The following is a 288358-nucleotide window of genomic DNA, read 5'->3' as shown; positions in this document are numbered from 1 at the left end:
GTCCCACCATCTCTCTTAATCAGCAAACTGGATTTAACAGAGTTCATTAAGAAGGCCATCAAAAGGAGGCTTGCGTCATGCAATACTTCATCATTACATTGATAATTCGGCTGATACAGCAGGATAACATCTAAACAAGGCCACATCTTCAAGTGACTTAGCCTGAATGCACCATGTCAATTACTGTCACAATATGTGGCAACAAAATATAACGGGAAAAGACTTAATTGGGCATAGAAATTGTCATTTTTAATCGAAGCAAGAGCGACAACAATGAAAAGGAATTAACCAACTGAATAATTGTTGGCAATCTTTGACAGTATATCAGCTAAGGCTCTCGGAGAACTTAATGTTCAATTAATGCCATGGAAGTTTTCTGCTGACCAGAATTTCCAGGAGTCCTTGGCTTAATCTCTGGAACAGAATGGCATCTTTCTAAATCAACCTGAACCACATGTTCAATTCTGAGCGTGATTTTATATGAAGTTGTTACATTGCAAAGACGACAACAATCCAGACTTGTAGAAATAGCTCAAAAGAACCAAGTTTGCAGTTAAACAGAAAAATGAAATCAATTTGTTAAGATTTCCTCAAATGAGAGGCATGGAATTTACTGCTCTGGAAATCTCATACGATTGGCTTTCCTTAAAGAGTCAGTAATTCAGTTGTAGTCCTGGAATTTTAAACAGAAATAAGATCCAACAGAAACTGAGTTTCACAATCTTTCATGCTTGTTCAAGAAACATCATGCTGGAAGGTCATGCTCACTAAACCAGCCACAACCTCAAATCAAATGATTTACCACAACAAGTCCACTGGGTCCATTGTAAACTTCAGAAAGGTTCTAAAAATTGCTCTAGCTCTTTAGATCTCAGTGACACCATCGGAAATATTTCAAAAGCTTTTGAATTACTGACTACAGTCTCCCATCATAGATAGGACATATATTAAGTTATTAAAATTCATTTTCCATTGTTTAAAAATTCAGGTTACAGAAAGGTGATGGAATTGACATTGTGATTAAAAATCCTTATCTCTCATAAACCTATTTCCAGCTACGGTGATTAAACACCGTCTAGTTGCTATATTAAGAGCAAGGTCTATGTAGAAGTCCATCTTAAAAAGAAAATGTGTTTTATATATACACAAGGCTAAACTGATTACTGACAGGTTTTATTTTCAGCGAGGAGTAAGCAAAAACTCATGGGGTACAAACACAACGCAAACCTGTCTTCATTTAAGTTGCAATCTGCGTCAGTTTCACCAGCTCCAACAGAGCATAAATATATCGCCGTATGTAAAGCATGCCAAAAGAAGAGTCAAATGTTACACACAAAGTGTTGCAAAATATTAGGAGAATCTACACAAGGCAGATCTGTAAAAAGCTACTAAATGACTACATGTCTAACTTGCTATTTCTGAAATAAATTAATTTGATGCATCTACTTTGTAAATCTGCCACTGTTCAGTCAGAAACTGCTCGACTGCAATATTCTGAATTTAATTCAACTCTGCATCTAACATTTAATATAAAAATGTCTCCTAGTCCTGCCCCATCTAGACATGAATACCCCCCACCCTTCCCTTTCTTCAATGGCCTTCTATCCTCTCCTATTAAGATTCCTCCTTTTCCAGCCCTTTATCTGTTTCACCAATCGACTTCCCAGCTTTTTACTTCACCCCTCCCCCTCTCTGTTTCACCCATCACCTTGTACTTCTTCCTCCACTACCCCCACGTTCTTACTCTGACTTCTCATCTCTTTTTCCAGTCCTGATGAAGGCTTTCAGCCGAAAACATCCACCGTTTACTTTATTCCATTGTTGCTGTGTGTGTGTGTGTGTGTGTGTGTGTGTGTGTGTGTGTGTGTGTGTGTGTGTGTGTGTGTGTATGTGTATGTGTAAGTAAAAAACTTTGATGTCCAGTATCTGTAGATTTTCTCTTGTTACTCATGAATCAGTGGGCAATTAAACCGATAACGAAAGGTCAAGGCTGAAATAAAATTCTCATTCTCAGTGAAGGCAGGACGATCCATACAAGTTCTAAAGAAAACGCAATCAAGCTGCATTTCCTAACTAAACTTCATGTTCTTACAACATTTGGATTTCACCACAAAACTTTTCAGCTTCAGAACTCATCACAGACTTGGTCCAAAGCAAAAGGTAATTAGAAAGCCATCTTTCAGAGGAGGGTTGAGAGTGAATGTCCTCGACATCAAGGTAGCATTTGATAGTGACTGACAGCAACGTACACTGGTAAACTCAGGTCAAAAGGAAAACACACCAATGGTTGCAGCCGTAGATTGTCCAAAGGAAAATGGATACAGCTGTTGAACGTTAGTCTTCACCTCGGCACTCCCCGGATGGCTATCCAGCATCAACTGTTTCATTGCTGATCTTCCTCCCAACCAAAACTCAGCAGGGAATATCACACAATGCTAAGCTCTATCTGCTACTACTCCATAAAATAAAGAAAGTCATGCCTGCCTGCAACTTGACAAGACAGCACTCATGCATGGGCTGGAAGGTGACCAGCACCAACAAGAAAGAGTTTAACTATGTTGATATACAATGGCATTACCTTCGTTGATTCCCCCAGCTTCAACAATCTGGGTAACTACCAATAACCAGAACTTCCTATGGACCACGGATAAAAGAGTGCATCAGATGTTGCCCCTTTCCACCATCTACAAACCACAGGTCAGAATCGTCTCTGCTCAACTGAATGAGTGAAGCTCCAATGAGACTTGAGGGTGATTAACATCAACCAACGTAAAACTGGTTGACTGGTAACTTATCTACCACCAACACTGCAGGTGTACCATCTACAAAATACACTACAGTTGCTCATCTGAGCTTCCCCAATAACATTTCCTAGACCTACGACTTCTGCTACCTAGAAGGACAATGGCTTCAGATACAGAGGTACTAAGGAACATCACCACCTGCACATACCATCGTCTCTGGGTGGGTCAAGGTCTTGGAATTCCCTCTCCTTGCCTTTACCTGAAAGATGGAATGGTTTAAGGAAGTGTTTTGCATCACCTACACAAGAGTCAAGTATAAGCAATAAACATGGTCAATGCTTAGACCCCAGTAAACGAATAACCACATCAAACCCAAACATTAGGAAGGCAATAGCACAACACCTTATACTCTGACTGGGTAACATCCAACCTGATGGCTTGAATATCAATCTCCCCTTCCAATAAGGAACTTCCCCCTGCCACTCTAACCTTCAACTTCTTCTCACCTACTTCCTCTTGGGTCCCTTCCTCCTTCCAGTTCTCCTATTGCCCACCCTCCTCTCCAACTAGATTCTTTCTTCTCCAGCCCTTGTCCTTTCCCACCCAGCTGGCTTCACTTATCACCTTCCAACTGGCCTTCTTCCTTTCCCCCACCACCTTTTATTCTGGCATCTTCCCCCTACCTTCTCAGTTCTGAAGATGGTCCTCAGCCCAAAACATCGACTGTTTACTCTTTACCACCTGACCTACTGAGTTCCATCAGCATTTTTTGTGTTGCGTTGAAAAGGAAGACTAGATATTATTCACGTTGATCAACAGAAATTAAAAGACCTGCTTTCAGCTTTTTGTGTCAATGACGAAGCCCATGTTGAATTTAATCCACAGCTAAAACTGACAAAATTCAAGTACATACTTAGCCTAATGCTACCAAAATTTCTTTTTTTGCACTAACTTACTGGTCTCAAGCATTCTGGATATTACAAAAGATACAATCAGGAATGCAGAAGGCAGCAGCTGTCAAATGTGTGACTACATGTGAAACACTCACAACCAAGCTGAAATTCAATAAAGATTGCACAGAGCTGGGTAAAGATTGAAAACAAAAATTGGATCTGAACAGACATCAATCTAAACACAAGACCTCATCACTCATCAAAACACCGACTGAAGCAGAACCAGAATCCAAATCCTACAATTTCTTGGCAAAAGGACTTTAAATTGGTCTCGATTCAAGTATCATTTGAAATTCCAGTAAATAACATTCCATTTCTGTTTCACACTAGCTTTCTCTTGGGTCGCAGGGTAACATGTCTGAAAACGGTAAATTTAGCAAAATTCATATAGCATCTCAAAATCCATCTTCAATCTGTTATTTATGTATACTAAATCTTGTATTGACACAGAAACCATCAATAAGATCCAATTGCTTGTTTATCTTCTAGCAATAAGAAATAAATCAGTGTCTCTTTAAGAAAGCTTCCTTCGTTGCCCAAGAAATGCCCAGTAAATCTAATTGGTTCCTTTAGTCACTTATCCCCTTTAAGAATGCAGGTTACATTCATAATACTTACATTATTAGATAATGAAGTGGAGAAGGCTTAAGTTCTGAGCTGATTATATATCCGAACAATACAATCCAGAACAGTATTAATGAGCATCTTCTCTCATCTCGGTACAGCCTGTGTAAAGCAGATTTTCTCTCCTCGAGCACTTCCGTTAATTATCACAGACCCTCGACACTCTGGCAGAAGTTCAAACAATTTCAGTCAAGCAAGACTACTGTTTCTGAGGCCCTGTGTTGGCCGGGGTCGACCACGGACGCTATGTCCCAGCTTTCTATGTGATAATGCAAGCCAGGGCAATACAACATGGAGAGCAAGTAGGTACCCCTTCTGCATGCAGCTGAGGAATCCAAAGGAGCGGCAGAAACCGATAATGGTTTGGCAGCAGCAGCGTCACAGGAGTTGCCAGTCAGAGTTGAACTCAAGCTATGTATTTTTCCCTCGGGGTTTACTCCTGGAGCCCACCCCATGAGTGGGTATAGCCACAAAGCAGCGGAGGTTTGAGATCAAAGTTGTTCCCTCTCCTAGATGAGCTGGCAACCACGGCTGAGCCCCATCTGCCCAAAGCAACTGCTTTTAAGGCCCCTTATCCTGTCAGTAGAAACGGTTCTGCTGGTCTTAGTTGCTAAACCACACATGAAGGCCAAGAGCTGGACTTGGTTGTCAGAGGCTATTTGAGACACACACCAATGGGACCATTTAATAGGTAGTGGAAGCTTATCCCACTTCCAACCACAGCTATAACAACCTTAAGGAAACGAGAGCACTGTCGTTCTACCAGAAAGCTGCCTGAGCATCTGAATACTTGGTAAATACACAAGTCTACCACTTCCACTATTCTCAGGATATGAAGAAGAGATCCTCCGTTTCTATAAGTATTCATATCAAGGTCATTGGGCAGATTACTGTAGGCATAGTCAAAAGGTAATTTGCCTCCCTACCAGGCAATAATCATCAGTCAAAACGCCAAAATGCGACAGATCTGGGAAAGAGGTTTTAGGTTTAAATCTTAGATTTACGGCTCATTCACTCACACTCCCAAGAAAACAATCCTATTCACCCTGAATCACAGAGAGCATCCTCATATTAGCCATTAACGTCTGGTTCTTTATAATTGATGAATATTGTTTTTCATTGCATGTCACGCCCTGACCAACATACCACAGCAAATAAATGTACTGCAAATGGCAAACAAATGATCCTCATTTTCTCTCCCATACTTAGGTTAATTCCTTTTGGATCTTTTTCTGTTTTGCTACACAAAGGGGCAATATACAGCCACCATTTAACCTGCCCACTTGTCTTTGCATTGCAGGAGAAAACTATGAGCACCGAGGGAACCATGCAATCACAGGGAGAACATGCAAACTCTACACTGACAGCACCCAAAGTCAGGAACAAAGCAATGACCCTCGGCACGGGGAGACAGCGGCACTAACTGCCTCAAGCAGATGAGGCTGTTCTAGGGATGTGACCTACTTGGTGTTTTACCTTTCGTCTGTGCAGGAGGATGGAAAAGCTGTGTTTCTTTCATCTAGATGGCAGTTCTAGAGCCAGCACTGAAGAGCATATTGTACAGCATGTTCATTATCACATTGTTGCCTGCAAAACTATACCCAAAAATGGCTCACACAAGCAGCAGCAAAAGCATCAATGCTGATAAAAGGAAGAAAACTTCTTCTGCGAAGGATGGTGGGGGGGGGGGGGAAGAGGGGTTTTGATGTTCTATCTTTCCTTCTGAGGGGTCTCTTGTTTCATGGATGACTGTGGAGGGCAAGACTTCCAGGTTGTATATTGTATACATTCTGTTATTAAAGGAACCTAATGGAACCTTCAAAATGGCTTCCCTGGTCTTTATGACAGTAATGGAGAGGAGTTTCCCTTCTAAAGCATTTCTAGCAATGATCAGAGACCTTCAATACTCATGCAAAGAGTTTGAACCATTTCAGTGAAGAAACTGAACCTTTAGCAGTAAATTACTTCTGTTTCACATAATTTGAGGAATTTACTATCCCACTTCCCTCAACATCTTTAACCTCCTCAGGATATGAAAGAAATTTTGGCTTGTTTCTCCTGACCCTTACCCAATTTTTAGTCAATGCACTGTAGAAAACATCCTAACCAGATGTGTCAGTTTGGTACGTCAGCTTTTCTGCCCACGACCAGGTGAAATGATAGAGAGTGAAGGATACTCTTCAACACATCAGAGGAACCAGCCTCCCAGTCGTGGACTCTCTCACAATACTCGCTGACCCCACCCATGCCAGGCATTCACTCTTCCCCCTCCCACTGGGCAGAAGATTAGAAGCCAGAATAAAGGTATCACCAGCCTCAAGGACAATTTATATCCCACTTTTGTAAAACAATTGAGCAGTTCCAAGCACAATAAGAATGGACTCTTAACTTCACATTCTATCTCATTATGATCTTGTACCTTATTGTCTACCTGCAGTGCACTTTCTCTGCAACCTAAATCTAATTAGTGATCACAGGTTATGATGCCACAACTCTGGGAAACAAACATAGCAAGTATTGCATGAAAAAGGATCTGGTGCTTTATATTAAACTATTGCATGTAGAGTATAGCAACACCCAGAAACTAATCAAGCTTGAAAGATTTAACCATGTGATACAGAGCAGCAGAAGAAAGACTATTTTAGTTTCGGAGCATATAATTCTAACAGAGGGTTACTTTCAATGGATGAGTGAAAAAATTATTAAAAGACACGAAATTATGACAAAACAATTCAGGCATATTGCTCCTTTTGTTCATGGTACATAAAACACAGAACAGTAAGCACTGGAATGTGCCTTTTAGCCCATTTTCTTTGTAATACTTTATTCTGTATTCTTATTATTGTTTTACCATGTATTAACTCAACGTTCTGTTGTAATGAACGCATGTTTTCCCCCCACTGTATGATAGTATAGGTGACAATAATAAACCAAGTTACCCTGTTGAGCCTCTACCCTGCGCGGACAGAGAGCTAACCTGGCACAGAGCTCCATTTCAGGGCTCCCCAATTCCCCCATCTGTCGAAGTCCTGAGCCTGTGCAGTGACTTGATGCAGAAAGAACTGGTAAGGATACAAGTTGAGGTTGATTTCTGCCTTTACATGTCCTTAGGCCATCCAATACTCACTGTTGTTATGTAGGTAAACACAGCAGCTATTTTGGCACGGAGCATACTAGCAGACAGATGTGGCAATGCAAGTTTCTGCAATTTAAGACCTGCACTCAACACAATCATTTTTGAATCACTAGATGCTTTCAAAACAAATGACAAAATCCATGTCAACTATCTTGACCTGCAAAAAAAATCGTATTAGCAATTCCAGGTTATGAAACCATAGCTCCGGGAAATAAATATAGGCAGAGTGCAGCAAGGTTATTAAGCCATTGCATGTTTCATAAAGCAACACCCAGAAACTAGTCAAGCAAGAAAGATCTAACGATGTGATACAGAATAGCAATACAGAGACTATTTTAGTCTTGGAGCACAAAACTCTAATATAACTGCTTTCAATGGATGAGTGAATTACTGAAGTGACGAGAAATTATGACAAAAAGACAGGCACATTGCAGCTTTGGTTCATAGAACATAAAACATCGAGCAGGTCAGCTCAGGAATGGACTCTTCAGCCCACAATGCTTTGCCAAACTAATTAACCTAGAACGTAATTGTCTAGTTATTCAATGGGGCTTTACTTTAAGGTTGCTTACACCTGCAAACTTCTCCAGATGTACACTGGAGAGCATTCCGACCGGTTGCATCAGAGCCTGGTACGTAGCCTCCAATGCGTAAGATCGCAAGCAGCCTCGGAGAACTGTAGAGTTCGCCTCCAGGAGGAGGCCTCCATCATCAAAGACACTCACCCTCTGGGACACGCCCTCTTCACCTTACTGCCAACTAGGAAGAGATACAGGAGCCAGAAGGCCAACACTCAATGTTTTAAGGGCAACTTCTGCCCCACCCCCATCAGATTTCTGAATGATCCACGAACCCATATAAACTACCTCATGTTTCATCTTTTTCATCTTTTTTTGTAATTTCAAGTGATTTTATGTTCTGCACCATACTCTTGCCGCAAAACAACAAACCTCACAAAAACATCAGTGATAATAAAGCTGATTCTGATACTTGTGAATTATTCTTAAGCAGTTCAATTAATGACTGCCTAAAGCATCTCAGTGCAGTCACCAAGCTCCGTTCAGGAAACAGAATTTTTCCAAAACTTCCATTGGTATGAATTTAACTAATGCTATAAATATGCGAAGACATTCAGTGGAGTATCATTTTATCAATTACTTACTCAACAAAAGCACTCCCTCAGTGCCACACCAAGCAACTGGATTTCAGCTTGAAATCTGATCATTTCCAGAACCTGGCAGTGGATTCAAAAGGTGACTAACTGTGGGAGGAAAGTTTTGCCTTTACTTCATGCTGGAGGATTTGTGACCAATGGTAAAGGAATGGTGTCACAGTGACCTGCAAGGTTTTTTTTTTGGCAGTTTTTGTATATCAGCTTTTCCCATTTAAGGTCCTATTCAGAGTGTGACCATCTGCAAGGGTTCTGGGACTGATACAAAAAGGAAAAGGGGTGAGTCCTTAACTGGTCAATTTGAAGGTACCTGCTTAAAATCCTTTAACATTTTAATATGTGGAAAGCAAAACAGAGATGGAAAGATGGGATTAAGAGAGAAATATAAAAAGATTTACAAAATCTTCAAAATTAAAATATGAATGATGGAGATACCACAGCTGAAGAAAGGCCAGAGAGGTTGTTGGGCAAAAATTCATAGTCAATACTCTCCTTCAGGTACTTCCATGGCTGGCTTGATTGTCAAGTACCCTCCAGGACACTTGCGCATCTAACACTGTCTAAGGAGTTCATTATAACTGAACAGAAGCTCTTCCTGGCACATTTGGAGTGCAAGTACCACAACAACACACAATCCATGCTTTGATTTTACATCTCCCAGCAAGGGACAATGTGTGAAGGATCAGTGCAATGTACACAGCAACTTCTTAATTTCAGAGTTAACTGGGCATATGCTGTAAACTTACTCCTCAATAAAAGTTATGCTGAAGGCCAAATGGAGATGGTTAATGAAAAATCCAGATCTAAATTTCTGCCTGTGATTAACAGCCAGCATGAACTTTACTACGGAATTATTCCATGCCCCCTCACAAAATAAATCTAATGATGAGGCAATTGCTGATCAGACTCATTTGTGAACTCCAGCATTAACATATCTTGACAAGAATCAGACAATGGAAAACAGAAATTAATATCCAACTGCTTTAAACAGGGGTTTCAACCTTTCTCATACTACAGAGCCTTACCATTAACTCAGGGGTCCGTGGACCCCAGGTTGGGAACCCCTGGCTTAAAATACATCGGAGTTATTATTAGCTCAATGCAACAACTTAACTTACAATTATTTTTAAAATATATACAGAATTGGTTTTAATTTTAACCAATGCGTTTCCTACTAACAAGATAAGAGAAGCCATTTCACACTTCCAAGTATCATGTTGGTTTATTTAATAATTTGTCATGTTATGACTAAATTACAAGTATAGGTTTGCAACCTGAGTTGAGTTAAAAATATTCAAAGTAATTGTAATTGCTGAGTTTTCTAATAGAGTGGAAACAGTACATCATGTATTTTACCAAGTGTTGATAGCTGACAGACGTTTAGTTATCAATGCTAAACGGAAATTCATGATTAATCATCTTTCGAATCTTTAGTACATCAAAACTTAGGTAAACAGCAACTTGGAATTAATATCTCCATCTACGCAAACATGCTACACTCAAGCACAAAGCCACATCATACTATTGCTGGGTATCAAAGATGAAAATATGAGCACCAACATGGAAGTAATTGTGGAGTAAAATTAATGTAGCAAGTGAAATATTTCTGGCATTGTTATCTCTCATCAAATAGTATGATTGATGGCTGTGCCATCTGAGCTCACTGCACTGGAATGACCTCCACAGACTATTCTCTCTTTTAAAACCGCTACTTCCCAAGCCAAGCTTTGGAATACCCTGTCATACAATTTGCTCAGTTTTTGTCAGATTACTCTTCTGTGATGTGCTTCATACTGTTTTACTGAACAGTACTATCACTTCATAAAGATGATATTTGTAATACTATTAAACACACAGTTGCTATTTTCTCCATAAGATAAGATAAAACTTTATTTATCCTGAAGGAAATTACTGTTGCAAGGTTGTTCAGTCTGAAACTTTAAGATAAAAATTATATGCATCGAGGTACGAAAAAATACAAAGTGTGCATTAAAAAGTAATAGTGCAAAATACAGATGTGCAATGAAACCATATACTTAAAGACTTAAGGAGGAGGAGTTGTAGAGTCCTGTAGCCACAGGGAGAAAGGATCTCCTGTGGCGTTCAGTGGTGAACCTCAGTGGAATCAGTCTATTTCAACTGGTGAATGCTTCAACTGTTGTTCTTCCCCGTCCTAATGTCACTGAATAAAGCTGCATTTATGCCTTAATGACTAAGGGCACTTTGGTAACACTTGCAATCTTGTTAATTTCATTAATGCCCTTTACCCTTTGAACGCATTTATAATGTACAAAAATCCAGAAATTTGCATCAAGATGTTAAGTGGTCACAGTGCTCTGTGAAGCATCGAAGATATTAATCTGAGTACTAATACTGTATTGTGTAGCAAGGTGCACTACAACACTGTGATTACTATGATGCAAAGATGTGGTAGCTAACGCCAAATCAAGACGACAATGTTTTTGTCCAATCTTCCTGATGAAATTATTTTATAAACTCCAAATTTGAATTCAATTAACTTCTAGCATCATTGCTCCAATCTTAATAGGAAGAAAACTTGGATAATAACCTGTTTATGGCAGTTTTAAACTCCAATATCAAATTCTATGCATAAAAAATGATAACTTAAACCAAGCTCTTTAAATAAAAGATCCAGCAAGTATTTTGCATTAATCTGGTAAAGGTCTAGGGGTCAGAGCAAATTTCCAAGTGCTCCATCACAACTTTATTCTTTAATTTTAAAGTAAATGCTGCCCTTTCTGCATTAATATCCTCAGGTTTTCTAAATTTTTTTTACTGATATTGGAATGAAACTAAAATAAAGCCAAAGCTTTGATATGAACATGCAGTACTAAAACACAGATTTCTAAGTAATCTTCTGACCATACAGAAAGCCGTGTTCTAGCACACAAACTACCTGCCCCATTAGTCACCACCCAACCCATTCATGAAAGAGCATGAAGTTCCCATATTGGCCTCACTAACCACTTCAGGACCCACAAAACCAAAGTGGAAGCAAGTGATCTTTGAACACTTGGTGCTGCCTAAGTAGAAGGGACTCTGTAAAATAAAGGATTCACCTTTCAGGATCTAAATACACAGCTTCACCAGCTCTATGTAAAAAGCAAGAATTTGATGGGCTTCAGGAATAGGTTAGTTAAAATATTTATAAGCACAGATTATACCAGCAAAACACATTCATTGGTTAATTCAGAAATTGTCTTATTCATTTAACCCTTCAAGAGATTACAGCTTGGCTCAATTAGCAAAGTAAGGAAATCAGTGGAAGGAATCTGGCTACGAAACCTGTATAGTCACATTAAAAGTGAAAAATAATCTCAATGCTTCTAAAATTAATAAAATTAGAATTAGCTGTATATCATAATTTTATATGATTGCATTTTCTTCCTCAGCCACAACCCCCATACCCTACTGCATGTGTTCTAGATAGGAGTCCAGGATGATCAATTCAAAACCACACATTTTAAATGTATTACTTTTTATAATCTATTGAAACTTCATAGAAATCATTCCCTTGATAAACTGCTCCAACTACAAATCAGAACATACATCCTTTTATTAATTTGTGCTACACAGAATCCATGACACACACACAAACTATTCAGCTCATCTAGTCACTGTGAGCAAAGATTTCAATTCATTAGTAAAAGTACGGTTCAAGCTTAATTTTGTGTAGAAGGGATCTGAATCATAGCATTGGTACAGCGTAGAACAGGGCCGTTCAGCCCATAAAGCCAATTCCGGCTTCATAGAAGTTCCATTCTCCCCAACACCCTACAGCTATTTCTCTCAAATGCGTATTTAATTCCCTTTTGAAAGCATATATTCTATCACACTTCCCAGAACTGAATGCCACATTATAATTAGTCTCTGTTTAAAGAAATCCTTGTATCCTCCATTGTATCTTTGGCCCAAATTTTAAACCTGGTTCTTGAACCATCCAACAATGGAAACAACCTTCTATTTACTTCACCTGAACTACTTGCGAGCTTGTACATCATCATTAAATCTCCTCTTGACCATCTTTGCTCAAGTACCAACCCAACTTCTCCAATCTTCCCTGTCTGATAGGTTTACTGTGGAGATTATAGATGCACAATTTTGATACTAATGCACAAATATACCTTCATCAGTACTGATTCCACTGTTAAGCTCTCACTTCCCTTTAATATAATTAATGGCTGGGAATGTTAGAATAAGGTCTGATGACTGAGTTGGGAACAGACTGTTCGGAGCTAATTCAGTTTACAAATACTATGCTGAGTAAAGATACTTCTGAAGAGCTCTAAATGTCCATTAGAAAGGCAGGCAAGTTCCATTTACTTGAGCTGGTCATGCCCACTATCATTAAATAAGCCTGTGGCTAATTTTTTTACCCGTCTCTTTCCTGTACCAAACACATATTCTTTGATTCCCCTAATACTCAAAAATCTACTGATTGCTGCCTTAAATGTACACAGTGACAAAGTTTCTACAGCCTCATGAATACAGAATTTCAAAGATTAATCATCCACAGGATGAAGCAGCTTTGATTCTCAGCTCTGTACACCTCGCGCTTTCTTTTGAATATCATATCCAGCACACAAGCGTACAGGAAAATGAAATAACTGTTACTTCAAATCTGATGCAGCAAAACAAAACAATAATACAAAGAACACAGTAATTTAAAAGCATAACATAAATAAGGTAGATTATATACATAAATGGATGGTATGTCCATAAAGAGTCACTAGGCACAGGAGTGTCTGTACATACAAGGATTCTGACAGAAAATGTTGCTTGGTGATGGTGGTGGGTGGGTCAGTGGGTGAGGGTGTTGATCAGCCTTACTGTGCAGAGAAAGAAATCACAGAGGCATGAGAAGAGCTAGCCAGAATTGATTTGACAATAAAAACATTGACAGGGATGACGGCACAAGCAGCAACGGCTGGAATATCTGGAAGCAATTCAGAAGGTGCAAGAAATAGTTACATCCCAAAGAGGAAGAAGTATTCTAAAGGAACGATGACACAACCGTGGCTAACAAGAGGAGTCAAAGCCAACATAAAAGCCAAAAAGAGGGCATATAATACAGCAAAAATTAGTGGGAAGTTAAAAGATTGGGAAGCTTTTAAAAACCAACAGAAGGCAACTAAAAAGGTAAAGAGTAAATTAGCCAAAAGTATTAAAGAGAATACCAAAAGTTTTTTCAAGTACATAAAGTGTAAAAGAGCGGTGAGAGTGGATATCAGACCACTGGAGAGTCAGTAATGGGGGACAAGGAAACGGCAGATGAACTGAGTAAGTGTTTTGCATCAGTCTTCACTGTGGAGGACACTAGCAATATGGTGGAAGTTCCAAGTGTCAGGGGTCATGAAGTGTGTGAAGTTACCATAACTTGAGAGAAGGTTCTTGAGAAACTGAAAGATCTGAAGTTAGATAAGTCACCTGGACCCAATGGTGTATACCCAAGTGTGGCAGAAAAGACCATGGAGGCTTTAGTAATAATCTTTCAAGAATCACTAGATTCTGGAATGAATGGTTCCAGAAGACTGGAAAATTGCAAATGTCACTCCACTCTTCAAGAAGTGAGAGAGGCAGAAGGAAGGAAACTATACGCCAGTTAGTCTGACCTCAGTGGTTGGGAAGAGGTTGCAGTCGATTATTAAGGATGAGATCTCAGGGTACTTGAAGGAACATGATAAAATAGGCCATAGTCCACGTAGTTTCCTCAAGGGAAAATCTTGCCTGCAAATCAGCTGGAATTCTTTGAAGAAATAACAAGCAGGATAGACAAAGGAGAATCGGTTGGTGTGTACTTGAATTGTCACAAGGTCTTTTACAAGGGGCCACACATAAGGCTGCTTAATAAGCTACAAGTCCATTGGTATCACAGGAGAGATTTTAGCATGGATAAAGCAGTGGCTGATTGGCAGGAGACAGAGTGGGAATAAAGGGAGCCTTCTCTGGCTGGCTGCCAGTGACTAGTGGTGTTCCACTGGGCTCGGTGTTGGAACAGATGCTTCTTATGTTATTTGTCAATGATTTGGGTGATGGATTGATGGCCTTGTTGTAAAGTTTGCCAATGATATGAAGATAGGTGGAGGTACAAAGGGACTTGGGAGTCCTTGTGCAGTATTCCCTAAAGGTTAATTTGCAGGTTGAGTCTGCAGTGAAGGTGGCATATGCAATGTTAGCATTCATTTCAAAAGGACCAGATTATAAAAGCAAGGATGTAATGTTGAGATTTTATAGAGCACTAGTGAAGCCTTACTTGGAGCACTGAGAGCAGTTTTGAGCCCATCATCTTGGAAAGGATGTGCTGAAACTGGACAGGGTTCAAAGGAGGTTCACAAAAATGATTCCAGGATTGCACGGCTTGACATATGAAGAGTGTTTGATGGCAGTGGGCCTGTATTCACTAGATTTCAGAAGAATAAGGGGTGACCTCATTGAAACCTATCAAATGGTGATAGGCCTTGATAGAGTGGATGTGGAGAGGATGTTTCCTATGGTGGGAGAGTCTAAGACTAGAGGACACAGCCTCAGAATAGAGAGGCATCCTTTTAGAACAGAGATGAGGAGGAGTTTCTTTAGGCAGAGAGTGTTGAATCTGTGGAATTGATTGGTCAGGGCACGAAGGAATATGGGGAGAAGGCAAGCGATTGGGACTGAGAGGAAAATTGGATCAGCCATGATGAAATGGCAGAGCCGACCCAAAGGGCCAAATGGTCCATTTCTGCTCCAATATCTTATGGTCTAACTGTTTTTGAGTTCTGTGATAGTGATCCCAGTTTGAAACAGTCAGGCCAGGAAAATGATTGACCCTTCATCTAAACTCCTCATAAGAAGTTTGTATGTTTCAGGGTGATAAACTCTCAATTGTGTATCACAATTTTTCTTAGTTTGGCGGGGGGGGGGGGGGGGGGAATCAACACAATGAAATAGAATTTACTATAAATGTACGTCACTGGTACTGCTTGTTCCTCATTTGGAATGAGCTAAATTCATTAACTTCTCTTCTGCTTCAGCCCACACCTCTCATTTTTGAACAAAAATGTATTTAAACAGGTAAAACTACACAAATCAGGAACTGGCAACTCAACAAGAAACAAGTTTAACTTCCCCATTGCTTCAACCCACATCTCTTATATTTCTTTTGCTTTTGAAAATCAAATTTATATTTAACCATATAAAAGTGATCAGAAACTGGCAAGTTACAGAGGCATGAGGAGATTATTTGTTCTTTAACTTTTCTATTTAAGAAGTGTGCAGCTTTTGACCATATTTATTCGTGGAATATACCCAATATCTGAGTAAACACCAGAGATGGTTCAGCTGTGCAAATACCAAGAGATTGCTGATAATCAAAACCCAGCACTTTGGACTTTAGAGCACCCGGATATGCAAATAAGAGCAAATCAGCCAATAAACTCCACGGTTCTGTTGAAGGTTTTTCCATTTAAAACATTACTTTGAACTTTAATCGCTTCTATTTTCCTAGATGCTGCCTGACCTGCTGAGTGTTTCCAACACGTTCTGCTGATACAAGTTTCTTTGTTCCACTAATAAAAGATCATCTGGAAATGTTGACGATAAAATATACCATTCAATGCTTCTGCAGATATTCCCCCAGACTGAAAACACACAAACACGCACGTACACGAACGAGGGTGTAGACAATCGGCTGGTCATCTTCAACTAACGGGATTCGCTTCACTGTCAAGACTCTGCTGAGGGATTATTTGGGTGTCTGGCGTCGCCGGACGATGAGCTGCAGGTTCAGTGGGCATCCAACACGTATTTACTCAATGCCATTTTTTTGCGGTACTTAAGCATGAATCAAGTGCAAACGAACGAGCTGCGTTTATTCTTCACCCTATGTACACTGGGCGCAGCCCGTTGCGCTGGGATACTGGGAGTGCCCGGCGAGATACGTCACGCCCTGGATGGTGCAAATGTGTATCACCAACATAAATAAAAAGATCATTAAACGCGCTCATACTGAATAATCACATCGATTTGCCCATTTCTCCCGGCTATGGTGCACGCCCGTACGTGCGAATGCACGCATCAGTTATCGGTACAACATTATAAGATTACAAGTAGGCAGAGCCGAAGTCCTATTATACCCCACGTTGTAAATCTATTTCCATTATCACGTTGTTATGAAGAAGATAAATTAGACAAGACTGCGAAAGTTTGGGGACAGTTCCAGACCAAGATACTGTGGCACCTTCCCTCGTCAATCCAGTGAAATTAACGGTAAAGGCACGGTCACTTGGAATGGGCTAAATCGGCGGACTTCTAACAGTCAATGAATAAGGGGGAAGCCTTTAAAAAGAGGGGTGAGTCGGACCGCATTCCGATGCAGCCAAAATGAAAGAAACGCACCAAACTTTACAGCAACACCACACACCGAGAAAATATTTCGCGCTGCGGGATCAGAGCAGATCAGACAGCGAAAGGGTAACTGGAAGCAGGGGTCTACGGCTCAGCTGCGGGGGCTGGTGGGTGTCGATCAGATTCAGAGAGTGAGCGGGGTCCTGGGGAAATCCGATCTGTGTGTGTGTGTGGGGGGGGGGGGGGTCCGCCGCCGGTGGGTGTGATTGGCTGCCTTTCAAGGGCTGATCAATTTTACCACAATAGGTCACTTACCTTCGCCTCTCTTCCCCCAAAGCTGCCCCTGACACGTGTCTCCTCTGCCAGCCGCTGGCTGAAACGGTCATTGAAACGCCAAGTTAATGTAGGTTCACAGCCCAGACGCCATGCCCGTGCTGGAGGGGGCTAGACCTCGTTCCCAAACGGCAGCCGCTGAATAGTACGAACCTCCTTCCAATCCCAAGTGATGTCTGAAAAGCACCGCCGCCCCGATTCACGCCGCGATCCGCACTTTTAATTATTCATTCCTCCTCAAGCGGATAAACGCCGAATCTGTGCAAAGACATGCCACTTCACCTGGAAACTACTCTTTTCGCAGATCAGCAGAGTGCAAGTCTGGTGAAGCCGCGGGAGGGGCGGTGCAATAATTGCCGAGTCTTGCTCCGGAAACGCTTCACAGCAGAAACCACCTTTTTGATCCTCGAAATTAAAGCAAACAGCTCCACTCGTGGTTGAGACGGAATCCACTAGAATTTGGGACGTGGTGTAGCGTCATGACTTTAAGCCAAAGCACGGAGACTATCATCTGTTTTTCTTTGTGTTGCTGTCTGATTCATTCCTTCTGCTATCACTCTTCGGTCATAGTGCCTTGGTTACCTCCTGTTTGTTTGCGCCCCTTCTCAGTCGTATGCTCTCCTTTCTCATTTCCCCCAGCTTTCTTTGCCCCATTTCTCCATTATTCAACTCTTTTTTAGTTGATCCATTTCTTCGTGATCGGTTTACTCATTACGGCCCCCGGCAGGTTTGCAATCATGAGAATAGCATTTATGAAAAGGTAGGTGGAGTATTCTACGGCTACTATCACGCACCTCAGTTTCTACTTGGAAGAAGTGATTAGTGTGATGGAATGTCGCACAAACCACCTCCCCCTCCATTGAATCTTGCCGGCACTTCCTTGGCAAGGCTGGTGAAATAATCCTCCTCCTTCTCCCCTATCCCATCAAACAGAAGATTCAAAAGCCTGAAGTGTACCTAATAAACTGTCCATTGAGCATAAGTCACTGGTGAGGCTGCACTTGGAGCTTGTCAAGTGACGGGGCAGTGAGTTTCTGAGCTGGCACATTGTGTTCAATGGTTCCGTTTAATATCAGGTAAAGCATACACTGTACAATCTGAAATTCCTACTCTTCACTGACATCCACCAAACAGCAGAAACCCCACCCCCAAAGAATTAATGACAGAAGATGTTAGAACCCCAAACCCCCCCCCCCATACACAAGCAGCAGCGAAAGGAACAGCCCTCCCTCCCTCCCTCCCTCCACCCACTTGTTTCAGCAAAGGTAATGAGTGTTGCAGTTGAATAAGTAGCTGGTGAGGCTGCACTTGGAGTACTGTGTACGGATTTGGTCACCCTGTTACTGAAAAGTTGTGGTTAAAGTTGGAAAGAATTCAGATAAGATTTATGATGATGTGCCAGAACTAGAATTATTGGGAGGGGTTGGCCAGACCTAATTTAGAATTTAGGAGAATGAGTGGCAATTTACAACGATGTTTAAAATTATGCAAGGCATAAGCAAGGTTGATGGTAATAATGCATACCAAATACCGGAGGAACTCAACAGGTTAGGCAGCATCCATGGAACTGAACAAACAGTACACATGACAAGCTGCACAATCTACAATCTGTATTTCCATGGATGCTGCCTGACCTGCTGAGTTCCTCCTGCATTTTGTGTATGTTGCTTTGGATGTCCAGCATCTGCAGAATTCCTTGTGTTTATGATGGCAACAATCTTTTCCCCAAGTGCAGGAGCCACTCATCTGGTCTCTATCTGCATTGTATTCTGTGTTGCACTTTTACTATGTTTATTGTGCTAACCAGTCACGACTGGGGGCAAGGTAAAGGCAAAGGGAATAAGTTACATCTTTGTGCTTTGTTCAAGGCAGGTGTCATATCTTTTGTTGACCACTCAATTTCAATTACTTACACACAAGTATGCTTAAGTTTCATCACTTCAAGATTGTATGTTTGCTTATTGCTAATAAAGGACCGAATACATATCCTCGACTTTTGGAACAATCCCTGGAGCTAAGGGTGTGTAATACAAGTATAACAAATCTGTGGGCTCGCCAGCAGCTGCAATTGGTTTGATTAGAATTGGCTGTTACACCAAGGTAAGAGAGAGCAAAACTAGGGGCACAGATTTAGAATCAGAGTGGAAGGATTTAAAAGGGGTCTCAGGGGCAACTTTTTCACACAGAGAGTGGTGAGTATGTGGAATGAGCTGCCAGTGGAAGTGGTTGAGGTGGGTACAATAATATCATTTAATAATCTCTTGATTAGCGTACGTGAGTGGCCGGCTTCAGGGATATGAACCGAATGAAGGAAATTGCGGCTCGAGGGCTGCCATTGTGGTTGCTTGGGCTGAAGGGCCTGTGTCCTTTATTTACTGCTCCAGATGAATCTGTGAAAGGTGAAACCAGTTGAGGAGGGCGATCATGGATAGATTGAGTCAGGGGAGAGAGGAGGAAGGGTAGAGTTAGGAGACTGTGGCTGGTGGGTGATAGGTAGAGACAGATATGGAGACAGGAAAGATAAAATAGAAGAGGCAGACAGAACCAGATGAGATAAAGGGAGAGAGGAGGAAGACATAGAAATTTGGAAGAGACAGATGAGGCTGCAAATAAAAAAAGATGTTAAGTGGAACCAAATAAAGGAAGATAATTGATAATTGGCTTATTATTGTCACGTATATTGAGATACTGTGAAAAGCTTTTGTTTGCGTGCTGTCCAGACAGATCATTCCATACATAAGTACGCTGAGATAACAAAAGAGGAGAACAATAAACAACACATCTCCAACACCTTCGCCAACTAGCAGATAGAGCCAGTTGAAGAAGGAAAGAGGAGATCCGGTATGTGTAGTGTGCGGATGACAAGCAGATGGAGGAGGGGACTTACCTGAAATTGGAAAGATCCAGATAAAAACAGTCTATTTAACTGGTACACATTTTGCCACTTCCCACATTCAGCACTGCTGCTCCACCAGGCTCGATGACAGCTTCTATTTAACTAATAAAGTTACTAAATACAAACGTTTGTAGATCCCTAGTACAATAACATGGAGTCTTAACCTCACAATCTACCTTATTATGACCTCTATTCTGTACCTGTTCTTCTCTGTAGCTGTTACATTTTATTCTGTCTTGTTATTATTTACTCTGTACTAACTGTGTAATGATTTGATCTGTAGGAACAGTAAGCAAGACAAGCCTTTCATTCTACCTGTGACCATAACAAACCAAAACCTATGAATGTGATGCATATCAACTTCTGCCATTCACCAATAAATTTTCATCAGCACCTCCCAACTTTACAGGCCTGCAGCACCAGGTACTGAGGGAATGTTGGGCTCCATAGTTAATACCACAAGGGAGTATCTTCACCATATGAACTGCAGTTGTTAAAGATGGGGCACATCACCAACACCTATCCAGGGCGATTAGGAATGAGAAAAAGCACTGGCTGTGGCAATGACACTCACAACCAGCATTGCTGTAGTGCTGTTCGTGACCTGAGGGCATTCAAAATCAACAGCATACTTTTGCTCTGTAATTATTGCTGTGGTTTGAGAGGTGCGCCAGCCTATCAAGAAACAGCACGGTTCTATATACAACTGTGAACAGACGATATCTATACCAATCTGTGTGAGTATTAAATGCTGTCCTAGAGAATTGAAAGAACTGCCCTGAAATGGGGGTGCTTAGCATTGACCATATTGAAATTAATGCCTAGGGACATTCAGCATTCATCTGGGAGATCAGACTGAACTCCAGTTTAGTGGTTAAACTGTAAGTCCACACCTTTGACAATTTAATATTTCCTCAACATTGTACTCAACTGCCAGTCAAGATTATGTGCTCAAGTCACTGGAAGGTCAGATGTTCAGTCTTTTCTGACAAATGCTGAGAGTTCTATTGAGCCACTGATGACACTTGTTCTATGATTTTTGACCCTGTAGTCTGGCTCTTAATTACGAATGAATGAAGAGTGCAGAAGAAAGGTCAACTGTACTGTGATAGGAGCCACACATTCCAACCAATGCATTCAATATTTCTTACCGGTTGTTTAGAATATTATTGGTATAAATTATTCAGAGCAGAAGCCTTGAAAGAAATAATGAATGTACATTAAACAATACCAACAGAAAAGTATATCAATATTATTAAATTCTGCACAATATTAATTGCACTAATAATCATACAGAGCAAACAGAAAGTATTCCTGTCATTAACTTGGTACAGTTAGAGCAGTGATTTTTATTATGGTACCGAATTACAATAGAGTAATATAAAACTATTAAAGAAGGCTATTAAATTCAAACTATTTTTTATAGTGCAACTACATTCAAGATTCAAGAATCAAAATTGCTTATTGTCATTCTCCAGTACACAAGAGTAAGGAAGAATAAAATGATTGTTACTCTGGATCCAATGCAGCATAAAAAACACAATAGCATAAAGAACACAATAAAAAACACAATAAATATAAAAAACCAAACCTATAAATAATGTACACGTACCAGAATATCCGAAAATGCTGGAAATCCAAAGTAATACACACAAAATACTGGAGGAACTCAGCAGGCCAGGCAGCACCTATGGAAAAGAGTGAACAGCTGATGTTTTGGACAGAGACCCTTCATCTGGACGCAGGTCCAAAACATACATACGGTCATCAGGTTGATGAAGGGTCTTGGCCCAAAAGGTCAGCTGTTTACTCTTTTCCACAGATGCTGCCGGGCCTGCTGAGTTCCTCCAGCATTTTGTGTGCGTTACAATGTACAAGTAGCTGTTGTATATGTAGACAACTACCCTCAACTATAGTCACTTGTTGTTCTAGAGAGGCTTCCAATTAAGTCTTCATTTAGCTGTCTGGCTCAATTGCTATCTGCAATACGGATGAAAAATCCATCTAAATTCCCATACACAATAGTACTTGAATTTTAAATTCTGTTACTGTTCTAATCAAACTCATGATACTTAAGTGCAGGTAGCACAAGACAGTAGATAAAAATATCTTAAAGAAATTAGAAAGATTTACAGAAAGATTTAAAAAATCTGAAAATAATGAAATCTAATTAATGATTGAATATACTGAATATGTACAGTAAGTATTGAAAGAGTGACTGATAATGGAAAATTACTTATATCCTTCCCCATTTCCATTCTATCAGGATAATAATTTCAGTGGATTTCATCGGTCTTACAACTGATTCATTATCTGTTTCAATAAGCTATGGTCGTAATAATGAATTCCTTTGTGAAAAGATTTCAATTAACATTGAGTAACTTTGATATGCCATGTTAATTGTATTTCAGGTTATAATATATGTATATGTGTCGTGATTGCAATACATTAGATATTGTTAACTGTATCTGCTTAGTCTATTAGAATGAATGTTAATAATAGTCACTGATTTATTTTCCAAGCATTTTGTGAGCTCTGATTTGAACCTTGAATCATTTTTCTTCTCATATTCTTGAAGATAAATTTCATCTTCATCTTTAATAGACTGCCAAGGTCTTCACAAGGCAAGTGTAATAAGCAAGTAGTTTTCAATATAGATAGGCTTTGAAATAGGATTCAAAATGTTAGCACCTAGCTATTGCTTACTGTTCAATTCTATTAACACTTATATCAAATACACAAGAAATTCTGTGGAGGCTGGAAATCCAAAGCAGCTCACACGGAATACTGAAGCAACCCAGCAGACCAGGCAGCATCTATGGAAATGAATAAACAGTCGATGTTTCAGACCAAGATCCTACTTTGGTTCTGAAGAAGAGACATGGCCTGAAACATCGACTGGTTACTCCTTTTCAATTTAAACATAAATTCTTTTATAAACTCAAAAATACTTTATCTTTTTATAGCAAGTTATAAATACTGAATGCATTCTTAAAAAGTTGTCCTGCAAATCCTTTCTTGAGTAGGTTAAACACCTGGATAGCCAGTTAAAAAGTTTGACTAGAATTATTGGTTCGTGATGTAGATCCTAATTACTACTTGCATACTTTAGATGTTAAGTAATAATTATAATAAAATGTTATAAGCAATTGTTATCCCAAAACATCAGAGATGTTCTTCATGGTTATACAAAATCAATAGATTAATGGGTCTGGTTATTTTTCAAGTACTCAAACAGAATAGAAACATAATCCAGCAGAAAGTGCATTAATAAAATTGCAAGAGTTTACATAATCTTCATTAACAAGTAAATACTTCTTTGGTCATTGCTGGTCTCATTATTGTCTGTTTAAATTTGATAAGACAAGGCTCTGATAAAAAAAAAACCTCCACTAATTCCCAGAAGTTATTAAAACAATGTAATACTAAGCTTCCATGCTATATTTATATTTATTAACATGTGTCAGGAAATCAGATACCTTAACAGAAAAGCTATCAAACTGGAAAAGATAACAGATCCAACTTTCTAATTAAATAAATTAATGATGACAAGTAATTGATTAATGGAGGATCAAGCAATGCCCGCTGTATGTAACTACAAAATGACCTTGTTTAGCCAATGTTATCCTGCTCAATATTCAGCTGTTAGAATGTTGTATATTGGTAAGTAATAATGTACGTTATTAATTCACCTTTAACATGGAAAGAATAATAATGTGAATGAAAGGCTATCGACCACTGCATTCATGCTGGTTCCTCTCTCCAGATACTGCGTGACCTGCTGAGTATTGTCAATATTTTCTCTTTAATTCAACATGACAAAATCATACTAATAAGACATACTACTTGAGATTGGCCTGAACTTAAGGAACTGATTTGATGGAGAACAGTTTGAAAAGATGAGTATGCAAACTTGTCCTATTTCCAAAAGTACACATTTGTTGACTCATTAAATTCATAAAGGTTTGTGTTATGAAATGCAAAAAGATCAAACATCATTTGGAAATATTGCATATGATTCATCCTTTGATTTGGTTGACTGTCTGGAAAACTCAGTAGTTAAGAGTTTGTGAATCAGTTATAGTCTGTACCAGAAATAGGGTTGGGCAGCTCCTCTGGGTTATATATATTCTGCATGTTTGGGGAAATAGCTAAAATAATTTAAATCTTCATTCTAAATCATGAATTTGTAGCACACAGAAATTATTCAGACTGTTGGACAAATGAAATATTTTTGAAAGAGTTTTTCCATTTATCTTTCCCTTCTCTCCTCTTCAAGAGTTTCCCCTCTGAGCAGTTTTTTCCCCTTGTTTTCCACTAGACAATAAACTGAATCTAAATTAATGCAGAAAATGAAGTGAATCCTCCGACACCATTTGGGTGGCATTTTATTCTCTACTGTGCTATTTTATTGGCTCGGTATTATTATCCTTCACACAAAATTCAACAAAGATAAAACAGTACAACACAAGAACAGGCCTTTCAGCCCATTATGCCTGTGTTAACCATGCCGATTTAACTAATCTCATTGACCTAACCATAGTCTATATTCCTCAATTCACTGCCTGTTTATTTCCTATTTCCTTCACTGCACTTGGCAGCACATTCTCGGCACCTACCACTCTGTATAAAAGACCTGCTTTATAAATCTCTTTTTAAAAGAGATTTTCCCTCTTTACCACTTTCACTTAAAAACTATGTCCTCTTTTTTAAAAATTTCCACCCTGGGAAAAATAATCTTCCTAAATATATGACGAAGGAGGTATCATCAGGTATGATATAATGTGTGATGCTTGATAACATTTATTCTGTTATACCTTAGTGCATTCCATTACAAGTTTAGCAGTGGTATAAATCATTGGTTTCAATTGAATAAAACTCAGTTAGATTCTATACAGATGTGAAATCTACCTTTTGGATTAAGCCCACATCTGCAAAGAGTGCTGCCATGAGAAAGTAGTATGCATCGTCAAGGACTGCCACCATTTAGACCCTGCTCTCTTCTCGCTGCTACCATTGGAAAGGAGATATAGGACCCCTATGCCACATACCATGAGGTTCAGGAACAGACTTTACCCCTCAACCATCAGGCTCCAGAACCAGCATAGATAACCTTATTTGCCACAGCACAGACAGAACTGATCGTTGAACGCAACTTCACTTTCAAGGACTTGTCAACTCATGTCCAAGTATTATTTTATTAATTTATTTATCCATTGTATTTGCACAGTTTGTCTTCTTTTGCACACTGGTTGCTTGTCAATCGTTGATTGTATGTAATTTTTTTATTGATTCTATTGTATTTCTTTGTTCTACTGTTAATGCCTGCAAGAAAATGAATCTCAGGGTAGTATATAGTTACATTACTTAATGTATTGTCACCAAACAATTGATACTAGAGGGTACAATCATCACAGTGATATTTGATTCTGCGCTTCGCGCTCCCTGAAGTACAAATTGAAGTAAATATAATAAAAAATTAAATTATATATCATAATTAGAAAATAGAAACGGGGACGTAAGGTAGTGCAAGTCAGGTCTGGATATTTGGAAGGTACGGCCCAGATCCGGGTCAGGATCCGTTCAGCAGTCTTATCACAGTTGGAAAGAAGCTGTTCCCAAATCTGGTCGTACGAATCTTCAAGCTCCAGAACCTTCTCTCAGAGGGAAGAGGGACAAAAAGTGGGTTGGCTGGGTGGGTCGTGTCCTTGATTATCCTGGCAGCACTGCTCCGACAGCGTGCGGTGTAAAGTGAGTCCAAGAATGGAAGATTGGTTTGTGTGATGTGCTGGATTATGTTCACGATCTTCTGCAGCTTCTTCCAATCTTGGACAGGACAACTTCCATACCAGGTTGTGATGCACCCTAGAAGAATGCTTATATACGTATAAGCATTCTTCTAGGCAAAGTAGATATATCTACTTTGATAATAAATTTACCTTGAACTTTGAAAATGAATCTTCTAGGTATGAATCTTAAATTGGGGAGTAGGGAGTGCCTGGAATGAGCAGTTTGAGGGAGTAGCGGGAAGCAGAGTTACCAAAAGCATTGAAGAGCTGTCCAGATGAGCACTGGAATTGCCTTGGCCCCAAAGACTAGGGACCATGTGCTGGAAGATCAGATTAATACATAATTCTGTACTGTACCTTGGTTGTTGTGGACAAGGTGACACAAATGGTCTGTCAGGAGCCCACTGAGGTATTGACCTAATTTTGTAGGCTTTCAGTCTCACTCCCTTAACAGAAAAATGTATCATTTCACTTCACTTGATTTGAGATAAAATCTTGATTGTCAATTTAAGATCCACACCTGCATCACAGCTGGGTATGGAAGCACCACTGTCCTTGAATGGAAACAACGACAAAAAGTAGTGGATATAGCCCAGCCCATCATAGGTAAGGCGCTCCCAACTACTGACCACGTTGACATGAAATGCTGTTATGGGAAAGCAGCATCCATCATTAGGGACCCCCATCACCCAGGACATGCTCTCTTCTCGCTGCTGCCATCGGGACGATGGCACAGGAGCCTCCAGACTCACGCCACCAGGTTAAGGAACAATTACTGCCCCTCAACCATCAGGCTCTTGAACCAAAGGGGATAATTCCATTCAACTTTGCTTACCCCATCATTGAAGTGTTCTCTCACAACCAATGGACCTTCATCTCATCTTCTGGATATTTATTGTTTATTTATTATTATTTCTTCTTTTTGTATTTGCATAGTTAGTTTCTTCTGCACGCTGGTTGAAAGTCTTAGTTGGGTGGTCTTTCATTGATTCTGTTATGGTTACAATTCTGTAGATTTATTGAGTATGCCACAAGAAAATGAAACTCAGGGTTGTATATAGTGACATATATATATAATTTGAATTTTGAGACCCTTGGCCTGTGTTCACTGGAACATTGGGGGGGGGGGGAAGGTTGAGGTTAAAGGGGACAGGATTAGATACATAAATGTATATGATAGACTGCAAAATTTTTACCCCTTAATGGAAGTGGAGGACCTAGATTTAGGGGAAGGGATGAATTATTTTGCGGGGATTTTAGAAGTTCTCCAGAATTCTCCTCATAACTAACATGCTGTATTCCATGCAACATGCTGGTGAATCTCCTCTGCATCCTGTCCAGCAGACCTACAGTACTGTGCAAAAGTCTTTGGTGCACGCACGCCATAGGGACAATGTGGGACAGTTGGTAGAAAAGGACAGCAAGGGGCAGGGGGTGGCATGGGTGCAGACACATCCAGCTCTGAGACATCAGGCAAGGTCATTTGATTCCAAATAATTGGTTTATTGATCATTACAGACTATCACTCTGGTGCTTCCTGCTCCCTCCCCTCTCTCCTCCCCTTTTCCCAACTGTGATTCTCCTCCCCCTGCCCCCTTCCCACTCTCAGTCCACAATAGAGACCCGTATCAGAATCAGGCTTATCATCACTCATATATGGTGTGAAATTTAGTTTTATATATGCCGAAGACTTTTGCTCAGTACTGTAGGAGTAGACTTAGGCCATTCAGCCCATTGATTCTGCTCCACCATTCCATTATGACTGATTTATTAGTCTTCTCAATCACATTCTCCTGCCTTCTGCCTGTAACCTTTAATGCTCTTACTAATCAAGATCCCATTAACCGCTCCACTTTTAGTATATATACCCAATGAGTTGGTGTCCACAGCCATCTGTGGCAATAAATTTCACAGATTCACCACCCTCATTATCTCTAAGGTACGCCCAATAGTCTGAGACTCCCCCCATCACAGGAAACATCCTCTCCATTTCCACTCCATCTAGACCTCACAGCATTTGTTAGGTTTCAATGAGATCACCACTCATTCTTCTAAGATCCAGTGAGTACAGGCCCAGAGCCATCAAGTGCTCCTTCTGCATTAACCCTTTCATTCCTGGGATCATTCTCATGAACATCTTCTGGACCTACTCCAATTCCAGCACATCCTTTCTTAGATAAGTAGCTGAATACTTCAAGAGCGGTCTGATCAATACCTTATAAAGCCTCGGTATTACATCCTTGCTTTTATATTCAGAGTATGTTCACAATCTGGGTGATGGTACAATTTGGTCCATGGGAGTTTCTGTCAGCACCAAGCAAGACCAAAGCACGTTGCATGGTGTAATGTCTGGGCACTAATTACAAAACTAAGAGTTATTGTGTCCTGTTGGACAAGCTCTATGAAACCCTTGTCTGACCACACTTGGAATACTGTGTCTAGGTCACCTATTTGTAGGAAAGATGTGGAGGTATTAAAAGAGCATTGCAGAGGAGATTTACCAGGCTGCTGCCTGGATTAGAGAACATGTCTTATGTGGAAAGGTTGAGTGAGCTAAGGCTTTTCTCTTTGGAACGAAGGAGGATGAGAAGTGACTTGATAGAGGTGTAAAAGATAATAAGAGACATAAATGGAATGGACAACCAGTGCCTTTTTTATCAGATGGAAATGGCTGATGCTGAAGGACATCCTGAGTGGAGGGAAGATTAGGGAAGATGTTGGAGGTAGGTTTTTTTTCACACACAGTGGTAAGTGTCTGCAATGCATTGCCTGGGGCAGTGATAGAGGCTGATTCATTAGAGACATTTCAGAAACTCATAGATAAAAGTTTTATGTTCAAATTAAATTTTATTATTAAAGTACAGACATGTCACCATATACAACCCTAAAATTCATTTTCTTGTGGCCACACGCAATAAATCTATAGAATAATAACCCTAACAGAATCAGTGAAAAACCACCCAACTAGGCTATTCAGCCAGAGTGCAGAAGACAAAAGACTGTGCAAATGCAAAAAGTAGAAATAATAATAAATATCGAGAACATGAGATGAAGAGTTCCTGAGAGTGATGGGCACATAGATGAAAAAAGTCAGGTTATGGGCTGCATAGGAACAGGTTAGATTGATTGAGGAGTTAAGATGATGGCACGTCATGAACCGAAGGGCCTGTACAATACTGTAGTGTCCTATGTTTCATGACAGCCAGCGGAATAAAAAGAAAAAGCTGTCAGAAGCCTGAAGGTCTTCTCATTTTAGTGAGGGATCACTTGGCCCCATTCATCATCCATTCATGGGACAAGATCCTTATCTGTCAGAACAGCAAACGTTGCCCATCTCCATTTTCTACTGAGTTGAAAGCTGCCTTGATGCAGTCCCAGATGCAATGCTTCTGTGCCAATCAGGGATGATTGACGTATATATTAACATTTAATTTCACCTTTAATCTTTCAGAATACAGTATGGCAATATTCCGTTAGGTTATTGACACCGTTTGGACTGAGGGTATTCTTTGTGAAGTGACTATTTTAAAAATACACTTCGCAATTGGACAAACCCATGAAATAGTAATTCTTCGATGGATTCTGTAGGGATAATTGCTGCTTGCTTCAGTATTTTTGATTGACTGTAATGATAACCTGTTCAGTTTTCAAATCCACTAGAAGTAAGTGCTGTCACTGTAAGTCAACATCCCCAATATAAACACAATCAAGGAAACCTTTGAAGTTGTGCCCTTCAATTAAAAATCACTCAAGTAACTGTCATGTTTGTTTCTCACTGAACAGTGTGGATTCCCTGAGCTTATTTCAGAATCCTAACAAATTGCCAATCCATTCAAGTAACTATTACTGTTTTAGATTTTAAGATGAGTGACTCCGCAATTATGACCAGTCCTTTCAAGTTACTAATACCCAGGAAAATATACCAAGTATACAATTTTTAATCTGAGATTGGCCACTAGTCTGGCCCTCAGCAATACATTTTTCCTTCCTTTTGAGAGGAGGCAATTGCAAAAATGAATATTTGTAATGATTGTTATGTCTCCATGTCTCTTCTGTTTATTCATTCCAGTGGTCACTTTGAACTGAATACATCAAATGGGCCACAGTTCAATGGGTCAGCTGTATGTTTCACAACTACGTGCGACTTTCTGCAGCTTCCTCCCACACCTAGTTAGACTTCTTAACACCCTGCTGTCACCCAGCACAACATGACTTCCCTGTCTGAAAACCCTGCTGCCCCCTCCACCCCTCTCCCCAACTCACAGACACTCTCATACAGCACTGCTCACTTTTCATCGTTTGTTGGCAACACAGCATGTAAATCCCGCACCACATGTACACCCTGTCAGAATGCCCCACTCCCCAACTCACAGACACTTTCTCACTCAGCACGGGTCACTTTTCATCTCTTATTGCTGATGTTTCACATATTTATATGACCACTTTTTATTTGCTGGGTGTGATTATATGTACTGTGTGTGACCATACGTACTGTGCCATGCACCTTGGTTCTGGAGGAACAATGTTTCATTTAGCTGTATACTTGTGTATGGTTGGACGACAATAACCTTGAACTTGAATTTTTCCTTACTGCATTAGGAAGATTAACCGGTTAGTTATTAGCTCTTAGGATTAGGATGCAACTAATTAACCTATAGCTCTTCATCTCTAGTCCAGTAGAAACAGTTACAAATGAGCTGCAGAGTTTTTTAATTCTGTATTTCAGAACACTGTCAGGGCTTAGTGCTAATTCCCTGCCACCTTGAGTATATCTTTTCTCTCTTTAGTAGAAAGCAGACAACAAAATATCGGTTACAGTAACACACTGTTAGTCCAGCATAGTCTAGATTAAGGTGGCAGACTTTCCAGACTATGAAATATTAATACCATTAACACCTCAAAATAATTTTGATTGACTTGTTATAGATGTTACACTATTACCAGTGAAATCAGTAAATTTAAAGGGAGTAAATGAACCTGGACCTCACTGAATGAGAAAGAACGTGAGAATCAAAGCTCTGTTGAACAGGAAGGGCTGGTCACAGGTATCAGGATTTGTAAAAAAAATTGGATAATGGGGATTATCAAAATTTTCCCTTCAGCTGGTTTTACCTATCACCTGCCAGCTTGTAATCCTTTCCCTCCTCCCCACCTTTTCTTCCCCCTTACGTTTCCAATCTTGATGAAACATCAAATCTTTATTCTTCTCCATGGATGCGGTCTGAACTGCTGTATTTTGTATATGTACGCTGGATTTCCGGCATCTGCAGAATCTCTTGTAATTATCAATACTTTATGGTATGCTGAATATATCATGACCATTGAATATCCTAGAACACTGAGCAACCAATTAGATTGCTTTTGAAGAGAAATACAACAACTGCTTGGTCACAACAGAATCCTCCAGACATTATGAGATAAATTACTAAACAACTTATTTCTGATGATGTTAGCGAGCACATATGTTGCATAAGGCACTGGGAGATATCCTCGCTCCCAGAATAAATCAACATAATTTTTTTGATTTCTATCTTGAGTCGAATGTTTCATCCGTCAGATGGTTCTTCAAGTAGTGCAGCAATGTACTGAAGCACATATTCAAGTATCCTGCCCGTAACAATCGTAATCCCTTAACCACACTTCTTACACCATCGTGGAGTAGATGAAAGCTTTCTGGTACATTTATTAACTAAATTGACCCAAAGTATTTTTTCCATAATTGTCAGTTGAAAGATGAAATCATTCTCTTGGACGCACAATGCAGTATGCAGCTCCTCATGTATTATAAATTCAAAACATGAGCATTGATTTAGCAGTGAAATATCTAATGACAAAGGTTCAGCGGTAATTCTGTGAACTACATTGTGCATCGGTGTATGGAAACTGACAAGACAGGAAATGAAAGCCTACTGCTCAATAGGTTGAGGTTCATGAAGATTCGGAAGGCAGAGAGCTTTTTTCACAAATGAACACTAGTGCATTAAACTGTGAGCTTACATAATTCAAACCGATGGCGTGACTATCAATTTCTCCTTCCGTTAAAAAAATCCTTTCCCCTCTCCTTTTCTTCTATTCCCCACTCTGGCCTCCTATCTCTTCTCAACTCCCTGTCACCTCCACTCTCCTCTCATTATCAGATTCCTTCTTCCTCAGCCCTTTACCTTTACCACCCACCTGGCTTCAGCTATCACCTTCTAGCTAGTTCTCCTTCCCCTCCCCCACCGTCTTATTCTGGCATCTTCCCCACTTCCTTTCCAGCCGTGAAGAAGGGTCTGGGCCCGAAATGCCGACAGTTTATTCATTTCCATAGATGCTGTCTGACCTGCTGAGTTCGTCCAGCATTTTGTGTGTGTAGCTTAATTAGTTATTTAGATATCTGAATCCAACAGATAGAATATTTAGGAGGTAGCTGGTGTCAAAAAGGGTGAAGACTCAAATTATCCTAACCTTTACAGGCATTTATTGTCTGTTTCATGGAATTAAGTGCTTGTCTTAATTCTTTAACGATATCAGTCTAATTTTGATGCTGTAATAAAATAGTTTACAAAAAATGGGATGACTATAGATTCATTGTTCAATAGAACCCATGGGAACAATGAAATTACTTCAATTAAATTTTAACTGAGCTTAATATGGCTGTGAATCACTTATACTGTATCTATAGTTTACTGTCAGCAAAAATTTAGGTACATTAAAAGATGAACTGATGCAAGCGGATTCGAGTTCCAAGAAAGCTATTACTGAAAATTTGTTTTGGTGAGAAAAGACCACGTATTAATAAGCAAGTAATAACAATTTAGCTATAACAAAAAATATACCACAGGCCCTCCCTGAGTTACAAACACCCTTTACATACAGGTGAATATTAGGGATGGGTAGGAAGGGATTTGCAGATGTTTGTAGGGTTGCTGGCATCTTCTGCCAGACTAAAATAGCCCATTTCTATATGCATTTTCTCCCCAGCTCCTTTCTGTTGAGCCACAAATCGAGTGGCCAGGTTGAGTTGAGCCAGAGAGGTGGGCTGGTGGCCACTTTATTTATTTACTGGGTTACAACATGCATACTCCCCTCCAACACCCAATTTAATCCTACCCCAATCACAGAACAACTTACAATGACCAACTAACCTCCCAGCTGTAGGTCTTTGGACTTTGAGTGGAACCCGGAGCACCTGGAGGAAACCACGCGGTCACAGGGAGAACGTACAAACTCCTTACAGGTGGCGTCAGGAATCCCCACCCCTGCTCATTGCTCTTTCTTTTGTCTTCTTGCATTCATTGTGCTTGTTTATTTCCAACTTATGGACAGTGTGGGTCACACACTGCTTCCAAGAATGGAATGCTATCACGACCAAGGGGGCCGCCTGTAAAATCTGTTCTCCAAAACTGATTAATATCAAGTCAACTCAAGATGAGTTTGTTGTCACATGCTTTGAGGTACAGTACAATGAGAAACTGGCAGCAGCATCTCAAACACATAGGTACAGACAGCATACAGAATATAAATTATACATAAACCTACATAAAAAATTATACTATAAGCGAAAAAGTATAGGAATATGAAAACAGCTGAAGGAGCTAAGGGAGTATGCATATTTATTTGCTAAATATTATATTGGTGGTAACTTAAACATAACGAGTAAACAGGTATCAAAATATTTGCTACATTTATGAATACTGCAGCAGAGCATCAGTGTCAAACAAAAGCTAGTAACAAAGAAAGAGATGGCTTTAACTAATAACCACCAGTTAATGGGTGGGATTAATGAACAGTCAAGGCTCAATGAACACAAATCATGTTTTTGATTCAACATGATCTAAACCAGTGTAATGTGATCAAATGAAAAATTGAAAAGCAACACACACACACAAAGTCCTGCAGAAACTCAGCAGATCAGGTAGCATCTACGGTGGGAAGTAAACTGCCGATGTTTTGGGCTGAGCGCGTTCGCCAGTCCTGATGCTGCCTGACCTGCTGAGTTGCGACAACAGTTTGTGTGTGTGGCTCTGAATTTCCAGCATGATCTGCAGAATCACTTGTGTCGATGAAGGGTTGAAAATACTGTCTAGAGCTGTTTGGTCACAGCAGGGAATCTGACCATTGATCATAGATAGCCTCAAGAATAAACTCAAATGAAAGATATTACCTCAGAGACAAATTACAATGCTATTTCAAAGATAACTCTTCCCTTGTTGATGGAGGGAAATGTATTTGGCCACATGCCATAATTTCTAGCTCCATACAATTGACAATGAAATTGCCTGAGCTTTTGTGTTTTCTCAAATTTATTTATTTATTTGTTGAGCTACAGCGCGGAACTGACACTTCCGGCACTTTGCGCCACGCCACCCAATGACTCTCTAATTTAACCCTAGCCTAATCACGGGGCAACTTACAATGACTAATTAACCTACCAACTGGTACGTCTTTGGACTGTGGGAGGAAACCAGAGCACCTGGAAGAAACCCACGTGGTCTCAGAGAGAATGTACAAATACCTTACGGACAGCAGTGGGAATTGAACCAGGGTTGCCAGTACTGTAAAGTGATGTACTGTAAATCACTGAGCTACTGTGCTGCCCCTTGACAGAACGTGAAATGGTTCCAACCAATATAATCACTCATGGCCTTATTGTCTCTACATAAAGCAATAGAGGCATACACCTTGGAAATGGGTCCCTCAAGCCCAGTATGTCTGTGGTGGCCGCCGATCACCCATTTATATTAATCCTATTTTGTATTCTGCCTGACTCTACCACTCTCCTACCAAATATACACCTGGAAGGAAGCCAGTGGAACTCCACATAGTCACCAGGAGAACACGCAGACTTCACTCAGACAGTGCCAGGGGTCAGTGTTGAACCCAATTCAATGGGACTGAGGCAGCAGCTGTAGCCACTGCACTGGCAAGCGCCTAGTTAATGTTGGCTGTCATCTAGCATCCAACATGATGCACCATCAATAACTCACTCTGAGATGTGAAGGCAAGATATCGGCTTTTATTGACTGGAAGAAGGAACAAACAGTGAGTGACCACCATACTACATCCTGGAGACAGAGAGGCTCGGCTCAGGCCTTGATCGCCTTTATACAGGGGTCTGTGGAAGGAGCCACAGGAGCAGTCAGCAGGGGGCGTGTCCAGACAGGTACATGTAGTTCACCACACAACATCAGGCAGAAATTGATTCACATAGCACCCAATTTGATTTTACATCGAGTGTGGGTGATCGTATCTGGATGAAGTCATGTGAAATTGGTCTGGCTATGTCATGCTACGGAACTAACATTTCCCTGGCTTCATGTTCACAGCTAATGATGTTACTGGGCAGACATTGCTCATTTCCACACAACCCCATATAAACCACAACTCAGATTTCACACTATGGCTGACAAGGGTTCAGTACAGATGCTAAATTTCTGTGCTTTTTCTTGATTTCAAGAGGCACCTGGAGATGCCTCTGGGGCATTTCCCTGGTGTATTTTGTCCAGCACTTACTATCTGAGATACTCATTCCACGGATGCCTCTGCAGTGAACATGCTGGCAGAGTTCCATTCCTGGCAGCTTGGTTAAAACCATGATTTGACAGACTGAATAGGCTGTAGAACTCAGGGCCAGGGGGAAAGACATTCCTATCAGCAATGAACATACTCCCAGAAAGTCTTTACAGACATCACACTTTATATAGATCTTCCAGAGGAATAAAATATTTTCAGGGACTTTCTGAGTAGTCATTAGAGTCAGAATCCGGTTTAATATCACTGGCACATGTCGTGAAATTTGTTGATTAGCAACAGCAGTAAAATGCTGTTCATAATAATAACTATAAATTATAATAGTAAGTATATATTAAAAAAGAAAGACAAACAGTAAAAGAAGTATGGGTTATATTCACCATGCCTGGACTGTTCTCAGCATGGACAGAGATCTCAATGGATCTTAACTTTCTCACTGTAGAATCTTTTAAGTAGTCACAGCAGACCTCTTCAATTCCTTACAACTGGCTCACTGCAGCTTAAGTCAGTCTGTTCACAAATAAATGGTTTCTATCTGCTTTGAACTCAAAGACCTGACCCTGACAGACTCAGAGCTTTGACCAGTGGCCAATCCGGACATCAGAAGTGTTGAGAGGAGAGGACTTCAATCGAGTCCACTGCCTGAGGATAAAAGGCAGCAGCGGGTCGCTTGAGAGTGAAAAAGTGCTTTGACCGACGACCAATCGGTGTTTGGCATTGGGTAGCAAGAGCAAATTAAAGAAAGGCAGGGACAAGCTCAGAGGCCATCGTCTGAGTGGACACAGGGTAGTGATCTTGAGGGTTTAACTCTTTGCGGCTTCAGCGAAGAGAGGCTTCAGTCAAAGAAAGCAAAGGGAAGAAAAGAACAAGCTTTTTCATTCTCTTCTCTATATCTGCTCAGTGAGGACAGTAAAGATGCCAGGCAGGATAGTGGAATGCTCCTCTTGCTGAACGTGGAAAGGCAGGGAGACCTCCAGTGTCCCTGATGACTACAATGTGAAAAATGCATCCAGCTGCAGCTTCTATCAAACCCTGTTAAGGAGCTGGAGCTGGAACTGGTTGAACTTTGGATTATTCGGGAGGCTCAGGCTGTGATAGATAGGACATATAAAGAGGTAGTTACACCCAAGGTGCAGGACTCAGGAAACTGGGTGACAGTCAGGAAGGGGAAATGGGATAAGGAGCCAGTGCAGAGTAACCCTGTCCATCCCCCTCAACAACAGGTATATAGGTATATAACTTCGGATACTGTCGGGGGGGGGGGGGAGGGATGATCTAACAGAGGAAAGTCACAGTGGTTGGGTCTCTAGCACTGAGTCTGCCTCTGACTCAGAAGAGAAATGTGGTGATAGGGGATTCGTTAGATAGGGGATTGGACAGGAGGTTCCATGGGTGAGAACGAGATTTCTGGTGGTTTGTTGCCTCCTGGATGCCAGGGTCTGGGATATCTCAGATTGAGTCCTCAACCTTCTTAAGTGGGAGGGTGAACAGCCTAGTGTCGTGGTCCATGTAAGTACCAATGATATGGGTAGGGCGAGTGACAAGGTTCTGTATAGGGAGTTCAGGAAGTTAGGTGCCAAGTTAAAAGGCAGGAACTCCAGGGTTTTGATCTCAGGATTGCTAGCCATACCACACGCTAATAAGGCCAGAACTAGAAAGATTATCCAGTTTAATATTTGGCTTAGGTGTTGGTGTAAGAGGGAGGACATAAGATTTTTGGATCATTTGGCTCTCTTCCAGGGAAGCTAGGACCTGTACAGAAGGGACAGTTTGCACCTGGACTGGAGGGAGACTAATATCCTAGTGGGAAGATTTGTTAATGCTGCATGGTGAGGTTTAAACGAGAGTTGCAGGGGGATGGGAACCAGAGTGCTAGAACAGTTAGCGGAGAGGTTGTGGAGGCAAGTGCTGGTAAGACCTCAGACAAAGTTAGGAATCAAAAGGTTGAGCATAGTGTGACTAGATACACCTCCTGTGCTCCACCGTGTGTCTGTCTGGCCAATATATGCTGCTCTGCATTCACAGGGAATCCTGTCAACACCAGCCGAACTGAGTCCCATGTCATCTTTGACCCACATAAGCCGAGACTTTAGCTTCCTTGTGAATGGTATTAATCTGATCCAGGGTTAATCTGATTCAGGATCCTGACAATCCTTCCAGAAACCATGGAATCATAGGGGAGACGGCTGGTGGTGACAGGTTAATCCTCATTGTTAGGTTTCCTGGTTTTTCTGTCAGCCCTTTTAAGGACCCGATTGAGCACAGGAGATTTAGGTTACCTGGAGAAATCGATGGTAGCAGAACAATGCATTTGCAAAGGCCATAGGATTGACCTCGACAGCACAAAACTACAATGTGTCACACCAATAGTTTTAGGACTGCCTGGTGAAGGAAGCCATTGAAATAAAACTAGAGGAAAAGGATTTTAACAAAGATGAAGGTCTTGCTCTAAGTAAGAACTGGAATTTGATTGTAAACAAGGTGGGAGAACAGAAACCTGACTGGATGAGGACTAACCAATCAGGAGGGACAGACTACGGGGTATAAATACCTGTGAACGAGACATGCCCAGGCATCATCCTGGAAGAAGATGACAGAGTTTGTCATTGAAATGGCAGTTATAATCAATACCTGTACCTGGCTGGAAGCCTGAGATGAGTTTATTTGTCATATACGTTGGGGAAAGCACTAGATCCTTTTTCAGACCCTGATGGGAGTTGTATACAAACCCCAAACCATAGAAAGGACATGGCCTACAAATTGCAACAGGAGAAAAAAATGTATACCGAAAGGACAATGTTGCAATAGTCATGGAGTCTTCAATGTACAGGTATATTGGGAAAATCAGATTGGTGTTGAGTTCCAGGAGGGGGAATTTCTACGAGATAGCTTTTTAGCGTAGTTCATGATTGAGCACACTGGAGGATCAGTTATCCCCGATTGGTTCTTACGCAATGAACCAGAATTGATTAGAAGGGGCATTAAGGTAAAAGAACTCTTAGGGGGTAAGTGATCAAAATATGACTGAATTCATCCTGAAATTTGACAAGGAGAAGCTGAAGTCAAATGCATCAGTGTTACAGCAGAGTAAAGGGAATTACAGAGACGTGAGAGAGCAGCTGGCCAGAATTGATCGGAAAAGAACATTGGCATGGCAGCAATGGCTGGAATTTTTGGAGGCACAGGATATATACAAACCAAAGAGGAAGAAGTATTCCAAAGTAAAGATGGTGCAACTGCTGGTAACAAGAGAAGTCAAAGCCAACATAAAAGCCAAAGAGGAGGCATATCTAGTAGAGAAAAAAAAAGTGGGAAGTATTTAAAAACCAGTGGAATGCAAATAAAAAAGTAATTAAGGTAACAATGGAATACAAAAGTAAGCTAGCCAATAATACTAAAGAGGATAAGAAGATACCAAAAGCTTCTGCAGATACATAAAGTGTAAAAGAGAGGCAAGAGTGGATATTGGACTGCTTGAAAACAATGCTGGAGAGATGGTAATGGAGGTCAACGAAATGGTGAATGAACTGAACAAGTATTCTGCATCAGTCTTCACTGTGGAAGACATCGGCAGTATGTTGGAAGTCTCGGGTGTCACGAGTCTTGCAGTGTGTGAAGGTACTATAAACAGAGAAAAGATTCTTGGGAAACTGAGAGGTCTGAAGTTAGATGAGTCAGTGAGACCAGATGGCGTACACCCCAGAGTTCTGAAAGAGGTGGCTGAAAAGATCTTGGAGGCATCAGTAATGATCTTTTGAGAATCACTAGATTCTGGAATAGTTCCAGAAGACAGGAAAATTGCAAATGTTGCTCCACTCTTTAAGAAGAGGGGAGGCAGAAAAAGGGAAACTATAGGACTCAATAGACAGGGAAACAGACAAGAGATTCTGTGGACGTGACCAGGACACCTGGACGGTATGTTGTCTCTCAGGTGCGAGGGTCAGCGATGTCTCAGATCACGTCCACATCATTTTGGAGGGGGAGAGAGAGCAGCCAGATGTATTGGTACATATTGCTACCAATGACATAGGAAGGAAAAGTAAAAAGGGAATTTAGAGAGCTAGGTAGAAAGCTGAGAAGCAGGATCTCCAGGGCAGGACAGATTGTTGTCTGTGCCACGTGCCAGTGAGGATAGAAACAGACAGATTTGGCAAATTAGTGCATGATTGAGAAGCTGGTGCAGGGGACACAGTTTCAGGTTCTTGAATCATTGGGATCTCTACTGGGGGAGGTATGACCTGTTCAAAAATGAAGGGTTGGACCTGAACATAAGGGCAACCAATATTCTTGCTGGCAGGTGTGTAAAGCTGCTGGGGAGTGTTTAAACTAATTTGGCAGAGTGGTGGGAACCAGTGTGAAGGGACTTAGTATAGGACAGATGGTAAAAAAACCAAAGATAGCATGCAGTCAGACTGCCAGGAAAGGCAGGCAGATGATAGGACGTAATTGCAGCCAGCAGGGTGAGTATCTGTGTATTAGAGATGCTGAATCTAAAAGGGTAGGAAATACAGCACTCAAAGTGTTAAATCTCAATGCATGGAGTATAAGAAATAAGGGGGATGATCTTGTTGCATGATTACAAATTGTCAGGCATGATGTTATGACCATCATTGAATCATAGCTGAATAATGGTTGTAGTTGGTGATGCACCATCAATAACTCTCTCTGAGACATAAAGGCGAGATATTGGCTTTTATTGACTGGAAGAAGGAACAAGCAGTGGATGACCACCATACCACATCCAGGAGACAGAGAGGCCGGGCTCAGACCTCAATCGCCTTTATACAGGGGTCTGTGGGAGGAGCCACAGGAGCAGTCAGCAGGGGGCGTGTCCAGACAGGTATATGTAGTTCACCACATTCACCACCCCCCCCCCTTTGTTTTAAAAGAGAGTCCCCATGGGGCAAAGTTTCTTACAGGTTAAGTCTATCAGGTGGTCGAATCAGTCGCTGCGATCTACGTAGCTCCGGCTGTGATTGTACAGGTGCCGGTGGTGATTGCACCAGAGACAGAGGTTGTGCTGGTTCCGGCCTAACTGGAGGTGTCAGCCCACAAGGCGTCAGTGATCCCTCACACGTGTGCGAGACGCCCAGTATATGAGTGTCGTGAGGAGTCTGTGTAGGGCTTGGTGTGCGCGGTGTCACCTCGGGTACAGGGTTCATAGTTACCGTTGGGTGTTCGGGGTAGAGGTCTGCTGCTCCTGCGGGCGCCAGGTCGCGGACGGAGACCGTGTCCTCCCACCCATCAGGTAAGACCACATAGGCATACTGGGGGTTCACATGTAGAAGGTGAACCCTCTCGACTAGCGGGGAGTATTTATTACTTCTCACATGTTTCCGGAGCAGCACTGGCCCTGCGGATGTCAGCCAAACTGGTAGGGTGGACCCAGTGGCAGACTTCCTGGGAAAAGAGAATAGGCGCTCGTGAGGGGTGGCATTGGTGTACGTACATAACAGGGAGTGGACAGAGTGGAGTGCCTCAGGGAGGACCTCCTGCCATCGAGAGACCGGTAACCCTTTTGACTTAAGGGCTAAAAGTGTGGCCTTCCACACTGTGGCATTCTCCCTCTCCACCTGTCCATTTCCCCGGGGATTATAACTCGTGGTCCGAATAGTAGCAATGCCCCTAGCTAGCAGATACCGGCGCAGCTCGTCACTCATAAAGGAGGACCCTCTATCACTGTGGATATAGCAGGGATATCTGAACAGAGTGAAGAGCTGGCGCAGGGCTTTTATGACGGACGTGGCAGTGGTATCGGGGCAGGGGATGGCAAAGGGGAACTGCGAGTACTCGTCGATAATATTGCGAAAATAGACATTGCGGTCGGTGGAGGGAAGGGGGCCCTTAAAGTCAACACTCAGTCGCTCAAAAGGGCGGGTGGCCTTGACGAGTTGCGCCGTGTCAGGACGGTAGAAGTGCGGTTTGCACTCAGCACAGATTTGGCAGTCCCTGGTCATCGTCCTGATGTCCTCCAGGGAGTACGGCAGGTTCCGAGCTTTCACAAAATGGTAAAATCGGTGACCCCCGGATGGCAAAGATGCGCATGAAGGGCATATAGCTGGTCAAGCTGTGCGCTAGCACACGTTCCCTGGGATAGGGCATCAGGGGGCTCATTGAGTCTGCCAGGCCGGTACAGGATATCATAGTTGTAGGTGGAGAGTACAATTCTCCACCGCAAAATCTTATCATTTTTGATTTTGCCCCGCTGTTGGTTGCTGAACATGAACGCAACCGAGCGCTGGTCGGTCAGCAAGGTGAACCTTTTGCCGGCGAGATAATGCCTCCAGTGCCCAATAGCTTCCACTATGGCCTGGGCTTCTTTCTCCACCGCGGAGTGCCGAATTTCAGAGCCTTGAAGGGTACAAGAAAAGAATGCTACTGGCCTGCCTGCCTGATTGAGGGTAGCAGCCAGCGCGAAATCGGAGGCGTCACTCTCTATTTGGAAGGGAATGGTCTCATCCACCGCATGCATCGTAGCTTTGGCAATGTCCCCTTTAATGCAGCTGAAGGCCGCGCAGACCTCAGCAGAGAGGGGAAACGTGGTAGACTTGACCAGGGAGCAGGCCTTGTCTGCGTAGAATTCGGTGCATAACAGCGGGTTCAGTTGCACGAACCTCCTCCAGGTATGAGTGGAAGCATGCAAGCCAGAGTTCAAAGGCAAGAGTTGCTTCAGGGTCTCGGGGGTCCAAATCCAATCTTTCCGGACGTAAAACGGTTTCCATGTTTTAAAACTTCCAGTCAATAAAACTGATGCACCATCAATAACTCTCTCTGAGACGTAAAGGCGAGATATCAGCTTTTATTGACTGGAAGAAGGAACAAGCAGTGGATGAGCACCATACTACATCCTGGAGACATAGAGGCTGGGCTCAGACCTCAATTGCCTTTATACAGGGGTCTGTGGGAGGAGCCACAGGAGCAGTCAGCAGGGGGCGTGTCCAGACAGGTATATGTAGTTCACCACAGTTGGGAGCTGTAAGTCCAATGTTACACATTGAATTGGAGGGATAGGAAGGTTGGCAGAGGGGGTATCGTGGCTCTGCTGGTAAAGAATGGCATCAAATCATTAAACAGATGTGACGTAGGATCAGAAGAGGTTGAGTCCTTGTGGGTTGAGATAAGAAAATGCAAGGGTAAAAGGACCCTGATGGAAGTTATATACAGGCCTCCAAACAGTAGCTCGATGTGGACCACAGATTACAACAGGAAATAGAAAAGGCGTGTCCAAAGGCCAATGTTATGAGTCATGGGAGATTTCAACATACAAGTCGATTGTGAAAAGCAGGTTGGAAATGGAGTGAGTTTGTTGAATGCCTACAAGATTGCTTTTTAGAGCAGTTTGTCATTAAGCCTTCTAGGGGATCAGCTGTACTGGATTGGGTGTTATGTAATGAACCAGAGACGATTGGGGAGCTTAAGGTAAAAGAACCCTTAGGAACCAGTGATCACAATATGATTCAGTTCAACTTGAAAATTGATATGGAGAAACTAAAGTCTGATGTAACAGTATTTCAGTGGAGTAAAAGAAATTACAGTGATATGAGAGATGAGTAGGCCAAAGTAAATTGGAAGGAGATGCTGGCAGGGATGACAGCAGAGCAGCAATGGCGTGAGTTTCTAAAAAAACAATAAGGAAGGTGCAGGATAGATATATTCCAAAAACAAAGAAATACTCAAATGGCAAAATGGTACAACTGTGGCTGCCAAGGGAAGTCAAAGCTAATGTAAAAACAAAAGAGGGCATACAACAGAGCAAAAATTAGTTGGAAGACAGAGGGTTGGGAAACTTTTAAAACCCTACAAAGAGCAACTAAAAGAATCATCAGGAGGAAAAAGATAAAATATGAAAGCAAGCTAGCAAACAATATCAAAGTGGATAGTAAAAGCTTTTTCCAAGCATTGTAAAAAAATAAAAGAAAGATGAGGGTTGATATATGACCACTAGAAAACAAGGCCAGAGACATACTAGGGGACAAGGAGATGGCAGATGAACGAAATGAGAATTTTGCATCAGTCTTCACCGTGCAAGGTATGAGCAGTCCGCCTGATGTCGAAGTGTGTGAGAGAAGGGAAGTGAGTGCAGTTACTATTTCAAGCGAGAGGGTGTTCAAAAAGCTGAAAGACCCAAGGGTAGATAAGTCACTTGGACCAGATGAACTATACCCTAGGATTCTGAAAGAGGTAGCAGTAGAGATTATGGAGGCATTAGTAATAATCTTTCAAAAATCATTGGACTCTGGCATGTTGCCAGAGGACTGGAAAATTGCAAATGTCACTGTACTCTTTAAGAAAGGAGGAAGGCAGCAATAAGGAAATTATAGACCAGTTAGTTTGACCTCAGTGAATAGGAAAATGTTGGGGTCAATTGTTATGGAGTACTTAGTGACACAGGAGAAAGACAGCATGGTTTCCTTAAGGGAAAATCCACACATAAGACTACTTACTAAGTGAAGAGCCCATGATAAAGTTACTGGCATAGTAGAAGCATTGCTGACTTGTAGGAGGCAGCAAGTAGGAATAAAAGGATCCTTTTCTGGTTGGCTGCCAGTGTATAGTGGTGTTCTGCAGGGTCAGTGTTGGGACCGTTTCCTTTTTTGCTGTATATCAATAATTTAGATGACGGAATAGATGGCTTTGTTGCCAAGTTTGCACAGCTATGAAGATTGATGGAGGGGCAGATGGTGTTGGGGAAACAGGTAGGCTGCAGAAGGATTTAGACAGATTAGGAGAATGGGCAAGAGTGTGGCAAATGAAATACAATGTTGGAAAATGCACGGTCATGCACTTCAGTAGTAGAAATAAATGTGCAGACTATTTTCTAAATGGGGAGAAAATCCAAAAATCTGAGATGCAAAGGGACTTGGGAGTCCCTGAAGGTTAATTTGCAGGTAGAGTCAGTGATGAGGAAGGTAAGTACAATGCTAGCTTTCATTTCAAGAGGCCTAGAATACAAGAGCAGGGATGTGATGCTGAGGCTTTAAAAGGCACTGGTGAGGCCTCACCTTGAGTATCGTGAACAGTTTTGGGCTACTCATCTAAGAAAAGATGTACTGGCATTGGAGAGGGTTCAGAGGAGGTTCACAAGGATGATTCTAGGAGTGAAAGGGTTATCACGTGAGGAACGTTTGATGGCTCTGGGTCTGTACTCGCTGGAATTTAGAATGTTGAGGGGGGAATCTCATCTTTTGAATGTTGAAAGGCCTAGACAGAGTAGATATGGAAGGGATGTTTCCCATGGTGCAGTAGTCTAGGACAAGAGATCACACCCTCAGGATAGAGGGGTGTCCATTTAAAACAGATGTGGAGAAATTTCTTTACCAAAGAATGGTAAACTTGTGGAATTTATTACCACAGGTAGTTGTGGAGGCCAGGTCATTGGGTGTACTTAATGCAGAGATTGATAGGTTTTTGATTGGGCACAGCATCAAAAGTTATTGGGAGAAGGTTGGGGAGTGGGGCTGAAGAGGGGAAAAAGGATCACTCATATTTAAATGGCAGAGCAGACTCGATAGGCCAAGTGGCCTAATCCTGCTTTCATGTCTTATTGCCTTACGTGTACTTTTCTGGAGTAGGCAGATGGGGCTCTTACAGGAGGACCATGCGAGGACATGGAGGGCGGGGTGGAAGATGCCGTCACAGAATGTTGATGGGCGCTCTGTGGCAGCTGGGGTGACCGCGTCTGGGCCCAAGATTGGCTACATCGGCAGAAAGCGACTCCGCTGCCCTGAACACCGACTCCAGCTGGTTCTGGAGTCTCATCAGCATCACTCCCTGTTGTTCCAGAACACCTGTCGGGTGACCGGGGTCTGCTGGATCCATTCTGGCCAGATTGAACTGTCAGGACGCTGAAGCAGGGACCCAAGTACTGTGCACACTGCGATACTTACTGAGTAGCAAATCCAGCGGGCAACAATGTTAGCACCAAAGTTCAGGCAGAGATCAAAAACATCCAGAGAAATCCAAAAACCAGAATCAGGAAACAGGCAGAGTCGATATTCGGAAGGGCAGAGTACAATCCGGAGGTGCAATCAAAGTTGGCGCCAAAGTTCAGGCAGAGATCAGACACATCCAAAAACCAGAATCCGGAAACAGGCAGAGTCAATATTCCGACAGACAGATACGAATGCTGGAAAAGCTTAGGAAAAATTCCCTGGCACAATCTGGCAACAAACAGGTGAAAACACAGGACTGGAATACACTGAGCAGTAAACAGAGAGGCAGATGATAGGTGGAGCACAATGAGACACAGGTGGCAGCAATACAGGTAATAATGAGAAGCAGATGGGAGACGGAGTACTCACTAATGTAGGGTGGTAGAGCAGGAGCAGGGACTGGAGCATGTGGCAATACAAAACCACAGACTGACAGCTCGCGGGAAAACACACAAAAAGAGAGTTCAACTGGAGGTACTGATACATATGGTCTTATAGTTAGTCTGATCTCAGTGGCTGGAAAGATGTTGGAGTTGATTATTAAAGGTGGGGTCTGGGTACTTGGAGGAATATGGTAAAATAGGTCGTAGTTAGCATGGTTTCTGCAAAGGATAATCTTGCCAGAAAAATCTGTTGAAATTCTTTGAAGAAGTAACAAGCAGGATAGACAAAGGAGAATCAGTTGATGTTATGTACTTGGATTTTCAGAAGCCCTTTGATAAGGTGCCACACATGAGGCTACTTAACAAGCTATCAGCCCATTGATATTACAGGAAAGATTCTAGCATGGATAAAACAGTGGTTGATCAGCAGGAGGCAATGAGTAGGATTAAAGGGAGCATTTGCTGGCAGGCTGCTGGTGACTAGTGGGCTCTGCGTTGGGACTGATTCTTTTTATGTTCTCTGTCAATGATTTAGATGATGGCTTTGTTGCAGGTTTGCAGACGATATGAAGATAGATGGAGGCAGGTAGTTTAGAGTAAGTAGAGAGGCTACAGAAGAAGTTAGACGGACTAGGAGAATGGGCAAAGAGATGGCAGATGGTGGCAGTGTCAGGAAGTGTATGGTCGTGCACTTTGGTAGAAGAAATGAAAGGGTTGATTATTTTCTAAATGGAGAGAAAAAACAAAGAAAAATTGAGGTGCAAAGGATCTTGGGAGTCCTTGTGTCGGATTCCCTAAAGGTTAACTTGCAGGTTGAGTCTGTGGTGAGGAAGGCAAATGCAATGTTAGCATTCATTTCAAGAGGACCAGAATATAAAAGCAAGGATGTAATGTTGAGTCTTTATAAAGAACTGGTGTTGCCCCACTTGGGGTATTGTGAGCAGCTTTGAGACCCTTAGAAAGGATGTGCTGAAACTGGAGAGGGTTCAAAGGAGGTTCACAAAAATGATTCCAGGATTGAATGGCTTGTCATAGGAAGTGCGTTTGATCGCTCTGGGCCTGTATTCACTGGAATTCAGAAGAATGAAGGGTGAACACATTCAAATGGTGAAAGGTTTTGATAGAGTGGATGTGGAGAGGATGTATCCTATGTTGGGAAAGTCTAACAAAGCCTCAGAACAGACAGGCATCTTTTTAGAATGGAGATGAGCAGGAATTTCTTTATCCAGAGAATGGTGAATCCGTGGAATTCTTTGCCAAGGGTTGCTGTGGGGGTTAAATCTTTGCATATATTTAAGACAGAAGTTGATAAATTATTGGTTACAGGGAGGGTTGAAGGGATACAGGGAGAAACTAGGAGATTGGGGCGGAGAGGAAATTTGGAGCAGCCGTAATGAAATGGGGGAGCAGACTCAAAAGGCTAAATGTCTTAATTCTGCTCCTATATTATGGACTTTCAGGCCTTACCTGGAAGGACTGTTTGGAGCCCAGTTGGTGAGGGAGAAGGTGTAGGAGCAGCTGTAGCACTGGTCATGATTGCAGGGATGTGTCAAAAGGGAGATCAGTGGAGAGGGACAAGTGGACAAGGGAATCAAATAGAGTGATCCCTGTGGAAAACGGGGCAGGGGTGAGTGAAAGATAGGCCTGGTGATAGAATCCCATTGGAGATGGTGGAAGTTACAGAGAATGATGTCCTGGGTATGAAGGTTTATGAGGTGGTAGGTGAGGAGAAGGCAACCTTATCCCTGTTATGTTAGGAGGCATGGGAAGTGGTAAATATAGACATCTGGGAAATAGAGGAAATGCAGGTGAAGGCTGTGCCAATAGTAGTGGAAGGGACACTGCATCTTCAGGAAGAAAAGAGGGCATCTTAGATGTCCTATGGAAAGCCTCATCCTGAGAACAGACATGGTGGAGGTGTAAGAACTGAGAGAAGAGAATATCAGTTTTACAAGTGACAAGATAGGAGGAGGGATATTCAATGTAACTGTGAGAGTCAGTGCATTTGTAAAAGATGTCCATAGATGATCTAGAGATGGAGACAGAGAGATTAAGAAAGTGCAGAGAGGTGTTGGAGGTGGACCAAGTAAACCTGATGGCAGGGTGAAAATTGGCGAGCTCAGCATGGGTGCAGGAAATAGCAACAATACAGTAGAGAAAGAATTATGGAGCATTACCAGTTTATAAGTTTGGAACTTGGACGTCCCACAGAGCCAACGAAAATGTAGACACAGCTGTGGACAGCTACCGAAACATCACTGAAATGAGTGTGGTCTGTCATGAACCATATTATCCCTGTTTTTGTACTCCCACCAGAGAATATTTGAGGAAGTCCCACTAATCCAAGAATAACAACCATTTAGCTTTCTTTTTAAAAGGGAGGTTTGTACAAATAGTGATAACAATGAATTCGGTGGATGTAGAAACACTTCTATCCTTTGCTGAGATGATATTCAATACTTAATCATATATTGCAAAGGTCAATGCGGGCAAAGATGTACCATTGTACACTACTACAATAATTGAGGGGCTTCCTCTCCAGTAGTCTAAGAAGTCTATACCATGCTGCTTCCCCACAGAGACTTTTTGGTGGCTGGATAAAGCTTTAGTGGGTCTGTCAGCAGGTACTCCTGCAGCCTGGAACGTGCCAGTTGGAAGCATTTCTCTCTGGATATCTCAAAGTGTTGGCAGACCACTGAGTTGACGATCTGCCAGCAGCACTTGATGTTTGTGTCCGTGTGTGTCCCCAGGAGCAGCCATAAATCAGAGAGGCCATGCAGCTGCTCGAGATGAACCATGACACAGGCTCTTTAATCTTTCTCCACACCCTCTTCGCAAACCTACAGCCCACAAAGAAGTGAGCTACCATCTCTTCCCACAGGCAGCATTTGCTGGAGTATGCCCTGGACATGCAAGAAGGATCGGACTGGGAAGGCCCCTCTTACCAACAGGGGACTGCTGATGAAGTCCTGATGCCTGTTGGTGAGGCATTCTGCCTGATGCTCTGGACAGTCTGCTTAGGGAACCACCCCGCTGTATCCAACAAGTTCACAGACACATGAATCATATCATCCTGTTGATCGATGTCTTGCTCTTCCTTTAGTGGCTAGGATCAAGTTGGCCTTTAGCTCAGTGTTATGAGTATTGCCACTGTCACCTGCACAGTACCATCTTCAAAATCCATTCAGGTCATTCTGAAAAATCACAGGGTTAGGCAGCTGGTCAAAACTCTGACAGATCAATGAGAAACACCACCACAATCGTGGGTGGAGCAAACTTATGCTGTTGTCACAGAAATTCTGTAAGACTCTGGTCTCTTCTACAGTCTTTATGCAATCAAATGCAGCATGCTACATAATACAAGCTTTTTACTGAACCCTCCTGAGTGTACCTCTTAACGGCTTTGATTCTTTTTCTGAGCAAGAGGGCTCTAGTTCAGAAGCTCCATTGACTACTGCACTTTATTGATCTTGATTTTATTATTCATTTTATTCGCAGCTGCCTCATAAGATTAAATGATATGTCTTAACAGCAGAGCTTCACGTCAGCAGAGACAGAAAAGTCTGGGCCAAAAATACCAGTATGTGTTACAGCTTTCTTGCAAGATGATAGACTATAGACAAAAAGTCTAGCTTTGAATCTCATCTGTTGATAGCTTGCTAATTTATATTAGCTACCCAAAGGGAATGTTACAAAAGAATGCATTGCCATTCAATGTCACTCATTCCAACAGTTTATTTTATTTAAATAAGAGCATATGTATGCAGAAAGCAAAAATAGAGAATGAAATAATTACTCAATTTTTGTTCATTGTCTGGTGATATTTAATTTCAGCAAAACCTGCCTTCATCTTTATCTGAATGAGGTAAATCAAATTAAAAATTCCAAAAAGATATCTTAAAATTTAATTTGGTTACTAATGGTGGACTTGATTAGTTTTAATAAAATGGAGTCTCCTAAAAAGCCCCAGATTCAATCCTTACTCATCTCTGGCAAGCCTGCTGCAATTCAGAAATGCAATACACATATTTCATGCAGATTCATGAATCAATTTACTTACAATGCAGCTATCAAATCTTTTCAGTTTCTCTACAAACAATAACCTGAAAAGGAGAAAAGCTATTTAATATAATAATGCTTCAAAATTAAAAATCTAACCTGCAGCATGAGTATATTTTCAGAAATACACGGAGCAGATATATTATTATTTCTATAATATTACAAAACTGTCTGAAAGTTTGTCAGTGCAAAAATGGAAGCATGATTTGAGTGTCAGATTAGGACTTAGCCATAAAGTATACTAAAGAATAATGGTGGAGACCTTTGTAACACCAAGCTTCAGTATATACCACAAGTTTATAAAATGCAGCAAAATTATTTTAATTCTAGCTTGACTTATAAAGACAGCTGGTTTTCTGATTTCATCCCATCTATGCTTGGAACTTCGACTCCAAGGTGACCCACAGTTTGCATTTTTACACAGGTTTATGTGCATCACAGGCCACAGTTATCAATTTGAGATTCTGGCTGCAATGTAGTTGCTACTTCAAGCACTACATCCAAATGTTCCACCTAATTGGTTTTTATTTTTATCCATAGTTAAATTTGACCATTGTTGGTCATGTTAAAGTACCTTTCTAGTTCTCTATTTGTATTGTGCCATTTTGTGTGCTCTATTCTGATAAATACAAAGCAAGAACATCTGTTCTTAACATGAAGAAAATTCCAATAACACTTAATAATAGCAACTACTGTTGGAAAAAAAGTCTCTACACTTCAAAAACATAAAAAAGCATTAAGGAACTCAACCAGGTAGCAACAACATCAAATAAAAGTAAAATACGTTTGACTACAATGAACACACCATTTGAGCAGAATAGGAAATAAAGTAAACCAGGAAAAAAAAAGTTAATGAAGACAAATTCATCATTTTATTAATTTTATTTTGAAAATGCAGAGGAAAACTTTCATGTCATTTTAAGATGAATGACATCTGAAAAATTCCACACGTTTGGATATAATTTATAATTCTAATATGAACAATTGTGTCAAGAACTTCTGTTTCAAAATTAATGGAAAATCTCAAATTGATTATCAATGAAAATAAAATGCACCAAGAGACAAAATAACTAATGAGTTTATATTTTTAAATCAGCAGACAAGGGGATTTTTAAGGGATAAAGAAGGTAAGAAATACATTTCAACCTGTTTTACTACATATAGATCAAAACAGAAAATACTGAGCCTAGGTGCTCTTTCATCTAAACACATTGCTGGGGCTGCTTCAGTTACATTTGGAAATTAATTTTAATGCACTTGATAATATTCATTACTAATGTGCAAGTTATAGTTAGCCAAGCAGAACATCAAGTTAGAATTTTCAATTCTCTATGTAACAGAATCTTTTTTATTAAAAAAATACAAAACAAAGGGATCTTCCAGAGAAGCATCATACATTTATTACAGGAGACCTAGTGAGCTCTCATGTAAATGTAAGGTCTTGATGCTTTACCGTTTCCTATCAAATAAAAATGTTAAGTCATATCTAGTGCCTCACTCCCCACAGTGACTTGATGGATGATTTGACCCTGATCACTGAAAAATATGTAGTGTTGCTGCCCAGTGTTAAATTTATGCACCGTTTCTATTTGGGGACTACTTAAAATAAAGAATATTTTCCTTGTAGTATATAAGAATGGGGTTATGTTGAACTGCAAAGTAGAAGAACGTGTAGTAGTGATTCATATATTTCTAATGAAGTGACTAACATAAGGAGGCTGGTTACAAGCTAGTAGCTCTTTAATTCTCTAGAGGCTGCAAGAGAGACAGTATATGAAAATTACATTTTTAGGTTCAAACACTTGTGAAAAACAACTGTGTAAATCAAATGTATAAATAGCAGAGAATTAAAAAAACATTTCCAGGAACAATGAATACAAAATGAGAACGAAGACAGAAACAGTCTTGTTATTCCATTTCTGGTGCACTTCCTGTGATTTATCTCTTTTTCTTGCTTTCTTTCTTTGCTTTCTTTCCTGATGAAGGAGTTGTAAGCTTCTGCTTTTTATTGTTATCTGAAGGCTTCAGCTCAGATTGCTCCCAATCCTGATGAGGTTAAGATAAAAAACAAATATATTTAATTTGGTTTTGACTTCCTCATATTAGGCATTTTCTAATAAAGTGTCAGCATAAACCCTACTGAAGAAATGAAATGACCATTTATGCAAATGAGTAGTTATTGAACATATGAAAAATCAGATCTAAACTTTAAACTTCTAATTCATTACTGACATGATTGCTTATGACTTTAATGGCAACCATTAGAGGTTTCAGCTCTCATCAGGTCACTAACAGAAATCAAACCTACCATTGGCTCTCCAAGCAGCAAACATAATGAAACTGAATATCAAAGGCAACACGAGTGAAACTGCAGATGCTGGAAATAAATAAAAACACAAAATGCTGGCAGAACTCAGCAGGCCAGACAGCATCTATGGGAGGAGGTAGTGACAACGTTTTGGGCCGAAACCCTTCATCAGGAGTGAAGTAACATGGGATGGTCGAGGGGGTATAAGAAGTGGGGGGAGAGATAAAGTAGAGAGCTAGGAAGTGATAGGCTGGAGGGAAATGGGCTGGGGGAAGATGGAGAATTATGGGAAATAAAAGAGAAAGGTAGGGCTGGGGGGAGATTATAGTGAGGGGGGAAAAAAGAGAGAGAAAGAGAACCAGACTAAAATAATAGATAGGGATGGGGGTAAGGGAGGGGGGGACAGGGGTATCAACGGAGGTCTCTGAGTTGGATGTTCATGCCAGCAGGTAGGAGGCTACCTAGGCGGGAGATAAGGTGTTGCTCTATTGATCTGCGTGTGGCCTCATCTTGACGGTAGAGGAGGCCATGGACAGACATGTCGGAGTGGGAGTGGTCTGTGGAATTGAAGTTTGTGGCCACAGGTAGATCCCGCCACTGCTGGAGGACTGAGCGCCAGTGTTCGGTGAAACAGTCTCGCAGACTGCGGCGGGTCTCGCCAATGTATAAATGGCCACATCGGGAGCACCGGATACAGTATATCACCCCAGTTGACTCGCAGGTGAAGTGGTGCCTCACCTGAAAGGACTGTCTGGGGCCTGGGATGGTGGTGAGGGAAGAAGTGTGGGGGCAGGTGTAGCACTTCTTCCGTTTGCAGCGATGTGCCCGGAGGGAGGTCGGTGGGGAGGGATGGGGGGGATGAATGGACAAGGGAGTCGCGTAGGGAGCGATCCCTGCGGAAAGCCGAGAGTGGGGGGCAGGGGAAGATGTGGCTGGTGGTGGGATCACGTAGGAGGTGGCGGAAGTTACGGAGGATTATACGTTGGATCCGTTGGCTGGTAGGGTGATAAGTGAGGACCAGGGGGACTCTATCCCTGTGGGCTGCCGGGGGGATGGGGTGAGGGCAGAGGTGTGTGAAATACGGGAGACGTGATGGAGGGCAGAGTTGATAGTGGACGAAGGGAAGCCCCTTTCTTTAAAAAAGGAAGACATCTCCTTTGTCCTAGAATGAAAGGCTTCATCCTGAGAGCAGATGCGGCGGAGACGGAGGAATTGAGAGAAAGGGAAACTGAATATGTACTTTATACACACACCTCCTGTACCTAATAAAGTGGCCACTGAGAGTATTTCAATATGCTTATGGTCTTCTTCTGCTATATCCCATCTACTCCAAGATTTGATGTGCTGTGTGTTCAGAGGCTCTTCTACACACCACCATTGTAACGTACAATTACAGTCGGCTCTCTTTATCCGTGGGGGATTGGTTCCGGGACCTCCCGCGGATGCTCAAGTCCCATATTTAACCTGTCTCAGTGTGGTGAACATTAGGACCTGGCATCAGAGCTCTGAATCCACAATTGAAAATAAAGTGGAAGTAATAAAGCAATCAGAAAGAGGTGAAACGTCATTGGAAAAGCGTTAGGCTACATCGGTCAACGATTGGAACAATTTTAATGGAGCTTGAGAAAGGCCCTGCCCTGATGAAAGCTACAATTATTACTAAGCAATGCAGTGGTTTAATTATTGAAGTACATACATTTCTTAAGTGTTTTATATGCATAGAAAGGTAAAATATATACTAAATAATAAGACAAACATTTGACTAACTGACGCTGAATAATACCGGATGTACCTGTTCCGACTTCAAATCCGACTTAAAGATGGATTCAGGAACGGAACTCGTTCATAATCCGGGGACTGTCTGTACTTTTAAATCATCTCTAGATTACTTATAGTACCAAATACAATGTAAATGCTATCTAAATAGTTGTTGTACTGCATTGTTTAAGGAATAACAACAAGAAAACAGCCTGTACATGCTCAAACAACGAGTGCTGGAGAGAGAACTTCTGGGTTTTCCTGGTCCGCAGTTGGTTGAATCCGCGCATTCGGAAGCCGCGGATAAGGAGGGCCGACTGTATTTGAGTTACAATCACCTTCCCGTCAGCTTGAACCACTGACCTCTCCTCTGACCATTCTCCTCTGACCTCTGTCTTTAACAAGGCATTTTTGCCCATAGAACTGCCACTTACTGTATGTTTTTTAATATTTCTGCACCATTCTTTGTAAACTCTAGAGAACGTTGTGTACGAAAATCCCAGGCGATCAGCAGTTTGAGATGCTCAAACCACAGCCTCTGACACCAACAATCATTCTACAATCAAAGTCAGTAAAACCATATCTCTTCCCCACCCTGGTGTTTGGTCTGAACAACAACCGAACTCTTGATCATGACCGGATGCTTCTATACATTGAGTTGCTGTCACATGGTTGGCTGATTGGATATTTGCATTAATGAAGTACAAATAAAGTGGCCACTGTTATACTGTAAATGCTGAAAGTAAGGTCTTACCAAAGTGCTATGAAGGTGCAGTATTTATATACCTTATGCAATTTATTAAACCAGCTTTAAGTTATTTTCTACAGTCTTCTATGTAATTAAATGCATCCTCTAATATTTCAGAGGGATGTCAGGGGCAGCATGAACTGGAACAAGCGCAGTACTCATGGTCACTGCATTTTGAACACATTGATTGATTCTGTGCTTGCAAAACCTCCCGAGGAATGACTAAAAATAGTAAACATTGATTGAAAAGTTTCTCAATTATAGAAACATACAAGAAACCATTCCGGGGTTCAGTAGAATTAACAGGAAAAGCTAAAACATAATTTTGGCCTATAAATCACATTAGCTTCAAATCAGATGGGGGGGGGGGGGAGTAAAACATTTCTGGGAAAATGACCAAAGTTCTATGAACGGTGATGTATTGATGCACAATTGAAATATTGACTGCATGACACCAGTACTTGCAAACCCTGATTTAGTGGTTGACCTATGTTAAATTAAGCAGTTCAAAATGAGACAGTGACAAATTGCAGCAACTAACTTAAAAATCCCCAGTTACAGAGAACGAGCTCATGTGCAGACCCTGGGCATGAAATTCATGCCTGCAAGAAAATGAAACTCAGGGTTGTACATTGTGACATGTAACTGTTATGTGCTTTGATAATTAATTTACTTTGAACTTTGAAAAGGAATAGTAGGAGACAGGGTGCTAGGACAGGACTTTTTGTGATCAGAAGCCTGTGACTAGTGATATTCCGCAAGAACCAGAGCTGGGACCTCTGAAGCTTGCAATACACGTGGATGATTTGCATGTGATTACGGGAGGCGAGATTAGTATATCTGTGGGTGATACGAAAATTGGCGGAGTGGTTAAAAGCAGTCTCAGAATGTAGAGCAGGCGTTCTCACCCTAGGATCCATGGACCCCTTGCTTAATGGTATTGGTCCAGGGCATAAAAAAGGAGAGATATCAATGTAACGTGAAATGAGATGAAATTTAGCAGTTGGAGTTTAATCCAGATAAATGAGCAGTGATGCATCCTGGGAGCACTAATGAGGTTAAGATGTATACTACAGCAGGGTTGGTCATAAGGATTATTAAAAGAACAGAGAGAACTTATCCACAGATCCTTGAAGATGGTAGTGCAAGTCGATAACATGGTTAGGAAGGCATATGGGAAATTAGTCTGCATTTCTCAAGGCATTGAATAGAGAAGCAGACATCTTATGCTCTAACCTTATAAAATTTCATGACACATGCCAGTGATAATAAACCTGATTCTGATTCTGACCTGATGTAGAATACTGTTCTAGTCAGTAATGTATCAGATGATGCTGGAGAGGGCGCAGAGGAGATTCATCTGGGTGTTTCCTGGGATGCAGTAGCTCATTTACAAGGAGGAACACCAGGAGTTCTCCCTGGAGTGCAAGAAATAAAGTGCGGACGTAACCGAGGTACATAAAGTTATGTGCGTACAGATAGGGAAGATTGCAGGGATACCCCGTATCAGTGAGAGATAAAACCAGTGGACATAGATTTAGGGGGAAAAGGTGATGGGTCTCTTTTCATACAGATAGTGGTAAGCAGCTGGAAAGAACTGCTTAAGACTGTGCTTGAAGCTGGGTTACTGAGAGTCATTAGGTTTCCAGACGAGCACTTGAGTTGCTCAGGCATAGAGATCAACCAAGGGCTGTGAAGGTATTAATAAAATATAAAGATTAACTTCATTTATCACATATACATTGAAAGATACAGTGAAATGTGTTGTCGGCATCAATGACCCACACAGTCCAAGGAAGATCTGGGGGTAGCCAGATCTAAGGCATGGATCTAATTTGCAACTGAGTAGCATCTGCTTTCATTGTACCCTACAGGAGCCTGATCATTATCCTTATCCCTTAATCACTGAAGATTAATAGCATAGCCATTTACTTTCTAATCCTTACTAATCCCTGAATGCGTTTTGGAATGTGAGGAAACCAGAGCACCCAGAGGAAACCCACATAGTTGCAGGGGGAGTGTACAAACTCCTTACTGACAGCAGCAGGAATTGAACCCTTGTTGCTGGCACTAAGGAGTTACGCTAGCAGCTATGCTGCCGTGCACGGGTGAGTTGGGCCAGATGTTTTCTAGCTGTTAAATCTTATGACACTAGGGGGATAAAAAACCCTTTGACTTGGGAATGAAAGCGACTGCAGACACTAGAATCTAGAGCTACACACAAAATGCAGGCAGAACACAGCGGATCGGGTAGCACCCACGGAGGGAAATGGACAGTTAACATTTCAGGTCGAGAGCGTCATCTGGACACATGGGTGAGAGTGTGGTCGAGGAGCAGGAAAGCAGCATAAGTCACAGGCTCCAGATGAAGGGTCTTGAACTTCAAACTTGGCTCTCTGTTTCCCTCCACTGATACTGCCATTGTCTTGCCAGCACCTAACAGAACATCATTTCCCTTCACTATCACATGCCCATTTTGTAAATTCTTAGATCAAGGAAATCTAGATTGCCTACAATCCCAACATACCAGCAATGGACATGTTCAGTAAACACTGGAATTAATCCATAAGTCTCCAACAAACCTGCCAACAGGTGAGGAAAATGCTCAACGACTTTTTTCCCGCTTCCATTCACGATACATCAACTCTCAGGCTACATCCACACTAGACCAGATAATTTTGAAAATGCTGGTTTCGCGTAAAAATGATGCATTTTTGAAAATATCTCCGTCCACACTGAAATGGAGATTTTGGCGAATCTCCTCCTACTGTGCATGCGCAGGACACATCTACCGAAAACAAGCGACATGTTTGGTGTCGAATCTCACCGTAAAAGTGCGCGTTTGTGTAGTTACAGACTACAAAAACTTAAAACGATGGACAGCTGTTGGCTCTCGCGCAGGAGAACTTAAAAGTAACAAAAAACAAATACTGGAGCGTATGGAGGCAACCGACAGGGAGTTCACAGACAGATTGACCCAACTGATGACAAACGTTGAAAAACTAACTAACTCTGTTGCATTAATAAAGCACCTTGTTAAATGTATAAAACATGTCTGTATCAGTGTTATCTTGTATTTCCATACAATGTTACATTAGGCTGTTACACATCTATTGTCAGAGAAGTACTTGCATAAATAGGTAAACCACCTTCATACAAGCAAGGACAGAAAACAGGGCGGTGAGTATACTTTTTTATTCAGTAAGTTATGGGTCAAAGTATTTGGTGAGTACATTTCTAACTCTTCTGGCTTTAGTCTCGTTGCCGTCTGTTCTGAAATTGTTAGGTTCCGTTCAAGAAAACAATGAAATGGCGCACTGCCGTCTGACAGTGTTTTCAGATTTCTCCGGTTACCCCGTCCACACTGATCTGCCCGAGCAGCGTTTTCAATAATACCCACCCTGGAAAGCATTTCTGAAAAGCTCCAGTTTAGGGGGACAAAAACGCCATTTTAGTGTGGATAAAAACGAAGAGAAAAAGCTTCGGTTACGGATTTATCCGGTGTAGTGTGGACGTAGCCTCAGATTATACAAACTTTGCTAAATACTTTCAGGCGTGGATCTAATTTGCAACTGAATGACTCAGTAGCATCTGCTTTCATTGTACCCTACAGGAGCTTGATCATTACCCTTATCCCTTAATCACCGAAGATTAATTTGGAATTTCCTGCTCCAATCCCTTTTCAAGCAGAGGACGTGCCCAGTCACTTGACTGTTTTGCAGAGGAGAATTTTTTTTATTAGGTGATACAGCACGGTAGCAGGCCCTACTGATTATATGATTAATCTCTCCCTGTCCCAGTGTAGTGCCCTCCCGCTTCAAAAACATCCATCATTGTTTCTGTACCTAATAAGACCAAGGTAACATGTCTGAACAACTGCCATCCTGTCACATTCACTTCTACAATAAGCAAATGCTTTGAGAGGCTGCTCAAGGACTACATCTGCAGCATGCTACCACCCACACTGGACCCTCTACAACTCGCCCACCGATGCAACCAATGGACAGACGACGCAATAGACATAGCTCTAAACACTGTCCTTACACATTTGAAAAGGGATGCTTTTGTGAGAATACAGTTCTCAGACTACAGTTCAGCATTCAACACCATAATTCCCTCCAGGCTTGACAAGAAGCTCAGAGACCTCGGCCTAGACCCTGCCTTATGCAGCTGGATCCTGGACTTCCTGTCAGATCACCAGCAAGTGGTAAGAGTGGGTTCCCTCACCTCCAAACCTCAACACAGGTGCCCCCCAGGACAGGGTACTAAGCCCCCTCCTTTACTCTCTGTATACCCATGATTATGTCCCCACCCACAGTACCAATCTGCTAAATAAATTTGCTGACACCACTACACTGATTGGCTTAATCTTAAATAATAATGAGGCAGCCTACAGAGAAGTCATCACCCTGACACAGTGGTGTCAAGAAAACGACTTCTCCCTCAATGCCGCAAAAACAAAAGAGCTGGTTGTGGATTACAGGAGGAATGGAGTCAGGCTAATCCCTATCGACATCAATGGATTTGGGGTTGAGAGGGTGAACTACTTTAAGTTCCGAGGGCCTCACGTGGTCTCTACATACCAGCTATGTGGTGAAAAAGGCACAACAGCACCTTTTTCTCCTCAGACGGTTGAAGAAGTTTGGTGTGGGCCCCCAAATCCTAAGAACTTTCTGTAGGGGCACAACTGAGAACATCTTGACTGGCCGCATCACTGCCTGGTAAGGGAATTGTACCTCCCTTAATTATAGGACTCTGCAGAGAGTGGTGCGGACAGCCCAGAACATCTGTAGATGTCAACTTGCCACTATTCAGGACATTTAAAAAGACAGGTGTGCAAAAAGGGCCCGAAAGATCATTAGGGACCCAAGTCACCCCAATTACAAACTATCCAGGAAACGGTACCACAGCATAAAAGCCAGGGCCAACAGGCTCCGGGACAGCTTCTTCCACCAGGACATCAGACTACTTAATTCATGCTGACATAACTGCATTTCTATGTTATATTGACTATCCTGTTGTACATACCATTTATTATAAATTACTATAATTGCACATTTAGACAGAGGTGTAACGTAAAGATTTTTACTGTTCATGTATATGAAGGATGTAAGTAATAGTCAATTCAATTCAATTCATATTGCTCCAATCACAAAAGCAAACCTCTGTCTCCTACTACCAAACCACTCATCTGACTATTCCCCTCCACAGATGCTGCCTGATCTGCTTGACAACCACTAGAATTTTTTTTGCTCCAGATTCCAGCACCTGTAGTATTTTCAGTCTCCCCAGCAGATCTTAATAGCCGTTGTGTCCTGGATCCCAGAGTTTCTAAACTTTTAGATCAATCCCCAATGTTTGATCCGTAAAGAGGCCATACCAAAATCCACATAGACTGATTTAACTACCCTCATGAATACATTTTGTTACCTTTTCAATAAATTCAAATTGGGCCAATACAATTTCCTTCTAATGAAACTGCGCTTATTTAATTAATCCCTACATTTCAAAGTGCAGATTTTAGTATCATAGAAAAGTACAGCACAGAGATAGGCCATTCAGCCCATCTGATCCACACCAAACTATTTAAACTGCCTACCCTCTTCGACCCACACCGGGACCAAAGCTCTTCATACCCCTACTATCCATAATACACCTATCCAAATGCCTCTTAAACATTGAAATCAAGCTCAGATGCACCATTTGTGCTAGCAGCTCATTCTGTACTCTCACGGCCCTCTGAATGAAATTGTTTCCACTTATGTTCCCCTTAAACTTTTCACCTTTCACCCTTAAACTACGGCCTCTTGTTGAAATCCCACCCAACCTCAGTGGAAGAAGCCTGCTTGTACTTACCCTAGCTCTGCCCCTCATAATTTTGTATACCTCTATCAAATCTCTGCTCCATCTTCTATATTCTAAGGAATACAGTCCTAACTCATTCAATCTTTCCTTATAACTCAGGTCCTCCAGAGCCAGCAACATCATTGTAAATTTTCTACATATTCTTTTAACCTAATTTACCACTTGTACATCCTTCCTGCAGATAGATGACCAAAACTGCACCAATTTTGTATTCAGAAATGTTGCCCTGGCACTAAAGTGCATGTAAATCTTTGTGTAACTTATCCTACTTCATGCTGAACACAACCCATCATCGCTTGCTTTGCATTATCTTCGTATCTTTACAGCTTCCAGCTCAAGAGCATTTATGGGGTTACAGGACATAATTATGTGTGCATGCGTGGATGCATAGGTGGGAGGAAAGGGGCCTGTTTTGCTGTTTTTCTGTTGTTGGTGTTGGTTGTCGTTCTGAACATCGTAAATGTGCTACGTTGGTGCCTGAATGTGTAACGACACTTGTGGGCCTCACCTAGAACACCCTCGCACTGCGTTGGTTGTTAATGCAACCACACACTTCACTGTATATTTTGATGTACATGTGATAAATAAAGGGATGAATGAATTAATTATGAAGGCATTAAGCATGAAAAGACTCTTAAGGGACTTCACTGGTAACAGTTTCATCAAATATTCCTGCAAATTGCACCACAAAGAATATACCTGCCAATCATAATACCATTAGTTTCAAAGTAATCATGCAAAAGGAGAGGTCTGCTCCACGGGTTGAGATTCTAGATTGGAGAAAGGCCAATTTTGATAGTATCAGAAAGAAACCGGCAGGTGTGGGTTGGAACAGGCTGTTTTCTGGCAAAGGTGTACTTAGTAAAAGGGAGGCCTTCAAAGGTGAAATTTTGAGAGTGCAATGCTTGAGAGTACAAGAAATGCAGGGGAACACATAAGAAAGAAATCAGGAGGGTTTAAAGGCATGAGGTTGCCCTAGCAGCAAAGTGAAGGAGAATCCTAAGGGATTCTACAGATATGTTAAGAGCAAACGGATTGCAAAGGGCAAAACTGATCGCCTAAAAGATCAGAATGGTAATCCATGTCTTGAGGTAAAATGGATAAATTCCCAGGGCCTGGTAAGAGATTCCCTAGGACCCTATGGGAGGATAGTGCAGCAATTGCAGGGCCCTAGCAGAGATATTTAAATCATACTTAGCAACAGGAGAGGTACCAGAGGATTGGAGGATAGCTAATGTTGTTCCGCTCTTTAAGAAAGGCTCTAAAAATAAACCTAGAAATTATAGGCCAGTGATTCTGACATCAGCAGTGGAAAAGTTATCGGAAGGTATTCTAAGGGACTGGAGAAAAGAGTATTCGGTTAGACATGGACTGATTAGGGAAAGTCAGCATGTCTGTGTGCATGGTTAAGTCATGTCTAATCAATCTTATGGAATTATTCAAGGAAGCTACCAGGAAAATTGATGAAGACAGGGCAGTGGGTGTCGTCTTCATGGACCTTAGCAAGGCATTTGACAAGGTTACGCATGGGAAGTTTGGTCAAGTAGGTTCAGACATTTGGCATTCAAGATGAGGTAGTAAATTGGATTAGATATTTGCTTTGTGAGAGAAGCCAAAGATTGGTAATAGATGGTTACCTCTCTGAGACTAGTAGAGTGCTGCTAGGTCCATTGTTGTTTGTCATCTATATCATTGTTCTGGATGATAATGTGGCTAACTGGATCAACAAGTTTATAGGGGTTACCAAGATTGGTCATGTAATGGAGAGCGAGGAAGACTATCAGAACTTGCAGTGGGATCTGGACCATCTGGAAAAATGGGTTGAAAGAAATGCAGACAAGTGCAAGGTGTTGTACTTTGGTAGGACCAACCCGGGCATATCTTACACAGGGAAGGGCAGAGCAATGAGGAGTGCTGTAGAACAAAGGGATCTGGGAATACAAGTCCATCAGTCACTGAAAGTGGTGTCACAGGTAGATAGGGCTGTAAAGGAAGCTTTGGGCACACTGGGCTTCATAAATCAAAGTATCGAGTACAGGAGATGGGATGATATGTTGATGTTGTGCAACGTATTGGTGAGCCTAATTTGGAGTATTTTGTGCAGTTTTGGTCACCTACTTACAAGAAAGATGTAAATAAGATTGAAAGAGTACCTGGATGACCTGAGTTATAAGGAAAGATTGAATAGGTTCCTTGGAACACAGAAGATTGAGGGGAGATTTGATAAAGGAATACAAAATTATGAGAGATATAAATAGGGTAAGTGCAAGCAGGCTTCTTCCACTGCGATTGAGTGGGACCATAACTAGACATCATCGTTAAGGGTGAAAAGTTTAAGGGGAACAAGTGGAATCTTCTTCACTTAGAGAGGGTTGTGAGAGTATGGAACGAGCTGCCAACGCAAGTGATGTACACAAGGTCAACTTCAACATTTAAGAGAAGTTTGGATAAGTACACAGATGGTAAGGGTATGGAGGGCTATGGTGCCGTACAAGTCGATGGGAGTAGGCAGTTTAAATAGGTTGGCATGGACTGAAGGGCCTGTTTCTATGCTGTACTTTTCTATGACTCTGTGATTCTAATCAAGTACATATCCTTTGCAAAATTTTCATCTTTCTTCATGGGAATTGTAATCAAGATCTTTCCAAAATCTAAAGCTTACCATGCCCTGTATCTTCAAATATTCTAAAGTACAGTGAAAAGTCCTCCCTTTGATTTTATTTCTATACACACAGCATATTATCTTTTATTAAAGCATTCATAATTTTAACCTTAAATGATGCCTGTCTCACTAGTCTGAAATTTCCTGCATCTCTTTTGAGTGAAAAAAAAATGAAGAATCAATTGTCAAATTTTAAAGTTTTTGCACATATCTTTCCAGTAGCTAAGTTAGATGTGCTGGGGTCCCTACTATTTTCTGCATTTGTTCCCTGGAGACCATCAGATCACCTTGTTTACTGACCATAAAAATGCACAGCTGTTCAACAGGAAAGTTGGCAAACAGATGACCGATGTGATGACTCACTTCCGCAACTTCGTGTCATCTCCAGATCAAACAAGTTACCAATGTCTACTCGTTAAAAATTGGCCAACCATCCAACAATCAACTTTCCTCTCTCACAAATATTAAGCGATTAACAGCCAACATAATCAAAGAGCACACCCACCTGGTCATTCCCTCTACTATCCCTGCCATCAGGCAGAAGACACAAAACCAGAAAACATGCACCACTGTTTCTGCTATTTCAAGACTAAATATACAATAAAATGGATTCTTGACCCATTATCTACCTTATGTCCTTGCACTGTAATGTCTGCTGCATTGCACTTTCTCCGTAACACTACATTCTCATTCAGATACTGCTTTCCTCCTTTTGCTAACTGAATATACTGATGTGGTAAACTTATCTGCATAGATGGCATGCAAAACAAAGTTTTTTAAAAAACTGTACCTCACTACACGTGACGATAGTAAACCAATTATCTCAGCTCCAATTTATTTAGCATTTTTCAGTATCGAATCGATAAGTTTGATACTCCTCTCTGATCTCATGTTCAATTATGATTGCATATATTTTTTCATGACAAAGGAACTTTGAGATGGGACATGAGCAGATGATCGACTCCATATTGCTGATTAAGGCTGTGAGGAAGATTGAAATTTCAAAGTGAATGTGGAAGGCGGGTGAGGATTCAGCGCTGGCTGCATGCCATTTGATAACTCTGCTGCCGGACAAGGAGTCTGTGTGGTTTATCACTGTGTCTGGAGGATATAGGCCTCTGCACTCAAGCCATGCTTCTCTCTTTCCATAGTGTTTCCTAGGTGCTGTGTTTATGGATCTGGACTATGGCTATGGATTTTTTTCTATCTTTATGGTTTTAATATTCTGTGTTGTCATCCTTCACTCGTTTTTTTGTGTGGGGGAGGAGGGTTTGGGGGTCAATGCTGTCATTGCACTTTTGCGCAGGGAGAGGGGATTTGGAAGCTGATGATCTGGTTGTGTTTTGTGTGGGGGTGGTTGTTGATGATCATGTTGCCATTCTTTTTTTGAGAGGGGGTGGGTTTACTGTTTCTTTTTGAACTGACTTCTGTGGTTTTCTTTGTTTTGTGGCTTATCTGGACAAGAAGAATCTCAGAGCTGTATACTGCATACAAACTTTAATAATAAGTGAACCTTTGAAATTTTGAAATGCTGCTTATATTATTCACATCTCTTGCAATACTCAAATCTGAATGACAAATCATACTGATTTATTTCTTCTTCAGAATTCAACTGTCTCGGCCTGAAACGCTGACTGTTTGTTCATCTCCACGGATGCTGTCTGACCAGCTGAGCGACTCCATCATTTTGCATGCATTGCTTTGGATTTCCAGCATCTGCAGAATTTCTCGTGTTTTTGACTTATTTCTTGCTGTGTTCTCCTGACATTCACTCTGTATTTCTGTGTCATTTTCCTTCAGGGCTTTCATGCCTTTTTAAAAAAACTTGTTGCTTGATATTTCAGAACCAGCGAGCTTTGAAGCAAGGTGTCTTTGTTATTCATTAAAGAACTGTCCTTTAAAATCACTTTCTTGCGGGGAGAATGCCACAGTTTCTGCAACACATTCAAACTGACTAATCTCAATCTGACCAAGAGTTCCATTGCTTTATTCGCCTAAGGTCCTGACTGCTCCGTGGGTCAAGTTTAAAAAGGCTTCTATGTTGAGCTTTGAATAAGATGGGCAAAATTGGAGAAAACTAACCTCAGTGCTTTTAATTAGTCATCTGCAAACATCACTCAATTAGCTTGGCTCATGGGGTGTACTGCAATAGCATTTTGGTCTGTGGTGTTCTGACAGATCACGAGCCTTGGAATTGGTTGAGAGGGAGGGGTCAGAGACCGCAGAGGAGTTGTGCAGATAACCTTCTGAAATTACGATTGGATAATCCAGCTCATTGTGGATTCGGCCTACTTTTGTAGGATATTCATATTCACCATGTGCATCAGCTAAAATCTACATAGAAATGTTTCAATAAAGTGCACGCAAGTCCCTCAGGGTACACAGATTTTGAAGATCAAGGAATATGGGATCTAATGAGAAATTGGCTTTGTCATGAAAGTCGGAGGATAGTGGTGGAGAGTGTTATTCTGACTGTTTAGACCAGTGGTGTTCCGCAGGTATTAGTTCTAAAAGCTCTGCTGTTTGTGATATACTTAAGTTATTTGGGTGAAAATGTAGGTGGGCTGATAAGCACTTTGAAGGTGTGGGTGCTGATGAAGGTTGTCAAAGCAGGGACAGATCTGTTGGAAATATGGGCTAAAGATGGCAGATGGAGTTTCAACTGGAAAAGTGTGAGTTTTGCACCTCTGGAGTCAAATGCAACAGGAATGTACAAGGCCCTTCAATAAGGATCTTGGGATGCAAGTAGAATATGGCAATACATATGGATATGGTGGTAAAAGTGACATACAGCATCCTGGTCAGGTGCTGAACGTAGAAGACAGCAAGTTACATTATAGAATCAGTGTACACTAGAGAGGTCTCGACAAACTAAACAGATCGATAGTTCTCAGGTTTCTGCAAATGAGATCCAGAAAGCCATCAGGCAGAAGCTCTGGATCAATAATGTGTAAAATTTATGGGCACTTTATTAAAGATATAATCACATGGGATCTACGTATTTATAACCTTCCATGGTCTTGGAGACATGACCATAAAATCAGGATCACAGAGTACAGAAACAGGCCCTTCAGCCCAATTAGTCCATACCAATTATCTAACCTCATCCCATTGCCTCTGTTTGGCCCAAATCCTTCTAAACCTTTATCATCCATGTACCTTTTAAATGGTGTTAATCTATTTGCCTCAGCCACTTCCTCTGACAGCTCATTATAGTAAATGACCATCCTCTGGCTGTTGTCCTTCAGGCTCCTGTTCATTCTCTCCCCTCTCATCTTAAACCTATGCTCTCTAGTTCTTGATTCTCCATTCCTGAAAAAGAAGTCTTTGCACATTTCATTTCCCATAACGCAACCTGTCAGCAATTAGAAATCGCAGCCCTATGGTTGGTATTTTACTGGCATCTGTATCCTGGGAAGACATCACCAGGCGGATGACAGAAGAATCAGTCAACACACAAAATGCTGGCATCGTATGGAAAAGGCCAAGACCCTTCATCAGGACTGGAGAGAAAAAGACGAGGGGTCAGAGTTAGAAGGTAGGAGGAGGAAAAAAAGAAACACAAAGTGATAGCTGAAACCGGGCTGGAGAAGGGGGAAACCTGATAGAGAGGATGCAAGGCTCCAGAGGGAGGGGATGGGTAGGTAAGGAGATAAAGTGAGAGGGAGAGAAAAGGGAATGAGGAATAATGAAAGGGGACAGCATTATCAAAAGTCCGAGAAATCGATGTTTATTCCAAGACTGACACTCCCTTGGGGCTGTGCGGCAATAGTAGACAACATTTTGAAGTGGGTGAACAGACTGACAGTCTGAATCACCTTTCAGCGATACAGATTTGTGGGCTTGCTATGTTGCCGCTGGATTGCGTGGTGACACGTTAGGTTGTTAATGCAAATGACACATTTCACCGTAGGAGGCTACCCAGACAGAATACAAGGTGTTGCTCCTCCAACCTGAGTGTGGCCTCATCGCGGCAGTACAGAAGGCCATGGGCCGGCTTGTTGGAATTGGAATGTGTAGTGGAATTAAAAAGGGTGGCCACTGGGAGATCCCATTTTTTCCCTGGCAGATGGAGCATAGGTGCTCGGCGAAGCGCTCTCACAAACTACATCAGGTCTCACTGATATACAGGAGGCCACAGCGGGAGCACCAGATACAGTAGATGACCCCAACAGACTGACAGGTGCAGTGTTGCTCTGAATGGTAGTGAGGAAGGAGGTGTAGGGGCAGGTGTAGAACTTGTTCCGCTTGCAAGGATAAGTGCCAGGAGGGAGATCAGTGAGGAGGGACGAATAGACAATGCATTTGCGTAGTGAGCAATCCCTGCAGAAAGTGGAGAGGAAGGAAAGATGTGCTTGGTGGTGGGATCCCATTGGAGATGCTGGAAGTTACAGAGAATCTTGCACTGGACGTGGAGGCCAGTGTGGTGGTAGGTGAGGACAAGAGGAACCCTATCTCTGGGTGGCAAGAGGATGGGGTGAGGGCAGGTATGGATGAAATGGAAGAGATGGTTGAGGGCAGCATTTCTGGTGGAGGGAGGAAAGCCTCTATCTTTGAAGAAGGAGGACATCTCCTTTGTTCTGGAATGAAAAGCCTCATCCTGAGAGCAGATGCAGTTCAGATGCAGGAATTGAGAGAAAGGGATGGCATTTTTACAACTAATGGGTGGGAAAAGATATAGTCCAGGTAGCTGTGAGAGTCAGTGGGTTTATAATAGACATCAGTAGATAAGCTGTCTCCAGAGATAGAGACAGAGAGATCGAGAAAGTGGAGGGAGCTGTCTTAAATGGACCAGGTAAATTTGGAAGTTTGTGAAAGTTGGAAGCAAATTTGATGAGCTCCACATGAGTGCAGGACACAGCACCAATACAGTCGTTGATGTAGCGTAGGAAAAGTTGGGGAGTGACACCAGTGTAGGCTTGGAACCCAGACAGCTGTGAGAGTTAATGGGTTTATAATAGACATTAGTAAATAAACTGTCTCCAGAAAGTCACCTTCTAACTCTGACTCCTCATCTTTTTATCTCCTGTCCTGATGAAGGGCCTTAACCTGAGTTGTCGACTATGCTCTTTTCCACAGATACCGCTTGGCCTTCTGAGTTCCTCCAGCATTTTGTGTGTGTTGCTTGGATTTCCAGCGTCTGCCGATTTTCTCTTGTTTGTGAGAAGAATTAAATATATGCTCAAAGCTTCTTAGGAAAAAGAAAAATTTGACTGACCTCTGGAAATCTCTGGCCCGTGACTCATCAAAAGAGAGAAGGAGCATTGAGAATTGAATTGACACATTTTTAGGGCATAGAATCTCAACATGGACAGCAAGAATGCACAACCTTACAAACTACCCACTTACCTTTCCTCTTAATCACATCCTGCCCAATCGGTGGAAGCTAGCAGTTGCAAAATAGGCCTCATTAAAAAAGTCCTCACAAGCAGAATGGAAGTAGAGGACCTCCCCAGGTTTTGGCAGGGTTCCACTCTTGTGAACTTTCATAACCTGGGGAGGGCCAGCAAGTCCTCCTCAAAGTAGAAGTACTGCCAAAAGGGCATCATACCTAATCGCACACTTTCAGACCAAGGCTTTGACCCTCCCTTGGGGTCGTGCAGCAATAGTGGACAACACTTTGCAATGGGTGAACAGACTGAATCACCTTTCGCTGCTACAGATTTGTGGACTTACTATGTTGGCACCTGAATGCAAGGTGACATTTGCTTAGTTGTTAATGCAAGTGACACAGTTCACTGTACGTTTTGATATGCATATGACAAATAAATCTGAATATGGAATCAGCTATATAAATATGCATGTTCTAGGATTGATAGATAACTAATTTTCTATATAGACTGCCACCAAACTAATTTAAAACAGTGTTTCTTGAAATTATTTTTCAAGCACTAATACTGGAAATTCAACATCTGCCTATCCTTCATTTAATGATCCAATATATCTCATCTTTGAATTTAAGATATTCAGTGTGCTACAAATTAACTCAAATTTTAATTATTAAAACAATTCAAACTTCCTAATGGAAGCTTTCTCAAGACTAATGGTGTGTGTTGCAATGGTCCAGGCAAGCCATTTTGGAAATGTTAGGGTTTATTTAAACATTACCAGATGCATCAGTAATTATTGCCTGTGAACTATGTGCATTGCTTGGATAAGTTAAGAGTTGCTAAAAAAGGAAACATCACAGGTCTCTGTTGTAATGTGTTTTCTAAATCAAACTACTCCACAGACAAGAGAGCGAAACTTGGTGTGCATCCACAGTTGGGCAAGCTGCAACTATCCTTGACTCCTGGCCTAAATTCCTCTAGTCTGTGACCACTGCAGCCAGCTACATCAGACTCTTTGCTATCCTGAGCTGACCTTCAAACACTTCATAACAAACACAAGGGATTCTGCAGATGCTGGAAATCATGAGCAACACATACAAAATGCTAGAGGAACTCAGCAGGACAGGCAGCATCTACAGAGGGAAATAAGCAGTCAACATATAGGTCCAAAATGTCAACTGTTTATTCCTTTCCATGGATACTGCCTGACCTACTGAGTTCCTCCAAAATTTTGTGTGTTACTTCATAACAAAGGGTTCCCCAGTAATGGAAAAACTGCTGTATGTCTTCAATGTTATAGACATCCTACGATTGTACTTTGGTAAGAAGAACGAGTCAACTAAACACCAGTGTAGTTGGTTGACATTAACATTAAAGTGAAAAATTCTTGATTTGCTTTTACATAGAACTTCCTGGAAAATAAGAGCTGAAACCTTTGCAAAGAGAAATATTTTCATACATTTTCCAGCAATAGCTCAGTATGTACAACAAAAAGTAATGTTATCACAAGTTAAGCCACAATATGACAAGACGAGCATCTGTGTTGTGTCTGCCATAAAAGTGAGGATCTCCTGGTGGCCAGCCGTTTTAATTTCACTTCCCATTCTCACACCGACGTGTCTATCCACACTTCCTTTACTGCCAAGTTGGGGCCAGATGCAGGTTGGAGGGGCAGTAGCTGGAAATCTCCTGATAACATCAACATTGATTTTTCCAACTATGAGACACGGTATCCAGTCTGCACCCTCCCTCTTGTTCTCCCTTACCTCTCTGATGGCCTGACCCCCATCTCTTTTCCCAACTCCACACTCACAACCTACCCATAATCTTCCTTCCTCTGGTTTCCCACCTCCTTCCCTATATTGCCTGAACTACTATCCTTTCCTATCAGATGCCTCCTTTTTCAATCCTTTGCCTTGTCTATCTATCGCTCCCCAGCTTCTTGCATCCTTCCCATTTCTCCCCACCCCCATCTTGTTTCTCTCACCTGGATTTACCTATCACCCACCTGCCTGTGCTCCTTCCACTCCACCTACTCTTTTATTCTGGCTTCTGACCTCTTTCCTACCAGTCCCGATGAAAGACCATTGCTCAAAATATCAACTTCATTTCCCTCTATAGATACTGTCTGACCTGCTGAATTGCTCCAGTATTTTGTGTGTAGCTCCAGATTCCCAGCATCTGCAGAATCCTGTGTGTACCATCAACTATATTCCAGACAACAGGAGACGTGTGTTGAAATTTTATACTAAAACCTGAATTTAGTGTATGAATTGTGAAACAAAAGACTAATTTTGTCATCCGTCCATTAACGTTAATGGAAGCAATAACCACTCTGAAGTACCGGCATTGTAACAGATGAACGTACAAGTATTATGCATTCATCCATTAATATTGTCAGAAACTATTTCTTTTGTGCACATTTATCATCTTAATGCTTAAAAAGCGATTTAGAATCAATTTGGAAAAGCAAATCTCTGCCAGTAGATAAGACCTCACACAATAGCTTCAATGATACATGAATGCACCAGCCTTCTTGTGGCCTCAGTAAAACGGCCTGCAGAAGGCCCCCACCCAATTCCAGACATTCTCACTTCTCCCTTCTGCCACTGGGCAGAAGGTATGAAAGCCTGAAAACTTTTGCCAAGTTCAAAGGCAGCTTCTACTCGGCTGTTATGAGACTATTGAACAGTGCCTAAATGTGGTAAAATGAACTCTTGACCTCACAATCTACCCTTTATTGCACCTTAATGTCTACCTGCACTGTACTTTCTCTGTGACTGTTCTGTATCTGTTATTATTTTACCTTGTACTACCTCAATGTGCTGTGCAGTAAACTGATCTGTTCCAGTTCCAGTTCCAGTTCAGTGTATTGTCTCACACACACAAACACACACACACACACACACATATATACCATCAAACAAATTGTTCCTCCTGACCAAGGTGCACAGTACAGCACATATAACTCACACACAACACAAAGTAATATTATTTGTTAATTTACTAGTGGTAACAAGGTGCATTTATGTCATCACTTAAAAAATATACAATATAACAATATTGGGCCAGCCAGTGGTGAAGTGGCATCAGCATTGAACTTGAGATGGATTGTCCCAAATTTAAATCTAGCCGGGTCCCAATCTGGGCAGCAGCAATACAGTCGGCTCTCCTTATCCACGACGGATGGGTTCCAGGACCCCTCGCGGATGCCCAAGTCCCTTATTTAACCTGTTTAGTGCGGCAGACTTTAGGACCCAGTGGAACCCTGGACCTTATTTAACCTGTCTCAGTGCGGTGGTCTTTAGGACCCGGCAGAGCTCTGAATCCGCAGCAGTGTTTCTGTTCACAAAAATAATCACGATCGCGATTGAAAATAAAGTGGAAATAAAGCGATCGGAAAGAGGTGAAACGCCATCGGTCTTTGGAAAATTGTTAGGCTACAGTCAGTCAACGATCAGAACAACTTTAAAGGATAAAGTGAGAAAGGCCCTGCCCCGACGAAAGCTACAATTATTACGAAGCAACACAGTGGTTTAATTATTGAAATATGTACTTTCCTTAAGTGTTTTATATGCATAGAAAGGTAAAAAATATACTATTTCCACCTTGTCACTTCATGGAGGAAAAAAAACAAGGCAAGCTTTTCACTGTATCAGCTGCAAATTCAATTCCAATTCTGGAAACAAACAAGATCAGTTTGGGTCGGTATTACTGCCTAATAAGCTTTCCTCATTTACTTTGTGTGTTGGGATGATTATTAGTCGACTGGTTTGAAAACAACATTCTAAAGTCTTCCTACTTCCATAAAATGCACAAGGTCAAGGACATAGGTATAGGAAGAATAGAGCATGAAGCTTTCCATAAGATTAAAGTGGATGCCAAAAGAGTCTAAGAGCATACTTAATCCTTAAATATACTATGCATACTGAATATTTAAATACAGTAGATTCTGGTTAATTGGGGCAGCTGATTATTTGGACCAACAATGACAGAAAAAAAACTAAATTGAGAAAATAGCTGGGCTTTCCTTTGTTTATTTGGGACTCCATGTCGCTTAAATTGGGCAGTAGACTGTTGACAAATAGTCTTTAACTAGCATCAGGCCATGCACTTGAGTGAATACCGGTAGTTTTTAAATAGCTTTAGTTGTGTGTGCATCTGTTCAAAAATTAGTGTCACTGATAATTGCCAAGAAATAAGCAGTAAGACAATTCAGAACTGTTTTGCACTCTGCAGTTTCAAGCAATCAGCCTATGAGATGCCATAAATGGCCTCGAGTGAAAAGAAATGATTTCCCTACCTCAGCAAGTTAAGATCTACAAAGAATCTGAAGGTATCAACAATCATCTTGAATGTTACAACGAAAATGAAGATTTGGGAAATGGAATTGTCAGTAGCATTGTATGAAGCCACTGGTGTCTGCACTGATTTTGTTCATTTACAATCTATCAAAAGAATGCAGCAGTGCACATTGAATTCTGCTGTTGATAACTATTAGGAACCGATGCAGTTTTATAGTACTGTAGTAGTATTGGTAGTCTTCTAATTTGTTCTGTATTTCATTTAAATACATAATTTGTCACTCAGTTAAATAGCAGTTAGTCTTTTTATACCTTTTTAATTATTTCCATGAAATGTTGGCTAATTGGGGCAACTACTTAATTGGGCCAAAACATATTGGTCCCATTGTGTCCCATTTATCCAGAATCCACTGCATATAATATTTTAATATGTCTACTACATATTATGATTAATATATAAATATACTATATTTAAGTACTATAAGTACTATTATATTTATAAATATTCAAGCCTATGTTTAATGACTAAACATCAATAGCTATCAAGAAGGTATAAAATGATTCACAACCCCAAGAAAGCTCTGCAGTATCTCGTCCCTTATGCTGAGACTAGCTAAGAGAAAGCACTCCCTCAGAATAAAATAGATCACCACTTTGCCTTCCAAATTCCAAAGAGCACATTATACCAAATTATTTTGAACAGAACTGCCCTTTCATCCCATCAAATCAGTCTTGTAAATCTTTGTTGTCTTGCCTCCAGTTGGTAGGGTGCCCGTTATCATCCATAGGAGCCCATATGCACAGAACTGCAGGTGTAGTTTCATCTTAGCCCTGCAGATGATGGCTTCATTAACCCTTGTACTTTAAACTTCTTGAAATGAAGAGATATAGATCCACCCTAACAAAATATATTTCATCCAAGAAACGGCAGTGTAACAAATAGCGGAAAGAAGCTGATGTGGATACTCTAAATCTGGGGTTCCCAACCTGGGGTCCACGGACCCCTTGCTTAATGGTATTGGTCCATGGCAGAAAAAAGGTTGGGAAACCATGCTCCAAATGGGGAAAAAAGCCACATTTGACACCTTTTCATAAAAGACATTTTTATTTACCAGACACACACACAAAATACTGGAGGAACTCAGCAGGTCAGGCAGCATCTATGGAGTGGAATTTTGGGTCAAGACCATTCATCAGTGTCCAGATGAAGGGTCTCAAGCCTAAAATTCAACCATTTGTCCCCCTCCATTGACGCTGCCTGATCTGCTGAGTTCCTGGAGCATTTTTTGTGTGTTGCACTAGTTTTCCAGCATCTGCACAATCTCTTGTGTTTTTATTTACCTGATACCAGCATGTGATTTTGACACTATATGTTTCCTTGAACTGTATAACATAATTGTGGCTTACCTAATCGGCTGGGAGGAATTGTTTTTCTTTTACTTCTTCATGACATTTCTGCAAAGTGAGGTTGAGCTCCATTTCTGGGCTGGCTTCCAGGACACCAATCAGTGCAGATGTCAAGTTGTTTGGTTACACTTGGACATATTAGTTTGGAGACAATGAGGTTCATTAATACTTGCACAGAGGGAGGGAGGGGCAGGAGGCATTGCAATTCAAGTTGGCCATTTTCATTGGAAACTCGGCACACAGCCCAGGGAGGGTCAAAGCAACAGGTTTACTTCTCTTTCACCCTTCACCTCCACCAATGCCTTAACTTCTATGGCATGCAAAGTCAAAATGTTTCTGCTCAGAATGTTTACACACTGCAGGCTGGATAAAAACTTGAACTGCCCATTTGAGAAAAAGTTAGTGCCAGTTAGCTTAAGGAGCACCAACTAGTAGGTAAACAGAATTTCTGCAACTATTTTTGACAGGGGTTGATAATGAATTAGAAACTCATCTTTAAAATTGTGCTTTCTTATCTTATTGATATAAATTTATTTTTCTTTCTTCCCCATCAAGCTTCCAGTCAGCCTCATCTCAAAAGACACCACCTTCGACATCAGCGAAGCCAAGGAGCTGATTGTGGACTTTAGGAAGGGGAAGTCAGATGAATGAACACCAGTCCTCAAAGAGTCTGCAGCGGAAAGGGTGACTAGGCTCAGGTTCCAGAGCGCCAAAATCTCAGAGGACTTATCACGGGCCCAGGACATGTTTGTAACCACGAAGAAGGTGCAACCAGTATCTACAGTATACAGTCAGCCCTCCTTATCTGCATGCGCGAATTCAACCAACCGCGAATCGAGAAAACCCAGAAGGGCTCTTCCAGCGCTTTTTGTTCGAGCATGTGCAGACTTTTTTTTCTTGTCATTATTCCCTAAACAATGCAGTATAACAACCATTTTACACAGCATTTGCATTGTATTAGGTATTATAAGTAATGTAGAGATGATTTAAAGTATACGGGAGGATTGCGTAGGTTACCGTGGATCAGGATTGAAAAAAAAATTGTAAGTTCTCTTACTATGTAAGTCGGAACAGGTACATCTGGTATTATTTAGCGTCAGCTAGTCAAACATTTGTCTTAGTATATAGTATATATTTTACTTTTCTATGCATATAAAACAATTAAGAACCCATGTTTCAGTGCTGGGCTCAGGAAGTTCCCGAGTTTGATCCAGTGACGGACCACTTCCGAGTATGCTCTCCTTCCGTGCCGGGTTGACTTGGAGGATCAAAAACCCAAAACCTCAAAACCCAATAATTAAACCACTGTGTTGCATAGTAATAATTGTAGCTTTTATCCGGCAGGGCCTTTCTCACTTTATCCTTTAAAATTGTTCCAATCGTTGACCGATGTAGCCTTACGCTTTTCCAATGACCAATGGCGTTTCACCTCTTTCTGATCGCTTTATTATTTCCACTTTATTTTCAATCGTGATTGTGATTATTTTCGTGAACAGAAACATTGCAGACTCAGAGCTCGACCGCCGGATCCTACTGTCCACCGCACTGAGAAAGGTTAAATAAAGTCTGGGGTTCCACTGGGTCCTAAGGCCCACCGTGTTGAGACAGGTTGAATAAGGGACTTGAGCATCCGCGTTTTTGGTATCCGTGAGGGGTCCCGGAACCAATCCCTCACGGATAATGAGGGCCGACTGGACTTACTTAGACATTTAAGAATATTTGGCATGTCATCGAAGACCGTAACACACCTCTACAGATGTATAGCAAAAAGCATTCTATAAACGAGGCAAGACAGGGGCTATACTTCATTAGGAATTTGAGATTTGTTTTGTCACCTAACACACTCAAAAACTTCTACCAATGTACTGTGGAGAGCGTTCTGACTGGCAGCACCACCATCTGGTATAGGGGAGGGGGGCCGCAACCACACAAGATTGAAGTAAGTTGCAGAAAGTTGTAAAATTAGTCAGCTCCATCATTAGCCTCCGTAATTTCCAAGACATCTTCAAGGAGTGGTGCCTCAGGAAGGCAGTAAGGATCCTCACCACCCAGGACATACCCCCTTCTTATTGTTAACATCAGGAAGGAGGTACAGAAGCCTGAAGGTACACACTCAGCAATTCTGGAACAGCTTCTTCCCTTCTGCCATCCGATTTCTAAATAGACATTTAACCCATGAACACTACCTACTTTTTTCTGTTTTTGCACTACTTACTTAACGTAGCACATATATATTTACTGTAAATCAGTCGTCGTCCCCCCTATATTTATCACGTATTGCATTGTACTTCTGCTGCAAAGTTAACAAGTTTCATGCCATATGTCGGTGATATTAAACCCGATTCTGATTGATTACCTCATGGTCTGGTACAGAAACTCCAATGCATAGGAACACAAGAGGCTGTGACAGAGAGGCAAGTTGTAAACAGACACAAACTTCTTCCACCCTGCCCATTATTCTTTAGTTCGCAGGAGGGACTAATGAACAGTTTATATCAAGTGCATCTGATGACATACTGGAGAGGATTTAACTTGTAACAGCAGATCAAAAAAAAAGTGCTAATACCTTCCAGAGATGAGAAAAGGAATGTTACATCAGAAAACTGGCAAAGGTAACAGACCATGCATCCAAATGGCCAAATTTCAAAGTTTATAAGGAAGGGTTGCATCATGATTTATGGAATGAAACAATGTCTCTTTTATACAGAGAGCAAAACATATTAGGCTAATCTCCTTTATACTGAAGCCTCAAGCTAGCAAATGGCAGACGTGTTTTCAATTGCAACTTTTTCATAAAAAAAAGTACATCAATTACCAGATTCAATATTTAGAGGTAAATATAAACAACAGCTGAATAAACTATTACCTCTGACAAGGAAGTCTGATTGCCTGGTAAAGCACAAGAAGACAGTCAACCATATTATGAGAGTCTGGAACACACAGTAGTGGAGGGAAAACAAAGAATTTTAAAAATGTGCAAGTGAATAATACAGACTTCCAAGGGGACAACAATCTTGTCGGGGTTTGGAGGCCTGCATGTCTCAATGACCCGGAGAGCTATGTTGGCTGGAGTAGGGCCCTGTGCTTTTGCTCGTGGTAGAGTCAGCCATGCCAAACAGGTCAAAGGGAAGAGACCAGACTAAGAGTAATCCACCAGTCCTCCATGTTCAGGGGCTCAGCTCAGGGCTAACAACCCCGACTGGCCAAAAACGGTTGTTATGGAAACAACAATGCTTTTCGTTATTTCAGTATCTCGATTAGATTTGTTTAGAATTTGCCCCATAGCCTTCTAAACCTTTTCAACGCACATTCCTATCCAAGTGTCTTTAAAAAATTTTAATGTATCTGCCTCAATTCCTTCCTCTGGCAGCCGATTCCACATGGATACAATCCTTTGTGCAAAGAAAAGATGCCCTTCAAATTAAGCTTAAACCTTTCTCCTCTCACCTTAAACCTATGGTCTCTAGTTCTTGATGCCCCCAAATGGAAAAAAAAGATGGAATGCATTCACCCTATGTCCCTCATGAATTTACACACCTCTCAATCCCATGCTCTTAAACTAATCAACATTCAGCAACACGAGCTTCTGCAGATGATGGAAATTTTGAGCAACTCATACAAAATGTTTGAGGAACTCAGCAGGTGAGGCATCATCTATGGAGGGAAATAAACAGTTGCTGTCTTGGGTCAAGACCCTTTATTAGGACTAGAAAGGGAGGGAGGATGAAGAGTCGGGAGAGGATAGCTGAAAGAGATGAGGGGTCGAAGAGGAAGTTTAATAGGAGAGGACAGCGGAAGAAAGGGAAAGAGGGTGATCAAGGGTAGGTGAGGAGAAGGGAAAAGGTGAAAAATAAGTAGAATGGCGAATGGAAAAAGAGGGAAGCAGGGAGGAAGGAGACATTAGAAATTTAGGAAGGAATTGAACAGTCACGTCATTCAATTCCAGATCCGCTGAGAACACCAGAAGCACTCAACACTTCACTGGGGTCTAACTTCTCCAGAGCGTCACTAAAGGAAAAGAACAGCAAATATGCAAAGTCAACAAGCATTCAATTAACGTCAAACTAATATTCTCCGACTGCACACAGAAGCTTTCTGTTGGAACATATTTCACTAAAAAGTGCCAGGACATTGAAATAAATCTCTTTTTACTCAAGCACATCAAAGTTGTAACTGCATTGGAATGAGAAGCAGCTGGAGAGCCTCATGTTGGTTTCCACTCCTCCACCATAGTCATAACCGTAGAGTCTGCCAACGCTCTGATTAATTTTTATTCGCAAGTTAGCTAAAACTGTAAACGGCTTCTCAGCTGGATGCACAGTACTTCAATTCCTGCGATCAGAGGGTGTCACAATGCAGAAAGAAAAATAAACACTTAACATAACCAAACCTCTATTATTGCAACTGTTTTGATAAAGTAATCACTGCTATGTATGTGATCATCAGTTGTAACTTGTACTTAATGCAGAAATTAATCCTAAATGTAAATTTTGGTGTTTTTTTTTTCATTTACAGTCTAAGAGCAAATGAACAGGAATAATTTTGTTTTATTAGGGGACATAATAACGGGTTGCTATTGGAGATAACTGATGAAGGCAAGTATTTCCAGAAATCGACTGCCTTGATTGCACACCACAGGGAATATTTTATAAACGATCCTTGGGGACGAAAAGGCAACAGATTTTGCATAAAATACAAATAATGTTCTTTCCTGGAGTGAAGGTTAACTCTTTTTATTCTTGCAGACGCAGCTAAGGAATTAAAAGAATTTCTATTAAGGAGACACACTGCTGCATGAATGCTTTGTCGGTTTACCTAATGCATTGGCTGAAGTGCCAAATTCTGCTTCAAAACTCTCACTCCTCATCCTCTTTGCCTTATCAGGAGGGCTGATTTCAGCATTTCAAGAGGCATACGGGAATGAGTGAGTGGTACTGCAACACTAACCTCATACTCGATGTCAGGAAGACCAAGGAGCTGATTGTGGACTTCAGGAAGGGGAAGCTGGAGGGCACTAGCCAGTCCTCATTGAGGATCAGTGCTGGGACGGGTGAGCAGTTCTACAGATACAAGGTGGACAGCATTCTCAATGGTTGTATGCGGGTATGGAACCTCCAATGCATAGGACTGCAGATGGTTGAAGATTCTGCCAGTTCCATCATGGACACAACCATCCCTGCCACTGAGGATCTATTCTGTGCCTCGGGAGGGCAGCATCCATATTAAAATCCCCACCACCCTCTTCACATTATGATCATCAGGGAGGTGGTTGGTACAAGAGCCTCAAGCCCAACACACAACATTTTAAGAACAGCTTCCTCCCCTCTACCATCAAATATCTGAACAGTCTACGAACCCATGAACACTACTTCATTTTTCACCCTTTGCACTATTTATTATCTTTGTAACTTATAGTTAACTTTTGTCTTGTACTATACCTCTGCCGCAAAGAACTAATTTCGGGACATTGGAGAGTGATAATAAACCTGATTCTAATTTAGTCTGACTTTCTTTAGAATGGATACCCCAGGAGCAACAAATATATTTTTCTCAAATGCACCATGGAAATTTTATATTATGTTAATTTTTTGCTGACATTGAAAGGTAAATCTCAGCTTTAGTAAAGATTTGCACCTCCTAGTGGCTTGTGCAGTTGGCTTTACCTTTCATAGGTCTAGTGCAGGCATGGGCAAACTGCGGCCCGTTAAGCTTTTTAATCCGGCTCACAGAACTTGATGAAATTATATTAATAAACCTTGTTAACGTTTTTCCCCCGCAATTCTGGCGTTTTCCCAATAGATGACGCACTCTATATACATTGACCTTTGTTGAGGTGCAGCGTATTACTCCACATTTGCGCTTTACTCTTTGTTCGGCTCGACCTATTTGTGTGAACAGGCGTTCAGCGTCATGAACATCAACAAAGCCAGCCACAGATCCAAGTTAACTGACCAACACCTCAGATCCATCCTGAGAATCGCCACAACAAAACTAAATCCAGACTTTGATGCGCTGGCTAAAAAGGGAGACCAACAACACTGTTCCCACTGAAATTAAAAATAAGTTTCTTCGTTGTGTTATATAAAAAATGCATTTGAAAATATTTTTTTTCAATAAGCCTTACATGTTACATGTCATTTCTGTTAAGTGATGGACATGAGTAGTGCACAGGTGCACGTACATTCTCAAAATAAAAAATGCGCTCCAGATCAAATAACGCGTTCCGCATACTGGCGCGCTGTCACTGTTCTGTCCTTGTGCTGGTCGTTGTTGAGTTTTGGCACAGGGGACAATTGAATAAGAAGGAGCAGGACAAGTAGACCTGCATCTCCTACCGTTTTTGAAATAAAGACAGTCAGGAGGAGAGTGATGATGATACTATCTTGAAGGATAACAGAATTTTCAGTGCTTTAAAATAATAACTGTTACTATTAAAAAAGCTGTATTTTATTCATTTAATTTTCAGTGTTTTAAAAGTCATTTCAATAAATAGCTAAATACCATGGGACTTCAAAGACAGATATTTTGTTGTAATGCATTTGTTCATTTTCAATTGAAATTAAAGCACATGTTTTCTACATAACCCATGATATTTTATTTTCTCTTATGAGGTGTATTACCAAAACACTCCGTCCATCTGCTCCTGGTTCGGCCCCCCTGTCAAATTTTAGAACCCTTTATGGCCCACAAGTCAAAAAGTTTGCCCACCCCTGGTCTAGTGCGTTCTAGCAGGCTGTACGTAACTGAAGAGAATGTTATAGAGTTATACTGGACTGTTGGATTGCCCTATTAATGGATTTGGTGCAGATTTTGTGGGCTGAATGGTTACTTCCTACACTGTACAAGCTGCACACTGGAGCGTATTTTATATACAGTACTTGCAAATATCTTAGACATACGCACACACATCTTTTTTATATATATAAAAGATACCCAAGACTTCTGCACTGTACTGCAAGAGGTTTTTACATCATTTCCTGCGTGGGTTAATTTTGATTTGATTTGTAGCACACAGTGGAAATGCTTCCATCACCACCTTTATTTGCCCTTGGAACAGCAATATCTGAGTATGTCAAGTTTTTGTTAATATTGGTGACCATTTAGTACAGTACTGTGCACAAGTCTCTCTCTCATAAATATTTTATATATATATATAAAGATACAGTACTGTATTTAGGCAAATGGGAACTACACACTCCAGGGCCCAGATCCCGTTTACCTCAGTTGCCCAATCACAGTACATAGTCTCTGAATATATGCATGAACTCCAAGTCTTTGTTGAGTCAATCTCTGACATGTACAAAAGAATTGGAATCCCATTAAACATCGGTAATTTAAAGATCCTCAACAAAGCTGCTGTCTGCTGCACAACACTGCCCCCTTACTATCAAGGTCGCCTTCCACATCTCAGGAGTAATGTTGCAGCTAAGGCAGACATCAATCAGTGTTAAAATTAAATGTTGCTTCCACTGCACCAATGCAGTCTTCAGCTAACTGAGGTAATGAGTGCTTGAGCACTATGATTTGAAAAATTCTGAACTCAGGTGTTTTTGCACGGTGAGGCACGGCAACACTAACCGTGCCACTCATGGTTTGGACAGCCTGGCAGAAAACTGAGAAATGGACTTTCATCCTGAGAAGTGAAAGTTAATGCATTTTGGAAGGTGCAACATCGCTCTGGAAGTATGCAACACGTGGAGGGTATTGAGTGGTGTGAAGTGCTAGAGGCAGCGAAAAGGCCAGAGATCCTATAAAACTTGGACAGATCGACAAGACAGTTAAAGAAAATTAAGGGATACTTTCCTTTGTTAGCTGAAGTTTAGAATACAGAAGCAAGTTGGTTAAACTAAAGATGTTTAGGCCACGGTTCGAATACCACATGTAGTCTTGGTCACCACTGGAAATACAGGACTGCTCTGAGAAGTTACACTAGAGTTTTATGAGGATGTAACCAAGATTGGAAAACTGGGGCCATAAGGAAAAATTGAAAAAGATAGGGTTTGGAACAGGGAGCAGAGAAGAGATTCAAGTCAGCCTCAGTCCAGAGGGTCTCACAACCAAATACATAGTCTGTAACTCGATTGCTCTTCCAAAGGGGTCAGCAGTGACCTGCACAGTCACCTGTCATGCTCTACTATGAACTGTGGAGTGGAGGTGGGTGGATATTTAAATCAGTCCAAAGTTATTGCAATATTCTTCCCTGAGGTAATACAAGATTATAAAAAGAGATGGAGCTGGATTGTCTATGACTTATCCAATCTGCTCGAAGTAATCAATGAACACACTGTTCCCATGGCTGCACTTACTTGCCTCTCCACAAGCTCTCCACTCAGCCTTGGATCACCTGGATAATAGCAATATCTACATCACTGGCTGCAGCTCGGTGTTCAACAAAATCATACCCTCAGTTCGAATCAAAAAGCTCCAAAACATGTGCTGCTGTACCTCCCTCTGCAACTAGATCCTCGATTTCCTCAAAAAGGGACCACAGTCTGTGTGGACTGGAAATAACAGCAGTCCAATAACGCTGACAAAAAGGCATCCATCACTGAGGACCCCCATCACATTGGATATGGCCTCCTCTCATTGCTACCATCAGGGAGGTGGTACAGGAGCCCAAAGGCACACACTCAGCGATTCAGAAACACCTTCTTCCCCTCGGCCATCAGATTTCTGAATGCTTCATGAATCCATGACCACCACCTCACTATTTTACTCTCTCTGCAAATTATTCACCGTGTTTTATGGTAAGCTACACTTCGTGGCTACTTCATCAGGAACAGGCACGGAACGCAGTGTGGTCTTCTCCTGCTGTAGCCCATCCACTCCAAGGTTCAACGTGTTGTGCGTTGACAGGTGATCTTCTGCACACCACTGTTGTAACGTGTGGTTATTTAATTTACTGGCATCTTCCTGTCAGCCTGAACCAGTCTGGCTGTTCTCCTCTGAACTCTCTCACCAACAAGGCGATTTCACCTCCAGAACTGACGTGCACTGGATGCTGTTGATTTTAGTTTTCACACCATCCTTTTTAGACAGGTGTGATTGGAAATCACAGGAGATTTTGAGATACACAACCCACCCCATCTGGCACCAACAATCATTGCATGGCCAGTCACTTAGATCACATTTCTTCCCGTTCTGATGTTTAGTCCGAACAATAACTGAACCACTTGACCATGTCTGCATGCTTTTATGCATTAAGTTGCGGCCGCATGATTGGTTGATTAGATATTTGCATTAATAAACATGTATACCAAATAAAGTGGTTGCTGACTGTATAGCAATTTTTTATGTATTGCACGGTACTGTTGCCAATAAAAAATAACAACTTTTATGACATACGTCAGTGATGCTGAGCCTGATTCTGAATGGCAAAGCACACCAAGGGCCAAATGGCCTAATTCTTCTCCTATGCCTTCTGGAGTTATCTTATGGGCTGCGGATCATCTGGAGATATCAGAATAAAGACATTCTTTCACTGTATAAGTAAGAGAGTGGATTAATTTGCAGCGTATTAAACTGAGAAAGACACCAACAGACACTCTCAGTTGACACCAGCAGGTATAGCGACCAATATTAACATGAAATTTTCAAGCTTGCCTCTTTTACAATGAGATTTGGCAGTAGTTCTCTGAAGCAAGTATCGAAGAAAGACGGAGGTGGAAATTGAAACTATGGTTTAACCATAGTCATGACTGTACTGGAGCTGGAAAGGTAGTGGGTGATCTTACTGTGAGTCTGTTAACCCTGCCTCAGCAAAAGTGTGTTCTGGATCTTAAATTTCTCCTCACCCTCCTATTATCTCCCTCAGGTCCCTCTCCTTCTTCCCTTTCTCCCATGGTCCACCCTTCTCTCCCATCAGATTCTTTTTTTCTTCAGCCTCTTACCTTTTTCACCCAGCACCTCACTTCAGCACCCTCCCTTCCACCGCCCCCCACCCTCCCCGGTCTCACCTATCACCTTCCAGCTCATGCTCCTGCACCTTCTCTTGCCTTCTTAGTTTGGCTTCTTCCCTCTTCCTTTCCAGTGGTGAAAGCCCTTGGCCTGAAATGTCGACTCTTCATTCCTTTCCACAGATGCTGTCCGACCTGCTGAATTCCTCCAGCATTTTGTCTGTTTTTCTCGGGATTCCCAGCACCTACAGAACCTCTAGTTTATTCAGCGATACAGCATGGAATAGGCCCTTTTGGCCCTTTCAGCCATGGCACCCCAGCACGGGACCCCCCTCCCGACAACCCTGATTAACCTTAGCCAACTCACAGGGCAATTTACAATGACCATTAACTGACTCGGTATGTCTTTGGACTGTGGGAGGAAACCGCAGCACCTGGACATACAGAGACTCTTTAGAGACAGCGCCGGAATTGAACTCTGAACTCCGGCACCCTGAGCTGTAACAGCGTCGCACTAACAACTACGCTGCTGTGGCACCCTTGTGTTTTTTTTTATCATTAATGAGCTTCTACAATGCGACAAAACAAAAAAACAGTGAAAAAAGATTTATACAGTGCAAAACAAACATATCAAATTACAGTTCCTAACAAGCAAGAAAAGCACCCACTGTAGAATCCTATAAAGTTAGTTACCACCCCACCCTCCCACTACCCAACTCCAAGCCAACTTTACGATATACAAAAAAGTTAACTAGAACTTTATCACCACAGAGCTGTATTTATAAAAAGGTATATTGTCTACTCATCTATAATATGTTTACACATAAAAAAACCCATAAATCTTAACCATAAGAAGCTAGAAGTAAAGGATTTAAATACAAAAGAAAAAAGGGAGGGATGAACCCTTAATCAAAACAGGAATTATGAAAATATTCAAGAAAAGGTCCCCACACCTTTTGGAACTTCATGTCCGAATTAACCCATGTGTTTAGGAATTGAAATTTGTCTGCTTTTGGAGGGATACTCTCTGCTAATCCTTAAAGTTAAGGGTGGAATATGCTTACATGTCCGTTACCTCACAACCATACAGTTTTTTTATGAAAAGATTATTGTTATGGGTGAGGAGGAGTGTCCTTTCTTACAAGGCTAAAAGAGATGCTACCGAGATTACAATCCTCAACACTGATTGCAACTACACAAATTCAATCATATTAGGTTGAATGTTGTGTATTAATGAGCCTAGCAGGGAACAAGGAATACAATGGTGTGATTGATTTCTCTTACTGGAAATGAAATAAATGAAAAGAAAATCTTTGAATCCAAAATGCAAAGCACCAGTGAATCAGAATGAGGTTTAATATCACTGGCATATGTCATGAAATTTGTTGTCTTTGCAGCAGCAGTACAATGCAATACATGATAAATATAGAAAAAATACTGAATCACATCTAGTATATATATATGTATATTAAATAGTTAAATTAAAAAAGTAGTGCAAAAACAGAAATTTTAAAATAAGTAGTCAGGTAGTGTTCAAAGGTTCAATGTCTATTTAGAAATTGAATGACAGAGGGGAAGAAGCTGTTCCAGAATCGCTGAGTGTGTCTCTTCAGGCCTCTGTACCTCCTTCCTCATGGTAGCAATGAGAAGAGGGCAGGCCCTGGGTGGTGGGGGTCCTTAATGATGGATGCCACCTGTGGTAACTTCTACTTTACAGAAGGATCATTCGATAATTTAACGGCCAAAAGAACATCATTATCTGGGACAGCAAATGATATTTACAATACCGAGTCTTTCAGGTACCTCGTGCGGCACTGGGTGTAAAAAGAGCAGAAATAAAACCCCACCAACCCCGGAACCTGACTCTTTTTACCAACAGCTCCCCGATTAGTATTAACTTACTTTTAATAATACTCACATTACAACAACACCTTTCTGAGGATGCCCTGAAGATGCCATAGATACTACAGAGGCTAGGACCCATGATGGAGCTGGATGATTTTACAACTATTCCAATGACGATTAATTGCAAACGCCCCTCAGCCATGACAAAAAGGAAACATTTGAGGGAATAATCAAGCAATACTCCAGTACTCAATGGACCCATTATCCCTGCGGGAAGACTCCCGTGGCGATACAATACAGATAGAGCTGGAATGTTCCTTATGGTTGAATAGTCTAATGATTGCTATATCCATCATTTGGAAAATAGGTGTAGGAAGACAATGTGTATCCACTGAATGATTTATTTAAAGATATGAATGATTTATTTAGAGATACTGCATAGAATCGACCCTTCTGGTCCTTCAAGCCATGCCACCCCAGCAACCCTCAATTCAACCCTTAGCCTAGTCACAGAATAATTTACAATCAGCAACATGAGAAAGTCTGAAGATGCTGGAAATCCAAAACAACACCCCCAAAATGCTGGAGGAACTCAACAGGCCAGGCAGAATCCATGGAAATGAATAGACTGTCGACGTTTCAAGCAGAAACCTTTCTTCAGGACTGAGAAGGAAGAGGGAAGACACCAGCATAAAAAGGTCGACTCATTCATTTCCGTAGTTGCTGCCTGACCTGCTGAGCTCCTCCGGCATTTGGAATGATCAGTTAAGCTACCCAGTACGTATTTGGACTGTGGGAGGAAAGCGGGGCACCGGAAGAAACCCATGGATTCAATGGGAAGGACATACAGCTGATGCAGGAAATAAACTCCAATATCTCGAGCAATTGTAATTGGCATATAATTCTTATAATTTCATGTCCAGGCAGAGAAAAGGAGAAATTAAATGGAACAACATTTCAAAAATTAAATTGGGATCCAGCTGGAAATTAACCAGAGAGAGAACTGTGAGGCTGCTGCCCCCTGGAGGAAAACTAGAAATACAACAACTGCCTTTCCACACACTTTGATATTTATTTATGCATGACATTCAGCAAGTTATTTATTAAGGCAATGGTTAGACACGCATCTATCTTCAAAGGCACTCATAAATGACACCCATTTTCCTTATTACTTTATGGTCTGTTATTAATTTAACTCTTTCAGAACTCCAGTAGTATCACTGCCAGTTAAGAAAACTTTTTTTAAAAATCTTACTCCAGGTCAGTGAATGATTATATAAGCTGATACACAATTAGACATATGGCTAAATCATTAAGACAAGAGGGTGCATGTCAAATGATTCTCCACTGTGGAAATATTCACACACTGACAAAAGTCCATATACTTGAAATGTCTGACAATTTTGTAAACTGTCACATCCATGATTTCTGGTTTATCCTTCAGCATAATTCCAGTGTGATCAAACTGCGGAAAAGTATCATAATTTAACAGGCAGACTCCACTACACTTCAGTGTCCCAGACACTGACATTCATGATACAACTTTCAGATGGGCCTGAACTTGCAGTCTCTTTCTGGAATGTAGTAACATTAATAAAAGGAAATCAAGTCTGAAGTGCAATATGCCAATGACCTGCGAAAGCACATGGCTTGCGATCACAGCAGCTCACAAGTTAATAATCTCCATGACGAGAAGAGCAGTAGGATTCATCCAGCACAATGCAGCTTTGTATGATCTGCACTGGTAAGAAGTTCTCAGCAACAACCACACATAAACAAATGTTTCCCTCCAATACAAAGTAATAAACCTAACAGCCTGCACTACCCTAACGCCCTCCTCAGCAACGGAACACCAGCAGCACCTCTTCAATACCATGAACACGTTTCTGAAGTGTCTTTTTTTCTTGCCTGTCTTGCACTTCACAGTCTTTTTTTCTCTCTCTTCACTGTCCTGTGTATCTGTGTATTCTGTACCCATGTATCTGTAACTGGACACTGTGATGTAAGTGGGGTTTTCATTGTACTTGTATACATGCCAATAAACTCGACTTGATAAAGGTGGAATGAATTTGGAGGCAAAAAGCAAAAACGGTAGATGCTGGAAACCTATAATGACAACGGAAAAAATGTTCAAAGTACTCAGGTCGGGCAGTCTGTGTGACTATATTTTACTGATTATTATATGTGTTTGTTATCTTATATGTCCTCCAAGAGGACCACGAACTTGTCGTAGGGTTTTGGAGGCTTGAGTGCCTCAATGACCCAGAGAACTATGTTGGCTGGAGTCAGGGCCTTGTGCTTTGACTTTTGGTAGGGTCACCCATGCCAGACAGGTTAAAGGGCAGATCAACACATACAAACAAGCTGGAGGAACTCAGCAGGCCGGGCAGCAGCCGTTGAAACGAGCAGTCAACGTTTCCGGCCGAGATCTATCGTCAGGACAGGTTAAAGGGCAGGGTCTGCTCTCAGAGTGGTCCACCGGTTCTCCAGGTTCAGGGGTTCAGTGCGGGGTTAACAGCCCTGACTGGTCAAAACTCACGTGGCGGAAACGGCGGTGAAGATTCCTAGATCTGTGCACGACAGTACTCCTGAGTCTCAACTCACGATATGCATGGCTGCAGAGAAAACCAAGAGGAAGCTACTGGCACAATGAACACCAAAGAGAGGCCAACTCCATCGTCAAGACAATACTGCATTGGTCCCCTGAAGGGCAGAAGAAATGTGGGCGACCAAAGAACTTGGTGCCATACCATAGAAGTAGAAATGAGGATCCTGAACCATACCTGAGGCACAATAGGGAAGATGGCCAAGGTCAGAGAGAAATGGAGGACCTTCATTGCTGCCCTAAACAGCAGTGCCGTAACAATCAGTAACTATCTTATATGAGCTTTGTGCTGTGTGGTTTGCATATTGACCCTGGAGTTTTGCTTTTCATTTGGCTGTATTCATGTATGGTTGAATGACAATTAAACTTGAACTTTGAAGATAAAAACTGGAACTGTTCAGGTTGAGAGACAGTGTTCAGCATCTCATTCATTAAGTGTTAAAGAATGTGCAATTCTGCTTTGATGCAGCTTGATCTTACCTCAGTAAGGACTGTGTTCTTAAGAGACAGCATTTGCAAACCCACGAATTGCACACATTCTCTTGAATTTAATCTTAAGGGAAAAGAAGACACTTGACTACATTGCTGAAGGATAAAAATGGGGTTTAAAATACTTTTGCTGGAGGACAACTATAATATGATTTGTTAGGAAATGTGAAGACAAAATCCAGGATTAGTTCTGTGGTTTAGTCAATGTATCACACCACTGAATGGCGAATTTTCATGTCTTTAATGAGAGTAAGAAACAACTCCCCCGAGAGCCAGTGCAAATTTTGACTGAATTCATTAGAGTTCTGGAATGTTAAAAGCACACCACAGTGCCAATCAGAAAAGCACAGTGGAACAAGTGGAGTAGGTAGGGTTCTTCACAGCAACTGCTAATATCACACAGGGTCCATGTATAATCACGATGGTGAGAAAGTAAACCCAAGACGCTAACTTTAGATCTGCCAAGGGAGCAGAGCAAGTTCAAGGCTGTGGGGTGAAAAATTGAGGATAGCAGTTAGACTAGTTTTCTACATTTAAAATAATCGCCATGGACATAGTAACAGCTTGTTAGTGTAATACGTAAAACAGAAGGATTGGTATTCTGGGTAAAATACAATCAGCTCAAAGCCTTTCTCAAAATGCCAAGTCGTTATCATTAATGGCTTTTAAACAGATGCTAGCTCAACAAAATGAGGGTTCACCAAGAGTTCTGAACAAAATGGATCAATTTAACGCAGTAAATAATGGTAATACTCAGCGGTCATGGTAGCAGCAAGGGAGACATGGGGTTGGTGTTTCAGGTTGATAACATTACATCAGAATACTTAAAAGACAGGATAAACTAATACAGCGACAAATCTTTTATTCTGAAATATTGGATAACGTCAGTCAATTCCTGTCACTTCAATTAAACAGGATGATACGTTTGCTCTCTCTCTACAGATGCTGTACGACCTGTGAATTATTGCCGGCATTTTGTTCTTTTTATTTCAGTTCCCATTTCTTTTCCTATATTTCCCACAACAGGAAGCAGGGGCAGAAGTAAGCCACCTGGCCCCCCAAACTCGGCTCGCTAACCAACATGGCCACGGGTGAACTTTGTTGGTCTTAACTCTTCTTTCGCTTTTGTTCACCGAAGAAATTGCTCTTTCTACTCGCTTGCTGACAACATCCTTTCCAGGCCATTTTCCTTCTGTTGGCTTCAGTGTTCCCTTTTGCTAACATTCAGAACTCTTCAGAGCTCCCTGTTTCGATAAACTGTTTGAGTCCCTTCATGCTGGAAAAGAGAAGGCTGCGGAAAGCCGGAATGCCACAGGAGCGGAGTGCAGAACAGTGGAGTGTTTCGGTAAACGGCTGTAGACAGTGTTTCCTGCGTTGTACATTCAAACCAATTCCAGACACTGCTGGTCATGAGAGGTGAGAGAAACGAATCTGATTACGGAGTTAATAGAAAACATAGGAGGCTGCTCCATCCATCACACCTGCAGTGGCCGTCAGACAGCCAGTTATTTAATCCCACTAATCTGCTCTTTTCCCATGTAGTTTAAAGAAATTACCCAGAGGCAATTATGAATGCTGCTACCTCCAGTGACCCCAGGAGACCTGATACCTCTCTGTTTAAAAAAAATCACCTGTCTTGGGTGATGATAAATTTATGTCCTATAGGAACCAAAGATTTAACATTCTAACATTAACATTCTAACATTTAACATTCTAACATCTCCGTCAGCACTCAAATTTTTGTCCTGCCATACTTACATCTTAAAGCTTTTCAATATGGGGAACACTCCAGGAAACCTTTTTCATCCTCCCTTATAGTCATTAGCCAGCACCCATCCTAAGGCTCAATGATGGCAGGGGCGCACTTTTCCAACTGGGATCCTGTACCCTGTAAAATGAATTACAGGATTGTGGCGACCCATTTCCTGGCACATCCGAACCGGCTCACAGTTAGATAGCCTACGGGGGTTTGCGAGCACAGAGCTTTGGAGCCTCTGCGCCATGGGGGGGCAGGTTGAGGGAGGCTTAAAAGTGAGGCTGAGGATTTCGAATAAAGTTTTTTCCTTCGACTGCAGTTACCGACTCCGTGTCGTAATTTTAGCGCTGCGTGTAGCACACCGCTACAAGATGATCTTTAAAATGGAACTCAGTACAGCATGCATTTTTATTTGGCAAGCAACTAATTTGAATCGAGTTTTAACTTATTGGTAAAACGGTCCCTTGCACAATCGTTCCAGTCAGTTACATGTAATATGGCAAAAAATATTTAGTTGAAGAAAAGAAATTTATATCATATCTTCCAGAATCTTTTAACAGAGACATTTCAGAGAGACATACAGAAGGTATATATATTGGAACAAAATAAATTTCATCTGTTGTTGACTAACTGGAAACCAATTATATCTTTTGGAAATTACATACCATCATAACCTTTCATAGGTACATAATAAACTACTCATCACTGTGTTTATTAAGAAAGATGGTTCAGTAAGTTTGCACAGTCCCCCCCCTCGCTTTATACTGACGGTGTGGCTAATTTCATATAATAATCATATTTAAGGCTGCTGACAGCATCACTGTTATTGGCAAATCCAAAGGTGGCGATGAATCAGCAGGTAGGACAGAGACTGAAAATCTGGCTGAGTGAGGCCACAACAACCTAACAGCCTCTTACTCAATGTCAGCAAGACCTAGGGCCTGATTATTGACTTGAAGTGGAGGAAACTAAAGGTTCATGAGTAAGTCCTCATAAGGGGATCAAGGATGGAGAGGGCCAGCAACTTTAAATTCCTCGGTCTTGCCTTGGGCTCAGCATGCACATGCAATTATGAAGAAAGCACGGCAGCACCTCCACATCTATAGAAGTTTGTGAAGATTCACCATGACACCTAATATGTTGACAAACTTCTGAAGACGTAGTGTTCCTTTCCGCACCTTATGGCACATTGGGTGGCAACCTTGGCGTTTCTTTAGCAATTTTGCCTGTTTTTTATGAGGCCGAGTTGCTAGCTCAACACTCGGCCCAGCACAGATGAAAAGCGCACAAGGAACCAGCTGGATTTGAACCCTGGACCACTCACCTCGAAGTCTGGTGCAGATGCCACTACACTGTCAGCTGGCTTTATAGATGTGTAGTGAAGAGTATATTGGCTGGTTGCACTACAGCCTGGCATGGAAACACCAGTGCCCTTTAACAGAAGATCCTACAAACAGTAGTGGATATGGGCCAGTCCATCACAGGTAAAGTGTTCCCACCATTGAATACATATACACAGAGTCTTGTCGCAAGAAAGCAGTTTCCATCATCAGGGACCATCCCAGCCCCACAAAGGCCATGCTCTCTTCTTGCTTTTGCCATCGGGTAGAAGGTGATACAGGAGCCTCAGGGCTCACACCACCAGGTTCAAGAACAGTTATTAGCCCTCAACTATCAGGCTTTTGAAAAAGTGGGGATAATTTCTTTCAACTTCACTCGCCCCATCACTGAACTGTTCCTACAGCCTTTGGACCCACTTTCAAGGACTCTTCCTCTCATATTCTCGATAGTTATGGCTATTTTTCCCTCTTTTGTAATTGCACAGTTTGTTGTTTTCTGCATTGGTTGTTGGTCTGTCCTGTTGGGAGTGGTCTTTCACTGTTTCTATTATGGTTCTTGGATTTACTGAGTGTCTGCAAGAAAATGAATCTCAGGGTTGTATATAATGACAAATACATACTTTGATAAGTTTACTTTCAACGTTTCCTTACTAACCTATCATCACCTCTAGGAAGCATTAAAACTGGTTTTTAATTTCCTGATTTTATTTCTAAACTTAAATCAATTTCTTGATTATCAGTACACTGTTACTAAGTGGTTGAAAATACCAGGGGTGATTGATAAGTTTGTGGCCGGAGGTAGAAGGAGTCAATTTTAGAAAACCTAGCACATTTATTTTTCCTACATTTACACACTTAGTCCAGCGGTCATGGAGCATACGGATCCCTTCTTTGTGTAAGTCGGCATCTTGGACCTCCAGGTGGTCCATAAGGTAGAAGGAGAGGAGTTACACAGCTCTCGTTACATGCACGTGCAGTTCAACTCTTTGAGTGATCATGCAGAAAGTTTAAAGTTAATAACTCATCTCCATCTACCTTAGGCCACGAACTTATCAATCACCCCCGCTGTGGACCACTTCCAGAGGTCCAAGATGCCAACTTCTACAAAGAAAGGATCCATACGCTCCACGACCGCTGGACTAAGTGTGTAAATGTAGGAAAATACATGCGCTAGGTTTTCTAAAATTGACGCCTTCTACCTTAGGCCACAAACTTATCAATCACCCCTCGTAACTTGCCTCTCAATCTTGACGAAAGTGTCCATCGATAGATACGTGTTGTCATAACGTTCAGTACAGATGACTTGGAATAAAGTTATCCTCCCAGACTGCTGCCTGTTGGAACTCCCTGTGCCACCACTTATTTTGTGGCTGAAGTTCCCATCTACTCTGGTTGATCGCCTGAGAGAAACCAGCTGAGAGAACTGCTTCATCCCTCAGTAGAGTGTACCATGCAAAGACGCAGCTTTCTGTAATGAATGAAGTTAGGGCACAACTCAATGATACTCATTTCTGCAATGTAACGGCATGGCGCTGGGGGAAGGGAATGGACAGGAAGCGCCCCACTCAGAGAACTAATTTGACAACATTCAAGGCAAGTCTCCTGCTAAGCCAGATATTAAGAATATGAACTGTTTAGACCCCTAAGAACAGTCAAAATATTAAGAAAAAAAGCAATAAAACAAATAATTAAACTAAATAAATCAAAACTGAAAGCACTAATATTGTTTTAACTACGCTCCCCCAATGGAATAAATGTGGCTAGTCCAACATTGCAAAGGTTATTTAAATAGATTACACACCAAGAATGGAGGAGAATTAATGCAACTTTCCTAATGACTTCCAACGTCACTAGTAAAATTTTATCAACTGATTCTCACAGTTTTTATTTGTACAAAATCCCAGACAATTATATTCAGGGAATTGCAGCAGATACATAAAAAAAAAAATTCTTTTGATATTTCTGAACAAAGTTTGGGCCAAGAATTCTTCTCTGACAGGATTCATCCCACGAGTGGGCCTTGCAACCATACCACTAACCCTCATGCTTACTTTGTTGTTGTTCAGTCATTAAGTCGAGTCTGACTTTTCGTGACTTCGTAGACCACAGGGTCCATCGGGTTTTCATGGCAAGATACGGAGGTCGGTTGCAAGCCTTTCTTCTGCGCAGATACTGCTGCTGCCCAGGCTGGGACCTGGCTGGGTATGAACCCAGGACCCTGAAGTCCAGTGCTGATGCCACTACACCACCAGCCAGCCCATGCTAATACCAATGACTAATTCCATTATTTTATTTCATTGGCACTGAAGGCAGAGAGGCCTTTTGTTGCTTTCTACTCCCAGTAGCTAGTTTACTGACATCTCAATGTCTTACAAGTTCATCTCTGTGCCATTAACAGAATTATTATTAATGTTTGCATTTTCAGAAGGATTTAAACAAACACTTAAAAAGGAAGGCATAGGATTTGATTCTGATGTACGCAAATGGAATTTGCGTAGTCAGGGAAAAAGGTCAGCATGAACATGTGGGACGGAGGGCCCGTTTCTGCACTGTTCAACTCAATGACACAAAGACTTCATTTTGATTTTTTCTAAGTGAACAACATTGATCTCTGATATTCATTACTTCCAAGCATAAAAATACCCCTTTCTATGATAAATTGAGCTAATTTCAGGCAACAGCATAATAAGATAAAATGGTGGCATTTTGTGCTTTTCCTCCATCTCCTTAGAAAATTCCATGAGCTAACACTTTGAGAGTTATCCTGCATGCAGGTGAATACCCTTTTCTTAAGCTTGTAAAGGAAAAATGATAAGGAAACTAACTGGTCCCATTGGTGCCCAACGGAGAACAGGTTTTATGAGAGGAAATTAAGGCTACATCCACACTAGACCGGATAACATAAAAACGATAGGCATCAACACTATGAGTTTTCGAAAAGATCTCTATCCACATTGAAACGGAGATTTCAGCGAATCTCCTCCTACTGCACATGCGCAGGACACATCTACCAAAAACAAGCCACACGTTTGATGTTGAATCTCGCCGTAGAAGTGCATGGTTGTGTAGTTACAGACTAGAAAAACTTAAAACGACAGACAGCTGTTGGCTTTTGTGCAGGAGAACAAAAAGAAACAAATACTGGAGCGTACAGAGGCAACCGACAAGGAGTTCATGGACTGTATGACTCAGCTGACGACAAACATTGAAAAACTTACTAACTCTGTTGCATTAATAAAGCACCTTGTTAAATGTGTAAAATATGTCTGCATCACTGTTACCTTGTATTTCCGTACAATGTTACATTAGGCTGTTACACATCTATTGTCAGAGAAGTACTTGCATATATAGGTAAACCACCTTCATACAAGCAAGGACAGAAAACAGGGCAAAGTGAGTACAGTATACTTATTTATTCAGTAAGTTATGGGTCAAAGTATTTGGTGAGTACATTTTTAACTCTTCTGGCTTCAGTCTCATTACCGTCTGTTCTGAAATTGTTAGGTTGCGTTCAAGAAAACAATGAAATGGCACACTGCCGTCTGACAAGGTTTTCAGATTTCTCTGGCTACCCCATCCACACTGATCTGCCCAAGCAGCAGTTTCAAAAACACTCACCCTGGAAAGCGTTTCTGAAAAGCTCTGGTTTCAGGGGATGAAAACGCCGTTTCAGTGTGGATGGAGGGTAAAAACGAAGAGAAAAAGCTTCGGTTACGGATTTATCTGGCGTAGTGTGGACGTAGCCTAAGAGAGGGAGATATTTCTTTCAAGAAGCACTCATTTTACTCAGGCTTTCAGATAAACCACCAACCTTCGAACACACATACACTCAGAGCCACTTTATGAAGTACACCTACACGTTAAGCCAAATATCTAATCAATCAACCATAAGGCAATAACTCAATAGATAAAAGCATGCAGGCATGGACAAAAGATTCCATTAATGGAACAAATGGTTATGGCAAGGGTTTCTTATTTTGTGGAAAATTAGCTGTATACCAATGTGGGTTTTGTAAAGGGAGAATGTCCATACACTTGGTGTTAAATTTGGAATCTGATGTTCGTCAGGCCCAGGGTAATAAAAACACAAGAATTTCTGCAGATGCTGGAAATCTAAAACAACACAGAAGTATCTGATGCTTCCCTAAGAAGTATAAGATAGAGAACGGGACTCCACAGATCAGAGTGTTTAGACCCACTCCTTTTTCATATTATGAATAATGATACTTTCTTAAATGTTGGCTCAGACATTTATAAGACATATGATGATGATGGTGCATGGTGAAAGTGAAGCAGGATTATAAATTATAAGGTTAGGAAAATACAGGCTGCTATTATGGCTTTATACTTATCTATACAAATGGCTCAAAAGATCCAGTGACAGGTCGTTCTGGTGTTTCTGTTTATGTTCCTAAGTTCCAAGTGACTACCAGAAAAGACTATCTAAGTTATGAGTATTCATGCCTGAGATGGTTGCTATCTCTTTAGCTTTGGAAATGGTCACAGGACACCCTGATTATGTATTTCTGTGCCCTGATTTGTTCTTGGTTTTGACATCTATTAAAATAGGTGTTCCAGCTTGTAGGCCAGACACTCTTCTTGAGACTGAACAACATCTGTTGAGGCAACAGACGACCAGGTGAATTGTTGCCTCACCTGGAAGAACTGTCTGGGACCCTAAATGGCATCAGGGTTTGTGTATCCAGTTCCTATGGTTCCCGACCCACAATGTGGTTGAAGGAAACGAGGTGGCAGACATTCTTGTCAAGCAATTACTTAAAATTAAAGATCTAAATGTACTGGTGCCTTTGAATAAAGGGGAGGAGAAAGCCATAATTAAAAAGCCTGTTCAGTCACTGTGGCAACGAAGGTGGCATAAGGAAAAGAGAAGACAGCATTTATGTAAAACTCAGAAGAAGGTGGGAACTCAACTCGGAGATGAGCATAAAAGGAAGGAAGAAGTTATACTTGCATGGTTACGTATTGGACATAATTCTTTGTTCATAATTAATATGCATGATATGGGCATTTGTGGTGAATGCATTTGTCAAGAAATGGTGCAATACATATTAAGAAACAAGAAAAAATCTGCAGGTGCTGGAAATCCAAACAACACACACAAAATGCTGGAAGAACTCAGCAGACCAGGCAGCGTCTATGGAAAAGAGTTCAGCTGGTATGTCAGGCTGAGACCCCTCAGCAGGATAGGAGAAAAAAGATGAGGAGCTAGAGTAAAAGGGTAAGGGGGCGGGGGGGGAGGGAAAAACATAAGGTGATTGGTGAAACCAATAGGGGGGAGGGATGAAGTAAAGAGCTGGGAAGTTAATTGGTGAAAGAGACACAGGGCTGGGGGAGATGGGAATTTAATAGGAGAGGACAGAAGACCATGGAAGCAAGGGGTGGGGGGTGGAGAGACAGAGCACCAGAGAGAGGAGCTGGAAGGAGATAGGAGGAGAGTGGGAGAAGGGGATGGGGAATGGTGAAGGGGGGTGGGGGCCATTAACGGAAGATCAAGAAATCTATTTTCATGCCAGGTATGAGGCTACCCAGACAGAATATAAGGTGTTGCTCTTCCAACCTGAGTGTGGCCTCATTGCGACAGTAGAGGAGCCATGGACAGACATGTAGGAATGGGAATGGGAAGTGGAATTAAAATGGGTGACCACTGGGAGATCCCGCTTTTTCTGGCGGTCACAGCGTAGGTGCTTAAGGAAGTGGTCTCCCAATCTACATCAGGTCTCACCGATATACAAGAGGCCACATCAGGAGCACCAGATACAGTAGATGACCCCAACAGACACGCAGGTGAAGTGTCGCCTCACCTAGAAGGACTGTTTGGGGCCCTGAATGGCATCGAGGGAGGAGGTGCAGGGGCAGGTATAGTAGCACTTGTTCTACCTGCAAGGAATAGTAACAGGAGTGAGGTTAGTGGGGAGGGACGGAGGGATGAATGGAGAAGGAGACACGAAGTGAGTGATCCCTGCAGAAAGCAGAGAGTAACGGGGAGGTAAAGATCTGCTAGGTGGTGGGATTGCGTTGGAAATAGCAGAAGTAATGGAGAATTATGAGCTGGACGCAGAGGCTGGTGGGGTGGTCGGTGATGACAAGAGGACCCCTATCCCTGCTGGGGTGGCAGGAGGATGAGGTAAGAGCAGACATGTGTGAAGTGGAAGAGATGCGGTTGAGGGCAGCATTGATGGTGGAAGAAGGGAAGCCCCTTTCTTTGAAGGAGGAGGACTTCACCTTCATTCTGGAATGAAAAGCCTCATTCTGAGAGCAGATGCAGTACAGACAGAGAATTGAGAGAAGGGAGTGTTATTTTTACAAGGGATAGGGTAGGAAGAGGTATAATCCAGGTAGCTGTGACAGTCAGTGGGTTTGTAATAGAAATAAGTGGATAAGCCGTCTCTGGAGATAGAGACAGAGAGATTAAGAAAGGGGAGGAAGGTGCTGGAAATAGACTCAGTAAATTTGAGGGTAGGGTGGAAATTGGAGGCAAAGTTGATAATGTCACTGAGCTTGGCATGGGTCCAGGAAGCAGTACCAAAACAATTGTCGATGTAGCATAGGAAAAGAGGGGGAGTGACACCAGTGTAGGCTTGGAACATAGACTGTAGCTGACAAAAAGGCAGGCATAGCTGGTACCCATGGCTACACCTTTTGTTTGAATGAAATGGGAGGAACCAAAGAAGAAATTATTGAGAGTGAGGGCAAGTTCTGCTAGACGGAGGAGAGTGGTGGTGAAGGGTAACTGGTTGGGTCTGGTGTCCAAAAAGAAAATGAGAGCTTTGAGGCCTTCCTGGTGGGGGATGGAGAAGTATGGGACTGGACATCCATGGTGAATACAAAATGCTCGGGGCCAGGGTACCTAAAATCATATATTGTTGGAATACAGTTCCTATCAGGTGCAAAGTGAACATCTATTTACTAAATTGAGACCTTTAGGACAGTCACAGTTTAACATGGAAAGTTTGATAGGATATTTCTGCCTTTGAAATGTACATATATAACTGCATTATTGACTTTCTGAAAAGCACATGACATTTTGATATTATTTGAACTTTTTTTCTTGGGGGGAGAATTGAGTGGATATACTTCCTGTCTCTTTGCTCCACACTCCAACTCAATAGGTGGTGGCAATGCCCTTATGTTGGTCTGTCCACTGCCATTAAGTTTCACAAGAAGTAACTGTTCAATTGTTTCTCTAATCAAGCATCAGAATGGGGAAGAAATGTGATCTAAGTGACTTTGATTGTTGGTGCCAGACAGGCTGGTTTGATCATCTCAGAAACTGCTGATTTCCTGGGATTTTCACACACAACAGTCCCAAGAATTTACAGACACATAAAACATCCAGCGAGCAGCAGTTCTGTATGCAAAAACACCTTGTTAATGAGAGAGGTCACTGACAGAGGTTCAAGCTGACAGAAAGGAGACAGTAACTCAAATAACTGCACATTACAAGAGCGTCTCTGAATGCACAACACGTCGATCTTTGATGTAGATTGGATACATCAGCAGAAGGCCATGAACATACACTCAGTAGCCATTGTGTTAGCAGGTTCCAAGTAAAGTGGCCTCTGGGTGTAAATGGAAAGCACACTGCAGGACCAGCAGTGATCAGACAAGAGGTGATACTGCAAACTGTAAGACTTCTTTTACATTTCATACCAGCAGTTCACCCCAATAACTGATCGTACATTTTGCCTAAATTCTCACTAACCCAAGACAATATATGGAGTGAAAGAGAAAAGATAGGGAAATGCTATTTATAAAGATTTGGAGATAAGCCCTTGTATCTATAAGGCAGTCGACAAAGATGAGTAAAAAAAGAAGCGGGGGGTATGCGGAGTGGCCACTGTTGGAGCAGCCATTGTGTGAATGGACAGTGTTAGTGTTGTTAGGCTTGGGATCAACAAGCTTAGGAAAGAAGAGTCTGGAGCTCTAAGTTTATGGTAAGTTTTCCCCCTCTCTCTCTGTTAGTAAGTAGCTAGTATGATGAAAATGGGCCCAGGGATCATGGTATGTCCTTTGTATGAGATAGCGAATTCTCAGAGACCTGCAGCCTCCCTGATAACAATATCTGCACCAAGTGCATCAAGCTGCAGTGTGATTACCTTGGGCCCTTACAGGAGAGCGAGGAAGTGACAGACGGGGAAGTAGTCAGCAGGTTGGTAGCTGGGTGACTCTCAGAAGAGGGAACGGCAGCAGGTGCAGAGTACCCAGTGACTGTTCCATCAGTCATACATACACCACTTCGAACGCTGTTGGGGCAAATGACCTACCAGGGGTAAGCTGCAGTAACCGTGCCTCTGATACGGAGTCTGGTTCAGTGGCTCAAAGGGATGGAGGGGCGGAATGCAGTAAGTACAGGGGATCCATAGTTAGAGTTGAGATTCCTGGGGTGTGAGAGAGACACACACAGATGGCCTGTTACCTCCCAGGTGCCAGGGTCAGGGATGTCTCAGAATGGGTCCACAGCATTCTAAAAGGGGAGAGAGTGAACAGCATGAATTTGTGGTATATATTGGTACCGATGACACAGGTAGGAAAAGGTCCTGAAGGGAGAATATAGGGAGTTAGTTGGAAAACTGAAAAGCAGGACCTCCAGAGTAGTAATCTCTGGATTGCTGCCTGTGCCCTGCATCAATGAGGAGGTGAATAGGATGACTTGGCAGAGGAATGATTAGCTGAAGAATTGGTGTAGGGGCAGGGTTTCAGATCTCTGGATCATTGGGATCCCTTCTTGGGAAGGTATGACCCGTACAAAAAGGAATGGTTACACCTGAACCCAAGGAGACCAATATCCTTGTGGGCAGGTTGGCAAGAGCTGTTGGGGAGGGTTTAAACTAATTGGCGGGGGGGGGCAGTTGGTATACAAGTAGATGCATTGTGTAGCAAGACTGTCAGGAAGGACAAGTAGATGCCATGGTTAAATTGCAGTCAGTGGGTTGAGTTGAAGTGTAACAATGAGGCAAATTCGAAAAGGGTGACGAATGCAGGACTGAAGGTGTTATATTTGAATGCAGGCAGTATATGGAATAAGGTAGATGAGCTTGTAGCGCAGTTAGAGATTGGCAGGTATGACATTGTGTGCAACACTGAGTTGCAGGTGAAAGAAGATCATCATTGGGAGCTAACATTAAGGATACCTCTTGTCTCAAAAGGACAGGTAGGCAGAAGGGGTGGCATAGCTCTGTGGTAAAAATGAAATCAAATCCTTTGAAAGAGGTGACATAGGATCAGAAGATGTGGAATGCTTGTGAGTAAAGTTAAGAATCCTCATGGGTAAAAAGACCCTGATGAGAGTTATATACAGGCCCCTGAACTGCAGCCAAGATGTGGAGTACAAATTACAACAGGAAATGGAAAAGACACATCAAAAGGGCAATGTTACTATAGTCATAGGGGATTCAAAGACCAACAGAAAGCAACAAAAATATAACCAAAAGGAAAGAAAAGATGAACTACAAAGGTAAACTAACTAATAATATGAAAGACAGAATCAAACATTTTCTCTGATATATAGAATAAAGGAGAGGTGAGGGTGTGTATCGAACCACAGGAAAATGATGCTGGAGATGTAGTGGATCTGTAGAATTCATTGCCACAGATGGCTGTGGTAGCCAAGTCATTAGATATATTTAACACACACTTCAATAAGTTCTTAATTAGACAGGGCCTCAAAGGTTGTGCAGCCGGTGACTAGTCGTGTTTGCAAGGGTTGGTGTTGGGACAACTTTTTTCACATTATATGTCAATGGTTTGGATGGCAGAATTGATGGCTAAGTGGCCAAGTTTGTGGATGATACAAAGATAGGTGGAGGGGCATAAAGTGTTGAGGAAGCAGAGAGTCTGCAGATTGAGAGAATGAGAAAAGAAGTGGAAAATGGAATATAGTATAGGGAAACGTATGGTAATGCTTTGTGATAGAAGGGGTAAAGGAGTAAACTATTTTCTAAATGGGGAGAAAATTTAGAAATCAGAGGTAAAAAAAGGACTTTTAAGTCCTTGTGCAGTATTCCCTAAAGTTTAACTTGCAGGATGAGTCAATGGTAAGGAAGGCAAATCCAGTGTTAGCATTCATTTCAAGAGGACCAAAATATCAAAGCAACGAAGTCATGCTGGGGCTTTATAAGGCATTGATCAGACCACACTTGGAGCAGTTTTGGGTCTCTTACCTGGGAAAAGAGATGCTGGCATTGGAGAGGGTCCAGAGGAAATTCACAAAAATTATTCTGGGAATGAAAGGATTAACATATGAGGAGCATTTGATGGCCTGTACTCACGGAAATTTAGAAGAATGAGGAGGGGACTATATAGGATGGATGTAGAGGTGATGTTTCCTATAGTGGGGGAGTCTAGGACCAGAGGACACAATCTCAGAATAGAGGGACATTCATTCAGTACAGAGATGAGGAGGAATTTCTTCAGCCAGGGGGCAATGAATCTGTAGAACTCATTGCCACAGATGGCTGTGGCGGTCAAGTCATTATAGTCCTGACGAAGGGTCTCAGGCTGAAACATTGACTGTTCGTTTCCACGGATGCTGCCCGACCTTCTGAGTTCCTCCAGCGTGTTGTGCGTGTTGCTTTGACCTCAGCATCTGCAGAGTATTTTGTGCATTAGATATATTTAATGCACAGATCAATAAGTTTTTAATTAGACAGGGCCTCAAAGGTTATGGGAAGAAAGCAGGAGAATGGAGTTGAGAGGGATCAAAAAAAATCAACCATGATGGAATGACGGAACAGACTCGATGGATCAAATGGCCTAACTCTACTCCTATGTCTGATCGCATATGCGAGAAATACAGGGCTTTCTGTCATGTAAAGCAATAGAGAGATACAAAAGTGAATTAACACTATCCAAAATACAAACTTAAATGCTGAACTCATGAAACCTGGAATATCTTTAACCTTCAATCTCTCCAGTACAATGACAGCATCTCTAATGGCAAGTATTACTTTGGCAAATATTTCAAAACATAAGTCAATCACAAAAAAGCAAATATTAAATTCAGATCACATATTCATAAAACATAATACAATGTCTTTTTGTCAATATTAAATTTCCTTTTCTTACAATCTCAGGAGCGGAGGAAATGCTTATATGACCGCACTAAATTGAAAAGGTTCAAATTGGATGCCTGAAATGTACTCACTGTTGCTCAATATTGTCATTCAAATCTCGAGGCTCCTGGATTTGATCATCTTTATTGTGTTGATCTAGGTAATTATAGCCAGTCCTTAGAATAGCTACTACAATTAACTTCAGCATTCAGGAACATATAAAAAGATAAAATAGGAAATGAACTGCTCCTAATCGCCATCTGGTGGTCATTGTTGGATCTGTAGCCATGCCACATTACAAGAGAATTAGGGCAATGTAGCGGTGTGCTACACACAGCGCTAAAATAACGACACGGAGTCGGTAAACTGCAATTAAAGATGATTTTATTCGAACTTCACAGCCTTGCTTTAAAGCCTCCCTCATCCCGCCCTCCCTGGGCGCGGATGCTGTAAGAGACACGTACTCACAAACCCCCGCAGGCTTTTTCCTTCGTTGCGGACCTGGCCTTTGTGCCTGCAGGCTGGCTATTTGTGAGCCAGTTCAAGTGCGCTAGGAAGTGGGGCGCCACAGCAGACTAAATTCTAACCGCTACAAAGGTTTGACATCTACAAACCTGTGAGAAAAGCCCGACCAGCGATGCCACACTGGGCAGTAGTCATGAGGAAAAATGACACTGAAGTAAAGAGGTACATATAAAGTGAAGGAAAGATTTCTGAGTATATTAACAATAAAATGCAGCATTTTATAAAATCAGAACAGTTCACTAATGCCTTGATTTTATTTTACAATACACTGTACTTGTTTTTAAACATCTGATACGCAACAGTTGCCCTAATCCTGGCTGCCCTTAACTGAGTTAATGGCACGAACTAACTCAAAGCCAATTAGATATTATTGACTTCACTCCTTTTTACAGTAAAGATGCATAAACTTGTTTACTTTTCAGTTATAAACATTTTTTTTTGGCTCTGGGTGTCTGTGGAAAGGCCAGCATTTATTGCCCATCCCTAATTTCTCTACAGAACACGAGTTGAACCACCTACAATTCAGTGACTCTCCAGGCCACTTAAGGTCAATTTTCTTTCTTTTTCAATATTTTTATTAATTTCTACATAGAAGACTACAGAGTACAAGAAGATACATTTTATAAGTCAAAAAAAGATAAAATTAAATAATACCTTGAATCACACTTGCAATCTCATTACCCTATATTCATGCAAATTAAATCGTATTATTGAAATATGATAAATTTATTATACAAAAGAAAGGAACCTAAGCCCGCTACCAAGATTGAAGCTGTTTGGTAAAAAAGAAAAAAGGAAAAAAAAAATCCTTATCATATAGTGAAATATGTTATTAGCCAACATCTGTACTTTAGCAGCAAATCAAATAGTTTTAATCAATACTTTTTTTAAATAGTTCAGAAATGGTCCCCACAATGGTTGAAAGTCTTGGCTAGATTCAGAAATTGAACAACAGATCGTCTGTAAACTTAATCATGACATAACATCACGTAACCATTGAGCGTAAGTGGGCAGAAAGGTCAATTTCGAAGATGCAACCACATGGGTGGGTCTGATGTCACTTTAGAACATATAGGTTAGCTACCATTGTCAATGCAGACTCGATGGACTGAATAATCTAATTTTGCTCCAACATCTTAAGGTATGGGCCAGTTATAAGGAAAGAGACTTGCATTTTAATTACCACAGTCAGCTTTCTTTCCAAAGGTGTTTTATTCCTGAAAACTCAATGCCAATACTTCTCTGTACATTCAATAATTCAGCCTTTGAAAGAACACTTCATTTTTTTTCCTATAATTAATTTCCACAGGCTGATCAATGACTTGGGTCAATTACCCATTGACACCATTTTGTTTTCCCTTGTGGTTGAATCATGGCATGAGCACATTAAAAAAATACAACAGCACTTCTCTGCACCTTTCCTTCGTGCTGAGTAAATGGGTTTGAATGTCATCACAGGTAATAAAACGGATGTATTTGACATAGGAATTTGTTTTACTCTCATTGCAGAAATACATCCTGCCTCAGGCTTCACAGAAAATTGTTTTTTTGTATGGTTATAATTTCAATTTACTAATTGAAAGCTTCAGTGACTATGCAGGTCCTTTATATTAATGTGCAATGTTTTAAAAGCTGAAATTGGCAGCCTGCAAAATGTAATAATTTACTTCTTTCTTCAACTTTTCTTAAGACCATAGGATCATAAGATATAGAAGTAGGCCATTTAGTCCATTGAGTCTGCTCCACCATTCAATCATGGCTGATCCAATTCTTCCAGTCATCCCCACTCCCCTACATTCACCCCATACCCTTTGATGCACTGGCTAATCAAGAACCTATCTATCTCTGCCTTAAATACACCCAATGGCTTGGCCTTCACAGCTGCTCGTGGCAACAAATTCCACAGATTCACCACCCTCTGACTAAAGCCAATTCTCTGCATCTCAGTTCTAAAAGGACGTCCTTCAATCCTGAAGTTGTGCCCTTTTGTCTTATCCCCTACCATGGGAAATAACCTTGCCATATCTAATCTGTTCAGGCCTTTTAACATTCTGAATGTTTCTATGAGATCCCCCCTCATTCTCCTGAACTCCAGGGAATACAGCCCAAGAGCTGCCAGACGTTCCCCATACAGTAACCCTTTCATTACTGGAATAATTCTTGTGAATCTTCTCTGAACCCTCTCCAATGTCAAGTGTATCCTTTCTAAAATGAGGAGTCTAAAACTGCACACAGAACTCCAAGTGTGGTCTCACAAGTGCCTAACTGACTAGAAACTCTAATTCCTTGCATCTTGCCAAGCATAAGGAACTTAAAATCTTCAATAATAAGCTACTTCCTTAGAAAGTCACATTTCCAAGGAAACAGCTGCAATGTTTGAATAGCTCAGATCTCACCACAGGAAGGATGTGGAAGCCATAGAAAGGGTGCAGAGGAGATTTACTAGGACATTGCCTAGATTGGGGAACATGCCTTATGAGAATAGGTTGAGTGAACTCAGACTTTCCTCCTTGGAGTGATGGAGGATGAGAGGTGACCTGATAGAGGTGTACAAGATGATGAGAGGCATTGATTGTGTGGACAGTCAGAAGCTTTTTCCCCAGGGTTGAAATGGTTGCCACAAGGGGACACAGGTTTAAGGTGCTGGGGAGTAGGTACAGAGGAGATGTCAGTAGGAAGTTTTTTTAACTCAGAGTGGTGAGTGAGTGGAATGGGCTGTCTGCAACGGTGGTGGAGGCAGATACGATAGGGTCTTTTAAGAGACTTTTGGATAGGTACATGGAGCTTAGAAAAATAGAGGAATACGGGTAAGTCAAGTCAAGTAAGCCTTGTAATTTCTGAGGTAGGGACATGTTTGGCACAACTTTGTGGGCCGAAGGGCCTATATTGTGCTGTAAGTTTTCTATGTTTCTATCAGGAAGTCCATGACTCTCTCTCACTGAAGCAGGAAATGGAATAAAATTTAATCCTCCCACTTTGCTTTCAATGAACGATTCAGGCACAACCACCCATCGTAGGCCACTGACCACTGGTATGTGATTGAACACTAAACATAAAAACAGACCACTGAGACTGTCCCTCATCATTAGGTGACACTTCTCTTTTTATTACTCAATAACAGGTGATCCTGAAGTTAAAAACAAAGAAAAAGGGAAATACCCCTACACCCAAAGATCAAAGTTCCCTTCTGCCTGAAAAATAAGCCCAGGATTTAAGCCCAGGATTTGAATGCAGGAGATTCCTCATTCTCATTGTAATTCCCTGGTTAAGATTTCTACTGCAATGTGGTGAGGTTTTTTTTATTTTAGCAGTTTTCTGCAAGAGCAGTGTGTCCTGCTGGTAAGAATGTTTTGGCTTCAGTAAAGATAAGGAGCGATGTTGTCCAACTTCGTTGTGTCAGCAAATCAGGATTGTCTGGGTTCGTGCTGCAACTCAGATTTCTGAAGGACGGTAGTCTGGTTTGTTTTTTTTGGTGGGAGGTGCAGGGAGAAGAGCACCAGGGAAGATAGCTGGAGGGTCCCGTCCGAAGGGGAGACACTTATGCAAGGAGTGCTTTGCAAGGCACAGGATTTCAAGAAGGGAAGTTCTACTTGTGGCTGGTGTCTTTCACGCAGAACGTGGGTTCAGCGTGTGAGTACAGCAACACATCCAAATACTCCAGAAACGAGCTCCAACTTTTATTTACACATTGGACTGGCTTAAATGTAAAGCGCCCTTTTCTTTTTTTCTTTTTTCTGTAACTGTTTATTAAAGTTGAAAATCTCGTAAACATACTTCTTTTGTATTTTTACGCTGACGCACGATCTGTTATTTTTCTGGCAATTGTTAACTTTCCATGTGGCAGTATTTACACAGCATTCTCTACAAGCAATGTACTTTAATCGGAACATCCCACTTTCCTGTTTGGTTGAACCCCCGAATCAAACCCACCTGAGACATTTATTGTTTATGAAAAGTGGCTTTCTCACCGATGAGTCACATGGTGGTTAGCAGAGTGAGCTAATGAGCCAGGTTTGTATACGAGCCCAGTGAGAGGGTTAAATTGTCCTTCAATTGCTGCTGAAGGAAGGACAAGGCAGAAAACTCCATCTCCCCAACATCCAGGTTGTCTCAAACACAAGAGATTCCGCAGATGGTGGAAATCCAAAGCAACAAATACAAAATGCCAAAGGAAGGCAGCATCTTTGGAGAGGAATAAACAGTCAACATTTCAGGCCAAGACCCTTCATTTGGACTGGCAAGGAAGGGGACAGAAAGCCAGAACATCCACTGATGATGAGTTCCTCCATCATTTTGTGTGTGTCGCTCAGGTTTCAAGACTCACTTTGGGCAAATTATGAACCTCACCCAATAAAGAATTTCTGCCCTGTTTACTCAGAACAGTAGTGCACCTCAACACCTCACAGTAGCAGTGCATTCTCCATGAAAATTTCGTTTGCAGCTGGGAATTCTTCTGGCATTCCCAGGAAAATAGATCACGATTGTGAATATCTGATATAGTCCCAGTAGTTTCTCATCCTTAAGGAAAACTTGCACCCTCCCCTTGCCTTTGTCATCTTCTTACAATGACAATCTACTTCAACACGCAACCTGAGTGGAGGAACTTAGCGGACCAAGCTGCATCTGTGGGAGGAAAGGTATTAGCAACATTTTCCGCCAAACCTACAGGGTTTTGGTCCAAAATGTCAAAAATTCTTTTCCTCCCACTGGTACTTCTCAATCCACTAAGTCCTCCAGCAAATTATTTTGTGCCCCATCATGCACACCTTCATGACAACCTTCTTGATTGTTAAATGTTAAACTGGTAGGCACAAGGAACATTTAAAACAATATGGATATTGATTTTGAGTTAAAGAATATTCTTGAAGCTATGTAAACTTCATGCAAATCCATTGGTTGGAGGTCGATTTACAATCCCAGCTAGGAGCAGAAAACGATGGTGCTGCCCCTATCCACATTCAAAGATCAGAAGAAAAATGCAATTAGCGGCAATTCTTACCGGTTCTGGTGATTTAGAAGGCAGCAAGATTGATAATATGCAGATGATTTGGAAAATTGCCCCTAGGAACAGGCCATATCGCAGGATGTTATCAAAGAATGTGGGTTCGGGTACTTCTGGAGGTGTCAAATCAAACTCTGTAGCCATTCTGCTTCCTCCTGTCGTCTGGAGGTCCTTTGTAAAGTTTTACGATATCTTGGTCTTATTCTGTCACCGTACGTATCTATAGAGAAAGAAAAGGAAAGGAAGTAATGGCTGAGGCTTTAATCAGGCTTTGGTCAGATCATATTTGAAGTATTGGGAGCTGTTTTGGGCCCCATACTTAAGAAAGGATGTGCTGGCATTGGAGAGGTCCTAGAGGAGGTTTACAAGAACTATCTCAGAAATTAAAGGGTTAACATAAGGAGTATTTGATAGACCTGGGCCTGTACACACTGGAGTTTAGAAGAATTTGGGGGGGGGGGGGGGATATCTCATTGAAATCTACTGAATATTGAAAGGCCTGGACAGAGTGTACATGGAGAAGATGTTCCCAATACCAGAAAGGCTCAGACCAGAAAGCACAGCCTCAAAGTAAGATGTCCCTTAGAAGAGAGGAGGAGGAGGCATTTCGTTAGCCAGGATGTCATGACTTTGTGGAATTTATTTCCACAGACACCCAGAGGCCAAGTCACTGGGTGTATTTAAAGCAGAGGTTAACAGGTTCTCGATTAGTAGGGGCGTCAAAGGCTACAGGAAGAAGGCAGGAGAATGGGCTTGAGAGGGAAAATAAATGGTCTATGATCTAAAAAAGGACAATAATTGGCTGAAACGTAGTTGCAAGTGATATTGATGGCATCTAAAGTACAGTAAACCATTCATTTTAAAACCCCTGATATTGAAGCGTCTAAGTGAAGTACACAATATCTTCTTAAGTTTCCACTACAATATGTCACTGTGTGAATAGGGCTGTAATTCATGACAGTCAAGTTTTTCAGGAATGCCTGCACAGAGGCGAGAACAAATAAAGTGAAGTATTTATTTAAAAACCTTCACTTGTCCCCTCTTCTAAGAGAATACAAGTGGCATGGAGAGGCTGAAAAATGTTTAGGAGAGTGGCTCCAGGGATATTAGAGGAAAACGTTGAATAACTTGGACCTTGTGACAGCAGAGAGAAGTACTGTCACTCATCATCATGTGCCATGTCGTTTGACTTTGGCGATAATGGTCAACCATGATTGTAACCATGACTGTTCTTAGTAATTTTTTCTACATAACTAGTTTGCATTGCCTTCTTCTGGCCAGTGTCTTTACAAGAGCCTGACGTCACAGGCCGCATAACTAGGACGTGTGATATGCACCAACTACTCATACGGCCGTCCACCACCACATGGCTTCATGGGGCCCTGATCATTGAACCTAAGAGGGTGTTACATCTTGCCCAAGGGTGACCTGCAGGCTAGTGGTGGGAGGGAGCACCTCACACCTCCTTTATTGTTGTAGTAGTTGTTCCTTTCCGCGTTTCGGTGGCAACCTTGCCATTTCATTAACACTTTGGTCTCTTTTTTTATGAGGCTCAGTTGCTAGCTCGACACTCACCCCGGCAGGGAAGGAAAGTGTGCAAGGAGCCTGCCAGATCTGAACCCGGGACCACTCGCCTTGAAGTCCAGTGCAAATGCCACTACATCATTAGCCTGCTCAGTTCCTTTGGTAAAGGCATATCACCCCCCTCCCCCCCACACCAACCCTACTTTCATTATCCATGGAATTGTTGGGTACGTAAAATTTAAAGACACGAGCAAAAAAAAAAGGCAAAAAATGAGGAAAAAGTTCTCTTCAGCAAAGTCATTAGTATCTGGAATGGATGATAGGGCCCTCCCATCCCAGATATTCTTTCCTCTCCTCAGTGCAACTGGGCAGAAAATATAAAAGTCTGAAAGCACCCTACTCTCCCCACGATTTTCCATTAACGCTTCCATAGTAAGGGCAGCGTGGTAGGGTAGCAGCTAGCGTTAATGCTTTACAGTGATAGCGGTCGTGGTTCAATTTCTGCCACCATACCCAACATGTTAGACTGCGTTGCTCGCTGATCCAAATTACATGTCACTTATGTTTCCATAAGACTATAAGATATAGGAGCAGAATTAGGCCATTTGGCCCATTGAGTCTGCTCCACCATTTCATCATGGCTGATCCACTTTCCATCTCAGTCCAATCTCCTACCTTCTCCCTATATCCCTTCATGACTAATCAAGAATCTATCAACCTCTGCCTTAATATACCCAATGGTTTAACCTCCACAGCAACAAATTCCACTGATATGTAAGCAACAAATAAAGCTAATCTTCGTTATACATCAATTACACCCAATGTTAGCATCTCCCTCATTCTGATTGCTCGATTGGTAAAGTTACTTCTGAACCCCCCTATTTTATATTTTATTGAATATTTTTTATTGATCACTTCTAATTTTACTCTCCCAAATCTGAAGAATATTCTCCCTACTCTTATTTCATCATTCACCCTTAACCTTCTCTTTTCAAAAGAAGACAACCTGATCATTCATCCTTTGCTGGAAGCAATAACCTAGCAGTTCTGCTAGTACCTTCGTGGAGAGCAGAATCATGGAAAAGCACTCAAAGGAAGACCTAACCAAGATTCAATGCAATTTTTGTACAAATTATTTTCATGTTAACATTATTCTCTGGAAATAAACTGTAGAGCAGGAACTCCCAAGCTGGGATCCATGGACCCTTTGGTTAATGGTAAGGCTCCATGGCATTAAAAAATACTCCAGGCTCTAGAGCTTGGTTTTCTTTTTATGTATGCCCTTTTAGTCCATATTTCTTCCTAGACCCCTGTTCTCCTGAGAGATTTGCTAAATTAAATGCAATCTCATTTCTCACTAATCTTTGGCATCCTCTATTCGGAGGCCTGTAGATGTTTTGTCATGAAGGGTATTCAGGGCTGAGATTAAGATTTATGAGCAAGCAGTGCAAGAACAAAGTAGTGAGGTAGCGTTGATGGGTTCAATGTCCATTCGGAGATCTGGTGGCAAAGGGGAAGGAGCTGTTCCTGAATCACTGAGTGGGTGGCTTCAGGCCTCTGGCCCTCCTTCCTGAAGGTAGCAATGAGAAGAGGGCATAACCTGGGTGATGGGAATACTTTGCAGGGTTATAGCCATAAAATGGTTCTTAGTGGATAATCTCCCATGACCTCAAGCAACCATTTTATTTCTTGTTGTTATGAAATATCTCAGCCACTGAAACTCATGCGATGACATGCCTAATTGTAAACTTTATTACAGTATCTTTATAGTTGTCCTTTGATGCTCCCAAACATAGAAAATAACTGCAATTTGTGACACTCACTGAATACTGGAGGAATTCAGCAAGTCAGGTATCATCTATCGAGGGAAATAAACAGTAGATATTTTGGGCAGGTAAAGGTTTATTGGTTCATTTGCCTCCATAGATGCTGTCAAATTTGATGAGCTCTCCCACCATTTTGTGTGTGTGGCTCAAGATTTCCAGCATATGCAGAATCTCTTGTGTCTCTGCAAATTGTCTCGAAAAAAAAGCGACGTAACGGACTTTTAATATTGTAAACCAGCGAGTTGTTTGTCATGCAACACGAGCAAATCTGCAGATGCTGGAAATAAATGAATAAAAACACAAAATGCTGGCAGAACTCAGCAGGCCAGACAGCATCTACGGGAGGAGGCAGTGACGACGTTTCGGGCCGCAACCCTTCATCAGGAGTTGTTTGTTATGTCTCCCCACTCGCTGGGAAAATGGCGACGCCTCTTTCTCCCTTATTAGAGAGAGAACGAACCTGTCGAATACTGGGTGAAACGCGAACCCTTTGGGGTACTGCAAGTCTGTGTCTTTGCTGTTGCTTTGCTGAGGCTTAAGTGCTCAGTGGCAGTGCTGATGCTTTTCTCTGTCGGTGGGGCGGGGGGATTGTTGCTCACTGCCGCTTCCGCGTGGGGGGGGAGCTGAGAGGGGGCCTTGGGGGTTCTAACATTTAACTGTCATTCATTCTTTGGGGCACCCCTCTATTTTTGTGGATGGTTGCGAAGAAAATGCATTCCAAGATTTATACTGTATACATTTCTCTGACATTAAATTGAACCTTTGAACCTTGAAGCTTTGAAATTGTAACACTGTGTTTTTGACTCTAAATTCTAAAATATTAAATTAGAGCTATAAGGTGTTATCAATAGGTTGAGCAGAGATAATTTCTGGGTCCCACTGCAAGTACCTACTTGTACCTCTCCCTCTTGCATGCAGACAGCTGCCCACTTCACTATTTGTTCCCTGGAAACACTCCAATAACCTGCTGTGCCACTTTATCCACCTCGGTTACCCAAATATCTTCGTTCTTGTCATTGTCAAGGCCAATAAAACAAGTCTGTCTCTCCAATCTTCGAGTGCTGCTCATCAAGCTTAATGGGTCCACTAACAACCCAGAATAATTAAACACACATATTCATATTCTTTGACGTTGACATACTCTAGGTCAGACAGCTGTGAGACCATAAGACATAGGGGCAGAATAAGGCCAGTCTGCTCCACCATTCCATCCTGGTTGATTTATTATCCACCTCAACCCCATTCTCCCCATAACCTTTGACTCCTTTATTATTCAAGAAGCTATCAAACTCTGCTTTAAATATATCTAATCCTCCACAGCCATCTCTGACAATGAATTCCACAGATTCACCACCATCTAGCTAAAGAAATTCCTCTTCATCTCTGTTCTATTCTGAGGCTGAGCCCTCTAGTCCTGGACTCCCCCTTTATAGGAAGCATCCTCTCCATGTCCACTCTATCTAGGCCTTTCAATATTCGGTAAGTTTCAATAAGATCACCCTTCATTCTTCTAAACTCCAGCAAGTACAGGCCGAGAAGTATCAAACACTCCTCATATGTTAACTCTTTCTTGCTCAGGATCATCCTTGAGAATCTTCTCTGGACCCTTTCCTTTTTGACTTTGTCACGTATATAATTGAATAGCAATTTACCATTGGTTCATTATATTAAATGAAGAAGGTATAGCCTCGTATAAATCCTGGAGCTTATATAAATTGTTGAGATAAAAATCTACTGCCTGAGATTCTTTGATTATATACTAAAGTGCAGACAGTCAGATGTGAAACAAGACTGTATCTCTGATGACTAGGTTTTAAATTGGACTTGTTCCACAAACTTACCAAGAGAAAATACTTTCCCATGTATCAATTTGTATTTCATTTAATGGAAAGAGCAAAGATTTAGCAGCAGCATTAACTTCAGAACTACAAAGCATTAATATCTGATCTAGTAGGAAGCTATGTTTACATTTCTGTAGAAGTTTGTGATAAATTAGCGACTTAAGAAATCATAATCAGGTCACTGATAAAGGTCATGAAATGTGTTGTTTCGTGGCAGCAGGACAGTGCAGTACACAATAAACACCATAAATTACAATAAGAAATATGGAGTTTTATTCCGGTTAGCTAGAACACATTGGGACTGGTATATTTTGGCCCAATTAAGTGGCTGTCCCAATTAGCCAAATTTTCATGGAAATAGTTAAAAGGTATATAAAAAAAAGCCAAACTACAGTTGGCCCTCCTTATTTGCGGGGGATTGGTTCGGAGATCCCCGCAGATACCAAAAATCACAGATGCTCAAGTACCTTATTTAACCTGAATCAGTGCGGTGGTCTTTAGGACCCAGCGGAACCCCGGACGTTATTGAACATGTTCAGAGCGGTGGGCATTAGGACCCGGCGTAGCTCTGAATTCACAGTGTTTCCGTTCATGATCACGATTGAAAATAAGGTGGAAGTAATAAAGCGATTGGAAAGAGGTATAGCACCATCGGTCATTGGAAAAGCGTTAGGCTACAGTCGGTCAATGATCGGAACAATTTTATTGGAAAATGTGAAAGGCCCTGCCCCGATGCAAGCTACGATTATTACTAAGCAATGCAGTGGTTTAATTATTTAGTTTTGGGTCTTTGATCCTCCACATCAACCCGGCACGGTGGAGAGTGCACTCGATAGCGATCTGTCACTAGATCGAACTCGGGAACTTCCTCAGCTCGGCACTGAAACATACGTTCTTAGTGTTTTATATGCATAGAAAGGTAAAATATATACTATATACAAATGCAAAAGTTCAACTAACTGATGCTAAGTAATACCGGATGTACCTGTTCCAACTTACTTAGTAAGAGAACTTCCAATTTTTTTCGATCCCGATACACGATGACCCATGTACGTCCTCCCATATACTTCAAATCATGTCTAGATTACTTATAACTGCTAATACAATGTAAATGCTATGTAAAATAGTTGTTACTCTGCATTGTTTAGACAATAATGACAAGTAAAAAAGTCTGTACATGCTCGAACAACAAGTGCTGGAAGAGCACTTCCGGGTTTTCGCAATTCGCGGTTGGTTGAATTCGCGGATAAGGAGGGCCGACTGTACTTGTTTAACTGAGTAACTATTCATGTATTTAAATGAAATACAGAATGAATTAGAACATTGCCAATACCTTGACGGCACAATGAAACTATGTATTAGCTCCTAACAGTTAACATCAGAGGAATTCATCTGCCATCTTCTTCTGATTGTAAATAAACGAAAATCAGCACAGACACCTAGTGCAGAGAGTGGACTGCCTTCAGGCAATCGCATCCTCCAAATTCTCATTTTCATGTAACATTAAGTTGATTGTCGATACTTCAAATACTTCCTTCAAGTATTTCCTAACTTGCCAAAGCAGTGAAGTCGTTCATTTTCACTCCTGGCCCATTTCTGGTATTCCTGAGCCTGAAAGCTTGAAACCAGAGTGAGCAAACCAGTTCTGAATTGTCTTACTGCTTATTTCTCAGCTACGATTACTGACAAAAATCACTGCTTTTTTCCAGCACAAACACGTGAACTGACATTACTTAAAAATTGATCACTCTTAGTATCTAATCACCATGAAAGTGCACAAGACCGATGCTAGTTAGAAACTGTTCAGCATCAGCCTCCTAACCAAATTAAGTGGCACAGTGTCCCAAATGAAAGAATGGAATCCCAGCCATCTTCTCAATTTCAGTTTTTGTTCTTCATGAGTTCTAAAGGCCGCACCAATTAACCAATAGCCCAATTAACCAGAATCCACTGTATAAAGAAAATTAAAAAGGTAATGCAAAAAGAGAATAAAATTAGTGAGGGAGTGTTCAGGGATTGGTTTATTATTTGTTCAGAAATCTGATTGTGAGAGGGGAGAAAGCTGATGCTAAAACATTGAGTGTATGTCTGCAGGTTCCTGTACCTCCTCTCTCCTGTAATAAGGAGAGAGAGCACATCTTGGGTGATGTGGGTCCTCAGTGATGGATGCCTCCTTTCTGAGGCATCGCCTGCTGCAGGCGTCCTCAATGCATGGGGAGGCTCATGCTCTAGAAAAGGCTTGTACATATTTGACGCCCTTCATTCCCTAAGGACTCTCCAGTGAGCTTCAAAGCCCCATCAAGTACTTTGGAGCTGTTACAACATAATGGAAAAACGAGAGCCCAGTTGAGCTTGCTCATCACCCCATTCAAGCTATTTTTACCTACTTCCATACACTCTCCAGCTTTGCACTGGAGACTTAGCAGGAAGTGGAATGAATCAGGAAGGGGGGGGGGATCTGGCTGATTTTTCCTGGTCCTAAGTGGCAGAACTGAAACATCGTAACAATGCCCCCATTCAATACCCACCAAAGATTCATGTGCAGCAGTCCACAGACTTACATCAGTGCTGTTCTTGACAATCACATCCACACATTCTCTGTGGTTTAATGAACTCCACCTTCCCAAAGTTTCCCTTGTATCAAGAGTTGGCAACAATATCAAGACAGCTGTGCCTCGTAACCATCCGGAACTTAATTGTCTATTCTAGTGTAGAACATAAAACAGTACAACAGAGTACTGGTCCTTCAACCCTCAATGTTGTGCTGGCTCTTTAACCTATTCAGACATCAATCAACCCTTTCCCTCCCACATAGCACTCTACTTTTCTTTCATCCGCAGCCTACCGTAAAGTCTCTTAAAATACCCTAATGTATCTGCCTGTATCATCACCCCTGCGAGTAGGTTCCATGCACCCACCACTCTATGTAAAAAAAAACTGTCTCTTACACCCTCCCGCCCATATCTACATCCAACCACTTTAAAGTTATGCCCCTCATATTAGCCATCTCTGCCCTAGGAAAATGTCTCTGACTATCCACTCAATTTATGCCTCTTATCACCTCTATTAACACACCTCTCAACCTCCTCTCCAAGGAGGAAAGACCTGATACACTCAAATCTACCTCACAAGACATCTCTCTAATCCTGGCAGCATCCAGGTAAACCTCTGCACCCTCTCTAAACACGATAGAAAATCTAAACAAAATATACTCTGGAACTCTAAAGTAAACAGAAAGTGCCGGATATTTTCAATAGTATGCAAAATACAGGAAGAAACATAAAATTGAGAATTTCAGAAATCAGAATGTTTCATATTCTGATTGAGGATCTCCACCATAAAACATCCACTCCATTTCTGTTCTCATAGATGTGCCTGACCTGTTGAATATTTCCAGCATTTCTTGTTTTTGTCAATCTTGCAGTCCAATAACAAGGGCTGCCCAGAACAACCAAGGCGTGCAGTAAAGTAAATTATCAAAGTACATATGTGTCACGATATACCACCCTGAGTATCCATAGTTTCCAATATATCTTCAAGGAGCTGTGCCCGAGAAAGGTGCTGTCCACTAGTAAAGACCCCCATCACCCAGGACATGCCCTCTTTTCACTGGTACCATCAGGAAGGAGGTACAGAAGCCTGAAGCCACACACACAATGATTCAGGAACAGCTTCTTCCCATCTGCCATCCAATTTCTAAATGAAATTGAAAACCCATGAATACTACCTCACCCTTTTTAAAAAAATTATTTTTGTTTTTGCTCTATTTTCAATTTAACTGTTTATATATATATATATATATATAAACATACACACATAGTAATTTATTCACTCTTTCTATATTGATCATGTATTGTATTGTACTATACTGCTGCTGCTAAGTTAACAAATTTCATGACACATACTGGTGATATTAAATCTGATTCTGATTTTCTTGCAGGCATTCATAGAAAATACAAAGAAAAACCATACAGTCAATGAAAAACTGCACACAAGGATGGAGAAACAACCAATCTGCAAAAGACAACAAATTGTGCAAGTACAAGAGAGGAACAAAATAGTCATAAATCAATAAATATTGACAACATGAACTGTAGAGTCCTTGAAAGTGAGTCCACAGGTTGTGGAATCAGTTCTGTGTTGGAGGTGAGTGAAGTTTTCCATTCTGGTTTAGAAGCCGGGTATTGTAGGGTAATAATGTCCTGAACTGGTGGTGTGGGACCCAAGGTTCCTGGAACCTGGAAGATTCGGATTAAAGTCACAAAGCCTATAAGCAGCAGAGCATTTCTCCAAAATTAAAATTGCCACACTAAGGGTTTGCATGTTCTGCAGATCCATTCTTTACTTAACGTTGTATCGCTGTATGAATGTCAAGATCCCTCTCAACATCTCCATCCAGCTAAATTCATTAAATTCCCAATTTATCTTTACAATTTTAGGACACTGATTGGACAAGGATTAGTCTTTTTTTAAAATCAGTAATTCTGTAAGCAAATGTGAGTAACACTGTACAAGCAACTTCTTATAGACCTCTCATCCTTTTGTTGCCCTAAGTCAAGCATTTCACCATAGTTGATGAGCTTTTCCCGTAAGCAATGTTTCAGATTTGTAACTTTACAATGAAATTAATATGAAAGAGTCTTAAAAGGTAATTGCAATTGCACTTTAATACAGGTTATGATTAAATTGAGCTTTAGAGAATTGTGGCCATTACAGCACAAGAGCTAAGTAAATGAACTGATTTGCCTGCCAGGGCATTGTAAAAGACAATGAATCAAAGGAACAGCTAAACGATGTGTTCCTCTTAAATATGATCCACATGTGACACCGCTTTACGTTTGTTAAATGCGATTACCTGCAGGTCTACAGACCCACGAACAGGATAACAAAAGATCAGTAGGAACAGTTCCCATCCAAGTATCACATCATGTCCCTTGATGTATAAATATCTGAAATAATCTGAAGAGACACAGGAACGAGAACATTTTGTATCAAAAGTGGAACTAGTTTTATAATGAAGGGAATAGATGGCTCGCTCAAATGGACTTTAACTAAAATCATCCAATAAAGAAACAGCATTTTGCGTCATTGCGCCAAATTGGTTGATTTGAAGAAAAGAACTTATAACATTGGAGAAAAGTGAAAACTTCTCCAACAGATTTTAAAAAGTGCAGGTTATCTTGAATGGGAGTTAAAAGCCAATATATATATATTTTTTTTTAAATCATTTAACCCTTTAGTGCCAGTAAAATTATTCTATCTTACATAAACATACACTCATACTTTATGTTATCAATCTTCAGGTCAAGCCATTCAGGGATTTTTTGAATATTATTTTGTTAATGTACATGCTGAATCACAACCGCATGTGCTGTATGCATACTGTATTTTGCACCTGGGTTCCAGAGGAACAATCTTTCATTTAGTTGCAAACATGTGATTTGTTGATTGACAATGAATTTGAATGATTGTTTTCCTCCCATATGAGGGATTTATACTCTTAGTGATTATTTGTGTACTTCTTGCAGACAAAAAAAAATGGCAAAATAAACTTCAAAGGAAAAAGGCTGGATAAACAATCCATGAGACAGACTAACAGACCTTTCCTCAGAAAAATCTGTGCTGGCCTACAGCTCCTCATTCATTACATTTATTACTAGCCCAATATAGAACTACATATCTAACTTATCAATGATGAGAAAGCACGACTTACAGAGAAGTACTGCCCACCCCACCCCATCACTGTACAGAACTTCATACAGACCATATTTAAAGTAGAGCTTCCATTTTGGGCACTACAGCATCTCAGAGTTCAATGCAGGGTTTCCTAAAATGTTAACCAGTCAGATTACAGTCAGAAATTATATAAACTAGTCTTGCCTTCTTTCTAATTTAGAATGTTCAGCAGTGATTTAATCATTTTTTTTAGGGGGATAGGGTGAAGAGAGAATGCCTTTCTGCTGAAGGGTCTGAGGACAAGGGTGGAGATGTGACCAGTTGAGAACAAGTGGGAAGCAACCTTTGAAAGTGAAATCAGGTCCCTAAGGACAGGTGAGAAAACGTCATATATTTAAATGTGCGATCCTCTCTTAAGGCCTGTTAATATTAACTAAATCATTTTAAAATCTGCCAAAGACAGAATTCAGGACAGCTATTACAATGGCATGAAAACACAGATGGTCAAGCAAGTGGGGATGGTGGCGGGGGAAATGTTCAAGACAAATTAACCCCAACCACTTAATACACATAGCCACTCTACCCCATCATGTACAGACTGCACCATCAACACTCAAAATTTCCATTTTGAAATTGCCATACAGGTTCACATTCATCTTTCATGGCTGATTAGCCTTTCCTTAATAAACCAAATGACTCCTATTACTCCCTCCAACACTATATTCATCTGAAATATCACTGTGCAAAGGAATGTCTCCAAACTGTTCCACTTGTTCTTAGCAAAAATCCAATCACAGGGCCCCCATTCCAGTAAAGCAAAAGAAATTGTCGGCTTTCATAGTGTTGTATAAATAAAAACTTAAGTGTTTGAAAATACTCAACAGGTTAAGCCCAGTAACAGAGTTGGCATTCCAGAGCAGAATTTTCAGATGAATTCCATTTCATGACAGATTATGGACATGAAATATTAACTGTTTCTCCCTCCAAACACAAAGCCTGGTCTACTGACTATTACTGGATATGCTTCTATTTCAAACTTCCAGATATTTCCAATCTAGAGTTGCCATTCACAATATTATAATACTTACGGTGATCATAGTTCAATGCAAATTTATTATCAAAGAACATATATGTCACCATATGCTACCCATGATTAATTTTCTTGCAGGCATTCACAGTAAGAACAAAGAAATTCGATAGAATCAATGAAAAACTACACTAAAACTGACAACCTAAGTGCCAGATAAACTTTACAAATACATACTACCACTAACGATAATAATAGGTAAATAAATAATATTGAGAACATGATTTGTAGAGCCCTTGAAAGCGAGGTCATTGGTTGTGGAATTGGTTGAGTGTTGTGGTGACTGAGGTTTTCCACGCTAGTTCAGAAGCCTGATGGTTCCTGAACTGGGTGAGAGAGTAAAGCTCCTGTACCTGCTCCGAGAGTAGCAGCGAGAAAGGAGCATGCCCCGGACGGTGGATGATAATCTCAGTTTATGTGAATTTAAATTTAGCATCATCTGCTAATGTGCTGTGCTGCTGTTGTAAAAAAAAACCGGATTTTCCTGGCATTTTATCGCTTTATGCGTGCATTTATCTCAGCCATGAACTTGTACACTGCAATGAATGGCAGCATCCTTGCAATTTACACCGCCCCCCCCCCCCCCCCCACCATGCACCCGGTAAAGCCACCCAGGGTCCTCCCTCTTGTCCCGCATTCACTCCAGGACTCCTAAGTGAAAGTTCGGAACTGCGAGGGAGCCCCGCCACAACTCGACTCACTCCTGCTTAATGCGAACGGTAACAGAGTAGGAGCATTAGCAACAATGTAACAGCGCAAGGCCCGTTCCGGGACGGGGCTTCGGCCTTCCGGACAGACGCTGCGGCTTTTGCAGCCTAAACGCAGCGGGGACCAGCAACAAAGCCGGGCGGCGAACGGCGGGACGTTGCGCTCGCACGGGGACAGTTCCCGTACTGCGGTTTTACCTTCACTCGGCTCGCCCACACTGCATCTCCGCTCCACGTTACTCTGGAAGCCGCGGCTCGTTCAGCCTGACGGCAGGAAGTACCTCCCACCCTCCTCCCAGAGCTCCGCAGTGTAACCCACGACTGCGAGGAGCGAACGAAGCAGCGGATGATTGTGGTCTGGAATACTCGACCTTGTAGAATAGTGAATGCACGTTCAGTTACCCCTTTCATCATGGGGTTCAATACATACTTCGGAGGGTAGGAGCAGGGGTGTGGAGGAGAAGGGGAAATAGGACTTGAAAAACACACAGAAGGTGGACCGGCTGTATAACTCGATGTAAAATTCTACAACACACCGTTGTTGATAATGTGTAAAATTATGCAACAGTTTGACTCCACGATCAAACACCAATTTAGCCAGAGGGTAGTGAATGTGTGGATTTCATTGCCACAGGCGGCAGTGAATACCAACTCACTGCTTATATTTAAAGGGTGGTTGATAGGTTCTTGATTAGTCATGGAGTCAATGATTACGGAGCGAACGCGGGAGAATGGGTCTGAGTGGGATAGTAAATCAGCCATGGTGGAACGGTGGAGCAGATTCGATGGACTGAATGGCCTAATTCTGCTCCTTACGCCACATACATGCAAAAGTTTGGGCACCCCTGGTCCAAATTTCTGTTAATGTGAATAGTTAAGTGAGTAGAAGATGAACTGATCTCCAAACATAATAAAGACGAAACATTCTTTTGAACATTTTAAGCAAGATTAGTGTATTATTTTTGTTTTGTACAATTTTAGAGTGAAAAAAGAAAAGGAACACCATGCAAAAGTGTAGGCACCCCAAGAGTTTGTGCTCTCAGATAACTTCTACCAAGGTCTCAGACCGTAATTAGCTTGTTAGGGCTATGGCTTGTACACAGTCATCATTAGGAAAGGCCAGGTGATGCAAATTTCAAAGCTTTATAACTACCCTGACTCCTCAAACCTTGTCCCAACAATCAGCAGCCATAGGCTCCTCTAAGCAGCTGCCTAGCACTCTGAAATTTAAAATAAATGATGCCCACAAAACAGGAGATGGCTATAAGAAGATAGCAAAGCATTTTCAAGCAGCCATTTCCTCAGTTCGTAATGTCATTAAGAAATGGCAGTTAACAGGAACGGTGGTGGTCAAATTGAGATCTGGAAGACCAAGAAAACTTTCCGAGAGAACCGCTCTTAGGATTGCTAGAAAGGCAAATCAAAACCCCCATTTGACTGCAAAAGACCTTCAGGAAGATTTAGCAGACTCTGGAGTGGTGGTGCACTGTTCTACTGTGCAGCAACACCTGCACAAATATGACCTTCATGGAAGAGTCATCAGAAGAAAACCTCTTTCCTGCACCCTCACCACAAAATTCAGCATCAGAAGTTTGCAAAGGAACATCTAAGCAAGCCTGATGCATTTTGGAAACAAGTCCTGTGGACTGATGAAGTTAAAGTAGAACTTTTTGGCCACAATGAGCAAAGGTATACTTGGAGAAAAAAATGGTGCAGAATTTCATGAAGAGAAATTTCAAATTGTTAAGCACAGGGGTGGATCGATCATGATTTGGGCTTGTGTTGCAGCCAGTGGCACAGGGTAATAGACAATAGACAGTAGGTGCAGGAGTAGGCCATTTGGCCCTTCTAGCCAGCACCGCCATTCACTGTGATCATGGCTGATCATACACAATCAGTACCCCATTCCTGCCCTCTCCCCATATCCCTTGACCCCCGCTATTATAAGAGCTCTATCTAACTCTCTCTTGAATGCATCCAGAGACTTGGCCTCCACTGCCTTCTGGGGCAGAGCATTCCACATATCCACCACTCTCTGGGTGAAAAAGTGTTTTCGCATCTCTGTTCTAAATGGCCTACCCCTTATTCTTAAACTGTGGCCTCTAGTTCTGGACTCACCCATCAGCGGGAACATGCTTCCTCCCTCCATTGTGTCCAATCCCTTAATAATCTTATAAGTCTCAATCAGATTCCCTCTCATCCTTCTAAATTCCTGTGTATACAAGCCCAGTCACTCCAATCTTTCAACATATGACAGTCCCGCCATTCCGGGAATTAACCTTGTGAACCTACGCTGCACTCCCTCAATAGCAAGAATATCCTTCCTCAAATTTGGATACCAAAACTGCACACAATACTCCAGGTGGGGTCTCACCAGGGCCCTGTACAGCTGCAGGACCTCTTTACTCCTGTACTCAATTCCTCTTGTTATAAAGGCCAGCATGCCATTAGCTTTCTTCACTGCCTACTGTACCTGCATACTTGCTTTCATTGACTGATGTACAAGAACACCTAGATCTCATTGTACTTCCCTTTTCCTAACTTGACTCCATTTAGATAGAAATCTGCCTTCCTTTTCTTGCCACAAAAGTGGATAACCCCACATTTATCCACATTAAACTGCATCTGCCATACATTTGCCCACTCACCCAACCTGTCCAAGTCACCCTGCATTTTCATAACATCCTCCTGACATTTCACACTGCCACTCAGCTTTGTGTCATCAGCAAATTTGCTAATGTTACTTTTAATCCCTTCATCTAAATCTTTCCTGTATATTGTAAACAGCTGCGGTCCCAGCACCGAACCTTGTGGTACCCCACTGGTCACAGCCTGTCATTCCGAAAGGGACCCGTTAATCACTACTCTTTGTTTCCTGTCAGCCAGCCAATTTTCAATCCATGTCAGTACTCTGCCCCCAATACCGTGTGCCCTAATTTTGCCCACAAATCTCCTATGTGGGACTTTATCAAAAGCTTTTTGGAAGTCCAGGTACACTACATTTCACTGGTAGAAGGAAGAATGAATTCAATTAAATACCAGCAAATTCTAGAAGCAAACATCACACTGTCTGTAAAAAAGCTGAAGATGAAAAGAGAATGGCTTCTACAACAGGATAATGATCCTCAACACACCTCAAAATCCACAACGGACTGCCTCAAGAGGCACAAGCTGAAGGTTTTGCCATGGCCCTCATAGTCCCCTGACAACATCATCTAAAATCTATGGACAGACCTCAAAAAAGCAGTGCATGCCAGAGGGCCCAAGAATCTCACAGAACTGCAAGTCTTTTGCAAGGAAGAATGGGCGAAAATTCCCCAAACAAGAATTGAAAGACTCTTTGCTGGCTACAGAAAGCATTTACAAGCTGGGATACTTGCCAAAGGGGGTGTTATTAAGTTCTGACCATGCAGGGTGCCCAAACTTATGCTTTGGGTCCATTTCCTTTTTTTGTTATTTTGATACTGTAAAAGATGGAAAGAAAAAAAGTAATCTTGCTTAACATATTAAAGAAATGTGTCATCTTTAACTTTATGCCTTTTGGAAATCGGGTCATCTTTTACTCGATTAGCTATTCACAGTAACAGAAATTTTGACCACGGGTACCCGAACTTCTGCATGCCACTGTATGGTCTAATTCGAGAGCTACTGGAAACCGCAAGTTCGTGACAGTGCCTCACACTTTCCGATCACCCTTAGACTAATAACAACGCAGGACTGATCTTTCTCTCTGCTTGGAAAGATCCGATTAAGCTTTCTTTTCAAGTCCATGAAACTCATTTATCGTTCAGGGAGGCACTTAGAGTTCTTTTGAGAAACCCATTATTCGGCTGTCGTCAAGCCCTGCCCCTGCACCTCCAGAGTCCTATTAGCGTTAATGTTTCTGGCGCAAAAAAAACATGATGATGTCGGGAAAATGAAAAGAAATGAATGAAGTAGGTCAGAGTTATTACAGCAACCATACTGGTCTTCGGTGTTCGGGATACATAGAAAGACTTATTGCAATTTATTTATTCCTTTAGCACGAATAAAAACAATGTTAAAATATTTACCCCGTCCATTGCTTTGATTACTTTTATAAAATTAAGGCAGACTTTTGCAATCTGTACAGCCGAGACACGGTAAATATAATTTTACTATCTACGTCTGAATATTCCACATAAGCAGTCGCTAAACTCAGTATCTCAACATGAGTGGAGATTGGGCGATTAAACATCGTTAAATCAACAGAGGTAACTCTGAGATAAGTAAGAACAAATTATATCGCAGTGGGCTCAGAAATTGCGGATATTGTAGTTGTTTTCTATCAGTGGAAGAACATGGTCGTGATGGAACTTAATGTTTAACATTTACAGAGGATTATGGAAACATCCCAGAGAGCAGATTGGATCCAGATACTGCGGAACGGCAGCATCGAACAAAGAATGCGTAACGGAAGGGCGTCTCACGCGGTAAAACACAGAGAATCTGTAAATGTTCTTCCACTGTGGCGCTTTTCTGTGCCTACTTATCATAAAGGCAAATATGGCTTTTGCGATCTCTTATTCTCATGTAAATTCAAAGTTTGGGGCGAATCAATTCTTCAGACAGATTAGGCGAAGCTACCCAGTGAGGGTGTCCATGAAGAGCAAGTTCAAAGCGCGTCCACCGAGTAACAGAGGATCCAAAGGTTTATTTCAGTATAGTCCATGTTAACAATCAAAAGGCTCGATTCCGGCAAGAGATCAGTCCCTTCTCTTAGACCTTGTACTGGCTTAAAGCCGAATGAAGCTGAGTTCTGAAAGTTTCTCAGCAGCCTCGTTGAACCTTGTCTGAAATTACATTTTGAATTCTGCGAGGTGAAGGTGGAGAAAAGTCAAAGTTCAATGTAAATTTATTATCAAAGTACATATATGTCTCCATATAGAACCCTGAGATGCATTTTCCTGTGGACACTCAATAAATCCATAGAATAATAACCATTACAGAATCAATGAAAGACCACCTAACTTGGGCGTTTACCAGAGCGCGGAAGACACCGAACTGTGCAAGTACAAAAAGAAGTAATAATAATAAATAACTAAACAATAAATATTGAGAACATGAGATGAAGTGTCCTTGAAAGTGAGTCCATAGGTTGTTGGAACATTTCAATGATGGGGCAAGTTGAATGAAGTTATCCCCTTTGGTTGAGAGCTTGATGGCTGAGGGATAATAATTGTTCCTGAACCTGGTGGTGTGAGCCCTGAGGCTCTTTTGTAGTTTCATTCAGAAAGAGATCATGTGCTGGGTGGTAGGGTGCCCTGCCCCTGCACCTCCTGAAACAGCATTTCATGTAGACATGCCCAGTGGTGGGGAGGGCGTTACCCATGATGGACTAGGCTGTATCCACTTCTTTTTGTAGAATTTTCCATTTAAGGGCTTGGTGTCCCCATACCAGGCTGTGATGCAGCCATTCCACTACACATCTATAGAAGTTTTTCAAAGTTTTAGATGTCATGCCAAGTCTCCACAAAATACTAAGAAAATAGAGGTGCTGCCGTGTTTTCTTCTTATATGCACTTCAGGACAGTTCCGCTGAAATAATAACACTGAGGGATTTACAGACCTCATCACTCTCTGGGGGAGCAGAGGTTATCTTTGAGTATCTTTGAATATCACAGAGATTATCTTATAGCATCTACAATATAGAAGAAGCCATTCCACCCATCAAGACCACAAGGCTCTTAGAACAATCTCTGCATCCCCTTTCGTCTGGTTATCTCCCAGTAATCTATTCTCTCCATTACCATCAGCTCGAACATGGTGTCCCTGCCATACCCCTACACTGGGAGTAATTCACAGTGGATAATTATCCTAACAAAGAACATCTGGGGAAAAACCAAAGTATCTGGAGGAAGCACACATGGTCAGAGGAAGAATCTGCAAACTCCACACGGAAATCACCAGATGAGAGGACCCGAGTTGTTGGAAACTTTGAGGCAGCCACACTACCTGCAGCTCCATTGTGCTACTCTTTGACTTCTGCTTTGTGAAATTTTTGAAAATTTACAGCACTGGAGACTGTTTAGTCAAGTCGATTCCCGTGTAAACAAGCAAACCCACCTGATCCTACCTATGCTTGGTGCCAGGGTGGCAAAGCTATAATCAGTGTGCAACATTATGCCTAAGACTGGAAGTTGTTAGCACAATACTGGAGTAATCAGTCCTTGTCGTGCTACAGGCTGGACTGACTGACACCTTGGGGTAGAGGCATTAGAACTCCCTATAAACACTTTGATGGTCATTGGCCACATTCCCTTCACTTTTAGCAAAAAGGATAGCATGAGAGAGTAGTGGTTGGTAAGCAAGTTTGAGGTCTGATTTTCACCACTGTCTGTAAGGAGTTTCTACATTCTCCCCATAATCATGTGGGTTTCCTCCCATATTCCAAAGGTGTACAATTAGGGTTAGTAGGTTGTGAGGGCAGCTACATTGTCACTATTGATACAATGCCACAACCTTGGTGACCTTGGGTACTGCCCAGCAAAATCCTCACTGATTCGATTAGACACAAAGGGTGCTCTTCACTGTATGTTTTGATGTACATGTAACAAAGTAAGCTAATCTTTATCTTACCATAAAAGAAGCATGGGAATAAATGTTGCTTTATTTTGATGTTGAATAACCTTGACATTACTGACAGGTCTTGTAGTTTGTCATTTGGTGTAGTGAAATTAAATGCTGTGTGCCTAAATGCCTCCTTAGAGGGTTTCTAGCAGCCTTCGGTCTCTGATTCATCAAATTCATTGTCTTCATCATTTAAAGATCCCTCTGATCTCTTCACATTTTTCCTTCCTCTGTTTTACCTTTGGTGGGAGAGTTTTCTTGTTCTTTACTCAGACTGGGACAATTTCTTCTTCTCCATCCCCTACTCCCTGCAACGTTTTCATTTATTTCCCAGATGTCATCCAAAATTATATATTTAACTGTCATCAAATCTCTTTTTCCATGTGTTGCTTCTCCTCTGTGAAATACGAAGATACTTTATTATGTACTTATGGTAATAAATGCATGTTCATTCTTGTGCTGCTTTCACTGTCAGGTGGGAAGCACAGAATCAAAAAATGTAAATACCATAAGTTGTTGACCTATGTGAAGAATTTTGGCCAACTGGGTTGGGTAAGTACTTCAGCAAGACTATAGAATTGCATGTCTGTATTACTTAATGCCTAGATCAGCAGAGAATTTAGCCTCCTGCTGCACACAGTGAGGCTACCTCAGGAGCTGCCCTTTAGCCTACAGCTCTAAACACAAGACTGTGTGGTACTGCCCCCTTGCCTACGGCTGTACAATACGAAGCTACTTGGCTTAAGTGTTTTTCCCTCTAGTTTGCTTAGAACTATACCAAATATGGAGAAGTTGAACAAATCGTACCTGTTAGAATCAACTATAAAGAGAATGCATGTACTGATTGTACAGGAAGTAGAGTTGTTGCCCTCCTGAAGAATGGCTCTCTGTGTCATGCAAATAAAGAATACCTGGGTCTGAGTCTTGTGTGGAAAAGGAAATTCCCTAACAACCTAAAGTGTCAACTCTTTTTCTTTTCCACAAATGCTGTCACACCCAATGAAAGTTTCCAGCTTTTTCTATTATTACAGAAACAAAAGGAACCCATTTAATCTCTTGCTCCTGTCCTGCCATTATGTAGCCAAGCTTCATGTCCCCATGATGAGATAGGTTGGGAAATTGTGTTCAAGGGTTCATCATTGCATTCAATTGATCTTGCACTCATTGAATTGGTGTCATAGAGCTGCAAATAACGTTCAAAGTATATTTATTATCACAGTACATTTTATGTCACCATATACTATCGTGAGATTCATTTTCCTCCAGGCATTCACAGTAGAACAAAGAAATACAATAAAGCAATGAAAAACTAAACACGAATACTGATATACAACCAATATACAAAGGAAGATGAGCTGTGCAAATACTAAGTGAATAAGTAAATAATACTGAGATCATGAGTTACAGGGTCCTTCAAAGTGAGTTCATAGGTTGCGGAATCAGTTTAGAGAGTTGCTGAGTAAAGTTATCCACACTGATTCAGGAGCCAGGTGGTGTGGAATGTAAGGCTCCTGTGCCTTTCACAAACAAGAGAAAATCAGCAGACGCTTGAAATCCGAGCAAAACACGCACACAAAATACTGGAGGAATTCAGTACGTCAGGCAGCGTTTTGCATGTGTTGCTGCTATACCTTTCTCTTGATGGCAGAAGCAAGGACTGGACGGTGAGGACCTGGATGATGGATGCTGCTTTCTTGTGGTTGTGCTCCATGTACATGTGCTCAGTGGTTTTGGAGGGTTTTTCTTGTAATGGACTGAGATGTAACAACCAATTTTTGTAGGCTCTTCTGACCTTAGCCATTGGTGTTCCAATTCCAGGACTGTGATGCATCCAATAAGGACACTCTCCACTGCGCACCTGTAGGAGATTGTCAAAGTTTTAGATGTCATGCAAATTATACGCAAGCTCCCAAGAAAGTAGAGGCACTGCCATGCCTTCTTTGAAATCGCACTTTTTGAATATCCCAGGACAGATCCTCTGAAATAATAATGCCAAGAAATCTGAAGTTACTGACACTGTCCACCTCAGATCCCCTGATGACGATTGGCTCCGTTTTACTTCTCCTGTAGTCAATAATCAGCTCTTTGGTTTTTCCGGTGTTGAGTGAGAGGATGTTATTGTGACACATTTTAACCAGATTTTCAACCTCCTTCCTCTATGTCAGTTAATCATCATCTTTGACATGGTCAACAACCATGGTGTCGTCAGCAAACTTCAATATGGCACTGGACCTGTACTTAGCCTCACAGTCATAAGTATAAAGTGAGTAGAGCAGGGAGCTAAGGTCGCAGGTTTGTCGTGCACCTGTGGTGATGGTAATTGTGGAGCAGATATTGTTGCCAATCCAAACTGACTGGGATCTGCAAGTGAGGAAATTGAGGGTCCTGTTGCACAATGTGGTACAAAGGTCTATGCCTTGGACCTTATGCACACATACACATATATAACATATGTGTGTAGCAGTGTTTCTTAAAATTAAGATTCTAAGTTTAAGACTGTTCAGTTGTTCCAGACCCCTCAGCTTCTAATAGCTCCTACTATTTCCTTCTACTTATTCATTAAAACAATCAAGTCACCCAAGTCGGGCAGGTATCAATTTGTGAAGAGGGTGGTGTAAAGAAGGGCAGAGGCACTTCTCCCAATAATCATCTAAAATCTTATCATCTGTTTATGGATAACTCCCCTCCCCACAGATAAAAAATTGTTCTATATATGTCTGTCCAAAATTAAAATCCTACACATATCTGCGTCAGTATGCGCTGGCAAAGACTGAACACTAGTTTGGAGGAAAGACAAACTCCAAGGCGGAGAGAGCAACCAGAGTTTTTTCTTAACAGTTCCGACAAAACATCAGTGGTTCATCAGAGCGACAATGCAAGAAGTAGCATTCTCAAAGTTAGGACACCGCCCCCCGCCCCCCCCACAATAAGCACTAATCAGGCTTGTGCTAAAATAACCACAGCACATGGAAAACCCGTGCCAGTCAAAATAAATTTAACAAGATTAAATAGAAAGCACCAGGGATTGACCACTCTCATCAATGCAACAACTAATTTCAAGTGCTCTAGAAACCTCTGAGCCCAACACTCTCCGGCTCCCTGCACAGCTCAAAGAGCTCATTAGAGTCATCCTTTCCCTAACCAAGGAACAGACCACATTGTTTAATTTGTTCCGTGAATTGAACCCTTAAAATCACAGAATCATAAAAATTAACAAGGCAGATGTGGCTTTGTCAGTCTGAAAAGAGTGATTTATCCTGGTCCCACCTTCCAGATCTTGGCTCATAACTCCGTAGGTCACAGCTCTTTAGGTAGACATGCAAGCAGTTTTCAATTGTGCTGAGGGTTTCTGTCACCATTCCCATTCTCAGGCAGTAAGTTGCAAACTCCTACCATTCTCAATATATCTCAGTAAATTGCTGTTCAATTTCCATTGTTGCAAAGAAAACAACTTCAGCTTATTCAACCCTTCCTCCTTGCTGCAGTTTTCCAGTCCTCATAGCCTCCTCTGTACTTTCTCCAGTGAAAGGATTTTTTTTCAGTCGAAGTTAATTTATTATCAATATATGTACACTTTATACAACCTTGAGATTTGTCTTCTTACAGGCAGCTACAAACCAAAGAAGCCAAATAGGACCCATTAAAACAACAGCAGACAATCAAACACAAAACATGCAGAGAAAGTAAGGGGGGGGGGGGAGGGAGGAAGGCGGAACACAGAATAAAAGTAAACAAATAACATTCAGAACTGAAGTTCACAAAAATGAGCCCGAACTGTGGAAGTTGCTGTTCGGTGCAGAGATGTGTAAACCTCGCGGAGCAATGAGCTGGAGTTCAATGCAGAGTCGAGTAAAATTCACTGAGCAGCGATTCGAACTGGCCCATCCCTCGCCACCATCTCATTGTGTGGTGCCAGCACTACATGTGTTTCTCAAGCTGACCGCTAACCACTGTTTTATACTGATCTAGCATAATGAGGGGTTTGGACAGAGAGAATGAACACAGAGAATGGGAATCAAAACCTAGGAGGCATAATTTTAAAGTAAGAGGAAAAAGATTTAAAACAGACCTGAGGGATAGCTTTTTCACACAGATATGGTGCTTATATGGAACCAGCTACCAAAGGAAGTGATTGAGCTGGAAGAGTAACAACATTTAAAAGCTGTTTGGCCAAATACTGTACATGGAAAGCAAAGGCTTAAACATGTGCAATGGCATTAGCTCAAATGAGTATCTTGGTCAGTATGATAAATCGGGCTGAATTCCCTGTTTTGTGTTGTATTACTCTATGAATCTATAACATTTTACATGGAGCATGATCAGGACATTGTGTGTTTGCAGTGGAGCAATTATTCTCTTTTATTTTAATCTTCAAATATCTATGGCTAAATAAAATCCATCCAAAGTAACATTATCAATGAACCACCATCGACTGCATCTTGTGAGAGAGGATTTCCTTAAAACCTTAACATAGAACAGTACAGCATGGTAAGACACGTTCTCTAATTGAGGCAGTGTCCTGGAAAATCTCCTCTCTACTATCTCTAATGTTTCTAAATCCTTTCTATAATGAAGTGACCAGAACTGAACACAATATTCCAAGTGCGGTCTAACCAGAGTTTTACAGAGTTGCAACATTACCTTGGAGCTCTTGAACTCAGTCCTCTGACTAATGAAGGCCAAAATACTACACTCCATCTTAACCACCCTGCCAACTTGCATGGCAACTTTGAATGGCCTATGGACTACATATTTGTTTGTGAAGAAGTGATTTTTTAAACTTGAGAAGAAACTTGAACTTTTCTAACTTCTCTACTAACTAGCCACATTTCAGTTTTACTAAGATTTCTTAATCCTGAACTTCCCAACTAAAAGACAAAGCCAGTTTTCTAAGATCAATGTATCCCTCATAAGATGTAATGCCTAATATCTCTGGGCAAAACCGCTGGATTTATGAATGCATGAGTTACATCAAAATGAACTGGGTGAATTAACATTGTAACCAACTCACATTTTTTGATGTTCAGTCAATGTATATAGATTCCCATATCACACATAAAACTAAATATTTCATTTCAACGGGAACTTAAATTTGGCATAATATAGAAACATAGAAAATAGGTGTAGGAGTAGGCCATTCGGCCCTTGAAGCCTGCACCACCATTCAGTATGATCATGGCTGATCACCCAACTCAGAACCCTGTACCTGCTTTCTCCCCATACCCCCTGATCCCTTTAGCCACAAGGGCCATATCTAACTTCCTCTTAAATATAGCCAATGAACTGGCCTCAACTGTTTCCTGTGGCAGAGAATTCCACAGATTCACCACTGTGATTCATGAAGCTTTCCTGAAAGATATGTGAGAGAGCTGCATAGATGGGAGAGCAATCAGACCCACTGAGAATGGAGAATAGAAAAAGATGAGAGACTCTGAGAATAGCTGAGCTCTAAAAGGAGGAAACCACATTAGCATTTCTGTGCTGAAAGTAGAATCATATGGATGAAAAATGGAAACAATTACACTTATATTTTATATGTCCTTTCCAGTCCTGAGAAAGGGTCTCAGCCCAAAATGTCAACTCTTTATTCCTCTCCATAGACGCTGCCTGACCTACTGAGTTCTTCCAGCATTTGTTGTTTGTTGCTCTGGATTTCCAGCATCTGGCAGAACTTCTTGTGTTTACATTTTGCTTGATAGAACTGTACTAGCCCATTTCTAATGGCAGACCCCTAACTTCAGGACACATACAAGAGGTTTCAAAGATTCCTTTCACCCATATTGTCTTTAGGGTTTTTCCAAACATTTTCTTTTGTGAGACTTAGGAGAATTTGCTGGAATTTACATAATTAATACCTATAGTTAATTCAAGTACAGCAGATCTGTGTTCACTGCACAAGTTGGGACCCTTATACAGTACTGTGCAAAAGTCTTAAGCGCATGTAAAAATTCTGTAAAGTGAAGATGCTTTCAAAACTAATGAAATGAAATGTTTCTACCTATCAAAAATACTGTAAAGAGCAGTAAATCAATATTTGGTGTGACCACTTTAAAACTGTATCAAATCTCTTAGGCACACTGTTTTATAAGAACATCAGCTAGTAGGTTGTTCTGAGCATCTTGGCCACAGTTCTTCTGCAGACTTTGTCTGCCTCTACCTCTGCAGGTAATCGCAGACAGCCTCGAAGGTGTTGAGTTTAGGGCTCTATAGAGGCCATACCATCTGAAGCCATATAAAAAATCTAGGATGCCTAAGACTTTTGCACAGTACTGTATATGCTATAATCTGGGCTTGAACAATCAGATTTAAACTTAAATGCCAAAGAAGTTAAAAATGCTTTTTGTAAAGTTCTAATGGAAGATCATTTGCTTGAAGTGTTGACTAGTTTCTTGCTTCACAGATTCTGCCAGATGTTCTATCCAGCATTTTCTGCTTCATTGGAAACACTTCCATTCAAAATATTTTGAGGTCCAAGCACTGTGAGTGTAAGGAATATCAGTAGTTTCAACACCCTAATAGTTAGAGAATGGGCAGACATAATGAGTTAAAGCAGAAAATGATGAAGATATTTAGCAGGTCCAGCAATATTTTAAAGAGAGAGAACTAGAATAATGTTACATTCATGGATAGCTGCTATCCTTATCAAAACTATCAAATGGTGAAAGGTGTCAATAGCGTGGATGTGGGGAGGGTGTCTCCAATGGTGGGGGAGTCTAAGATCAAACGACACTGCCTCAAAATAGAGGGGTGTCTTTTAGTACGGAGATGAGGAGGAATTTCTTTGGCCTGATAATGGTGAACCTGTGGAATTTACTGTGAAAGCCAAGTTATTGGGTATATTTAAGGACAAGGCTGATTAGTCAGGAAACAGGGCGATTGGAGCTGAGAGGGAAAAAGGATCGGCCATGATGAAATGGCGGAGCGGACTCCATTGACCAGTGGACGAATTCTACCCGCTCCTGTATCTTATGGTCATGTTTTTTTTCCCCTTCAGTTCACAGAATATTGTCAATGTCATCAGCGCCACTGAAAGAAGGATGTTTTGCAATTACAGAAAAAATGCAAATAGAAAAAAATAAAACATTTCAATTTTGTAAATTCTGGTTGCATGATTTTCTTCCGAAAAATTCTTCATTCATATTTAAAAGTCAAAGCAATATTCCACTCATATTCAAGTCTTAGTTGTTTTTCTGCATACAGTCAATCTGTTCATAATGTTAGTTTTACTCTCATTTTCATAATTATGTCAAATATGTAAAAGAACTTTTTTGACGTTGGACACGTAAGATGTTTTTAATATTGAGTTCAGATTTCCAGCGTTTGTCGTTTCTCTGTGGGTCTACTTATCAGCTTTAATGTTCCAGCTGCATATTTTTACCATAAAGCTTTATCATTTCAACTGGTCTCCAACTTTCAGAAACTTGCTGAGGCTCTAGGATAACGAAAACGAGCCACACTATCGGCAACAAATGATAAATGAAGTTTTGAAATCATATCAAGAGACAAATAATTTGTGGAATTCTTCCATCTTTTAATGAAACACATTAAAAGACAGGAATACATCAGTGTTCTCGACCATTTGCCACAGAGGGAGAGAAAAACATTCATAAAATGCTCGAGTAGTTTTCTGAATTCGAAATTCTAGCTGTCTCGTGTGGAAATCCTGCGTGACGCGGGTAGGATGTCTCATCTCACACCCGATGTAACCGCTGGGCGCAGCCTCCTCCCTCACGATTCGACAAGAACATCTCATTGCAGAAAATTGCGAGGCTTACAGATCACTATAAATACCGCCGAGAAACCGCTTTAAAGCATCGAGTTCTTCAACGTGACGAACTCTCCGCGACCAACAGTCTCCCTGACAGAGTAAGTTACACCGGGCCAGCGTTCTCTACCTTAGACTTAAAATCAAACTTTTAAGAAATGTTTTGATAACTGAATGTTGCTTCAAACATTTTCCTATTTCTAAACTATATCTCTTCTATTGTACAGAAAATGCTGGACAAAACATCCCTCCTGCTGTTCTACTGCCTTTCCGTGCACGCGTTGTGTTCGCCTTTGTATCCAGCTTTACGGTGAGTTTAGTTATAGAACGACTGTGCTATAGATTGTACAGTATTCATTAATATAATATGTGTGACTTTCACTATTATGTAATGCAGAACCGATTACAAACACTGAGGTGCTTTTACCTTTACAAAGTATTAGATTGGTGTTGACATCCTAAACGTAGCAAAAACAGAAATGTTGAAAAGACAATCGGTATGTGTGTGTGTGTGTGGGGGGGTTACCATTTTAGGTCGAACACCCCGCATCAGAATCTTTGCACCCTCCGTTCTGTTGAAGGGTTTCTGACGTCAAAAGTGGACTGATTTCTCTTTCCACAGGTGCAGCCTGTCTGAGTTCTTCCTGCATTTCGGTGATTGTTGTATTTGTTTTCCCCGTCCTCGGCTGACCCTGACTACATTCTGCACTGTGACTGGATCTTAAATGAAGGGGCGGTGTTTTAAATGCGAACAGCGAACAGGTTTAAGTTATCAAACTTTTTGGATAATTTAAATCCAGTCACGATGCAAAATAAAGAATTACCCCTCCGCATGCTCCAGTTGTTCTTTGCCCTGGAAAAGGCCGGCGTTTAGATGTTGGTGCCTTTGGATCTGAATCGGTAAAAGCGGATTTAAGGTTCCTAAACAAAGACGCTTTGCTGACCACCGTCTACCTTAACAAAGTTCTTTAGACCACCTCGGAGTTGCAAGCAAGGTATAAGCATGTTTGAATAGAGAAGTTCTAAATACAACATAGCGAATCTTTCTGCTCAGAAGCAACTAACAATTCTTACTGATATGAATAGATGGGGCTTTACTGTATTAACCAACAAGATGAATCGATTAAACTGTAGACAGGTGTTCTCCAGGGTGAATGGGTTGAAGTTATGCTCAGAAGTTTTCTAACTTAAACCCTTTTGCTAGTGGACTTTAAATTATTATCTTTCATTTTTAAACCATGCTATGATACAGAATATCGTGTCCCCCACCCCAGCGTGATCTATTATTGTCAGGTTCCTGGACAGAGGGATTTAAATGTATATTTTTGGCCGATTAGTTACAGATTGCTACTCGTAGACTTCTTGTAGTCAATCGATACAATGTTGTGTCTGGTTATAGATCTGAAGACGGGTCGACCCTGCGGAGATTGCTCAATATTTCACCAGAGGAGACCGACAGGGTTCAGAACGGAGAGCACTATGAGGACACCGAGTCCCTTATGGACACCACTGGGAAACGGTGAGTCCGAACAGTGACAGTGTAAGGTGCAGTGTACTAACTCACACCTTTTTTTAACAGCTACATTAACTAGTGTCCCATTCACCCTTTCATTATCCATTCATTCAGTTCTTGCACTGTTCGAGACCAATTACCCGTTTTTTGGATAACCAGATCCTAAAAACTTTTATAAGAGGGTTCATCAATTCACTATTCAAAAGATATATCTTCTGTGATATATATTCTGACTTTTATCAGTTAGCAGATAAACCAACACTGGGACGGAAAAGTTTTTCCTAATTTCTGCAGTATAGTTTGTATCCTAGTTTGATTAAATAGCTAGTTTCAAAGAGGGGAGGCAAAGTAACATTTACCAGTTAAGTAATTGGATGTAAAGATGGCAGATATTGAGATTTGTGAAATACCGACTTTGGTAGATGCCCGGTGTCCTCATGGACAAAGAGAAAGTTAATGAAGGTACAGCAAGCTGTAAAGAAAACAAATAATGTATCAACATTTACTATATGGGACATGTGTAAGACAGTCTTGATGCAATTATGTAAAGTTTTGGTGGGCTGGGTGACAAACATGGATGGGGTGGAGATGGAAACAGGGGAGGTAGTGCAGTCTGATAAAGATCATTTACTCCTGGTAAAAGTTGTTCCATCTGAATGAATTGGATCTCTCTTTGGGAATTAGAGGATAGATTACGTTGAAGCAAATAAGCTCCATGGAGGCCTTGACAGGATGGATAGTGAGAGGCTGATCTTCATGACTGAGCGCTTCTAGTTCCTTGGTGTAAATCACCAACAATTTTACTTGTATCTGTCTGGATGGCATGGATACAAACATTTTACACAATATTGCAGCACATCTGACAATAATAAACCAGTTACCATCTTCTCATCTTTCATTGAACAATGGGACTCCCATTAACCAAGGTTGCTCTCTGTTAAAGGCTTTTCACCTTTTTGAAATTTATCCAACATTTACAAATATGTAGAATACATTTACATGTCATTGTTCTTGGTACAGCAAATCCATTTCCGAAGGACATCAGATTCCTTTACATTCAAAGCGGCACATTCAAAATGTTGGAGAAACTCAGCAGGTCAGGCAGCATCTATGGAGGGACCCTTCATTTTGGCCTGAAACATTGACTGTTTAATCCCCTCTATGAATACTGCCTGACTTGCTGAGTTCCTCCAGCATTTTGTGTGTGTTGCTCTGGATTTCAGCATCTGCAGAATCTCCTGTGTTTATACATTCATTTCTTGAGCAAACAGTACAAGGTTTTCTTTTGAGTTGGGTTCCAGCACCTCAATGTGCAACGATGGGTGGACTGCAGACTGTGGCTTCTCCACAGAGGAACGTAGCATATAGCTGCACTGACCTTCAGTGCATCTGTCAGCTTGTGTTCCTGGACCACAAAGCGTGCTGGTCTGCAGCAGTCGGCTGTGGATAACTCCTGCCATTGGAAGCCAGACCAGAAGGTACCTTTCACCAAGCTGATGATCTTTCAGCAGCAACTGGTGTTCACCTCGGTGTATGATGGTGAGAACAGTCTGTTGAGCAGAATCCTGCGTTACAACGTTGGTCAGAATGAGGTTCACAAAGACTACGTGTACCTCTTTCCAGACATTCTTGTCAGATGAAGCAGATAAATTACAGTCTCAACCTGAACCCGATCGTTTCAAGTACAGCCTGCAATGCTGTTGTGTTTCTGACCATGAGAGAGATCTGCTATGGAGTGCCTTAGCAACCTTGACTGTTCCCCCCCCCCCCCCCCACTATCTCCTCTTTTTACATGAATTTGCAGACCACATTGTTCCATCTGGACAGCCAGTCTGAAAGTTGGATTCTCTAACTTCTGCCAGTTTCTTACTCCTCCTTTCTCTTTTTCCATTCCCCATTCTGGCTCCCCGCTTACCCATTCACTTCTCCACCTGCCTATTCTGTCCTTCTAGTGCCTGTCCTCCTTCCCCTTCTCCCATGTTCCATTTGCTTCTCCTATCAGATTCCTCCTTCTTCAGCCCTTTAGTTTTTCCACCAATCACCTCAGCTTCTCACTACATCTCCCCTCACCTGGTTTCACTTATCATCTTCAAGCTTATACTTTGTCCCTTGCCCCCACCATCTTATTCTGGTTTCTTCCCCCTCCAGATGAAGGGGTTTCAGTGTGAAATGTGACTGTTCATTTCTTTCCATAGATTTTAACTGATCTCTTGAATTTCTCCAGCGCTTTGACTGACTTCTGGGCAAAGGTGTTTTCTGCAGCAACTTTTTTCAGTTTTTCTATGACTGTATCTGCATGAGTATAATCACACTTAGTGCTAGAGGATTTAGAATTTAGTTACAGTGCTGATATTTTATATAAAAAAATGAAGAGCTTCTCAGATTGTGATTCATTTATTGTGAGGAGTTTAGGGTTGAAAGAAAAATGAAACCATTTAATGAATACTTTTATGCAATGTAAATGAAGCCATTTATGTTATTTTGTGTGGAAATAACAGAAAATATTAAAGTGTATTATTTGTTAATTTATTCAGAACTGAAAGGCATGCAGATGCAGTATTCACCAACAGCTACAGGAAGTTGCTGGGGCAAATTTCTGCAAGAAAGCTTTTGCAGAGCATAGTGGACAAAAGACTGGGGTGAGTTAACACTTCCTTTCATTCAATTTATATTGTAGCCAATCACATCAGACCATTTATTCAGTTTAGTTATTTGCCTAAGGGAAAAAAATCAATGTTAAGTTAATTACATCTACTTTTACTTTGAATATGTATTACTACATTCACATATATATATTGATTTATCAAAAGAAGGAAATGTAAGATAGCCAGATCATCACAGTTATCTAAAGTGCCTTGGATTTCTTAGATACTTCACTATGACTGTTAATGAGAAAATAAAGAAACTTTAGGAAAGAACTCTAGGTTGTATAATTTATGCATTATTTGATAATAGATGTACTTTGAAATTTGAACCAAAGCAAATGGGAAGATGAAGGTAATTCTTAAATCAAAAGTATCGAATAGAAAAAGAAATACTCAAATATTCAAAGGACAAAAATTTCAGATATAATTTTTGTTATCAAACATTGAATAAGCTAAAGACAGTACATGGCAGTGAAATTGCAGCAGAACTTAGTTTTGATCTTTACTTGGAACAAAGTGGATGTGGTGATAAAGGATCTTCAAGAATGTTAACACATATAACATAATTGGTATTTTGGAGCAATTTATAGACAATAAAATTACATAGTGGGGTGAATTTCATGTTTTATCCCCCAAAAGGCCAGGAGTAGATAAAAAAAGAAGGGCTAGAAAAGGAAACAATGAGTACTGGCAGGTACTTTTGTTATTCGTGCTTCAACATAGATCCAGAGGACTATGAAAAGAAATCGGGAGCATTTACTTGGATTTAACATTTTGCATCTAAAACCTGGAAAATACGAAAAAGGACATTGTGGATGCAATCTAAATAGACTTTTGTAAACCCTTTCATAATGTGTTATATAAAACCTTGATTGGAATGTAACACAGAAAGAATGTAGCGCAATGTATTTCAAGCTGGCTACAAAACAAAAATAAACAGTAGTCTAAGGTAATTGCACAGACTGCTGGATGATTGAACATAGTCTCTTGCAGGGACCAGTGATGAGGTAAATGTTTATCACAATTTACATAAATAATGGACAGGAAATAAAAGTAAAATATCAGTACTTGCAGATAATTTTTTAAAAGGTCTGCAAAATATTTGCATAGTGGTTGTGCAATGGCAAATCAGTGTCACTGCACGTAACTGTGTGGTAGTACCTTTTGGGAGGATTAACATGTATTTCTTGAAAATGATAAGTATTTGTCCTAACTCCTCATATGCCGTCATTAAAGTAGTCTACAAGTCTGAGATTCCAGGCCAGGGATTGGAGGTTTGAGGCCCAATATCTGAGGGTCTGACAATTTAGGACCAAGGACCGGAGGCCTGGAGGTGGCCTGTCCTGGGGTTAGAGGCTTGCGTGTGTGTGTGATTGTGTTGGAGGTGAGTGGGTGGCTTTGCTTCGTTCTGTTGTTGTTATTGTTGCTGCTTGTGTTGTTCTGATGAACATTGTGTGTGCGCCATGTTGGCGTTGGAATGTGTGACGACTCTTGCAGGCTGCCCCCGGCACCTCCTTGTGTGTGATGGTTGTTAATGCAAATGATGTATGTTCTGATGTACATGTGATAAATAAATCTGAATCTGATCTCAATCTACTCTATTGAGGAAAAAAGGTCTAAATGCCATCACCTATATAATGTTAAATCATCTAAGTATGTAACTATATATAATTATATTTTCAGTTGAGATTTTGTACAAAAAGTACAATGTTTCTTATATAATGTAGCTTTGGCAGCATGATTTATGTATTTCAATGCAGACTGATTAGGTTATTCAGCATCATCAATATATTTCAGTGTAGGAGATGGTATGCTGTGTTAACCTCAGTCTGTGGGTGCAAACATTTTATAGGAAGGCATAGCAGTTAGCTGCTGCCTTGCAGTTCCAGGAACCCAGTTGTAATCCTGAACTAATGTGTTGCCTGTGTGGAGTTTGACTGAGTGTGTTTTCTCCAGGTTCTTTGACAACCCCAATCCCAAACCCCATACCTCAAATATGTGCTGGTAGTTTAACTACCTCCTATAAATTGCCCTGAGTATATATTAATGGGAGTTATGGGAGATAGAGTTACAGAGATGAAAAGGAGCAGTGAACACTGGGAAGATTCCCATGGTAACTGCTATTGGCCCAGAGTGCTGAGTAGCTGCTTTCAATGTTGTATGACTCTGTCCAGGTCTCTTCTGTTAGGTTGGTGAAGAATATTAAATGTAAGACATGCCTTGAACAACATGACATGAAATCACTAAGCCTGACCACATGTAACATTTTGGTGTCATTTTATTTTTTAATAGTGACAGCGGCCTCCAGGAAGATCTTGAGCCCTTAGTCAAGAGACATTCTGATGACATCTTTACAGATAGCTATGCTCGATACCAGAGGCAGATGGCAATTAGAAAATACTTGGCTGCAATTCTGGGCAATCAAAGGTATAATTCAAACTCAAGCCAGTCAGCATTGGAAGTTTTAAGTTTCATATAGAATGCATTAACTTATTTGAAGATCATTGATTTTGATTTCCCCATAAGCCACAAAGAAACAAATTATTACTAATGTAAGACAAAAGAAATTATACTTCATGCTCAAGTAGCAAAGGAACTAATCAATGCAGAACTGAGCTGCAATCGAATAGGAATGTACAGGTTAATTTTGAAAATTCAGGTGGATATTCAGCCATTCAATGCTTAATTTTAGAAAAGATGAGCTAGCTCCTGCTCCAATGTGACACTCATAAGAACATAAGACCATAAGACATAGGAGCAGAATTAGGCTTTTGACCTATGTAGCCTGCTCTGCCATTCGATCATGACTGATTTATCATCCCTCTCAACCCCCTTCTCTTGCCTTCTCCCTGTAATTATTGACTAATCAAAACCTATCAACCTTCGCTTTAAATATACCCAGTATCTTGGTCTCCGCAGGTGTCTGTGACAATGAGTTCCACAGATTCACCATGCTCCAGCTAAAGAAATTCACTGAATCTTTCTGCAAAACTGTATTGTATGGTCATCAAGTGAGAACAGAATTAGAATCAGGAGGGAGGGAGACATCTGGGGACATGAGAGTAGAAAATGTGGGGAACACTCAGCAGGCCTGGCAGCATCTGTGCAAAGAGAAGCAACTTGAGTTTTAGATCAGAACTATTCCTCAGAAATGGGAAAGTGAGAATGTGCTATCCATTAGGAAAATCTTTGAAGAAAGGGATATTGTACAGATCAATTGGAGGTATCATTCCGTATTAAATTGGATATTTTACAATGAAAGCAAGGAACTCCTTTCTATAGAATAATTTCAAATGTGCTAAAATGATAAATTATTCTGTTGCAAATAGGTGCTATTCTCTGCACTATAGCTGAAGATTTAGCCAAAATGGGAGACCAGACTTTACTAACCAAGGCAGAGGTGTAAACAGTCATTCAAAGATGTAAACACAGGAGATTCTACAGATGCTGGAAATTCAAGCAACACACACAAAATACTGAAGGAAGTTAGCAGGTCAGGCAGCATCTATGAAGGGGACTAAACAATCGATAAAGCCAAGACCCTTCATCAGGACTGGAAAGGAAGTGCGAAGAAGCTAGAACAAGAAGGCGGGGGGAGGGAGAAGCGTACCAGCTGGCAGGTGATAGGTGGAACGGATGAGTGGGGGGGGGAAGACGAGTGAAGTAAGAAACTGGGAGGTGCTAGGTAGAAGAGATAAAGGGCTGAAGAAGAAGTAATCTGATAGGGAGGACAGTGGACCTTAGAGGAAAGGGAAGGAGGAGGGAAACCAGAGGGAGGTGATGGACAGGTGAGAAGAAGGGAAGAGGTAAGAGGGGAACCAGAATGGGGAATGGAAAAGAGAGAAGGGGAAGGAGGGAGAAATTACTGGACGTTAGAGAAATCAATAGGTTTGAGTCTACCCTGGTGGAATATGAGGTGCTGCTTCTCCAACCTGAGTGTGGTCTCATCTTGGCAGTTGAGGAGGCCATAGACTGACATATTGGAATGGGAAGGGAAGTTGAATTGAAGTAAGTATCACAGGGTAATCCTGCCATTGTGTGTCCCCCATTTGCTTTGCGTTTCAACAACTTAGAGGAGGTCACACCAGGAGCACTAGATATAATAGATAACCCCGACAGATTCGTGGGTGAAGTGTCTCCTTACCTGGAAGAGCTGCCTGATGAAGGACAGTCATTCAAAGGATTTTAATCACAATAATCCATTGCCATACACACACCTTCTGCATTATGAGATAAGATGCCAATGATTTTTTGATAGAGAACTGATATATTAACAATTGATGATTGGGCAGTTTTTACCAAAAGCAGTGTGTTAGAAGTCACAGAGTCATAGAAAAGTACAGCACAGAAGCAGGCCCTTTGGCCCATCTACTCTCATCGACCTACAGTGGGACCATAGCCCTCCATACATCTACCATCTATGTACCTATCCTAACTTCGCTTGAAAGTTGAAATCAAGCTCACGTGCAGCAGTTGTGCTGGCAGCTTGTTCCACACACTCATGACCCTCAAAGTGAAGAAGTTTCTCCTCATGTGCCCCTTACTTGAATTGTGCTCAAATACTTGAATTAAACCAAAGATATAGTACAAATAGGGAACTGGAACAATTGTCTTCAGTGTTCCTGGAACCGGAAGGAGGAAAGAGAATCCTATTGGAAGAGAATGTTCCTGCATACGCCTCAGGCAAGGAAAGTACGTGTCATAGCTTTACTTGCCTGCTACCCTGCATGGTAACTGATGTAACCACTGGGAAGAGAAATGCCCAGTGATAATTGGGGTAGGGGACAAGGGAGTGGTTTGAGATTGAGCAGGCACATTCAGGAGAGGAGATGGGAAAGGAAGAGTGAAAAGGGGGGATAAAAATAAGGAAGTACATGATAAATGGAAAAGCCTAGCAGGTCATGGAGCATCTGGAAGCACTGTTCTCTAAAGAGTGTCTGTACATCCTCCCTGTGGAATGCATGGGGATTCCCCAGTGCTTCCGTTTCCTCCCGCAGTCCAAGGATGTACCAAGTAGGTTAGCTGGTCATTGTAGATTGTCTTGTGATTAGGTTAGGGTTAATTTGGGTTGTAGGGTTGCTGGGGCAGTTTGGATTGAAGGGCCTGAAGGCCCTACTCTGCAATGGATCTCTAAATAATAAAGTCTGTAGAAGGAGAAATAGGCAACATGATGGGTCTTCAAACCCTTCTCAAACCAGCAGTATTAACTGTTTCTGTTTCCACAGATACTGACTGATCTGTTGTGTTTTCCCAACGTTACTTGCTTTTATTTCCGATTCCGAGCACCTGATTTTTTCAGCTAGTGCTGTACACAGCTAACTGTTCTTAGAAATCATTATAGAAGCATGGTCATATTAAAAAAAAACAGATTTAGTATGAGGAAATTTAAATTTTGGACTGGAATTTATGGGTTTTTTTTATGATTTATCTCAGACTTGGAAATTTAAATATTCGGCAGCTACCTGACAGCATCTCTGCAGTGCTGGAAGCAGATTATGGCACCAATCCCACTTATGGTAAGTTTTCTATTATTGAACTTCACTTCAATTTCTTTTTCTGAAGAAACAATTCCTTTCTTCAAATTTCTCTACTCGTGATAGGTGACTTTAGACAGTTAGTCTGGTGCATAGTTTAAAAATGAAGCTGACTGCATTATGATTTGTGATCAGAGAACAAAGAGTCATTCTCACAGCGGATCCAGTTCTTTAAAATTCTTAGATAAGTACTTCATCAACACCAACTGAGCATATAGTGAGAAAGACTGCGGTGATAGACAGCAGCATTTGTGATGAACTAAAGTTCTTTAACTCTGATGAATTCCTGTCCACTTAGCAGTGTTGAGAAATGGAAAGCCTCTTCCAGAACCATGAGTTCTAGATCACGAGCATACTGCAGATGCTGGGATTCTAGAGCAACACACATAACGGAGGCCCTCCATTGATCGGGGTCGACCGTGAATGTTGCGTTCTAGCTGTCTACGTATACACAAGCCAGGGCAGTGTCTATCGATGTTTTGGGCAGAGACCCTTCATCAGAACTTTAAAGGAAGGGTGCAGAAGTCAGAATAAGAAGGAGGGGGAAGGGAAAGGCAGGTGATGGGTGAGGCCAGCTGAGGGGTAAGTTGGATGGGTGGGGGATGGGGGGGATGAAATGAAAAGCTGGGAGGGGATACATAGGAGCTAAAGGGCCAAAGAAGTAGGAATCTAATAGGAAAAGGCTAGTGAGCCATGAAAGAGCAGGAAGTCAGAGGGAAACCAAAGGGAGGTGATGGACAGGTAATCAGAAGAGAAGAGGTGAGAGGGTAACCAGAATGGGGAATGGAAGAAGAGAGAAGGAGGGAGGGACAGAAGCTAACAGAGCTGGAGAAATTGATGTTCAGGCTGACAGGTTGGATTTCTGCATTGTAACTGCCTCAGTTATCCAGGATGCAATGTCTTCTAGGTTGACTTGTAGAGAGTCAAGCTTCTGTACCAGGGCAATGGGATTCCAACTGGAGGGACAATTCTTTGATGGAGTATTATATGCTTCCATGCTATGGTCTGAATATTAGTAATTTATTCACATTATTAAAGTAGTTAATGCTGCTGTACCTTATGATCCTACTCATTGCCTACTGCCCATCCAGTGAGGTATCAGAACAGTGACTATTGGTTGTCCAACATCTAATATTTCATGGGTAATATTACCAGAAGACCCTACCTAGCTTAAAGTTGGCTCCAGACAACATTGGAAGATAGACCCAAAGCCTTTTTTCTGCAGTAGATACATCAGCTATCAATAATACCTTCGATTTTAGAATCATCAGCTTGCTTAATTAATTATTGGAGTCTGCAATGAAAAAAAATCCACTAATTTCTCCCAAATTGCTCCAAATGACTCTGAAAGTCTAACAGTGCGTATCATCAAAGTTCAAAGTAAATTTATTATCAAAATGTGCATACTGTATGTCACCATATAGTACCTTGAGAATCGTAATGGTCTTAGCTGAACAAAATGCAGAAGCTTTGCCATAATCTTGAATGGTTACGTAGTCAGCCTTAGTTACAGCATCCACATTAGTACTTTTGTGTAATCTGGTGGGATCTGAGAGTTTTGGTTTTGCAAACTTGGACATAAGTATTTGGAATTGGACAGCCAGCTGTTTTCCTTTAGTAAAAATATATAACATTCTGTCAAATTCACACAGCACCTCTCTCTGCCCATCCCCAAATTTTGCTTAAATCTCAAGTCACAATTTTGTCTTTAGTACAAATACAGAATGCAAATTAATATATTTCTCTTTTCCTCACAGGTAACTAATGAGCTGATAGAAGAAGTGACAATCTCTGCCCTGATAATTCATGTATTTTACTTGGAGAGAAATCTTTCGTTAAATTATTTTTGATGTACACCATTATGCACTAAATTTATTGTTAGAATTGGCAGGAAATGTTAATTTGGTGTAGACAATTGTCCTCTGCTATCATGTTAAAGTTGTATGTGCATGATTGTTAAGGCCAAATTCCTTTTCACTCACACTTGTAATTAGTAAAATCCTGACACTTACATTCATAAAAAAATTACTACATTATTTCAACATTATTCATGACTTTTATCAAAACTTTCTAATTTTGTGGTAAATGTTGACAGTCTAATTTGTAATTGAAATGGGGTGTTCTCAAACTTAGAATTCCTTCACAACAATACTGATTCTGATTTAATAATTTTGAACACCTAATATTGAGGGAGACTAACTCTCTCAGAGTGATGTTTTTAAGATAATATCACTATTGAGACCTTAAAGTCCATCACATTGAGAAAGATTCTACCACATTTAAAATGGTGATGACTTCTTTACTAACTAAACTCAAGAAACTTAATATGGTGAGCAAGTCCGACAAAAATCTGATGAAATCCAAATATCCTAATACTTGAATAATAGTACATGAGTTACCAGCTTCCTACTCCAGTGGACAGGTTTACTGTATAGCAAATTGGATATTCTGTTTACCCAGAGGTTATCTTATTTTAAATAATAGTGCAAATATGCGCACACTTAAAAGTAATTCTTACAATGCTACTTACAATTCTATTCAGAAATACAACTTATTTTATGTGCTGCAGTTTTATTTGTAATTAATCACATCCTGTCTGAAGGAAAATCTATATGATTGTGTGATGAAATATGTGTTTGAAATTATATAGTCACTGTTTTATCATTGACGAGCATGAATCTTAATTTGTGAATACAAAGCATCTATTTGTTATTTGATACGTTCTGGTCTGCTTATTTTTTAATGGTTCCGTTTAATATCAGAGAACATATACAATCTGAAATTCTTACTCCTCATAGACATACATGAAACAGAAAAAAAACAAAGAATGAATGACAGAAAACTTCAGAACCTCAAAGCACCCCTCCCCTTTCACACAAGCAGCAGCAGGAACCTCACCCCTCCCCACTCCCCTTCCCCTACTTGCTCTAGCAAAAGCATTAATCCCTCACCACCCATCATGCAAACAATAGCAAAGCCCCCCGAGACCATGATACGGAGCCCATCAGAAACTACTATTCATCCCAACACTTCAACATCACAAACAGACTCTCTCTCACTAGCAAAGGAGAGAGAAACATCGCTGCTGCAACAGCAAGAGGGGAGTCCCACAGCTCGCTGCTTCAATGTTACAATTAGTCGTGGCGTTTGACTGAGAGAGAGAGAGAGAGAGATCGCTTTAGTGCAGAGGCATCTGGCAGCTGTGCGAATGTTGTCTGAACACATTTTTCAAACAGAATACTGCTCTGCCTCTTGTACAAGTGAACATCATGCACAACAAGTTATGACAGAATTTTAAACTGAGAATGTAGAACCATCTGCGATTACTTAAAAATTAATAACTTCCAATGAAGCAGATATACTCACTTTATTAGGTACACCAGTACGCCTGCTTGCTAATCAGACAATCAGCCAATCAGCCAATACCTAATCAGCCAATCGTGTGGCAGGTGCTCTGTATAAAAGCATGCAGCATGGTCAAGAGGTTTGGTTGTTCATCAGAATGGGGAAGAAATGTAATCTATGTGACTCTGACCGTGGAATGATTGCTGGTGACAGATGGGGTGGTTTGAGTATCTCAGAAACTGCTGATCTCCTTGGATTTCACACACAACAATCTCTAGAGTTTACAGAGAATGATGTGAGAAGCAACAAGTATCCAGTGAGTGGCAATTTTATGTGTGAAGAAGCCTTATTAATGAGAGAGGTCAGAGGACCATGGCCAGATTGGTTCAAGCTGACAGGAAGGCAACAGTAACTCAAATAACCATACGTTACAACAGCGATGTGCAGAAGAGCATCTCTGAATACACAACACATCGAATCTTGAAGTGGATGGGCTACAGCAGCTGAAGACCACACTGGGTTCCACTCCTGTACCTAATACAATGGTCACTGAGTGTACATTTATATATAAAAACCATTGAAAGGATATTTTGAACTCATTTGATGACTAGCACTGTTATCTAAGCAGTGGATTTCTCTAAGTTTGCTAAATAATTAGATAATAAAATGATGATACATCTCAAGTCATCAGTGATAAATTCTAATGGGTCCCATCGGTCAGGAGAATGAACACCAATAATACAGGGTCTAGAAGAGCATGTGCCACTTCTGAAATCAATATAAGCATCTATAAATAAACATAAGGAAATCTGCAGATGCTGGAAATTCGAACAACACACACAAAATGACGGTGGAACGCAGCAGGCCAGGCAGCATCTATAGGGAGAAGCGCTGTCGACGTTTCCGGCCAAGACCCCTCGTCAGTCCTGACGAAGAGTCTCGGCCCAAAACGTCGACAACGCTTCTCCCTATAGATGCTGCCTGGTCTGTTGCATTCCACCAGCAATTTGTGTGTGTTGCTCTATAAGTAAAACTCTATTTGCATTTTACATACGTAGCTCACAAAAGCTTTTGAACTCAGCCCAACAGAGCTCATGTGAGTCGTTAAATTATTTATTCCTGATACACTATCAAATCCACCCATGTTGGTAGGATAACTTAGAGAGTCTGATTAGGTTCCTTAAGGCTGTTTTAGCCAGGGAAGTAGTGGGAATAAGCTCCCTCTACCTATTAAATGCCCCCATTGGCATGCATTAGAAATAGTTTCAGACAACTAAATCCAACTCCTGGCCTTCACATTTCTACTAACAAGAGCAGGTTACTGGCACTTTAAAACTAGTCACTTTGGGCAGATGGGCCTTTCCAGCTGTGGTTAGCAACTCTTCTAGGAGAAGGAAAACTCTGATCTCAAACTTTTGCTGACTTGCAGTTATAACCACTTATATGGAAGGCTTCTGGAGTAAGCCTTGAGGAAAAATCCAGAGTTAGAGACCCTAAAGTAGCTGAGTTCAACGCTGACTGAAAACTCCTGTGACCCTGCTGGTGGCAAACTGTATTGGCCTCTGACATTCCTTTGAATTCATCAGCTGTGTGGAGAGAGGGAGTCTGTTGTGTGGGCTATAGCTTACTCTCCACATCACACTGCAATGGCTTGCGAATCATGTAGATAGCTAGGACACAACATCCATGATTGATCCTGACCAACAGAGGGTCATTGTCTGATTATCCCACAGTAATACTTTGAAGCGACTTGTAGATCAAATAGAAACTTCGATTAAACAGCTGAAAAGAGGTCTGTAGCAGTTACTTGAAAACCAATCAAAGCCACTCAGAGACTAAGCATGAAGGTTGACACTGTATGATGCGGTTCAAAATAATGAAGTTCCAAATTTCAAAAGAGTACTTTATTAAGAAACCAGCAAAAATGAACAACCTTGTAATGAAAAAAAAGCTAATGAAACAATAACTAGCAATATAATGAGATAAGCAACCTAAACACCAGAGATAACAATCTTAGCATATTTAAGTGGTCGACAAAAAATATCGACCCCAGCCTACTCCCTGGCTCTAACCAGACTAAAATGAACTTAGACTAAGTGCCAAAAAGATAACTATGCTCATTCGCTTCTGTCACCCCAAAACCCACATGGCTAATTAACCATAATAAACACTCAACACAAAATACAATACAGACAGAAAATAGATACATGGCTCTACAGAGGTCTTTTGCAAAAATATATATTAAAGCAGTAAATCACATTTGTTTAGAAAGTATGTGCTCCATAAGGTTCTGAAGAGTTTCTGAATCAACATAATAATTATAAATTATTATTGACTTTTTGTTCTCTTAACAATTACCTAATGGAAAGATAAGTGCAGCCATTAATTCAAATTGTTGAAAGTAGATCTGTAATATCTTGGATGGGAATTCTAATGAATAGATCTAATAACATTATAATTGGACAGGAGCTGCTTTAGTCACTCTCTCTCACCGTCATGTCACATAAAATAATGTTTAATATAATGTTACTGTTCCCTGTGCATCTAACCTACAGCCAATTACAATAAAAGACAAAGACCCTTGTTCAATGGGTTGCAGTCCTGTGGGATTGGAGGGAAGATAATAGAGTAAAACAGCATAGAAACAGAACTGTTGTCTCAGCTCATCCATGCCGAATATATTGCCTGATGAGAGTGTCCCATCTGTTCACATTTGGCCCAATTGTTCCTTTGATGGAGAACCAGTTTGTACTGTTGCTAGGCACATAGTTATTATTGATGGAACTGTCAGTCTTTGCAAGCTTTCCTCCAGGACGTACATCATCTTGCATATGAGACCATAAGATATAGGAGCAGAATCAGGTCATTTGGGCCGTCATATCCACTCCACCATCTCATCATGACTGATCCATTTTTCCCCTCGGCCCCAGATTCCTGCCTTCTCACCTCGTGCCCTAACTAATCAAGAATTCTTCAACCTCTGCCTTAAATATACCAAACAACTTGGCCTCCACAGCCCCCTATGCTAAGGAATTGCACAGATTCACTACTCTCTGCCTAAAGAAATTCACCTCACCTCTGTTCTAAAAGGATATCCCCCTATTTTGAGGCTGTATCCTCTGATCTTAGACTGCCCCACCAGAAGAAACGTCCTTTCCACATCCACTCTATCAAAGACTTTCAACATTTGAAGGGTTTCAATGAGGTCACCACTCATTCTTCTGAATTTGAGTGAGTAGAGGCCCAGATCCATTAAACATTCCTCATATGGCAAGCCTTTAAATCTCAGAATCATTTTTGTAAACCATTTTGTCAACACCTCCTTTCTTAGATAAGAGGCCTAAAGTTTCTCAAAATACTCCAAATGAAACCTCAACAGTCCTCACCTCAACATTACATCCTTGTTTTTATATTCTCAAAATTAATGCTAACATCACAATTGCCATGAGAACTCACTTTTTACATCTGTCTATGTTCTTCTGTAGCCTCTCTACTTTCTCAAAACTACCTGCTCCTCCCCTATTTTCATACCATCTGTAAATTTGGCAATAAAGCCGTCAGTTCCATCATCGAAGTCATTGACGTATAACGTAAAAGAAGCAGTTCCAACATAGACCTCTGTGAAGCATCACTCTAGTCGCTGGCAGCCAACCAGAAAAGTCTCCCTTTGTTCCTACCCTTTGCCTCCTGCCAATCAGCTTCCCATGAAGCTCTATCCATGCTAACATCTTTCCTGCATTACACCTTGTGAAAGGCCTTCTGAAACGACATCCACCGATTACCCTTGGTCTATTCTACTTGTTAGTTTTTCAAAATTTCCAACAGACTTGTCAAGCAAGATTTTCCCTGAAGGATACCATGTTGACTACAGTCTATATAATTATGTGTCTCCATGTACCCCAAAACCACATTCTTGACAATCGACTCCAGCATCTTCCCAGCCACTGAGGTCAGTTTAACTGGACTCTAAATTCCTTTCTTCAGTCTCACTCCTTTCTTAAAGAGTGGAGTGGCATTTGCAATTTTCCAGTTCTCTAGAACCATGCCAGAAACCATTGATTCCTGAAAGATCATTACCAATACCTTCCCAGTCTCTTCAGCCACCTCTTTTAGAATGCTGGGTGTAGACTACCTCATCCAGGTGACTTATCTATCTTCAGACCTTTCAGTTTCCCAAGAACCTTCTCTCCAGTTTGTCCACTATTTCCTTGTCCCCATTACTACCTCTCCAGCATCATTTCCCAGCAGTTCAATATCTACTCTGCCTCTCTTTTACATTTTATATATCTGAAGAAACTTTTGGTATCCTCTTTAATATTATTGGCTAACTTCCTTTATAACCCATCTTATCCTTCTTTATGACTTTTTTTAGTTGCCTTCTGTTGGTTTTTAAAAGGTTTTGAATCCTCTAACTTCCCACTAAGTTTTGCTCTATTATATATCTCTATTGCTCTGTTATATCTCTGTTTCTTGCTTGCTGTGTTCAACACAGTGGGAACATTTTCAGCAGGGGTTCAAGAAAGTGGCTCTCCAAATCATCACCAGGGAATCCATAAATGGACAGTATATTCTGACCATGCCAACAATGTTATTGATAGGCCGATAATAAAGAAAGATCCAGTTAAGAAAGGCTATAGAAAAAGCAAACTATTTTGTTCACAATACACAATTATGTCCTTGTGAGTAAGCCAGCATAAAAGCAGAAGAAAGGGCATACAATAGAGTAAATATTAGTGGGAAGCTGGAGGACTGGAAAGCTTTTAAAAAACCAACAGAAGGCAACTAAAAAGCAATAAGAAATGATGAAGTATGAAGGTAAGCTTATCAATAACATAAAAGAGGAGACTGAAAGTTTTTTCAGATACTGTATATAAACAGCAAAAAGCAAGAGTGGACATCAGATCACTGGACAGTGAAGTTGGAGAGGTAGAAATGGGGAACAAAGAAATGGCGGATGAACTGAATAAGTATTTTGCTTAAGACCTTCCCTGTGAAGACACCAATGGCACTGCAGAAGTTTGAGAGAGTCAGGGATCAGAAGAAAGTGGAATTGCTATTAATTAGGAGAAGGTGCTTGGGAAATTGAAATGTCTGAAGATGGATAAGTCTCCTGGACCAGGTGGACTACACCCTAAGGTTCTGAAATAGGTAGCTGAAGAGATTATGGAGGCATTAGTAGTAATCTTTCAAGAATCAGTAGATTCTGGAATTGTTTCGGAGGACTGGAAAATTGCAATTGTCACCACACTTTTTTAAGAAGGGAGAGAGGGGAAAGATAGGAAATTATAGGCCGGTTAGATTGACTTTAGTGGTTGGCAAGATGTTACAGTTTACTATTAGGGATGAGTTTTGGAGTACTTGCAGGCACATGATAAAATAGGCCAAAGTCAGAATGGTTTCCTTGAGGGAAAATCTTGTCTGACAAGTCTATTAGAATTATTTGAGGAAATAGCAGGCAGAATAAACAAAGGGAAGTCAGTGGATGTTGTTTACTTGGATTTTCAGAAGGCATTGACAAGGTGCCACATATGACACTGTTAAATGAGATGGGAGCCCAGGGTATTGCGGGAAAAAGTACTCACATGGACAGAAGATTGGCTGACTGGCAGAAGATAAAGAGTAGGAATAAAAGAGAACCATTTCTGGTTGTCTGCCATTGACCTGTGGTGGTTTGCAGAGGCTGGTGGTGGGTCTGCTGTTTTCCATGTCATTGGATAATGGCATTGATAGCTTTGTGCTTAAGTTTGTAGATGATGCAAAGGTCGGTGAAGAGGCGAGTTGTGTTGAGGAAGCAGGGAGTCTGCAGAAGGATTTGGACAGATTAAGGGAATGGGCAAACAAGTGACAGATGGAATACAGCGTAGGGATATATATGGTCATGCACTTTGGTAAAAGGAATAAAGGTGTAGATTATTTTCTAAACAGGGAGCAAATTCAGAAATTGGTTTTGTAATTGGACTTGGGAGTCCTTGTGTAGGATTCCCTAAAGGTTAGCTTGCAGGTTGAGTCTGTGGTGAGGAAGGCAAGTTCATTTCGGGAGGACTAGAATCTAAAATCAAGGATATAATGCGGAGCCTTTGTTTGGTAATGATCAGACCCCATTTAAATTATTGTAAGCTGTTTTGGCCTCCATATCTACGAAAGGATGCTCTGGCAATGGAGAGGATCCTTACCAGAATGATCCCTGGAATGAAAGAGTTAACGTATGAGGAGTGTTTAATAGCTCTCAGTCTGGAGTGACGGAGAATCTCTCTGAAACCTATCGAGTATTGAAAGGCCTTGATGGAATGGACATGGACATAGGATATTTTCAATAGCAGGAGAGTCCAGGAGCAAAAAGCACAGCCTCTGAATAGAAGAACATCCAATTAGAACAGAGATGAATTGGAATTTCTTTAGACAGAGGGGGTGAATCTCAGCTGCTGGCTGCGAACTCCAAGTCATTGGGGATACTTAAGGCAAAGGTTGAAATGTTGTTGGTTAGTAGGGGCATCAAATGTTATGGAAAGAAGGCAGAAGAACGGGGTTGAAAGTGAAAAATATATAAATCCGCCATAATCGAATGGTGAAGACTAGATGAGCTAAATTCCCGAATTCCTCTTCTGGGTTTTATGGTAACATGTTATTAGTGCTTCTTTGAATTCTATCCTGTAGCAGGAAAGGTTCTAAGAAGATCTACTTGATAAATACCTACAATGTCAAAAATAGGGATGAGGAACTATTTTTCATAACAAAATGAACACAGGCATGGGAGATTTAATAGGAAGTTTGAAAGTTAGGAGACAGCATTAAGTGATACTTTGAATTTGAGTGAAAACAAATGGATATGCATTCAAACCATGCAATCATAAAACAAAATAATATTTGAAATATCTCCCTGTGGACCACAGAGTTTTAGATTAACTGACATCTCTGAATGCAAAATGTTGGTGGAAAGATGAATAGAGTTACCCCCTGCAATTTTTCTCTTGACCCCCCCCCCCACCTGTTAGAACTGGGCTAGGGTTTGTAAAAACCTGTTTATTAACTGGCCTTTTACTATTCCATCTTCTTTGTATATCTGTGCGGAAATCAAATGGTGCAAATGAGCAGAGAGCACCAATGCCCTTTCACTTGGGGATGGAAATCCAAACTTGCATCGGACTGCTATGATGAAAATTTGAATTTCAATGTATGATGGCTGTTAATAAGATGAATTTTGTCTCATTCAAGGAGTCAATCGTGCAAAAAAAGGGGGAAAATGTACATTCCTGGGAATGAGTCAAAATGAACGGATATAATATTTTGCCAAATGCTGCATATGTGATCTTTGAACTGGGATCTATTCTGGCACTGGGTGGTGAAAGTCAGTGTTTCATATCCTAGTGCTAAAACCTTAATACCTTGAATATAAAATTGACAATTAGAACTACAGGTGTTGACAACTCAGAGGAAATTATTTGACTGATTGTTTCTGTGCTGGTTTTCTATTAGAATAATTCACAGTTAATCCACTGCAGAGCTGTTTTTTTTTTGTTTCCCAGAGCTGTTTAATGCTCTGCTTCAAATGCTTATCCATTTTTTTCCCTGAAGCATGGAATAATTTGCGCCTCAATTAATCCTTAAGGTAGAACGTTCCATGTCCTAACAGCTGTCTACATGAAAATAATCTCCATATCCCAAAGACAATTTAAAATGAATGAACTCTCTTTAAGAGAAAGTAACATTTTTGTACACATGCCAAGCAATTCTCTGTAGCTTTAACCAAGCTCCCCAATCCTACCCTAGAAAATGCAATATCATTATTCTCTTCACCCAGGTGGCAGCTGCCAACAGCAGTGGTAATTTTTTTTTAAGTTTGATGAAATTCCTACGGTCTATTGAGCATTTTTGGAGTTCAGTTCTAAAAATTACATTTATAATTTATAATTCAAAACTTATAGACTTTCACAAACTGTTTCCTCCCACAGAACAAAGAGTTGGTAAATTTAGTTGGTAAATTTATCATTGTCCTGTGATAGGTGGTTGGCTGGGGCTGGAAGGACCGTTTCCGTGTTGTATTGCCAAACAGACAAACAAATGAATAAACAAAGAAATGGATGTTAACGTCACTATGGCGTCTGCATCCGCCAGCACCCTGACAACAGGTTTTGGGGATCTTCCCCCTTCATTGGAAAAAACCTACCTCACTCATCTCCCTTAAACCACACTCCCCCTCCCCCCCCACCCACCCTTCTCTTTGAAGCTCTGTTATCTCATGTTTGACATTTCTACCCTGGGGGAAGGGTGGCAGGGTGGAGAAACCTCTCTACTGAAGGAGATGTAAGGTGCTCCTTCCCTCTACTATCCTGCAGGTCACCCTTGGGCAAGGTGTAGCACTGCTAGCCCATTTGATCAGGGTCATGAGAAGCCATGGGTGCAGGTGGTGGATGGTGGTATGAGCAGCTGGTACATATCACAAGACCTGGTTACGCAACTCCCGATGCCAGGCAGACAATCTCTGAAGGTGTATTGATAATGGCTGGGCTCACCCGTCTTGTAAAAACACTGTCCAGAAGAAGGCAATGGCAAACCACTTCTGAGGAAAAATTTGCCAAGGACAATGCAAGTCATGGAAAGACCAAAATCGCCAGATCATGCGACATGGCACATCACAAATGAACACACCCTGGGAAAGACACTCTATTTACCTTTTCTATGCTTGTCATCTTTTAATAGATTTCTATCGGGCCTCCCTTCAACTTCTGATACTCCAGATAAAATAATCCATAGCAGTGGGACCTCCCTTTATAGCTCATGCCCTCTAATCTAGGCAGCAATCTGGTGAGCCTCTTCTTCCAAAGCCTCCACATCCTTCCTATAAAGGGCTGCACATGGTATTTGAGATTTCAGCCTAACTAGAGGTCTATACAGCGGCATCATTACCTCCCGATTCTTATACTCAATGAATGCATGCATGCCACACATTTCATTTCTATCAACTTCTTTTAACACTTTCAAGGGCTTGGACCCCAAGATCCTACCTTACATTAGTGCTCTTAAGGGTCCTATTACTTGCAGGGTACCTTCCCTTACATTTTACCTCTCAAACTGCAACACCTCACACTTACCCATTTTAAGCTCCATCTGTCATTTCTCCAACTGATCTCTATCATTCTGTATATCTGTCATTTCTGCAACTGATCTCTATCATTCTGTATATCTTGACAACCTGCATCACCATCCACAACTCCACCAATTTCTACATCATCTGCAAACACACTAATCAGCCCACTGACATTTTTTATCCAAATTATTTTTATGTTTCACAGACAACAGTGGCCACAGCATGGATCCCTGCAAAAACACCACGTCACAGACCTCCAGTCAGAGTAACAACCCTTCAACACTACCCTCAGTCTTCTCTGAGCAGGCCAATTATTAATCTGGTCCACCAAACCACTTTGGATGTCATGCATCTTAATCTTCTGGTCCTGCCTACCATGAGGGGCCTTGTCAAATGCCTTACCTTCTGTGAGCAAGCCCATTTTGAATCTGGCCTACCAAGGATATCATGAGATACCATGAGATTGAAGTCAATTTATTATCAAAGAATGTATACAGCCTTGAGATTTGCTTGCTCAAAGGAAGCCAGAAAGCAAGAAACCAGAAAGAACCCAATTAAACAAAAAAAAAGAATAAAATAAAAATACAAAGTCAACACTCGATACACAAGAGAAAGAAAAAAAAAACGTCATGCCAACAACTGAAGCAAGTTACAGCATTCCGAACCAAAATTGAGTCCTCAGATCCGATTCCCAGAGCAGCCTGGAGTAGGTCCAGTCTTGATTCATCGTATTAGTGCGCATGGTGTACAGCAGCCAGTGCAGTCTTCATAGTCTCAGCACCATGCTGATGACCATCACCGAGAATGAGCAAAATTGGCTCTTGGATGTTGGATATCATGCATCTTAACCTTCTGCTTCTGCCTACCATGAGCAGCTTGTCAAATGCTTTACCAAAATCATATAGGCAGCAGCCACCGTTCTACCCTCATCAATTATCTTCATCACCTCATCAATAAACAGAGCCTGCCCTCACAAAGCCAGTGGACTTGATAATAATTTCTAAGAATATGTCTTGAGACACTTGAACAGCAATTCGCCTTTACTTCCTCCAAAACCCCTGTGCTCGGAGTTCCAATCATTGCTGTCTGACTGTGGGATGTTAAGTATTACTCCCTTTACACAGCTTTCTCTTTGACAATTGAAGGGATTGCAGAAATGTGTAATTTATGCCCCTTGTGTAAAACATACTGATGGTTGAATATGGATAAAAATACAAATTGAAGATAAGTCTCTAATTGCTACTTATTCAGAATCTGGATTTCTCAAACTTTTGTTGTCTTTGTTTTTCTAGAGGTTGAGGAAAAAGGCTTGTGTTTTTATCCCCATTGATGTAAGTTGCTTGTTATTTCCTATTTTGTTGTGTTTCTTGTTGTTCTACCGAGCACTCTGGGGCATGTACGCGGGCATCAGAATGTGTGGTGGCACTTGAGGGCTGCCTCCAGCAAATCCTTCAGTTGTGTTGGTTGTTATTGCAAACAACTCATTTGAAAGGATTCAATTCAAAGTATGTCTATTCAAAGTATGTATGCAATATACCTGAGATTCATCTTCCTCACAGACAGTCACGAAACAAGGAACTGTAGATCCCATTCAAAGAAAACAAATATCAATCCCCCCCACCTGCCACATGCACAAAAAAAATCAAATTTGTGTAAGCAGCAACAAAAAAAACCTTTGTGTGTTTTGATGTGCAGTACATGTAACAAATAATAGATTCTTAATCAGAATCCCTGATTTGAGCCTTTGTGGATAGTATACGTATTTTATGGAGTCAAGATGTGAGTTAGTTGCCCCATATTCCTAGCCTCTGACTTGTGCTTGACACTACATGTAGAACTGCAAAAGATGCAAAAGAGTGGATATTACTATATATTCAGAGTGAGCTAAGGTCACAGCTCATCTGTAGCATTGTACTCAGTGTTAAGTTTTGGAAAGATAATGGGGGCCTTGTAAAAGCTCAGTTATAATATCAGGAATAGCAGGTCTGATGAAAAACTGGCTTGATTGAATTATTTCCTGTGGGGTTGAGGAGGTAAACAGGTGATTTAGAGGTTTAGAATAATGAACAGGCTGGATAAGAAATAACTGTTTCCTTTGCTAAAGGGAAAACTGAAATGTAGCTAAAGTGGTTAAAAGTAAATCTAGGAGCATATTCTTCACATAAAGACTTGTTTGGGCATGGAATATTTATTTATTTATTTATTGGTTTTATTTAGTGATACAGTGCTGAGTAGGCACTGTGATAATAAATGTACTTTGAACTTCCGGCCTTTTGAGCCACACCACCCCTGACAAACCTGAACAAGCTGCATCAGAAAGATGTGAATATTTGGCATCAACTTAAAGCTTGAAAAGGAAGTACATTTGTAATTGCCAAGCATAAGGTATGAGGGAAAAGGTAGGACTGAAGTGACAAGCTTACCGCAAAGTATTATGTTAAATATATTAAATTATCTAGGTCCTAATTTCACATGCTGCCTGTCCTGCTGAGTCCCTCCAGCATTTTGTACTTGCTCCTCTGGATTTCCAGCATCTGTAGAATCTCTTGTATTTAATACTGGATTAGCTTAACCACAGGAGCCCACTACAGATTCAGCACATGGAAACATGTCACCTTTGACCATGGATCTTGCTCATCAAGAGAATTTGTACAAAAGGACAAAAATGCAGAATATTAATTTCTCTTTTTAAATAGGAAGACAACCGAGTTAATGAACTGAGGTTTCCACTGAGGTTGAGAGCAAAAATGTTTTTTTAAAATACTTCTGTCAATATTACGTGTACATCTTAAAAGCACTTTAGATTTGCAGATCTCAGTGGCATGAGATTGTCCCAAGAGTTCTGCCAGCACATTGAAGTCCTATCTAGGTTCAGACTATTGGTCTTTTGATTTACTGATACTGAAGGCTTCTAATTATTTTCTACCAAGCCCATGTTGTTTTTCTATACACTGTATTGATCTTGCCTCACTCACTATACACTCAATTGGTCAGCATCCTGCAATGTATACTTAGATAAATAGTTCTAAAGATTGACAACATGTTTGATTTACTGAAAATCTTTTTCTGCTCTCAGTGCAGAATGGATTCTCTTTGTTGTCTGCTAAAGTGTTGCTGCCTTAATGAACTGCACGTATTAAGGAAAGAATTAGGGCAGCACAGTAGCATAATGGTTAGCACAATGCTTTACAGAATATTGACCAGTTTCAGTTCTGCCACTGCCTGTAAGTTTATTTGTTGTCTTCATGATTGTGTGAGTTTCCTTCGGTGCTCCAGTTGTCTCCCACTGTCCAAAGACATCCCAGTAGGTAGGTTAATTGGTTATTGTAAATTTTCCCATGACTAGGCTAGGATTAAATCGGGGATTGCTGGCAGTGTAGCTTGAAGGGATGAAAGGGCCTATTCTACGCTCCATTTCACCGATTAAAGCTTCCGTTGTTCGCCGATAAAAACGATGACGGAGATTGAAACATCGAGGTGAAAGCAGAAGCTTGGAGATTGTTTGGTGCTCTGCAGTCTTCCGGGAGACAGAGGCAGGGTATGCGAACTTCATGGTGAGAAGCCTGTGGGACTGGGGTGCAAGTTGTTGTCTGACACCATTTCACCAATTAAAGTTTCCATTGTTCGCTGATAAAAGCGACAAGGGAGGTTGAAACATCAAGGCAAATGTGGAGGGTGAGCACTAGCTGCCTGTCTTTTGACCAACCTTCTGCAATGAAGGAAAGTATTGTCGCTGAGCCTGGAGGATGGTCTCCACATTTTTCTGTGTTCTGGATGTGGACTTGGACTATAGACTTTTCTTCAGTCTTGTAGTTTTTAATATTCTGTTCCTCACCCGATCTTTCGTGTTTTTTTGTGCAGAGAGTGGGATTTGTGGTCTGATGTGCCTGTTCCATTTTTGTTCATTTTTTTATGCGGGAGGAGGGATTTGGGGGTTAAGATGCCTGTTCCGTTTTGTTCATTTTTTTTGCACGGGGAAGGGGGATTTGGGGATTGATGATCATACTGCCTTTCCTTTCTTTCTTGGCTTCATGGCTACCTGGAGAAGAAGAATTTCAAGTTGTATACTTGGTTAATAAATTTGAACTTTGCACTATGCAGTAGTTACCTCAGGAAGCTGGTATTTGGACCACTGTCCTTTTTGATATATGTTAATGACCTGGATACAGAGTACTGGAAACAGATCATTTCAAAAGGTAGCAATTGACAGAAATGGCAGAAATGAAATGGGCAGCACAGAGGATTGAAAGATGTTATGCCATGCCTTTCCATGATTCCATTAAATAACTAAACATTTACAAACTTCAGGCAACACATACAAAATGCTCAGTAGGCCAGGCAGCATCTATGGAAAAGAGTAAACAGTTGCTGTTTCGGGCCGAGACCCTTCATCAGAGCTGGAAAAAGAAGATTTACAAACTTCACTTGGACTGCTTAAATATATTAAAACACTTAAAGATGGAGGTATGGAGAGATAGCTGGAGAGATTCCAGAGGCATTAATGATGATCTTTCAAGAATCAATAGATTCTGGCATTGTGCGGGATGACTGGAAAATTGGAAATGTTACTCTGCTATTTAAGAAGAGTGGGAGGCAGCAGAAAGGAAACTATAGACCTGTTAGCCTGACATCAGTGTTTGGGAAGATGTTGGAATCGATTGTTAGTGATGAGATTACAGAGTACCAGGTGGCACATGACAAGATAGGCCAATGCCAGCAGGTATCCTGAAAGGAAAGTACTGCCTGACAAACCTACTGCAATTCTTTGAGGAAATTACAAGCAGGGTAGACAAAGGAGATGCAGTAAATGTGGTGTACTTGGATTTTCAAAAGGCCTTTGACAATGAGACTGCTTAGCAAGATAAGAGCCCATGGAATTACAGGGAAGTAATTACATGGGTGGAGTATTGACTCTTTGGCAGAAAACAGAGAGTGGGAATAAAAGGATCCTATTTTGGCTGGCTGTGAGTTACCGGTGAAGTTCCACAGGGGGCAGTGTTGGGACCGCTGCTTTTTACGATGTATGTCAATGATTTGGACTATGGTATTAATGGATTTGTGGCTAAATTTGCCGATGATACAAAGTTAGATGGAGGAGCAGGTAGTACTGAGGAAGCAGAGCCTGCAGAGAGACTTAGATAGTTTAGGGGAATGGACAGAGAAGTGGCAAATGAAATATAATGTAGGAAAGTGTATGGTCATGCATTTTGGTGGAAGAAATAAATGGGCAGACTATTATTTAGATGGGGAGAGAATTCAAAATACAGAAATGACTTGAGAGTCCTTGTACAAGATGCCCTCAAGATTAACCTCCAGGTTGAGTCAGATGTGAAGAAGGCGAATGTAATGTTGACATTCATTTCTAGAGGTATAGAATATAAGCGCAAAGGTGTGATGTTGAGACTCTGTAAAGCACTCATGAGACCACACTTGGAGTTTCGTGTGGAGCGTTGTGTTCTTTATTTTAGAAAGGATATACAGTCGGCTCTCCTTATCCGTGGATTCCGCATACGCGAATTCAACCAACCACGAATCATGAAAAACCAGAAGCACTCCTCTAGCACTTGTTGTTCGAGCATGTAAAAATTTTTTTGTCTTGTCATTATTACATAAACAATGCAGTATAACAACCATTTTACATAGCATTTACATTGTATTAGGTATTATAAGTAATCTAGACATGATTTAAAATATACGGGAGGATGTGCATGGGTTATTGTGCATCAGAATCGAAAAAAATCAGAAGTTCTCTTACTAAGTAAATTGGAGCAGGTACATCTGGTATTATTTAGCGTCAGTTAGTCAAACTTTTGCATTTGTATATAGTTTATATTTTACCTTTCTATGCATATAAAACACTTAAGAACGTATGTTTCAGTGCTGAGCTCGGGAAGTTCCAGAGTTCAATCTAGTGACAGATCGCTATCGAGTGCGCTCTCCACCGTGCCGGGTTGATGCGGAGGATCAAAAACCTAAAACCTAATAATTAAACCACTGTGTTGCAATGTACTACTGTGTTGCAATGTACTACTATTCCTGTATTCCTGTACTGTTAAAAGGTAGCAAATTATTTTGAGGCCTACTCTTATTTTTCAACTCCAGGCACTTAGATTTACATACACTGATTCCAATCCTCAACTATCTTCTGATCCGAATGATTGTTTATTGCATGATGTCATACATAAACAATACATGGTGCACATCACACCTTGCAAAACATTCCTCCTTTGAGCAGAACTTCCTCATTAAAATATAGCTTTTAAATAATTAACACAACCTTAGGAATTTAGGCATGGCACAAACTAATACAAATGATTAGACAGCCCCTTCCAGTGAAGCACTGAATTGCCCTGATTGTTTCAGTTAACAAGCCAGACACCATAACTCTTTTTCATAAAAGTCTTTAAGTTCTTTCAATATGCCAGTAGTCCAACAGTGATTGTCTTCACAAGTCTTTGAAAGGAATTATAGTGCACATCTTTAGACACTCGTTTATTATGAGCCATGTCACATGACGTGGACAATCTTGGTCTTTTCATGACCAGGATAGTTCTCGACAAATTCTTCTTGTCTGCCCATCCTTTAAAACAGATTTTAGATTGCTCATTCAGTGAGAGAAGCAACTTTACAATATGATTACCGCAAAACGTGAAGGTGAGCTGAATTTGAACTTGTCCATTGGAGAGGGTTCAGAGAAGATTCACAAGAATGATTCCAGGAATGAAAGGGTAGGTACATGGAGCTTAGAAAAACAGAGGGTTATGGGTAACCTCGGTAATTTCTAAGGTAAAGACACGTTCGGCACAGCTTTGTGGGCTGAAGGGCCTGTATTGTGCTGTAGGTTTTTTTTTATGTTTCTAATATTAAGTGGAAACAAATGGGAAGTCTGTTCACCATTTACACTCAGTGGCCACTTTATTAGGAACCTGTTGTGGCTCATCTACTTTAAGGTTCAATGTGTGTGTTCCGAGATGCTCTTCTTCACACCACTGTTGTAATGCATGGCTATTTGAGTTACCCTTGCCTCTCTGTCAGCTTGAACCATTCTGTCTAATCTCCACAGACCTCTCTCATTAAAAGGGTGTTTTTGCTTACAGAACTGGAATTTTTTTTTGTTCTTTTGCACCATTTTCTGCAAACCCCAGAGACTGCAAGATGGCAGCGTGCTTGAGTGCAACTACTCCTGAGGGGCCAACCAAATACATATATTTTTTTACAATCACAAGAGCTTGCTGGACATTAAGAACTCAAAGTACTCCACACCCATCCCATCAGTGAGTCATTGGCAGAGAAACTGAAGGAGCTGTATTTAGCGTGGATCGTGATGCTGCCTGCGTCAGAGTGGTTGTTCCACGAAGAGAGTGTGCAGCCATAATACAGGCATCCCAGCTCTCCCGGAAGTTCCCCGCATATTGATAGCGGCTCCTTGATGCCCGCAAATTATATACAATCTCCCAGAAATCGGTGTGGGGGGGGGGGGGGGAAGGAGGAGGAGGAGGAGGAGAGCCACACGCACACACCATGGCAGTGTTCCGAGAAAGAAAATATAAAATGTACTTCACCCCAGACTACACTAAAGTGTACCCCTGCCTAACAGGGGTCAAAAATAATGACAGTGTTGCTCGCTGCACTATTTGCAACAGTGACTTTTCTATTGCCCATGGGAGGGGGGGGGGTTAAAATGTAAAAGACATGTTGAGGCAAGTTTAACAGGTGTAATTCGTTCATTAGCATAGCTAACGTTATTTAAACTAGCTGGCTAAGGAGCTAGCAGACATCTCACCTCTCCTGGGAGTCTCCCGCAAATTGATGGTGCTACCTCCCTGAAATGAGATTTTGCAGGGTGGGATATCTGATAATAGCAGGTGATCATCTTACTTGCTTTTCTTGTGATTGCAAGACCCAGTTACGTTGTTAATATGGAATGCTCCAAGTCTGATGCACTGATTTTTCAGCTGATGGCGTGGGACCTGCGTGGCCTCGGTTGTAGTGAGGACGAGGCCTCAAGCTGTGCTGTCATCTGTTTACAGCTGTCCAGGAGAGAGGTGTCAGTGTGCCCCAAGCTGGAGGCAGTGCTGCCCCCCCAGTGTTCACTCAGCAGACAAGAAGCTGTATTGTGGTCAACTGATGTTTGGTCTGAACAACTGAACCACTTGACCATGTCTACATGCTTTTATGCACTGAGTTCCTGCCACATGATTGGCTGATGAGATATTTGCACCAACAGTCAGGTGTACAGGTGTACCTAATAAAGTGGTTATTGAGTGTATGATCACCATGCTGATTTGGAGGGAAACCTACTGGTGGTAGTGTCCCTATGCACTAGTTAACTTTGTCCTTCTTGGAGGTGGAACTGAAGGGTGTCGAAGAGCACAAGTGAAAACAGCAATGCCATTCGTAGATGGGAAAAAATTACCAGTCAACATGTGCTGGCAATGTAATTACATAAAACAGCAACTTTTAAGCAGATAGTATTTTAATGTACAGTACTGTGCAAAAGACTTAAGCTTTGAAGGCTGGGGTCTTAGTCCACTTTTTTTAAAATTACGGTTTCTGATGGTAAGGCCTCCACAGAGCCCTCATCTCAACATCATCGAGGCTGTCTGCGATTACCTAGAGAGACAGAAGCAAGCGAGATAGACCAAGTCTGCAGAAAAACTGTGGCCGATTTTCTTATAAAACTGCACAACAGTCTACCTAATGAAATTGAAGCAGTTTTAAAGTCAAAGGATGGTCATACCAAAAATATTAGATTTCATTTTCTGTACGGTTTATTGCTTTTTATAGTTTTATTGATATTTTGAAACTTTTCATTTAATTGTTTTTGAAAGCATCTTTGCTTTATAGAATTTTTCTATACATATGCCTAAGAGTTTTGAACAGTACTGTATGTACCCCACCTGCTGCAGGGCATCAAAAGCGTCCTTTAATAAACTTTAACCAGGCAGATTGAAAGGACATGTACATTTTGCTTTTATAAAACTGACTTGCATATATCCCAACCTTCAAAGGCAACTTGTGACGGAGCAATAAATGGAGCCCTTTCTAGTGATAGGCTTGGTCCAAGGATGAACAAATTCAGGTCAACAGTCATTTAATCATGTAGGATTTCAGCATGACATACTTGAAAAACTTCATTATTAAGAGATCAATAAAGAATACGAGAAAATGTCATTTTCTGCTACGATTTATTGCAGAAAACAAATTAATATTACAAAACATGCACCATCAGAGACAGCCAATAGGAAAGCCAGCACTTTGAAGTGTAGTCAATTATTTGCAAATCTCAGAGGTGTCTCACATGGGCCAAAAAGTCAGTGCACTTAAAATAAAAACCACCTTCACCACTTCAAGAAAGGAAATTACAATCAAATTTTTTAAAAAATCTGGTGGCACATCTTCAGGCTTTAGAAGTAGCTTTCATCTTCAGGTTTTCCTCAAGGGCTTCTATTGCTTCCCCGATCTAAAAGGAGAAAATCAAATTTATTTAGCAAATTAACTTGTTGATTCTTAACATACAATTGCCAATTGCACAAGATTATTTTTCTCAACAGTGACTGAACTACTATTCTTCTGTTGTTAAAGGTGGCAAATTATTTTGAGGCCTCCTCTTATTTTTCAACTCCAGGCACCTAGCGTTACATACACTGATTCCAATCCTCAACTACCTTCTGATCTGAATGATTGTTTATTGCATGATGTCATACATAAACTATACATAGTGCACATCACACCTTGCAAAACATTCCTCCTTTGAGAACATCCTCATTAAAACATAGCTTTTTAATAATTAACACAACCTTATGAATTTAGGCATGGCACAAACTAATACAAATGATTAGACAGCCACTTCCAAAGAAGCACTGAATTGCTCTGATTGTTTCAGTTAACAAGCCAGACACCATAACTCTTTTTCATAAAAGTCTTTAAGTTCTTTCAATATGCCAGTAGTCCAACAGTGATTGTCTTCACAAGTCTTTGAGAGGAATTATAGTGCACATCTTTAGACACTTGTTTATTATGAGCCATGTCACATGACATGGATGATTTTGGTCTTTTCATGACCATGATAGTTCTCGACAAATTCTTCTAGTCTGCCCACCCTTTAAAACAGATTTTAAACTAGATTGCTCATTCAGTGAGAGAAGCAACTTTACAATATGATTACTGCAGAATGTGAAAGTGAGCTGAATCTGAAGTTGAGAACATAAGGAAAGCAAGCGGTCGGAATGAGGCAGTGTCTGGTCAAAACAGGCATATCTGCAAGTAAAGGTACTACATTTGTCAGCCATTTTGCAACGCAACTATTGTACTGATGCTTTCTCAGACGTTTCAACCAGTTTCCTTGGAGCATGATGAGTAGGGCAAGCTTTAATTTCAATCCAGAGTTCTGAGGACTTTTTTTTAACTAAGAGCTTGGAAGTTAATTTGAAATTAAGATTCTCAAAGATTGTCTTTCAGTGACATTTCCCTGGATTTGACATCAGATGTTGCAAGTGCATGCAGAAGAATAATGCTCACCAAAGGACGAAACCACCTGCCCAAAAAATAGGGCAGTGTCAACGTTGTATGGGATTCAATGACAGAAGTGATTCCAAGATACATGCAGGGGAGGAAAAGGATGTTCATAGATATTCTCCATGAAACAAGACAGTGCCAGAATGTGGTGACTTGATGCAAACTGTCCTCTGCCAATCCACTTTCTACTTCTATTAAAATGTAAATAATGTGCACGTTCTTGTCAATGCTTGGTCTTATTTCTCAAGCTCACAGCGGCAGATCATTCTTTACACCAGTGTACGCTGCAAGGACAACTATTCAGTTGCTGTCAAGGCAATGCTTCACATTGCTATCCATTCAGCCACAGCCAGCAGTCAGCCTCATTCTTTATGCAATGCCAAGTCATCTTAAACAAATACTCTCCATCCATCCTTTCAACACATGCCAGCATCCTTCAAGTCAAGTCACTTCTATTGTCATTTCCACTCTAACTGCTGGTACAGTACATGGTAAAAATGAGACAGCGTTTTTCAGGACCATGGTGTTACATGACACAGTACAAAAACTAGACTGAACTACGTAAAAAAAACGGAGAAAGCTACACTAGACTACAGACCTACACTGGACTGCGTAAAGTGAACAAAAACAGTTCAGGCATTACAATAAATAATAAACAGGACAATAGGGCAAGGTGTCAGTCCAGGCTTCGGGTATTGAGGAATCTGCTAGCTTGGGGGAAGAAACTGTTACATAGTCTGGTCGTGAGAGCCTGAATGCTTCGGAGCCTTTTCCCAGATGACAGGAGGAAGAAGAGATTGTATGAGGGGTGCATGGGGTCCTTCATAATGCCGTTTCCTTTGCGGATGCAGTGCGTAGTGTAAACGTCCGTGATGGCGGGAAGAGAGACCCTGATGATCTTCTCAGCTAATCTCCTTGGTTACTATGATAGGGCAGCAAAGCCATGGAGAGAGTAGCTCTAGAGAGAAATACAATCTCTTTGATTACTGGACTGAGGAACACAACTAGTGACAGCTTGCCTTGCACACAGGCTTTCATGTGTCCTAAAGTGGTGCAGTAGAATACACAAGCTCCCTGGAAGATCTAGTCACCGATTCAAGATCCAACTCACTCTCACTCCAGACCTGAAACATTCACATTTTCTTCTTTCCACAGATGCTGCCTGATCTGTTGAGTTTCAATTTAAGAGTCACAAGGTCACAGAAAAGTACAGCTCAGAAACAGGTCCTTCGGTCCATCTAGTCCATGCCACAAACATTTAAACTGCCTACTCCCCATTGACCTGCACAGGGACCACAGCTCTCCATACCCCTGCCATCCATGTAGACTTCTATTAAGATGTTGAAAACGAGCTTGCATGCACCACTTCACTGGCAGCGTGTTCCACACTTTCACGACTCTGAGTAAAGACTCCCCTCAAACTTTTCACCTTTCATCCTTAACCCATGACATCCAACTGTAGTCCCACCCAGCCTCAGTGTAACAAGCCTGTTTGTATTTACCCTATCTATACCCCTCAATTTCATATACCTTGAATCAATTCTCCCCTCAATCTTCTACCGTCCAAAGAACAAGGGCCTGAACTATTCAATGTTTCCTTACAACTCAGGTCCTCCAGTCTCAGCAACACCCTTGTAAATTTTCTCTGTACTCTTTCAACCTGATTTAGATCTTTCTGGTAGGTAAGTAACCAAAACTGTACACAATGCTCCAAAAAGCCTCACCAACATCTTGCACAACTTCAACATTACATCCCATCTCCTGTACTCACTGACTGTACTTGCTGACTTACAAATCACATGAGAAAAGGCAGTCAATGAGAGCAGTGTAGAGCTGCTGAGGAAGCAGGAGATGCTCATATTCTGTTAATCTGCATTTAAGGGCAACAGGAGGACCAGCACAATACAACAGGCCTTTACAATGATATATACCTAGAATATATAGAAGTACTGTACCTGCATGAAATACCATATGCAGCAATCTAATAAGGTCATGCAGACCTTCATTAATAATTTACATACCAGTGAATGCCAACAAAGCAGATAGCATAATCAAAGACTCCACTCATTCATGACATTCATTCTCTCCTCTCCACCCTTCCATCAGACACAGCATGCAAAAGCCTGAAAGCACGTACTAGCAGGCAGGCTCAAGAACATCTGCTATCCCACTATTATCAGACTCTTGATTAGAAACATAGAAAACCTACAGCACAATACAGCCCTTTGGCCCATGATGCCGAGCCAAACGTACTTATTTTAGAAATTACCAAGGTTTATCCATTGCCCTCTATTTTTCTAATCTCCATGTTCCCATCCAGGAGTCTCTTAAAAGTCCCTAGTGTATCCGCCTCCACCACCATCGCCAGCAGCCCATTCCATGCACTCACCACCCTCTGTGTAAAAAAAACTTGCCTCTGACATCTCCTCTGTAGCTACTTCCAAGCACCTTAAAACTGTGCCCTCTCATGTCAGCCATTTCAGCCCTGGGATAAAGCCTCTGACTATCCACACGATCAATGCCTCTCATCACCTTATACAACTCTATCAGGTTCCCTCTCATCCTCCGTCACTTCAAGGAGAAAAGGCCAAGTTCACTCAACCTATTCTCATAGTGCATGCTCTCCAATCCAGGCAACATCCTTGCAAATCTCCTCTGCACCCTTTCTATAGTTTCCATATCCTTCCTGTATTGAGGTGACCACAACTGAGCACAGTACTCCAACTGGGGTCTAACCAGAGTCCTATAAATCTGTAACATTACCTCTCCTCTCCTAAACACAATCCCATGATGAAGACCAATGCACTGTACACCTTCTTAACCACAGAGTCAACCTACGCAGCAGCTTTGAGTGTCCTATGGACTCGGACCCCAAGATCCCTCTGATCCTTCACACTGCCAAGAGTTTTACCATTAATACTATATTCTGCCATCATATTTGACCTACCAAATGAACTGCCTCACACTTATCTGGATTGAACTCCATCTACCACTTTCAGCCCTGTTTTGCATCCTATCGATGTCCCACTGTAACCTCTGACAGCCCTCCACACTATCCCCAACACCCCCAACCTTTATGTCATCAGCAAATTTACTAACCCATCCCTCCGCTTCCTCATCCAGGTCATTTATAAAAATCACGAAGAACAGATCCCTGAGGAATACCATTGATCCCTGACCTCCATGCAGAATATGACCCATCTACAATCACTCTTTGTCTTCTGTGGGCAAGCCAATTTTGGATCTACAAAGCCATGTCCCCTTGGATCCCATGCCTCCTTACTTTCTCAATAAGCTCTGGATGGGCTATTCTTATCAAATACCTTGCTGAAATCCATATACACTACATCTACTGCTCTTCCTCCATCAATGTGTTTAGTCACATCCTCAAAGAATTCAGTCAGCACAACCTGCCCTTGACAAAGCCATGCTGACTATTCCTAATCATATTATGCCCTTCCAAATGTTCATAAATCCTGCCTCTCAGGATCTTCTCCATCAACTTACCAACCTCTGAAGTAAGACTCACTGGTCTATAATTTCCTGGGCTACTTCTACTCCCTTTCTTGAATAAGGGAACTACGTCTGCAACCCTCCAATCCTCCGGAACCTCTCCCGTCCCCATTGATGATGCAAAGATCATTGCCAGAGGATCAGCAATCTCTTCCCTTGCCTCCCACAGTAGCCTGGGGTATATCCCGTCCGGTCCCGGTAACTTATCCAACTTGATGCTTTCCAAAAGCTCCAGCACATCCTCTTTCTTAATACCTATATGCATAAGCTTTTCAGTCCACTATAAGTCATCCCTACAATCACCAAGGTCCTTTTCCATAGTGAATACTGAAGCAAAGTATTCATTAAGTACCTCCGCTATCTCATCCGGTTCCATACACACTTTTCCACTATCCGAGTTGGCTGGCCCTATTCTCTCACTTCTTCTCCTCTTGCTCTTCACATACTTGTAAAATGCCTTTTCATGGCCCCTTCTGGTTCTCCTAATTTCTTTCTTAAGCTCCTTCCTGCTAGCTTTATAATTTTCTAGATCTCTATCATTACCTAGCTTTTTGAAGCTCAAGTTTTTCTTTCCTTCTTGACTAGATTTTCAACAGCCTTTGTACATCACTATTCCTGTACCCTACTGTCTTTTCTGTCTCATTGGACCGTACCTATACAGAATGTCATGCAAATATCTCCTGAACATTCTGCCATACATTTTCCTGAGAACATCTGTTCCCAATTTATACTTCCAAGTTCCTGTCTGATAGCTTCATATTTCCCATTACCCCAATTAAATGCTTTCCTAACTTGTCTGTTCTAATCCCTCTCCACTACTATGGTAAAAGAGATAGAATTATGATCACTATTTCCAAAATCCTCTCTGACCAGGTTCATTTCCCAAGAGCAGATCAAGTACAGCCTCTCTTACTGTAGGCTTATCCACATATTGTGTCAGGACGCCTTCCTGAACACACCTAACAAACTCCACCCCATCTAAATCCCTTGCTCTAGGAAGATGCCAATCAATATTTAGGAAATTAAAATCTCCCACCATGGTAACCCTGTCATTATTACACCTTTCCAGAATCTGTCTCCCTATCTGCTCCTCGATGTCCTGATTACTATTGGAAGATCAATAAAAAACACCCAGAGTTATTGACTCCTTCCTGTTCCTAACTTCCACCCACAGAGGCTCAGTAAACAATTCCTCCATGACTTCCTCCTTTTCTGCAGATGAGACACTATCTCTGATCAACAGTGCCACTTGATTCTTGTATGACAAGATGGACTTTTGGCATCAGAATCTACCACATTATGATCTTGCACTTTATCATTTACCTGCACTGCTCACTTCCAGTCGTTTTTACACTTATTCTACATTGTTACTGTTTTACCTTATTTTAGCTCAATGCGATGTATAATGACTTGTTTTTTATAAACAGAATGCAAGGCAAGCTTTTCACTGTATCTTAGCACATGTGACTGTAATAAACCAATACCATTACAAGCCAAAATAAGGCCTAATCTTTGCTTTTCAACTCTCCTCCACCTCACTAGCACGGATGATGGGTGGACCTTGAGAGGAATTTTGGTGAGGAATATGAAAGCCAGGATTCAGTATGAAGCAGTTCCACATCGGTTGCCCCTACTCGATTCAGTACCCATAAGCTGTGTCATGCCTTGTTGGCCGAAGTTGCAGGTGGAGTAGAATACTGAGATCCTCAAAGCTATCAAGTTGGGCCCATTTGTCCTCAACCATCATGTGCTTTTGCAAATAAATGTAACAGTACATTCTTTTTTAAAAACAAATATACCCCCATCCACTCAGTCCACCACCAACACAAAGTAGCAGTTTGTACCACTGCGGCATTTCACCGAGACTCCTTAAACAGCACTTCCCAAACCCACAATTTTTACCTGCGAGAAAACCAAGGGCAGATAAAGCATAAGGAACACCACCTTCTGGAAGTTGCCCTCCAAACCACACACCATCCAGACTTGGAAATATATTGCCATTCCACGGCATCACTGGGACAAAATCCTAAGCATTGTGCACAACACAAGAACTGCAGTGGTTCAAGAAGGCAGCTCACCACCACCTCTGAGGACAACTAGGAATAGGCAATTAAAAAATACTTGGTTCAGTCTATGATGTGTACACCCCTTCAAGGACTATATAAAAACCAAACTATTTGGAACTCGATTAAGACATTGAAAAACACAAGAACTCCAGAACATGAAACTTTTTTGCAGTAATAGTATTCACCAATGAAAAGAATGCTATTCATAGACCTCAGACATTTCAAAGCAATAAATGTATGCTTAAGAGCAAGCACACAAGAAGAAAATTGGAAAGAATGCTGGAGGAACTCAATAGGTCAGGCAATATTCATGGAGGGAAATAAACAGTTGATGTTTTGGGACAAGACCCTTCAACAAACTGGAAAGAAAGAAGGCAGAAGCCAGAATTAAAGGGTAGGAGGGAGGGGAGAGAACTGGGAATGATGTGACAAGCTGGAAGCTGATAGAAGGAAGAGATATCAGGCTGAAGAAGATGGAATCCGATAGGACAGTAGACCATGGAATAAAGGGAAGGAGGTGGGGAAGCAAGGAGAGGAAGGTGTGGAGTGGTGCAGCACAAAGAGAAAGGATAAAGGAGCCAGAGGGATAAGGGAAAATGAGTGGCCACAGGGCTGGAAGACAAACAGCAGTGGTTACTGGAAAGTAATCGATGTAGATGCCGTCAGTTTGAAGACTACGAAGATGGAATATGAAGTGTTGTTCCTCTAACTGGTGTCTAGCCTCAACTTGGAAGTAATGGGCGCTATGGACAAACATGCCAAGTGTTGGAATGGAAAGTGGGATTAAAATAACTGGCCACTAAGAGATCCTGGCAAGTGAGGTGGTAGGTCAGGCAAAAAGGGTATCCTATCCCTTTTATGACTGGGGTAAACAGTGAGGGCAGATGTGGAGGAGATGCAGATGGGTCAGGGCTGCATTGATAGTAGTGGAGTGGAAAAAGTTTTTTTGGGGAAAAAAAGAGGACATCTCAGACACCCTGAAATGGGAAGCCTCATCATGAAAACAGATGTGGTGGAGATGGAGGAACTGAAAGAAGGGATTAGCATCCTCGCAAGTGACGGTGTGGGAAGAGGTTTCGGTGGAATTCAGTAGTTTTGTAAAAGCTGACTCTGGAGACGAAGACAAAGAGACCAAGATAGTGGAGAGAGGTATCAAAAATGGATCAAATGAATTTGAAGGCAGGTTGGAAAGTGGAAGCAAAGTTGTTGGAATTGATGAGCTCAGCGTGGGTGCAGGTTTAGAGCATGGTTGTTTTATTGTTCCATAGAGCCAACACAAAGGCAGGCATAGCTGGTAGCCATGGGCACTCGTATAGGCTCATCTTTCATCTGCAAAAAGTGAGAAGAATCAATAAGAAATTATTAAGGGTGAGCTATAGTTCTACCAGATGAAAGATGGTGATGGTGGGGAACTAGTTGGGTCTGTCATAAGAAAGCAGCCAACCTCGACGCTTTCCTGATGAGGGATAAAAATGTATAGGGATTGGACATCAATGGTGAAAATGAAGTGGTTAGGGCTGGGAAACTGGAAGTTGTGGAAATGGTGGAGAGCATGCAAAGTGTCAAGATTTAGGTGTGAAGAGATTGAACCAAGGGGAACAAAATGGAGTTAAGATAAGAGGACAAGTTCAGTGGGGTAAGAGTAGGCAGAAACAATCGGCCTACCAGGGCACTTAGGTTCATGTTTCTTGGGCAGAAAATAGAAACAAGCATTGTGGGATTGGGGAACAAGGTAGGGGGCTAGAGAGTGGAGATCTCCAAGGTGATGGTGCAAAAGAAAGTAGTCTGCTGCTTTGCAGCAGGGTTCTGGTTCGGGGGCAAGTAAAAGGTGTCTAAGAGCTGGCATCCAGCCTCAGCAAAGTAGAGGCCAGTACAACAAAACCACAACAGCACCACACTTGTCTGGAGATTTGTGCGGAGAGTTGAGAGCAATGTGTTCAGAGGTGCGGTGAAGGTAGAATGGGGTGAGGTTGGAATAAGGTGAGTGAAGTAGTGAAATTGAGACAGCGTTCTCATTGCTAGTTAAAGATAAAAAGATCCAGAGATGGTAGGCCAGAGTGAAGTGCCCAAGAGGAGGAAGAGGAGGGCTTAAGATAGGAGAAAATGTCATTAACTGGGGGTGGGGAATCCATTCCAATGAAGTAGGCCCAGAGATGGAGGCAATGAAAGAACAGCTCAGTGTCATGGTGGGCGCAGAACTTGTTGAGGTGCATGAAGGCAAGGGTGCTGCTGGGGACACAGTATTCCAATTCAGAGAGGCAGAGGTTGCAAGGGATAGTGTGGTGACATGTGAAGCCTCGACCTGGAGGCAGGCTGTGGCCACGACCAGGAGCTGGATGAGCCAGATTTGAATCAGGTTTAAGATTAAGATTTGAGAAAAATGAAAATATGGAAGTTGGAGGGAAGCATCCCAGTAAATGTTTCACTTATGTTAATACAATTTGAATTTAAATTGAACTGGTATTTTTATTTAAAAACTAAAGAGCCAAGATTAGTTAATATAGAAACATAGAAAAACTCCAACACAATATAGGACCTTTGGTCCACAATGCTGTTCTGAACATGTACTTGCTTTGGAAATTACCTAGGGTTACCCATAGCCCTCTATTTTTCTAAGCTCCATGTACCTAACCAGGAGACTCTTAAAAGACCCTATCGTATCCGCCTCTACCACCATCGCCAGCAGCCCATTCTCCGCACTCTCCACCCTGTGTAAAAAAACCTCACCCCTGACATCTTCCTTATACCTACTTCCAAGCACCTTAAAACTGTGCCTTCTCATGATAGCCATTTTGGCCCTGGGAAAAAGCATCTGACTATCCACATAATCAATGCCTATCATCTTATACACCTCTATCAGATCACTTCTCATCCTCTGTCACTCCAAGGATAAAAGGCTAAGTTCACACAACCTATTTCCATAAGGCATGCTACCCAATCCAGGCAACATCCCTGTAAATCTCCTCTGCACCCTTTCTGTAATTTCCACATTCTTCCTGTAGTGAGCTGACCAGAACTGAGCACAGTACTTCAAGTGGGGTAACTAAACAGATACAGAGATTTAAACCTTTTAATGGGATCACAATTACAAGGTAGTAAATATATGCTATTGTTTCACATATAAGCCAGTTTGTTTCAAATTAGTGGAATTACACTCAAATTAGATAAAATGCAACTTGATGCAACTTCAAAAGAAAACAAGACTAAATATTGAGCGTTTAAGTCACTTTGAGTTGCAGAATGAAATCTTTGCTTTTAAGTTTCCCATTTAAGGAAGTCAATGTTTTTTTTAAAAAAGATGCAGAACCCATCTTTGCAATATTTTTGCACAAGAAATGGAATAATGAAACATGAAATTATTTATTCAACCAATTCAACAGGAATGCCAAAATGATTATAATAGCCATTTTTCCTGTATATTAATGTCCCATTGTAATATGAAAAAGTACAGAAAACACCAAAATAATCAAAAACATTTAATGATAAAATGTAGCATGCAACACAACATACAGACAATTTTTAATCAACTCTCGAGAAACATGCCCATTCAATGAAATCTGGATTAAGGTTAGAATAGTTATTCAAACAGGTCTACTCTATGATCTAATTTGCTATCAAGATACTTGATAGGCACTTGCAACCTCTGGGATGCATACTAAATTCAGCTAAACTGCTTTCATTGTTTCCGATGATCATTATGCCCCTTTCTCACCTTGTTTCTTTAAGATGTTTTGGTGATGCTTAGTAGTTGTGCTCCTTATCATCTGAGCTGTATTAACCATCTGCCTATAATCTTTCGTCTTATACCTCAACTCGACAAACCCCAAATCCATACACCATAAAGCTCTACTTTGAAAACTGAACCCTACACTCTCCCACCAGTTCCAAGTGTAAATGACCCAATCATCAACTGGTTTCTCTTTCCACAGATGCTGCATGATTGGTTGAGCTCTCCAGCATTTCAGTTTTCATTTCAGCACCGACAGATTTTATTCGTTATCTGTAATCATCACCCATCTTCATAATCACCATTGTGAATCACCAATCCTTATAGCATCACATACAAGATAGTGGATGAACTAAGCAGGTGAGGCAATGTAAATACAATTAATGTTGCGGACTGAGACCCTTCTTCAGAACTGGAAAGAAAGGAAGTTGTCAGAATAAAAAGGTGAGGTGAAGGGAATCAGGGTAACTGGTGAAATCAGGTGGATGGGAAAGGGGCTGGAGGAGAAGAAAGGGCAATGGGGGGGTGAATAGGCAGGTGATGAGAAGAGGTAAGAGGCCAGAGTGGGGAAGAAGTGAGAAGAGGGAGGGGAAATACCAGAAGGAGAAATTGATGTTCATACCATCAGGTTGGAGGATACCTGGATGGAATATGTCTATCTATTGCACCCTGTGATTGGCCTTATTGTGGCAAAAGAAGAGGCCCCGAACCAGTATGTTGGAATGGGTAGGAGGATAGGAATTAAAATGGTTGGTCAGTTATCTTCTTTGCTTTCCAGTTCTTGATCAAATTTATACATTTTACAGCGTGCACTTTCTATATATGATGTTGATTGAAATAAATATATAATGTCACATGCCACACAACATTATATACTTCGATCTGGCTCTGGTTTACTCTCTAGCTCTTATTTAATTCATTAGTCCACATGCACCTTGGACATTAACTTTTAAGATAACTTCTTCAAACTCTGCAGAAAGTGCAGGGAATGGTAAAGCTCTTGAGCTAGCAGGAGTACAATGGACTCTTATGTGTTCAAAGCTTCTAATTTTCAACTATACACATTCATCTTTTATGACGAAAGACCCTGAGATATTTAAATATGGAAAGCATTATGTTGAAATGTACACTCAGTGGCCACTTTATTAGGTACCGGAGCGGAAGTCAATGTGGTCTTCTGCTGCCCATCCACTTCACGGTTCTACATGTTGTGCATTTAGTGATGCTCTTCTGCACCCCACTGTTGTATTGTGTGGTTACTTCAGTTACTGCTGCCTTCCTGTCAACTTGAACCAGTCTGGCCATTCTCCTCTGACCTTTCTCATTCAAGGCATTTTTGTCCACAGAACTGCTGCCCACTGGATGCTTTTTTTTTTGCACCATTCTCTGTAAACTCTAGAGACTGTTGTCCATGAAAATCCCAGGTGATCAACAGTTTCTGATGTCTGCATGCGTTTATGCATTGAGTTGCTGCCACATGATTGGTTGATTAGATATTTGAATTAACAATCAGATGTATCTAATAAAGTGGCCACTGAACACATGTTGAAATAGTCTTGTTAAGTTGTTGGTTGATATTAAGAGTCCAGATCAATAAAATAAATTCTATTTTTAATAAGTATTGAATATCAAAATAAGAGTTAAATGGCAGAAAATGTACATTTGATCAAGATCACATTAAATGAAAGTCTGGATGCACCCAACAGCCACAACTTTCACTTTGACAATGAAAAAGTAATACAACTTTACCATTAACTTCAAATACACATCTTTTGCCATGCATAGCAGAAACGAAAAACACTCAGCAAGTCACATGCTCATCAGAAAATTTAATTTTCTACATACACAGCTGATGCATTTAAAACCCTTACTTGGGTTAAGTTGATTAGAAACCCTTCTACCGAAGAGTCCTATATTTTGCCAATCTACTGCTTTGTTCTGCTGCAATCCTGGCAAAGGAGAGAGGAATACAGATTTAGAAAAGGCAAAAGATCTTTAGAGCAGAGGAATACGATATTAAAGCTCACAGAATTAAACTCCTCACTGAAGTGCCATTGATGGCATATTGAGAGTTTTTAACTCTACATAGAAAGAGACAAACCACCGAAGTTTGCATGAACTAAATATTTGGAAATTTGCTTTCGACTATTTTCTGCTGTGAAGACTTTCTCAGCTTCCCCTCCCCGGGCACATTAGTTACAATACATGAAAAAAATTAAAGATACTGCTTTAATTAAATTTAAATCTGTTACAAATATTTTATTACATCATATTTAAAAGCAAAATGTGAATTCCAGATCCAAATATTTTCTTTCGAAGGTACTGACTGTCTGCAGTCATTAATGATCTCCGAATATAGTTGTGGTTTGGACTTCATATTTCTCCAAAATGTTGGCCAATGATGCTCAAGATGCTCATCAGTCTACAGTTCCCTTGGCTTTCTAGCTACCTCACCCAAGGAAAGTTTAAAGAGTGGTTGTTGTAAGACATTCTACCAGTTCTGGGGAGAAGGTGTGGTTCAGAAATCACAGCAAGCCCCATTCTGCTCTTTTCATATATGCCTACTTCCAAAAGGATAGCATTTAAAACTACAGCAAAATAAAACCTCACTTCTTCCCCCAATTCAATGACACTGCATAAACTGCAATGAATAACTAGAGCACTGACTCGATTATTAGGCGATGATTTCTTTTCTAATAGTGTTCTACAACAACATTCTTTTATTGAATAAACTAACAGCTGAAGCTTACTGGAACTTTTTGGGACCTAAAGCACTGTCTAACATGATAAATGGATTTCTACCCTGTTTTGAAAGACTACACACTTTAAAATAGATTTTCCCCCATGGCTAAAAAGGTCCTCAGAGAGTACACAGGTAGTCTAATTCTAAATGAACCATCTTCAAACGAATTACTAAAATTATATACCCAACAGGAATTCATCAACATGATATAATCAGTCATCTGTAAAGCACCCTGCAGCATAAACAAACATTCACTTCAGTTGCACTGCTTGGTTCGGAAGGAAAATGAAGTGCAGGATAAATGCAGAAGACAAAGTTACACCAGCAAACATTGCAAAAAAAAGTAAAGTTGTAAGATGCACCAAGCCTTCACAAATCACTCATGATTGACATTAATTTATGAGGATTAAGATACTGTAGAAAGAACTGAGATTTACCAGATTGATATTGGTAACAAGAGACTTCTGTCCCATGAATCGACTATAAAAGGTGTGACTATTATCCTTAACAAGTAATATTTCAAAAGTGTTCCAAATTAATAGGGGCTTTGACAGAATGACCAGAAGATCTGTTCACCACAAGTAGTAAACCCTATAACTGGAAGACCAGTAAGCATATCTGGAAGGAGAAATGTATTAAAAATACATTTGGATAGGTACATGGATGGGAGTGATATGGAGGTCTATAGTCCAGGTGCAGGTCAATGGGACTAGGAAGATTAATAGGTCAACATGGACTTGATGGGCCCAAGGGCCTGTTTCTGTGCTGTACTTTTTTAAGACTTTGTATCATGTGGTGGTGAGTTTCAAAACTGCCACATAAAGATTGAAGTCCTGAACTTAATCACTGGTAGAGTTTAGCCAGTTCTCAGTCCTGGTTCACTCTGCCAGTGAAGCAGGAACATGTTGCAATTCCTCAGCATTCAGACTGAACAGTCAGTCTGCAGACAGTGGGGATTGTCAGGCTGTTTTGAAGAAGGGGAAATTGACAGCAATTTTTAAAATACAAGAGTTGCCTGCAAGGTTATACTTAAATAGTTCTTAAAAATGTTTCTGAATGTTAGACATTGAAACACTTTGACACCTTTGATAGATGACAAAGCCTGTTTGGGCCATTGCCTGCTTAAATTCTCCACAGGTGGATTTGTGCAGAATTATTCTGACTCAACTTCATCTCATTATGCTGTTGCAGACCTGCTGTCATTAAGGACCAGACTGCTCGAATTCCAGACCTAATCATCATGTGCCATGTCATATGATGTGGGTGATCATGGTCTTGACCATGATTGCTCTTGGCAAATTTTTCTACAGAAGTTGTTTATCATTGCTTTCTTTTGGGCAGTGTCTTTACAAGATGGGTGACTCCAGCCATTATCAATATTCTTCAGAGATGGTCTACCTGGCCCCAATAGCTGCATAACCAGGAGTTGTGATATCCACCAATTGCTCATACCATCCACCGCATGATCCCATGGCTTCATGGGACCCTGACTGGGGAGAGGTTGGGTTGAGCAGGCGTTGCACCTTGCTCAAGGATGACCTGTAAGGTAGCAGAGGGAAGGAGTGCCTTACACCTCCTTTGCTACAGGCATATCTCCACCTTGCTACCTTGTAGGTCAGTGGATCTAGATTTCTGAATCAAGGTTAAGTGAGGGAATGATGAACCTGTAGCAGTGAAACTGCAAAACTTCTGCCTTCCAGCTCCAGTGATCAGGGTGCATTCCTGCCTTTGAATTTTGCCTATGAGACTTTTTACTCTCTGTATGAGTGGTTTTACATAATGTTTCGGATGCCACACAACTCTGGTGAAGCAAGAATTGGCGTGCGTGCGTGTGTACGTGCAAGCAAAATTGAATCTGGGTGTCATCGATGGTAATGTGACGAGAATAAATTTACATGTATGATTGGTGTTTTTTTTTTAGCAGTTGATACAGACTCGGGCAGAAAGGCTACTGTTTCTGTGACAATGAAGCACTTACAATCAGCAAGCCCCACCAAGAAAAGTTACAATCTGGAAAACAGACAGAAGGACATTCAATAGCAACTTCCAAAGTGACAGGAGAGGAACAGCGGCCAGCATAGATGAGAGGTTGTAGATGGATAGGGCATTGAACCTGCCATTACAGATGTGCACATCGAAATAGCCTCCTTTTGTGCTATTTGGTTGGTCAAACACCCAAACTCTAAGAAGTTAGACGACACATTGTCACCTTGACTCATATGGAATAAGGTGGGTGGTAGTGTGATCCTTTGTGCTAATTTTAGGGTAATGTTGATATCCCAGCTTGAATAGTGAGTTGTCTATTGACTACTCATCTTTAGAGAACAGGTAGTTAACTCTGGTTGGCTGTGATTGAGAGCATGGCAACACTGTCAAGGGTTGCAAGTGGGCAACATAATCTTCAAGACGGTAAGTAACATTTCAGGATTGTATACTTTGATAATAAATACTAAAGGATGAACAATGTTCTGTGCATCATAAATAAATGCCCAAATTAATTACTAATCCATGCATTAAGATTTTGAGATATACTTTCCCTCTGTCAGAATCATCAGAGGGTTGTAAAACCATTATTGAAGATTCAAAGCAAACACTGGAAATATTTTTGAAACTACTAAAGCATAGCAATCTCATTATTCCTAGGTGCTTTTGCAAGTACAGATGTGATTAATGAAGAGACATTCAAATACAGTGTTCATTGCTTATGAGCAATGAACATTGTATTTGAGTTTCTATTTAAGTCACATTCATGGATTAGGTAGATAAAATACAAGACATTATTGTACAGTTTCCAACACATGCTTAAGCTTAATAACAAATGACAAGCCTTTCAAACTGAAGCACCCTGCTATTGACAGGACCCCAAAAAATGAATTACTTTTTGACCGAGCCAAGCTTTCAATGTCAGACACTGGTTTCCCACACGAATGCTGCTTCTATGACACAGAATTCTTTTCTATTTATCTCTTGCTTCTGATCACCAAAATATCAACTGTGTTGATAATTAAAAATATATCAACCCTGTTGAAAATACCTTTAATGCCATACCATTCCCACCTGTCCTGCCCCTTACAATTTGTACTCTCAATTACAGGGACCTCCTCTCTGTGGCCCATTGGAAAACCCTCTTCAACTCACACCCCCAAAAAGAAAACAATGTTTTCTAGGCACCATGCTTACAATTCTATTTCTTCCTTGACAGACCTTCTGCAAATTTCACAATGCCTCCAATGACACTCCCTGAACTTTAGTGTGGTGTCCACCCATTTCAATTTGACTTCTCATTCTAACATGTCTGCCCATGGTCTATTTTACTGCCACAATGAGGCCAAGCTCAGGTTGGAGGAGCAACACCTCGTGTTCCATCTGGATAGCCTTCAACCTGATAACAACATCGATTTCTTTATCTTTCAGTAATTTCTCCCCACTCCCTCCTTTTCTATTCCCCATTTTGGTTTCCCTCTCACCTCTTCTGTTCTCCTCACTTACCAATACCGTTCACTGATTCCCATCCTCTTCTTTTCTGTCGTCCACCTTCTCTCCTTCTACAGTGTCTTGCCCTTGCACCCTCCCCCTAATCTGGTCTAACCTGTTATCTGCCAGATTGTAATCCTTTCCCTCCCAACCTATTCTGGGTCCTTCCCCTTTTCTTTCCTATCCTGCCCAAAAACATTAACTATTTATTCTCCTCCACAAATGCTGCCTGAATGGGTTCCTCCAACATTTTTTGTATGTCGCTCAAGATTTCCAGCATCTTTAGAATTTCTTAAGTCATTGTTGATTTTAGACTTACTGTATTTCTGATGAGCTTTGGTTTAATTAAGTTAAAATTTATAAAAAGATGAGATGCTTTCAAATTCAAGTAGTATGGATTAACCTAACTGAAGCATTTTACTCTAACTATACTCAGTAAAGTTCTAAACAATGAGTTAACCATAGCACAATACCATTATCCAGGGCTCTGAACTGTACCTTTAAGGGAACATTTGGCTAGTAGTTTTGTAAACAGAAACCAAGCTCACTTGCATGATCACTGCTGAAATGTCACTTGAAATACCATAAATGGCATGAAAACCCATTTCATTTGGTTGTGTGAGCACAGAAATGATTGACCAAAGGTAAACCATTATGTGAACAACTTTTAAAAATGTGTCAGTTTGGGGGAAGAAGGCTAATTATCAAGGAAACCCAACATAAGACCAGAATTGCTGAAACCAATGACTGCGTAAGTGGTCACTATGACAAGCAAAAAAGAAAACTTAAAAATACAAGTTACACTTGATACAGAGAATAGTTGGAACTATATACTAATGTATCCTATTTCCAAAGCTGATTACATTAAAGTGATATGTCAAATATTTAAGTGCCATTTATTTGAATGTACTATGTGGAGTATACTATGTACTGAACACCTGAGCCTATCTATGAGTCTATCTATTGCATTATGCAGGGAAACATGTTCTTCACTTTGTCTCAGTTCTATGATTAAAAAAATCTTACCAAATGTCAATACCTGAAAATAAATACAGCATGCGCCATCTTCAAGTGCATTTTTAAATATACAGTGGATTCTGTTTAACTGGGACACATAAGGAACAGTACATTTTGGCCCAATTCAGCAACTGACCCAATAAGCTTAAGTTTCATGGAAATACCGTAAATTCCAGACTATAAGCCACTACTTTTTTCCCACGCTTTGAACACTGCAGCAACACTGCGGCCTATACTACGGTGCCGCTAATGCATGTTTTTTTTTCATGCCGCCAAAAACATTTTGCCTCGTAACAGTAGACCAATAAAATTGATGAGTAGTTCACAGAGGTCCAATGAAATTGTACGATAAATCAAGCGCACTTTCACAATTAAATTATTGTAAATCAGTCATTTGTACTCACCCTCATCAACATGGAAAACACTCGAAGAAAAGCATATGATGCAGCTTTTAAGTTAAAGGCGATCAATCTGGTGGTTGCAGAAGGAAATCGAGCTGCTGCACATAATCTTGGCATAAATAAATCGATGTTGAGACGGTGGAGACGCCAGTGTGAAGAACTGAGTCAATGCAAAAAGACGACAAAAGCTTTCAGAGGTAATCATAGCAGATGGCCCGAACTTGAAAACTTTCTTGAAGACTGGGTTAACACACAGAGAGCAGGCGGCCGCGGTGTTTCCACCGTGCAGATGAGACTGAAGGCTAAAGCAATCGCCACCAAAATGAAAATCGAAGATTTTAGAGGTGGGCCATCGTGGTGTTTTAGATTTATGAGACGAAAAGGCCTGTCCGTCAGGGTACGCACGACTCTGTGTCAGCAGCTCCCTCCCGACCACGAGGAACAACTTGCTAACTTCCGCACATTCACTCAAACAAAGATAGCGGAGAATTCCATCGGGCCAGATGATATCATAAATATGGATGAAGTACCTTTGACGTTTGACCTGCCTCTCACTCGGACTGTTAATAAAAAAGGTGACTCGTCCATCACACTGAAAACAAGTGGCCATGAGAGAACGCATTTTACTTGTGTTCTGAGCTGCACAGCATCCGGACTAAAGCTTCCACTGATGGTGATTTTTTAAGCGGCTGACAATGAAAGTTCAGTGAAAGCTGCCATCAAGAGTACAAACTCAATTCCAGCTGTGATTCCTGGGGGCACCACGAAGTATTTGTAGCCACTGGACATCAGCGTGAACCGGGCATTTAAAGTGGCGCTGCGCGTTGAGTGGGAGGCTTGGATGATGAGCGGCGAGAAATCCTTTACCAAAACAGGACGCATGCGAAGAGCATCTTTAACTCAAGTCTGCCAGTGGATCCTAAATGTGTGGAGCGGTGTCACAACTTCCACCATCACCAGCGGGTTTCGAAAGGCTGGACTGCTGCGTGATGAAGAGGACCGCGTGTGCTCAAGTGAGAGCGACAACGAAGAGACTGAAGTGAGTGACGAGATCCTTAGGTTTTATTCAATTCGGACACTGAAGGACTTTGATGGTTTTAGTGCACAGGAGGAAGATGAAGAAGGTGATCAATAACTTTTCCTGGTAGGCTGCAGTATATATATATTTTTTTTACCAGTCGTTAGGAGATATTGGAATGTTGTTCGTGCACTGTTCAGTAAAAAAGTATACGCAACGTAATTTGTGTGTTACCGATACGTATGTATATTTAAAAGTAGCTGTGTTACAGGCACTATTCGAAAAAAAGCATTTGCAATATATATTTGTTTATGTTACCATACGGATTTAATTAAAAGTTAAAAAATCCTCACGTGTAATATCTTTCTGTGTAAATATCTCATATTACAACGTGGGACACCTGCGGCTTAAAATCCGGTGCGGCTTGTACAAGTACAAAATTGATTTTCTTTCTAAAATTAGAGCGTGCGGCTTTTAATCAGGTGCGCTCTGTAGTCCGGAATCTACGGCAGTTAAAAGTAGTGAAATTGCTTCATTCTTCTGGCCATTTCAAGCATCATGCCTGGATACTTGAAACTGCAGTGAGCAAAATGATCCTGACTCATCTTACTGCTTATTTCTTGCTATATATTAGTGACAAAAACAAAAACACTGAATTTTGAAAACTCACAACTAACACTATTTAAAATCTGTTCATTCGAAGCAGAGTGTAGTGACTAACAGCATGTGATTAATGCTAGTTAGAAACTGCTTAGCAACAGTCTCCTGCCCCAATTAAGTGGCATAGTGTCCAGAATAAATGAAGGGAATCCCGTCAATTTTCTCAATTCATTTTTGTTCTTTAAGAGTTGTACCATATAACCGGATGTCCCAATTAAGTGATGGCCTAATTAACCAGAATCCACTATATCTCTAACTTCTCAATAATTATCATACAAATCAAAGGTATGTTGAGCAGCTGTAAAATTCTAATTCCATATATAGAAATGTCCATCCCAACAGACAAAAAAAAGGTTTCTCCAACAATTTACCAAGTGTGATTCGACGCAATATTTGAAAGTTACATTCAGTAGATGTTGGGCGAGTTAAAAAGCATTTACTTTGGTTAGGAATGCCACTACCACACAATATAATATTTCCTTTCTTTGTAATCATAGTCAATTAATTATAAGTCAAAACAAAAACTAGTGACATATTTTGTCATTAGAATTTCTTCCCTCTTAATTTGTACAGTGGCTATAATAATTGTTAACATTTTGCATTAGACTCTCAGCAGAAGAAATGACACTTTCATCTCAAAGGTAAGAGTTCTAGAACAGATGAAAGTAAATGAACAATTAATTTAATCCTATAAAATTTTCACCACTGGATATCTACACTATAAGAGATAGAAACATATGTAAATATATTCAGAGCCTCAAACAATAAGGGCAAATAGCTTTAAAGCAAATGTTTTTTTACAATTTCTATTTTAAAATTAACGAATTAGCATTACAAAATTAGACGTTGGCTGTGTTTAAATACTGCAACTGAGCCATAACCCAGACAGCACAAAAATATCCATATTTAAATGACGAACTTTAAGGTCAATTTCAAATATGCCTGTTTTTCTGTCTTTAGAGCTCTATTTCAGACAAGCAAATTATTTTTTTTAAAGTAAACTCTGGTTTTGTGCCAGCACTGCTGTTTTTGGTGCCTCATTCCTTCTCTTCCAGCCAATCTCCTCCAATATATGGATAATATGGTTGTTCAAGCTAAAAAGGCTGTAGATATTTCTTGCAACCCAGAGTGACTGTTGGGTCCCAAACCATAAATGTTGCCTGACCTCCTGCACATTCTGGATACTGGGATACTGCTGGGTCATCTTTTTTTTTGCTTGCCTCACATATTGGGTCACTCATTTTCAAGCTCCCATAAAACCTAGAATTGTCTTTATATAGATGCTGTTGATCCAATTTTTATCGTGGAGTTAGTGCTGCATTTAAAAACAGTATTTTAGGAAGAAGGACCAGAAGCACTCAACTTTAACCTTTTGATGATTGGTAGGAATGTTCTGCACATGACAAACCTAATGTGCTTTAAACACATTGAAGCTATTTAATAATTGGAACTTTCTCTTGGTAAGAAAAACACAAAATGCTTGTTTTCAGATTACAAATGGCCTACTTTTGGCGATTATAACATTACTAAGATAAAATCAATTTGACTTACAAAATTATAACTATGCAATTACCCAAATTCTATGTTTTTAATTACTGTTAAATAATTAGGAGGCAACTCCAAGCACAATGGAATCCCTGCCGCCTGGTTTTATCAGCCATAACCTTTAAATCAGGAGCATTATCTTGTTTCTATTGTGTTAGAAGCTCCATAAATTTAGGCCAAGAAGAGTTAAAAACTAGATATTCAAAGAACCGGATTGGCTGTAGTGACAAAATAAACAAACATTTGGAACCATCAAAAATTCAGTTACAAAGGTGCATAGCACAGATGAACAAAATGAGAATTTCTTACCGTTTCACAGCCTTTTGAGCTAACATTCTGTTCCCAGCAAAGAAAGTGATGCTGCCAAGCACAGCAAGATACTGCAAAGTCTGGAACATATTCAGTTGAGTCCAGTATACATACATCAGTCCCAACATACCTGGAATTAAGCAGTACAAGGAGAAGCATTAGACTGGCTAAAGATGGTAGTCCTTCATGGATAAACTACTAGACCACAAGACCATAAAGACACAGGAGAAGTGGGCCATTCAGTCCACTGGGTCTACTCTGCCATGGCTGATTTACTATCCCTCTCAATCCCATTCTGCTGCCTTCTTCCCAAAGTTTGATGCACTGACTAATCAAAAAGCTATCAACCTCCACTTTAAATATACCCATTGACTTGGTCACCACAGCCATTTATAGCAATGAATTCCACAGATTCACCATCCTCTGGTTAAATAAACTCTTCCACATCTCTGTTATAAATGGACGTCCCTCCATTCTGAGGCCATGTCCTCTGGTCCTGGCCTCCCCCATTATAGAACACATCCTCTCCACATCCATTCTAGCTAGGTCTTTCAATATTTGATAGGTTTCAAAGGGATCCACACACCACTCTTCTAAACTCCAGTGAGTACAGGCCCAGAACCATCAACTGCATGTCTTACATTAACCCTTTCATTCCTGGCATCATTACCATGAACCTCCTTGGGACCCTCTTCAATGCCACAAACGTCTATTAAGCCCAAACTGTTTATAATACTCTAAGTGCGATCTGACCAATGCCTTATAAAGCCTCAGCATTACACCCTTGCTTTCATTTTCCAGTCCTCTCGAAATGAATGCTAACATTGCATATGCCTTCCTTACCACCGATTAACCTTTAGGGAATCTTGTACTTAAGTCCCTTTGCATCTCAAATTTTTGAATTTTCTCCCCATTTAGAAAACAGTCTACACCTTTTTTCCTTCTACCAAAGTACATTATATTCCATCTGCCACTTCTTTGCCCATTCTCCTGATCTGTTGAAGTCCTCCTGCAAAAATCCCTGTTTCCTCAACACTACCTGCCCCTCCATCTAACTTCGCATTGGCTGCAAACTTGGCAACAAAGTCATCATTTCCATCATCCAATCATTGACCTATGACGTGAACAAAACCAGTCCCAACACCAACCCCTATGGAACACTACTAAGACATTGGCAGTCAACCAGAAAAGGCCACCATTATTCCCACACTTTGCCTCCAGCCAGAGAGCCAATCTTCTATCCATGCCTTCTGAGGCAAACACCATCCACTGACTCTCCTTTGTCTATTTTTGTTTATTTCCTCAAAGAATTCCAACAGACTTAAGGAAACCATGCTGGCTTTGGCTTATTTTATCATGTCTCCAAGTACCCCAAAACCTCATCCTTGATAATGCACTCGAACATCCTCCCAAACACTGAGGTCAAGATTAACTGGCCTATAATTTCTTCCATAGAAAACAAAAAAACTTAGTAAACCTACAGCACAATACAGGCCTTTCGGCCCATGATGCTGTGCCAAACATGCACTTTCCTTTTGCCTTCCTCCCTTCTTAAAGAATGGAATGATATTTGCAATTTTCCAGTCCTTCGGAATCATTCCAGAATCTAGTGATTCTTGAAAGGTCACTACTAATGCCTTCACAATCTCTTCAGCTACCTCTTTCAGAAACCTGGGGTTCAGTCCATCCGGTCCAGATGACTTAACTGCCTTTGGACCTTTCAGCATCCCAACCACCTCCTTAGTAAATGCACCTACATGCACTCCCCTCGACACTTCTGAATTTTTTGCATATTGCATTTTGCATATTCCTTCACAGTGAAGACTGACGCAAATTACTTAAGTTTGTCTCTCCAGTGTCATTTTCCAGTGATCTGATATCAACTCCTGCCCCTCTTTTCCTCTTTGTAAATCCAAAAAAACTTTTGGTATCCTGTTTAATGACTGGCTGGTTTACTGTCACATTTCATCTTTTCTTTATGGTTCCTTAGTTGCCTTGTGCTGTTTTTTTTTAAAAAAAAGTGTTTCACAATTTTCAAACTTCCCACTAACTTTTGCTATATTATATGTCCTCTCTTTTGCTTTTATGCTATCGTTGACTTCCTTTGTCAGCCTATCCTCCCTACAGAATACTTCTTCATCCTTGGGATGTATCTATTCTGCACCTTCAGAATTGCTCCCAGAAATTCCAGCCACTGCTGTTCTGCTGCCATCCCTGCTAATGCTACCTTCCAATCAACTTTGACCAGCTCCTCTCTCATGCCTCTGTAATTGCCTTTACTCCACTATAATAGATACATCTGACTTTATCTTCACTCCTTCACTGCAAAGTGAATACAAAATTTGATCACTGCCGCTTAAGGATTCCTTTACCTTAAGCTCCCTAATCAAATCTAGTTAATTACATAACACCCAATCCAGAATTGTCTTTCCCTAAGTGAGCTCAACCACAAGCTGCTTTAAAAAGTCTCTCATTGCTATTGTACAATTCCCTTTCTTGGGATCCAGCACCAACCTGATTTTTCCAATCTACCTGCATAATGATACCCCCCATGATTTTCCTTAGTTAACCAAACATAGATCTGCAAGTATCAAATAGAGTTCCATAATTTTGATTCATTCCTTTGGTTGCTGGATATTATGTACAATTTAAGCTGGGTCATGTAACCAAAATGGATAACACCAATAAGTAAAAACAGATAAAGTTGTGAAAATGGTAGAGCAGAAAACTATTCAAAACTAAATGACTGATGCATCGGAACACTACATTGTATTTAATAACTGGGTTTTAGAATAAGTTTCTTTGCATACTGTACAAAAAAGTTGTGCTTTGCAAAAATTGTCATGACTGATGCAATTTTTATCTGAATTATTATTGTCATAGTCGAAATGAACTTTTTTTTAGAAAACAAATCGCAATTAAAATAGTTTCTAGAAAGCACTTTGACTAAATTTGCAGGAACACAATGGGTAAGTTCAGAAATACTGTAAACTAAAATAGCAAGCCATGGCACAGGGTACAAAGGAAAAGATAATATTTTTAACTGCAAATAAGGATGACAAGACCAAATAACTAGTTTAATAATATTTATGATTTTTAGTAAATGCTCAATCATGTACTGAATTTAAATGCAATATTTAAAAATTATTAGTTTCTCAAGAAGTGATAACTTACCAGCATGACCCAAATGGAAGATAATAGTACTTGGTGAAAAGGTAAAATTAGAGATGTTGACACCCAATTTGATCCACTGGAAGAGAAAACAATTTTAAAGAAACAAACCTAAAATGGGTATTTCTATAAAACACAAGGTCACCATTTAAAGATTTACATTACATCTTTTTGTAAGCATAATATTCCTTTAACAGGATCATTCTAACTTAAGAAATGAATAAAAGGGCAAGGAAAGTCCATTAAACTCATCTATTCACCAACCCCAAACTTGATCAACGCCAACGTCAAAGTGAGATTTAAAAATAACTGAGGGAGATTTCTCCAGATTCCCAATGTTGCAAGACAATTAAACTGAACCTCACTCTTAACATGGACAATCTATTTAGATAAATAGCACTAGAAAGAAGTACTATCAATAGCATCAAAATGACAACCTAATCATTAGGAGAGTTGGACCTTTTGGACTCTTTCACTAAACTGTAATTGACATTTTTTGTAGAACTCAGTAAATAATTCAATACTACTCTCTTGTAGCATTAATGATGTCATTTGAGCATTTCGAAGATCCATTAGGACAACATTTTAAAGACTTATCAGTGCAGATTAATGGCTGGCAGTCATTTCATTGCTACTTCAATTTAATTCTGGTGTCAATCTTTGTTCATGATCTTTGACTGCATCATCTCAGAAAAATACTTCGTAGTGCATGATTTGTTTAAAAATTACACTCACATTACATTACCAAGTCCTACCTGATTTCAATACATTAGTCACAATTGTAGCACAACACACACAAATAACCTAAGATCTAAACACTTGTCCTTTCACTGATTTATCTACAGCACTTTGGGTTTAGAGTTTTCTTTTTCTATCAACTGTATATGCAATCATTTTAACCTCTTTATTCTATACCTCAGAAGAGCAGTTCACAAAACCCCATTATTAACCAAATTTCATGCTGTTCAATTTGAAGTGCTCTCCCTATTCTCTGCATTGAGAAATGTGAAATTACGACAATTAGTCGAATCTGTAAAATTTCCAACTATACCAGCCATTTAATATGCACCTTAGTTTCCCAATTGGAAAATCTATGTATAAAGTAGGCAGTAAAACAAAAGGTACAAACAGAACAGCCAGTAAGTTATTGTACAGCATTCATGTTGCAATAAGAAAACCTTTGACAGTCATCAGTCATTCTTTTACCATTTTGATAGAGTATATATCAAGATATTGAAAACTGCATATACCCTACTCTACCACATATCACACTGAAAAGAATAATATACAATACATCATGGTTGTTCAACAAATGGCTTTTGGAAGACAACTTTAATGGCCATGACGTTTAGATAATAAAAAACCCAATTTTTACAGAGGACATTGTGGACCCCATTAACTGGGCCCTTATCTGCAGAATACAATGACATTTCAAGAAGTTATTTGAAACTAATTTTAAAGTATTTGAATGCTTCACTTTAGAAAGCCAGCCTTACTTTTGCTGTGACCTGACATTTCTCCTTTTTTTTCCCCCCTCAGAGAGAGTGAGGAAGAAGAGGAGAAAGCTGCTGATTTGTAAGGTTTGGCATCACTGTTCCTGCCCCTCATCATAACTGTTGTTGCTGAATGCTGTCAAGTCATCATCGACATATGGCAACCCTATGAACTTGTCCATAGGGTTTTCGTGGCAAGATAAAGAAGTAGATTGTCGAGCCTTTCTTCGACGCAGATACTGTTTCTACCTAGGTTGGGACTTGGCCAGATTCGAACTCAGGACAATCCGCCTCACAGTGCATTGCTGATGCCACTACACCATCAGCTAGCCCAATTAGTGCTACATAATTACTTTCATTTTTGTGGTTTTGTTTTACAAACATCAAGGTTCCAAAGTAAAGTAGAAGATCAGCCAATTATATTTGATCATTACTCTAGAAGGTACAAGGCAATAAGTGCTTGGTACTAGATGCTTGGTAAAAATATGAGAAGGTTTAGATGTGATGATACCCATGTGATTCCATGCCTTACTTAGAATTCTAGTCGCCAACATTAATATCATCTCTACTTCTTACTGTTTCCTTGGACCAGCCAGATAAAATATGGAAACAATGAAAATATAAAAAGGAAGTTTCAAGTTGCCAAATGTATTTTCCTTACTACTTGAACTTCACATAGTACACAAATGTTCATAATATTATCAGAGCTGTAATTAACCTTTAACAATAAAATGAGAAAAGATTACATTGAATAGACAGTGTCGCAATAAAAATTCCAGTCATTCATAGCATCATAAAAAACTGATAAAATGTCTGCTTACCAGAATGATAAGCAACAGGAGGGGTGCTAAAACAAGGGCAGTGAAAGTATTGGAGACTGCAATCGGTGGTTTCTTTTCAGGTTCTCTAAAGAGATGCTGCAAAAACAACAGTGTTAAAAGATCATTTACCATGTTACAGCTAAATTATGTAAGAGTATAAATCAAAATTAAATTATTAAGTATGATTACTAATCCTAATTCAAGTCTTGAACTGTACTATATAAAAAAAATGTAAATGTCAACTAAATACCTTGCAAGTCTCCTAATATTCACAGCTACGATTAAAAAGGAAAGAGCCAGAAACACAGTTATGCTGTTAAAAGATTAGGGAGAGAAAGGGGCATAATTTTAAGGTGATGGAGGAAGTATACGGGGAATGATAGGTGTAGGATTTTCCTCCCAAAGAGTGGTGGATGCATGGAATTTGCTACCTGGATTGGTGGTAGAGACAAACATATTAGAGACATTTAAGAGACTCATTAGATAGTCACATGAATGAAAGAAAACTGGAGGGCTCTGTGAGAAAGAAAAATGAGATTGATCTTGGAGTAGGTTAGAAGGTCAGCATACATCAAGGGTCTAAGGACCTGTATTGTCTTAGGTTAAAAAGAAATACAAGTCCCTTATAAACATAAGCATCATATTACAAGCAATGAGCTGGCCAGCAAGACAATATATGGTCAGTGAAGGGGCATAACTGAGGAGTGGGAGCAGACAGAGGAATTATATAGACAGTTGCAAGAAAAAGTTTGTAAACCCTTTGCAATTACCTGGTTTACTGCATTAATTACTCATAAGTTGTGACCTGATCTTCATCTAACTCACAATAATAGACAAACAAAACCTGCCCAGACTAACAGCACACAAACAATTGTACTTTTCATGTCTTCATTTAACACATTGTTTAATCATTCACAATCCAGGTGGAAAAATGTATGTGAATCCTTTTATTTAATAACTGGCAGAACCTCCTTTAGCAGCAATAACCACTACCAAACATTTCCTGTAGCTGCTGATCAGACTTGCACAACAGCAAGGAGGAATTTCAGACCACTGTTCCATACAAAACTGTTTCAGTTAATCAATACTTCTGGGATACCTTGCAAGAATAGCCTTCAGGTCATGCCACTGCACCTCAATTTAGTTACGCTCTGGACTCTGACTTGGACATCCCAAGACACAATGTTCTTTTTAAACCTCTCTTCTGTTAATTTACACTTTTGTTTTGGATCATTGTCCTGTTGAATCATCCAACTTCTATTAAGCTTCAGAACTCAGAACACTACCCTGACATTCTCAACACAATTTTGAATTCATTGTTCCTCAACAATTGCAAGTTGTCTTATCCATGAGGCAGCAAAGCAGTTCCAAACTATGATGCTCAATCCTCCATGCTTCACAGCTGGGATGAGGTTTTGGTGTTGGTGTGCAGTGCCCTTTTTCCTCCAAACAGTGATGTGCATGTCTGCCAGAAAGTTCAACTTCTGCCTTATCTGTCCACCGAACATTGCTCCAGAAGTATGGTGGAACATCCAGGTCTAAACTGGAATTATATTCGCTGCTCTTCTTGCAATATATAAGAGATTTGTACAGTGAATTTTGTTAATACAAAAAGGGAGAAAGACAATTTGTTTGGAGAATTTGGAGGGATCATTAATTTGTAGTGGCAAAAGAAGTGAAGAAAATGGGTAACAAATGCCATTAAGCAATTATATATCATGGATTGCTTTGGCACAGAGAGCAATTATAACCAGAAAATTTGAGGAAAAAATGGATATACATTTCACGTGGAATTACAAATCAAAGATCACCAAAATTGATGTAAAAAGCAACATACATATACATTTATTAGGAGTTCGAAGAGATTTGGCATGTCAACAAATACACTCAAAAATTTCTATAGTTGTACCATGGAGAGCATTCTGACAGGCTGCATTACTGACTGGTATGGAGGGGCTACTGCACAGGACCCAAAGAAGCTGCAGAAGGTTGTAAATCTAGACAGCTCCATCTTGGGTACTAGCCTACAAAGTACCCAGGATATCTTCAGGGAGTGGTGTTTCAGAAAGGCAACGTCCATTATTAAGGACCTCCAGAACCCAGGGTATGCCCGTTTCTCACTGTTACCATCAGGAAGGAGATACAGAAGCCTAAAGACAGACATTCAGCGATTCAGGAACAGCTTCTTCCCCTCTGCCATCCAATTCCTAAATGAACATTGAATCTTTGGATACTACCTCACTTAAAAAAAACCCGGTATTTCTGTTTTGCACATTTAAAAAAATCTATTCAATATACATAATTGATTTACTTGTTTATTATTTTTAATTTTTTTTAATTAGTTATTATTTTTTTCTTGGCTAGATTATGTATTACATTGAACTGCTGCTGATAAGTTAACAAATTTCATGTCACATGTTGGTGATAACAAACCCAATTCTGATTCAAAGTTCATATAAATTCATTACCTTCTTAAATCTAGTTCACTGAATTGCATTGAGATTATTATCTGTAATCTTGCAATTTATGGGTGCATAAATTAGAACTGACAGTATGCAATATACAGTTTACATTTGTAAAAAACCTTGTGGAAAGATGGCAATTTAAACGAGATTGAAAATGGCAAATGTACTTTAATACTGAAAACTCTGAGGCAGCACATTTTCATTTTATCTCTTTATTTAAAGATACACCATGGTAACAGGCCCTTCTGGCCCATTGAGCCTGAGTGACATAATTACACTCATGTGACCAATTAACCTACCCGTATATCTTTGAAACGTGGGAGGACAGCGAAGCACCAGGAGGAGACCCACACAGTCAAGGAGAGAATTTGTTTTTGGAGTTGGGGTCTTTCCCAATTTACATTTGTTTTGCGTTACTTCAATTGGTCATTGGATGGATTCAAAACTACGTTCATTGTAAAAATTGAAGTTAAATTGACAGATTGCCAAGCTTTGGCACCATCATTATATACTTGTCTTGTCTTTACCAAACACGACAAATTTAAATGAATTCAAAATAATCTGAAGAATGTCACTACATGTGGTATCAGTCATGTTGCTAATGCAATTCATGAATGTTAACAGCCTGACATGGAGTACAAACCGTTACTCCAACATTTATAATACCTAGACTAAAATGAAGCAAAATTCAGCAAGTCTTACAACATCTGCAGAAAGGTCATCTTTAAAGCTAACCAGCAGTTAACTTAATTTTCTCTGGGTATGCTATTTAACCCAAAGACTCACAGTATTTTGTTTTCATTTTAGATTTCTAGTAGAAATGTAATACTGTTCTTAATTGGACCAGATATCAGAACAATGCCAGTTATTTGCAGTTTAGTCTTACACAAGCACCTACCCGAATTTCAGGCTTGGGGGCAAAGAGATTCCGAGACTGTACTGGGGTTGGAGCCTCCTCGTCAGGAAACTTAATCACAACATCAGCCTACAAAATTCATGAAAATAAAACAGATTTTCCTTTTAATTGTTAAAACATGCAATTTATGCTAAAATTCATCTCATTAAAATCTTTGGCTGTCTCACAATCCAGCTTTTATTTTTGCATGAAGCTTCAAATATCGAAAGAAATACAAAAGTCCAAAGGGAACTACCAATATTTAACTACTGCAATGCAACCAATTCTTGTACGTACATGGACATATATAGAACCCAGGAGAGCTACTCTTGCTGAGAATCCCCAACATTACTCTGCGAAAATCATCACTCTGAGCCTAAGTCAAGTCAGATCTGGTGTGTGACTGGAGTGTGCATTTAATTTTCATGGGGATTCTTGTCCTCACATAAATGGTTATTTATGCAATTCTTTTTTTCCCCCTTATTAACTTTAACTTCAGTTTTTGGACATCTGGTCAATCGTTATTCTCAAGATGGAGATGCTGGTGAGATCAAACCTCCATGAGCGTCTGGGGACAGGGACAATGGATGGTGCACCAGATCTAGGAAGATCTGGCCCATCCATGTTGATAAACACACTTTCTCTTTTATTGGAACCTACACAATTATAATTGTCCCTTTGCAGTACAAGTAAGCACCACAGTAGATTCTTAATATAATTTCTTTCTACTTTATATTGAATATGTTAGAATATATGTAGCTAAATTACAAACATATTGAAGGTTATGATACACAAATATGTTAAGAGTAGGATTCTCCTGGATGCCTCAGCTCATTAGAATTGTAAGCATGAAGTAAAACTGATCCTGTTACGAATTCTCATGGAGATTACTGTAATTAGTATTAGAATTTTTAAAAAAAATCCTGTACTAGTGCTGCAACCTCAACAATAAAAACAGTTATGACATCAACTAGAAAATTAATTCTAGATCTGCTGCTTTCTTCTAGAAATGTTTTATCCATAAATGGATGAACCAGATTACTCACCCAACACTAAATACAATCAGATACCACTTTGACAACCTGAAATTATTGAACATTTCCATTTTATCAATTAAACTCTTTTCTGGGCCTTTGTAGCAGAATGTTCAAATCATGAATCATTCTTAATGACAAATCAATACTGAAGAGCTTAATACTATGCAGGCTTCAATGAATGATACTGCTAAAATATGAAGCACCAAAGAAAGTAGGAATGTTATGGGTCATATTCAATCTTAACTACTTGCTTAAATAGAAAATTAAAATTGTGCACCTACACAAGGGTTGACATTATGACATAATTTAGAAAGCAAAAACAGTGGGGTTTTCTTACCATGTGTAGCTAGTGCAACTCTTTGTAAATGGAACATTTTTTGTAACACCGTCAGTACTTGTAAATTATCTACAGTATATGAAATAAATATACTTACCATATTGCAATGAAGCTATTACTTTGAAACACTTCAATTAAAAACTCAGCAGTAAAAAAAGCATAGGGAACATAATTTTATTTTTAGGGAAAAGAAACAAGATAAGGGAGTGCAATGATACAGTACATTGTACAAATTCAAAATCATTTAAAAAAATGTGAGTCATCTTCAGTATCGAAAATATTACACATTTTGAAAAAGTTAAAAAAAACTCTTCAATGAAAGAACTCACCAAATGCCATAAAATTGGGTTTTCAAGTGTTGCATCTCCAATTATCAAAAAGAGTGAGTAGGTTCCAGAGACCGAATTAAATTCAGACTTTCTTTCTGTCACATCCAGGTCAAACTTGTATACATTTTTACTGTCCGTTTCAGCCACAAACACCACTTCCTGTTCAGTCTTCTGATTGTACAACCGCACAAAAGTCTAAAACATACAACATTCACAATATATTCCAATATTTAATAATGTAAAGCTTGAAATTGAATGGATATTTTAAACAATAGCTCAAAATAATGGCATGAGAGCCTTTTTTGGCTGTTAAAGCTTAGTAGCAGGGTCTCTTCTATGCTGATGGAGGCCGTGACATTGCTGAAATCCCACCATGGGAATCTTCAATTAGTAAAGTTCCCCTTAGAATCAATGTATGGACAGTTTTAGGGCCGAAGTTGGCAATTCTGGGTAAGGGAGGTTTTTGAGTTGGGCATGGTAAATCTGGGTAAGCAGGATCCAGCCCAAAGACTGCGTAACAAGTTACCTTTGTAAAACACATGTAAAAAGGTGGCAGTAAGTAACAGTACATACTTGATGTGGAGTAAGCTCATCTCCAGTGTTTACATCAACCAGCTGGAAAGATAAGGCGAAGTTCTGGTGACTATCAGCAGTAATAACACCCTTGGCCTGTGCTGGATAAATCACCCTAATGGGATAAATATTGAAGATGATACTAAAAAATCTTAGAGTATTTTTTGTATAAAATACATACTCTTATGAAAAAGCTACAATTTTAGAAATACTTCCATAAACAATTATATTTCTTTACCTGGTGGTCTTTGGTGCAATGCTCTGATCTTTGTCAACAATGGAAACATCAACATTTGTAATCCCAACTTCAGTGGCAACTTTGATTTTCAGCTAGATTCAAACAAAATGTTCATGTTTATTACACATAATTAAGATCAAGAAAGAGAAAACTATTAAATTGATAAATGGAACACAATTCATTGATGTTGCACAGTACAGTATTTGTCAATATGGAATGGAGAATGAGTTTGTAAATCTAATGGAAGCAAAAGATGATAGGAATGGCGAGGGTGGAGTGCTGCAGGAGAAGCGCGGCACAGATGGCAGAGGAGTGCCAGGGGCAGAGGGGTGGCACAAGAGCAGATACACCCATTCCTGAGCCACCAGGCAAAATGATTTGATTCCAAACAATTGGCTTATTGATCATTACAGAACATCTCTCCAGTGCCTCTAATTCACTCCTTTCTTGCTCCCCACTCCCCTTTACCCAACCAAGATTCCCCTCTCCCTGTCCCTTTCCTACTCTCAGTTCACAATAGAGACCCACATCAGTCATGAATTTTTTTTTGTGGCAGCAGTACAGTGCAATACATAAAATTACTACAGTACTGTGCAAAAGTCATAGGCATCCTAGCTCTGTAGGTGTGCCTAAGACTTTTGCACAGTACCGTCTCTCTTCAAACTGTTCCATTATGGTCTACAAGTTAAGTTTCTTGATGTTCTGAACTACCAGCCTTGACATTATTTATAGCACGAGATGCAGAGCAGGAGGGAAGACAACACAGGCTGGGACAGAGAAGGTTGCCTAATCAGGCACAGAATTTTTACACAGTATATGCTACACCACACTTGACATCAAAGGTAACTGACTCTGGTTGGAGGAATAGAAGTAGGAGTGAGAATTATCATAAAGAAGCCTGGGAGATAACTGGTGTATGAAGCACAAGAAGGCAGAGCAAAGGATCTGAAATTGCTCTCAAATAAATTCTACAAGTGTACCATTAGTCAGAATTATGTGGCGGGTAATACTCTGAACAATGTTGGAAACATATAAAGAGGTACAAGGATAACATCTTGGGAACAGAGTTCGGCTGATAAGCAATCTTCGAAAATGTCTATGAGCTCGTACAAATCATACTATATTTACGGAGATAAACCGCTCAAGTCTATTTCATACTTTCATTTTAAAGAAGTTATTGTATACAGTACCATTTAAAATGATACACCTACCTCAACATGATTTCCCCTAAATCGGTTATCTCCATCCACAACAATAGAGAAATCGTAATATCCACTTGGTGGCTTTGCCTCCATAAAATTCAATTCAAAAACATCACTAATGAAAAACATAATATTAGGTGTCAATAAATATTTAAAATGTTATCTGATAAAATATTAACTTCCAGAATTAAGAATTCACAGGAAATTTTGCCTTTCCCAATTTCAAAACAAAGCAGTTCCAATAAAATAGTGAAATTATGGACATGCAATTTGAAAAAGGCAATTTTTTTGAAGTAGTGTTTTCTTTACATTATACAACTACTTTATCCCACACACCATTCCAAGATGAGACAAGGTGACCTTGTAACTTCAATTGAAGTGCTAATTGACATTTAAAACAAATAGAAGATCTAACAGATGCTGGATATGACCTTTCTTTGATGCCTACCGTCTTGGAGTTGTAGATATTAAATTCAGAGCCCAATATTCTCTTGCACAAACATATAAAAAAATTCAAGATGGGCAAGGCATATTCCATTCAACTCAAAGTGACATAGAAACAATCTGATCCAATGATTTGCTATTTAACATATTCCATGAGAAGTATTTCAATAAAGGGAATAAATAAAGCTATGATTAAACCTAGCAGTGTACCAATATTAAAACCAAATATCCTACGTTCAGGATTTTATTAGTTCATAAAACCTAACACTTCATCAAGAAATTACAATTTCTAGAGCGAAGACTTGTATTGTAAATCAAAATGCAACAGTCATTAAGTGACTCCATGCTCCTCCACAAGATGTGCTGATTTACCACCAACCACAGCACAAATCTTAAAATTCCTTTTTATCAGACCATCTTCAGCATTAATACTTTCAACTGCCTTTCTTTCTAAATCTTTTTATTATTATATAAAATAACAAGAGTACATCGAAGTAACACAATGTCTCAAAAGAGAAAAAAAATATTAAGGATTGAAAAATATGGTGACACACACAAAAAAGAAAAAACCCTACTAAAGCAAGAAAAAGGTGAGAAAAGGACCCATTAGGTGTTCAACCCCGGAGCCATGCGTCATACAAAAAGCTTCTAAAGATAAACATCAAACCGCCAGCAAAAAAAATTATATCAAAATTTACAATTAGATCGTGGAGAAAATCTATCAATTAACTCAAATGGTAGTAACGAGCAAATGAACCCCATCTTTTCTCAAAATCAAACATAGGTTCAAAGGTTCGACTTCTAATTTTCTCCAAACTAAGACATAACATCACTTGACAGAACCATTGTGACAGAGTGGGAGCCGACGTGTCCTTCCACTTCAACAGAATGGCCCTCCTAGCTATCAACGTAACAAACGCAATAACATGTTGGTCAGACAAAGAAATACCATGAATATTTTGAGGTATTATTCCAAAGAGCACAGTTAATTTGTTAGGTTGTAAATTAATTTTAAGTGCTTTAGAAATTGTAGAAAAAACTGACTTCCAAAACTGTTCTAGTATAGAACAAGACCAAAACATTTGTGTCAGTGTAGCTGTCTCAGTTTTACATCTATCACAATAACTATCAACATTAGGAAAGATTTTAGACAATCTCTCCTTAGTCAAATAGTACAATTTTAAATTGAATCAATGAATGGCTAGCACAAATCGAGGAAGAATTAACCAACTTCAAGATCCGCATTCAGTCCTCCATTATAAAAGTCAAATTAAATTATTTTTCCCAATCTTGTTTAATCTTAAAGAAAGGATACTTACCCCATTGTCCAACTGTTTTTTTTTTAAAAACACAAGGCAAGTAACATCTTCCCTAGTTCCCACCCTCTCTGGGCGGAAATTACATCAGAGGTGCAGTACCAAAGTCTCTACCCGCACGCGGGCTATTTGTGAGCCAGTTCGCCTGCGCAGAAAGTGGGTCGCCACAGTATATCATGCTTTAACTGCAGCTTTGCAATCCTACAATAATTTGTGTGAAGTGTAGAACCGTCAAATATTTCAAAACATTAAGTGCTACAGTTTCTAGTATACACTTCACTCTTTATTTTGTAAAACTGAAAAAAAAAGACATACAACTGAGAGTTCTTCAATGAGATTGACTGCTTAATTTTGCTGAAAATTCGGAATTTTCATGATTTGAACTTAAGTTAGATACCTGATCTAGATGGGAAGGTTTATAGTCAGCAGGTAATACTACATTCTTTTCAAAGAAAAACACGAATCATAACATCATCAATATGCTGCCAAAGACTTTTTAATACCGATACTGAATACATGAACTGAAAATCAGAAACTACAGGTAATAGAAAACTGAATAAAGAGAGAAAACGCTAGAAGCACACATCAGTCCATATAGCAGCTGTGAAAATAGAAACAGTTATTCAAAGACTTAAGTTGATTTAGCGTAGGAAGAGTTGGGGAGCGATGACGGTGTAGGCTTGGGACACACTCTTACATGTAACCGACGAAAAAGCAGGCATAGCTGGGACCCATGCAAGTGCCCATGTCTATATCTTTGGTTTGAAAGAAGAGGGAGGAGCTGAAGAAGAAATTATTGAGGGCGAGGACCAGTTCTGCCAGACGGAGGAGAGTGGTTGTGGAGGAGAACTGGTTGGGTCTGTTGTCCAAAAAGAAATGGAGAGCTTTAAGGCCCTCCTGATGGGAGATAGAGGGGTACAGAGACTGGACATCCAGCCAGCAAATGAGATGATTGGGCCAGGCAACTTAAAGACACTGAAAAGATCAAGAGCATGTGAAGTGTCACAGATGTAGGTTAGGAAGGGACTAAACCAGGCGGATAAAATACAGTCGAGGTATGCAGACACGTTCAGTGGGGCAGGAGCAGGCAGAAAGAATGGTTTCTACCTGGACAGTCAGGTATATGGATCCTGGGTAAGAGGTAGAAATAGAGAATAGGTGCAGAAGTAGACCATTCGGCCCTTCGAGCCCACACCGCCATTCTGAGATCATGGCTGATCATCTACTATCAATACCCGGTTCCTGCCTTGTCCCCATATCCCTCGATTCCCCTATCCATAAGATACCTATCTAGCTCCTTCTTGAAAGCATCCAGAGAACTGGCCTCCACTGCCTTCCGAGGCAGTGCATTCCAGATCCCCACAACTCTCTGAAGTTTTTCCTTAACTCTGTTTTAAATGACCTACCCCTTATTCTCAAACCATGCCCTCTGGTACTGGACTCTCCCAGCATCTGGAACATATTTCCTGCCTCTATCTTGTCCAATCCCTTAATAATCTTATCTGTTGCAATCAGATCCCCTCTCAATCTCAATTCCAGCGTGTATAAGCCCAGTCTCTCCAACCTCTCTGCGTAAGACAGTCCGGACATCCCAGGAATTAACCTTCTGAATCTACGCTGCACTTCCTCTACAGCCAAGATGTCCTTCCTTAACCCTGGAGACCAAAACTGTACACAATACTCCAGATGTGGTCTCACCAGGGCCCTGTACAAATGGGAATGGGAGGTGCAGGGTGAGGGAACTATGAGGTTGCTGGCAGTGGATGGGAGATCCCCAGGGTTGATAAGGTTTGTGATGGTGCAGGAGACAATGGCCAGGTGCTCCTCAGTGGGGTCCTGATCAAGGAATAAGTAGGAAGAATTGTCTGAGAGGAACCCTATCCCTGGTGTGGTGGCGGAAGGATAGGGTGAGGGCAGACGTGCACAAAATGGAAGAGATGTGGGTGAGAGCAGTGTTGACGATAGAGGAAGGGAAGCTCCTTTCTTTGAAGAAGGACATCTCTTTCTACACTCCACATCTGCCTTCACCCATCCTCCCACCTCCACACCAGGGATAGGGTTACTTTTGTACTCACTAGTACATAATTCTCCTTAACTTCTGCCATCGCCAATGGGATCCCACCACCAAGCAAGTCTGCTGGGGTCATCGACGGTATCAGTTCTCCCGGCACAGCCTCCTGTATATCAGTGACACCCGACGTAGATTGGGTGACTAGTCCAGCACCTTTGCTCCATTTGCCACAAAAAGCAGGATTTCCTGGTGCCACCCATTTCAATCCTATTTCCTATTCCCATTTCAACATGTCAGTCCATGGCCTTCGCTAGTGCCACAATGAAGCCATACTCAGCTTGGAGAAGCAATATCTTCTATTCCACCTAGGTAGCCTCCAACCGATGACATGAGCTTTGGTTTCTTGAACTTCTGGTAATTGCAACCCCCTCTCCATCTTTCCTGTTTCCCCTCTCTCACCATACCTCCTTATCAGCCCATTACCTCCCTCTGGTACTCTTCCCTCTTTCTCTTTCCTCCATGGTCTTCTGTCCTCTCTTATCAGATTCCCCTTTGCTGGCTCTTTCTCTTTCACAAATCAACTTCGTCGCTCTTTACATCACCCCCTCCTCCTGTTTCACCTGTCACCTTGTACTTCTTCCTCCCCTCGCCCCACATTCTTACTCAGACTCTTCCCCCCCCTTCCTTTCCAGTCCCGATGAAGGGTCTCGGCCCGAAATGTTGACTACTTACTCTTTTCCATAGATGCTGCCTGGCCTACTGAGCTCCTCCAGCAATTTTGTGCAGGCTGTTTTGGATTTCCAGCATCTGCACATTTTCTCGTGATCAGATATATACAAACATTTCAGCTCTAATAGAAGATTCCTTAAATGTTATATTGCAGCTATTTACCACATTTGTTGCCAGCATCTTGTACACCTTTTCTTTTGAAATTCAGTGTCATGGGATTTCGTTGAGTTGGTGCAGAGTGGGAAATTTATCAGATCTCCAACTTATAGAGATAACTAGTATCAGTCATTTCAGATCATCCACTGAGACCTAGATGAATAGGTCACAAAGTCTCATTCTTACCCATTTAAGGTAAAAGATGTTTGCTGAAGAACTGTGTTCTTTGTCAAAACAGATTTGGCATATTCAAGTTGAACATCAGCTGAAGTCAGACTCTGGGACATGACATTCATCACACGCAACTAGCGAAAAGAAAAGTGGATATCAAATGGAGTAAAAGCTAACAGCATTTTCAGATTTATCAACACAACTGCAATCAAAGATTCCTTCCAGCTGCCAACAATAATTTGCTGCTTCTTAAAATATATCATAAAGTATATCCTGGAGCGGCAAAATTTGAAGTGTTTGCCCAAATTAGTGATGATCTTCTACAAAATTCTCTCATGTGCTATATTAATTTTGAGCAGTAATTTTATTACTGATTCATGATTTAAGTACAATAATCATGTACTAGAAGGTAAAAGGATGAGTCCTGTTAACTATTATGTGTATTTACTATCTTACTATTTATGGAAGTGTAACAGAGACAGATCGAAATTAATGAAGCATTTCAGCAAAACTATTAAATATTAATGCAGGTGCAAAACTACATACAATATTTACCATATTCTCACTGAAAATCCAGTGCTCACTCACAAATGACAGAAGAAAATATAAAAGCAAAGTGAAGCTAATGCCAACTGGCCAAGTGATTCCTATCCAATACTGAGACATGCAGCAGATCTGCAAGGATTTCCAAATATTATCACCCAACTTCATGACTTTTGTAAATATCTTGTGAGAATATCTCACAGCTCTTGGGTTGTTAAAAAAATCATTTACTGCCTCATTTGGCAGTAAAGATAATAATTATGTATCTTTTTCTCCTGGGTGTGGTTTATAGAATTGAAGGGTGGCACTACATGCCACATGCCAACAAAATTTCTTCACCTGCCATCTTGGGTGCACATGCCACTGGTTCGTAATCCATGCTCGAGGACAATATAAATGCCACTTGTTAAGGGCACATACAGTTTCCCCTTCATTTTTCAGATGTTATACCATGATTACTTTTGCTTCTATGAAAAGTGGTAAATTGTCCTGGAAGTGAATCTGCCTCTGTTGGCTACTATTGGTTAAAGGTAAAGCCAGGTGAATTTTTGTGAAACACATTATTAGTTCTTACTGTTAAATTTACTATTTTTCCAACTACCAGAACAAAGGAATTGCAGTTTAAAATATTCTCTTTAAACATAACTTTTTTAGTAACTTGAACAAGTCTAATTCCTTCTCGACATTTAAGACATAGTTATAGCTTTGGAACAAAAGCATCTAAATGATAAGTCATTTGGCAAAATGAATCTACACACCTTAAAAATCAATGCAAAAAAATAGCATAACTTCACAAATTTACTATCTTTTCCATTTCACATGTATTCATTTTGAAGCACAAAAGGCAATTTTGATCCTCCAAATATCCATAATTCGTTAACCCAAAAAGTGGTCCAAATCGTGAAACGCCTCACCCAAAACATAAACTGAGTATTTTCCTCCCTAGATGCTACTTGACTTGCTGAGTCCCTCCAGAATTTTGGGTATGGTCCAAATTTATTACCATTTCCTTTCCAATGTTGTTCCAAAGTTAGATGAGATGTCAAGATTCTCATTCAGGATTAAACTCAAGACTGTTTTTAATTTTTCCATATATCAGAAACATTTAAAAATGTCTCACAACTTTAAAGCTGACAAGCCCAAGGAGCAGGGCTTTCCATTTGCCATTGCTATCAGGAGTGCTTAGGTGAGACTACATCAGTGCAGATTTGAGTGTCTGCTACCACTTGAGCCTTGCTAAGCCTCTACACCCAGACAAGTACTTGAAAGCAAAGCTACATCAATAAGATTCAGCAATTAAGTGAAGATAAGTTGTTTAGACCAAATTAGAACATTCATTTGTATCATCTGACAAAGCATCTCATTTTTTCCTCACTCAGACCCATTTTACTAAATACTCGTTTGATGAAACTGCAATAGATAATGGTCATCTGGCCCAGGTCATAAACGCAAATTGCTGTTGCAGTATTTCACTCTTGGTACAGTTACATACAAAATGTTGAGGGCCAGGTTGCTCAGATCATGAAGGCAACAAAGGTAGTCATTAAGTCAGGAAATGTACAAAAATGAGATTCAAAATTTTTAACAACTCAGGAAGAAAAATTTTGCTGTTTGGAAAATAAAACTTTTGATATTCGTGATGAACTGAGTTAATGCAAAGTAAGCAGACGTAATAGAAATTACCTTCAGATTGGTCTTCTTATGGGAAACAGAGGCTAATCCTTCAGGTGCTACAATAACTGGAACGTGATGATGGTTCTGGGATAAAGCTGCAGCCGCACAGGCAATGCTGAAAGCCTCCGACAATGTGGCATAATACTTCTTACTGAAAATAGCATTAACCAATTGAATGACTTGATCCTGAAATTTAAAAAACAGTAATGCTGAATGTTACAAATACGCAATTGTACATAATACATAAAAGATGATAGGAGATATTTTAGCTTTCCAGTGATATTAGGGGATCAGAAGCAATGAATTCATTTTCTGCATTTCTTTATGTACATCCACAAATTTGAGCACGATCAGTTAAAACATTAGTGATCATTTAGAATCACAAAGCTTGTGTATAATTTTTAATCTCAAATCAAATATTTAACCCCTTAACCCTCAAAATTCTTGAGTTGATCTGTCCATGACAGATAGATGAATCTATTTCTTCTGATTACCCCTAAAATAAAAGTAAAAAGTCTTGGCCCGAAACGTCTACTGTACTCTTTTCCATAGATGACAGGTAGACATACAGGATGAGGTTGGTTTTTCCCCTATGATTTTGTCTGGGGGGCAAAATGGAGGTAAGAGGAGGCTGCTGGAGGTCAAAGATAATAAGTGATGAAAAATCACTAGTGGTGATGCTTAGATTACAAATAGAAAGATCAAAATGGAATCAAGCAAGCACCATTCCATCAAACTGGACCACATTATGGGCAATCAAAGACAGTGGGCAAAGACATTAGAAGACTGGGAAAGGACATGGCTTTTATAACAAAAGAACATCAACATTAAATGTGATCTGTTTATTGGACTACATAAAGCCTTTTGTAATGACTGGTGCTACTGATGACACGTTCCTCTTCCTTACCCAAAAGGAAATGGAGTGGTATGGCAAGGATGCATAATTAAGTTTTTCAAAAAAACTGTTAAAGTTAATTGAATACATCATTTGAAAACATACATTTTCTGTGCAGGCGTACTTTAAAATATAATATTTCAGAAATCCAGAATAAGGAATCTATTTCTTCTGATTACCCCTAAAATAAAAGTAAAAAGTCTTGGCCTGAAACGTCTACTGTACTCTTTTCCATAGATGCTGCCTGGCCTAGCATTTCGTGTGTGTTGTTGCAGATTTTCTCTTGTTTGAAATAAAAACGGGCAGGGTCTCCACAAAACATACATACCACTTTGAAAACTTTAATAGAGTACTATTAATTGATTTTTCTGTTCAAGTGAATTAATATTCCTGCTTCTTATTCACCTCTTTGATAGCTGGTTCCATTCCAGCATGGTCAGAGAGCTTGTAGGCCGCAGTGACAAACATTGCTGTGGTTTCTAACCCTTCCTCAAACTGAAGATAAATACCCCCCAGGTCATCAAGGCGGGCAATCAGATCCTGAAAAGAAAAGAAAATTCATGTATCAATTGCAAAGTACCAAATTTAGTTTGACTTTAAAGAGCCATCTAATATTTAAAAACTTAGAATAATTGACTCCCAAGTCTATTTGGGTACCAGAAATTCACCCTTATGCAATTAAATATTAAAGGCAAACACAGATAAATTTGACCTTGGGTAATCTGAAAAAATTAATAGAACTTCTTTGTTAGAGTTATGGAATCATCAATCTCTGCTTCAAAACGTCTTTCACTAACCTTGTTGAATCAAGATTGTAATTGGTACTCGAGCTTTTCCTGATAGAAGCTAAGTTCTTAACAAATAACGATAGCAATGTTGATTATTCTGAATCAGCAGGGCTTGGATTTCAGAGTGTATTTGATCAATGGTTATGTTTGAATTTGGCAGTTAAATTAACAAGACCAAGAATGTGCTTCAATGTCTGAACATTTTTCCACCCAGGTTACAATGCCAGGAATTAGCTCATAAGAAGATTGTTTAAGTTGTGACTTTCAAAGCCAGTGGGGGAGAAAGTTACATGCTACAAAAAAGGGCTACAAGTAGCTAACGAATTTGAATGACTACTGTAAAATGTATTACTTCCTGACCTATTACTACTTAATTGACATGGCGGTTAAAACCTAAAACAATGCCTGCTTTATCTTCTGAAAACAAGGAAGATTCACTCAAGACATTGGATATGATTTGTGAAAGGTTTACAAGATGGAGCAAATTTCAGTTAAATATCAAGAAATGTGAAAACACTGAGGGAATGGTTGACCTAGGCTTCATCTAAAGAATAAAAGAAAACTACTTGAAAAGGTATACAAATTTTAAAATACAATATACATGTTAACAATAAAATGCACCACAAAATTATTGACCTTTAAAGGAATCATATTAAGCTTAGGAGAATAAAAATGCTTAATCTTAATTTTACTACAAAATTTAGTGATATAGTTTTGAAACCATGGCTTCGACTTGCATATAGAAAGCAGGAAAAGCAGCAGAATTTCACAATTAAATCACCTGCCATTTTAATAGAAAGTCTAAACTTGACTTGATTTGCAAAAGATTTGAATAGCAAAGCCTCCAGAGAACAGAATAAACTATGAATCATCCAAATTAGGTTTTTGTCTTAAAATTAGAGGTTCGACTACCTGGTGCTAAGGGAGCTTGATTAACTGAGTTGCTCCATCCATTAAGGCAACAGTTGCATTTAAAGCAACCTAGTTAACAAACAGTTTGAAACTGTAAATGAACTTATAGGCATCCAGGATGGGCGTAGTGTTCAAGAGTTTAAGTCACAAAAGGTATAATTCTGCTTCAGGTGATTTATTTGCATGTACTGATTTAATCTACAAATTCAAATATATTTAAAAGGAAAATATTATATTTAAAAGGGAAATAAAAGGTTAGCATTTATAGCCTTAAGTACAAAATGGACAACAAAATACACAAGGTCATATACAAAATAACAGAGCTACTGCTGAACAATTAATACTCTTTAGAACAAATATGAGGCCTAGTTCTCAAATGAACTTTAGGTATAAAAGTTAACATTATCTCAAAGGGTCATGTAATACATATAAATGTCCATTAACATTACAAATCAAGAGTTACCACTTATAATTGTATTTTCATTACTTTTCCTACAGGTAAAATGTTTTCTACAGAAATAACTAACTTGCCAAAATCCAAATCACCCAAGTCACTTCATTATACCCAGAAGTTGTATCAACATTTTCCTTATAGAATGTCAGTTTAGAACTTTAAAACTTTCCCTTATTAATTTTGACTGTCTAGCTTTTTAATTTTTAGGTTTTTTACCTCAATCTCCTCCATAATGCTCTTCAGATCAGCCTGCTGAGAAAGGTAAGAAGCTGCCAAGAGTGCATGGATAATTCTGTCAAGAGTAAGAACAGAGCTGTTTAATACTAGGGGTGCATATATATACACAAATAAAAAAAAGGCTAATGACAAATTAAAACTGAGTTACATTATAATCAATTTGTACCACCACAAAAATGCAACACTATTTCACTTTGTTTATCTACAATGCACTTTCTCTGTAACAATTTATTCAGCAATGTTATTGTTTTCCCTTGTACTACCTCAATGAGCAAGTGATGAAATGATCTGTACGGATGGGATGCAAAGAGAAGTTTTATGAAATATCTCAGTTCACCATACAATAAACAAATTTTCTGTACTTTAGAAAACTTAAAAAAGATCAGAGAAAACTTCATTTTCCACCATTGTCCTAGTAGTGGTGTACATTCCACAGGTAAAGATCAGGCGGTCTCTGGAGGAGCTCGGCAATGTATGGTTGCAAGAAAAAAGTTGGTGAACCCTTTGCAATTAGCTGATTTTCTGCATTAATTACTCATAAAATGTGGTCTGATCTTCATCTAAGTCACAATAATTGACAAACAAAATCTGCCGAAACTAATAACACACAACCAATTGTACTTCTTCTCGTCAATACTGGTAAAACCATTTAAATATTCACAGACTAGGTTCCCAAAACTATGTGAACCTCCAGGGTAATGCCTTCTACAAAAGCTATTTGAGTCAGGTGTTCCAATTAATGAGATGAGATTGGAGGTGTGGGTTGTAGAAGTGCCAGGCCCTATAAAGAAGGCCCACAAAGTCGGGTTATTGACAGAGCCAGTTATTCTCAGGAAAGATCTGTTTAAGTGCACCATGCCTCGATCAAAACAACTTTCAGAGGTGTCCTGCAAAGATCACTCCAAGAGCACAACCTGCAGTGCTGAAGGAGGTGAACAAGAACCCAAGGGTAACATCAACTGACCTGCATTAATCTCTAAAACTTACTAAAGTCTCTGTTTATGTGTCAACTAAGAAAAACACTAAACAAAAATGGCGTTCATGGAAGGACACCGCAGAGGGAACCACTGCCCTAAAAAAAACAACATTGCTGTACATCTCAAGTTTGCAAATGACCATCTGGTTGTTCTACAATGTTTTGTGGACAGTTGAGATAAAAGTTGAGCTTTTTGGCAGAAATGTTTCCTGCTATGTTTGGAGGAAATAAAGGGCACTGCATACCAAAACCAAAACCTCATTCCAACTGTGAAGCACGGTGGAAGGAACGTCATGGTTTGGGGCTGGTTCGTTGCCTCCTGGCCTGGTGGGCTTGCAATCATCGAGGGAACAATGAATTCAAAATTGTAATAAGGAAAATGTCAGAGTAGCGGTCTGTCACCTGAAGCTTAATAGAAATTAAATGATCTGAAACACAAGAGTAAATCAACAACAATGTTTTACAAAACATGAATTTTCTTTTTAATGGCCAAATCAACACCCAGACTTTAACCCAAATGAGATGCTGTGGCATGGTATGAAGAGGGCTATTCATGCAAGGCATCCCAGAAATACTGATGAACTGGAACAGTTTTATATAGAGGAATGGCCTAAAATTCCTCTACGCCATTGTGCAAGTCTGATTAGCAGTTAAAGGAAATGTTTGGTGGAGATTATTGCTGCTGAAGGAGGTTTTTACCTGTTATTACATACAAGGGTTCACATACCTTTTCCAACCTGAGCTGTGAATGATTAAACAATGTGGTCTATAAAAACATGAAAAGTACAACTATTTGTATGTTATTAGTTTAGGCAGATTGTGTCTATTATTGTGACCATGAAGAACAGACCACATTTTATGAGTAATTAATCCAGAAAACCAGATCATTGCTAAGTGTTCACAAACTTTTTCTTGCAACTGTAATCAGCAGGCATGAAACAGTGCACCCCGATGCCTTCTTTATCACGATAGGTTTCAACCAGGCCAGCTTGAACAACTACCACAGTATATCGTGTACCGACCCAGAGTCAACACTTGACCACTGCTATACCACCATTAAGAGGGCTTACCTTGTCATCCCTTGCCCACACTTCGGAAAGTCTGATCACCTGGCTGATTTCTACTTCAGCAGAGACTAATGACTGCAGCATTAGTCTAGTGGTGAGGACTAAGAAGGTATGGTCAAAGGAGGCAGAAGAGCACTTACAGGACTGCTTTAAGTCGGTGGTCTGGGCAATATTCAGGGATTCATCTTCCGAGTGTGTATGAATACGCCATAGTTGCCACTGACTTCAACAAGACCTGTAAGGATAAATGTGTGCCTTTGAAAAATACTGGACACACCCAAATCAAAACCCATGGGTGAACCAGGAGATTTGTAATCTGCTGAGGGATAAATCTGTGGCATTCAAGACCTGTGATCCAGAATGATACAAAAATTCCAAGAACACTATATTGAAGACCATCTTAAGAGCAAAGAAACAACTTGGTTAAGTCTAGAGATGGAATTGGATACACGTCAGCTCTGGTAGGGTTCGCAGGCCATTACTTCCTACAAAGCAAAACCTAATATCATGAATGGCAGTGACACTTCACTCTCAGATGATCTCCTTGCCTTTTATGCACAATTTGAAAGGAAGATTGAAATTACATCTCTGTGAATCCTTGCAGCACCTAGTGACCCTGTGATCTCTGCCTTGGAGGCCTAAGTAAGAACATTTTTTAAAAGGCTGAACCCCCACAAGGTATCAGGCTCTGATGGTATATCTGGTAGGGCTCTGTAAACACTTACCAACCATTTGGTGGGAGTGTTCACAGACAACTCCAATCTCTCATTGCTGCAGTCAGAGATTTGCGCCTGCTTCATAAGGGTAACAATTATACTATTGCCCAAGAGAAGGGTGAGCTGCCTCAACAACTATCATCCAGTGGCACTCACACCTTCTATGATAATATGCTTTGAGAGGTTGGTCATGGCTAGAATCAACTCCTGCCTACACAAGCACCTGGACCCACTGCAATTTGCCTATCGCTATAATCAGTTGACAGTGAATGTAACCTCACTGGCTCTTCACTCGGCCTTCAATCACCTGGACAATAGCAATACTTACATCACGCTGTTGTTTGACTGCGACTCAGTGTTCAGCACAATCATACCGTCAGTTCTAATCAAGAAGCTCCAAAACCTGGGCCTCTGTAACTGGATCTTTGACCTCCTCATGGGGAGACCACACTCTGGGTTGATCAGAAATAATATCTCCTCCTTGTTGACAATCAACACTGGTGTGCCTCAAGGATGTGTGCTTAGCTCACTGCTCTACTCTCTCTATACCAATGACTGTGTGGCTAGGCACAGCTCAAACACCATCTACAAATTTGCCGACGACACAACTACTATTGATAGAATTACAGTCTGTGACAAGGAGGCATACAGGAATGTGATAGATCAACTGGTTGTGTGGTGTCACAGCAACAACTCAACGTCAGTAAAACCAAGGAATTGATTGTGGACTTCAGGAAGGGCAAGTCAAGGGAACACACACCAGTCCTCATTGAAGGATCAGAAGTGGAATGTGTGCATAGTTTCAAGTTCCTGGATGTTAACACCTCTGAGGATCTATCCTGGGCCCTTCATATTGATGTAATTACAAATAATGCACAACAGCTGCTATATTTCATTAGGAGTTTGAGCAGAATTGGTAGGTCACCAAAGACACTCGCAAATTTCGACAGATGTACTGTGGAGAGCATTCTAACTGGTTACATCACCGTCTGGTATGGAGGGGCTACTGCACAGGATCGAAAAAAACTGCAGGAAGCTGTAAACTCAGCAAGCTCCATCATTTGCAACGGCCTCCCCAGCATCCAGGACGCCTTCAAAGGTGATGCCTTAAAAAGGCACCATCTATCATTAAGGACCCCCATCATCTAGGAAATGGCTCTTCTCATTGCTACCATCAAGGAGGTGGTACAGGAGCCTGAAGGCATACATTCAACACTTCAGGATCCAACACGATCGGATTTCTGAATGGACAATAGAACATAGAAATCTACAGTACATTACAGGCACAAAGATATGCCGACTATGTAACCTACTCTAGAAACTACCTAGAATTTCCCTACCACATAGCCCTCTATTTTTCTAAACTCCATGTACCCATCGTTAGAGTCTCTTAAAAGACCCTATTGTATCTGCCTCCGCCAGTGTCGCTGGCATTGCATTCCACGCACACACCAGTGTGTGTGAAAAACTTTCCTTTGACCTCACCCTCGAACCTACTTCCAAGCACCTTAAAACAATGCCTCTGGCTATTCACACGATCAATGTCTCTTATCATCTTATACACCTCTATCAGGTCACCTCTCATCCTCCGTCCCTCCAAGGAGAAAGGCCCAGTTCCTTCCACCTATTCTCAAAAAGCACACTCTCCAATCCAGGCAATCACCTCTGCACTCTCTTTATAGTATCCACATCCTGCTTGTAGAGAGGTGACCAGAACTGAGCACAGTACTCCAAGTGGGGTCTAACTAAGGTCTCATATAGCTATAACATTACGTTGTGACTCAATCCCACGGTTGATGAAGGCCAACCTGCCATACATCTTTACAGCGCTGTCAACCTGTGCCCCAGCTTTGAGTGTCCTATGGACACAGACCCCAAGATCTCACTGATCCTTCACACTGCCAACAGTCTTACTATTAATATTACATTCGGTCTTCAAACCAGTTCATTCAGTATTTTCTCTCCTCACTTTCTGCACTAGTTATTTATTATTCTATATATACACTTATTGTAATTTATAGTTTTTATTACCATGCACTGCATTTCATATAAGCTGGTGATACTGAATCTGTTTTTGATTTAGTGATCCTGTAATCTTGATGTACTAATAAAGTAAAATTGAAGTAATCACTATCTGAACAAATTTGCACTCTTATTACTGTATATCAAAAGACTGGAAAGCTCCAGAATTTGTACAGTTTATTATGCTACTCAGTGTAATCACAAAATACCATTCTCTCATATTTTGTTATTATTCATTATTATTTAAATAAACCTCCTTTACATAAAACCAGATTATCTGTCTACATTTTAACTATATTCTCAGTGTTTGGAGAATATAGAAGCAGAATAAACAGTATCTGTTGCTTTCATGCCTCAACAGTAAACAGATTCATAACTGTATTGACAGCTCCTGGGGTGCCCAAATGTCTATCTGCATGCACTAAATAAAGTCGGATTATAGGTGATTTAGAAAGCAACAAACATACTTAATTATACACATCTCTTATAGAGCATGAGATAAATGATCATTTCAGTCTGGTTTCAGCTTATAATCACGAAGCCAACTATTTTTGTTGCTTGACGTTGCAATATATAAAAACTGATTTTGAATTATAATGAAATACCTGTATCAAATTATTACAATGACAAGTTAGTGTCCTTATAGGATAAGCTGGCACATGCAGCAAGAGATACTCCCCACTGAATCAAAATTGAGGGAGAAAGGTATTAACGGTATTCTTAAAATTATTAGGCTTAAAATTCATTGCATTATACATAGGGATGGTTGGTAATTAAACTTCTCAGGAAAACTAATTGGCAACTAGAAATCAGGGAAATACCATAGGATCAAGCAGCCTCAATTTTCTTTCCAGATCTGCTGGGATATGTGAGTAGCAATTATGTACAAAGCTTCTTTCAACAACAGTTCCAGATTCTGTACAGTTACACACAGAGCTCTGATGGAGGACTTTGTCAAATGGTGCGAGCTGAATCATCTGCAGCTAAACATCAGTAAGGCAAAGGGGATGGCAATGGACTTTAGGAAGACTAAGCCTGCACTCCCTGATGGTAAGGACCTACAAGTACTGAGGGTGCACCTGGATGATAGACTTGAGTGCAGCACCAACACAGAGGCAGTGTACAAGAAGGGTCAGAGTTCTACTTCCTGAGGAGACCGAGGTCCTTTGGAGTATGCAGGTCTCTCCTTCACATGTTCTACCAGTCTGTAGTCACCAATACAATTTTCTATGTGGTGGTGTGCTAGGGCAATGACATCAGCATGGGTGATGCCAATAGGCTGGCTCTGTTAGTGGAGTCAGATTGGACACACTGGAGGCTCTGGTAGAACAAAGGACCCTACAGAAAATCCTGACAATTCTGGACAATGTTCCTCACCCTCTGCATACCACCTTGGCTGAACAGAGGAGTACTTTCAATAACAGACTAAAACAACTGTGCTGCTCCAAAGAGCACTATATGAGGTCATTCTTACCCTCGGCCATTAGGCTCTATAATGAGTCAACCTATAGCCGGGGAAGTGATAACACCCTCCTGTTAGACTGTTTGAGGTAACTTATTCTTTCTTACTTCTCTTCTAATATTTGTATATCTGTGCACTTGCAATGCTACTGTGACACTGTAATTTCCTTTGGGATCAATAAAGCATCTATCTCTCTCTAGAATATGGAAAACACAAGGATACAGGCAGTAGGAGAAAAACTTCTGAACACAATAACGTGCAGGGCCTGTGATACTGAACACAATGCCTTGGTTTCTGCATACAACAACATTTTGCAGCATTGAAATAACCAAAATAACAAAAATCCTCAATGGCCGACTGTGCATGAAATGTTTAACGTACTTTTCCAAGCACAAAAGAACTTTCTAAGTAATAGATCTTTGGCACATATAGTAACTATGGAGAAAGAAGATTAGTAACTGGAGGACACAAATGTAATTGAGAAAAGAACTGGATGAAATTTGAACAGATACATTGTCACGAACTGATCATCCAAAATAAATGTGAAAGCAGATTCTGCAACCAACTTCAAAAAGAAAAGTGGATATTGTGCTTATCGATTGGATAAATATCTGAAAAGTAATAAGCAAAGGTGGAAGTAATTACAGTTTGTTCTTGAAGATCCTGCATTAATATACTGGGCCAAATAGCCTCCTTCAGTGCCACATTATCTGCTAAAATAATGAAAGCAATTTTTGCAAATACAGAAATGTAGCATTTGTGCATGGTAGGTTGTGCATGGTAACCAATCTTATGGATCTTTGAGGAGTTTTTCAGTGAAGTTGATGAAGGAAAGGCAGTGGATGTTGTCTATATGGACGTCAGCCTTTGACGAAGTCCCACATGAGATGCTGGTCCAGGAGGTTCAGTCGCTTGGCATTTATAGGTTTCAACATTAGCTTAGTGGGAGAAGCCAGAGAGTGGTAATTGTTGGTCATTTCTCTGACTGTAGGTCTAAGACAACTGGTGTGCCAAGGGGTTGGTGCTGGGCCTATTGTTTATCATCTATATTGCTGATTTAGGTCATGGGTAAACTAGATCAGCAAATTTGTGGATGACACCAAGATTGGGGGCATAGTGGACAGCGAGGAAGGCCATCCAAGATTGCATTGGTATCTGCAACAGCTGGAGAAATGACAGATGGAATTTAATGCAAATGTGAGGTGGACAAACCTGGGCAGGACCTTCACAGTGAATGGTAGGGCACTGAGGAGAGTGGTAGAACAGAGGGACCTTGGAATACAGGACCATAATTACTTTGAAAATGGTGTCACAAGTAAGTAGGTTCATAAAAAGCTTTTGGCACATTGGCCTTCATAAATCAGAGTATTGTGTACAGCAGTTGGGAAGTTATTTAAAAGTTGTACAAGATATTGTCGAGGCCAAATTTGAAATATTACATGTAGTATTGCATCAAGTCAGATACCTACAGGAAAGATTGACAGAACCTGGAGAAAATTAACAAGGATGTTATCAGGACTTGAGGGCATATGTTATAGAGGAAGGTTGAATAGGTTATGACTTTATTCCTTGGAGGATAGGAGAATGACGGGAGACTTGATAGTGGTATACAAAATTATTAAGGATATAGATAGGGTAAATGCACACAGGCTTTTTCCATTGAGGTTCAGCGAGGCCAGAACTAGAGATCATATGTTAAGGGTGAAAGGTGAAATATTCGAGGGGAACTGAGGGTAAACTTCTTCATTCAGAGGATAACATGAGCGTGGAATAAGCTGCCAGTGGAAATGCTGGATGTGGTTTTGATTGGAGGGCAGGTCAGTGGGACTAAGCAGAATAAGAGTTTGGCATGAGCTAGACAGGCTGTAGTGCTCTATGACTAAGCAACTTCTTTGCAGGATAGTTGGGCACATACACATTCTTAAACACACAAGAGTTGAAGTAATTATCTACAAATATAAATTACTGGTTTTGAATAACAGCAATACAAAAGTATACATACCCCAACGAGGCATCATCTTTAGATATGTGAGCTGCAAGGGCTTTGAGAACCTCTTGAGATGCCAGAGGAAGGCCAAGGTTACTCAAAGCTCCCACTGCATGATAAATCTGGGTAATTGAAGAATCATCACTCACGGTTGCTAACAAAAAATCTCTGGTTTCATTGCTGACTGTAATCTGTGAATGAATTTTAAGGAAGAATTTAGTATGCAGCAGTCCTCCCACTTCAGTCAGATATTCAAGGTATCTACTTCCACATTTCAGGCTAGTGAGGACTATATCTTCTCTAGCTTTCAACAGAACGAAGGAAAACACAGAATGAAGAGATTTTATTCTGAAGTTGGTAGTTGTCCTTCAGCATAAAATTAATAACAAAAAACATCACAAATTCATGGATATGCTTTTCACCATCACCAGGTGGTCAGTGACTTGCTGATGGTAATCTCTGCTGTAATGATTCTTCATGATGAGAAGATCAATAGACTCATAACGCAAAATCTGGCAGCACCGTAATATTCCTTTTATATGGAATACTAGCACTCAATTCTATTCCTTTTCTTGATACAACTTGTAAAACTAACTTTAAGGACCCCCATCACCCCGCACATGCCTCTCTTTGTGACCGCCAGTGAGGAGATACTGGAGCCTGAAGGCACACGCTCAATGATTCAGGAACAGCTTCTTCCACTCTGCTATCAGATTTCTGAATGGACATTGAACCCGTGAACATCACCTCACTACTTTTTCCTTCCTCTTTTTGTACTACCTATTTAATTTAACCCTTTTTTATGTACCTTACTGTAATTTACAATAATAATAATGCTTTTATTATGTATTGCAAAGTAATGTTCCCATGTAACAACAAATTTCATGACATATGCCAGTGATATTAAACCTAATTCTGATCACTCTTACAATTTGCTGGCAACCCTATTACAAAGTATCAGTGAAATTGTATATATAATTTAATAACATTAGTTTCCCTGTACTACTGCTACAAACTTCCTTACAATATTAGAATCATCCTTGCTTTGTTACAGGAAAATACATGGTGGAACAAATCTCTGTAGTCTTTTAAGTAACTATCTAAAGCTTAAAAATATTTCCTATATTTTTTATATTAACACAGATGACAAATTACACATTACTTACCTCACAATTGCGTAGAGCTTGACTTGCTTCAGCAGCATAAAAAAGGGAATCAACACTTCCAAAGTCCACTTGTGATTTTAAAAAGTTACACGCTGCCTAAATGAAAATATTCAAGAAAATAAAACTCATTACCAAACATCATATTCCCCTTTCTCACTACATTCACGTTCAACAGCAAGCACAAATCCAATTTTATGTACTTTGACAATTCAATTGCTGATTTAGATCCTTAAATGTTGTGGGAATTTCTGCCTCTAACATCCTTTCAGGAGTGGTTAGAGGCAGAAATTCCAATCATTTCTGGCTGAAAATAATTATTTCTCAGATCCCCTCAACATTTCTTCCCTGACCTTATCTAGTTGTACACACCTATTCTGAGAGCAAAAACACTTCTTACCATCTATACCACCAATACATTTTATGCCTTAATCAGGTTCCCCATCCTGAAAAAAAAAAGCTTGTCCAGTTTTTTTCTTTTTAAATGAAAATGGTCCATTCAAGGCAACAACTGTCCTCTGTCATCTTTTCAGTGTAATCGCATTCTTTCTATTGTGTGGGACCAGTACTCCAGCCGTGGCCCAACTACCAGTTTTTTAAAAATACATTGTTATAATGTAACTTCACAATACTTATATTCTATGTCCATCTAATAGTGCTATGTTCAGGGATCTTTAGACTTGTTTCTCACTACTGCCTAGGATCTGATCAATCACTGTAGAGGTCCGGGCCTTGTTAGCTGTCCCAAAGTGCATCACTTATCAGGATTAAATTCCACCCAGCATTTCTTGGACCATATTTCCAATTGATTAACATGATCCTACAGCATGAGACTAGCTCTTCATTATTAATAGTGATAGCTATTGAGCATCAATACAAATGCATAAGTAGTACAAATGCATTATGATGCTATGGGACTTGAAAATAATATTTGATTAAGTATGCTGATCCATGGAGTAATTTGCAGTCTGACTATCTGAGAAGAGGATTAATTCACACATACCCTTGGGAGCAAAAAAAAAAGTCATCTTTACATTTCTCTCTTTTAAGAAATAATTGGGGAGGCATTGTGGATCTTTTTGACCCAGGGGAGATGTATGCTAAATATCAGAACTTGTATGAGATGAAAAAACATGATATGCATTCATGAAAGTTTATTGGATTGACATAATCTTTGTGCTACAACTTACCTGTTCATCTGCTACCTCTTTTCCCAGCTTTTGCAAGCCTACTATGGTGTAATAGGCATTCTCCAAATTTATAAAAGGCTGTTCTAAAGTTTGTGCTAATCTTTCAATATCAGAATCAGACAAATAGTGCTTCAGAGTGACAGCGTGAGTACCAGTCAGCAAAGCCACGATGAACAGAATGAACAGAATCCCTGAACCTGAAAGACAAAAAAAAATGCAACTGGATCAAACATACAGGCACTAAATTCACAAAATATTCTTTTCTGCAATTTTCCTGGGAAGCACTTAACTCTGGTATGTACAATGATCTGTTTCTTATAGACGAGCAAAAATTTTAATGACATGGCTGGGGATTGCTGCATTGCTTTTCCCACAATTGAGTGCAGAATTAGTCAGAGAAGATACAGTGCAGTGGTGGAGGGGTATCTGTGATCAGTGCTAGGATCTCTCAGTTGGTTGAAAATGTAGTAGGTTTGATTAAAGTTTGCAGATGACACAAAATATGGAATTGTGGAATCATGAGGAAGATTGTCACAGCACGACATGGATTAGCTGAAAAGTTGAAATGGCAAATACAGTTTAAATTGCACAAGTGCAAGGTGATAAGATTTTGGAAGGTCAAAATGCAAGATGAAGTAAATGGCAGGGCCATTAAGACTATTGATATATAGAGAGAACTTGGGATGCAAGTCCACAGCTAGCTGAAAGTGTCAGCACAGCTGGATAGGGTGGTGAAGAAAGCAAACAGCATACTTGCCTTCATCAGTGAGAACAGTGACTGTAGAAGTTGGGAAGTCATGTTGCAGTAGTATACAGCCATGATTACTCCACGTTGACTACTTTGTAGTTTGGCTGCACATTACATAAACGTGTGGAAGATTTGGAGAGGGTACAACAGCAGCTCACCAAGATTTTGAAATGCATTAGCTGTATCTCAGAGGATCTAACTGATCCCAACATATCAGTTAGATATAGTTAGAAGGCAATATAGTGGCTGTATTTCATTAAGAGTTTGAAAAGATTTCATTTGTCAACTAGAATACTTGAAACTTCTATAGATGTACCATGGAGAGCATTCTGACAAGCTGCATCACGGGCAGAGGCTGCAGAGATCCAAAAGAAGCTACAGAAAGTCGTAAAATCAGTCAGTTCCATCATGGGTATTAGTGTCTGTAGTACCCAAGACATCTTCAAGAAGCAGAGCCTCAGAAAGGCGAGGGCCATTATTAAGGACTCCCATCACCCAGGGCATGCCCTCTTCTCACTGCAATTGTCAGGAAGGAGGTACAGTAGCATGAAATCACACTCAATGATTCAGGAACAGCTTCTTCTTTCCTAAATGGACACTGAACCCGTGAACACTACGTCACTTTTTAAAACTATATATTATTTCTGATTTTGCATGATTTTTAATTTATTCAGTGTGCATATATATATATTTACTGTAATTTATTTATTTTCTTTCTATATTATCATGTATTGCATTGAACTACTGCTGAGAAGTTAACAAATTTCACAACTCATGCCGGTGATAATAAACCTGATTCTGATACAGAGAAGTTGGACAAATTTGGATAGTTTTCAGTGGAGTGTTGGGAGGATAAGAGGTGACCTGATAGTAGGTTATAAAATTAGAGTTAGGGGAGATTGCCAGTTATTCCCCACCCCCAAAAGTGGAAGCGTTAAACATAGAGAACACAAGTTTGTGAGAGGAAGACTTTTAAAGAATATGTTCAAGGCAAGTTCTTTTTGTTAAGCTGAAAGTGGTAGGTACCTTGACCAGAGATATGATAGAAATGTTTAAAGGACATTTAGAAAGGCACATAAACAGGCAGGGATTAGAGGGGATTTAAAACATGTACAACCAGGTGGGATTAGTTAGATTGGGATCATTATTGGTACATACATAATGGGCTGAAGGGCTTGTTTCTATGCTATTCTATAATTGATGGATATACAATAAAGATAAATATATACTTACCACAATATTATTAAAGACTTTATTACCAGTTTACAACAGGCAAAACTGAACAGAACAAATGCTTACTGACATGGCCATCAATTCTGCAATTTTGTGATCAAAAGCCTGATTATATTTTTGTACTATTAACTAATGGAACATCACAAAAATCTCAAGAAAAAAAAAGTATATGGATCTGACAGCTCAGATAACATGGAGATAAAATGGTTGCTTTAAGAGAGTTCATGCTTTTTCATCCAAGCCTGTGAACGCTGAATGATGGAAATGACAATTATATGAATTGAAAACCATATATAAAAGCACTGGATTTACACTGAAGTTGTGGAGAATTATTTACAAATTATTCAAATCATGAATGAATGTATTTATTGCCCACTAACGATGGGACTACACCTATAGCTGATAATAGAGTGTTTTAAATATTTTAGCTATCGGCAGGATTGAGAAATGTGTATGTTCAAAGTCATTTAATATTTAATCAGCTTTACATTATGAAAGAATGTGACTGATTATCAAGTTTTTATCTAGAGCAAGGTCATTTTAAACAGTTATTGTTGAACTCAGTCAATATGCCACAATAGCCAACTGAGCTAATGCTAATCAACTGTTTTCGCACCGAGTAAAAAGAAAATGCAGCTAAAACCATTCTGATAGCTGATGGAAAGAAAGCTAATTGAAATACTGCATAGATTTTGAAAACATGTCTTGGGAATTTTTAGATCAAGATAGGTAGGGCTTTGGTTACACATTCTATTTAAGAGAGAATTCAAAAAGTGCAGCAGTTCCCCAGTTCTTTACTGAGTTAGTCATAAAACACTACAAGACAGAAGCAGGCCATTCAGCCATCTAATCCAATCTAACCTACAATATTAATCTGCCCAGCCTGCACCTGGACCATAGTCCTCCGTAACCCTCCCATCCATGTACCATTCCAAATTTCTCTTATGTATTGAAATCAACCCCACATCCTCCACTTGTGCTGGCAACTTGTTCCACTCTTACCACCCTCTGAGCTAATACAGTATGTCCAAAAGTTTTATTTAAGAACCTATCTGCCTGTGACACCACTTTCAAAGAATTATGGATCTGTATTCCCAGATGCCCATGTTCTACTGCACTCCTCAGTGCCCTACCACCCACTTTGTAAGATGTACCTTGGTTCTTCCTCCCAAAGTGCAATGCCTCACATTTGTCTGTATTAAATTCCATCAGCCATTTTTCAGCCCAGCTAGTCCAGATTCTGCTGCAAGCTTTCATAGTCTTCCTCGCTATCTACTACATTCTCAATCTTGGTGTCATCTGCAAATTTGCTGATCCAGTCGACATTATCATCCAGATCAATGACCAACAACAACAATGGACCTGGCACCGATCCCTGTGGCATTCCACTAATCAGTCGCCACCAGTTAGAGAGGCAACCATCTACAACCACTCTCACAAAGCCAATGACTAATACAATTTTATAATATAATCCTATTAATGCGTTCATAGTCCTCAGTTCTACCAATAAAGCATCAGTAGACAAGCTCTCCATGACTGAGCACTGCCAGGACATTTTCCCCGACTAGTAATGCCACACATCCCCCTTTAATCCCTCCTGCTTTATCACATCTAAAACATCGGAACCCTGGAATACTCAGCTGCCAGTCTTGCCCCAAAATAATTGGATACAACATGCTGTCCTTTAACATCTAACTCCCTGAACTCACTTTGTAAGACCTCGTCACCCATCCTACCCATGTCATTAGTACCAACTTGGACCAACTCCTCTGGCTGTTCACCCTCCCATTTAAGAAAGCTGTGGACTCAGTCCAAGTTATCCCTGACCCTGGCACCCAGGAGGCAACAAACCATCCAGGAATCTCGTTCTTGTCTACAGAATCTTCTTTCTGTTCCTTAACCAATGAACCTCCCCATCTCTACAGCTCAACTCATCTCCCCCCTCCCTTCTGAGCCAAAGAGCCATACTCAGTGCCAGAGACCTAACCACTTTTGCTCTCCTCTGCTAGGCCAGTCTACCCAACAGTATCCATATTAGTATACTTGTTGGTTGATACTTTGCACTGGATGCCGATCCTCTTTTCCCCTCCTGACGGTCACCCAGTTACCTGTGTACTGCATCTTGAGTGTAACCAGCTCCTTGCATGTCCTGCCTATCAATCCCTCAGCCTTCTGAATGATCCGAAGTTCATCCAGTTCCAACTCCTTAAAATGGCCTGTTAGAAGCTACAACAGGATGCACTTCTTGCAGATGTAATCATCAGGGGCACTGAAGACTTCCCTGCCTTCGCACATACCATAAGAGGTGCATTCCAGTGTCCTGTCTGGCATGCCCACTGCTCTCAATGTGCAATGAGGAAGAAAGAAAATTACAAAATAAATAAATGACCTACAGCCTTCACCTCTCCTTTCCTAAGCCTGGATAAACCAAACCCCATCTCCCCACTCCTACACTTGCCAGGTGCCTACTTATGTGCAATCAACATCTCGCCAGGAACTGTGGCTCACAAAAAGATGCCGACTGCCCACTCAATTCTTTTAAACTCTCTTTCCCGCTTATCAATCCAGTGTCTCCTTGGGACTGTGGCACACAAAATGTGCTGACTATCCCCACTTGCTTCTTTTAAATTCTCTCTCCCTCTGTGATCTCCTCAGGATTGTGGCTCACAATATTTGTTATTAAACTAGACAATATGCTTGGAGATCAAATTCCTTACAAATCACTAAAGCCAATACTTCTGCAACTCGAACAAAAAGAGGCAACACTTAGAGTTGGCAAATAATGGCTAGAACTTATGATTTAAGATACAAGCTTTATTGAAAAATAAACGAACTGTTAATGCTGGAAGTGCTTAACAGAATAGAACCAATTCTCCACTATTCAAAGTGTCTATCTAGGGTTAGAGGTCTAATGAAGGATTCTGAACCAAAATGTTTACTGTTTCTCTTTTCATAAATGCCACATGACTTAAGTGTATTGAGCTGCTTTCATCTTGTCCTCGACTATTGTTAATCATAGAAGACTATATTAATAGTAGGACATAGAACATGGTTTTATAACCATTGCCAATGTGGTGCATAAATACTATCTTGCTGGCTAGTTTGAATGGTCTATTTTGCGTTGTAATTTACAAAGAAACCCTTCGTTTATGGAAATTAGAAAACCAACCAATATGGCTGTTAAAAGCTCAAATAGAGCTTTATGTCAATTAATCACAAGATTATCCAAAAATAATCCATTAACATATTTGAATGTTTCTTGTTGCAACGCCACTGAATCCATTTTGACAGACAGGCATTTCTTACTTTTAAGAATACATAAGCCAACCGTAAAGATTAAAATGAATCTGCTCTCCAAACTTCTCTGCTAGTAAATTCTATTTAATCTATAGATAAAATATAAACCTTTATAGTTCCAGACACAATCTTGGACAGTTAAGGTCCAGACACGGCATAGTTACTGACAGTATGCTAGTAAGTTTCCATATTTTATATAATCATACAATTAATATTACATCACCCAACCATTACTGCTTCTGTCATCTGGGCAAAATTGATGAGATTTCCTCACAGTTGTACAATGTTCAATTCTATTCACACCTCCTCAAATACTAAAGTAGGTTGACACTCCAATACAGGTCATTTTTTTGAAAATTACTTATTTATCCCTGCAGATGGAATTGAAATAATTTTGTCACACTTTAAAGAAAGAGTTCTTGTATTTAAGTGATATTCCGCCATCAAATTAACACCTTGTTCAAACTAACTTGTCTTTTACCTTATGACAAATTAAAAGGCATTAATAGCATTTTAAGGAGTGCAAAATAATTATGCATCAATGTACTCTGCAAAGTTTAATCTTCCGTAAAGTACTGATGCAAAATAACCATAACATTTATTTATTTAAAGATACAGCATAGAACAGGTCCTTTTGATCCAACTAGCTGCACTGCTCAGCACTTCTCAACCCCTTGACATTTCCTTCTCACCTAAATTTACCCATCACCTTCCATTCCCGTCCCCCACCTTTTTATTCTGGCATTTCCCCCCTTCCTTCTCAGTCTTGAAGAAGGGTCCTGGCCCAAAATCTTTGCTACCTATTCATTTCCATAGATGCTGCCTGACCTGCTGAGCTCCTCCAGAATTCTCCGTGTGCTGCCTTCGACTTGCAGCATCCGCAGACATTCTTGTGTTTATGCCCAGCAAGCCACCTATTTAACCATAGCCTATCACTGATCAATTGACCTATAACCCATACATCTTTGGACTGTGGGAGGAAACTCACAGAAGAAAGGACAAAATTTCTTAGAGGATGCTGGAATTGAACTCCGACACCCCGAGCTATAATAGCAGCACACTAACTGTTGTGCTAGAAAATTCATCGGCAACAATCTGCCACAACAAAATGATTCGCATTCTTACTGCATCATTAACAAAACATTGTAACTTCCTACAAAGTGCTAGAAGCTGGCAATCAAAGACCAAGCACAAAGGGAGTGATCCTACAAAATCCTGAAAGGAACACACTGTGAGCCCACTAGTGAAATCATACAGAGTGGGCAGAAATTGCAAAGGATGATCTGTTGAATGCAGAGGTTAGTGGGAAGTATGCTACGCAAAGTCTCTTCTTGCTCTGAGAGGAAGAGGTGGGGGATGGGGAATGAGACAGATTCAGGAAGTAAATGAGATGTAGTTAAGCTGCTCAGCACGTCAAGTGTTACAAGCATTTTGCGTCCTGGAAGTAATTTAGGTTTTTTTGCACTACTACAAGTGACAATCAAATTTAAGGCAAATTAAGGCAAATGACAAAAGACAACCGAACGTGCATGTAATTTAATAGAATTTGAAGTAATCTGGGGAAGTAGAAGGTCTTAGGGTGGTAGCTCCAGAGTACCAGAACTGTTAAAGATGTCTCAATGACTTTGACGTGTGGAATAGGTCAAAGATTGGGTCACATTAGATTAGAATTTGAAAAGCATAAAATGTGCAAGGTTAGAAAAAATTGCAGAAGCCTCAGAAATATAGCCAGTACTTACATGATTTAGATTTTCATAACAGATAATTTCAGGGGTGAGGCAGGACTGACATGTACAAGTGAATGAATACTTCTGCGAGGAGCAGTTTTATGGGTTGTAAACCTGAGCTTTTGTACTGGATTAGGGAGACTCTGAGGGGTAGCATCTCTGATGAAGGTGCTTGTGTCCAATCTGGGGCAGCTCACTCACCTTTTGTGTCCCACCAGAAACTCACTCTCACCTGTGGCTCCAAGTAGCTGTTTGCATGTGACAGCAGTCACACCCCAATGTACAGCTTCAACAGGCAGGCCTCATCCTGAGACAGGGACACACCTATCCTAGCATGCAAAGTTAGCTTTAGCATAATGGGCAGATGAGATCAATGGTGAGATCTAACAGCCAGGAAGGCAGTTCTGCAAGACTTTGTGGAGAGCGAAGGGCATGACAAGGTACAGAAGTAGTCATGGTTATCTACTACAACCAAGGAAGATCCCAGTTTGTGATGACTATTCATAACACCAACATCCAAAGTTGAGAGAATGGAACTGCCCCATTGCCATGGCTTTTCCACTTTATAAATTCTCCTACATGGATCTCCTGTCGTTATGGATATGATAAACAAATAACAAGGAGATTACAGGCTCAATTCAGAACCCAACTAGAGCCATAAATCACTAGGAAGTAGAAATGCTTACTGAAATCCCGACCAAGAAATCATTGTGTACATCTGACAGCAAAGGAGCAGATGAATTGGGGCAGTTAGAGAGAAAAAACCCAATACTATAGCATGTGACTTTATACACCCAAATGTCAGATGAATGACCGGAGGAGTATCATCCCTATTTGTTGTGTATGCCTTATTTATTAATTGCCTGGTTGTGATCTCGAACAGGAGTTGATAAAGTGAACTGCAATTTTCTTAAATCCAACAGATACAGAGTCGGAAAGCAAAACACTAGAAATGTTCACTAAGGAATGATGGACTAGATAACATTTAAAATACCAAACTCAAACAGATCAAAGAGCACGGCTGAACACCACCAGCCTGGCTCCATGCGCTAACACTCCCCACGACCCCCATTCCCGACACACCCCTCTCCTCCCTCATGACCCCTGCTCCCCAGATCTACCCCTCTCCTTCCCCCCAGATCCACCCTTCCCCACTTTCCCTTCCAACCGCGGACGTATGAAGCCGATGAATGGAAGGGGCGTGCGACGCCACGTCCGCACGGAATCCCCGCGCTTCGGCTCTCTCGGTCGATCGATGAGGTACGAGGAGCCACTGGTGTGTTGGGGGACGACGACCTGAAGCCGGCAAGGTCGGCGTGTCTCCCAAACGCGCTCGACTCCCGCTTCTATTACCTGCAGCTTCTGCCATTGTCACCGCGTCACCCGGCCGGAGAGGGGGGGGGGTCAAACCGGACCCGTTTCCCCTTCCGGGTTAGCCGGCTCGGAACTCCGCAATGAGGGAAAATTAGATAAAATATCAGACAAACCCTCGGCACTGTAGCTGGATGACAGAAAGTTGCTCATTTTTATTGAACTACATGCTCTTGATTTGTAAAAATGAGGCGCTGATCACTTTTAATGAAGAGTCGACGATCCTAAGTGCATCCCCGCCCCTTTCCTCCCAAATGGCTGTTTGGTGGCATAACTTTGATTAATATCATTAAGTTTAATTGTTTTAACTATAAATCAGGATTTCAATAATGTGATTAACACAAATGTTAATTTTGAAATCCCCTGAAGGGAATTGCGATATTGGGCGGGACCTGTAGATGTGTTTTAAGGGCATTGGCTGTTTCGACACGTCAATCATACCACGGCGGCTGTGCTTTTTCTCGTTGAGTAACTTGGTCAAAGTGCTTCATGTGTATTCGGGTCGTTCAGAAGAAAATCTTTGAAAAGTCCTCCCTTTTTTCGTTGTCTAAGAGGGGCAGGATTAAACCATTAATGCAAAGCAAAAAAAAATGCAAACGTTACATTTCTGAAATAGAGCTGGAGATGCTCATCAGATTAGGCAATGCCAGTGAATCATACCCAGGGTTAAAGTTTAAAGTCGAACACCCAGCACTGTATATTTTTGTGGCTAGTGTTCCTGCCGAGCTTAATTGTTCAGCAAATTGTATTCCTATGTTTTAAACAATATTGGTGGCATCTGTCGGTCTCGAGAGACCATGGATCTGCGCCTGGAATTTCCAGGGCTCAGGCCTGGGCAGGGTTGTATGGGAGACCGGCAGTTGCCCAAGCTGCAGGCCTTCCCCTCTCCACACCACCGATGTTGTCCAAGGGAAGGGCACTAAGATCCATGCAGCTTGGCACCTGTGATGTCGCAGAGCAATGTATTGTTAAGTGCCTTGCTCAAGGACACAAACACACGCTGCCTCAGCTGAGACTGGAACCAGTGACCTTCAGGTTACTAGTCTGTTGCCTTGCCCACTAGGCCACGCGCCAACACCATAGTTACAAGTTTATAAGGTTCTTAAAAACTGCTTGCTTTCTGCTAGATGGTATGTACGTGTCATTGTACAACTTACACATGGACTTCGGATGCAAGCAACATTAACTCTTCATACCTGCCCACCCATCTGAAGAAATCAACAGCATAAAGACAAGGACCCTTATGATAGGCTGGTCCGGAAGATTAAGATGCACAAGATCCACAGTGATTTGACCTCTATGGAGTTTTGCATACATCATTTCTGGGATGTTTGTTGTTTGTGGTGGCATGGATGAAAATGTATATGACCTGATTAGTAAATTTGCAGATAACAACTACAGCATTGGTGGAGTTCAGTGAAGCAAGTTATCAAAGGATAAAGAAGGATATAGATCAGTTGGAAAGTTATGCAGAAAAATGGTAAATGCAGTTTAATCTGGACACGAGTGAGGTGATGCACTTTGGGAGATCTAATGCAAAAGGAGAGTATATAGTAAGTGGCAGGATCCTCAGGAACATTGAACTACAGAGGGATCTTTGGGGGTCAAGTTCATAGGTTTCAAAGTGGCAACGCACGTAGATCGGGTGGGAAAGAACAAACTTGGCATACTTGTTTGCATTAATCAGGGCATTGAGCATACAGGTCAGAAGGTCACATGGCAGCCATATGAAACTTCAGTTAAATTGCAATTGGAGTATTGTGCAGTTCTGGTCCCCTGCCCCCATTACAGGAAGGATGTGGAGGACTTGGAAAGGGTACAGAGGAGGATCATCAGAATGTTGCCTGGATTAGAGAGTATTAACTAAAAGCAGAGTTTGGATGAACTTGGAGTGTTTTGGCTGGAGCACTTGATGGGGGGGGGGGGGGTGCTAATAGAAAGTGGTTAGGATAGATAGTCAAAACCTATTTTCCCAGTGTTGTATTTGGCATTTACTGGAGGGCATACATTTCTGAAAAGGGAAAAGTTGAAGGCAGATGTGTGGGGGAAGTTTTTTTCACATGATGAGTGATGTGTGTCTGCAGTGGACTTGCAGGGGTGGTGATGCAATCAGACAGGGTAGTGTTGTTCAGCAGGCATTTACACAAGCATACAAACATGCCAGGAATAGAAGGATCACACGTGGATAGGTTTAGCTTAATTTGCATCATGGTCAGTGTTGTGAGTAATAGCGCCTGTTCTATGTTCTATGCAAAGACCGAGATAATGTAAGCAACAAGGTATTAAAACCCACAAAGGGGAAAATATGTTCTTCATCACTTTGTCAAGATTTATTTTGAATTTAAATGTTTCAGTCTCCTCCCATCACCTAACTCCAGGTTAATCAAACATAACCCATTCAACTTTACATCATAAGACAATATGCCCATTCAAGGTATTAGTCTAATAAAATCACTCCATCATTCCCCATTCCCATTTCCCTCTCTCACCTTATCTCCTTACCTGCCCATCACCTCCCTCTGGTGCTCCTCCCCCCTTTTCTTTCTTCCATGGCCTTCTGTCCTCTCCTACCAGATTCCCCCTTCTCCAGCCCTGTATCTCTTTCACCAATCAACTTCCCAGTTCTTTACTTCACACCCCCCTTCCCAGTTTCACCTATCACCTTGTGTTTCTTTCTCCTCTGACTCCTCGTCTTTTTTTCTCCAGTCCTGATGAAGGGTCTTGCCTAAAATGTCAACTGTACTCTTTTTCACAGATGCTGCTTAGTAAGAGATCTCTTACTATCTCTTCTTTCAGTTAGTCCTGATGAATGGTCTTGGTCCAAAACGTCTACTATACCTCTTCATATAGATGCTGCCTGGCCTGCTGCATTCCACCAGTATTTTGTGTGTGGTACTCTATTCTCTGTTAGCTTAGCTAATTCCTTGCTATATCTGCACGCCCATTTTTTGTGAGTTATATTTTGCCCTCTCACTTAAGCTATCTGAATCCTTTTGTAGCCTTCTGATGTGCTATTCATTTATAAAAATTGTGAAATATTCACGCCCCCAACTCTGACCCAATGGCACGGTACTCATAATAGCTTACCAATAAGTGAAAGACCCATTTATGCTGTCTCTCTGTTTTCTGTTATTTCCTACATCACAAGTGGTGATCTTCCACCATATCCTTTGAGGTAGTACTTATCAAATGAAAACAAAATACCTGAAGAGGCTGGAAATCTGAAATAAAATGCCTTCTGAAAATCTAAAAACAGGATATCTATCAATTATACTTTACCCACATCACTTCATTTCTTCAAAGAGTTCCAAAAAAATTGGTCAAGCATGATTTCCCATTCACAAAACCATGTTGAATTTGGCTGATCACCATGAATTTGTGTCAGTGTTCTGCTATGAAGCCTTTCTAATTAACTTGGTTTTTCACTATCAGCTGTAAAACTAACTGGCCCCTTGTTTCTTGCTTTCTTGTTCTCACCCTATGCAGCATCAAATGCACATATTGAAGGCAAACGACACGTGCAACCCATATGGCAGATGTATACGGGAATAGAAAGGCATGGGTTCAGACAGGTACGCTAACTTAAGAGCCAAGAACAGATAAAAGTGTCCAGAATCATGCAGAGAAAGAAATGGGATGATAGAAACATAATTCAATAAAAATATGAGGAATTTAGAGCAAATAATTAAACAGTGAAAGTAAACAGATTTGTGTTACCTTTTTTGCCATCTAAAGCTAATGATAGTTGATGCAATATTGCAAGCTACTCTGAACTAATAGCAAAATCCAAATCAGTTGATTTGGCTGTCACTGTAATTTTGCCAGTCACCCCATTCATCAGATTGCCATTGCACTCCTGGTACAGATGATGCTACAGAGCATAAGAAATTATGAAATTCCTGACTTATTCCTGATGATAACTAGAAAGTGCAATGTTGCACTTATTAAACTTATCGATGGCTACAAAGTTCTTTCAAAAAGATATATGGAATTAAAGTTGACGGGGGAAAATCTGAGATAGGCAATTGTAAATGACAAACAAGAATTTGGGGATTCAATCTGAAAAACAAGAGTATCTATAACTCTTTTGGATGAAATGCTAATAATGAGACCAAATATTCTTGACTCCATCCTACTGTTATTGTCTTTATTTCTGTGGCCTTGGGTAATTAAGTAATATTTTACTTAAAACTAATTGATACACTGGAAACAACTCATAGAAAGCTTCTAAAAAAGATTTAAAATAAAATGGAACTTGAAATAAGTTAAGCACAATTGTTTAAGATAATACTGCCGAAGTCCAGTGACTACTTACTGGCGGTTAACAAAGTAAGGAATACAACTAAACACTTCATTAATAAAATTTTTTTCTGTAAAAAATTATAGTGAACAATCATCACAAACAAAGAAGAGGCTAGCGAAAGTGAGGCTGAGTTGAATGTTGAGGTGTGTGGATGTGAGGCAAGTTGGGGTGAGGTTGAGGCATATTTGAGGTGAAGTTGAGGTGAGCAGAGCAGAGTAAAGTCAGGGAGGAGGAGAGGCAGGTTCAAGGGCCATCAGCCTAAACCTAGAGTGAGTTTTGTTTGATCTAATTGCCAGGCCAATTTGGAAAGGTCTGGTGCCTTTCCAAATCATGCCAGTGGGGTCCAGGTCCAGAGCCTATTGAAGCAGCAGGGTCCGAGAGCGATCAATCACCCAATGTTTGGACAATTTAAACACCAGGCCAGATGGATTGAAAAGGCAAGGTGTCGGGACCAGAGGCAAGAGTTGGGTCAGTTCTGCTCACTGCTCCATGATGTTTACTCTGCTCTGCACTGAACTGAGGGTCAGGATGTGGCCTGCTCTGGCTGCTCCAGACTTCGTGTCTGTGGGCCCACTTCAGTTCGAAATGCTATTTGCTTATTTTTATTGTTTGCATGATTTGAGCTTTCTTTCTCTCTGTACATTGGGTGTTTGATCCTCTTCCATTTTATGTGTTCTTCTGGGTTTCTTTGTTTTGTATCTGCCTGTAAGGAGACAAATCTCAAGTTTATATAATGTATACATGCTTTGATAATAAGTGTACTTTGAAATTTGAATATATAGACAGAGAAATCCCATTGCAAGGGAGAATATTGGTTGACCCAGTTTCAAAGTGACGCACACTAAGATCACTTCTACAGTAATATATGAATATTTATAAAATATATTTTTCATTAGCAGTTTTATTCTTTCCATTACCTAGGTTTTTGAACTAAGTTCATGAGTAGTACTTCAGTAAAGCAGCTATAATCAAATCCTAAACCCTGATGGTTTATGGTTTTCAAATAAAAACTTAAGAAATAAAAGCAGAAGAGTCAGTCAATAAAACCAGGAGATACTAAGTTTACTTGTCTTCAATTTAGGTGCTTTTTTAAAAATTCTCTTTCTCTGTATCATATTGTCATTCTTGCTTAATTTTGCACTGTATTAATGTTCCTCATTGTGATTTGGGGTTTTTTAAATCTGTAAAATGTATAAAAGAAAACTAATAAAATAAATAAATAAATAAACAAACAAACAAACAAATAAATAAATAAAACCAGGAGGAATCCTGGGCCTCGTCCACTTTCTCAGCCAACCCACCAACAACCTTTCTGCACAAAAAAATGATAATGCCAGTGTGAGTGTACTCAATAATTGAGCATCCAGTGGCCTAATTGGAAAATAATTTGAAAGATCTTTATTCTTTCATTCCTTCCTAAATCGCTGACTCCTTAACCTTATGCTATGCCTGTATATTCCATATTCTGTAGCCTATGGAGCCAACCTTTCATATTTTGGAGAAAGGCTTTCTGAATCCTGAATGCCTTAATGAGATGAGCACCCTTTCTTTTAGACTCCAGTGAATATAGATCAGCCTTATTCACCCTCCCCTCATGAGACCCCTCCATATCCATCAGAGATAGGAAGCATAGATAACTGACCTTGGAAGAAATGTACAATGGAGTGTTGGTATCATCATGTTCTTATGATGATCTAACAGGAAATACTGAGGAAAAATCAGTTGTTGGAAACCTGACCAATTTATGACCATCCCACCCAGATATACTGAGGCAACTGTAGCACTCATAGGCTTGTCCCAGTTGAAATGAGGAACTTTGGCCAGAATAGAGATTTAACCTAGAGTATTCCTGGGAAACTAATAAGCTAATAACTTATTTAGGTTTTCATGTCAACAATCACTTTCTTTCAAGTTTGTTTAAACTTTTTTTTAAAAACTTTTTTTATTGCATTTTTAAATGGTTACAAAGTATGAAAAAACAATGTATATAACCCTTACCCCCTCCCCTTAACCCCTCCCCCCTAACTGCCCTATAGAAAAAAAAGAGAAAGAAAGAAAAAAAAAGAAAGAAAGAAAGAAAGAATGCCTGGTTGTTGGAAGATCTCCACATGCTCCATGGAATTCATAATAACTTTAATATGTATATTTATTTCTTTCCCCTAATAACCAATTGTTTCATCTTCAGAGCATCAATATATTTAATCTATATATTTAATATATATATATTTTTGTTTAAACTTTTTAAGGAATTCTGCCACTTGGAGCAAAACTATTGTATTGATTTCCATATTTCTCAAAGCACGTACATGAGGCTGAAAACACAAGTATATTTTGTACAATCTAGATTACTTTTGTTCAATATTATTAGTGTAACCCTCAGGCTTGGCCAACACATGTTCATCTAGGGGAAAATAACTTCTGGGCCCGCCAAACTGAGAAATCCCATTTGTGTGGATGCTGCGCGATGTGTTTCCTGGTTACAAATCTGTACTCCAAAATATCAAACAGTACACAATATGCGATTAAATGATTGATCTTTATAATTCTTAATTTGACTATATGGTAAGTAAAGAAACAAAAAAAGAGAAAAGAGCGCATTCTCATGAAACAGTCTATTGCACAACTTTGGGACTCACCATTCGTTCATTTGTTCCTGTTGACCTCCGAGCGTAGCCAGCCCTCGGACCCTCGCTCCTCAGTCCACTCCATCCGGTGGTCTTCTGACTCTCTCCATCGCTGTCCGATGAAAGACCACAAAAAACCTGGCTCCCAGACACACAAGAAAGAACAACATTTCTCCCATTGGATAGCCCCTGCATTCTAAAGCCCTGTTATCTCTAATCATAACTCAAACATTGCTGCTACAGAGAAACCATTACCTTAACAGTGGAACATTACATAGAAGCCATTACATTAGCAGTAGCAGTGAAACCTTACAGTGTGTTACATTGGTAAGTCAGCTACGTGGAAAGTATTACAGAAATATAAATTGCTACTGATGTTTTTTTCAAAATACTTATATTTATGAGGAAACTCCCTTCAATGGTTTGTCAAAGGATCCACAATCACCTCTTGCTTAGATCATTATTTAACTGTTGCTGTCTGTAGGTGCCACATATCTATTTTATGTCTGTCTGTGCTGTATTTTGTGTTATGCGTTTATTATGGGTAATTGGTCTCATGAGCTGGGGCATAGTAGAAGCAAAGAGTATAGTTACATATTTGAGCTTGGTTTTATTTCAGTTTTAGTCTGGTTACAACAGAGGGCAGATCAGATAAATGATTTTATTTGTTGATTGCTGACGTTTAAATACTTTTAACACTGATGCTTAAGTAAGTTTGAATACACTTAGGCTGCTTATTTTTTATATCATTAGTTTTAGTTTCATTGTTTTTTTTAAATATAATTTTATATTTTTGCTCGGCATAACAAAGCTCTCAATTTCCAGATACACTTACATTTACATTTCTTCCCTTCACAGATGTCAGGTATCTGAACACTTCCATCAAAATATAGATATCACCACAACATTCTATACAAAAGCTCTTATTAGTATAGCAGACAGGTTTACATCTATATACTGCTGAAAAGGTTGCCATGGTTTATGAAAACTATTTGTTTTTGAATATACCATACATGTCAAAAAGTCCAAAGGAATGTATTCTATTATTAATTTACACCAACCAAGAAGTCCAGGGGCCTTATCGGATATCCAACAAAGTAAAATGTTCTTCCTCGCACAAAAAGTCAGGATGTTAAAAAAATTTTTCTGATGTGCATTAATAATACGACTGCTGGGTAAGCCTAAGAGAAAAGACACTGGGTCCAGTTCAAGCTCCATCTTCAGAATCTTTTCCATTTCACCCAAAATGTCACTCCAGTATCCCTGAAGTTTGGGACAAGACCAAAAACAGAGAGTGGAAGTTCCAGTATTTACTTTACATTTAGAACACATTGGAAAAACCTCCGTCTTAAATTTTGAAAGACGATCTGGAATCAGGTGGGCTTTATGCAGAATTTGGAGTTGCAATGCTTTAGTTCTACTATAAACTGAAATCTTTGCATTATCACAGATGTCTTCCCATGTTTCAGCTGTAATTTCTACTCCCAGCTCTTCCTCCCAGACCCTTCCCAGCTGCTCAGCCTCTCCACAAAAACATTCCCTCAGGATGCTGTAAAAAGTACTAATGGAGACTTCATCCTTAGAATGAAAAACCCTCTTTTCTATGTCAGAACTTTAGAGATTAGTTAACAATGATTTTTTTCTCTGTATATAATCTCTTATCTGAAAGAAACAAAAAAGATCCTTGTTGGGTATGTTAAATTTCTGTACTATTTGACTAAAAGACATCATTGTTCCTTCATCAAACAAATCTCCTAGATGGAAAATACCCTTAGAAATCTAAAGTTTAAATCCAGAATCCATTATGCCAGGCTGAAAATCTGGACTGCCGGTTACTGGAGTGAAGGGTGATATTTTCACTGCATTGCCCTCAATTTGTCACACCACCCTGACTGTATTAATTGTCATTAGATTGCGACAATATTCCTTAACTAGTTTCATCTTATTGAGGAAAAGCAGATTAATAAGAGGGTATTTTGCTTGTGAAGCTTCAATGTCTAGCCAAATTGAGGAGGGGTCCCTGCAAACCCAGTCAACCACATAAGATAAAAAGGAACTTAATTGATATTTTTTGATGTCTGTAAAATCCAGACCCTCTAGACTACTGGGAAGCTGTAACTTAGACATTTTAATACAGGCTCTTTTTTTGTTTCTGATGAAAGAAACAAACCAGCCATTTATTTTTTTTAAGTATTTGTTGGGTAAAAATAACTGGAATCATTCGTATTGGGTAGAGCTGATGAGGAAGAATGTTCATTTGAGCAAGAATATTCGGCCAAGCCAAGAAGTGGGAAGAGTGCTCCATTTCTCAAGATCTGGTTTGATTTTGTCAAGTAACTATGTAAAGTTAGCTTTGAACAATTGATCAAACATAGGTGTGATAAGTATGCCTAAGTAAATAAAACCTGTCTGCGACCATTTAAAGGGGAAAACACCCTGAGTATCAGGTATCTGCTGCAGATTCCCCAGAGGCATAGCCTCTGATTTAGTAAAGTTGATTTTATAACCTGAAAAGGCGCTAAATGTATTGATGCATTGTATAAGGTGGTGCAATGATACAGCAGGGTTTGATGAAAAAATTAGAACATCATCCGCATACAATGTAATTTTATGTGACTTTATTCCTATGTCTGGAGCAGATATTTTAGGGTCTCACTGAATAGGCTCAGCCAATGGCTCGATCACTAGTGTGAAAAGTAGTGGTGATAAAGGGCAGCCCTGCTGGCTGCCCCTGAAAATACTAAAATTATCCGACCTAATACCATTAGTGAGAATCGCAGCCAAAGGGTCATTATAAAGAACCTTCACCCACTTAATAAAATTATTGCCCAAACCAAATCATTCTAAAGTGAAAAAAAGATACGGCCATTCGACAAGATCAAAGGCCTTTTCTGCATCTAAGGAAACCACCGAGCCGTCCACTGCCCGTTGCTGACATGCCTGAATCACATTAAGTAATCTCCTGATATTGTTAGATGATCTACGGCCTTTTGCAAAACCCGTTTGATCCTCTTTTATGATAAAAGGTAACACAGTTTCTAATCACAATGCTAAGGTTTTAGATAAGATTTTAAAGTCAACATTTAACAATGAAATAGGCCTATAGGAGGCACAATCTTCAGGGCTCTTTCCTTTTTTTTATTTTAAAAAAAATTTTTTTCTGCCTCAACCATTTTTTGAAATTTCTCCTTTACTCTGTATTCCTTCTTTTCCAAATTTCCTGGATTCTTCTTAAATTCTGAAAAGGTCCAATTTTACATGCAGTACTTTTCCTTGCAGTTGAAGAGACCGGCTTTTTCCTTTCTTAAGAATTAGGGAGATAATAGCTTCTCTCAATGATGGTGGGAGGAGACCACAATTAAATGCATGATTGAACATGTTTAGCATAAGCTCTGATAATAACCCTGTGAACTCTTTATAGAATTCACTAGTGAGTCCATCAGGACCGGGGACTTTCCCACTTTGGAGCTGTCTCACAGCTTCCTGTATCTCATGTATAGATAATGGAGCATTGAGGAGCGACTCTTGTTCAGAAGAAATGCCCAGGAGATCTAAGTTCCTGAAAAAGGACTCCATCCTAGATTGTCCATCTTTACATTACTCAGATTGCAACAGTTTAGAATAAAAATTCTTAAACACAACATTAATCATTTTAGAATTACTAGTGAGGACTCCTGCCCCATTCCTAATTGAAGCAATAGGCTGAGCGGCATTTTTCTTTCTAGCTAAATAAGCCAGATACCTACCTGGTTTTTCACCATGTCCAAACAATCATTGTTTAGCAAATTTCAATTTTCTTTTGGCTGCTTGTGTAAGTAAAGAGTTTAGTGTACAGCGTAGGGCTGTGATATTCTGTAACTTGGCTGCAGAAGGCTTAATAATATAATCCTTTTCAGCTGCTGCAAGCCTTGTTTCCACTAGGCGCTGCCGTTCCGCAGCTTGTCGCTTCTTACTAGCGGAGCAGGAGATAATTAATACCCTTGCATAGGCCTTAGTTGTTTCCCAGAGCATCGATGGACTACAAGCTGATTTGGAATTAATAGATAGGAAAGTTTTGAATTCGGAAGTAAAGTAGTCTATAGAGCCTCCAATGTCTAAGTCACGCTGAATTATCTTTGGCCTTAATATTTAAATATACTGCTGCATGGTCAGAAATAGCAATATTTCCAATTGTAGAACATAGAACATAGAATAGTACAGTATAGTACAGGACCTTCAGCCTACAATGTTGTGCCGACCCTTAAACCCTGCTTCCCATATAACCCCCCACCTTAAATTCCTCCGTATACCTGTCTGGTAGTCTCTTAAATTTCACTACTGACTCAGGCAGTGCATCCCACACACCAACCACTCTCTGAGTAAAAGACCTTCATCCAATATCCCCCTTGAATTTCCCTCCCCTTACCTTAAACCATGTCCTCTTGTATTGAGCAGTGGTGGCTTGTGAAAGAGGCACTGGCTGTCCTCTTTATCTATTCCTCTTAACTGTGCAGGATACAACTAAATCTAGGAGTGTTTTGGGAGTTAGAATACAGTCTATTCTGGTGTAACACTTGCATCGATTAGAAAGGAAGTCTTTGTCTGAGGGATGTAACAACCTCCTGACATCCACAAGTCCTAGTTCTCCACATAAGCCCATGACTTGTTTGAACTGTGAGGAGAGCAATGGGGGCCCACTAGGCACTCTGTCCATCAATGGGTCCATGAGACAATTAAAATCCCCACCTACAATAATATTTTGCATTGAAAAGCTTGTAAGTTTGGAAAAGGCATCTGTTAGGAATTTGAGAGGATGAGCTGGATGGCAGTAAACATTGAGAATACCATATTCCTCTCCATATATTGAAGCCTTAACAATCACAAATCTCCCACACTTATCCTTAATGCAGCCTAATAACTTAAAAGGTAAGTTCTTCCTAATTAAAATGGCCACCCCCCTACTCCTGGTATTAAAAGATTAACAATAGACTTGATCAAATCCACTCCATTGCAGTTTTAGATGTTCTTTATCATTTAAATGCATCTCCTGCAATGAGACTATATCCACCCTTTCCTTTTTTGAGTTTAGTAGGATTTTCTTTCTCTTGATTGGTGAATGACTCCCCTTAATGCTACAAATGCACAATGTTAATATATTACTGGCCATAACCCTTTATAACAATCATGTGACTCTGGAGGAGAAGAAACCCGACTTAGGATCAGCTGAGCAACAATAAGTAAATAAAAAAAACACACACAAAACCAAAGCACCAACAGCGCTGAATAAGAAGACTTACCCCACATTTAAAGGGGATATCTGAACCTTCTAACACCCCATATTCTGTCCCACTGCCAATATGGTATTTAACATAGTCAAAAATGAAAATGGCATAATTTATCAATCCACCGATTTGTTACCATCATGTTTCTACTCCTTCAGGCTGGAGCAGCACCGCTAATTTAAACAAATAATGAAACTGTGTTAATCAAAACAAACACGTTACCCATCCTATAAGATATCTTACTGTTGAGTAATGAAAAGGTAAAATAAAGCGACCATTGAGCATGTTATTGTCCATAACCAGGGCTACCCAATTTACTGTATACATTCTTTAGTCCAATGTGTCCACAAAAGTTTTAGCTTTGCCAGGAGAATCAAATATCTTGGTAGTCCCATTGTAGGTGATTTTCAGTGCCACTGGGTATAGCATAAAGTACTAGATTCCGGATTCTCTCAGCTGCTTCTTTACCTGGTCAAATTCCTTGCACTTCCGAATAACGGTTGCCGAAAAATCTTGAAAAAACATAAGCCTGGATCCCTCATACATTAAAGCCTGGGCATCAGTCCCACGGTTCTTCGAAGCCTCCATCACTCTTTGCTTATCCGCACGAGGACAGGTCGAGGGCATTGGCCTGGGCCTGGTTTTGGCGCCAGCTTATGGTGAGCTCTCCTCTTTAATGCATCCAGCCTTGGTTTCCAGATCAAGGAAATTAGGCAGCCCAGCCCTCAAAAAAGTTGGCTGGCTGGCTGCCTTCTGTACCTTCAGGTAGACCAATGATCCATTTGTTCTTTCTCCTGCCTCTGTTCTCAAGGTCATTGACATGGTCGGACAGGCTTTGAACTTGCTTTTCTAGCACCTGGATGTGGCTTTGGGCCTGATCAGTTATAGTTTCTACTGCAGAGACTCGGTCTGTGGCCTCGGTCATTCTTGTATCAAGATTTTTAAGCTCCAATGTGTGGTTTTGGAGTGTTGGAGAGAGTGGAGCCAGCTTCTCGTTGATCATTTTGGATATGCTCTCTGTAACTTGCTGCATCACTTGGCGAAATGCAGGGTCCAACGTGATAGCAGAGCTAGCAGCAGCGAGCTCCTCAGCCCCGGGCGAGCACTCTGTGCAGCCCATCCTGGCCGCCTTTTCAGTACCTTTCGATGGCATGGTGTTGAAGCAGCTCAAAAAAAAAATACTCATCAATGTTCATGTCATTAAATCCGACACTTGAGCATTTAAAAAAAGTTGAAACGGATAGGTTTATATGTGAAATTATCAGTGTTGCCGTGCTGAGCTCAGCAAAGCAGACTTTTCACTGCGCCGCCATCTTGAAACCCCTCATTAGTTTTTTTTAACATTACAAGATTGTTCATCTTTGCTCGTTTGGACTGAAGTTTCTTCAACTTAGAAGTTCATTTTGTGGAGTGTGTTATACAGTGTCAACACCCTCTCCGTCCTTAGTCACTGAGTGCTTTTGGTTTGTTTTAAAGTAATCGCTACACTGTCATGTGTTGATATTTGGAAGTTACAGCGTAAACTTTAACTATTGTGTCATCAAAATCTTAAGTAAAGAAAATGTTGAGGTGAACTAAAGCTTTATCCCAGTATCTTACCTAAAATATAGTTTTCAGTGAATTGCTTCTCCAGTTACCTTTTAATTCTGGTAGTAGCAAAACACAGGAATCTGTTGCATTTTGTATAACTGTAACATCTGTTATAGTTTATCTTCCTGTGCCAATTCATACAGTTGGATTGTTTTAAAGGAAATGTACCTCCGCAAAAGCATTCATCAATTCAGTTTTGCAGGGAATACGAAAGTTTGCAATTTCAGCTTTTTACCAAGCAATGTAATATTTTGAAATTACAATTGTGATGTAATTACTAAAATAAAATAAATGTGTCTATTTAATGGAGACAGAAGTCCTTTAGGATCAACATTCGCTATGTCTAAGGAAGGAAAACGATAGTGTCCCTTTAATGGTAGCATTTATCCTGAAAGACAGATTTTCATTCAAGTCCTTCTCTGCCCCATTCTCCCAGCTGCACAAAGAGGGATTGTTTCTGCTTGTGGAAACTGCTTTCTGTTGGAAAATGTAATCCTTGGTGTCTGATCAGATAGTTACACGTCTAAATGGAGAAGATGACTATCCCCTCACTTTAAGAAATGCGAATAATTCTGCAGATTTTCTCCGATGCTCTGTTCCTGGGGTAGTACTCCCCTGTACCTTTGTAGAGAAAAATGATATGGGAGGACAAAGCATCTGCACTAACAACAGAAATAAACACAACTTTGGGATTCTCATGATATTTGAGTGGTGGTAGTCAGAGTGAGTGGAGAAGTGGGTGAGGGTTGAGTGTCGAAAATTGTGAGATTGGAAATGTTTGATGCTGCATTTGGGGCTACATGATCACAGGTCGAAGGGAAGGTTTCTGGAGTGCAGCTGAGATAGAGTTGTGTGTATCAGAGCTTGATTGGAACCAAGTTTATCTATAAATTTCTCCAACATTAGGTCCTGAAATCACTCTGGCAAATCTTCACTATACTTCCCCTGGGCGAGTTATCCCTTACTGAGATTTGGTGCCAAAACCTGAGTGCAGCACTCCATTTGGGGTCTGACCAAATGTCTGTACAAGGGAAACATTACTTCTTCACTTTTATATTCTATTCTGGAAATATGCACTCACATTTAATATTTTATATGTGCTTTTATAGTTCTCTAGATCTTTGCTCAAAATAGTGACCTTCAAGTAGTCCAAAATATTTGGCATGTATCAGTCTTTTGAAGGCTGCTGTGCTTCACTGCATAGTGTTGAGATTTGATTTCTATAGAGTGCAGATGCAGGAAATGATTCTATACATTTACAAAGTGTGGTGCCAAAATAAGAGGGCTGGATTTGTAATCTGGACGAGAAAAGCCTTTTTACAATAATGGTGTGCATTCTTTTTTATAAAAGTTCCCTCATCTTGCGCATGAGTATAGAAAATCTTCATCTTAAATTATTTTATATTCCAGCCTGCACTGAGCTTGAGTTTTATGGTGTTAGCTTCATGGAAGATGTATTCTATAATGAAAATTTTATAATACATCCACAAACTTCCAGCTGACACTTCAATAGACAATAGGTGCAGGAGTAGGCCATTTGGCCCTTCGAGCCAGCACCGCCATTCACTGTGATCATGGCTGATCATCCACAATCAGTACCCCGTTCCTGCCTTCTCCCCATATCCTTTGACTCTGCTATCTTTAAGAGCTCTATTTCACTCTTTCTTGAAAGCATCCAGAGAATTGGCCCCCACTGCCTTCTGAGGCAGAGCATTCCACAGATCCACGACTCTCTGGCTAACAAAGTTTTTCCTCAACTCCATTCTAAATGGCCTACCCCTTATTCTTAAACTGTGGCCTCTGGTTCTGGACTCCCCAAACATTGGGAACATGTTTCCTGCCTCTAGCGTGCCCAGTCCCTTAATAATCTTATACGTTTCAATCAGATCCCCTCTCATCCTTCTAAATTCCAGTGTGTACAAGCCCAGTTGCTCCAAGCTTTCAACATATGACAGTCCCGCCATCCCGCCAGTCCCACAATATTTTGTGATATGTAACAAATGTGCATCTTTTGCTTTACATATTGGGTCACAGGGAGCTGTTTGAATCACATGTTTGTTATTTTATCTGTCTGAGCTCACTCTGTCCTGAGTTGACGAAGTTGGGAAGGTACATTGTTGATTCTGTAGCGATATGCTACACACAGAGCTAGAAATAATGACATGCAGTCTGTAAGTTGCACTCGAGACTAGTTTATTCAAATTCACAGCACTAGCTTTTACACAGTTCCGTTCCCGCCCTCTTTGGGCGGAAATGACATCAGAGGTGTATTACAAAAGTATCTTCCCCTGCGCGGGCTTTCTCCCCTTGTTGGTGAAGAAGAAAGCCCAGCGCCATTTTGGGGCTGGCCTCTCTACCGACGCGCACGCCATTTTGTGAACCAGTTCACCTGCGTAGAAAGTGGGTTGCCACAATTCCATTTAAAAGTGTTTATAATATCTATACTACTCGCTGGAAAGTGAATAGACACACAGTGCATGAGAGGGGAAATGCTTGCTTTTCAATCTTATACTACGGTATTTGTCATCTCATCCAAGCTCTGCTTTCTGCATGTGAAGTTACCCTAACATATCATCAGGTCAATGCAGTGAATCAACTGTTAATTTACAGAAACATGGGAATAGAAACATAGAAAATAGGTGCAGGAGTAGGCCAATCGGCCCTTTGAGCCTGCACCGCCATTCAGTATGATCATGGCTGATCATCCAACTCAGAACCCTGTACCTGCTTTCTCTCCATACCCCCTGATCCCTTTAGCTACAAGGGCCATATCTAACTTGCTCTTAAATATAGCCAATGAACCGGTCTGAACTGTTTCCTGTGGCAGAGAATTCCACAGATTCACCAATCTCTGTGTGAAGAAGTTTTTCCTCATTTCAGTCCTAAAAGGCTTCCCCTTTATCCTTAAACTGTGACCCCTCGTTCTGGACTTCTCCAACATCGGAAACAATCTTCCTGCATCTAGCCTGTCTGATGACTTCCAACCTAAAGCAATTACTACATTAAAAGGGATTCCCAACCTTTTTTAATGTTATGGGCCCCTACCATTAGCTGGCTGGTGGTGTAGTGGCATCAGCACTGGACTTTGAAGCGAATGGTCCTGAGTTCGAATCTGGCTGTGCTCCTTGCACACTTTCCATCCATGCTGGGTTGAGCATTGAGCTAGCAACTTGGCCTCATATGTCAAATGCTACAGAAATGTGCCGCACACCACGAAAAGGAACAACAGCAACAACTCCATGGACTTCAAATACAATATTTTGTTGAACCAATCCAGTGCTTGAAAAATACTCAAAATTTAAAACTTATAATGATAAACCCTTTGAGGTGCCTGTCAATGCAATAAATGCAAAATATTTAAAAAGTAGTTCTGCTTACTTTCTAGAATGTACTTGTTCATAGGATATACATCATCATAAAGTGAACCAGCAATTTCCAATCTTACGTAACTCTGAGCAGAGTAACCTGCTAGAGCCAATCATGTTATGACTTTATGGTGTAGGGAGGATATCGGGGTAGATTTTTTATGCAGAGAGTGGTAGGTGCATAGGATGCTCTGCCCAGGGTGGTGGTAGAGGCAAATACATTAGGGATATTTATGATGCTCTTAGATAGGTATGTGGATGACAGAAAAATGGAGAGCTATGTGGGAGGGAAGCATTAGACTGTTCTTGGAATTGTTTAAAGGGTCAGAACGATAGTGTGGGCTGAAGGGCCTGAACTGTGTTGCAACATGTTTTATGTACTATTTTGATCAGTTCTGAGTCTATGGGTCAAAGATGATTTTTAGGCCTGAACAACTTTTTTTCTGCTCCATTGAGAACATCCTCAGTTTCTTCAGCTTATCCATCAAATGGAATCCCTCATACCAGATTCCTTTCAATTAAATCCTGACTGCAAACTCTTTGAGTCCTAAGTGTTTCTTATAATGCAATGGCTGGAAATAAGTGAAATACTCTTTGTGCAGCCAAACCAGTTTGACGGAGGTTCGAAGGAACTTCCTTACTCTTGTGATGTGTGCCACTATGTTTAAAATCCAGGGCGCTTTATACTTTAGTTAAAATCTCTTTCAATTGCTTGGTTAATACTTGTACATTAAAAGAACACCAATTCCCTCAGTAATAAGCAGACATAAGCACACACTTGAAATCAGTGAATGCCACCAAAGCCACTTGCTAATCCTTCCCCAAATTACAAAGCCATGGATAATTGTAAAAACTGCATTGCCAGCTCAGCTAAGATCAATGAACTTAGCACAGGTTACAAATGGAACTCTCAAAGTCTACGCAGATTAGTATATTTGTTCATTTATCCTTTGTGAATCTCTGTCAAAAACTTTACTCAGGAAAAACAATAACTGAAGGTCTGAGGAAATGATCATGTATTTGATAGAAAGTCAGCTGCAGTAATTTAGCCATGTCTCTGATACATGGCTCTGATACATGTCTCTGATACATGTCTCTGATACACAAAATGCTCGCATGTTAGAATAAACACAAGCGATTCTGAAAATGTGGAAATCTTGAGCAAAACAAAAAGGTCTCGGCCCAGATTTATTCTCCTCCATGAATGCTACTTGACTTGCTGAGTTCCTCCAATAATTTGTATGTGTTGATCACTGTTAGAAGGCTCTTTTCTAGTTACCTTTGTTTTATCCTACAGATATTGAACTCACTTCTATTTAAATGTCATGATTTTGTGCAAAGTGTGAGAGGCAATTGGTATTTTAAATCTGGAGTTCCTTGAATTGTACTACCATCAGCATCCAGCAGGGTTAGTAGTTGAGCTAATTTTCGTAAATCTTTGCTAGAGTGTTTAAGTATCTGTGGTTGGACTTTGTACTTTTGTATAATGTTTTGAATAATTACAAAGAATGTGCTGTAACATTGGAAGTGAAGGGAGTATATTAAAGTTTAATATCCTTTCATTGCAATCATCCGGAAAGCATCAGTAATATAAACATTTAGGCATCTGAATGAGTAGAAGCTCAAACTTCCTTTAATATTTGTTTTAATTCTGGATGGGAGTTTTCAAAAGACCATACAAGTTATGTGCAAGATGAAGGAAAATTGCCCAAATGTATACAATTGTCCTGGTCTGGAATGTCATCCAATAGATAAGCTAAAAAAAAAAGATTGACAGACACAAAAAATAGAGGAGGATGAATAATTCCTGCTTAGAGACATACTTTTTACTCCCACAAAGCTCAATGTAAGCATGAAGAACAGTAAATCAACTTTTAATCAAGCATATTGAAGCCTTCATTGAAGACAGGCTTCAACAATTTCAGATTATGAGCACTTCCAACATTTCCAATTCACTTTTCCGGAATTCCTTCCTTCCTTTGGTAATTCAGATAATCAGTCTTTTTCTTCACCCCTCCACACTTCTGTTGCTCTGCATAATCGCCTGCTTTGTCATTTATTCTCCCTTCCATTGCAATCCTTTACCTTTCAACCCCATCCCTTTCTTTGCATCTTAAAAGCTGTGCAGCTCTAAGTATACTGGTTCTAATGAAAGATCTATTGACTTTAAATGTTACTCTCTCAGATGCCAATGATTTCCTATAAAAAGAGTTTAAAAAACTGGAAATTTTCAACATTTTCATAGATAAACCCTCGAACCTGGAGGACCAGTGGACCACATTTAGTTTGGCTTCTACCTGTTGACATGTCTGACATGGGTGACCAACGTAGCTCTCAGATGCTCTGCCTGGAAGGGATGAGTGGAGGTCTCTTTATGTGGGAGTTCCCCCCACCTTTACATTGAGGACCTGGGATGGAAGGTTTTGCACAGGGCAATACTTTGAAGCAGATTCTTAGGTTGGATAACAGACTGCAGCTGCCTCTCATTTCTGCAGACAGGAAGGGCCGGTGTATCACATGTATTTGGAGCATGAGAAATTGCAGTCTCTATTTGAATATCTGAAGGGGTTGCTCCTCAAGTTCTGGCTGAACATCAGCCCCACAATCCTGATCTTCTGCCACCCATTACAGCAGGTGGGCTGATCAGCAAATTGTCTGGTCGGTTTGCGCTGGGGCCTGGTCAAACTGGCCTTTCACAACTTCAGGCAGTGGGAAGTCAAAGGTTCTTCCCGAACCTACTGGCTGCCCCTCTTTTCATAGTTATGTCTATGTCTTATGCCTGGTGTCCCTGGCATCCGTCATTACAATTGGGGATTTCCAAGACTGGTGGGCACCTTGTGTGCTTCAGTGTGTTTAGGATAGTGATAACTGTATTGTGACTTGGAACTATAAATAGTGCATTTTATTGAGGTATATTATAGTATATTATTGTTTTACTGTGATATTGGAATCATTTGAATCAACTTTAGTAAAGGAAATAAAGATACAGAATTCATGTTTTGCGTTAATAGCCCCTCTCTCAGACAGTCGCACCAACAGCTGTATCATTCACTTTCTCTTGAACTCCCATCTATCAGAGATTTGCCCATTTTCACACAGCCCTTCTATGTAACCTAACAACTTGTATGATTTCTAAGTTTTCTTAGTTCTCATGAAAAGTTCTTGACTTGAAATATTGTCCCTTTTTCTATCTCCACGGACATTACCTAATCTGCTGAGTATTTTATTGCAAATCTCCTGAATCATCTGATTTGCTGTGCATTTCCAGCACATTTTTCATATTTCCTATTGTAACTTATAATATATATTTTATGTATTGGACTGTACTGCTTCCACAAAGCAACAAATTTCACAGTGTACTGTACGTCAGTGATAATAAACTGGATTCTGATTCTGATTTGCATTTAGTTTTATTCCACAGCCACAGACAAGAAACATTATTTCAAATCTACTTCATCTGTTCAATTACCCAAAAGAAAATTGCACATCCATTCTCCCCAATCCCAAAGCTAATCAAGCTAAAATCCACAATATTCATCCAGCTGCCCCTAATGTGCTTGTAACTGTCAGGCAGGAAAGACAGTGATGCCATCACCCTGGGATGAATACAAGCCAGTATCCCATTGAAAGAAAGATGTTTAAATTTACACCATCTCCTCTTGCAAGTTTATTTGTAAAACACAAGGTAAAACATTCCTCCAAGAGGACCACAGCCTTGTGGTTTGGAGACTTGTGTGTCTCAATGACCCAGAGAGTTGTGTTGGCTGGAGTCAGAACTTTATGCTTTGGGTAACCCGTGCCAAACATGTCCATGGGTAGAAGCCAGACTAAGTGTGGTCCACTGGTCCTCCAGGTTTCAGTGGTTCAGCTCAGGGGTAACAACCATGACTGGTAAAACAAAATTGCTATGGAATAGCAATGAAGAATCCTTCTACATCTGAGCGCGATGGTATTCCTGAGTCTTCACCTGGGACTTGGGTGACTGACAGTTATGAAAACTGAGCTACTGACATGATGAAGGAACACTGCCAGAAATGGAGGGCCTTCATTGCTGTCTTAAATGCCAGCAGCATAACGGGCAGTAGAGAGGTAAAACATTGGCATGTGTCTCCAGTGCTGCAGTTAAAATCTGTGATAGACTAACCAAGCAAGCAAACCAGCATTTTGCCACCAAGGTTGTCCTCATGGTCAACAGCAGTCACTCCTGTATCTTGTTAGGTATATACAGGATAGACATGCAGGTAGATATTATTGATTTCTCGACACAATGACTGTGGTTAAAAAAAAAGCTGAAAGAGTATAATTCAGTCACAAGTAAAAGCTTTCAGAAGGTGCATAAATAGTTAAGATAATGGAAAATGTTTGAAGGGATTCCAGCTGGAGGTTTTCCAGTGATTGAATAGATACTCTAAGCAGAGGCAAGAACTGCCTCCCCTGACACTTGGGGAAGTCTGGAACACCTGGTATTGACATTTTAAAGTCTCTTGAAAAGTAATGACATAACAAGTGCCTTGACTGGGTCTGACTAGACTGTGCATATGATTACAATGCATTATGAGTGATTCAAATTTGTAACTTACATTTGAATGACAGATTTTGCTAGCAAATGCCAGCAAGTCCAGATCTTCCAGGCATCAAGAGTCAAATATGGAGATCCGAGATCTATTGGACAATAGTTGGCACCATGCAGTTCCATGGCGCCAACTATTTTGAGATTGCTGATCAAATTCCTGAGGATTTTCACTGGGGAACAAGTTTTTAGATTCTAGATCAGGTGTGACCTGGCACAGTTTCTGCAGCTTCATTGATTTATTGGCAATTATAGAGCTTCTGAGAAAAGTATGGAAAAGAGAATGTAAATTTGTTTTGTGCTTTTCTGCTATGCTGTTAATTGCTCAAAAGTATAATTAAATGGTTTTAGTTGACTTTATAATTTTGATCTTAGACATTTTAAATCTCTTTGTATTTATTCAATTTCATTTTTAATATTTTTAAATCTGTTACTTCAGTTTTGAGTTTCCAAGTGCCTCTCAGTTTTGCAGTACTGATAGCCATTAAACTGGAATGGGCTTTGCCATTTGTAAAATGATATCGAAGGAGTTTTATGGGTGGGTCTACACTAGTGGTTCAGTGGAGGCTCTAGTACTGTTCAAACCTGTGACTAGAGTCTAGGACATCTTGGGTCAATAAAACATTGGGTTTTAACATCTGCATTGGGTAAGTTTGAGTGTGGTGTGATTACAGACAGTGATTGCCTGCAACGGACCCTTGAAAACAGGATCACAACAGATTCTGAAAATACTGGATATTCAAAGTAACACACACAAAATGCTGGACAAACTCAGCAAGTCAGGCAACATCCATGGAAAGGAACAAACAATTGATGTTTTGGGCCGAATCCCTTCTTTGGACTTTGAAGAAAACAGGATCTGCCCCAATACTTACTTAACTATACCCATACGTTTAAAAATAAATATTCCTAACATTACCCTCAGTCTAGTTATTTTACAGTATGGAGGAGCCACGCATCTGTTTTCTATCTGTATTGTATTCTGTGTTGCATGTTTATTATGTGTATTACGATAACTAGTCATGTGAGTGAGGCATGGCAAAAGTGAAGGGAATAAGTTATGTATTCGTGCTTTGTTCTGTGCAGTTTGGGACTGGGGACTGACAGATGGCAAATCTTTTGTTGACTGTTTAATTCTACTTAGTTATACTTAATTACGCTTAAGTTTCTTCACTTCAAGTTACAAATAAAGGATTGAATACAGTTCTTTGACTTTTAGAACATCATTACTGGAGTGATTGGAGGATGCGTCATACAAGGATAACAACCCATGCTAGGTTACCAGTAAAAGCAACTGATTTGTTAAAATTGGCCGCTACACAATATATTTACGGTAAGTATGGTAATTTGTAAATTCTCTCTGTTGCTAGCAATTAATATTAATCCCATGTGACAAAAGTTCGTGGCAACAAGTCCTTTGCTCTAGTCTCTTCTTGCAGGATTCCCTTTATCCTCCTTGTTTTACTTTTTTATCAGTGTGTTTCAATTATTTCTTTTTTCTATTTTATCGATTTGTTTGAATCTTACAGCTTAGTGGGTTTTAATTCTTACACAGTCCTTTTTCCAATTTTGTTTTGTTCCTTTGTTATTCTATTAGTTTCACTTCTTCAGTCTATTAACTTATTTGCTTATTCTCCAGTTGGATCTCCACATCTCTTCAAACAGCCACTTCTCATCCTTCTAGAATGTCTTCTCAACTCTCTAGAATTCAATTAATTCCATTACAGCGTTCCGGTTTTGCAAATACTTGGCTTTGAATTAATCGTTTTTTGAGTTACAGCTGTTTGGATACAACTTTCACAGACTGAGAGAGTTCCATATGTCAAATGACTTTTCTCATGTAAAATGTTGTATTGAAAATCTATATGTCAATAATATATAAACTTCTTTGCACACATTCACAATTGGCACAAATTCTACACCTAGAAAGACCTTTTAAAAATTCAAAACACCTCTCCCCTTCACCCTTTAATATCTTCTATTAATCTTTGCATATCAACACAACATAAACTCAGCCTGAGCTCACAGATTCCTGAGGGACATTGAATTATTTGTCTTCGGTATCATACAAGCTGATCACTAGTTCTTTTGTGTAATGCCTCTATGTCTAACTCTGATACACTTTAATTTTGCAAATGACTAATTAAAAGGTATGTGTGGCTCTCTATGTTTCTACTCTTGATCCATGCTGACTTGTTAAGAAAAGGAAACATTCAATGCAATTAATGAGAATGATTCAAGATGCAAGATGGTTTAATGTCATTTCCAGTTCACAAGTGTAAAAGAGAACTGACAAGCCTGCACATGCAGGCTCCTCCCAGTCTCCACCTAGCCAACAGGAGTCACCTGCCATTTGTTTCCTCCTCATAACCTGCAGCCTATTTAAACCCAGCTCTCAACCACAGTCTTTGTTCACTCATACGAACCAGCAGCCAGCCTCAACCAGTTGCGCCGAGCCCTCAGTGACCTTGTTGTGTTTAGTATCTGTTCTCTCCTGTTCTGTAGCCCCCTTTAGTTAGTTATTTTTGCAGTCTATTATTAAAGTTCTCGCTCCCTGCTAAATCGTCTCCACTGCTCTGTTTTTGGGTCAAGCCCCCTCTACATTTTGTGATAGGACAAGTGAACCATCAATTGACTCAGCAGAGTATTCTCAGCTGAAGGAAGTCATCTGCTGACATGAGTACATGATCCAGAAGTAGCAGGAAACTATTGGCCATCTGCTTACCACTCACTTCTCTGTCTCGATACAGCAACCTCTCCGCTGAGTCTCAAGCCTTTAACCAGTACATCGCCAAAGCACTACTTTATTATGGCTTAGACCATAAGATCATAAGACATAGGAGCAGAATTAGGTCATTTGGCCCATCGAGTCTGCTCCATCATTCCGTCAAGGCCGATTTATTATCCCTCTCAACACCATTCACCTGCCGTCTTCCTATAACCTTTGATACCCTGTCTAACCAAGAACCTATCAGCCTCTGATGAAGGGTTTTGGCCCAAAACGTTAACTGTTTACTCTTTTTCATAGATGCTGCCTGGCCTACTGAGTTCCTCCAACATTTTGTGTGTGTTGCTCAGATTTCCAGTGTCTGCAGACTTTATCTTGTTTGTGATTGGACCTATCAACCTCTGTTTCAAATTAATCAGTGACTTGGCCTCCATAGCCATCTGGCAATGCATGCCACCGATTCACCATCCTCTGGTTAAAGAAATCCCTTTTCATTGTTGTTCTAAGTGGATGTCCCTCTATTCTGAGGCTGTGCCCCCTGGTTCTCTACTCACCCACTATAGGAAGCATCCTCTCCACATTCATTCTGTCTAGGCCTTTCAAAACTTAATAGATGTCAATGAGATCCCCATACCCACCCCATTCTTCTAAACTCTATTGAGCACAGGCCCAGAGCCATCAAGTGCTCGTTCATGGTGTCATTCTAGTGCTCCTCTGGACCCTCTCCAATGCCAGTACATCTTTTCTTAGATAAGGGGCCCAAAACTGCTCTCAATACTCCAAGTGCAGTCTGACCGATGCCTCATAAAGTTGCAGCATTATACCCTTGCTCTTGTATTCTAGAGCTCTTGAAATGAATGCTAACATTGCATTGGCCTTCCTTACCACTGATCCAACCTGCAGGTTAACCTTTAGGCAATCATGCACAAAGACTCCCAAGACCCTTTGCACCTCAAATTTCTATATTTTCTCCCCATTTAAAAAATAGTCTACTCTTTTATTCCTTCTGCCAAAGTGTATGACCCACTACACTATATTCCACCTGTCACTTCTTTGCCCATTCTTCAAATCAGTCCAAGTCCCTCTACAGATTCCCTGCTTCTTCAACACTTCCTGTGTCTCCACCTACTTTTGTATCACCTGCAAACTTGGCCACAATTCCATCATCCAAATTGTTGACACGTAACATGAAAAGAAGCAGTCCCAATACTGATCCCTGTGGAACACCATTTGTCACTGGCAGCCAACCAGAATATGTCCTCTTTATTTCCATTCTTTACCTTCTGTCAATCAGCTCCTCTTCTATCCTTGCTAGGCCTTTTGAAAACCCAAATAAACAACATTCACTGACTCTCCTTTGTCTCACCCTACCTGTTATTTCCTCAAAGAATTCCAATGAGTTCATCAGGAAAGATTTCCCCTTAAGGAATCCATGCTGACTTTGGCCTCCAAGAAGTCTGAAACCTCATCCTTAATAATGGACTCCAATATCTTCTCTCTCACTGAAGTCGTTTTTCATTTGATCATCCCAATTCCCAGCTAGTCGAGGATTCTGCTTTGTCAAGAAGAAAGACTGAGGTCTTTGTCCCTGTATTGACAATACACTTAACAAAATCACTATTGACTGCTACCCTCTCCCTTGATGGATAGCACATTCAAAACACTTTGCAGGGTCCAGATCTCCACCAAACTTGATCTAAGGAGCTCGTACAACTTGATCTGTATCTGCCATATGATGAGTGCCATATCTGATTGAAACATATAAGATTATTAAGGGATTGGACACACTAGAGGCAGGAAGCATGTTCCTGCTGATGGGTGAGTCCAGAACTAGAGGCCACAGTTTAAGAATAAGGGGTAGGCCATTTAGAACAGAGATGTGGAAAAGCTTTTTCACCCAGAGAATGGTGGATATGTGGAATGCTCTGCCCCAGAAGGCAGTGAAGGCCAAGTCTCTGGATGCATTCAAGAGAGAGTTAGATAGAGCTCTTATAGATAGCGTGGTCAAGGGATATGGGGAGAGGGCAGGAACGGGGTACTGATTGTGTATGATCAGCCATGATCACAGTGAATGGTGGTGCTGGCTAGAAGGGCCAAATGGCCTACTCCTGCACCTACTGTCTATTGTCTATTGTCTATTGAGTGGAAGAGGGTGTCCATAACATCTACTGGCCATTACAAATACTTGGTGGTGTCTTTCGGACTTTCCAACAGTCCAGCCGATTTTCAAGCCTTCATCAATGGCTTAAAGGTTCCATTATGACTGGAGAACGTATACAGTATACCACCTGAAATTCTTGCTCTTCACAGACATCTGTGAAAAACAGAAGAACCTCAAAATAATGAACGGCAGAAAAATGTTAGAAGTCCAAAGCTCCCTCTCCCCCCCCCCATACAAGCAGCTTCAAAGCATCAACCTTCCACCTCACTCCACCCATTTCAGCAAAAAGCATCAGTGCCCACCACCCACCAAGCAACTACAAGGCCCCCAAAGAGATCTGGACTCAACAAAAACTACTCCTCACCTGACACATTACTACAGCGTCTCTCTATCTTACTAACAAGGGACAGAGAGAGATGTCACCCATTTCCCAGCAAAAGGTGAGGCTAACAGTCGCTGTTACGGTGTTACAGTTGCTGCGTCGCTTTTTATTCCGAGGGAGTGGGAGAGTGGGGGGGGGGGGAGAGAGAGAGAGAGAGAGAGAGAGAGAGAGAGAGAGAGAGAGAGAGAGAGAGAGAGAGAAATATCACTCGACTACAGAGACCTCCACAGTACCCGCCACCTCAAAATCCTGATGTTCCTTCTCCTGCGATGCATCAGTCAGCAGCACCACTTTGGAACTGATTGTCTTCAGAGCCATTCAGGGCCTCACCTCACACCCTGGCTTCTTCCATGCCGACCCGGAGAATGTCAGAAAATGGACATTTGGTCGGTGAGCTCCAAGAACAGGAATTCAATGCCATGAACGTATCATAGTTTGAGTGCTGTTGCAGATCAGGGATCTTGATAGAACCTCAGCCATTTTGAAAAGGAAAGAAAAGACATTAAAGAGAGGAATTTAATATGTTTTCGCAGATGAGCTTGAAGAGGCAGACGTTGGTGCCATCTTAGTTTCACCTACCTGTCTATCACTAAGATCCTCTGAGACATGTGTTTGTCCACTTTGACACCATCCTTATCTTTTCCAAGGACCCTCAGGACCACGTTGGTCACGCTTCATCAAAAACCAACTATACTGCAAGGTGTAGTTCCACACCCCAGTCATTTCCTACCTGGATTACGTCCTTTCACCCCAAGGTATAATCATGGACCCAGAGTAAGTGTGTACTGTTGTTGAAACAGCTCCAACGCTTCTTGAGCTTCTCCAACTTTTACCACTGGTTTATCCAAAACTGTAGCCAAATCGCCACTCCTCACCAAGTCACCTACCTCATGGATAACCTGGTCTATTATTGCTGCGGACCGTGCTTTCGGGGAGCTCAAGGTATGCTTTATCACCACTCGCAGTCTCTGCTACCTGAACCCCCTCCAGACTTTTTATGGTAGAGATGGACGTATCTGATTTGGGTGCTGGGGTCAACCTCTCTGGGCAGGGACCAGACGGGACAATCCACCCTTGCGCTTCCTACGCAAGTTCACCTCTACACAGCGCCATTATGGAGTAGGAGACAAGGAGCTACTCACCATAGAGTGGGCCTTGGAGGAATGGAGACATTGGCTGATTTGGAACACCGAACCCTTCCTGATCTGGATGGACCACCAGAACCTTATATCCACTTAGTGGATCCACCAACTCAACCCTCATCAGTTTTGCTGGGCCCTCGTCTTCAAGCAATTCAACTTCTCCATCTCCTACCAACCCAGCTCCAAGAACACTAAGGTGAATGCCCTGTCACGACAGTTCAACTCAGTTTAAATGGAGATAAGCCCATCCCTCCATCCTTGCAGATTCTCACCTCAGTCATCTGGAAACCCTATAGCACAAGCCTGCTCTGGCTGACACATCTGACAACTGCCTGTATGTGCTGGAGGCTGTGTGCTCTGAGGCACTCCAGTGGGCCCACTCCTCACCCCTCTCAGGCCATCCAGGTGCACGACAGACTCTGGATTTTCTGTGATGCTGAGAGTGGTAGTGGGGCAAGCTCCCCCTGCTTATTAAATGCTCCCAATGGCGTGTGACTCAGATAGCTTGTGACAACCAAATCCAGCTGCTGGCCTTCACATGTGGCTCAGTGACTGAGCCTGGCAGAACTGTTCTACCGACAGAAAACAGGGCAAAGGTAGGTTACTGATGCTTAAAACCAGTCGCTTTGGGCAGATGGGGCTCATCAGCCGTGGTTGGCAGCTCATCTGGGAGAAGGAAAACTCTGATCTCAAATCTTTGCTGCCTTGCGGCTGTACACACTCGTGGGGAAGGCCTTGGGAATAAACCCCAAGGGAGAAATCCAGAGCTGGAGCCCCCAAGGCAGTCCTACGTTGGTTTCAATGCTGACTGGCAACTCCTGTGATTCTGCTGATGCCAAACTGTATCAGTCTATGCCATTCCTTTGGGTTCATCAGATCCATGAGGGGGAGCTTGCTACACGGGCAACAGCCTGCTCTCTATATTGTACTGGCCAGGCTTGAGTACCTAGACAGCTAGGATGCAACATCTACGGTCGACTTTGACCAATGGAGACTTCATCATCATCAGTTCTGGTGGACTCATATCAGTTCATCACTGCCTGCCCTCAATGTGCCAGTCTAATTCCTTCAACCGGCAGTTGTCTGGGCTCCTGTGGCCCTTGTCGGCCATTCGATGCCCATGGTTCCACATTAGCATGGATTTCATCATGGGTTTACCACCTTCTGCTGGGCCACTGTGATCATGACAGTGGTGGAATGGTTCTCCAAAGTGGCCAAATTCATTGCCCTCCCCGGACCTGGTTCTCCAATATGTAGTTCACCTCCACAGTTTCCCTCAGGATGATGTGTCTGACCTGGAGCCCACAATTTGTCTCTCACTTCTGGTGAGCCTTCTGCTCCCTCATCCACACCTCAGTGAGTTTGTCCTCTGGCCATCATCCGCAGACTGATGGACAGTCAGAAGGAGTCTGCCAGCAAGTGGACAAGTTCCTGTGATGCTTTGCAGCCCCTAACCCTTTCACATGGAGACCTGTCAGCTTGGGGCTTAGCTGTCCCACAATCTACACACTTCCTTTGACGGGGATGTCACGCTTTGAAGTGCTTCATATCCCCATTGTTTCCTGAGCCAATGATGGAGATCCCATCTGCCAGATCACTGTTTTGCTGATGTTGGAATGCTTGGGAGAGGGCATGGAGGGCTACTCTACTGCCTCATACCACCAAGCTAACTTCCATTGGCACACAGGCAGACTAATTTGGCCTGGGGACTGTGTCTGGCTGTCCACCCAAGATCTGCCTCTACTCATCGACTCCTGGAAGCTCTCGCCCCAGTTCATTGGTCCTTTTACGTTTACCCATTGCATGAATCCAATCTCTTACCGTGTCCAGCTGTCACCATCCCTCAGGATCACATCTATCTTCCACACATTCTTCCTGAGCCTGCACCTCCAGAGCAAAGGATGGCACAAGTTGGCCCAGTATACACAGTTCCCAGGCCAATAGACAAGGTGTCCAGTACATGCTCAACTGGCAAGGGTATGGCCTGAAGAAGAGGTCTTGGTGCCATCCACTTTCTTCCTGGATCCATCACTCATTGAGGAGTTCCATCCAGGGCCATCAGGAGCCAGCTGTAGGTGGGGAGGTTCTGTCAGACTTGCACAAGCAGGCTTCTCCCAGTCTCCACTCAGCTAATAGGAGTCACCTGCCATTTGTTTCCCACTATCACCTGCAGCCTATTTAAACCCAGCCCTCATTCACAATCCTTGTTCGCTCATTTGAACCAACCAGACTTAAACAGTTGCTCCTAGCCTTGTTGTGTTTAGTATCAGTTCTTTTGTTTTGTGGCCCCTCGTGGCTAGTTATTTTGCAGTCTATTTTTAAAGTTATCGCTCACTGTTATATCATCTCTGCTGCTCTGCTTTTGGATCAACCCTCTTCTACATTTCATGACAAGATGAAATAATTATTGCTCTAGATCCAAGACAGTTCAAAGTTCAAAGTATTTTTTATTATGAGTACATATACATCACCACATCCAATCCTGAGATTCATTTTCTTGCGGGCGTACTCAGTAAATCAATAAAATTATAACTGGAACAGGATCAATGAAAGATCAAGTAGAGCACAGAAGACAAATAACTGTGCAGAAGCAAATATAAATAAATAGCTAAAAATAAGAAGAACATGAAATAACAAGTAAAGAGCCTTAAAATGAGATAATTGGTTGTTGGAACTTCTCAATGGATGGCAAGTGAGTATAATTATCCCCTTTTGTTCAAGAGCCTGATGGTTGTGGGGTGTCAACTGTTCTTGAACCTGGTGTAATGAGTCCTGAGGCTCTTGTACCTTCTACCTGATAGTAGCAGTGAGAAAAGAGCATGGCCTGGGCGGTGAGGATCTCTGATGATAGACACTGCTTTCCAACGAAAGTGTTTATGTAGATATACTTAATGGTTCGAAGGGCTTTACTCATGATGTACTGGGCTGAATCCACAATCTTTTGTAGGATTTTTCGTTCAAAGGCATTGGTGTTTCCATACCAGGCTCTGATGCAGCCAGTCAATCCACTCTCCACTGCACAACTATAGAAGTTCGTCAATGTTTTTGATGACTTGCTCAATCTCTGCAGACTCCTAAGGAAGTAAAGGCACTGTTGTGCTTTCCTCGCAATTGCATTTACATACTGGATCCAGGATGGGCCCTCTGAGGAATTTAAATTCACTGACTCTCACCAGCTCGGATCCTCCAATGAGGACTGGCTCATAGACTTCTGGTTTCCCTCTCCTGAAATCTACGATCGGTTCCTTAGTTGTAAAAAACATAGTAAGATAAATAACACAATGATAGAATGATGCAATAAATACAAATACAGAAGATAGCTTATATAGATACATTGATTATATGTGCAGAAAGTGATGCTAGGTACAGGAGTGTCAGTACATAAGGCGACTGACAGGAAATGATTAAGTGGTGGTGGGTGACATTTTCAAAGATTCATTGCAAGTCTGGTAGGCATGGAAATATATTTAGTATAGTAAAATAATTCAATGATATAAGCTTCTGATATTTTCAATGGATTTTGTTGTTTAAATCAGTAGAATTTTAAATAGAAAGAATTGTATAGAAATCATAAACTATGGGATTACTGTATTAAATGGTCTGTTGAACTAAAGGCTGTGGCTTGGAGTTGCTGTTTCACAGTCAGAACGTTAGAGGGTGCTCTTGGACAGATGTGAGCAAAACTGAACAGACCATATTTCTTTATGGTCAAGATTTAAAATCTTTTTGCTCATTCTTTTGTTCTATTATTAAATAAAGCTCATCAGTTTATAGAATCACATTTTCATCTCTTTCCAAAGTTCCAAGAAACATTATAATCAACAAGTGCAGTACTCCTCTTGAAGTGCGGTCAGTGAGGTTATGTAGAAGCAAATCAAATTTGGGGATAAATATTGGCTAGGATACCAGAGATTATTCTTCAAAGTAATATCATATGATCTTTCACCTCCACCAGAGAGAGCACAATTTAATATTCCATCTGAAAGACATCAGTTCTGATAGTGTAGTACTTATTCATGAATGCACTAGAATGCCAGACTGAATTTATAATCTGCGAGTCATGGAGGTAGAACTTGAAACTAATACCTTCTGCCTGATTGCTGAATCTATTTGTCTTTAATTTTAACTTTTTGTTCATCAACATAGTACTAAAGGAACTCAACTTTTCAGAATACAGTGAGGATTGAGTTGGGGGCAGCCCGCAAGCCTCGCTACATTTCCAGCACCACAACTCACTGAACATAGCCGTACATCTTTGGAATGCGGGCAGAAACCGGACACCCTGAGGAAACACATGCAGTCACGGAGAGAATGTACAAACTCCTTACAGATAGCGGCAGTATCGAACCCGGGTTGCTGCCATGTAATAGCACTATGAGATTTGAATGCCTTGATTTCAGAGCCATGAGGTGTCAAACCAGAGCTAGTATGGAGCTCACCTGGATTACGATTAAAACAGAAGTAGAATGAATTTTGTTCCGCAGGCTTCTCCATTCAGTTATGATTTTGTTGGAACAGCAACCTGGTTAGGCAGCTTACAGGTCTAGGCTCTGACATCTTATTGACAAGTCAGGCACAAAAATTGGTGGATATCTATTGGAACATTTTGACACCATCACTGCCAAAAGGATTCCTGGAAACCAGAGGATTATCAAAACAAGCTGAATTTGAATACCCATTTTGGCTCTGATCCAGATTCCACATTTGGAACTCTTTCATTCCCAAAACTATTATTGAGCCTTCCCTACTGATGGTCAATAGTATGAACTATGGAACTGAATTACGCCTGCCATGAGCCGCCATTGACCCAATAGAACCTAGTGCCTCTAGAAATAGTGCAATAATACTGAACAGCTAATTCTTAGTAAGAAAAATCCAAGCCATAATCTGCCTAATGCTGTAACATAGCTCTCTTTCTCTTATTAGTCCCACATTTTGTATCCTTCCAGTCTCAAACCCAGTTTGGCTCTCATGTTCCTAACCTTAAGTCTCCGAACTTACTAGAACCCTATCAAATGCCATATAATCACCTTTCCCACCACATATTTGGGCAGCATGAGATACTGTATATGGCAGCTACACCTTCTGAATTTTAGGTTTCTGTCTTCTGTGATCTGAATTCAGCTCTGAGGGGTATGAATGCTCAGTTGTTGAGAATTCTGAAGGCTGAGTTTGATAAAACTGTGGACACTGGTGGGAGCTGTGACGTGGGACAGAACACAGCCATTATCTGACCGATTGCTGGAGCAGGCTTAAGAAGAGAAGTAGCCTACTCCTGCTCCTATTTCTTTGTTCTTGTGCTAACTCCAAATCCTATGTAATCCCTGAACTCTACCTTCTCTCATGTCCTTTAACGTAAGTAATAGTTTATCATTTTAATTCATTTAGAGATACAAAACAGTAACTCACATTTCTAGCCCAATGAGCCGGTGCCGCTCAATTATACCCATGTGACCAACTAACCAACTGCCCTGCATGCCTTTGGAATGTGGGAAGAAACCAGAGCATCTGGAGGAAACCTGGAGAAATAAGATGAAACATAGAAAACATAGAAACATAAAAGAAACATAGAAAATGTACAGCACAATACAGGCCCTTCAGCCCACAAAGTTGTGCTGAACATGTCATTACCTTACAAATTACTAGGCTTACCTATAGCCCTCCAGTTTTCTAAGTTCCATGTACCTATCCACAAGTCTCTTAAAAGACCCTTTCGTATGTGCCTCGACCACCGTTGCCGGCAGCCCATTCCACACACTCACCACTGTCTGCATAAAAAACTTAGCTCTGACATCTCCTCTGTATCTACTCCTCAGCACCTTAAGCCTGTGCCCTCTCATGCTAGCCATTTCATCCCTGGGAAAAAGCCTCTGACTGTCCACATGATCAATGCCTCTCATCATCTTATACATCTCGATCAGGTCACCTCTCATCCTCCGTCGCTCCGAGGAGAAAAGGCTGAGTTCACTCAACCTATTCTCATAAGGCATGCTCCCCAATCCAGGTAACATACTTGTAAATCTCCTCTCCACCCCTTCTATGGTTTCCACATCATGGGGAGACGGTGCAAACTCCTTACGGACAACGACAGGAATTGAACCTGTGTTGCAGTCACTCTAATGGCATTATGTTAGCTGCTATACTATCATACTACCCACTTAAATGTAAACTCAGCTCTAGTTAGAATTCACATATATAATTGGACTTACATATATAATAACAAGGAGAGGCACAGTGAAGTCAAGATGGTGCTAAACGGCTTGCATCTTTGCGAACAGCTCTATTTCTATCTTTGATATCTTTTTTTTTCCTTTCCAAGGTTCTTTTGAAGACCCTGACCTGGAGTTGCACTCTGACTTCAGTTCTATGCGGGAATGGGACCGGCTGCTTTTTTGATTTCCTAAGGACGCAGCCTGGAAGCTTAGCGCACCTTCAGGGTGCCGGAATTTTGTGGCTCCGGAGGTGGGCAGATTCTAGGCCGGTGCCCCTGACTGAAACATCGCAGGAGACCACAGAACATCGGGAGAAGTGAGTTAGCTGTTGGGGGTTGAGCGGCACCGTTATGGTACTGTATTCTATTGTCTGAACAAATTATTTAGTAAATTCTCATAAGTGTCATTTTTTTGCACATAAAATGATTATTCCAAATTCAGTAAAGCATTAGTTTTCTGAGCATCCTTCCAAAGTAGAAAAACAATCACTTGATTGTTTTGTAAAATTTACACGTCTTTGTTTTTTCTCGCGCCATCCAGCTTTCCGTATTGAATTAGCTTTCATTGGTATTCAATCTGCACCACAAATGGGTCCATGTCTTCAGTCAGGAATGTAAAGTGAAGTTTGCTGCATGTTTTTTTCTAATTGCTTTATGAAGCCATGATCAGATGCTATATTTCAATCTTTAGCTATTGACACCGGCCAAAATTAGTTATGTAACCTTGTGCAATATTATACACTTGTGATTTATTCTCCAATACAATATGCAGAGATACTTTTCTTTTGTACCTGAGTTTCAAGTTTTCCTGCTGTTTCCCTCTTACAGTAAGTTAGTGGATTAGGTAGTTCTAATGTCCTGATGAAGGGCCTCAGCCCAAAACGTCGACAGTTAGTGCTACTAGTTAATTAAAAAGTTACACATTTTATTCACTCCAGTTCTCTAGCAATGCTAACCCCCAATCCAACCATTTAAAAAAAGCAATTAAAAAGTCCTATCCAATATCCATCAGCATTGCCAGAATGGATGTAAACTGAGAGATTCTCTCAGGCATGAATTCTGTCAGTTAAAGAGATATTGGTGCAGGGATTAATTACTTCACATGATTATATACCTGCAAACTGCCTCACAAGTGTGGGGTATTATTATCTGTGAAAATTTCAACAAACAAATAAAATTATGTTTATCTTCTTCCTGCAAAGCAGGAATTGTCAGTATTTCAGATGAACTGCTGCCAGACATTTGGGACATAGACCGCTTATACTTCCTTAGGCAACATGTTCACATGGCATGATGCATAAAGCAGCTCCACAAAGTCACTTAGAAAATAACAAAATTGATAAGAATCTGCACAAGGAATTCTGCACCAGTCTACCTGGTCTGCTCGGCTGAATGAATAGCTGAGTGACTTGTAGGTAAAAAGGATTTAGTGACTGGACCTGGAGACAAAATCGACATCAATCAGACATATTTGCAAATTGGTAATTCACCAAATGATTAAAAAGCCAGATTACAAAAGACATAAGAGCAAGGTTAGACCATTTGGTCCATTGAATCTGCTCCACCATTCGATCATGGCTGATCCTTTTTTCCCTTCCTCAATCCTATTCCCTGGCCTTCTCCCCATAACCTTTGATGCCCTATCCAATCAAGAACCTATCAGTCTCTGCCTTAAATATGCCCAATGACCTGGCCTCCACTGCAGCTGGTGGTAATAAATTCCACAAATTCACCATCCTCTGGCTAAAGAAATTTCTTAGCATCTCTGTTTTAAAAGGATGCCTCTCAGTTCTGAGGCTGTGCCCTCTTGAGCCCGACTCCTTCACAATGGAAAACATCCTTTCCACATCTGCTCTGTCTAGTCCTTTCAACATTTGAAAGGTTTCAATGAGATCCCCCCTCATCCTTCTGAATTCCAGCAAGTACAGACCCAGAGCCATCAAACATTCCTCGTACGATAACCCTTTCATTCCTGGAATCATCCTTGGAAACCGCCTCTGGACCCTCTCCAATGCCAGCACATCTTTTCTCAGATGAGGAGCCTAAAACTGTTTCACAATACTCAAGGTGTGGCCTCACCATTGCCTTTTAAAGCCTCAGCGTCACATACCTCCTCTTGTATCCTAGACCTCATGAAATGAATGCTAACATTACATTTGCCTTCCTAACACCCAACTCAACCTGCAAGTTACACTTTAGGGTGTTCTGTGCAAGGACATCCAAATCCCTTTGCATCTCAGATTTTTGGATCTTCTCCCCATTTAGAAAATAGTCTGCACATTTATTTCTACTACCAAACTGCATAATCATGAATTTTCAAATATTGTATTTCATTTGCCACTTTGTTACCCATTCTCCGAATCCATCTAAATCCTTCTGCAGCCTACCTGTTTCCTCAACACTATCTGCCCCTCCACCAATCTTTGCATCATCTGCAAACCTGGCAATAAAGCCATCTATTCCATGATCTATATCATTGATACACGGCATAAAAAGATATGGTCCCAATACCGACTCTTGTGGAACACCACTAGTCACTGGCAGCAAACCAGACAAGAACCCTTTTATTCCCACTCACTGCCTCCTACCAATCAGCCAATGCTCTAACCATGTTAGTAACTTCCCTGTAATACCATTGGCTCTTCACTTGGTAAGCAGCCTTACGTGTGGCACCTTGTCAAAGGCCTTCTGGAAGTCCAAATATACATCCACTGCATCCTCTTTATCTAGCCTACTTGTAACCTCCTCAAAGATTTCCAACAGGTTCCTCAGGCAATATTTTCCCTGAAGGAAACCACACTGACTTTGTCCTACCTTGTCCTGTGTCACCAAGTACTCCATAAGCTCATCCTTAACAATTGACTCTAATATCCTCCCAACCACTGAGGTCAGATTAAATAGACTATAATTTCCTTTTTGCTGTCTTCCTCCTTTCTTAAAGAGTAGAATGACATTTGCAATTTTCCAGTCCTCTGGCATCATGCCAGAGTCCAGTGATTTTTGAAAGATCATTACTAATTCCTCCAAAATCTCTTTCAAAACCATAGGTTGCAGTTCATCTGGTCTGGGTGACTTAGGTACCCTTAGGTCTTTCAGATTTTTGAGCACCTTCTCCCTTGTAATATTAACTACACTCACTTCTCTTCCTTCACACACTACAACATCTGGCACACTGCTAGTGTCTTCCATAGTGAAGTCTGATGCAAAATACAAAGTTAGTTCATTCACCATCTCCTTGTCCCCTATATCCACTCTCATCTCCCTTTTATTTTTTATAAACTTGAGAAAGCTTTTACTATCCACTTTGATATTGTTTGCTAGTTTACTTTCATATTCCATCTTTTCCCTTCTAATGATTATTTTAGATGTTTTCTGTAGGTTTTTAAAAGCTTCCCAATCCTCTGTCTTCCCTCTAAGTTTTGTTTACTTGTATGCCCTCTCTTTTCCTTTTATGTTAGCTTTGGTTTCCATTGTCAGCCACGGTTGTACTATGTTACCATTTGAGTATTTTTTCATTTTTAGAATACATCTATCCTGCACCTTCCTCATTTCCCCCAGAAACACGCCATTGCTGCTCTGCTGTCATCCCCGCCAGCATCTCCTTCCAATTTACTGTGGTCAATTCCTCTCTCCTACCACTGTAATTTCCTTTATTCCACTGAAGGAGCGGTGTCTCAGAAAGGCAGCATCCATTATTAAGGAGCTCCAGCACCCAGGGTGTGCACTTTTCTCACTGTTACCATCAGGTAGGAGATACAGAAGCCTGAAGGCACAAACTCAGTGATTCAGGAACAGCTTTTCCCCTCTGCCATTCAATTCCTAAATGGACATTGAACCCGTGAACACTTCCTTAGTTTTTAAATATATATTATTTCTTCTTTTTTGCATGATTTTTAATCTGTTCAATCTACATACAGTATACTGTAATTGATTTATTTATTCTTATTTTATTATTATTTTCTTCTTCTTCTATTATGTATTGCATTGAACTGCTGCTGCTAAGTTAACAAATACAGGTTTCCCCCGCAATCCGAAGGTAGAGTGTTCCTATGAAACCGTTTGTAAACCAAAATGTTATAAAGTGAAGAAGCCATTACCATTAATTTATATGGGAAAAATTTTTGAGCATTCCCAGACCCAAAAAATAACCTACCAAGTCATACCAAATAACACACAAAACCTAAAATAACACTAACATATAGTAAAAGCAGGAATGATATGATAAATATACACCCTATATAAAGTAGAAATATTGTATGTACGATGTAGTTTCACTTATCAAAGTCGGGAAGACAGCAAGCCAAAATCTATTTGGAGAAATAAAATCGGCACGTACACGCATGTGCACATACACGCCTACGCACGTACAAACATGCGCAAACAACGGCCAGCACAAGGTTTCACGGTCATTGCAGTCTTCCTTGGGGTAAACACATGTATCAAGCAGGTGCCTTTTTTTCGTAAAAGCGAAAATCCTCTTTGGTTAGCAAAAACAGGTACTAATGTAGGTCTTTCATAACAGCCAGTTGTCGTAAAGCGAATGTTCAAAAAATGGGGGACGTCTGTATCACAACACATGCTGGCAATAATAAACCTGATTCTGATTCTGTTTCTGAAATACTGATATGTCAGACTTTACTTTCTCCCTATCAAATTTCATTTTGAACTCAGTCATATTGTGATCACTGCCTCCTAAGGGCTCTTTTACCTTAAGCTCCCTAATCACCTCTGGTTCCTTACATAATACCCAATCCAGTCAAGCTGATCCATTAGTGGGCTCAATGAAGAACTGCTCTGAAAAGCCATCTCTTAGGCATTCAACAAGCTCACTCTCTTGAGATCCATTACCAACCTGATATTCCCAATCAACCTGCATGTTAAAATCTCCCATGACTATAATAACATTGCCCTTTTGACATGCCTTTTTTATTTCCTGTTGTAATCTGTGGTCCACATCCCAGCTACTGTTGGGAGGCCTGTAACTGCCCTCAGGGTCCTTTTACCCTTGCAGTTTCTTAAGTCAACTCATAAGGATTCAACATTTTCCGATCCTATGTCACATCTTTCCACTGATTTGATGCCATTCTTTACCATTCTATGCCACCCCTCTGCCAACCTTCCTATCCCTCCGATACAATGTGTAACCTTGGATATTCAACCCCCAACTGTTGTAATGTGAATGTCATTAAAAGCAAGTTAATACTACTGGGGTTGGCGGGGTCTTTACTTCCGCTCTTTTTACTCCCAGTATGCATTGTATATAGTTCCTCCACCCAGGCCGCACGAGGTACCTGGAAGCCTCTGTATTGTAAATATCATTTGCCGTCCCAGATAAAGATACTCCTTTGGCCATCAAGTTGTCGAGTGGTCTTTTTGTAAAGTAGAAGTTACCACACCAACTATAACCATCCTTCAGCCATGATTCAGTGATGGCCACAACATTATACCTGACGATCGGTAATAGTGCAACAAGATCAACCACCTTATTTCTTATACTCACTGCACTGAGATGTAACACTTTGAGTACTGTATTTGACATTCTTTTTGGCTTTGCATCCCAGTGCACTGATACTCACCTTGATGGCTGCAATTATGTCCCACTACACTGTAATCATTTCCTGTCGGCAATTTGAAAGTGAAACTTAACTGAAGTTTCATATCTGGTGTTAAAAATGTGTAGCTACTACATTCAAATACATATGTAATGAGTTTATTTACTAAGAGAATATTGTGATGATATTACATAAACTAACTACATGGACACTCAGCATTTACGATTAAAACTATTTTAGGACTGATTTGGGTGTATTTTCTTTGGTAGTTGTGTATAAACAGTAAGATATCTATAAAGTCCTTTTTCTTATCTCAGGATGTCAGAAAATTCTTTACATGTCAGATGTTTTATTTTTGATATACTGTCACTGATGGAAAATTGAAAATGCTACCATTGATTTTCACGCTGTAATGTCCTAGAAATGCCAATATGTTAATGACTAAATGCTTATCAATTGATCAATATTGGATTAATAATTCCTATGCTGTTGCTCAGAATAGTACAGTGGGAATTGTGGTGGCCACGTGAGGGCAGACATGAATTTAGATTTAAGTTTCATCCCAACAACAATGGTTGCAGAAGAGTTATATATGTTCTCCTTGAACTCGTAGCCTAGATTTTGACCTGAAGTGTCCGAAGTGAAATTTTATATTTTCCTTTCAAATTTACAGCCAAACACACGGTGCTCAAGTTCACATGAATAAAGCCAAAGGAAACATCATCCCTCTGGGGCCAAGGTGCAAAATACATTACCAACAGCACACAGCACAAATAGCACGTATGGTTATGATTAAAAAAAACATAGTCACAAACAAAAAAGCCCAGGTCCCTAAGTGTCATGACTGTACTGTAGATTTTCCTGGTCCAGCTTGATCTTCCACTGAGCAACCACCAGAGGGCAGCCACCCAGCGACCACCTGGAGGGGCCATCCCTCAACCCAGTATGGGTTCTAGCATACACACCTGTGGTCCCTGTTATCTTCCATACCATCTCAGCTCTCCTCCCCTGAGGCAATGCAGCTTCCCATCGTTGCCCTTGCCAATGAACCAACGAACCAGACTTGTAGTATTATACATTACCAAGGTCCAACAGTGTCTTGTGATCACAATAAGAGATCTGTGTACTGAGAGAGTCAGCTTCACAACATGAATTATGGGTGTCGAGGAATCTCTGTCCCCAGCAGCTTTTAGGTAACCGCTGTGAAAAAAGATCTGAAAAATTCTCATGTGTGTAGTCACCCAAGTGGTAGAGAAACAGTATAAATGTAAGAGAGCAGTCAGGTTTTTTATGACGGTCCAGAAACATCAAGAAGAATGACAGAAATGGGGATCTAGAATCCATTTCTCTCCCTTTGATTTCTGTGATGGATGATTCGTTCGTCTGCAACTTATTGGCATGCCTTTTTAGCTTATAGGAATTGTACTTGTGTTTTGAAAATTCTCTGCATCTGAGAAATTAGTTGTAATTTGGAAATATTTTATACGATAGAAATCCTCTGTGAGTTTTAACCGTGTTTTAAGAATTTTGTCTATCTTTAAATTACTTTGTTAGCTGGAAGTATCTCCTTCTAGGTGGGGGAAAGCACCACTCAAATAGTGGGTTTTGGCAGCTAAATGCACCGTGGAGGATAAACAAGGAAGTGAATTAGATTTTGAGGAGACAATGACTACAGTATAACCTCCCTTAGTGTGGGTACCTGAAGCTATTTATATCAGATAGGACTTTAGATCTTTGTTTGAGTTTTAAACTTTGCAGCCATCAAATTGAATATCATCACGTAGTCTGGACAGTTAAACATATGAAATTTGAATTTCTTTTGAATATTCATTAATAGCAATGCAATATATCAGTGATTGGAGGTCAGGACAATCAGAAGTCCACAGAGAGTTGAACATGAGGCCAGATCCATTTCAGCTGTCTGTCATTACTTACCTGAGTCTGCTTCATCTTCTAAGGAAATGATGTCAGGAGTGGGTACGTGGATCAGCGACTCCCATCTACTTCACTACATCCACCTTGATCTCTACTGTCAAGGATCTAGGGTAACAACCCTCCCGTGCTGGGAGGGTTGCCTCTAATGTACCGTCAGTGAAAGGAATACTTGCTGCTATGGTAACATAATTGTTGTAATAATAAAAGAGGCCTAGATCGTTAGTTTAGACACACCAGACTGAATCTTGGCATGGCTACTGGGAAATTTAAATTCAAATGATTGAACATATTTTGAATTTAAAAGATAGAACAAGGAATAAGAATCATGAAAATGCCAGACTGTTGTTTAAAAAAAATGACCTGTTTTTTTCTCATGTCCTAGAGGAGGAAGTTTGCCACCCTCATCTAGTCTGGTATATACATGACTCCAGATTCTCATCAATGTGGTGGACTCTTAACTGGCTTTGAAAATTAGAAATGGACAGTAAATGGTAGTCCGGATATAGTGCTATGAATGATTATGTCTAAAAATAACTCAGTTTGGTAGTTCCTTATAGGTGTTCATGAAATCATCCGTTGGTTAGAATTCAGCAGATTAGTTTCTCAAAGCCTATCAGAATGATTATAAATTGAGTTTAGGATTAGAAGATTAATGGATATGCCTGTGCATTAAAAGGAATGTCAAAACTTACTCTTCCAGACAGCAACAAGTCTAAAAATGTTTCTTTTAATGTATGACTGAAAGCAATTTTTCCTCACCAAAATCAGCCTGTGTTACTTCAGTGAATAAACTCTGGAAATCATTTCACTGACTATGAAACATTCTGGGCCATTCTGAAGACATGAAGAAAGAGAGTTATTCCTTTGTCTTATACCCATTAGCATTGTTTCTCAGGTCTTTGTTTAGTTTGCTTAGTATTTGTATGTTTGCTTGTATCCTAAAATAAAATGAAATCTTGGATTTAAGGCTGCTCATTATTGCTGACTCCTGGAAGAACCCTGAGGATCAGAAATGAAATAGAGATTCAACAGTGCCCTATAGTGAGGAACGATGAGAGTCTGGAAGGATTAAAGGGGGGAAAAGTGTTCAGATATCAGGAGACAGAGCATCAATGGAGTTGTGGTCGGTGATACTGAAGTGTGGGTTAGATTCTGAATGGAAGGTTGGGAGATACTGTGGACCATAGAGGTGATCACACCATCAGTTATGTTATAATATTTAAATGATTAGCCCAAACTTAGGAAGTATTAGCCATCTGTCTTTTATATGAGAGCTGCATCAACTGACAAAAGGCTGGCATTGGGTTTTTAGTTAATTAATTCTAATTCCTTGCCCTTTCTAGATGGTCAACACACCTTATGCTAACTTGCTTAAAGATGAAAAATACAAACTCAGGTAAATTGATCATATGGGTGAAAATTGCTGTGAGTTTATACAATATCTTGCCTTTAGATGCCTCCATGGTTTATTCAAGGTCCAGAAGCTATTCCAAATATTTGAGGTGAATTGCTGGCTCACATGGGAAGCGCATGACCATTGACCCTCAGGTATATTCTTGGTTCTGGAATTGGGAAGAGGTCGTTATCTTCCAGATTACAGAACCAAGAATATACCTGAGGGTCAATGGTTGGTGGCCACGGAGGAGCTACTGAAAAATCTTACCCAGGTCAGAATTTGTCAGAGGTCATTTAAGACACAAAGAACAAACTGCTGGAGAAACTCAATTGGTCAAGCAGAATCCGTAGAGGGAAATGGTGGGTTCCCATTTTAAGTCAAGACTTTTGGTGCCAGAAGCATAGTGATAATTTCAGAAAGCTAAACTGGACTGAATGAATAGAGGGGATAAAGTGGTAAGGGGAATAGCTTGGATAAAAGCTGGCAAGTGATCGATTCAGGTGAGGAGCTGTTCCAGATTCGAGAATCTGCAATCACTTGTTAATCATTTGGTCTTTAATTATTACACGCTTTGCCTAGGACTTTTTTCCATGTCCCTCATCTAGTCTGACGTATACATGACTCCAGACTCTTAGTAAAAAGTGCGTCTAGTGTAGTATGAGGAGGCTTTGAGATGGCTGTGGGGCATCATCGTCATTTTGCCAGTTAAATCTTCCATTGTTTGCCTATTAAAGCAACAAGGGAGATTGAAACATCACGATGAATGCAGAAGATGAACACCAACTGTCTGCCTTTTTATCACTGGGGAATCGCTCTGCTAGGGAGAGTGGGGACTGCCTTTTTATCTCTGGTGAGATCGCTCTGCTACAGAGAGGGCACACTGCCTTTTTTATCGCTGGTGAGTTCGTTCTGCTACGGAGAGTGGAGACTGCGTTTTTATCACTGGTGAGATTGCTCTGCTATGGAGAGGGCAGAGTGCCTTTTTATCATTGGTGAGATTGTTCAGCTATGGACAGGGCAGACTGTGTTTTTATCACTGGTGAGATTGTTCAGCTATGGACAGGGCAGACTGTGTTTTTATCACTGGTGAGATTGTTCAGCTATGGACAGGGCAGACTGTGTTTTTATCTCTGGTGAGATTGCTCTGCTATGGAGAGGACACACTGCCTTTTTATTGCTGGTAAGTTCACTCTGCTACAGAGCGGAAAGGCCTGCTGCTGTGCCTGGAGAATGTTACCCGTTTTCTGCGTTTTGGATATGGGTTAGACTATAGATATTTTCTCCAGTCTTACAGATTTTTTTATACTCTGTGTTTTTCGCCTGATCTTTCTCATTTTTTATGTGCAAGGGAAGGGGACTTGGAGGTCGATGTGCCTGTTCCATTTTTTTTTCTTTTTTTTCTGAGGGGAGGAGGGATTTGGGGGTCGATGATCGTGCTGCCATTTTTTTCTTTCTTGGTTTCGTGGCTATCTGGAGAAGAAGAATTTCAGAGTTGTACACTTTGATAATAAATGAACCTTTAAACCTTTGAACCTTGAATTAAAATCAGTGAATTGAATTAAATTGAATTCAACATATATCAGGTAGAGAGATGTGTTCCATTCTAAATTGCCGTGCTTTTTAACCAAACAACGTTTAAAGGAAACCTAAGAGTTTCTAGTTTCTATCTTATTATGTATTAATCTTGATTAAACAATACACTGTTCTTGTTTATAGTCTTCTTTCCCCTATGGCTGACCTTTTGAAAACACTGCTAATATCACCCATACCCCAAATAAGCTGCAACACACAGACCTATTTAATTCTAAAATAGTCTGATTTTAACGGCTTCTCATCTTTGAAAATTAACTTATTACTTTGAAGGCTGTCAAAGTTGATTACCTTAACCATTGAAATGACCTTTTTATATTCCAGCAACATCAAGCTTAAACCATCATATACAATATGGCTTTATTTGCTCTGCGAATTTACATACCCTTCACACAAACATTGTCAAGAAACAATCCAGAAATGTCTGCACTCACCTAGCTTAAATGACAAGGTTATAACTCATGAAATTCAATTGAGAATCGAGTTGAATATTTAACACAAAATGTATTTAACTTATGCTTTAAAATAACCTGCCAGAAACTAAGTATATTCAGATTAACTCTCCACTGACTAAATTTGCCAGAGAGCCATTATAGTTTTATGATGTTACTTTGGAAATAAAATTGATTGATTTGGCTTTTATTACTGTTATTTTATTTCAGACACTTTAAAACAAAGATGTAAAACCCTGATTTTGACATAGTTAGGTCATTCAACTGAACAATTTGATTTGCTTGTTCTATTTCCTCATAATCTTCCCTTCACAGTTAATTTGTAGGTGATGCACCACAGTTTGGTTGCCTGTATAGCAATTTATTTCAATCTATGTTATAGACATGGCTGACTTACCTTCTCAGTTATCTCTGATGTAGACTTGTTTTTGCAATTATTATTTTATTATTAATATTCTGCAGGTTGTTCATCACACTTTGAGTTAGAGACCCTCTTTATTTCCAACATCTGGACATGCTGTTAATTCTAATTGAGATTTATTATTCTATGTGAGGATTCTTCATCATTGTCTTAACATGTCAGAAACTTAATATATTATCCAGGCTGTCCAGACACTCCAAAATTAATTGGAGTTGTAGAAAAAGCATGAGGTTCATTTGGACGTTAAATGAGGCATCATAGCCTTTTTCCTGGGTTGAAGGATGACTTCTGCTCAAGATTTGTGGGCTATGAAGTGTCTACTGGGGTTAGTATGACACCCACAGACTCTTCCACAGATGTTGCAAGAGAAGTCTGAACCTTTGTCTCAGAGTTTCTAAAATAAAATAACAGTAATAAAAGTAATATCAACATGCTTTATTTCCAGGTTTACTTTATTGTCTTTCTGGTAAGGTTAAATAATGGAGAGTTAATCTCAATAGATTTTGTTTCTGGCAGGTTAGGTTAAAGCATAAATTACATACATTTTATGTTAAAGATTTATCTCAATTCTCAGTTGAATTCTATGTTATCATTTGTTTGCTATGTGCTGTGTCATATGAGATGGGTAATCATGGTCTTTCCATGGCAATTTTTTCTACACAAGTGGTTTGCCATTTCTTCTCCTGGGCAGTGTCTTTACAAGACAGGTGACCCCAGCCATTATCAATACTCTTCAGAGATTGTCTGCCTGGCGTCAGAGGTCACATGACCAGGACTTGTGATGTGTAGCAACTGCTCATACGATCATCCACCACCAGCTCACATGGCTTCAAATGACCATGACTGGGGGGCTAAGCGTGTGCTACACCTTGCCCAAGGGTGACCTGCAGGTTAGCAGAGAGAAGGAGCGCCATACACCTCCTTTGGTAGAGACATAACTCTGCCCCACCACCCAAAGTTATTATCTTGTTATTTAAGCTAGGTGAGTGTATGCATTTCTTGAATGTTCTTGACAATGTTTGTGCGACAGGTATGTAAGTTAGCTGAGCAAATAAAGCTGCGTTGTACGTGATAGCTGAAGTTTGTTTTTTTTGCGAAACAAAGAGATCATTTCCATGTTCAAAGTAATCCATTTGAAAATTGAAATGACCCTTCTGATCACAAAGTAATCAAGTTTGTGAGGTGACCTATTTCTATCACAAAGCTCTCAATATATGTGTCAAGTTTCTCAATGTGATCTCCAAAACCTCCTCCATTATGAGGCATCATAGGCCAGAGGCACAAATCACAGAACAATTGACAATAGGGATTGTTGTCCAATAAAAACTGGGGTTTAATGAGATCCAGGCATTTCTGAACATTCTGTTAGCTGCTAGGGTCTCCAGCTCTACCACATCAGTTACAATGTCATGCTGGTCCTGCCGTCTGAGTCGCCCTGAAGTACTTGAACTGTCTACTTTGGAAGTAGATGACTTGGAAGAAAATCTATTAAGGAAAAAATGCTCTTAGTTTTCAAATATTGCTTTTATATTGTCCAAAATATGGGAATATCTGAAATTCAGCATCTTCTTAACCCCAAGGGTGGTTTTTGGATTTTCAGCATTTGCTTAATTATCATAAGTATTCACGATTTTTTAAAAATCAATCTACTTTTGCTAAATAAAGTGCAAGCTACAATTTAACTCCTTTTGCTATTTCTAACTATTCTTGGAGAGCAGTTCAACTTATGGCAGCTACAACTCTCTGGCACCAACAATCATTCTCCAGTCTGAGTCACTTGGATCACATTTCTTTCCTTCATTCTGAAGTTTGGATTGAACAGCAACTGAACCTCTTTACCATGTCTGCAGGCCTTTATGCATTGAGTTGTTGCAGCATGATTAGCTGATTAGATATTTGCATTAACAAACAGTGTACAGGTGTACCTAATAAATGGCCAATCAGTGTATAATTAATTCATTGCCACAGCTATTACTTTGATTGCAGGAAGGTGGAGGGCACAGAAATGCTGCTTACTTAATTATTTAAAATTAAATAATCTTATTATTTATAATACATCAATAATTACATCAATAATTATTGATGTAAAACATGTAAAATTAATGCATTATTTTCCTTGGTTTAAAACAGAAGCTCCCAACCGTTTTTATGCCATGGACCCTTACCATTAACTGAAGGGTCTGTGGACCCCAGATTGGGAAACCCTAGTTTAAAGAATTAATGAAAGTACCAAAGGCAGGAAGATACAAATCAAAGTACTGCCAAGTGAATCATACTTTATTGCATGCCCCCATTTCCTGCTTTTGCTTTTACTGCATTGTGATAAAATTGATATAGTTTTAAAGTTGCATGTTGATGGCCATACGTAGTTTAAAATTAAGGTTAGGTCTAACTTAATAGTAAGGATCTCTGCAACAAGAGACTGCAAACGTTGGAGCATAAAACAAATTGCTGGGGGAACCCAGCAGACCATGCAGCATCCATGAGGGAAAGAGTACAGCTTAATGGCCTTGTCATGAAATATTGAATGTCCATTTCCCTCCAGATATGCTGAGTGACCTTAGATTTTATTTTGCAGTAAGAATCAGTAACTGGTTCAGTTGCTGCTGTTTTGTATGTTGTATAAAATATCTATGTTAGAAGTTCATGACTTGTATTCCCCATCTCCTCAATCACATTCACATGTGTGAGGAGCACATGAACTTCTTTGAAATTAGGTTGAGATGATCAAGTCAACCTCTATTACTTCCCCCTCTTTAAAGGGCAACTTATCTAAAGTTTCTCAAATTCTCTTGAGTTTCTACTTCTCTCCCTGTGCTCTTCATGTGCTCATCCAGTCCATGGACCTCTTGCTGCTCCTTCAACTCATTCCCCACAAAAACCATTGTCTGCTCAACTTCCTTTGCTGGCACTACTCTTAGCTAAGTAGTCTTCTTCTAAGCTACTTGTCTGATTCTTCAAATTTGTCCTTGTCACCGCCCTCTTGAGCTCACATTATTCTCGTATTTCACTGCCCCATCTCCCACTCCCCTTTCCTCTCCGGCATGTTACAGGCTACCAAATGTGAATGTATCTTTTTGGGAATTATTTGAATGAATTCCTCATATCAGGTTTTTTTCCATCTTCCCTCAAACTGAAAAGCTACTTTATATGGTTGTCCACAACATCCCGCTTTTGCTCCATTCTCTTCTTGCTTAGTAGGACTACACTCACTTGGTTCTTTTCTTGTCTATCTGGTCATTGACAAATAGTCTCCTGTCTTGACTCCCTGTTGTAGACTTGCACTTTTACCATGGCTTCTCTCAGGAATTTTTTCTTCTTCTTCTTTACCTGTTGATCCTTGGTAACACCATCCAAAAGAACAAGGTCGATTTCCATATCTCTACCTTCAGCTGTACTTCTCCCACCCCACTGATGACTCTGCTGCCTCTAAATTGCTGGGTTGCTTGTCCAACATCTAGCATGGGATGAGTGGAAATTTCCTTGCATTAAATATCAGGAAGATTTCATCACAACTCCATTTCTCTAGCTACCAACTCCATCCCTGTCCTGAGCTACAGTTTAAAATGGAACTAAATTGTTAGATTTTGTTCTCCTATTAGACCTTGAGAGAACTTTGGACCATCTACCTTCATTGTCATGACTGTAACGTTGAGCAATTCCATACTGCCTCATCATTTCAGAGTTAGAATCCTCATCCATGTTTTCCTTCCCCTATGCTGGCTGCTCTCATTCTGCCCTCCATGAAACTGAGGTAATCTAAAAATCTGCTCTACATCTCCTGACCCATTTCCAGTTTAATTTCCTCATTATCCCTATACTTGTAAGCCTACCTGGCTCCCATTATCCATATTTTCATTGCTTATGGCATTCTTTCATGGTCTTGCTCTTGCCTGCCTCTGTAATCTTCTTCACACCTCTGAGGTATCAACATTCCTCAGATTATGGTCTTTATTTCACTCTGTTAAAGATGTTGAAGCCAAGTCTTTTTTGTTTCATTCTTAACCAGGTGCTGGAAGGTACAGATATTTAGTGTCCAGAGAAATTCTGTTTTTAAATTCTCTGCGAGATAAAGATTAATTACCTGGAGCATTTTAAAATAAAAACATCTCAGATCCAATAGCTATACAGCTTACATATTTACCCACAGAATTTGTGTAATCAATCTTGTCAACATCTTAGAGTGATAATGTCCTCTTTTTATGAGCTGCTTTAAGATTGAAGAATGCTCAAAGTTTGCTTTTGCTCAGTTTCTTTCTAACTGTAATAAATATCTATTTCTTGTGAATCCCTTAACAAATTGCACTAACACTTTTGTATTGAACTGATAAGGGTAACTTTATCAATTTAAAGAATGGATATTCGATTCCCAAGGGTAATTATGCCATAGGAATCCAACAAAGCAAGGAAGATTTATAATATAAGTTGCAGCTGTAAATCTCAGGAGCGTTATACCTAATAGCTGAGCCTTGAGAATGATTTTATAGCCCTGAAGTCTTTCTTTGGTGGTATCTATCCTTCATAATAAGCAGAACTGTTTCAGTTTTAAGTAGGAAATTACCCTGTTTTTGCTCAACGTTTCTGCCAACGCAGCTCTCTATACAGACGCCAGTTGTCAATGTGTGTAACATATGTGACATGTGACTGATGGACACATAAGAGGATTAACAATTTGACAAATTCCCTGTGGATTTCCAAAGAATTAATCTGTAGTTAATCACCAGGAAACCCTGTAACACTATATCAGAGCCATTCAGGGGGCCATTATTTAACTTGCTGAGTAATATTTATGACAGAGAAAAGATTTGTGTCAGCACTTATCATTGAGTCTTTGGTCAGCACAGAGTTGAACTTACATTAGTGTGTTTTTATGACGAGGCTTATTGGATAAATGCGCAGAGAAATTTTAGCAGACTCCAATGTAGCACATTAACAAAACAATTTGGATTATCTGAGAGGACATAAAGGGCGGTCAAATTGGTAATTTTCCTGAAAAATTTCTTCAGGTAGTTTAAAGCATTGTTGACTTTAATTGATTCTTGACTGCTTAATATTTTCATTAAATACATGTAGTTTTGATGAAGCAAGTAACATAATCTGTATGGTTGCTAAACTAAGCAAAAGCTTTGAATAATATCTCAGTGGGTGGGATCCAGACAGATGAACTGTTTAATTTAAGTAAACAGAAGGTAATTATTAGCACCAAAATCTTAATCAATATGATGTGCACTGAATGGCAGTGGACAAGCTTCTTGTCATACTTAAATAAAGCAGCACTCAAAAATTAAACATGAGCTAATTGGCACTGAATGTTTCCTTCTAAATGTCTATTTATTTTAGAATCTGATCACATCTCCTGGTTCTCTGCATGTATTTAGATATCACTAAAGGAAAATGTGCTAGTCTTATTGCTCATTGCAAGTTCCCAGAAAGAAATTTAAAATGTTTTTTTTTTGGTAAAGGAGAATTATTAAGCTCCCCAATTCAAAGCCATTTTAAGCTATGCATCTAACTTGGAGGATGATACCTCTGAATATGCAGCACCAGCTCAGTATAGGACTGTGAACTCAGTGATAACTTGCTTCCGGGCAATTGTACCCACATTTTCCATTCAAATGAATGGGGTCATGGGCCCTGCTAGAGGCCCGACACGGTGCAGACCTGAAATCATGATAGAGGCTGGGCAATCTCAGCGAGCTCCCTCTTCTCTTTCAAACTCCAGAGGTGGAATGTAGCCAGAGTGTTGCCAGAGAATAAATTCAGCCAATAAACTCGTGACTTCTGATTCACACGGGAATCCGATGCTTGGCAGCATCTTGGCTCCGAGATGCCAGAAAATATCCAGACCACACTCAAGTTCAGATACGTAGATTTATGACAGGCTGAATTGTCATTGTCTCCATAACATTCAGTTAGTTTGATGTTTTTAATGCACTAATTAGAATAATATATTCTCAACATCATCTTTATATTGAAAACAATTTTACAGACTACACCAGGATGCTTAAGGTGGATTAACAACTGAGATATGAGAATTGACACATCACCTTACTTCTATAGCATATCGATGCATTGTAGCAAAAGAGATTCATGCCTCAGTCTACAATGATGTTGCTGGGTCTGGGGGAGCTAAGCTATAAGGAAAGATTGAATAGGTTAGGACTTTATTCCTTATTGAGGTTTGATAGAGGTATACAAAATTATGAGGGGTATAGATAGGGTAAATGCAAGCAGGGTTTCCACTGAGGTCGTGTGGGTCATGGATTAGGGGTGAAAGGTGAAAAGATTAAGGGGACATGAGTGGAAACTTCTTCACGCGGAGGGTTGAGAGAGTGTAGAACGAATTGCCAACACAAGTAGTGCGTACAAGCTCAATTTCAACCTTTAAGTGAAGTCTGGATAGGATGGTAGGGGCACGGAGGGCTCTGGTCCCTGTCCAGGTTGATGTGAGTAGGCAGTTTAATTGGTTTTGGCATGGACTAGATTGGCTGAAGGGCCTCTTTCTGTGCTGTACTTTTCTATGACTATATGATGCCAATATCAATTAGATCCCTCATAAAAATAAAAAAAAATGTTGCATACTCACTCAAATCAAACATTCCTCCCTTCCTCCATTCCTGTTGAAGGGTTTTGGCCTGAAACATTGACTGTTTAATCAATTCCATTGATACTGCCAGACTTGCTAGGTTTCTCTAGCATTTTGTGTGTGTTGCTCCAGGCATATAAATTAGTCCAGATTCAAGCCCTTTGAAAATCATGTTGTCCTGTAAATATATTACATGTTTGGTATATTGTTATGGACCCATGTCAAATGGGTAATAAATCTTTTGAACTAGCATTTTCAGTAGACGCTCATGTTATCTGATGTAGTGATCAGAGCAAGTAATATAATTGTGTGGTAACAGAATATGTCGAAAGAGTTCAAAGTATATTTATTATCAAAGTATGTATGCAACACACAACACTCAGATTCGTCTTCTCCAGGCACCCATTAAACAAAGAAAACCATGGAACCCGTTCAAAGAAAAACATCAACCACCACCACCCCTGCCCCGTGCAAAAACAAAATCACACAAAGATAGACACAGAACAGGAAATAATCAGTTGGAATTAAGGGTGGTTTCTCAGATAGGCATTTGATATGGCAATTGCTCATTCAACTTGAAATATGTAGTTGAAATCAGATGAGGCAGAAAAGCAAATGACGTGGGAGAATTGCAGCAAAATACAGTACAAAATATAGGGAGATGTAACCCGATGTAATGTGTTTGGATAATGAAAATAAACTGACACCCACATCACACACTTCCATATTGAAACAGTTCCTTTGTGAGGGAAAACAACACCTATAGGTTTCAATAGGTACATTTAATAAAACCATAGAACATTACAGAACAGAAACAGGCCTTCTTGGCTGTGCCGAACCAATTTTTTGCCTAGTCCCACTGACCTGCACCTGGGCCATATCCCTCCAAACCCCTCTCATCCATATACCTGTCCCAAGTTTTTCTTAAATGTCAAAAGTGAGCCCGCAATCACCACTTCATCTGGCAGCTCATTCCACACTCCCACCACTCTCTGCGTGAAGAAGCCCCCCTAATGTTCACTTTAAACTTTTCCCCCTTCACCCTTACCCATGACCTCTGGTTTTTTTCTCCCCTGGCCTCAGTGGAAAAAGCCTGCTTGCATTCACTCTATCTATACCCATCATAATTTTATACACCTCTATCAAATCACTCCTCATTCTCCTACGCTCCAGGGAATAACCTATTCAACCTTTCTCTGTAACCCAGTTTTCCAAGTCCCGGCAACATCCTTGTAAACCTTCTCTGCACGCTTTCAATCTTGTTAATATCTTTCCTGTAATTAGGTGACCAATATCAGAGAAATGTATACAATATACATCCCAAAATTGTTTTACTTCTCAAACATCCACAAAAACAGAGGAGTGCCCCAAAGAACCCTAAAGCCCCCCTTCTTGAGCTCCCCCCTCCCACGCACAAGTAGCAGCAGGCAAGAAGTAAGCATTATGCTAGTTTCTTGGCATAAAGGTGATTATGATAGGGTCAATCTGCATATGGAAAGGCAAAAAAATGATTGGAGATCATCAGCATGGGTTTGTGCAGGGGAAATCATGTCTCACAAACCTCACTAGGTCTTTTGAAAAGGTGACCAAAAGTATTGACTGAGGCAGAGTGGTCAGTTGCTGCCTATTTGGACTTTAGTGAGACTTCTGACAACATCCTACATGATAGGCTACTCTGGAAGCTGAGATCACGTGATCTCCAGACTAAGCTAGCCAATTGGATACAAAATGGGTTTGAGGAAAGCAGTGCAACATACTCATAATACTGGAGGAACAGAGCAGACCAGGCAGCATTGTGTGTGTGTGTGTTGCTTGGGTTTCCAGCATCTGCAGATTTTCTCTTGTTTGTGATTGGTGAAAGCAGTAGTAGGGTGTTCTTAGTTGATTGTTTTTAATATTAGAGGCTTGTGATGTACTATAGAGGTCCCATATTTTTGCCACAGAATTGCAAGTAAGTTTGCAGATGACTAAAATTGGGAGCATGGTGCTCAGTGAAGAAGATTGTCTAAGGTTACACCACGATCAACTGGGAAATCGGGCAAAGGAATAGTAGATGGAATTTAACTTGAGCAAATACAAAGCGAAATGCTAAGTGATGTGCTTTTTGGAAGTTATAGTTCCTGAAGGTGATGACACAGGTAGACAAGGTACACAGGAAGACAGACTTAACTTCATCAAGTACAAGAGTTGGGATGTCATGTTACAGGTGTACAAGATGGTGAGACCAGACCTGGAATATTCTGTTCTCCATACTATAGGAAAGATGTAATTGAGCTGGAGAGGTTATGGAAAAGTTACACAAGGATGTTGCTGGGACTGGAGGGCTTGTGTTATAAGGAGAAATACTGGGACTTTTACCCTGGAGTGAATGATGTTGTGGGGTGATCTTATAGATTTATTTAATTATTGAGATACATTGCAGAATAGGTCCTTCAAACCCTTTGAGCCATGCCACCCAAGCAATCCCTCGACTTAACCCTAGTCTAATCATAGGACAATTTACAATGATCAAATGGTACATCTTCGGATTGCGGAAGGAAGCCAGAACACTCAGAGGAAACCCATGCAGTCACGGGGAGAACATGCAATCTTCTTACAGGCAGTGGTGGGAATTGAACCTGTGTCACCTGTACTGTAAAGTGTTCTGCTAACCACTTTGCTACCTCAAAATCACGAGGGACATAGATAAGGTGAACGGCCACAGTTGTTTTCCCAAGGTTTCTAAAACTAAAGGGCATATGGTTAATGTGAGAGAGGACCTGACGGATTAAGTTTTCAGATAGTGTGGTTGGTATTTGAAGAAGCTGCCACTGGAAGTGATAGAGATGTCACCAATTGCAATGTTTAAAGGACACTTAGATAGGTTCATGGATAGGGAAGGCTTAGAGAATTATGTGACAAGTACAGGAAAATGGGACTAGCTTAAGAGAGCACCTTGGTCGGAATGCATGAGTTGGGCTGTTTCTCTGCTGCATTGCTCTATGTGTCCATGACTCTATGAGTGGAATAGCTGGGACAGCTAATGTCTCACAGTTCCAGTGATCCCAGTTCATTTTTGACTTCTGGCACTGACAGTGTTTGTTTGACTGTTCTCTTTGTAACCACACGGATTCCATTCGATGCTCTGTTTTTATTTTCCTGACATTCCTCAGAGAAGTAGGTTGGTAAGTTAATTGGTCACTGTGAATTGCTTCCAGCGTACAGTTGAATTGTGGACTCAAGGGACAGCAGAGGGGATTCTTATGACTGTGAGGCTAAGCACAATTCCAATGCCGTATTTAAATTTGCTGATGGCAGCACCGTCATTAGCTGAATCAAAGGTGGTGATGAATTAGCGTATACAGTACTGTGCAAGTCATAGCAACTTGCAAATAAATTTTGAAAGCAATGATGCTTTCAAAGATAATGAAACGTAAAGTTTCTAAATATCAAAAAAAAACTAACGAATAATAAACAGTAAAAAAAAAACTGCACCAAATCAACCCTTTCCCTTTAAAACTGCATCAGTTCTCAAGTGCACTGTCGTAAGAAAATCAGCTGGTAGGTTGTCCCAAGTATCTCGCACAACTTGTCACAGTTCTTCTTCAGTCTTCGGGTGTCTCACTTGCTTCTGTCTCCCCAGGTAATCTCAGACGGCCTAGGTGATGTTGAGATCAGGACTCTGGAGGACATGCCATCAGAAACCATATAAAAATCTAGGGTTTCTAAGACTTCTGCATAGTCCTGTAGGAGACAGATTGAAAATCTGGCTGAGTGGTGGGACAACAACCACCTCTTATTCAATATTAACAAGACCTAGAAGCTGATTATTGACTTCAGGAGGAGGAATCCTGAGGTTCAAGAGCCAGTTCTCATCAAGGGATCAGAGTTGGAGAAGGTCAGCCACTTTAAATTCCTCAGTGTTATCATTTCAGAGGATCTGTCCTGGGTCCAGCACGCAAGTGCCATTGGGAATAATGTACAGTAGTGCCTCTACTTCCTTAGAAGTTTGTGAAGATTCGACATGTTATTGATGATTTTGATAAACTTCTATAGATGTGTGCTGGAGAGTATATTGACTGGAAGCATCATGGCCTAGTCCAGGGGTCGGCAACCTTTACCACTGAAAGAGCCATATGGACCCATTTCCCACAGAAAAGAAAACACTGGGAGCCACAAAACCTGTTTGACATTTAAAATGAAATAACACTGCATACAACGGTTTTTTTTTTGCCTTTATGCTATGTATAAACAAACTATAATGTGTTGCATTTATGAAATTGATGAACTCCTGCAGAGAAAACAAAATTACATTTCTGCATGCAACAAAAACATTTTGAACTCCGAAAAAAAGACGTTGGGTTGAAGGTTACTCCATAGTTAGCCTACCTTGGATCAAAAAATTAAAAGAAATCGCGCACTGGCGGGTGTCAGGCATTGGCAGTGGTGACGTATATTAGTAGCGATAAAAAAACACGTTGTAGCGGTGTGCTACACACAGCGCTAAAATAACGACACTGCAGTCAAAGATAACTTTATTTGAACTAAACAGCCTTGCTTTAAAGCCTCCCTCAACCCGCCCCCCATGGGCGCGGATGCTCCAAAAGACACGTACTCACAAACTCCCGTAGGCTATCTCCCTTAGCCGGAGCGGTGGCTAATTGTGAGCCGGTTCGGATGTGCCAGGAAATGGGGTTGCCACAACGTTTCATTTAGATTGTACAAGATCACCATAATCTTCAAATTTCGAATTACATTTCAAAAACTAACAAACCACAGAGAGCCGCAGCACAGCAATGAAAGAGTCGCATGCGGCTCCAGAGCCGCAGGTTGCCGACCCCTGGCCTTGTCCATCACAGATAAAGTTCTTCCCACCATTGGGCACACCTACATGGAGCACTATTGTGGGAACAAAGTATCCACTCACCAAGGGCCCCCACCATCCAGGCCATACTCTCTTTGTGCTGCTGCCATCAGGAAGAAGATGTAGGAGCCTCAGGACCCATACCACGGGGTTCAGGAACAGTTATTACCCCTTATCCATCTGACTCTTGATTCAGAGGGGATAACTTCGCTCAACTTAACTTGTCCTGTCACTGAAGAGTTCCCACGACCTATGGTATCACTTTCAAGGACTCTTCACCTCTGTTTTTGATGTTTATTTCATTATTATTATTTCTTTTTTTTCTGTATTTGCAGTTTGTTGTCTTTTCAGATTGATGGTTTGTCCATCCTGTTGGGGCTGATCTTTCATTGATTCTATTGTGTTTCTTGGATTTAATGTGAATGCCTGCAAGAAAATTAATCTCAGGTTTGTACTTTAATAATCAATTTATTTTGAACTT

General features: G+C 40.5%; 4 protein-coding genes across 7 annotated transcripts in view; 1 reads left to right on the top strand and 3 right to left on the bottom strand.

Moving 5' to 3' along the window:
- The window catches only part of LOC132399879 (proto-oncogene tyrosine-protein kinase Src-like), a 217714-nt gene extending 200074 nt beyond the window's left edge, over positions 1 to 17640 (bottom strand). For 2 of the 3 annotated variants that reach the window (XM_059980747.1, XM_059980746.1), the window contains exon 1: positions 17287 to 17640. The gene's annotated coding sequence lies outside the window, so the exon portion shown is untranslated. Of the gene's footprint in view, positions 1 to 16291; positions 16313 to 17286 lie in introns of those variants that run through there. The other variant, XM_059980748.1, reaches the window with a different exon arrangement.
- Positions 17641 to 50757: 33117 nt separating this feature from the next.
- On the bottom strand, positions 50758 to 121790 carry manbal (mannosidase beta like). Its single transcript, XM_059980745.1, has 3 exons — positions 121648 to 121790; positions 108786 to 109008; positions 50758 to 51922 (listed from the first exon to the last, which is right to left on the bottom strand). Exons 2-3 carry the CDS (start codon positions 108930 to 108932, stop codon positions 51815 to 51817), a joined length of 255 nt encoding a protein of 84 aa, XP_059836728.1. The 5' UTR covers positions 108933 to 109008; positions 121648 to 121790; the 3' UTR covers positions 50758 to 51814.
- A 14242-nt stretch (positions 121791 to 136032) lies between these two features.
- On the top strand, positions 136033 to 147259 carry LOC132400125 (glucagon family neuropeptides-like). Its single transcript, XM_059981200.1, has 7 exons — positions 136033 to 136112; positions 137202 to 137321; positions 139850 to 139954; positions 142253 to 142387; positions 143451 to 143453; positions 145394 to 145476; positions 147252 to 147259. The coding sequence occupies exons 1-7, from the start codon at positions 136033 to 136035 to the stop codon at positions 147257 to 147259; spliced, it is 534 nt and encodes a 177-aa protein (XP_059837183.1).
- A 19836-nt stretch (positions 147260 to 167095) lies between these two features.
- On the bottom strand, positions 167096 to 230860 carry rpn2 (ribophorin II). Of its 2 annotated transcripts, XM_059980743.1 has the most exons (18): positions 230748 to 230860; positions 222390 to 222586; positions 221203 to 221298; positions 220052 to 220227; positions 211786 to 211861; positions 209821 to 209955; positions 208530 to 208706; positions 206319 to 206437; positions 201486 to 201591; positions 200275 to 200366; positions 200037 to 200151; positions 199464 to 199658; positions 197764 to 197850; positions 194401 to 194496; positions 192090 to 192165; positions 188916 to 189045; positions 179620 to 179697; positions 167096 to 167387 (listed from the first exon to the last, which is right to left on the bottom strand). In XM_059980743.1, exons 1-17 carry the CDS (start codon positions 230761 to 230763, stop codon positions 179646 to 179648), a joined length of 1941 nt encoding a protein of 646 aa, XP_059836726.1. In that variant the 5' UTR covers positions 230764 to 230860; the 3' UTR covers positions 167096 to 167387; positions 179620 to 179645. The 2 variants fall into 2 exon arrangements, with proteins under 2 accessions (XP_059836726.1, XP_059836727.1); XM_059980744.1 differs by lacking the exon at positions 179620 to 179697.
- Positions 230861 to 288358: the final 57498 nt, after the last annotated feature.

The sequence above is a fragment of the Hypanus sabinus genome, chromosome 9 (genome assembly GCF_030144855.1).
Source record: "Hypanus sabinus isolate sHypSab1 chromosome 9, sHypSab1.hap1, whole genome shotgun sequence".
Classification (NCBI taxonomy): domain Eukaryota; kingdom Metazoa; phylum Chordata; class Chondrichthyes; order Myliobatiformes; family Dasyatidae; genus Hypanus; species Hypanus sabinus.
Note: the sequence above shows the minus strand (reverse complement) of the source record. Positions and strands in the feature narration are given on the sequence as shown.

What these genes read in the sequence shown, in the direction of transcription:
- manbal (XM_059980745.1), bottom strand. Translation starts at nt 108,932, where the DNA reads ATGGCTACAGAGTTTGATTTGACACCTCCAGAAGTACCCGAACCCACA. An exon ending in CTTCTAAATCACCAGAACCG is followed by an intron (nt 51,923 to 108,785) that starts GTAAGAATTGCC and finishes TAACCTCATCAG; the next exon opens with GATTGGGAGCAATCTGAGCT.
- LOC132400125 (XM_059981200.1), top strand. Translation starts at nt 136,033, where the DNA reads ATGCTGGACAAAACATCCCTCCTGCTGTTCTACTGCCTTTCCGTGCAC. An exon ending in ATGGACACCACTGGGAAACG is followed by an intron (nt 137,322 to 139,849) that starts GTGAGTCCGAAC and finishes TAATTTATTCAG; the next exon opens with AACTGAAAGGCATGCAGATG. An exon ending in ATAGTGGACAAAAGACTGGG is followed by an intron (nt 139,955 to 142,252) that starts GTGAGTTAACAC and finishes ATTTTTTAATAG; the next exon opens with TGACAGCGGCCTCCAGGAAG.
- rpn2 (XM_059980743.1), bottom strand. An exon ending in ATTGCACCAAAGACCACCAG is followed by an intron (nt 200,152 to 200,274) that starts GTAAAGAAATAT and finishes TTATCCCATTAG; the next exon opens with GGTGATTTATCCAGCACAGG. An exon ending in ACCCAATTTTATGGCATTTG is followed by an intron (nt 197,851 to 199,463) that starts GTGAGTTCTTTC and finishes TGAATTTTGTAG; the next exon opens with GCTGATGTTGTGATTAAGTT.